Here is a 225,103-nt window from a genome sequence, read left to right on the forward strand (position 1 = left end):
AGAAGGTACTATGCACACCACCAGAGGAGAAAGATCTATATCATACAGCTAAAAGCCCTGTGACCTACAGCAGTGACCAGCCTGCAAGACAGACTGGTGCAATAGTGGCACAAATGCTATGGGGACAACCAACCACTTAAAGCTCTCTTTATGAGATGGAACCCATACACGACACTGCTAAAGTGGCCAAGAACACAAGACTAGCTAAGTCATGGGCCAAGGAGAAAACTTATTATTCTGCTATGGGAATATAGCAAAAAACAACTCCTAAAGACATACTGCTAAACCATTTCACTACGTCACCATTAAATTCTATAAATGTATTCATCAACCATCCTGCCTTTAAATAGTATTCTTGGCACTCAGTTAGGATTGCTGAAGTCCACTTTATTTTGTACTTTACATTTTCAAATAAAAACATAATGTTATAAAGTATTTACAAAACTTATGAAATACTTTTATCGACAAAAATTTTATACACTTTTATATAAAATGAAGAATCAAATTTCCCTTAAAAGTCCAGTGAGAGAAGAAAATATACCTTCTGTACTGCTTTAAAGTCTAATGCAAACATTTCTGGAGCAATCAATTACTCTGACAATCTAAATATGTTAAGTATTGGTGCTAGGATATTTAACATAGAAAGGCAAGCGCATTTCCCATGTCTCTCATTACAAAGGTATCAACCTGTGAGCTCCTCCCTAAGTGCCTGAAAATGATGCATAAACCAGACCTGTCAGTAGGAGGTCACAGTGATATCTGCATTAAAACTTATACTTCTATCTTTCCAAAAATAGAGGGAATGTTGAATAATTCCATTCATTCTAAATCTTGGGCATAAAGGCTCAGAATGTAATAAAATTTGGATGTTCTCCAACAGGTAAGCAACAGCATTAAGCTAGGTTGTGGTTCAAAAACACAAGTGTCTAGAGATTTTCATATATATATTATCAAATGCTTTGTAGTCACAAGCTTAATAACTTGTATTAGTTGACACTAAACACAATATGCTGCGAGTTCTACATTTTTACATTTGTTTCATTGCTGTTGTTGTTTTTACTTGTTTGTTTGGGGTTTTTTTTTTTTTTTTGGTCTTTAGGTTTTTTTTTTTTTTGTTTGTTTGTTTTTGTTTGTTTTAATGCCCAAAAGAAAATACCTATATCACACATTGTATTTGATGTACTGAAAAAAAAAAGAAAAGAAATAACTAACTTCTCAGGTCAGGTCTTGTCTTTAGCAGGGATATTTTTAAAAGTTAACCTTACCAGCCCAATCTTTATGTAATATCTCTAGTAACAATATTAATAGCAAGAAAAATAAGCCTAATGATTCTAATCCATTCTTAATATTTAGCTGAAATATTTTGACCAAGGTATAACAACACTACCTATCCAAACTGTGCCATCCATAAGCAAGTACACAGGAAAAATTGTTTTTAAAACCTAATCTTAGTACTTCTAACAAGGGTAACAATGGCCAATTCATAAGAGTGTTCAGACTGAAGGTAAAGGCAATGTCTGGGGATTAGCATTCAACAGTTTTTGAAACTTCAGACTACAACAAGATATTGCTGATGTTCCTTTTTGTCTATTAAAATGAACAATATTGTAGGCCTCACCCATCAATGTAAAAGCAAAGCATTTAAAAAATTTAGCTATAATTTTGAAATCATCTGATACCTAACTTTCAGGAACCAGACATCTTACTACATCTTCCTTCTTTTTAAATACAACCACCTCATAAAAATAAGAGAGCTAAAGCAACCCAATCACAATTATTTTTAAAAGTCCTAAGAGTTGGAGGATATCAATGCCTTCTTGTTTACTTGGCCACAAACAAGTCCAAAAAAAAAAAAGCAAACAGCTTGCAATCTGTTCCACTGCCAGGTCTTCTGTGTATGTGCACTCCATCCGGAAGAGACGTGGAGTCTTCTCCAAAGCTCATCAGCACTGAAGGCTCGGTGTTCTTGTGGTAGCAGTTCTTCTCGTCTCAATAATCTCAAAGCCAACTTCCTAGAGACTCTCTCCCTTACTGTTGATCTGGTCATGCTGTCAAAAATGCAACTAACAGTTTAGTTCCTATTCCGAGTCTTCAGTAAGTTGCAAGGCATGCTATGTCATGATGTAAATTCTTCTCACTATGCTAGTGATCTGCCCAGCAGCATGTTACATCTATAGCTACATCATTAAAGGCAATGTTCTGTTAGTTTGCTAACTTCCCTCATAGCCCTGTTGCATTTGTCATTATAGCTGTCTGTAAGACAAACTGGTTCAACTTCTACAACTGTCTAATCCTGTGTGATGTCAAATCTTCAGCCTTTGTCCCACCTGCTGATTACCAATGTAGTCAGTCATCCCTGAGCTCTCTACCCTGAGTTCAGGCCACTCAAACCTACTTGACACAATCTTTGCTGGGGAAAGGGTGCTGTGGGGGTAACATAGGATATAGAAGCCTAGTACTGCCCTGTGGCCCAGAAGATTCTTCTACCACGGTGCTGGTGCCATGACTCCTCCTAGCATTTTTAAATGAAGGACATGAACTTGTCATTGCCTATGCATGGTTGCATATTATGTCACTTTTAAACAAGATCCTTTTACTCTCATATCATTAACCCATCATTTATACAGGACGAGGGCAATCCTTTAACTCTTGAGTTCCCTGCCTACTCTTCAATAATCAGTACAGGAAAAGACCTGTGCCTCTGCCATTGACTACAGAGGGAAAACAGAGGCAACTGAGCATGTGAATCCACTGAGTAACACTTCACTTCAACAATCATTTCTAGGTGGCAACTCACTCCTGGCCCAGGCCTTCCTCAAGTCACTTCCACTTTTGTTGGCTTTTGGGTTTTTGTTTTGGTTTGGTTTTTCTTAACGCCTGCTCTGTCCTTGACTGTGCATGGTACACAGCAACATTCAAACGAGGAGTCTTCTCTGAACTGAGAATGCCTTTTGTAGAAGGAGGCTACTACCTTTAGAGTAAGGCTAAAATGTAAAAGTTACAGCTCAGATGTAAGAGTTGAGCTGAGTCCAAGTGCAATGGAGTGAGCAGATACTTCATATCAGTGTATTTATTACAACTGTTCAACAGAGAGCAGTAAAATATTTTGATGAAGTGATTCGTTTCGTCATTTGAAGAAAGGTTCTGTGTGGGCTAATGATAGCCCTGCTGTTGCATGGGGAAATCTGTTCCAGGAGAATTTCACAACAAATAATAAATAATGGATAAGTCCTAGGCCAAGGAACCTAAGAGCTGCCCATGCCGCAGTTCCCATAAGTTTTGCCAACTCTTCTGGAGAAGAGTGGTGAGTTGCTTGCCATTCTTTCTCTCACATGATTTTTCACCACTCTCCATTTCTGCAAGCTGGTTAAAGGCACAGTGTGTATGGTGGAGCACAGTGCTGTACTGGTCTCCCTCTTTGGGTTCTGACAGACCTGGCTGTGATCTTACAGACTCAGGACTCCAGGCTTAGTCAGACGGAAAAAAAAGCAAGGAAGATATTCACACATTTCACTTTCATGAGGCTTTTTCTCTATTTCTACACACCCAGAGACGGTAGTTTTGTCATGAATTCAGAAATTCTCCCAAAGTTCTCATTGATGACTCATACAGGAATCTGAAAAAAAAAGACAAGACACAGATTCAGTTCCCCTAGAATGAGCAGAGTTTAGATATGGTCTGCAGCAGACACACTTGAAAACAGCCTGTGTCCTACACAGATCACAACAATTTCTCAGCAGTAAAGGTGAACAGGCTCAGTACCTGATACAGAGCCCATACCCTGGGACCCTGGTAATCACATCCAGGCACAGGCTTACTAACACCTGCTCACCTGGCAGCTTCCAGCTGGAGAATACTTTTCTTAGTACTATCCTTTTCTGAATTCTACTCTCATTAAGTCCATAGCACACAGAGCACAAAATGTGGCTTGTCCTTCCCAGCATTCAGTCCTGACTCTACTGCACACAAGAAAAGAAGGAAAATGAAAACTATCATCCACCTTCACCACCATACTCAGCTACTATGGTCACCACGCCTCTGACTCCAGCTTCAGGCCTGAATACCCAGGCCCAGTGATGGGAACACTGAGGCAGTCTCTCCTCTCTCTTTCAGGGGTCCTTTCCAATATAAGAAACATGGTTGGACATCTCCTATATAAAAAATTCAGGGTGCCACTGCAGACTTAAACACACCCATTTACAAAGTGCAAGGTTCTGTGACGTTCCATTGCTGTACAAGGACAAGCCACATGTGGCAAGAACATGTTTTCCCATAGAGGCATATAAAGGATAGTTTAAACGTTTAATTGAGTAACATTAGCAAGAAATAATGAGTAATGTGAAGTAAACTCACTCCTATCTGCTACTCTTGGGAGAAGCACAAACAACACATTTCAAGAACAAGTTAAAGAAACTGAGGTCATAAGACTCCTGTCTTGGTTTTCTTGGGAGTTTTTCTCACAAGCACTCAGAATTCTCACATGACTTCTTTCTTGGACTATGTTCTGACATTTAAAAGTATGGAGATAATTTTCTAAATACAAGTCAGTGTTGGATTTTGTTAAAACTAAAATTTTCTGTTCTTCCAAAATGGACCTAGGGTCAACTGAGGGTAGGGGTTGGGAGATATCAATGTCAAACAAAAGAATAAAGACAAACCACCAACTAGATGAAAATAGTTGTAAACCATATATAATAAAAAGGTGGTACTAAAAATATACAAAAATCCCTTCAACTCAACTAAAGAAAACAATCGACCTGATTAAAATCTGAGCTGAAGATGCTTTTTTCGCTTCATTTTTAATTTTATGTGTATGGGTGTTTTGGCTGCACAAATTTTAGCATAACATGCAAGTAGTGCTTGCAGAGCCTAGATGAGGGTGTTAGATTCCTTGGGACTGGAATTACAAGGCAGTTGTAAGAGCCATGCAGGTGATGGCCATCAATGACTGACCCCTGAAAGAACAACCAGCCAGCTCTTAATGCTAACATGGCTCTTGGTTGTCAACTTGACCTCAAACTGGAATGATGATCTAAAACCCAAGCTGCTTAGTCAGATTATTTGAAGCAGGAAGATCCACCTAAAAGGGAGGTCACACCTTCTGGAGACAGCCTACACTTTAAAAGGACATGGAAGAAGTAGACTTTTTTAGTTGCATGCCCTCACTCTTAATGATAAGTTCATCTATACTGCCAGTATTAAGTCCCACTTCTTTAGGATTCCAACAGACAAAAGACCAGCTGCTGTCTAAGAAACTTCCAAGATGCCAGCACCAGATTGGTTTTCCCAAATCATCCAGCCTTGTAGACTAAACAACTAGTGAGACAGTCATTTCAGGACTACTCAGACCACATCCAATAAGCCACTCTAATGAAAACGTTTCTAATATATTCATTTTGTTCCATCTGAGAACCAAGATGGATATAAGCATGGAGCCATCTCCCTAGCCCATGACTAACACTCTAAATAGACATTGCATTTTGTCTGCCTACTTGCCTGTCAAACCATCGTACTAAGCATGACACACAGTACCACGTGAAAACTGAACAAGAATTCAGGTAGGTCTTCCAAATCCATTCCACTTGTCCACATAACTCAGCCAAACCATCCATCTGGCACAGTGAGGAATTTGACCAGAATTCGAGGTAGTGATGCCCAGAGTCAACCAGCCACCCTATCTACTAAGATGCACTGAGATCATATAGAATTTTGTGCCCCTGACCCCGCAAGACTGGCCTCCAAGCCACCTATCTTAGAAGAGTATAAAGTCCTGCACTCTGCCCCTGAGAGCCAAACTACCACTGTGGTCCCAGATTCTGGTAATCAAAAAACCAACTCAAGAACCCATAGAGTCCTGAAGATCAACTGTAAGAATCTAAACCAATAGAAGGTTTATTCCTCAAAAAAAAAAAAAAAAAAAAAGGTTTACTCCTAGGTGCAGAAGATGTACCTATACCAAGGTAAGCCAGGACCGGTTCTCATACTCCATTCCCACATCAACACACAGTGGCCTTAAGACTGAATACCAAACAGCATTTAGCTGATCCACAACTTGACAAGTTGATATAATGATGAACAAAATTTAGTAAAGAAACCGAACCCCAGATGTCAAGGTCCCATTCAAAAAGCACAGGCAACTGGAATAAGCAAAACATCTCCAGATTTTGGCACATTCCTTGTAATGTTCCCTGAGAAAAGCAACTTATATAATGCTTAAGACAGCAATTGCAAAATAGGAATTAAAAGTATGTTCAAGAAATTCAAGGATAATAAACAAATGGCTAAATGAAGGCTGTGAAGGCGTAAACAGTTGAATAAAATAATGAAAAAAACTTTTAAGATACAAAATGGAATTTACTAAAGAGGATCACTTAAGAAAAGTTAAACAAAGTAAGACTCAAAATGAAGCACACTATTAAGCAAAAAGTAAAGAGGAAAACTTTCACCAATAGCCTTGATCAAGTAGAAGACTGAAGATAGAAGCTGAAAAGAAGACAGATAAAATGAATTATTCATTAAAAACATGCTTAGTCTCAAGACAGGCATGGCGACACTTAGTCCTAGCACTTAGGAAACTTGGGCAGGCATATCTCTTGAGTTTGAGGTCACCCTGGTCTACAGAGTGAATTTGAGAATGGTCAGGGTTACATTAAGAAACCCAGGAACAGAACATGCAGGACTTCTGGGAAACTGTAAAGTCTAAACCTATAAAGCATATGCATAGAAGGAAAAGAGACCCACGTCAAAGGCACAGAAAATAGTTTCAACAAAATCATAAAATAAAATTTACTAAATTTAAGGAAAAAGATCCTATTTAGGTGTTAAAGGCATACAGAATACCAAATAGGATCAGAAAAAACTCTCCCACATTACATAATAATCCAAACACTAAGTACATAACAAAGAAAGGACATCGGAAGCTGCAAGAGAAAAAGACCAACTCACATCTAATGGCAGGCACACCAGAATAACACCTGGCTTTTTAATGGGGACTTTAAAAGCAAGAAGTCCTAGAATGATGTTCTATAAAACCACAGGTGCCAACTGCAAACTACTATACCTAGCAAAACTATCAGCTATAATCTAAGGGAAAGAAAATCTTACCTTGATAAAATAAGATTTAAGGAGTCTACTAAGCCAGGTTACTAGAAAATACCTCAGTCTGAGGAGAAAATTAAACATACCCAGGAGGGCACATGCAATATAAAACTCAGAATGATTAATCAAAAGAGGTTTAAGAAAACACCACCACACTGTCCAATAATAACTCTTAGTATCAACATTACCAATTACTAAATAGATACAAATTAACAGATTAGAGAACAAGATTCATCTTTTTGATACCTCTAAGAAAAACACTTCAGCATCAATGATGGACACTACTTTAGGATTAAAGGCTAGAAAAAGGTATCCCAAGCAAATGAAACAAAGGAACAAGCAGAAGGAACTATTCTGATAACTGTCAAAATATGCTTCAGACGAAACTAATCTGAAAAAAAAAAAAACAGGAAGGAAAAGATATTTCACATTCATTAAAGGAAAAAGCAAGAGGATATTATAATTATAAATACACACTAAACACAGGAGTATCAACTCTCATTAAAGAAGAGGAGAAGAAGAAAGGAAGAAGAGTAAGACGAAAGAAAAAGATAAAGGGAGAAGGAAGAGGAAGAGGAGGAGGAGGAGAAGCAGAAGCAGCACTGCTGTATTTAAAAACCACAGATTGATCCCAGTACAGTGATAGTGGGTGACTTCAATACCCAACTGTTTTTTGTTATTGTTGTTTTTTGTCTTGTTACGTTTTGTTTTAGATCTCTCTACATGGTATCTCTCTCTCTCTCTCTCTCTATCTATCTATATCTATATCTATATCTATATCTATATATATATATATATATATATGCTAGAACTAAAGGCCTATACCACCACACTCAGCTGACATCTTAAATCAAATAGATTTAATAGTCATTTACAGAATTTATTTTACCTAATCATTAAAGAATGCACTTTCTTGTGAGTAGCCCATAGAACTTTCTCTAAAACTGACCACATATTAGGACACAAAGCAAATCTCAACAAATTTGGGAAAATGAAAAGAACATCTTATATTCTGTGATCACAAAGGAATAAAGCTGGATATCAATGGCTATGGAAACTACTGGAAGTACATGAAGCTAAATACATTACTGACTGAAAATTAAGTCAAGAAAGAAACCAAGAAATTAAAAGTACTAGAACTGAATGAACATAAAAATACAACAGACCAAATCTATAGAATACAATGAAGGCAGTCCTAAGAGGAAAGTTAGTTATATCACACTAAGACCTATGAATGAGAGGAGAGAGAAATGGGAGAGGGGAGAGGAAATAGGAAAAGAGGGGGAGAGGATGGGAGAGAGAGATAGATCTGATTTCACACTAATGTGAAATTTTTAAACTAATGTGGCACCTAAAGGCCTTGGAAAAACAAGAACAAACAACACTCAAAGACAGTATTAAAAGTCAGCAACAGCCGGGCAGTGGTAGTGCATGCCTGTAATCCCAGCACTCTGGGAGGCAGAGGCAGGCGGATTTCTGAGTTCGAGGCCTGCCTGGTCTACAGAGTGAGTTCCAGGACAGCCAGGGCTACAGAGAAACCCTGTCTCGGGGGAAAAAAAAAAAAACCCAAAAGACAAAAAAACCCCAAAAAACTAAAAAGTCAGCAACAATGTAGTCTCACCCTACCAGCAAGTGATTGAAAAGACTAAAAGTCTTTCTTTTAGAAGCCAAATGCTGGCCATGAATATTGAAAAGAAACTTAATCAGAACAGTAGATCAGAGCCTCCCAATTAGGCAACCCAAGATTCTGTCTTCTATTTAAAGATTATAAAGAAAAGCAGAAAAAGAAAATAAATGGAAGACACAATAACCATTGTGTATAAAGGATGACATACATTTTTAGAAGTAGTTAACATGTTTGCTACAAATTTTGGAGAATTTGAATAAAATTGGCTGTGATGCAACAACAACAACAACAACAACAAAAGATCAGGCCAGAAGTGGTGGTACTCAGCTTTAATTTCAATACTTTGAGAGACAGAAGCAGGTGGATCTCTGAATTCAACACCAACATTGTCTACACAATGAGTTCCAGGCCAACCAGCACTACAGAATGAAACCTAGCTTAAAAAAAAAAAAAAAAAAAAAAAGAGGAGGAAGAAACAAACAGATAAAACAATAAAATGAGTTGGTTCTTTAGAGTAGTAAGATTAACTTTAGCCAAATTAAGCAAAACAGAGAAAAAAAATCCAAATTAATAAAACCGGATGAAAAGGGAAGCATTACAGCAGAAACCAAGAAAATTCAAGAGGACATTAAAGACATACTTTAAAAGCCTATCTTCAATTAAACTAGAACATCTAAGAGAAATGGGTAAACTTCAACATATATATGACCTACCAAAATTAAATCAAGAAAATAAATTCTTTTTATGGAGCCAGTATTACTCTGATACCAAAACCAAACAAAGATCAAAAAAAAAAAAAATTACAGGTCAATTGCTCTGATGAATATGGAAGCAAAAATTCTCAATAAAATACAAATTTAATTCAAAAACATATCAAAAAGATTACAAATCATGTACAAGTCAGCATCATCCTGGAGATGCAGGAATAGGTCAACATATACAAATCAGTAAATTCAATCCGCCACATAAATAAACTCCAGCATATGACCATTTTATTAGATACAGAAAAGATCTTTAACAAAATCCAAGATCCATTCATGATTTAAAAAAAAGTTCTTAGGAACCTAGGGATATGGGAGTGGGCATGGTTAAAGCTCTCCATTCCTGTTCAGTACAGTGCTTGAAGTCTTCGCTAGAGCAGTAAAACAAATGAAGGAGATAGAGGGGATACAAATAGGAAAAAAGAAGTCAAAATATCCATTTTGTAGATGATATGGTTCTCTATTTAAAAGACCCTATAAAGCATACCATAAAACTCCTACAGCTAAAAAACACATTCTGCATAGCAGTGGGATACAGACTGATACACAAAAATCATCAGCTTTCCTATGTATCAACAACAAGCATACCAAGAAAAAAAATCAAAAACAAATGTATTCACAATATCCTCAAAAACATAACAAAAACAAAACAAAAAATCATTGGAATAAATCTAAGGAAGTGAAAGACTTGTATAATAAAATTTTTGAGGCACCGAAGACATTGCAGAAGACATAACAAGGAAAATTACTCAACAGTATTCTAGGAACCCAAGGTTGAGATGTCCCAACTAATTTACTTAGGGTCTGTCAAATTTCTTGTTTGTGCAGGAGTGAGCTCCCCCTGAAGCTGTAGAGGGAGATACAGGATGTGGTTTTTGCCTTTAAAAAGGCTTGGCTGCATCCCAAATAACTGAGTATATTCCCAGCTGGCTGGAATAAAGACTTTCAATTGGCCACAAACTGTGGTGGGCACCCCATAATATCACCAAGGGCTAGGAACAAACCTTGACACTTCCAGATGTACCTGCATTTATACCTGGGAAATACCCGTGGTTTTCAAATAAAGCAAAAACACCCAAAGCAATGTCTCATTTGAAAATCATGAGTTGAAGTAAATGGTCTTTTTTTTTCTATAGCAAAATTTTACAAATGCTTGTTTTCATTTGTTTCTGAAAAGCATTAGCTCCTTTGTCGAAGATCAAGTGACCATAGGTGTGTGGATTCATTTCTGGATCTTCAATTCTATTCCATTGGTCCACTTGTCTGTCACTGTGCCAATACCATGCAGTTTTTAACACTATTGCTCTGTAGTATTGCTTGAAGTCAGGGATACTGACTCCCCCAGAATTTCTTATGTTGTTGAGAATAGTTTTAGCTATCCTGGGTTTTTTGTTATTCCAGATGAATTTGAGAATTGCTTTTTCTAACTCTGTGAAGAACTGAGTTGGGATTTTGATGGGGATTGCATTGAATCTATAGATCGATTTTGGCAAGATGGCCATTATAACTATATTAATCCTGCCAATCCACGAGCATGATAAGGACAGAGGAAAAGGAGGGAGGTGATTGGAGAAGGGATGGAGAGAAGAAGGTTTATGGGACATATGGGGGGGGGGGGTGGAGATCCAGGAAAGGGGAAATCATTTGGAATGTAAACAAAGAATATAGAAAATAAAAATATTTTTAAAAAAAAGAGAGAGAGAGAAAAGCATTAGCACCCCAAACAGAAACTTCTGTCTTAGTCACCAATCTATTGCCTCAAGAAAGTACCATGATCAAGGCAACTATAAAAGAAAGCTTTTAATTTGGGGGCTCTCAGTTCCAGAGAGTCGTAGTCTGGAATGGCAGGAACTAAAAGCAGCAGGCCCGGCACTGGAACAGAAGCCGGGAGCTTACACATGACCCACAAGCACAGGCAGAGAGGAGCAGACCAGAAATGGCTTGGATGCTCAAAGTTCACAGACAGTGGCTCACCTCATCCAACAAGACCACACCTCTTCATTCTTTCCAAACAGGTCTACCAACTGGGCACCAAGCATTCAAGCACGTGAACTATGGGGGCCATTCTCATTCAGACGACCACCATCTGCATCCTATACCCAGCTTCTAATCACCTGGCTCCAACAAACTGCATAGAAGAGCAGTCCCAAACACACCTAGTTCTCAGCTGGAGTAAGTTTCATATTTACCTCTCGAGGTTATCCTCTTCCAAAGTGATCTCCATAAAGGTCTTCAGCTTTCTGTTCACAGATGCTGCAACGTCCTTCACTTTTGCACTTACATGTTTATCTGTCAGAAGATTGCATTGAAAAGGCAAAAGATCTCAACATCAATACACATACACATACTCGGGCCGTGTACATGGGATCAGTTCTTTGGTTTTTATTTGTTTTACAAGTTAACCCTGGCTGACTGCAGGATAATTATGCCTTCCACAGAGATGCTATGAGAGTAGATCTGCTATGAGTGAGAATGCAATTACCAGAAAGGAAAGAAAGTCGGCACAAATCACACTCATCCACTGCTTATATAACTGACAGGTGCTCAGCACCCAACATCCGTTCTTACACCTCCTCATGATGCCTGTCCTTTGCTCCTCAGAACGCAAGTGCTCTATGCATCTCAATGAGGGGAAGTCCCTCAGATAAGCCTTTTTGGTACCCAAACTGAGTCTAACAAACTTTTTTCAGAAATATAATAGACTGAACACCCTAACTCCAAAATGTGTAATCTGCAACATCTGAAAAATTCAAGACTTTTTGTTCCACTTATAATGTTTCAGATTTTGAAGTATTTCAGATTTTAAAATTTCAATTCAAGGATTTTCAACCAGTATATTTTACATAGAAAAATAAAGCCACTATGAACTTTCAAATCTGAAAGAATTCTTGTCCCAGACACGTGGGTGAAAGGTTTCAGCCACTGTAATTCTTTCCAGATGTGGCACACTTCCAGTTCATGGCATAGGAGCTATCTTTGCCTGTAAAGTATTAGAGCTGAAAGACATTTGAACATCAGTGAAACTTTACCAAAAATATGGAAACCCGAATGTCGTCAGCCAATAAGGACGTCACTGTACTTCACACTGAGGCTGACATATTACAGGTATTGCCAATTGTTTTCCCAGTACCACTTCTAATGGTTACGTATTCAAGAGGAGTAATGCCAATGTGCCCATTGTTTTAAAAAAAAATACATTTTAGAATTATTTTTTAGACTGGATTTCAATAATGTTGCCCCAAACTTCTTGCATTAGCTTCATAAGTAGCTGGGCCTGCAGACCTGTGCTACCAAGTCCACCCAGATTTTTAGACATAAGTAACACTGGGCAAAATCCAATAACAATTCAGTTTGGAGCTAGACCCAGTGGGCCAGACCTATAATCCCAGCTACTAGCCAAGCTAAGGCAGAAAAACACCAAGTTCAAGGCCTTCCAGGGTTAAAGTGAGTTCAAGGCCAGCCCAGATAAGTTAATCAGATGGAGCCTTAAAATTAAAAGGGGAGCTGGTGTCATAGCTTGGTGACAGAGCACAGATCTAGCCTGTGCAAGGCAAGGGGGAGAAGAGAGGGTAAAGAAGATGAGGAGGCAAGGAAGAACAGGAGCAGAATAGGTAAGCTCATGCAAAGAGAGGCCCAGTGGACCACACTGCCCTTAGACAGCACTAGGGAACAAGGCTAAAAGGCCTTGAGAAGCCTATCCTGGCAGAGGCGAGGTGAAACAGAGGCCAAATTCTCAAACATCTCTAACATTAAGAACAAACAAGGACATTATCAGTAATGCACCAGGCGAAGGAGAAATAATGTAACCTACCTTTGTTAATAACCAAAATAATATGCAGAACAGCTGTGAGGCACACAATGCCTTCAATATCACCAGAAGTTACACATGCCTTTAGTTCATCCAAAAATGACCTATAAAATCAGCAAACATCTGAAATTATTCCACATCCTAATACTTTACAGAAAAATAAACATGGACAAGGGTCACCCATAATCATAAACACCATGTTTCAGATAACATGGGAAACTGCCTGAGATCCTTCCCTATGTGCATTACATGTCAGTTCTTGCAGACGAAATGTTAAAACCACAATGGTATGCATAGAAGGAGAACAGGAAAACTATGGCCTTTGAAAAACACTGGCTACTTTCTATAATTCAAATGTATGTAATTAAAAGGCAATCCACAGCTCTCAAAACGACAAGATTTCACGGAATGGATCCACACTATACAGTGCCACATGTGTTCAAAGTCTGAAAAACAAATCCCTCTGTATTGCCAGTCCCCTGTGCCTAGAATCCCAGTCAAGGGGTAAATGGGCTGGGGAGCCACGTCACAGCTGAATGTTAAACAAAAACTACACTGATGTTTCATCTGCAGTCTTCTGAAAATACAGTGTGCTGGTTAAGTTCTTGTTATGTTGAAATAAGCTGGAGTCACCCATGAAGGGGGAACTTCAATTGAGAATCGCCTCCTTCAGACTGGCCTCTGGGTAGGCAGTCCTGGTTATATAAGAAAGCAAACTATGCAAGCCCTGGAGACAGCAAACTGGCAGCAAAGTGTTTCTCCATGGTCCCTGCTTTAATTCCTGCCTCGAGTTCCTGCCATAGCTTCTATCAAGATAGAATATAACTGGATACACAAGCCACATAAACCCTTCCCTTCTCACACTGTGGTTGTTGTTCAGGGTTAGAGTCACAGAGAAGCAAACTGGGGCAAACAGTAGAACATGCTGTGACGGACATGGCCATATGGCTTTGAGGGAGGGCTGCGGAAGGGTTCTGGAGCTTTAAACTGGAGAGGCCAGTTCTCTCAGTGACCTCTTGAGTGTTCAGAGCACACTGAGTTGTTCTGGGAAGAGGGGAATGTTGAAAAATATACAAACGGAGGCCTGTGTGAAGTTTCAGAGGAAAGCATGATTTCCAACAGGGTTGTTTATATGATTTAATTTAAATTAATTATCTATGGAAATGAAAGCTTTCGTGTTACTGAAACAAATGATGCTGGTTAGCTGGAGCGGAAGAATCAGTTGTGATTAGTAAGAGACCAGCATCGCTGAGGTGATATCTGGAAAGTACTTCCACAGGGTCAGCACACAGAAGATGGGGGTCCTTTTGAGGGGCGGGGGAGTTGGAGCAAGACTACAAGCCAAGTTGGTAGCCAAACGTGTTGATGTGTAAGCGTTTCCCACATGGAACTAGTTTTGAAGGCATGACGGGGTCACAGAAAGCAGCTGAGGCTTGGCACCATTTGGCAAAGCTGGAGTCCCCACAGAGGCCGGAAAGCCACTGGTGAATGGAAAGCCCTAGCAACGGGGACTCCAAGGTATTGGAAATGCCAGGTCCTCGGGACAGCCATTCAGGACAACAGCAGGTATTACAAAAAGCCAGCCTGAGCCTACTAGACAAGTTGTGTGAGCCCAGAAGCTCTTACATGAACTCCAAATAATCTAAAACTACACCAATGGCCTTTGGTTTTGCTTAAGTGCTACTGTTTTTATGCCTTGCTTCTTCCCTTTTGTAATAACAAAATATATTAGTTGTTTTTTGTTTTTCAGGAGCCCACAGTTAAAGAAATGTTACTTTGAAAGTCCAGTTTCTTGCTTTTTTTTTTTTTTAAAGTATTGAAAATTTTAAACACCATGGGACTTTTAATGTTACACTGGTACTTTTAAAGTTATACAAAGTTTTGTATTGTGATGTTAGCAAGAAAGGAAAGGTCATGGTTTAATAATGATATGTAAGTCAAAATGACAATGGGTGATGAACTTTGCTCCTTAGCTTTTGTCAACTTAGCACAAAGTAGAGTCACTTGGAAAGACAGAACCTCAACTGAGAAAATACCTCCACCAGACTGACCTGTGGGCATGCCTATCGTATATATATTCTTGATTAAAACTGAAGTTGGAGGGCCAAGCCCACTGTGGGAGGTGCCACCCTTGGACAGGTGAGCCTGCGTTACATGGGCAAGCAAGCTGAACAAGTCAGAGGACAAGTCAGTAAGCAGAGTACCTAAGTGGTCTCTGTCTTCAGTTCCTGTTTTGTCTTTTCACCATGTTAGACTATATAACCTGAGAGCTAAATTAATCGTTTCCTCCTCAAGTTGATTTTGGTTACTAATTTATCAAAGCAACAAAGAAGCAAACTAGAACACACGGTAAGAAGGTTTTTGGTTTTTTTTCCAAGACAGGTTTTCTCTGTGTAGCTCTGGCTGTCCTGGAACCTGCTCTGTAGGCCAGGCTGGCCTCAAACTTACAGAGATCCACCTGCCTTTGCTGCGAACGCAGGGATTAAAGACCTGTGCTGCCACCACCTAGCAAGAAATATCTTTGTATACACATCTCCCCTTCTACCAGAATTTAGTTGTGATAAACATAGCTAAAACTATTTAAATGAATATAACAGTTTATAGAAAGTCATGGTCACCTTTATGAAAGTTAAATGTTAACATTTTCTATCACTCATAAAATGAAAACTCCAAGAAATATTTTTCTCAAAGGGGTAAAAATACCTTTGAAAACTGAGAGCAAAAGGTAATAGAGCACAAGGAACTGGGAACAATTTTAGAAAGGGCTGTGCCAAGATCAGAGAGAGAAGACAATTACCTGACCACATCCGAAGACTTCATTATTACTCCCATTAAACACCTTGAAAATGGAGGAAGGTCGGCAAGACACTGTGGTGAGGTCAGCTCTTCTATATCAGAAACCTAGAAATGTTTCAGATCGGCATATTATAATGGCCTGGACTGACAACTTGCTTCACACTGATCTGGGTTTCTTGTACCTGACAAAAGCATTCCAGAAACTCAAAAGGACAAGCTTTATTCACTACAGTTAGTTGTGAATATGGTGTTATTTTACCCAAGGGCATTTTACTCAGTGAAACAGAAATAAAGGACATATCATTTCCCTTTATCAAATGGCCTTTATCTAACTTGGTATCATCTTCTATAAACAATATACTTTAAGCTAAGCCACTTTAATCAGTTCTCCTTCCCAGCCCAGATTAGAATCTGTCTCGGAATGCTAGTGTTTTGGTCTAAAGTTTCCCTGTGGTACAATGGACAGGGTAGGGATACATTGTCCTGGCTGTGAGTTACAAGATGTAGAGCAGCATGCCTGGCCTCTGCCCACTGGCTTGACAGATCCTCATAGGACACACCCTGGACAGCACTTTCCTCTACCAACCACATGAGGGTTGACAGGTCATTCACTGCTGATGAGTGAATTCCTCATGGAAACAGTTTCTGAACAAACATGCCCATCTCACTTTATTCCCCCCTCCCTGCCTTAAGTCTTGATGTCTTGAGGACACTACATTAAATTATAAAGTTTAGCACCCACCAATCTAAGTGTTGAGCATACATTTATGACACTCTGAGAGAAAGTACTACTGATTAAGATAAAAAAAATGTAAAATACAATAACACTTTTTAGTCTATGTCAAAATAAAGCATCTGACCACAGCAAAGATGGAAAGGAAGTTCTAGTAGGGAGACCATCACTAGGAGAGTGCTGCGAAGTATAAGGTGAGGTGAATTCATGGAGGCACTGTGATGAGCTGACACATGAAAACCCCCTAGACCAGTGTTCCCCAACCTTCCTAATGCTGTCTACAGTTAGTTCCTCATGTTGTGGTGACCCCAATTAAAAAAATTATTTCCAGTGCTACTTCATAACTGTAATTTTGCTACTGTTATGAATCATAATGTAAATATCTGTTTTCAAAGGTCTTAAGTGACCCTATGAAAGGGTCACTCAACGCTCCCAAAGGGGTTGTGGCCCACAGGTTGAGAAACACTGCTCTAGAGAAACCAAGTAAGAGCCAATCCATAGAAAAGACAAACTGTAGCAGTAGAAAAAGCTAGGCATGGTGGCTTATGCCTGTGACCCAGCATGCTAGAAGGTGAGGCGGGGGTTATCATGAGTTCTAAGCCAACATGTGAGTCTTAAATGCTGATGTGATTAGCTGAAGAACAAACACATCAGTAGCTCTCCTTAATATCAGATAAACTATAAACATCCCAAATGAAGATACTTGTCAGGAGTGGGATTTTATAAATTACTTATATGAAACTTACAACACTTTAACTATGAAGACAGTTAGAAATAAAATCTAAAAACAGAATTCTTATACAAACATGAAGTCTGAGAACACTAGGTTGGCTACAAAACTAACAGACTTTGTGAAGCATCATGGAAAACATATATTCTAAGAGGACAGTAAAAAAAAATAGGGCATAAAACTGTATTCTTAAATGTGTATGCAAACCAACCAGGAAGATCCCAAACGGAAAACTGACAAGAAAATGAAAAAAGGATAATGTGCAGTGGAGGACAGCGCCTTTCAGGAGGCAGACGTCATCAGTGCTCCTCTGCAGAGGCGGAGCAGTGTGAGTCTAACGAGGAAAGAACACACTCAGCTGCTGCACTGCTTGGCTCACTGCACAGTGCAGAGCAGTATGAACAACATGAGCAACCTGTGCTGAGCCAGGCAAGTTCAGGTTCCAGGTCTGTACAAAGGCCACTAATTCTCTGTAACTTCAGCTGTATAACTTTCTGAAACTAAGTTCTAATCCTAGATTTATTCAGATAACTATAAATTCTAATTTATGTTTTAGAATTTGGTAAACATCATGACATTTTATACAACAAAATTTGTAAAGTTAAAATAATCTTTTTGGCAGCCGGGCAGTGGTGGCGTATGTCTGTAATCCCAGCATTTGGGAGGCAGAGGCAGGCGGATCCCCGAGGCCAGCCTGGTCTACAGAGTGAGTTCCAGGACAGCGTGGGCTATACAGAAAAACCCTGTCTTGAAAAGCCAATAATAATAATAATAATAATAATAATCTGTTTGGATTGAAGAAATAGCTCAAGGGTTAAGAGCACTTGTTCCTCTTGTAGAGGACCTGGGTTTAGCTCCCAGAAACATCATGGTGGTTCAAAAATCATCTATTAACTCCAGTTCCAAAGAATCTGATGCCCTCTTTTGACCTCCATACGCACCTGGCATGCACACAAACACTCACAGACATAAAAACAAAATAATTTAAACTTGAATAAGCTGTATACTGACATTTCGGCAGCAAGCAACAGTGTATCTATCTGACAGTACCCTAGAACATTATGCCGACTGTGCTAGCATCTATGTAAGCATGCTTAGGACGTGGCACAATTTGCAATGAGAATACCCATGGTCAAGCAGTACATGACCATCTGTAAGTACACGCATTCAGTAAGTCCATTCTCCTCCAAGTCACTATACCTATGTGTATGTGGGACATTTCGGTGCCTAAGAAGAAAAAGACTATTCCGCGCTCTCTCTATGGTACTATATCACTTTCTATGTTAGCTCAAATGGTTCACTTTAACCAAAAAATTTAAATCTGTGTAAATAAGAGTCTTCCATTCACCTTGAGCTATGCTAGGAAAACAGATTTCAAAACCTCAAGTATCTGGAGCTTGGCTGCTAAGAGAGCATGTTGTTTTTACAGAAAAGCCCAAGCTTCATTCCCAGAACCCCCAAAGCACTGACAACCACCTGTAAGTCCAGTTGTAGAGTATCTAATATCCTCTTATGGTCTCTGCATGTATATGGTACACATAAACTCATGTAGTTAAAACACTCGTACACAATATTCAAACTTCCTACAGTTGGAATGAAAAGAGATAAAGACATACAGAGATGTAAACCACTGTACACCAATAAAGTTCAGAGCAGTCCAGAATGCTTTGCCAAACTATCCCTGATCTCATCTTCAGCAAAGAGGAACCTTGAGGAACTATCAACTCACACAAGACTCACAAAGTCTGAGAACCAACAGACATGTCCACGTCATGGAGCCTAGCTGTACTCCATCAGGAGCTCTGCTATCCTTAGCATACGCTCCATAGTTGCCATATGGTTCTAGACAGCCGATTAGCTGAATGGCAAAGTACAAGAACTGGCAAAACAGTCCTGACCAAAACTGGAAACACCTAACCAAGTCCTGTAAGTAGAACAGTAGAGAAATAGCGGTTTCAGAACCGACCGACCTCACCTTCTGCAGCTGGTGACATATCTCAACCACAGGTGCAGCAATCAGAGTAGAAAGCACAGCATGGTGCACTGCAGTGTCCCTGTGCCAGGACTGGATAGTGGCGATGAATTCATGAAGAGGGGTCTGAACAGAATGAAAGAGCTACAAGAAATCACATCAGTCATTGTCAATAGAGTTAAAAAATCAGAAAGGAAGGAAAGAAAACAAGTACCAGGTGTGGTGGCTCATATCTATATAAAAGCAAAACAGGAGGCTGAGGCGGGAGGACTGAGGTGAGTTTGAGGCCAGTCTGGGCAACATTGTGAGTTCCAGGCCAACCTAAGCTAGAGAGTAAGATATTGCCTCCAAAAAATAATAATAATAAAATAATAATAAAATGTCTGCTGGGCATGGTGGCATATGCCTCGGGAGGCAGAGGCAGAGGCAGGTTGATTTCTGTGATTACAAGGCCAGTCTGGTCTCCACAATGAGTTCAAGGACAGCCAGAGCTCCACAATAGAAAGAACCTCTCTCAAAAACAACAACAACAAAAAATAAAAGAAATCAATAATATAAAAAATATCGATAGTAAAGAGGGAGGGATGACAGAAAGAAGGCAGTAACACTAAAATAAAACCATCAGCTCAGGCAGTGTATTCTGAATGACACTACTCAGTGGGTGGGGTCAACTTGGCAGAGATATTAAGGTCAGGCATAAACCACAAAAACAATGTCAGCAAAGTTCACATATTTCCATCAGATAAGGCTAGAATAAAATTGAGACTCTAGTATTTTATAAACAACCTGTCATTTAAACATTTTTTTAATTAAAACAATAACAGTTTACTGATAGAAAAAAATGGCTCTCTGCTAACGATATAATTTATTCAGGATCTGGCTTTGAACTGTTTTTAGGAACAGGTATAGTTCCTTTGAATTTTTTTTTTTTTTTTTTTTTTTTTTTTAGGACCTGGATCTTCAGTCATCTCAGTCTATGAGCTTTACACCATCAACAGAAAACCATGGCCTCTTCAGAGTGCTTCTACATGGGGACATTAACAAAGGATGAGCATTAGCATTCTCCCACATAGTCACTGTCTCTGCTCAAATGAGCATCTTCACAAATACATTCTATCTGGGACCTCAATCACAGAGCTAAAGGATACGGATCTGCACTGCCACCAAAGAATGCAACAATGCCTAGCTTTAGGATTGGCATCAGCCATCACTCAGTGCCTTTAGCAGACAGCACAGTGAGAGTTAATGCGGGCAGCCACAGCCTCTACACATCTAACCCAGCCACCCCTCCTACTAATACCGATCCCTTTCCCACCCCCCCATCAAATAACCCAGCCAGTTCAAGCACAATACCTGCGGGCTTTCTTCAGGCTTCTTCCTAAAGATACAGGCAACACATTCCAACATCTTCTGAAACACATTCTGAACTAAGTCAAACAGTAATGTGACTTTTTTATCTGAATCTGTCCCGTGAATCATGGTGTTCCCAGCTATCTCCTTCAGAATGCCAAGAAGTAACGAAATATAAAAAAATCCCTTCACTAAAAAGAAAAGAAACATTACCTAAGTACATGATTTAGTTAAAATTGCTCAATACATGTATCTGGCAGTAATGGAAGAACCTATTACTATTGAGTCAGCACCAAGCATCTCATTAGACTGATTCAAACTAGAACTCAACACACAAAAAAAATTTTCCCCAGCAGCAACAGTACAGCTGACTGTCAGTAAACTAAGAACTTTGGTCACTGCATGTGAACAACTGGCAGTGTGACTCCTATGACACATGATATAGAAAACAGAAACTTTCTCTTATATTTAGTGAAAACCCAGAAAGGACAACTCCAACCTCACATCTCTCAATATCATTTGATAACCTCAGAGATTTTTGATGCTCAGTAGTAACTGGTTTCCTTTGTGGTTTTTTTTTTCCAATTACCTCCCACTGGGTACATAATCTGGTAAAAATTAATTCTGTATATAAGCCTAATAACACTATTACTCCATTTACCTTTCTAATCAATCTTTCCAGTAGAAGATATAAAAACAGAGACAGTGGTCTGCCCCCAGTAAGCTTCAAGGGTACCCTATATCACCCTGCCCTACCCTAATACAGGGCTCAGGTGCTGATTCACCTTTAACTTTGGGGTACTGAATAACAAGCCTCCTGCCAGAATCCATGGTATGAGATACACTAAAATAAAATGAGCATGCAATAAAGCACAGAAATGATGTCACTCACAGAAAGCCTATTGTCCAGGTGACCACAAGGATGCCCAGAACATGGGTCTGCATATAAAGGGTGAAGCCACTCACCTACAAAATCCAGCAAGCTGCCAGAGACCATAACAAACTATATTCCAAACCTTCCTGCTAAAAGGGAGACAGACTTTCTATCCCAGAAGCTCTCTATGAATCCACTCTAGGACTAAGACTCTGCCAGAATCAATAAGCGGCTGCATAAAATCACGAAACCACAACAGAAACTTTCAAGGATCTATTACTCTCATTCGAAGGAGGGTGGAAGAACTCAATCCTCTGTGGAATGTCCAAATGGGACCAGGATTCTGCTGACCAAGACCCAGACATCCTGAGCTGGGCCACTGTGTTGGAGGAGGTATTACTTGGGACAGGTTTGGAGGTTTTCTAAACCTATGCCACTCCCGAGAGCTCTCTCTTTCTGACCAGTGGCTGTGTAAGCTCTCAAAGATTACTACAGCTCCATGCTTGCCTGCCTGCTGCCATGCTCCCTGCCATGAAGGTCAAGGACTCGCTTTCCCAATGAACTGTCTTCTACAAACTGCCTTAATCATGGTGTCTTACCAGAGCAATAGAAAAGTAACTAAGACATATAACTAATTTCTGAAAATGGCTTCTTCATTTTGCCTCTTTCAAGCAGAGCAGAAAGTTCAAAACACAGTATCTAGGTCTTGCTTCCCTAAACGTCTGGACTCAGTTCCAGCTCTGATCCTGATCTAAAGGGACTAGGCACTACCATGTGATAAAATGGGCTAACTAGACAGCAAAATCTGGTTAGTTCTACAATACTAAGTTTTATACATAATTAAAAAGATTCAGCCCTTAAACAAAATAATTCCTAAATGATGAATGAAGTGATGAATGAATTCTGATTATTTCAATGCCAAGCTGTCACTCACATCACTTGAATGCAATGGCTAACTTCACCCAACTAAATGTGCTAAACAGAATTCAATGAAGGACGGCCTCTCTCATTAAACTACTGGACTTTAAAAATGAAAATGTCAAATGTAGGAAGACATCTGCAAAGAGCCCAGTGACTGGGATGTGTTAAAAGCCACTGCTAACAGTCCATATCACAGAAGATGACTGGGGCCTTGGGAAGATGCTCAGTACAACTCTTCTTGTCATACATTGTATCAGGCATCACTAGCTCTGGTTCTAGGTGTGACACCCTCCTGGCCACATCACTCACACCCTTTTTCTGGGAAGGCCTCTACATAGATGCTAGGTGGAAAAGTCTGCCCAACAACAGGCAGATCCAGGGAAAAGAACCCCAAGAACCCTGTGAGAAACTGGATAGTGTGCCTGACATCTGATGCGTCTCTGAAACTGCCAGCTGCATTAGCTAATAAACAATTATTCTGGCAAAAGCAGAGTGTGTTACTTGGAACACATGTCAGTTGCTTGGAAGCCAGATTCTTATCTACAGAGGGAGGAAATGAGGGACCAGTTGTAAATACTTATTGCTTCAAACATTCCCTTAATGGATGAATAATATTATGGTACCTGTTTTCATTATTCCAAAACTCCGCTGTAAAAGTTGCATCTGAAATTGAGGATCTCCAAGTCCCACCATGACAACATCTTTACACACAGCCAGGTAAGTCTGTAAGACATGCAAGGGTCCACTAACAACAAAAACCATTTAACAAGGAAGGTAGTTAAGCCCACAAAACCTCTCCAAGATGTGATGTGCTACAGTTATAACCAGATGTCTACTATTGCTAAAGAAATTTCCATAAATACATGTATTTTCATTGTTCCTGCAAGGCCTCTACAGACAATGTATGCAATTCCACCAACCTAGCCAAATGCCCATTCATGTGCAACATGTTAATTGAATTGAAATTATGTATATTGTGTTTTATAAAAAGAAATGCCATTTTAGATATTATAAAGCAATATAAGGGTCTAAAACCACTTTACAACAAAATAAGCCATTAAGAAAATACAGCAAATGGTCAAGAGAACAAACTTTGTATCTCAGTTGCTGACCTGGATTAACTGTTGATAAACATCCCTCCGAAGCTGCAGATACTCCTCTTCTTGGTCTTCAAGAAGAGGCAAAACTTTGTTTTCTAACCAAGACCCAGTCTCACTCAAGATGGACAGATGAATTTTCTCTTTTGAGCAGAACTGTCCCAACACAACAAGGAAGCTAAGGGTTAACAAAAGCAGCTTTGACACATAATGCATAGACCACAAGAACCAGACAGTATACCTTGTACTGAAGATGGACGCTCATCCTACAGTACAGACCAAAGGCATGCAGGGCAGTTGCTTTGTTGAAGTTGGAGGGATTCCCACTTGGAGACTGAAGAAATGATTCCAGATCTGCCTGTAAAATTACAAGCCAGGGCCCATACGCTGAGTGACATGTGGCTACATCACAACAAAGTGGAAAGTGCCTGGTCCACAGGCACACAAAAGGGATACAGCAGTGCAGCTCGGGCTGCCATCCTTGCACCTAGCACTACCTGCTGAGCATTAGAAGCACACCACATAGTTGGCAGCTGCACGGGGCCACAGGACCACTGCCCAAAGGTACCACAGTCTGTTTCCTAAGGCCGGTTCTGCTGAACCACCATCCTGGGTGGCAGCAATAAGGACTGTTCAGTGCAGAATCACACAGGAGGTGGCCAGGAAATAAAAGGACTCCGAAGGGCACATGGGGAACAATGAATTCGTGTCACAGTTTCCCAAGATTCCTAAAAAATACAGCTTATGACTTAAGAGAGCTAGTACTTCCCCATGACCACTATACTGGACAGCTTTTTCTGAGACAAGAGGAGATGAATTGGAGTCCTGATACACTAGAAACCTTGGAGAAATGTGGGCTCTAAACACTGCTTGTAAGGAGACAGGAAATGGCTGTGCTCCTGGCCTCCCCTGTGCACTTCAAAGTCTAGATGCTCATTCTCAATTCTCTTCCAGCTTGTAAGCATTACATCACCAAAACATGAAAACTCTATCTTACCACATCACTGTTACTGCTATAAGAAGTCACTTTAACTTCCAGGATAAGTAGTTACCTTGGATCCCTCAAGTGCTTTTAAAAGCTGATTCAGTTTCTTCTGGGGTGCAGAGAGGAGACACTCTCGATTCTTTGGATGGGTCAGCAAATATTCCATGTACAACAACGCTAACTCCGGTTTCACTGAGCATGTGTCATTGATTTGCACTTTACGTTTAGAGGCCGAATTACTCTGAAGGAAAGCAGTGAAACAAAGAGGCAATTAGAGCTTGTGTTCCCAGAACATTATAGTTTCCAGATGCCCTTGTTCTCCACATTCCAGGGGTGCAGCTGTATACAAACCTTGGCTTGAGGTGGCACCGTAGGCAGCCAGTCCACAATGAGCTCCAGGACATGCTCCACATGCCCCCAGGAACAGAGGCAATCGAGCAAGGTACAGTAGGTCCTGCCTGTAACACTCTCTTCCTGATTTCTCAGAACAGAAATCACACCACAGCTGAAAATGTCAAGTACAGAAAACATGGTTAAAATCTCTACAGAAAGCTCCCACTTTCCCACAGGTAAGGCAAACCAAGACATAATTTGTATCAAGGGAACGCAGGCCTCATGGTTACACTGGTACTTGCTCCACCATGAAACCCATGCAACAGTGTGCAGCTGCAAAAGGACATGACCCACACCTCAACCTCCTGTCGCTAGAGCCAGCTGTCTTCCTAAGGTCCTAATTTAGGGTATTGTTTTTTTTCCTTTTCCCCACATATATTCTGATCACAATTTTCTCTCCCCCCACTCCTCCTAGATCCTTCCCATTTCCCTACCTACCTAACTCCATACCCTTTCTCTTTAAAAAAGTGTGTGTATGCACACACATACACCCACACACACACACCACCACCACCACCACAAAATTAAAACCCAAATATCCAAGCAAAAGAATAATAAGACAAAAATAAGACATTAGTTTTTGTAATGCCACAAACATTCATTTTCAAGGCTGGCAAACTAGCTCACCAAGTAAGAGTGTGTCATCCCAAGCCTAATGATCTAAGTTTGACTCCAAGAATCTACAAAGAGAACCAACTCTCAAAAGTCCTTTGGCCTCTACACACTTTGTAGTGTGCATATGTGTGCACATTTACACACATATTAACAAAATACATGTAAAATAAATTTTAAAAACCACTCTTTTCTTTTGAGTGTAAATAAAACCAAGTAAATTTTACTCACAAGCAGCAAACTCCAGAACTGCACTACCTAATAAAGAAAACTATGTGGGGGCTGGAGAGATGGATAGCTCAGGTGTTAAAATCATTTGCTGCTCCTGTACAGGACTCAGGTTCAATTCCTAACATCCACACGATGGCTCATAGCCACCTGTGACTCTAGTTCCAGGGGATCCAACACCTTCTGGCCTCCACAGGCTCCTATACACCGATGGCACACACACACTCAGGTATGCACACACAGACATACACACAGAATAGTATGTGAATAGAAGCAAATAGATCACAGGCATGACAGCAATAGGTCAGGCCCAGGGTTTGCTCACACCTACACAAAAAGGTTGAATGTCAACTACATAAAAGGACCCAGAGAAATGGATTTCAACAGCTTCATTTTTTAATTTTAATTTTATTTTATGTATATGGGTGTTTATCTGAATGTATATCTGTACACCACGTGCATATCTGGGGCCGAGGAGACCAGACGAGAGCATCAAATGCCCTGGTACTAGATTAGCAGATAGCTGTAAGATACCACGTGTGTGTGATGGAAACTGAACCCAGGTCCTCTGGAAGAGCAGTCAGCACTCTTAACCACTGAGCCATCTCTCCAGTCCTCAGCAGCTTAATCTTCCTCTTAAGAACACATTACCATATACTCAGATTTTGACAGTCTTCTTCCCAGGTGTATTCACAGCACAGTTACCAGTGACCTGGGCTCTAGAGATAACCACTCTGGACATGAGAATATGCCCGGACATCTTTTAACAACTTCAGAGTCGACTAAAATCACACCCTATTTATCTTTCCATACAGCAGCAGGGAAGGCAAGAGAGGCACAGAGTAGGAGTAGGTGACAGCAAACCCCAGTGAGGACAGATTCTTACACTGTGACAGCATACCTGAACACAGGGACAGCAGAGGCTGGCAAGAAGGACATTAGTATGAACAAGGGGATCTTGCAGCGCTCATCCTGGGAACACAAAAAGAAACATCAAGCTAATGCAAGATTTGACAACAGTCACTGTCTAGAAAAAAAATCAAATCTAAAGGCCCCTCAGGTTGAAGATGAGATTACTTGAATCAAGTACCCCGATATTTCTACACCATCTTTACTACCCAGCAAATACTAACTGTAGCAATATAGTCATGGAGCTGTCTATACTTTCAACACTTCTGATGACAGGAAAAAGTTGACTAATTACTTATCCTGAACAACCCTCTTGAGAGAACTATGCTATTCAGATAATAATATACAAGATGAATCAGACAATGCTATTTGAGGGAATGCACATGCTTTGTAGCTGCAAAATAAATTTCAGTCTAACTGGATCCTACACCTAAGAGCTCAGATCAAGTAAAACACAGAGGAAAGGGCCTGAACACAGTCAGTTTCCTCCTCCTAAAATGAAGAGTGCTATTAGAGACTGAAACCACAAAAAAGTGTGCACTAAAGTTTAGTAAGTGCAATAAACTGTAGCTTAACTAGTACTATTATTGCAACAGTAAAGTTAACTGAGCAGATTTTAATTGCGCAGATTCCATCAGGAACACCACATAAGGAATGGGGAGATGGTTCTGTAGCTACTCCTTGCCATTCAAGTTTCAAGGCTGGAGTTAGGATTCCCAAAACCCACATAAGTTCTGGGTGGGTGTGGCAGCCTATCTGTAATTCCAGTGCTCAGAAAGTAGAGACAAGGGATTCCTAGAGCAATCTGACTAGCTAAACTAGCCATATTGATGAGTTCTAGGTTGAACTCATAGACCATCCCTCAATGAATAAGGAAGAGAATAACTGTGTCCATCCTACATGCGCGCGCGCACACACACACACAAATAATTTTCTTAAAAATAAACATAAATACAGAAAGAACAAAATTAAAGTGAGGCATATTATCCACCTGCATTCAATCAATTCAACCATCTCACCAAATTATACATACTCCAAAACATGCCAGGAAAAGTACAGAAGTTTTTATCTGCCAAGTAAAAGTATCTCTTTGTGCACATTTTATAAAAGCAAAGAGGGAGAATATTGAAGGTAGAAAGGTTTAGCGTGGATGGGAGAAAGGCCAAGAAGGAAAGGATGGAGTTAACTAGAATCAAAAATGTATTAAAAAATCCTTACACAATACTACTTTGTAAACTAATTAAAAAATATGTTTCTTTTTTAATGGTGATTGAATAGAAATACCCAGCAAGGGTGGCTATTGCTACTCCTAGAAAACACAAGCTATTAAAAGAAAATCCTACTGCCAGGCATGGGGTTCCTCTGAGTTGTTGATAAGGGAAGTCCCTGAACAAACAAACTAAAATAACACAGGCTATTACCAGTATTCTTGGCTGCCTACTGGACATACAAGTTAAAATTTCATTGTGGAAGATACTATACATTTTGATTGTAAGACAAAAAGAAATCAAGCTGGAACTCAGCCAAAAACTTCCTCTTTCAGGCTGGCTTGCTATGCAAGCTGCTAGAGAGGCAACTGATGGTCTTTCCCTGCAGCAGACCCTGAAAGCAACAATAATGATATGTCAGACAAGATGTACCCACTGGTATAACAGTGGCATAACTGTTGTGCAGATAACCAACCATTTTAAAACTGGCCAAAAGCCATGATCAAAGTGTAAGTTCCAGTGGGGAGAGCTAATGCTTTTGCTTTACTACATGTGCATGCTGTCAAACTGCTTTTTAAATCTGTAAGTTAAAACCCACAGATTAGTGCCAGTTTCAACCTTGGTCAAAGAAACCTATTTTTGTGGTAGTATCAATAAATGAAGAGACTCATACCTGGTAAAAGTACTGAGACTGACTGTTGAATACTCAGCCCTAAATGGGACACCACCATAAACTCCTTCCCCACCAAGGCTCAGAGAACATTATGGAAGAGGAAGCAGGAAAAACAACGCAAGACTCAAAGAACAGGGAAAACTGCTGTTCTCCAGACATGACACAGCTGTGGCACCGATACACCCAAAACGACTGTGGCTAGCTGGTCAAGACTGTACAAGACTGATCCCTTCAACATTCCAGCACGGAACGAGCTGATGGGACGCCACTCCGAGCTGTGGAGCTAGTGGGAGCTGACAGCTGCTGGGTTAGAAGTCGTCATCCTTGTCCCAGTAATCTGGTGAATGAAGTGGCACCCATATATATGCAAGCAAGCAACCTTAAACTCAGGAGACAAAATTTTTTTTAAAAGACACAAAGGTCATGTTGGGAAGAAAGGGCTCAGAGAGCTCGAGAGGGAATAAGAGAGGAGACCAGGAGCAGTGCATAGCATCAAAATGAAGGAAGCAAATGAAATCATCAGAGGACATTTTAAAAATACATTTTTATTTAATAAGTCTACATATTTGGCATGGCTTTATATAACATAAATGTCACCTCATGCCAAGGTAAGGGCCACTACAGCCTTTCTGCTGTGTATACAAGACAGAACTTCTAAAGATGAAACCTATCACCACAAGCTTGTAAGAATGCCCAGACTTACCTTGAATATCTTCAGGTACTCTGGAAGCACAGATGCAAACTTGTTAACAGTATAAACTTTGGCCTCTTTATTATTTTCCAGATTTCTATGGATGTTCTTCCAGAGGATCACAATGATTTCTAGTAAGCCTGCCATGGACGCAGTGTCATTCACTGACAATGTTTTGTCTAATACCTAAGACACAAATAATGTTACTGTGAAAGAATAACAAGTATTACAAGTCCTAAAGCACAGCTCAGAATTATAACACAAAACAATATAAATAATGTAATGTCAACTTCTATGGTACAATAAAACTTTCTTCACTACTTTAGAACCAAACTATACTAGAAATGTAGATTTATTTCCAAATACCATCCAAGAAATAAATTATAAATTAACTCTACATTTTTAAATGAAAGTCTATATGAACTAAAACTTTTCTAAAATCAGAAACTAATACTCTTTACCACACCCAGTGCAAATCGGATTACAGTACAAGGTCATTGCTAAGCACGGCTGTATAACTTTGGCCTGCCCAGTAAGCACTGACTGATAGACACTTTTTTTCTGAGACCAACAAGATATAACTCACAGCTGGAAAGTGATTAACGGTAGCCAACCATCACTCAAATCATAAGATTTCTTTGACTTATTGAAAAACAAACCTGTTTATATTTTCCTATTATGCTGGTAGTTCACAACGATCCCATAGCAGAATGCTCACTGCAAACTAGATGTGCATAACAAAATCCTCTCTCCAGAGCTGGTGACCAGCTCTGGCTGGTGATTTGCCCATCAGTGACTGGCCCTTGGAGGGACACAGACACACAGAATTGAAGTAACTTCCTAACATTGGGATGAGGAGGATGATGCAGCTTAGTTTTCACCATTTCACCTCAGTCTGGGAGGACCAGACTGACCCTGATTGAAGCAAACATACTTTCTCCCTAGTAGCTGTGTCAGCATGCACTAGATGCTTTGAAATGTAATAAGGCCAATCAGACTGATAATGCAATCTGCTAGTGGCTTGCATACTACCAGAAGCACAATGTGACAAACTGATTAGTGTTGCTTCTGCCTTGACCTTACCTTTTCTGTGCTCTAGCTCTGTGAACAGAAAACCCACTTAATAGAGCAAGCTTACATTCATACTGAGCATCGAAGTATGTGATCCTTATGTATTACCAGCCTAACAAACGTAAGTAGTTTATTTATTTTAAAGTAAACCACAGAAGCTCAATATTTTAGCACAGCAGACTCATTAAAATTTATGAAACCCACTCTTCCCCTTTGAGAATAACACTTGAATAATGTACTAAGTTCTTAAGTAACGGTTCCTTATTTTATTTTAGCAGGCTAGGCTACAATACCAGGCTCCTAAGTAATAGTTTCAACGTTTTATTTTAGAAAAGACTATCTTTGGACATTAATTGATGGCCATGAAAAAAATCGGTTTGATTGAGATCGAGTCTTTCTACATGCCCCTGGCTGTCCTAGAACCAGCTATACAGACCATGCTATTCTTGAACTCACAGAGACCCATCTGCCTCTACCACCCTGGTCCTCAGATTAAATTTGTATGCGTCCATGCCTGGCACCATGAGAAAAATCTTAAAAAAAAAAAAAAATTCTTTAAAACCTTGGGCATAGCACTAAGGAGGCAATAAGGAGGACTGTCACAAGTTCAAAGCAACCCTGGGACTTCCAGAACCACCAGAGCTACATAGTGAGACTACCTCAAAAACAAAATAAAATATTTTAGCTATATATATGTTCTAAATGTACTTATATGACAAGTTATATTTTTTTTCTAATGTGAGTTACAGTGTAGATGTGTATTCTGAGCCTCTGTCAAACTAGAATGAGAATTTATATAGCAAATTATATGTTTTTATATACGGTACATGGAAATGATTGTCTTTTTTAATGATATAGAATTTGACCTAAAAGATACTGCAGTTTCACAGTAGTTATGTAGCTATTAGTAACAAGGTTAAAGAATGTCTTCAATATTTACAATATATAAAACATTCTCAACTAGTGCAAGACCAAATTCATGTTGTCTTTTGCAGTCATTTTCAATCACAGTACAAGACCGCAGTGGCCCACAGCAAGATGTTTACCCACTTCTGTCAGTGCCAACTATCTCCTATGGCAGGCTGATAAGTAGATTACAGCACAAAAGCAACATCGCAACCTAGCTAAGCGTCCCAGAAAAGCTTCACACACCCTAGCTACAATGCAGAAAGAGTAGAAGAGCAGAAGGGCCTCAAACTCTACATTCAGACAGCTCGAACACATGAAAAGGTACTAGTCAGCCAAGGTATGAACATGAACTCACAATATTCTATATTCTATTCTCTCTCCACTACACGCCTACTTTCTACAGTTCTTCAGCAGTTTTTACTGACAATTTCAGCCTAGCCAAGCCAAATGGGAGACAAAGATGTCTACTCAGGGGTGGAGCTAGTTGTCTATCAAGATGCAATGAAGGAGACACACTGAAACAACCATAACACTGGCATAATCCATGGAAGATGCAGTCTGAATATAATTGTCTACTCCCTTTAGACGGGTCACAGGGTAGTAGGAACAAGCCCCAAGACTTAGTCATATAGTAAGCATACTAGCATAGAACTTTGGCAAAGGAATTTTGTTTTGTGATTTTCTTCTACAGGACAGATTTCTAATCCATTTGGGTACTGCAAAAAAAGAAAAAAAAAGAAAAAAAGAAAAAAAATGCCAAGTTTTACTTTAGCTATCTAAATTTGAAGTGCCTATATACAAGCTTAAGATACTGCTTGAAAGCAGTAAATGTAGTCAAGTCTCAACTAGCTATTATTAGATATTTGGGGATTTACTAAAAGACTAATTTAAGACAATTCTACAGTAAGCATACACCCAGAATCATCCCCAAGTGTTTCCAGAACATCATGTTAGTAACTCTGACAGACACCAGCTCCATGTCTAGAATCTAGCTCAATAGTGTTACCCCCAAGATGAACTGAACACAGAGAGGGCCAGGACAAAGAAATATGGGACAAGGTGACACCAGTAAGAATATTCTTTTTACAAAATCCTGCCAGACTCTAAAAGTACAAAACATATTCCATAATTTTTTAAAAAATATAATTTATGACTTTTCATCAAAAGCTGTACTTAAGTATCATTACTGAACAAAAATGGGAAATTCAAACATCCTAACAGTCTATAGAAATTAAATCAAAACAAATCCTGCTTGTCTTTAGTGTGAAGAGGGAGAGACGCTTACACTGGTGTTCTCCTTCTCGCACTCCTTATGGGCCTCTGGGCCCTCTCTCAGCGTCCTCTGGATACAGGCATTCAAGCAGTGACGGATGACATGGATGAGCTTTGCTAAAGTGGTAAAGATAATCAACAAACAAAGGCATCTTCTGTAAAATCAGCTTTCCAATCAGAAGATTATAATCTCAAACAGTAAAGAGCATTACTTTAAGGGAAATCACTAAGGGACGCCAGAGAGCATGAAGCTTACTAAGTGAGAACACTGAGCATCTGTGCCGTGCACTCTGCTGGGTGGGAAGCAGCAAGAGATGGGGAAGCAGAGGTTCAGACCTATGTTGGTGCTGGCGGTATGCTCATGGGCATACTGATAGAACCTCCTGGCAGCTGCGCGATTCATCTGGATCAGCGTGACACAGCGCTCACACCACACCTCCTCTGGCTGGTTCACGGGCAGAAAGGAGTTGAAGATGAGGCTCACCAGGCGCCGAGACACAGGCCGAGAATCCATTTCCAGGCGAACCAAAATGTCCTCCATTGGGCATATTTTCCAAAACTAGGAGGTGGGGGTGGAGACATGCAAAAGGAAATAAGCAGTGGTTCCTATACTCTTGAAAACTGCTAGTTTCCAGAATATAACCAAAGAAATAACTTTTTTATACTCAAGAAGAATCCTTTCTAATACCTATACCAGAATCTGACTTTTCTGTGAACAAATCTACATTTTAAAGAAATGTAACATGTACGGTATAGCACGAGGCTGTGGAAAGGCCAACTAGGATTCCTTAGCAGCATAATTCATGAACAAATGATAGCTCCAATTAATCAAGATGATCACTTCTACATCTGTAGGTCTACTAATCCACTGGCCGATCTATTAACAGGAAGATTTTTTTTTCTATTAATAGTTTTGATGTGAACACCTTACTCATCTCTCTTAAGAGACTCAGACCATCCCTCCATAACACCTAATGACTGCTGGCTCGCTCCTTCTGCTGTGAATAGTCTCCTTGTCCAACTCAGAAGCTCACATAATCACACTCCATAAGAGACAGACATTAGACTGTTTATGGTTGCAGCGTGTGTGTGTGTGTGTGTGTGTGTGTGTGTGTGTGTGTGTGTGTGTGTGTGTGTGTGTGTGTGTGAAGTCAGGATCTTAAGTGTCCTGGCCAGGCTCAAATGTACTTTGTAGCTGAAGGTTAACCTCAACTTCTGGTCTTCTTTCTGACCTCTACCTCCTGAATACTAGAATCACAGGCATACAGCAGCACATATATTTATGCTAGGGATTGAACGCAGACCTTTGTGTATGCTAGACAGGTACTCTGCCAACTGAACTACAACTCTAGCATGGGTTTCTAGCACCTGGGCAACTCCTCCATGGAGTCCATGTCTGTCCTCACCAACACAAACATACTTCTTAGCCAAAGGCTCAGTCCAGATAAGGTACACATGTATACAAGGTACAAGTGTCACTCTGAACAGCACACAAGCAGGTATGTGGGAGGCAACGCCCCCAGGAACAGGAATTTCCATGGACGGTCAGGCAGGCTAGCCTTGAACTCCTTTTAACCTTGAAGCCCTCTTGTCTCTCAGTGAGAAGAGCACCTGCTTAACATTTATGAGGTCCTGAGTTCAACCCCATGCATCAGAGAAAAAGTTTTCTTTAAAAAAAAAAAAAAAGAAAAGAAAAAGAGCTGAATTGGAACTGGAAAGAAGGAGACTTTCATGTCCTTTTTATGATGTCAATAAATTGGCCTATGCCCAGTGCATGTTTACCACGTTATAAGCAATTCCTTATTTAAAAAGAAAAAAAGCAGAACAGCTTTCAGCTAACCTTTGCAAGTAATATATAAGTGTATATATTAGTGTATATGTATAGATCCATCAAGTACTTCAATGTTTTTAACATGTAATATAAAAATATAAAGGGAGGGCCTGCAAGCTGGCTCAGGGGATAAAGGTGCCTGCCACCGAGACTGACAACCAGCATTCAATCTCTAGAACCCACGTGGTAGAAAGAATCAAGTCCTTCAAGTTCTCCTCTGACCTCCAAAAGTATACTGTGCACACAAGCCCCATCTCACATGAAATAATGATTAAAAATATATATAAAGGTGAATGCTTTTATTAGTCTTTGCAAAATGAAACACATTATTTCTAGAGCTTTTCATGAGAAACATAAAAACCACATTTTCTGATAATCTAGCATTAGTTATCAAATTGATTAAAATGTAATTGGAGGTTCCTAGAATTAACATTAGGTCTTTCTGTTGGGTGGTGACGAACGTCCTTTGTCTATCTCAGTTTCTCTCACAAATCCTCTTACCTTTGCAGCTCTAACAGCCTTGATCTTCAGCAGCAAATCCACAAAAGCCACCCGCACTTTCTCTGAGTTATCATGCAGACTATACCTGAGTGGTGGCAAAAGCTGTTCTAATAATGGGTGGCTCAGTTTGTTATCCAAAATAATTGGCAAACACTACAGAGAATGGGAGAGGGGAGAAAGCACTTCAGATCAGAACACACCAATCAAACACTTAGGCAGGAAGCATCTAAGACCATGCTGAGTCCCGTTCTTACCAGAGAACACTACCTTCATGAAACTGCATATTAAAGGCATGCTTCGGGGCTGGTGGAGTGGCTCAGTAAGACACTCCGTAGAGGGGAAAAAGGAGGACTTTTACAGAGCTAGGATACTACTCCCAGCCCAAAACTAGTACTATGGCAACTAGACGTTTTATAGAGAAAACATTTTTCTTTGAAACAGGGTCTCTAGACAACTCGAGTTACTTCAAACTCAGAATCTTCCTGCCTCAGCCTCCTGAGTATTTCTGCTATTATAGGTTTTGGCTACACACCTAGCTAGAAAATACTTTTTTAAAAGCTTAGTTTAGAGACTGAAGATATGGCTCAACAATTAAAATCATATACTGGGCTTGCAGAGAGGTCAAGTTCAGTTTCCAATATCCACAACAGGTGTCTCACAACCACCTTTTAACACCAGCTCCAGGAGAATCCAATGCCTCTGCCTCTAAGAGAGGACCTTAGTTCAGTTCCAAGCATCTACATGAAGGTTCACAACCATCTGTAACTCCAGTTCCATGAGACCCAGCACTCTCTTCTGGCACCCATGGGCACCAGCTACACATATAGCATATAGCCAAGACACCCATACATATAAAATATTTTTTATTTTAAAAATAAATAAAATTCTACAAAAACATATTAAGTTTTGGTGTAGAAATACATCAAAGGCATGCTTTGGGGCTGGTGGAATGGCTCAGTAAGATACTCCATAGAGGCAAAAAGGAGGACTTTTATAGAGATAGAATACTACGCCCAGCCCAAAACTAGTACTATGGCAACTAGACATTTTATAAAGAAAACACTTTATATATACACTTGTCTCTAAATATCAGTGACATTTTCCCCACTGAGTAGGATAATACATAATTTTCTATTATTTTCCCCTTGTATTTCTTACAAAATCCTTATAGTTTTACAAAACTATTGTATAATAGAATGTTACTTTTACACCTTTAAAAACCCTACCTTAAAAACAGAACACCGAACATCGGCTGAGCTTATATCAAATGCCAGCTCCCCTGTGACTTTCTTCAAGAAGTCAACAAGAATGGCGGGGGGAATCATTTCCCAATATTTAGAAGTTATCTTACAAACGCCAAGGATGCCTGTGGAACGGACTCGTGGGTAAGGATCTTCTAAAAGACTCTAAAAGTACAAGACAGAAAAGGTGCACAGCTTTTACATTGTTGTTTGTGTCACATATTAGTACTCTGGGAATTTTAAACTTAATAACAGATACTTAGAGTTGCAGAAATAGTGGTCCAGTGTTCTCTGTTCCAGGATGCCTAATCTGCAGCTGCTCATATAAAGCAGCACAGTGTCAACACTGTGACCATGTTACATGTTACTCTTAACACCTCGGAGTTACATGAGTAACTGCTCTACTATACTGTCTACACACTAACAGCAAGAAATGGAAGCTGCGCCATGTTCACTCAGGCACACTTTTGTTCTGAATGTTTTCAGTCCATATGATGTCACAGATAAAGACACATGAAAAGATGGATAAATTCCCCAAAGTCACAAAGCTATAAAGCAGGAGTGGTAGAGAAAATCTACAAGCCAGAGTGCTAGCATATGTCTACCGGGAACAAGGCATGTACAGCTACAATCCTGAAAACTATATAAGGAAACATAATGGAACGTCTCAAGAGTGACTAAAAGGAGGAGGAGGAGGAGATAATGTGGATCTGTGCATCTGGGGACACAAGCAGAATAGGTACACCTCTGTAGGATGGCCCTGCTGACAAGCACTGGCCCTGCATTAGCTACAAGTCATATAGGTTAGCAAGCAGTGAATGCCCTCCACAGCAATACGTACATATAGTTCTTCAAACTGCTTCTGAATTTCACTGTCCATTTCAGTGGCAATGAGGTTTGGATCTCTAATAGGAAATGCTTCAACAAACAACAATGCAGCATTTGATCGAACTTCAGAATTTCTGGCCTATAAAAATATAAGTTGTTTTAGAAGTTCAGAGAGTGTTCCCAAGCTAATACTTCCACAATTTCAGTAAAGATTTATTTATAAATAATAGACAATTTTGGGGGCTGGCAAGACAGAGGCCAAGGGCACTTGCACCTGAATTTAACAATCTGAGTTCAATTCGAGGAACACACACAATCTGAGTTCAATTCGAGGAACACACGGTGGAGAAAACTGACTCCTACAGGCTACACTCTGCTCTCCACCTGTGCTCCCATTTCCTAGTAAATAAACAAACACATTGTAATAAAAAAAAAGATAATTTTAACCTTTAAGTTAGCAAAAACAGGCTGTGGATGTAACTTAGTGGCAGAGGACACACTTCCCATGTGTGGAGCCCTGGGCTCTACACTTGGCATCACAAAAGTAAATAGCCAAACTTTGTGAGGTCATCCTGAAATTAAGCCAAGCTCTCAGTTCAGTGTCAACAGATATTAAAGACCAGTTTTCTCACTTCAAAGCTGTATTTGATTACACAAATAGAAGAAAAAAGAAAGATTAGTCATATTAAGAGATTATCGAGAGGTGTTTGCTGCCTTCTAATCAACCAGAGCTGTCTGCTGATCACCTAGGTGTTCATCAGCATGCTAACCAGAGTGTCCTTGTCTTCTGCCCTCATTACAGCCTTGAGCGAGTAAGAACAGGTAGGTGGTGCAGCTGCTACTCTCCCCAGTCTCTCTTCTGAGTTTGTGCACACCCAGACATGGATTTCCACAGAAACTGTTTACTTAGTAACTGAACTGATCTTCCTTTATAGCTGAGTAGATCAAAGAAATGCTCTTCATAAAGGTTAAAAACTGAGAGCCAGGAATGATGGCATATACTTACAGTATATATACATGAGGCTGAGGCAGGAAGATCACTTGAGCCCAGGTCGCTAGGATGGGCAACAGTTAATAATAGCACAACTCAAAAACATAAGAAATTTTGGCCTGAAATCCCATAAAGCACTGTTTCTAGTGTTTTAGCCACCTTCTGAATTGGCACAGGATCAATCAATGCACATCCTGCACTAAGAAACACCAGTAAGATGTTACCTTTAGTCCCCTCCACAGGATGGGCTTATACAGCCTATACAGCATCTCTTCCACTCCCTGACGAACTTTCTGTTGGTGAAAGTAACTCAGCACCTAAAAGCCCAAGAAGGAGAAAGGAAACAAAGGCTATGTAGTTATTAGTAAGGCATCTGAGTCAGATGTAGTAGTGTACATAAGAGTCTATGTCAAAACAAACACAAAGGCTCAGGAGCAAGAAGAAAGGTTATTCTGCCCCATCCCACCGCTGTGACCCAACATTCTCTGGCAAGACCTACAACAGATACAAGACAACTTTGATTACAACAAATCAGAAAAAAGAGATCACAGCCAAAGTAACAATCAATGGCTCTGAATTCTAATACTTCTTGGGTTCTAATGCCTACCATCCAGTGACACATGCCTGTTGTCACACTCTTGTCACAGAGTCTGTGGCAGAAGAACCTAAACTCAGGAGCTCTAGACTATCCAGGAGAACTCAGTAAGACCCTATCTCAAAAAAAAAAATAATATAAAAATTAAATTATTATTAGCCTACCAAGAGCCACATAACCTCCATAGAGCTCTGATGGTAAGGGAAAAATGTACAAATGAAGAGTTAAAAGGGGTTCAGGAAGACAACATTGCCTGATTCATCTTGACTCTAATGCTCTTTGAATTTGCTATTGGTCCTGCTTCTAGCTCTTTACTGCCCAATAGGTTTCAACTCTCTGCTGCACACCAGGGGCATATACCAGCTCTCTCTCTTAAGATTTCATAAAGAACAGGCATCTACTCAATACTCTTTATCGCACTAGCTTAATTGAGATACCAGGCTCTTCCCAAAACTTACAATAAATTTCAAATAGACCATCCATTTTCTTTGATAGTCAAAATCACCCCACAATTCTATATAAATGCTTAAACTCAGAAATAATCAGTTTTACCTTATTTTTGGAATCCACTCCTCCAGAAATTTATTAGTGAAAACCCTGAATTAACTACAACATGGGCATGGTTTTCTGATGGAAGATTTCATTCTTTCTAAATTCTAGAAAATGCCTCCTACTACACATATCTTAAGCCGTCCTCCAACTCATGATCCTCCCATTTCAGCCTCCAGATCAATGGAATTATAAAAAGATACCATCACACTCAGCCTGGCTGTTTCTTTCTATGAGTTTCACTGATGGTCTGGATTTTTTTTTTAGTACAGTATTATCATGTTTTGGTATAGATGATGTTCTCACTTCACAGAAAGACTTTAAGCAGCTTAAAGTGAAACAGAGTTCACTTGCCATAGAGTTAAAGCACACAGTCCTGGCTGGCGACACCAAATACCAAGATTCTAAGAAACTCCTTTGATGGGATGAAATCATGAATTTTTAAAGTTAGTCAAAACAATTATCCCCAAATAGAAAGGCTGAAATAGGATCTCAACAGGAACTGCTCACAGTTGGTAGACCAGAGGTGCCTCCCTCACCTCTCGGACTTTGGAGTGCACTGGAGACCTCTTGGGAAGGTGGATCCCATGGAACATCAGGTCCTGGATGCAGTCATTCTCAATGGTCTGAAACAGTAAGAACAATGACAAGCATCCATCACACAGGCAGTGAGGGAGGCAAGAATCCCCATACAGCAGCACCTATGCCCTTCCTCTTACTCAGAGAAAACCTCTGATAGCCTGTTAGAGCTGTTATTGTGCATCTATTCCTTTAGTTTGATATACAAAGAGTACACTTAGCTACTTCTACTTTATCTGATAGAACAGTGAATCTGAGCAATGTAGCAAGGTAAACTCCCCACAATCATTAGAAAACAGCTCACACCAAACAAAATACAGACACTAGGAAAAAGAAGTGTATGTAAGCCAGACAGAGATCTCAAAAAAGCTATACTGTCCTGGGAGCATCACAAACTTCAACCTGTTTCAAGAACCTCTCCAAAACATGCAGTGGAACTACCTGACATGAAATCTGAGGTACCTCTGACAAGTGCTAGGGAAAAGGTATGTGAGAGACTCCTTGACAACTCACAATGAAAAAAAGCCACAGGGTAAAACAAAAGAAAAGCTAGGCCCAACCGACTATGTGTCACCCTGTACTTCAGGGTGCAAGGACTCCATGGCTTTAGGCAAACACATAAATATCACTATCAATATCATCTTGAAAATTTACCTTTCTTGAAGTTAAAGATAAATCTCTGAGTGTGGGGTAACACCCTATCTGACAAATGATGAGACAGGAGCTATGCCATCTGTTCGGGACATTACATAAAGACAAACTGGAACTAAACCAAACTGTTAGAATATGGCATTCCCTTCTACACGTGCCTCCAAAATCTCAATGGCAGACATAAAGAGGAGAGCAAAAAGCAAAGCCATGAGTGCTTGTACCCGGACTAAAGGGCACTAAAAGGCCACCAGGCCAGACGGCCTGAGTACTGACTCCAGACAGCTGTCCTCCGACCTCCACTTCTACCACAGCACATGTGCACTCATATTCATGCATACACAAATATAAAGCATAAATAATGTAAATAATAATATATACATCTATGTATGAATTTAGTACTATACATACATACATATATACATGAATTAAAAGCCAGGCACAACGAAGCAAACCAGTAATTCTAGCACTTAGAAGGCTGAAGCAGGAGGGCCATGACTTCAAGACCAGCCCAAAAATAAATAAATAAATAAATAAATAAATAAATAAATAAATAAATAAATAAATGCCTACTGACTTACGTTCCTGCCATGGTGTACAGTATCCCTGTGAATTTTGTCAAAATGACTGAACCACCACAAAAGAACAACTCCACTCAAAAGGAGCACACAAACCACACGTTTCCAGAAAGAAGCAGTCAGATTGGACAAAAGCAACTGCAACAGATAGAACGGCAGCTAAAGTGCTTGGCATTTCAAAACCCTGGACCGCTGGTCGCAGATTTGACCCCTGAGACAAGGCAGCAGAAAAAGAAAGCGAGGATGTCGAAGATGAATGAATCTTTTTCTGTGAAGTACAAAGTACGACAAAAGCGGCAGGCTGAACTGTGTGACTGCCTGGAGAACCACTGCCTGGTATGCTTTTACCCCAAGTGCAACCCCAACAAGTGTGGGCCGGAGGGCCGGTGCAACTGGCGCTGGGTCTATGATGCCATCGTCATTGAGTCCGGCGAGATCAACATTCTAGTTGGATGTATGAATGAGCAGCTGACAGAAAACATGAAGTGGTTGTCTCCATTCTGACATCGGTAGCAGGTGTCTGGAAAGTTGAATTCAGCCTTTATGAACTAATTTCTTTGTGCTCGTGTATGTGTCTTTGTGAGAGCTCCTGCACATTAGTGCAGGTGTCTGCAGAGGCCAGAGATGTTGGCTTCTTCATTGGAGCTTGAGTTACTGGCTTTTATGAACCCCTTGAAATCAGTGCTGGGAGCCACCAATCCCAGGTCCTTTGCACACACCAATATGGGCTCCAAATGTCCGAACCATCTCTCCAACACCAAACTTACTAATTTTCCTCATCTTGAGTCAGAATTTCTCTTATGTTCATTGTCTGGAGGGCTCCCGAATCCTCAGTTACTAACTTAAGATGTGTATTATGACTCAGTTTACATTTGAAACATTCTCTGATGATGCTGATGTCATAGGCCTGGGGGCCAAAAGCACTTCTTTAAGTTACATTAGATATGTAATGCAAGGAAGTGTTTAAACAGTGGGACTTAGTGACTTGGTACTATTTTAAACCACCAAGAATCTTATTTTAAATAAATGTGAAGTGTTGGGGGGTCGGGGAGAAGGAGGTAGGGAACTAGAGAAATGGCTCGGTAGCTAAGAGTGAGTACTGCTCTTCCAGAGCACACAAGTTCAATTCCCAGCACACATGGTATAAGGCAGCTCACAACTAACTCTAGCTCTAGGAGATTCAATGTTTCTGGCCTCCACAGGCCTAAAACTCAATGTTAATAAACACATACATAAACCCTTGCACAGATACATAATTAAAATAACTAAATAAATCATTAAAAAAAAAACACAAGCAAACAAAATAATGGAGAATAATGCCCTAGCTCTGCCCTTTTGCTAAAATGACCAGACATTTAAACTAGTTTGTTAAAATTGTCCAAAGAGGAATACAGTAACTTTTGATCTCTAGATATGAAAGAAATGACAACTATTAGCAAGTGTAAGCAGACATAAAGGCAGTGTGGACAGACCTGCACTAGACACCATGGGAAAGTCTTCCTACCTACACTAGTCAGTTCTCCAAAGAGAAGAGTCAGAGAGAAGAATACTTCTGGATCAAAGAGAAAAAGTTCTAGTCTTTGAAAATGTAGAAAGAAGAAACAGACAATGACATTGCATACAGCTGACGTGTCTCTGCATATTTAATACAGAATGTGAATGGGAAGCTAGATCTCTCTAACATATTCAGAGGCACTGGAGAGTCCTCAAGAGCACCATCCATGGGAAGAGAACCCAAACGCAAATGCAGCATTTCACTTTCAAGTAGCCAGAATGAAAACAGAGAAACTGGTCAAAGTACTTAATACATTTTGTTAAGCCTAGTATATCCATCTTGCAGAGCATCTCCTTTTGATTAGACACATGCCAGCAACTCAATAACTAAAGGCAACTAGACAGTATAGGCTGAGAGACAAGAGAATAAGGAACACGAAGTCCACTGACTTCTCTGAAACTGCACATCCTGGCAAGGTGACAGATGAGGCTGTGTCTCAACAAGTGGGCCACAATGACTCAGGCTGTCGTACTTCTATCAGCATGACTAATCAGCGTTATTTTCAGGTAGACTAGGCACTAGTTTTAAATAGCCCACCCTTGGATACTTAAGTAATTAGAATACAGTAGATGTTAAATAAAATGAAAATACCTCCAACATTTTCCCCGAAGCCTTTTTCCAAGCTCTGAAATAAATTTCTGCAATGTGTACCATCAAAGACCTATTTTTTAAAAAAAGATGTTAAGTTTAAAATAATTTTATCATACACCACACTCCAGTTATTCTCCTGCCTCAGGAAAAGGAACTGATATAGGATATAGTTCTGTAAACCATCTGCAATATTACCTACCTGAAATGGAAAGAGGAAGAGACAAAACTGGGGAAAGAAGGCTGGAATAAAAACTCCTCCTCAGTCAATGTTACTCTAACCCTGACAACATAGGCCCAGAATTAAATTCTACAGTCAAAAAATTGTTAAATATGGACTGGTGAGCTTGCCACCAAGCTCAATGACCTGTCAATGTCTAGACCCCGATTGGTGGGAAAAGAACTAACTCTTGCAAGCTGTCCTCTCATCTCCACATGCGCACCATGGGATACCCTCCCCCAAACACACATGTGCACTATGGCATACCCACACCCACGAACCCCCAAAACACAAACTACTTAAGTAAACTTAAAAAAAATTAAAAACACCTTAAATACTAATTCTTAACATATAGGAAAAGCTACAATAGGATTCAACTTTAAAATCATCTACATTTAGAAATTAGTTCAGCACAAACATTTTACAAAGGAAGTGTGAGGAAGAAATCTGGAATATACCAAGAGCTCTGCATTCAAACTAGAAACAAATCTCCACTCAGTGCTTACATGGCTACCTAGCACTAAGAGATTTAGTAACTGTAGCCTTCCTCCGCAGTAAGGAATAATATTCAAAACAGAGAGAACCAAAGGAAAGGTGTATGGTTTGCATGGCTGTCTGATTGCTGAATAAAGGAAGTACTAGGGTTAGAACTTCTTACCTGTGGTTCTTCCTAGTTATACCACAGGGCTACTCACTGCAACCACAGTTCAGCCCACACTCAATTAGATGGTGTATCCTATACTCAAAATGTCCCCTGAATCCTAATGACATAAGCTTTGTTATAAGACAAAGCTGTAACTATAATATATCTGTCTAAAAATCTTCCACTGCGTTCTGTTCCAGATACTCCAGAGTGAGGTAGTAGGACCACACAAGACCCCAGAGACTGGAAACCAATCTGGGCAGCAAACACAGCCCCCTGAGGGGAAAAAGGAGAAGAACTAAAAAAACAACAATTGAAAATCTCAATCACTATGAGAGAAATGTTTTATTAGAGGGAAAAAACTAATAATCCTAATAATCCAGTAGTGAACTATAAGACATGATTTCTAAAGCTTCCAATTATGGTGGTGCACAACTGCAACAGGGAAGCTAAGGCAGCTAGGCTGCTGTGTAGTGACAGGCCAGACTGGGCTATACAGCAAGGCCTTGCCATAATGCACGCACACACACATACACATGCACATACCCAAAACTTTTAAAACAAACCAAGAGAACCTTTCAAAATCAGACCTCTAATACTTACTTTTGTAAACCAGATAACTGATTTTTAATGGTCTCATGGATCATTTTAATAAAGTCTACATTCCAACTAAAGAGAAAACTAAGAAATCTTCTTCCCTGTAAATGAAAAAAAAAAAAAAATGAGGATTAGTTGGGCATGGAAGCACACACCTATAATCCCAGCTACTTGGGAGGATGAGACAGAATATGACAAGATCAAGGTCAGCCTGGCCACACAAACATCATCTAAAATAATAAATAAAACTACAATTAAATGAAACTATTCTAATACAAACAATTATTTGTTTAATACACCCAATCAGTTATTTAAAAAAATGAAGCCCAAGTCACTATCACTTGGCAGCTTTGCACAGGGGTTGAACTGGGAAGTGCTAGAGTCGCCCTCCTAACAGCAGAGACCTGTGGGCCTACAGGCATTCCTCCCATGGGTACAGCAGCAGCTGCACTAAGTTTGTTTTTGCTATAATGCCATGTTTGGGATATGGGGCTGCTGCTTCCAACAGTCTGAAGCCACTATGATTTGCCTCAGGCTCTAGCAGAAGCATGGTTTTGCCAGCTGCAGATAGTGTATGCAATTGTGTGACATTTGGAATTCTGGGAACTTTTCAGAGGGTATATAAATGCTAGGGCCCAGATAAATGTGTGGTGGGATGGTTGGTAGTCATCTAGGGGGGTTGGTTGCAGTTTGTAAGTAGTCGTGCTCAAAGAAAAAAGGAAAAAAAATAGATTCGGGGATCTCTAGTTCTCTCCCTTCTTTATCCTTCCTTCTCACTACTTAGTGAAAAGAAAAAGACACAAATTAGCAAACACCAACTATGACTTACCTCTTCCTTCTTGATGTAGTTAATATTTATGAAGCACTCAAGTAGCATATCTTTAATTTCTCTACTTTCCTCCAGATCATAATCAAAGCAGTATAAAGCCTGATGGACGCGCCACAGCCGACACACATCTGCACCCTGCGAATGCCACACAGAGCCACACAGGAGAAAACAATGCACTACTTGTTTCAGTTACTTTCTTTTCCTCTATGAAAAGAATGTAAAGTTATATTTCAAGCTAAGTATTTTATATCATGAATAATGAAGATTAGATTATAGAATCATGAAAAATTAGGACATAGTAACAAGTGAAAAGAAGGGTGTGCCTAGCACTGAGGAGGCAGAGGATCTCTATGAGTTTGAGGCCAGCCTGGTCTACAGAGCTAGTTCCAGAACAGCCAGGGCTATATAGTTCCAGAAACCCTATCTCAAAAAACAAAAACAAGAAATACAAACAAACAAACAACAAAAAAAGGAGATTTGCAAAGGCGCTGTGCAGTTCTACTGAACACTCTGGACTGTCTTTTTTTTTTTAACTGGGGCCTCATGTAGCCCAAGCTGGCCTCAAACTTCCAATTTATTTTTCTTTGGCTCAGCTACAATTTCCCTAAGACTTCATAGTAATGTGAAATAATTCCCATAAGAATTCTAAATCATGCCTGCCTTTTATCCAGGATACTCCCTGACAACCTGCTCAGTCCTATTCTAGAGTATGTATATCTCTCCAAGGACCACAGGGGCACAGGTATCTCCTCTCATCCTCTACCTAATAAGTCAGAAAAACCCACTGGCACAGCTTAGTCTGAGAAAGTTTGGCCTTTCCTGCACCCTTGCTTCCTTTCCATTGCACAACAAGGAACAAGGCAGATAGAGTAACTACCTTTTCACCATGAAGTGACAAACAAAACAACAACAACAACAACAACAACACACACACACACACACACACAACCCAAAACAAAAACAGTAGCCACCCTGAGGAAAGAAGAAGGAAGAAAAGCCCAACTTTCAATCTCGGTCTGGATTGTGCTCCCACCTTCAACCTCTATACTCTCCTAAGCTGGGAAGCTGTAGAATCCGACCCCTCTCCACCTGACCCACCCTCACAAAGTATATCCCGAAGAAAGGAAACCTACTGTTTTGGTCTCCAGGCTCCTCCTCAGCAGCATGACGAATGCAGTCTTTCCCATGTCCTCCTTGGCAGAGAGGCCCCTTTCCCACCATTTGACACATAAATCCCGAATAGAGTTCTGGAGTTTCTGTTCAGATTCAGGCAATGCATATAAAATACCTAAACACAGCACAAATGTTTTCTGTTGTCAAGCAACTTATTACCAATTCAGACTCAAAAGTCCTGAGTGCTGGCCTAGAGAGATGGCTCAGCGGTTAAGAGCACTGGCTGTTCTTCCAGAGGTCCTGAGTTCAATCCCCAGCACGCACATGGTGACTCACAACCATCTGTAATGTGATCTGACACCCTATTCTGGTATGCAGGTATACTGCAGATAGAGCACTCATATACACAAAATAAATAAATAAACATTAAAAAAAGTTCAGAGAACTATGACTTAGTATAAGGCCTAGCTAGGCAAATATTAGCTTAATTTGCCAAATAAACATCATTTATGGAATGCCAATACTTACAAAACAGAGAACTTTAGACCTGGAAGCCTCATACTAACACATCTTGCAGTCACTACACCTCCATACCCAGCGGGACAGGCTGTGACCACCAGTTCCCTACAAGCTCAATGTGCTGGCTTCAGGTCTAGGCTCAAAGGTAGAAAATAATCAAAGCAAATAACATATTGAATATAACAACTACTGCTTTTCGAAGCATAAAGGCTCCATAAATGTTAATAATATGCTAATGACTACCCACAGATGCCTCAGTACCGTTATACACATATAAAGCTCCTAAAGTAATTGTGAGTCTAGAAGCAACTACAATGACAGCACTCATTTTACCACCAATTTGGAGACTATAAATAAACTTGTAGTAAAATCCACAAAGTATATAAACGACTTTCTATACTGTCTGGGGTGATTTAAGATAATAATAATAGAAAGAAAAGAAAAGAAAAGAAAAGAAAAGAAAAGAAAAGAAAAGAAAAGAAAAGAAAAGAATGGGAGAGAGAAAGATACTATCAACTTGGGGAGTGACAAAGAAAGAGGATTAGAGGCAGTAGCTAGAAGGGACTAGATTAAAAACATTAAAAATATAAAATATTTAAAAAGAAAAAAATATGTTAATTTCAAGAAATCAGACTAAAGCAGGATCCTAAAGACATAAAGAAACCTGAATGATGTTAAGACTGAGAACTTGAGAATGTGTCCCAGGAAACAATACCCAATTGAACAAGTCCTCAAAGGATAGTTCTATAAAATCTTTAAAATTGCTTTTATATCTATAAAATAACTTTGTGTAACTATTTTATGACCAGGTGTCTCATGATTTTAGGCAAGTATGCCTGTTTAATAGACAGCTTCACGGGCTTAAAGCAAACAAGAACTAGGGGATCCAACGACTCCTTAGACCATGGTCATCCCTAAGAAAAATTCAGCAACACAGATCCTTGGGCTCTGTGGCAATAGCACAAACTGAGAAATCTGCAGTCAGAGATGCCCCTTCAGACAAGCACTTGTTATGTTAGTCCTGTGAGTCTGGGCACACTGTCCTGAAGAACCTGCAAGTAACAGCAGTCAGCAGCTCAGAACCCATGTCATCCTCTACAACATTGGAGCAGAGCCTAGCTAATCCATGGTGCCCTTGAGAACTTGAGTGCAAAGACGTGCCTTTAAATTCTTGTTTCAGACTGCCACCCTGCTCATGAACGTAGTTGACTTCCCTTCACAAGGTGCCATGTTAGTGCCCACTATTGAACAGGCCACTCACCATTCAATATAAGAGCACATTCCAGGAGGGCTCCGTAGTTCTCATGCTCATTTATTACAGATACAGAAGCAAGAGTTACAGTCACAACTGCATATGTTATTTGTATGCTCTTTTTCTAAAAATAAAACATTAAAACATGAGTTAAAATGAGGATCTTGTAACACTCAACTTTTTTTTTAAAGATTTACTTATTTATTATATGTAAGTACTCTGTAGCTGTCTTCAGACACACCAGAAGGTGTCCGATCTCATTACAGATGGTTGTGAGCCAACATGTGGTTGCTGGGATTTGAACTCAGGACCTTAGGAAGAACAGTCAGTCCTCTTAACCGCTGAGCCATCTCACCAGTCCCCAACACTCAACTCAAAAAAAAATCAAATAGTTACTAAATTTCAAAACTGGAGCCACCTCTAGCTTTTCCGAAAAGGTAGATTAAAACTGAATATAAGTCAAATGTCCTAAAAGAATCATAACACTGAGCAGTAGAACAGCAATAGCAGGACTGGGCAGCAGGTAAAATCACAATGAGCAAAACTACAAAACTGGCATAGTACATTTTCTTAAATCTAAAGTTCATCTCTTGAGCTTAGCATGGTGGCACACACCTTTGATCCCAGCTCTAAAGAAGCTGAGGCAGGTGATCTCTCTGAGTCTGAGGCCAGCCGGATACGCATGTGAGTTCCAGGCCAGCCAGGACTAAGAGTGAGACTCTGTCTCAAAGAGAATGTTCAGTTGTTCAAATAAAAATATTTTCTTAACACAGCAATGAGGAACATTTTCATTTGTGAAAGACAAATACCATCTTTGGACTGTGCTCTGATTCCATATCGTCGGCACCCTGGACTGTCTGCCATTCATCCACAGGGCTTTCCAACAATGTTTCTGTTAGTAAGTCTTTCAGCCTTTGCCATAATTCTTCTTTCTGTTTCCTTGATAATTCATCTAGTAACTCACTTAAACTGAAAGGATCAGAAGAATCTTCCTGTAAAATATTTTTAAAAACACAAAATATGAAAATTAGTTGTATTCTTTTCATACTGGTATTAAAAGAAAAGTTTAAGTACTAAATTAGTTACACGTTTAAGCATTTGGCTAGTTTTTTCAAAATCCTTTCCTAATAGGGAAAAAAATAAAAAATTACCAAACAGAAAGCATCAAATCTCTTCCCCACTTCTTCTTAAGACTGGATAAAGTTTAAAATTTCACCAACTTAAAATTCCTAAAATCAATTCAACATCCACCATCCCCAGGCCTGTCTTCAGTTACAAACGTATGCTGGAAGTAAATAACAGAAAGGGTCAGATTCCCTTCCTTCCAGTTCCTTGTCCTACCAGCAGATCCTCCATGTCATCTGCTCCTCAGCACTAGACAGCACTTTCCCCGAACCACTGAGTCCTTCCCCACACCCCTGGCTTACTGAACTCTCTTCTCGCTTTGGACAGACTGACCACATCTCTCTGAGAGAGTAAGAACAGGCACTGTCAAACCTTTGTAACCCAATCAAAAGGACTTTCCAGCAGCTGCTCTGGAACAACTGAGACACAAGTATAGTGACAATAATAGATTATAGCCTACAGAATAAATTAGTATCAATGAGGTTATAAATTAATAGAACCCAAATCATTCATTAATAGCACTAGTATGCAGCAGAGTACTAATGAATAAAACTAAAGAAATATGGAGTTCACAAAGGACAATTTGATAGCCATCACAGTAACAGACTCTGGTGAGAACTATCCAGATACTAAAACGAACAGGTACAAGTATGCTGAGAGGCAGGTTGTCCACAGCCATGTGTTTCCTCAAAGAGCCCATGGTTATTTGTAACCCTTTTCCCTTTGGGGAAAGCAGAAACCTACCAGGATAGGTTATGAGCACCCAACTTATTCACCACCAAATGACCCCCATATAACAAGGCTGTCCTGAAAGGCTCTAACACTTCCAAGCAGCTCCTTCTGAAGGGAGACACTCGATCTGACTAGATTGGGTAATAGCAAAAAGAATATCAAAAGAGCCACCCACACCTGCAACCCTTCAGTGCTGTGACAAGCACAAGAAGGCAGAGCTGCCTCCTACAATCCCAGACTAAAGAGCACTTAAGAGATGTGATAGCTAGCGGCAGAGTCTGACACTGTGCTAGATCCTGGATCAGGAAAAGCATGACTATAAAGGACATTATTGTGTCAACTGTTCAAACACAAATATGTACTGTAAATAGTGCTTAAAGTTTCACCTCTTGAGGATCTTCATGTAGTTATATAAAATGGAGTTTCAATCATTTGTAAAGAAAAATGAAATTTGAAGGAAAATTAATAGCTCTACAGAGTACTGCATTAACTAAGGTGAAAGGTGACCCAGATCCATCAAAAAATTGCCATCAAAAAACATTCTGATATGCAGAGAGCAAGTTTCAATACTTCCATCTACTATGTACATGTGAAAGTGGGTGTAAAAGTGGGTATTGGTTATTAAACTTCATAAAAGACCATGAGGGGCAAAGTGTTGCTGGGTAAGGGAAAGCATGGGAAAAATACACACATGACATACAAGCAGAAAGGAAGCTACTGTACAGAAGCATATGGGAGGAGGCAGAAGCTAGGAGTGTGGAGGAAAACTAAAACAACAACAACAAAAAACTAACATGAAAAATACCATAATGAAACCTAGTTGCAAGTTTAAGTTTCAAGCTTGTACAGGACTGTGGAAATAGCTCAAATCATTAGGTCAACATAGAAGAGCCACCTTTGGATCCCCAGAATTCATTTAAAAACCTGAGCATGGCAACCTAATTCTTAAATTCCTGCTTTTTGAGGCAGAAGAGATAAGAGGATCTTTGTCTAGAAGCTCTTGGGCCACCTACAAGAGCTTCCATGGCAAAATTCCAGACTGAGACATCCTGTCTCAAACAAAAGATGGGAGGCATCCAAAGACCTACACCTGAGACCATTGTCTGACCCCCACATGTGCACCCCATGTTAAATAAACATACACAAAAGTTCTAGCATACATAAGAAGAACTCAAAGTGTACTCAGTGGTTACCAATTACTGATTCTTTATCCTAGGATCATTCTTTGTTTTGGAATCATTTAATGCAGTTAGTTATAGGCATGTGACTCTATCAGGGTCTACTTTTCTAAAACAAAGATACTTTCTTTAACAACAAAAAAAAATTATTAGCTCCCTCAACTCCCAAGCCCACTGCACTGCACTCTTATGCACTAATCCACATGCCTCTCAGGCTAGTTTGTCTTTTTCTTCTCTTTTCTGCTTCCCCTTCCCCACAAAAATGGCAGAGACTGTGTAAGCTGGCCGTCTACTTCTAACTATAAACTCCCAATCTTTCTCCAGTGAAAGCATCACACTTACCATATGTGATGATTTGTATATGCTCAGTCCAGGGAGTGGCACTATTAGAAGGTGTGGCCCTGTTGGAGTAGGTGTGTCATTGTGGGTGTGGGCTATAAAACACTCATCCTGTATTCTGCTAGCAGGCTTCAGATGAAGATGCAGACTTCTCAACTCCTCCTATACCATGTCTGCCTTGATGATACTGAACTGAACCTCTGGACCTGTAAGCCAGCCCCAATTATATGTTGTTCTTATAAGAGTTGCCATGGTCACGGTGTCTGTTCACAGCAGTAAAACCCCAACTAAGACACCATAGCACTTATTTTTAGTGACTTAATGTGTGTTACTGTGTTCTATTAGGGTGCTATCTTTAATGTGTCATAGGCAAAATGTTTTAGTATTGTACCTCTAGCCCTATTTTCTTCAATAACCTCTGTGGATTATTTACTTGAGATAGTCTTTCTTTTTAGCCCAGATTGACCACAAACCATCAATCCTCAATTCATGATTCTTCTGCCTCAGTATTCTGAGTGCTGTAATTTCTGGTATAGACCATCATGCCTACCATTCTGGTTTTTATCACCAATGCTGCAAGATGGTGGTTGTTAGCAATGCACATGTCAGAACTCAGTGATTCACTAAGCTGGAGAGACCTACCCAACAGACCTCAAACAGATGTGCATCTTTTCCTTAGCTCCTATCAGGTTAAAGTACTGAAAATGCCATTATAGAAAATGGCACTTTAATAAAAAAAAATTAAAAAAAAAAAAAAGAAAGAAAATGGCACTTCATAACAAAACTAAGCAATATACAATTCTAATAAAGACACATACATTTATATTGTTTTACAAGTTTCATGACTGGTTACATTAAGTTATTAAGTATAAACAAAGCTCACTAATGCTAGACTAAAAAAGACTAATAAATATTTCACCAAGATATCAGCTAGCTGCCAAGCCATAACAGAGACTCAACATTAATAGGCTGCTAGTATGAAGGAACTTCAAAAAGATGCATCCTCAGTAGGCCACTAATGTGCCCTTGAATTACTACATTTGTCTTTCCATTTGTTTGTGTATACAGCTGTGCACTTGTATGAAGACCAGAGTTGATGCTGGATGTCATCAGGATATCTCATTGAACCTAGCGCTTATTGACTGAATAGACTACTGTCTATCAAGCTCTAGAAATCCTCCTGTCTCCACCTCCCAGTACTGAGATTAAAGGCATGCCAATGGGACCTGGCCTTTTACAAAGGCGATTCTCAGGTTTGGGTGGCAAGCACTTTATAAACTGACCCATCTCCCCGACTCTCTGCTTGCCTTTTAATATTATTAACTTACTTTACTACCAGTTCACACCATTTTAATTTTAGACCATCATGCCTACCATTCTAGTTTTTATCACCAATGCTGCAAGGTGGTGGTTAGCAATGCACATGTCAGAACTCAGTGATTATTCACTAAGTGATTCACCTACCCAACAGGCCTCAAACAGATGTGCATCTTTTCCCTAGCTCCTATCAGGTTAAAGTACTGAAAATGCCATTATAGAAAATTAGTTCAACTGTGGCATGTGACTCGAAACAACAGCCTCTAGGCATAAAATACAGATGAATTACATTTCTAACACAAACCACCAGTCACACCTCCACTAATGCAGATAATTACACAGTTATAAATTATATTTTGCTCTTATAGACACTACTATGGTATGACCTGAGACAAGATCATGTTATAAGATCATTTGTCTTATGAAGAAAAGTAGTTTTATAAATGTTACCAGCAATAAGTTCATGATTAGACCCTTCCCTAATCTTGTGCCTTTTGATTTTCACTGAATAATCAAAATAGGTCGGGCATATTGGCTCCAGCCTCCTGTACAAAGCGCCAACTACCACAGTACTAGTGCAGAACTCCACCCCACTCTCGTTCCTATCACTCACTCCCACACACTTCCAGGACAGAAATCCCCATGTACTGCTAATGGCACCTTTCTATCTCTTGCTGAGACTGCTCTGACCTTCAAATACACAGTCAGTCTGTCTCGTGGCCACCACCCTGAACATATCATATTGACAGTCATCTTTTCCCCACACCTAGACCCTTACCATTATATCTAATCAAACTACACTGGATCCCTGCAGTTGAAGGCTTCCAACTTCCACCTAAAGCCAGTTTCAGTGATAAGCAGGACTCTACTCTCCAACTACCTGGCTCGGTCCCTCAACCTGCTCTGCACATGCAGGCAGACAAGCATTCCCAGAGGCAAATCTTTCTTCCATCTTCTTATTGTCTTCTGTTCTAGTTTCCCCTCCACTCTGGCCCCTCTGTCTACATGCAGGCCATTCTCTGCCCACTAGACAAATTCTGAACTTCCTAAAAGTCCTGCAGTCATTTGGATGAGAAATGTCCTCTACAGACTCTGGTATTTGAACCATTGGTTCCCAGTTGGTGGCACTATTGGGAAGGTTTAAGTGCTACAGCCTAGATGTTTGTTATGCACATGCTTGCAGGTGAGACTGTGAGCTCTCAGCCTCCTGCTCTGGCTGGCATGCCTCCCCAGCATGATGGGCTCAGTCCTCTGGAACCATAAGACAATAATGAGATCTTTTTGCAAGATGCTTTTGGTCACAGTGTTTTATCACAGAAACAGAAAAGTGACTCAGCCTCCCATTTTCCCTGATTTTCCCATCACTGCACTCTGGACTTGCCAAAACTCTCCAGGTTAAAACACAGCCAGCCTTCTCCAAGCCTAGAAGCCCCTTCAGCTCCATAGGCTCTTTGGATAACTTCTGTTTATCTTCTACTTTTTAACTCAGTCCCAAAGTGAGTCCATTTCATTCTAAAGAATTTACCTATCATTTTAGAAAATAAACATTCACTGAGAGAACTATATTTTACTCAGTGACACGATTTTAGAGTATTACTTATATGCAGAGTCAAAGCAACAAAAGTAAAACATATAACTTACATCAAGTTGAAGAAACTGCAGAAGCTCTTCAACCAACTCTTTAGACACTGCTTGGATGAACGCCTCCCGTTTTTCCATGATGGATGTGACTTTCCTAAGGGAGATTGCCTTACAACCCTGGTAGGATACAATCAGACCAAAAAGTAAATGTGCAAATTTTCCCGTAAGTTTTAATTTAATACAAACATTCAAGAAATTTTATACCACTGCAGAAGACCGTTTATAACAACACTGTGACACAAAATTGTAAGAATCTGAAAATTAAAAAAAAAAATCTACCGATGATGTTATAAACAAAGTATCTATGTTATCACCAACTGTCAATGAAACTACAACAAAAGGAACAAGAAATTAAATCTGCCTCAGGGATCTTACTTTCTCTTCTTACTTTCTCTTTTGGATGCTGGCTTGGATTTATGCAATAGGGTCAGGCTGATCTCCACAGCTGAATTCTGCAGACTCCACTTCTAAAGTCCCATTCCTCCAAGAAGATCCCACCCAACAATCCTCTCTTGTTTGTCAAGTGAGAGACTTGTAAGGAAAACCACAACAAGAGTCCTGAGGTCACCTGGGAGCTTGTTAGACAGTGCATCTGTGCCCAGCTTGAGCACCCTCCCCTCCTCTGCACACCTACAGGATAATGAGAGCTCAAGGGACCTTGCTCCTTCCTATATGCGTTCTCCCAGGAAATGCTATTTTACCCTTTTACCTGGTGCTACAATGACATGCTCAAAACAAAAACCTAACAATACAGTTACAACAAATGATATTTGCAACACGTCTTCTCATTTTAAAAATAAATCTGAAAATCGCCTATACCTTTAAAAATACAGCAATATGGAGATTTGTTGGCATTAATTATAGAGACCGTGAATCACAATAAATATACATTCCTATTCTAAACTGAATTTAAGAAAATAACCTCAATTTGACATTAGTAAATCTTAAATACAGCCACTTTGTTCCCCAAATCAAATGGCTGAATTGTGAACCATAACTTTTATGTGATAAATTAAATGGAGATGAAAACTGAGGGTGACCAGTATCAACACTTTGCTAATTATGGTCACTTTGTTTACTTAAGTACAGCCTTTGGCAACTTAGTACGCCATATAATATATACATATGCTAGATTTACAAACTGTGAATCCATATCTTTTTTTAAAGATTTATTTATTATTATATCTAAGTACACTGTAGCTGTCTTCAGACACCCCAGAAGAGGGGGTCAGATCTCATTAGGGATGGTTGTGAGCCACCATGTGGTTGTTGGCATTTGAACTCAGGACCTTCAGAAGAGCAGTCTGTACTCTTAACCGCTGAGCCTTCTCTCCAGCCCATGACTCCATATCCTGATTAGTCTCCTTCCCTAGATCAGTCCTAAGTATAGGTTCAGGTTCCTCCCTATGTCAGTCCAAGAATAAATCCAGCAAGTGTCAGCACTGGTGCCCTCCCTAGCCCTGTGCCAGGATCATCCATGTCATTCTCGGGTCAGGGTTGGAGTCCTCTTGATGTCAGTTTCTAATTCAGGGCTGGTGTTCTCCCTGGTCGACCCGGGTGAAGGTCTTTGGCGCTACCTACTCACCCTGGCTCCCCGTCTGGGGTCTGCGTCCCCAGTCCTTGTCTGAGCGCCTCCCCAGTGTGCCCAGGTCGTGTCCCAGAGTCCTCTCTAGTCACACTCGGGCCCTCTTCCGGGGTAGTCCCGGTCTGAGGTCCTACCTAGCGAACCCGGGTTCAAGGCTGAGACCCTCCCTGGCCGAGCCGCGCGTCTCGGACCGGGATCCGTCCCAGTCAGCCGGGGTCCCGCTCTGCCCTCCCGCAGCACCTCCCATTCCACAAGCGCCCGAGACCGATGGCGGCCGCGCACAGGAAGCCCGCGACGGGATCGGTTGCCCGCCAGCGGTCGCCCGCCGCCCGGTCCTACTCACATCCCACTCAACGCACCGCGCAGAGCTCACCTCACCGCAGACCCATCGTTTCCCGCGCTCGGACCAGATTCAAACACACCCGCGCATATCCCGGGCGCACCCGCCCCCCACCCCCGTCACCAGTCGCCGCTCTCACGAGATCTGACGCCATCCGGGCCACGCCCACATCCTACAGCTCCGGGCCAGGCTCCGCCCCCGAGGCTCAAGCACCGCCCCCTGGGCATGACTCAAAGCCTCCGGCAGGAGTCTCTCCAGAGCGCCCGTGCTATGCGCACGCGCAGAGCTGCTGCCCGCGTTTCCTGCCCTCCGCACCCTTCCGCACACACCCACCTTCCAGGACCGCGCTGCGGTTGCTTCTGTGTTTCTTGCCCGCTGCTGCTCCGTGAGAGATCCCGCTGCCGACGAGAGAGGGAGAGCAAGAAGAGACAAGGAATAGAACGGAAGAGAAGAAGGAACGAGATGGTACTAGGGGAGAGAGAAGGGGACGCTGAGAAGAAAACGGGGAGGCAGGAGGAGGAGAAGGGAGAGAAGCTAAAGAGGCTGAGTGGAAAGGGAAGGACCAGTGGAAAGGAGGAAGTCTGGGGTGTGGTGGCAGAGGAGGCAGAGGACGAAGGAGTGTGATGTCAGGACACCCCAAAGAAGAGGCTGGGCCTTCATCACAGGTGGCACCAAGGGTGTCTTGAGCTTAGAGTTCCCAACTTCAGAACTGAGAAAAAAATAAATGTCTGTTGTTTATAAGTCACCCGTCGCCGGAGCTTTCTTATTAGCATAAAAAAGATGAAGACGGGGTGGTGGAGAGGGGAGGAGCCATCTGAGGAAGATGGCAGCCCCAACCTGTCCTTTCCCAGATTCAACAGGAGATGGTGCTTAGCCCCATTGCCTGGACTGGGCAGCCCTCCATAGCTAGGAAACAGACTGAGTTCACTCATGGCCTTTCCTGTTTGTGGTTTCCTGCACTTGGAAACCAAAGCCAGCCCTCCAACCCACAAGACTGTGTTATCAGTTCTTGGAAAGTCCCTTCAGAAATGTTTCCTGAACTTGAAGCACAAAATGTCTAGAATGAGTTCTGTTTCCCAGATTGAATTTGAAGGAGTTAGATGTTACCCCCAGGGGAAGCCAGCCTGCCCAACAAAGGACAAGATATCTATTGACTACGAAAGAAAGGGCAGTCAGGCAGTGGTGGCACACACCTTTAATCCCATCACTTCGGAGGCAGAGGCAGGTGGATTTCTTAGTTCGAGGCCAGCCTGGTCTACAGAGTGAGTTCCAGGACTGCCAGAGCTATACAGAGAAACCCTGTCTCAAAAGACTGGAAAAAAGAAAAGTCAGCCCTAAACTTGTATTTAATTTGATATAGTGAAAGTATAGTCTCAACAGTATAAAATGATAGTGGGGAGAGGGTATAGGTCAGTTAGGAAATTAAATTCGAGGTAGTTAGCAGAGCCGCAGAGTCAGGTCAGCTTACCCACAGCAAGCTACCATTTGTACCACTTACCTGATTCTTCATCAGGAGCTCCTTAATCTCTGACCACCTTCCTCTCCACAATCCCTCGCTTCGCTGCAGCCCCTTGAATTTGAACACCCACCTTACCACTCTCATCGACAGTCAAAGTGTGAGCAAGAGCCTCAAGCTGGACTCCCACATGGACTTGCCGTGCACTGTGCTGAGCTTCCTGCCATTCTCCTTGCGGTTTGACTCATGTCCAAAAGAAATCAGTTTCCCCTGCCTTGCTCCCCCTCTTCACTCACTTTTCCATTCCTGACTGGTATGCTTCCTGTTAAGAAACAGAAATGGATAATGAGTCCAGCAGTGAGTTCTGAAAACTCAGAGCTATGCGCCTAGACAGGCCAGTAACAACTCTGTGCTTCCCTGGTTTGCCACGTATTTAGAAAACAAAATAACAAAGGAACCCAAACAACAAAATGTGAACAACCCAATGAGAACTGAGCTGGTGATGTAGTTCAGTTGGCAGAATGTCTTCCTAGCTTGTACAATGCCCTGGGTTCAACAGTTAGCACCACATAAATTGATAGAACACACCTGTGATCCCAACACTCCAGGGTGGAACCAAGAGGAACAGAAAGTTCGGTCATTATTGGTTACACAGTTCAAGGCCTGCCTGGAATAAGTGAAATCCTTTCTCAAAAAAACATAAACTAGAGCAATGTATCTTACTATCCTTTAATGTTGTGGACTAACAGAGAAGACTGCTCAGACACGGGTGTAAGCCAATATCTTCATTATTCTACTATATTCTATATATTCTATTAAGTAGAAGGTCTCTTTATTAGCCAGCCAGGGACTACACCGGGTGTTCAGGATCCTGGTGTAGCCCCAAGTCTTTCTCACAGTGAGCTTTTAAGCACAAAAACCGTGTCCTGAGTTGACACATTCAGTTAGCAAGAACAGTTAGCTGGAAGCAGAACTACAGAAGCCAAAAGGCAAGGGTAGTATTTGGAGACTGTCCCAGAACTATGGACTTCTATGGATTAGGCCTTTATTTTAATTTTGGCAGGTAGTGCTGTCTACGTGCTGTGTTTTACAGCCTGAATGGTACTTCTATCATGGAGTCAGTTGGGCTAAGGTCAGAACTTTTAGACAAGAGATATTCTTCTGACAGTTTAAGACACCAAAACTTCGCTGTATATCTGTTAAGTCTAACTGTATCTCATCATCAGAAAATGTGATGGTGGCTTTCAGTTTATGCAAAAGGTCTTGTTCCAATCAGTCCTCTGTTAAATACCTTTTGAGCAATCTCCAGCAACTGGGACCTACCTACTTAAACCTTTAACTTTTATAACTTTCTCCTAATATCTGGGGCCAACTAAATGACAAAACCTTTTGACCAGCAGTCTTTAATCCTTTTTATCCCTTCCCTTTCTCCATCTTGCTCTGGACCATAGGTTCTTTGTTTCTCATTACAGATGGTTATGAGCCACCATATGGTTGCTGGGATTTGAACCCATGACCTCTGGAAGAGTAGTCGGTGCTCTTAACCACTGAGTCATCTTACCAGCTTGTCTTTAATCCTTTTTAAAAGGACATAGTGAATGAAGACTGTCTAAAGTCTCCTTGGTCAGCATTGGACAGAAGGGAAAATCTGTCCAGGCTGCATGATCTAACATCAGTCCCCCTGCCTGGCCCAGGGACAGGTTTTCTACTTTTTTCAGAGAATAAGAGGTTTTGAGTTTTCCAATTACGTGGCTCATTGGTTAAAAAAGACATAAATCATCAAAGAGAAGGAGTAGAACTTTCTCTTTTCCTTTGGGTTCAGCCCAAGTCCAGGGAACTTTTCCCCTTCCCTGAGGCTGCTTAAAGCAGGCACAGAGTGGAGCAGAGGAAAGGTTCACCTGGGGAAGCTATTTTCCCCTCCCTTTGTGCATTCTACTTTGATGGCAGGGACCCTGGATGAGAAGCCCAGACCCTCCCCAGCTGTACACAGGTACCAGCCCTGACCACGACCAGTGATCAAGTAACAAACCAAGCAAGCACCCCCTGTTCTTGGAGTGCGATGGTCAATCTCTAGGCAACCTGACAGAGACAAAAGCATTCCATCTCCAACAGGAAGGGGTATAGTCTTAAGCCAGGTAATTCAGAGAAACCATTGTCCAGTACCAGGAAACAGAACTGAAAGAAACACATAGAAAGACAGACAGAGAGAGAACCAGAGGTGGCCACCACACATACACCTAAAGAGACAGAAGAATCCAGTGACGTCTCACATGGACCCAGGACACTGGATCAATAGCCATGTCTGACTTCACCAATGTGTCCAAACAGAAGGCTTTTTAACCAGACTTATTTGTTTCCTTTTGGAGAGAGGTATCATACCCCTATGAACCATCAGGCAGCAATTTATCAAAGGGAATTCTGGGGACCTGGAACATCTCTGGTTGTGCACCCCTACAAAGTCCCCTCACCACTGCACTCTTCCATGCTCCAAAGGACTCTGAGACCCTGGTGTCTCAAACTCTGCTTTCTAGGATCTTGCTGGGGCTTCCAGAAATGTTGTGGGGTATCCACCAAAGAAGACTGCTTAGACATGGTTTAAACCAATAAAAAAAAGTCTTTATCACCCAGCCAGGGACTACATTTAGGATCCCAGTGTAGCTCCAAGCCTTTCTCAGAGTGAGCTTCTAAAACACACACACACACACACACACACACACACACACACACACACACACTTCTGGGTTAACATAACTTCAGTTAACAAGAAAAGTTAGCCAGAAGCATAACCAGAGAAGCTAAAAAGCAAGGTTAGTACATTTGGAGATTTTCCCAAAACTATGGACTTTGTTGGATTAAGTCTTTGTTTTAGTTTTGGTGGTGTTGTCTGCATGTTGAGTTGTACAGTGTGAATGGTACTTCCATCATGAAGTCCATTATGCTAAGGTCTCAGGGCCTACTGTGATCTGGAGTCCTGAAATACTTATAAAGCCTATACCTTATATGCCTATCTATATCAGTGAAGAATTGAGAACATGCTAGGTGTGGGGCAGTGTGAAAATGGCCATGGCCATATATATACCCACCCTGTTCATGTAGCCTGCTCCTGTAGGAGGGTGCCTCTCCTCTTGCATAACCCACTGCCAGAACACATCTCTACTTCTATGGGAAGAAGAGCTTAGCACCCAACTTACACTCTTCTACTACCTGTGAGACATCTGCCCACTCCACTTCCCCACTAGATTCTAGAAGCGAGGCACTCAGTTTGTTTTTAGTTTTTGCTTTGTTTTTCAAGACAGGGTTTCTCTGTGTAGCCCTGACCATTCTGGAACTTACTCTGTAGACCAGGCTGGCCTCAAACTCAGAAATCTGCCTGCCTCTGCTTCCCAAATGCTGGGATTGAAGGCATGTGCCACCACTGCCCAACTTAGATATATTTACATTTCAAATAGTATCCCCTTTCCTGGTTTCCCCTCCGAGAAACAACCTATCCCATACTCTCCTCCCCCTGCTCACCAACCCACCCATTTCTGCTTCCCTGACCCGGCATTCCCCTATACTGGGGCATCAAAGGCTCAAAGTTATAGTCAGCACAGCATTTATATAGGGAAAGTCCACAGACACCATCATTTATTTCAGCTGGATTGAGTTGCAAAGCAAGTTCAGTGGACAGTCTGCTCCTGTAGGAAATTGACTCTACCTGCATCCTTAAGGTCTAACTCTGGCAAACACTTAAGAACTATTTAGCCTGCTCAAGACTCAGGGAAGGGCACAACTTCACCTTTGTCCTGACCAAAGTGAGTTCTTCAAGCTATTCTGGGCAAAATCTTGCAGTGTGGGTGGCTATGAAGGTTTCCTGCCCTCTGTGAGAATCCAGAACTGCGCAGGACCCAGCCAGAGATGTCATTGATTCTGCGAAAGGCTCACGACTCACAGCTAATTAGGAAGTGATTGGAGAAATATTTCTTTACCTTTGGTGGTTTCTAAGAGTAAATTAGATCTCAGAAAGCACAGATATGGATAACATATTCTCAGAGTACAAGAATTAAAGAAAAAGCAGAACCAAAAGCTTTAGGTGGGCCCTTTAGCTGGGCTCAACACTCTGCAGTTTCTCTGTTGACCCAAGAGATAAGGCATGCTCTGGGACTCCCTTAGGATGGAAGGGCTGAACTGTGGGAAATCCTTGGAAAAGGAACAGAGGTGAGAAAGGTGATACTCCAGAACTGGCTGCCCACTTCTCAAGTAAGTGGAACAGGGGAAGAGTGGAATGATGAGGTGGTAATGTGCCACAAAAATAAGTCCCATCTTTTCCTCTCCTGGTTGTAATTTCCCTTCTATTCTTGACCTTTGTAAGGGCAAAATAATGAGGAAAGATGAGCCTGAATCCACTCAAGTTCTTCCAGGGTGTCTTGTGGGGGAATCATTGCAAAGCTGAGGCATAATTTTAGCCATGGCATAAGTCTAAGAACAAGACAGCCTAAGGAAAACATTAAGTCATCACTGTAAAACTGCTGAGAACACATGAATTGCTTATGAAAGGAATAAAACTTTGAAAAACAAGTGCTGTTTCACTTTTTTTTAAAGACAAGGTCTCATATATCCAGGCTGGCAGAAAACTATGTAGCTGAGACTGACCTTCAGCTTCTAATTCTCCTGCTGTAATTATAGGCATGCCCCTATCACTTCCAATTTGATACTGGGCAATCCCTAGTAACAACGTATCCAGGGCTTCCTTCATTCTAGGCAAACACTCCAACTGAGCTATATCTCTAGCACTCTGATGGTCTCTTATAAGTAAATATCGCAAAATTTGTGTCAAGGCATAGTTCTCATGGGGGATATTGCTACAGCAGCCTGAAACCCCTCATTACATGCCAGACTAAATTATTCAGAGCCACTACTGCCTCTCCTAGTGCTTAAGGATTAGACCCTACCATAGAACCCAACAAAGTCACAAAACCTTCCAGTCATAGATTCCTCTGAAATTAACTTCTCTCAGCCCTTCTATGCAGACAGACCTACTCAGTCCAGTGTACTGAATATCAAATATGGTCTTTCTCATGACCTATTCCCACAAAATGCCTGTTTTTCCTATGTTGTCTTCTGGTATCTGATATTCATGAGGACCATATATAGTACTACCAAGTGTCCCTAATGTTTGTACGAGCCAGTTTATCCAAGACTGATTCATCCTGTAGTACTTCAGATGATGGAGCCTTTGTCTCTAGGAGGAACCCGTGTTTATATTACTGAATTTCTCTGTATCCACAGAAATTAAGGTGGTCATATATGAAGCTTTTACAGAAGGATGGGCAGGATCTATGAAGGCTGACTGCTGACCCTTGTGAGCATGAGATATCCCACATACAGTCTCATGAGCTGGGCTGTGGGAACACTTTTCATTTCTTATCTAAAAGCCTTTCTCCAATCCAAGCAGTTCAGAGGCAGCATACTCCCTGGTTATCAGTTTCTATTATCAAATCTCTTATCTGTGTGCTGGATCATGAATTTTTACTTCTATATTAAAGAGTGAAGATGAGAAATATCTTTAATAGTTCTTCATCTTCTCCCTTCCGTGCTGTCCATCCAGTTCTTCCCACAGGTGTCAAGATTATACAGATCACAGAAAGGGCTCTTTAGAACAGATTCAATTCTATGCTCTTTCCTTTATGCCCCAGCAATATTCAGAAATGGCAAACCCTTTCATCCTCTGTTTTACTTACTTTTTATCCCATGACAAAAGTTAATGTGAAAGATAGCACTACAAGTCTTTCCCCAGCTGTCATTCTGAGCAGAGAGCAAAGTTTTAGTTGCATGTCTTTTTGCCCACAGCAAATGCCATACAGCTAACAGCATGGCCTGCTTATCTTTGTCCCCTATGTGCTACTTTCAGGGTTTCAATATAATTTCTAGTTCATTATCCATTTGGGGAGCCTCCTGTACTCAAATGACAGGTTCCATTCATCAAGCAGGTTCATTACTCCATACATAGAAGATGATGACCACCCTGGGATTCCTTCCATGGGCACTCAACCTTCAGACAGCTCAGCCTTGGGTGTGTAGCTTATTGAAGCAGACATGTAATTATCCCCCCGAAACTCGTGTTTGGCTCTGAAGGTCTAGTTTGGGTGCCAAGTCTTGTGAGTTTTCCTTGGAGCCTATTTCTATTCACCCTAGATACAAAGAGGAATAACAGAACAGACAAATACTCCCATTGAAGTAAATGTGACAAACCAATGAGTTCAGCAAGGTTGCTTCTAGGATCCTGGGTGAGGAGATACTCACACGAGCAAATGTGACTTAGGCAGCCACATGCCAGGTGGAGTGTAGTGGCTATTCCTGGTTGTCAACTTGACCATATCTGGAATGAACTACAGTCTAGAATTGGAAGGCTCACCTATGATCCTAATTTGGAGGCTCAGAGATATAAGTTTCTGACCTGGATCTTGGCATGGAGACCTTGAAGCATAGTGGCTAAGACAAGGAGATCTCCTAGTTCAAGATCATTTGGGATTAAAGGCATGGATGCACATGCCTTTAATCTGGGCCACATCCTCTGCTGGAGACCCACACACCAATAATCTGGGCCACACCCTCTGTTGGAGATATATAAGGACATTGGAAGAAGGAAGATTCACTCTCACTCTTCCTTGCCTGCTTGCTTCGTGGGACTGAGAAACTGCTAGATCCTTGGACTTCCATCCACAGCTGCTGCTGATCATTGTTGGTGAGTTGGACTATAGACTGTAAGTTATTGACAAACTCTCTAATTATATATAAAGACTATCCATACGTTCTGTGACTCTAGAGAACCCAAACTAATACAGAAGTTGGTACCAGGAGTGGTTCTAGAGGAGCACAAGTATAAGGATGAATGTTTCAAAATTTTGGAGTTGGTTGGTTGGTCCACCGGCATCTTCAACTACTGAATCCTCTCCAGATTCTCTCCCTCCTGGGAGCTCAGAGAATATTGAAGACCCATGGATGAAACTATATCTCAAGCTTAAAGAAGCTAATGCCTTTGATTATCTTGATGAATTAGGTGATTCTGTGGTATACAATACTTTCTCCAAGTTGGGGAAAAAATCGGAAAATGATTTTGCTGGCTGGTTGCTCTTTGCATCTCGGGAAAAAACAACGAAGGAAAGGAAGGAGTTGTGTGATAAAATCAAAGATCTCCAGACTCAAGTAAACAATCTAAAAGTTGCTAAGTGTGCCCTTGAAGAGAATCTACTCTCTAGCAGCCATAGAGCTCAAGTAGCAGAAAATCAAACTGAAGCCCTCATTATAAGGTTGGCTGAATTACAGCAAAAATTTAAGTCTCAACCTCAGAAGGTGTCAGCCATTAAAGTAAGGGCATTAATTGGCAAAGAATGGGATCCTATAACTTGGGATGGGGATGTGTGGGAAGACCCAGTTGAAATTGAGAATTTTGAATCTTCAGATTTTCAAGAATTTGCTCCACCTGAAGAAGTAGTACCCTCAGCCCCACCCCTTGAAATAATGCCTTCTCCACCTGAGGAAATTAATCCCTCAAAGCCTGATAATCCAGCAGTGACTTTTGCTGACAATACTGATGTTTCTCAGGGCCCACCAATAGTTTCTTCTAGACCTATAACCAGACTCAAGGCAAAGCAGGCCCCTAAAGGGGAGGTAGAAAGTGTAGTCCATGAGGAAATACACTATACTAATAAGGAGCTTAATGAGTTTGCTAATTCATTCAAGCAGAAGTCTGGGGAATATGCGTGGGAATGGATTTTAAGGGTGTGGGATAATGGTGGAAGGAACATAAAACTAGAGCAGGATGAGTTTATTGGCATGGGCCCTCTGAGTGGAGATTCTAGGTTTAATATGGAAGCTCACACAGTTCAAAAAGGTGTCAAAATTTGTTTGACTGGTTGACTGAAGTATTTATCAAACGATGGCCTACTGAAAAGGAGTTGGAGATGCCTGATATCCCTTGGCTTAGCGTTGATGAAGGGATTTTACGGCTTAGGGAAATTGCAATGCTAGAGTGGATACGTTGTGTAAAACCTAATCCTCCACAGTGGGAAGGTCCAGAAGATATGCCCTTCACCAGTCCTATAAGACGCAAACTGGTGAGAGGGGCACCAGCACATTTAAAGAGTTTTGTTCTTGCCCTTTTTCTTGTGCCAGACCTTAGGGTTGGAGATGCTGCTGCTCAGTTAGATGAATTAAATTCAATGGGTTTAATTGGGCCCCGAGTTAACAAGGGCCAGGTAGCAGGATTGAATTGCCAGAGACAAGGTGATCGTAGTTATTATAATGGACAGCGTAAACAAAACAATGTTTATAATGACATACCCCGTAATGGGCAGAGAGGTGGAATTTATAATGGTGTGACTCGTTTGGACCTTTGGTGCTGGCTAATCCATCATGGTGTTTCCAGGGATGAAATACATAGGAAACCTACTACATATCTGTTTGATCTGTACAAGCAGAAAAATCCTCAAACAAATGATAGGAAGGCTGCATTGGATCATGGCAAAAGGCAATCTTGGCCAGTGAATCAATTTCCAGACTTGAGCCAGTTTACAGATCCAGAACCTCTTGAATGAAGAGGTGGCCAGGTTCCCCTGAGGAAGGATCTTGATAAGACACCTAAAAGTTTTGCTGTTAGTCTTTCTCCAGTTCTTCCCCAGAGGGACCTATGGCCTTTTACAAGGGTAACTGTACACTGGGGGAAAGGAAATAATCAGACTTTCTGGGGGCTATTGGATACTGGTTCTGAATTGACACTGATTCCAGGAGATCCCAAAAAACATTGTGGCCCTCCAGTTAGAATAGGGGCTTATGGAGGACAGGTGATTAAAGGAGTTTTGACTGATGTGTGACTCACAGTAGGTCCAGTGGGTCCCCGAACACATCCTGTGGTCATTTCCCCAGTTCCAGAATGTATAATTGGGATAGATATACTCAGAAATTGGCAGAATTCTCATATTGGTTCTCTGACCTGTGGAGTGAGGGCTATTGTGGTTGGAAAGGCAAAATGGAAGCTTTTAGAGTTGCCTCTGCCAAAGAAAATAGTGAATCAAAAACAATATCGTATTCCTGAGGAATTGCAGAAATTACTGCCACAATCAAGGACTTGAAAGATGCAGGTGTGGTGGTTCCCACCACATCTCCCTTTAACTCTCCCATCTGGCCAGTGCAGAAGACAGATGGATCATGGAGGATGACAGTTGACTATCGAAAATTAAATCAGGTAGTAACTCCAATTGCAGCTGCTGTACCAGATGTAGTGTCATTACTTGAACAAATTAACACATCTCCTGGAACCTGGTATGCAGCTATTGACCTGGCAAATGCCTTCTTCTCAGTACCTGTACAAAAGGACCACCAGAAGCAATTTGCTTTCAGTTGGCAAGGCCAGCAGTATACCTTTACAGTTTTGCCTCAAGGATATATTAACTCTCCTGCCCTGTGTCATAATTTAGTTAGAAGGGACCTTGATCGTTTGTCTCTTCCACAAAATATCACATTGGTGCACTATATTGATGATATTATGCTGATTGGACCAAGTGAGCAGGAAGTAGCAACCACTTTGGAAGTAGCAATAACTTTGTGTTGTTATTGGTAATACATATGCATATCAGAGGATGGGAAATAAATCCAACCAAGATTCAAGGACCATCTACTTCAGTGAAATTCTTAGGAGTACAGTGGTGTGGGGCATGCAGAGAGATTCCTTCTAAGGTGAAAGATAAGTTATTGCACCTGGCCCCTCCCACCACCAAGAAAGAAGCACAACGTTTAGTGGGTCTATTTGGATTCTGGAGACAGCACTTTCCTCACTTAGGTATGTTACTCAGGCCTATTTACCGAGTGACTCGGAAAGCTGCTAGCTTTGTGTGGGGCCCAGAACAGGAGAAGGCTCTTCAACAGGTCCAGGCTGCTGTGCAGGCTGCACTACCACTTGGACCATATGATCCAGCAGACCCAATGGTACTTTAGGTATCAGTGGCAGATAGAGATGCTGTTTGGAGCCTCTGGCAGGCCCCTGTAGGTGAAGCACAGAAGAGACCTTTGGGATTTTGGAGCAAAGCTCTAGCGTCATCTGCAGACAACTACTCTCCCTTTGAAAAACAGCTCTTGGCCTGCTATTGGGCCTTAGTGGAAACTGAACGTTTGACAATAGGACACCAAGTTACTATGAGACCTGAACTGCCCATTATGAGCTGGGTGTTATTAGACCCTCCAAGTCATAAAGTAGGGCGTGCACAACAGCAGTCTATTATCAAATGGAAGTGGTATATACGTGATTGGGCCAGAGCAGGTCCTCAAGGCACAAGCAAGTAACATGAAGAAGTTGCTCAGATGCCTATGGTTTCTACTCCTGTTACAATGCCATCTGCTTCCAAGCATGCGCCTATAGCCTCATGGGGTGGTCCCTATGACCAGTTGACTGAAGAAGAGAAGACTAGGACCTGGTTTACTGATGGCTCTGCACGTTATGCAGGCACCACCCAGAAGTGGACAGCTGCAGCGTTACAACCCCTTTCTGGGACAAGCCTGAAAGATACAGGTGAAGGAAAATTTTCACAGTGGGCAGAACTTCGGGCAGTACACACGGTATTACAGTTTGTTTGGAAGAAGAAATGGCCAGATGTACGATTGTTCACTGACTCGTGGGCTGTAGCCAATGGATTGGCTGGATGGTCAGGGACATGGAAAGATCACAATTGGAAAATTGGTGAGAAAGACATCTGGGGAAGAAGTATGTGGATAGATCTCTCCAAATGGGCAAAGGATGTGAAGATATTTGTGTCCCATGTAAATGCTCACCAAAAGGTGACTTCAGCTGAGGAGGAGTTCAATAATCAAGTGGATAAGATGACCAGTTTTGTGGACAGTCAGCCTCTTTCCCCAGCCATCCCAGGTATTGCCCAGTGGGCACATGAACAAAGTGGCCATGGTGGCCGAGACGGAGTTTATGCTTGGGCTCAGCAACACAGACTTCCACTCACCAAGGCTGACCTGGCTACAGCTGCTGCTGAATGCCAGATCTGCCAACAGCAGAAACCAACACTGAGCCCCAGATATGGCACCATTCCTCGAGGTGACCAGCCAGCAACCTGTTGGCAGGTTGACTATATTAGACCACTTCCCCCGTGGAAAGGACAGCGTTTTGTTCTTACTGGAGTAGATACTTATTCTGGTTATGGATTTGCCTTTCCTGCACGTAATGCTTCTGCCAAAACCACCATCCATGGACTCACAGAATGCCTTATCTATCGTCATGGTATTCCACACAGTATTGCTTCTGACCAAGGAACTCATTTCACAGCCAGAGAAGTGCGACAGTGGGCCCATGATTATGGAATTCACTGGTCTTACCATGTTCCCCATCATCCTGAAGCAGCTGGTCTGATAGAAAGATGGAATGGCCTTTTGAAGACACAGTTACGGTGCCAATTAGGTGGCAACAGCATGGAGGACTGGGGCAGAGTTCTTCAGAAGGCAGTATATGCTTTGAATCAGCGTTCAATATATGGTACAGTTTCTCCCATAGCCAGGATCCATGGGTCCAGGAATCAAGGGGTGGAAAAGGGAATAGTTCCACTCACTATCACTCCTAGTGACCCTCTAGGAAAATTTTTGCTTCCTGTTCCCACAAATTTAGATTCTGCTGGCCTAGATGTTTTGGTTCCAGAGGAGGGAGTGCTCCTACCAGGAGCCACAAGAAACATTCCATTGAACTGGAAGCTCAGATTTCCCCCTGGCCATTTTGGGCTTCTAATGCCCTTAAACCAACAGGCTAAGAAAGGAATAACAGTGTTAGGAGGGGTGATAGATCCAGATTACCATGGGGAAATTGGATTGCCTCTCCACAATGGAGGTAAGCAGGATTATGTCTGGAGTGCAGGAGATTCCCTAGGGTGTCTCTTAGTACTACCATGTCCTGTGATTAAAGTCAATGGGAAACTACAACAGCCTAATCCAAGCAGAATGACAAAGGACACAGACCCATCAGGAATGAAGGTATGGGTCAATCCTCTAGGAAAAGAGCCAAGACCTGCTGAGGTGCTTGCCGAAGGTGAAGGAAATACAGAATGGGTAGCAGAGGAAGGTAGTTATAAATACCAGCTAAGGCCACGTAACCAGTTGCAGAAACGAGGATTATAAGTAATATGAATGCTTCTATCTTATTTTGTTGAAGATATTTGAAAGACATTTGTCTTTCTTCCAATCCCTTTAACATCAATTGGAATTGAAACACTAAAAGAATGTTCCCAAGGGACATTTCCCCATTGTAAATTTACAAATGCGTTTGCAATTGTACGAGGAATAGTTATATCATGTTAGTCGTATTCACAATCTTGTTATTGTTTCATGTGGACATGAGATATTATTTGTGTCAAGTTGACAAGGGGTGGACTATAGACTATAGACTGTAAGTCATTGACAAATTCCCTAATTATATAAAGACTATCCATACGTTCTGTGACTCTAGAGAACCCAAACTAATACATGGGGATTCAAACAAGTCTCACTGCTGGAGTACAACGACGTCACTGAAGAGTCTCCTCCTCCAAGAGATTGCTGTTACTTATGAATTCTTGGGAAGAAGAGAAGCTTCATGAGCCTTTCCCCTCTCTCCAGATGGGAGCTCATGGCAGACAAACACAGCTGCTCTGATTCAGGATAGCAACAATCATACACTGCTTGAAGGAAATAAGCACATAAAGGCAGCTTATTGCTTTAAACCAGAGCAGCTTACACACGTTGCAGATGTTGTCTTTCTTTAAAATTATTTTTATTTTATGTTTGCTGCCTGCATGTAGCTCTGTGTAAGGGTGATTGAATCTCCTGGGACTGGAGTTACAAACAGGTGTGAACAAAATGTGGGTGCTGGAATTGAACCTGGGTCCTTTGGGAGAACAGTCAGTGCTCTTAACTACTAAGCCATCTCTCCAGCTACAACTGGACAGTTGTTTTATTCCTTGGCTTTTTGGGAGCCTTGAGCAGCAGCAGGAGATGGTAATAATATTGCAGCTCTCTTGCATGTAGGCCTTAAGTACTATAACCCTTATCCTTTAGCACAGTGTTCAGCTTGTCAGTGTCCAGTGTCTTCTGTCTACTTCCATCTCCCCTCCTTGTCCTTGGTCCTGGATATTCTCTGGAAGTTCAGTTTCTCCTCATTGCTACTGCTGGGTACAGTGACTGCCGCTGTCACTGCTGTCCTAACAGTGCCAGCATCCTTGCCTTTGTGAGAAAGGGAAAACAAGGTGTTGTGATCAAAAAAAGAGAAAGCGGCTAAGACAATATGTTCTTCAGTGGTGTGGGGGGGGAACGGGTTGTCTCAGTGGGCCCATGCGGAGGAATCCCTTCCCCCTGACTGACCAGACAAATGCCAGTATAGTATAGAATAGAGTTTATTCAGGGCATGGGATGAGGGTTAAAGGGGTAGTAGAGGCACAGAAAGGCAGAGAGAGGGAAAGGGAGAGGGAGAGGGAGAGGGAGAGGGAGAGGGAGAGGGAGAGGGAGAGGGAGAGGGAGAGGGAGAGGGAGAGGGAGAGGGAGAGAGAGAGAGTAGATAAGCAGAGGCCAGCCATGACCATGTGGAGAGAGGGGGGAGGGGAGAAGAGTCCAAGAGGGGGCAAGAGAGAAGCAGAGAGTGAGAAAATAAGAAATGCAAGAGAGAGAGAGAGAGAGAGAGAGAGAGAGACAGAGACAGAGAGAGACAGAGAGAGACAGAGAGAGACAGAGACAGAGACAGAGACAGAGACAGAGAGGAGGCACCAAGCACCCCCTTCAGGCCTACCTGACTGTTGCTAGGTAACTGTGGGGTGGAGCTTAGACAGAATCCTAAGATTCTAAATTCACAAGGTGCCAGCAGTGACAGCTGTCATGAGATCCTAACCCCAGGCATTTGCTAGCTGTGACACCAGCCACACTACTTGCAGTTGTTACTAGATCACCCTGTTCTGCCAATAGTAAAGCTCCAAAGCAGGCAAGGAAAGCCTACTCCAGAGAAGCCTTAGTATGGTCTAAGGTTGCAACACCAGCTACAGATACTCAAAAAGTGAACCAAGCAGCCTGGTTGTGATATGACCATGTTTAACAGTGTTTGAGCAATATTTGACTTCTATCCTACCCATGGCTTCCAGGAAGAGGCAGGAACCTCTAATCTCAAGTAACAGAAAATGATCTTAGAAAATGTGCAAGGGAGAAACTTGAAAGTTGTATTACTGATGCTCCAATGTCCTCTGAAGCTACAATGGGGAAGGGGAGTGTCTGGTGAGGTGTCATCCCAGCATCCCTCCAATGCATACTTGGTTACAAGTCTTCAAAGTCTACTGCATGACTAAATAAAGGTAAGCAACCCAAATGCCTATCAACAGGCAAATGCACACAAAGAAGTACTCTGTCTATTCAGTGGAACAGTATTCAGCCACAGCACAATGACATGCTGACCAAGGGATGACCTTGAAGCATTGTGCTGGGTGAAAGAAGCTAGGCACTAATAGCCATATGAGGGTGTGCCCTTATATGAAAGTTCCAGTTATTCTCAAATCAGGAAACAGGAAGCAGATTAGGATTTGCTGAAGTGGAAGACAATACATTAGAGAATGACTGCTAATAGAGGTGAGCTTTGGGGTAATGAACATCATCAGAAGTGAGCAGTAATGGATACATCATTTACATACTTTACAAGGGAAGCTTTCATGGTTGAAATTATATCTCAGAGATGGCCTAAAGCACAGGCATTAATACAGATGCTCAGAGTGGGGCTCACATCACAATTTCTCTGAACGGGCATTAGAAGCTTCTCCTCATCCAATGGGAGACAGCCATGAGCACAACATCAAGGTACTACACCAGCTGGGCAGTGGTGGCGCACGCCTTTAATCCCAGCACTTAGAAGGCAGAAGCAAGTGAATTTCTGAGTTTGAGACAAGCCTGGTCCACAGAGTGAGTTCCAGGACAGCCAGGGCTATACAAAGAAACCCTGTCTCAAAAAACAAAACAAAAACCCAATAATTAAATAAATAAATAAATAAATAAATAAATAAATAAATGGTTAGTTGAGTACTTGTTATGACTTTCATAATATACAAACATTTGATTTATCTTTGGGCCACTAGTATAATGAAAATATAAATTCGTTTAAGCTCTAAATATAATTATGATTTTGCTACTTTTGGGATTTCATATTCCCACAGAATTTATGTTTGCTGTAATATATTTATATACTCTTGGATTATATACTTATTTAAATATTACATATGTAAACAAAATGTAAAGCTAAAGCATGTTGCATTTCCCTTGAGGGAATGTAACTGTACCACATAAGAAAGCATGATCACCACCCAGGGGTCTCACCCATGTGCTTGTTTCCTCCTGACAGCAAGGAACTGCAATTCATGAAGACATATTTAGTTACATTTAAATGTATTTATAAAAATGTAGAGGAGAAGATGTAAAATAGCATTGTTTGTTATTGTTTTATTTATTTTATTATTAATTACATTTAATGTAAAATAGAGTGTTTAATGTGTTAAAAGAAAAGAATAGGCAGCATAAGTTTACCCAACTTGACACACAATCATACCTCCTATGTTGTGATTAATTTCTAGTTGAAAGCAATGACCAGGTATGAGTATGTCTAACGTGGTATAACTATTTCTCGTATGACCACAAACACGATATAAGTTTAGATTAGGTAACAGTGTGCCTTATTTTTTATTATCTCAAATTTAAATATTACAACTATTAAATGTTTAGTCTCTCAAACTTAAATATTATAACTACTGATAATTGATAAAAAGGGGAAATTGAGGGGAAAAATCACAAATATTTGTACAAATACATTCTTAACAAAATACAACAGAAACACTCATATCAGTTATAATCCTCATATCTGCACTGGTCACAGGATCTTAACTGGTATATATAGTTACCTTAGTCTAGTACTCATTCTGTATTTCTCCTACCCTCTGCGGGTACCTTAGCAAGGCTGCTTGGATTAGGCTGGTGTACTTTTCCACTGGCTTTAATCACAGGACATGGTAGCACCAAAAGACTCCCTAAAGGATCCCCTGCATTCCAGACATAATTTTTCTTATCTCTAACTCCTTCTTGGTTAATCTGAGATAACCAACTCTCCTAAAACTGTTATTTCTTTCTTATTGGCTTCAGGGCATCAGAAGCCCAAAATAGTCAGAAGGAAGTCTGAGCTTCCAGTTCACTGGAACATTTGTTTTGGCTCCTGGCAGAAATGCTCCCACCTCTGGAAACAAAACTTCTAGGCCAGTAGAATTTAAGGTTCCAGAAACAGGAAAGCAAAAATTTTCCTAGTGAGACACAAGAAGAGATGGTGAGTAGAACCATTTCCTTTTTCACCCCTTGATTCCTGGACCTGTGAATCCTGGCTATGGGAGAAAACATACCATATGTTGAACACTGATTCAAAGTTTATATGACCTTCAGGAGAACCCTAGCACAGCACTCCAGACGGATGCCACATACATTGCATTGTGTCTTCAAAAGGCCAGTTCATCTTTCTATCAAGGCAGCTGCTTCAGGATGTTAGGAAACTGGATTCCAGAACTGTGAGTTCACTGTTGTCCTTCCCTGGCTGTGAAGTGAGTTCCTCCGTCAGAAGCAGTTCTGTGTACAATACCATAATGGTGGGTAAGGAATAGTGTAAGCCCTTGGATGGTGATTTGGCAGACACTTTATATATAGGAAAAGCAAATTCATATTCAGAATAGTATCCACTTCAGTAAGAACAAAGCATTGTTCTTTCTATGGAGGAAGTGGTTTAGTGGTTTAGTGCTCCCAGGTTGCTGACTGGTCGCCCTGGGGATTGATGCCATATCTGGGGTTCCGTGTTGGGTCTCTGTTGTTGGCAGATCTGGCACTCAGCAGCAGTGTCATCAGGTCAGACTTGGTGAATGGCAGTCCATATTGTTTAGTCCATGCACATCCCTCATCTCTGTCACCAAGGCCATTTTGTTCATGGGCTTATTGGGCAATGATAGGTATGGCTGGCAAAAATGAATGGCTGTCCATAGAATAGAACAACCTATGTTCTTGATTATTGAAAGACTCTTCTGCTGAATGTAGTAAGCCACCTTTTGTTCATCTCCATTACAAGATGGTGCTGGCCAGATGCAGCTCCCTGGTAGTAAATCAACTTTAGTACATGCGCAGTGAGCTGTATTTGTTATCACACTTACATGCTAATGAAGAATTCACTTAGTTCACCTATTAGGAAGCAGCGCACTATCTATTCTACTGCAGACGGGGCTGTAAAGGCTATATAAGGGTGGCAGGGAGAGGGCTCCGGGCCGCCAATAAGAAGAAAATAAGCTTTGTTCAAGGTTCCCGAAATAAACTACAGAAGGAAGAAAACTCCCCAGTGTTGCGTCTTTCCTTGCCGGCGAGGTTGGACGTGACAGCTGAAGCCATCTTTTGATGAGCATTTATATGGGACACCAGTATCTTCACATATCACCTATATGTAGAGAATTATCTACACATTTCTTTCTCAGATGTTTTTCTAACCAAATTTCCAATCATGCTCTTTCCAAGTCCCTGACCATCCAGCCAATTCACTGGCTACAGTCCATGAATCATTAAATGATTACAACTCTGGGCTAGTTCTCCTTCCAAACTATTGGGAACCAGAGAGCTTGGCTCAACACCCCCAGCTGAGCTTTTTGCACAGGTTTCTTAAGAGCAAAACATCCTGTGGCTTAGCTTGATTCCTGCCTTCCTGCCTGGTGTAGTACGGACTTCCCAGGTGCCTGACCTATGACTATAATTGTTTTCTCCTGTTCCTTCCCTGATCTCTAGTATATATATTGCTGGTCTCTCAGTAAAGCTTTGGCATTCTCCTTGCAGAATGACCCGTGTCTGTAGGTTTTGTTAATCCCCCAGGCCTACGCCTGATACTCGGTACCATGGCAGCGTGGGCGCTGTCAAATGGAGGTCCCACTGAGATCGGGAAAGAGAGGAGCACCTGACGGGATCGTTCCAAGGAAAACCAGCCGGCAAAAGGAAGAGGAACGTATTGGGGAATATATGTTGCAAGAAACAAAGTAAAAGTGAGTACAGGATGGCACCATGGGGATAACAAGTTCCACCTTAAAATTGGTGGATCAACTGGGGGTTCTGCTTAGGTAACAAGTATTGGGTTCAAGGTTAAAACAGCTAGGGTGTGACAGCAAATTGGGATGGTGAATTTTATTAGGCAAATTGTCAGCAGTCTAAAACTGCATCAGGCAAGAGGAATGGGGCATAAAATAAAATAAAATAAAAAGAGTAAAAGACAAAAAACATTTTAGAAACATGGAAGAGAAAGAGAAAGAGAGAAGGAAAATGGATTCAAAACTCTCTTAGGGACAAGGGGAAACATGGAGACGTCCTGTTTCCTCTATGGGCCCTACTGGAGATATTATTAGTACTGGTTACAAGTGCTCTTTCCTCTCTATGTATTGTTTTTGGTGCACCAATTTGTCTACATGTGTCTGTCTTTGTTTCATTGTTTGAATGACTGTTGTTGCAATGTTTCCTTGAATACTTCTTTGTTTCATTGTTTGAATGACTGTTGCTGCAATGTTTCCTTGAATACTAAACCATGTGTTTTAGTCCCATTCTTTTATAGTTTGAAAAGTCTCTAATGAAAAGGAAGAAGACAAGAAGAAATTAAATTGTTCTAGCAGATTGTGTGTACTGACAAACTACTGAGAGTATGAAGATGATGCCGTGGCTGAAGACTTCCTGGAATTGTGTCTCTGCCTCTAAATAATGAAGGGAGATTCCTTGTCACCTTGTATCACCATCAGAGAGACTTTGGCATTATTGCCACCCCTGATTTAAAAAGATCTGGGTCTATGGCACTGGGGTTTTTGGCTTGTGGAGCTGCCACATTGGGATTGTTCCTGCTAAACTGTACGTGCAAACAACAAAACCAGTCCAGAGCAGTAATTGAACAAGTGCTTAGGCACAGGATAATACATCTGCTCAAATTTGGCTCAGCCTGTAACGAGAATAGTTAGTCTATGACGGGCAACTCCTTTGCAGTCCACACCAACCTAAGACAGGGGCTCTGGGACTGGCAGAGATTTCCAGAGACGGGCAATGGGAGTTGGACGGAAGGTGTCCTAAGACAGACGCTATTCATTCTTAAAAAAATAAAAAAGGGGGAGTTGTTGGGAACCAGAGAGCTTGTCTCAACACCCCCAGCTGAGCTTTTTGCACAGGTTTCTTGAGAGCAAAACATCCTGTGGCTTAACTTGATTCCTGCCTTCCTGCCTGGTATGGTACGGACTTCCCATATGGTGCCTGACCTATGACTATAATTGTTTTTTCCTGTTCCTTCCCTGGCCTCTAGTATATATATTGCTGGTCTCTCAGTAAAGCTTTGGCATTCTCCTTGCAGAATGACCCGTGTCTGTGTTTTTTGTTAATCCCCCAGGCCTACACCCGATACTTGGTACCGTGGCAGTGCGGGCGCTGTCACCAAACAAAATGTATAAACATATATACTGCCTGAAGTTCTGCCCACTGTTAAGATTTCCCTTCACCACTGTCTTTCAGAGTTGTCCCCAAAAGGAGTTATAATGTTGCAGCTATCCACTTCCAGGTGGTGCCTGTATAATGTGCAGAACCATCAGCAAACCAGACCCTAGTCTTCTCTTCCTCAGTCACCCAATCATAGGCTACACCCCATGAGGCTATAGGTGTATGCTTCACAGAGGACAGCATTGTAACAGAATTAGAAACCATAAGCATTTGGGCAACTTCTTCATGTAACTTGTTTGTACCTTCCGGACCTGCTCGATCTGGATCAAATACATATCACTTCCGTTTGATATTGGATTGCTGCCGTGTATGTCCTACTTTATGATTCAGCAGGCTGGAAAGCACACAGCTCCTATCTTATGGTAATTTAATGGCCCCTTGTAAAATGTTAAGTTTCTGGTAAGGCCCAATAGTAAGCCAAGAGCTGCCTCTCAAAGGAGAATAGCTGTCTGCAGATGATGGTAGAACCTTGCTCCAAAATCCCAAAGGTCTATTCTGTGATTCACTGACAGAGGCTTGGCAAAAGTTCCAAACATCACCCCCATATGCTGTTGATACCAAGTACCATTCTGTCTGCTGGATCACATGGTCCAAGTGGTAGAGCAGCCTAAACAGCAGCCTGGACCTGTTGAAGAGCCTTCTGTTTCAGACCCCATTCAAAGCTAGCAGCTTTCTGAATCATTTGGTATATGGGTTGTATAACACACTTAAGTGAAGAATGTGCTGTCTCCAAAATCTAAATAGGTCAACTAAATGTTGGACTTCTTACTTTCTTTGAGGGACCAGGTGCGCCTCACCTTAGCCTTCACCTTAGAAGTAATATCGTTGCATGCCCCACAGCACTAGACTTCTAAGAATTTCACTTGACTTTTGGTTGGATTTATGTTCCACCCTCTGATGTGCATATGTGTTAAAAACAAGTCCAAAGTGTTTGCTATTTCTTGCTCACTTGGTCCAATCAGCATAATGCCATCACTATAGTGAACCAATATGATATTTAATAGACAAGACACGATCAAGATCCCTTCTAACTAAGTTATGATACAGGGCAGGAGACTTAATATATCCTTGAGGTAAAACTGCAAAGGTATACTGATCACCTTGCCAACTGAAAGCAAATTGCTTCTGATGGTGCTTATGGACAGGTACCAAGAAAAGGCATTTGCGAGGGCTATAGAGCTGTGTACCATGTAACTAGGAGATGTGTTAATCAGGTTAGCAGCTGTAGTTAGAGCCACTACTTGATTGAATTTTTGATTATTCAACTGTCATTCTCCATGATACATCTGTCTTCTTCACTGGCCAGAGAGGAGAGTTAAGGGGTGATAAATTAGTAACTATCAACTCAGCATTTTGCAAGCCCTTGATGGTGGCACCAATTTCCAGAACACCTCCAAGGATTCTGTTCTGATTTACAATACTGCCTGACAGAGGCAATTCTAATGGCTTCCATATAGCTTTTCCAACCATAATAGCTCTCATTCTACAGGTCAGAGAATCAATGTGAAAATTCTGCCAACTTCTAAGTATATCTATGCCAGATACTTTCTGGGACTGGGGAAATAACCACAGGATGAGTTCAGGGACCTACTGTACCAACTGTGAGTCAGACTTTAGCCAAAGCTTCATCAACCCCTGGCCTTCATAAGCCCCTACTTTAACTAGAGATCCATAACATTTCTTGGGATCTCCTGGAATCAGCATCAATTCAAAACCAGTATCCAATAGATTAGGGGATGTCTAATTATTTATTTTCCAGTTACCCTTGTAAAAGCCACAGGTCCCTCTGGGAAGAGACTAGAAAAAGCCTAACAGTAAAACTCAGGTATGTTATCAAGATCCTTCCTCAGGGGAAGCTGCTCATGCCCACATTGAGGGGGTTGTGGGTCTTTAAACTGGCTCAGGTCTGAAAATTGGTTCACAGCTGGATATTTCCTTTTGGCACAATCCAATGGAGCCCTTTTTTCATCTGTTTGAGAAATTTTCTGCTTATACTGATCAAACTAAAAGGCAGTAGACTTTTTACCAATTTCATACCTGGAAACACAATTGATTTTCCAGTACCAAAAGTCCATCTGAGTCATGCTACCATAAAATTCACTTTGCCTGTGATGCCTGTTGCAGGTCAGGCCATAACTGACATTGCTTTGGGTCTGCTGCCCATTACAATAACTACGAACTCCCGACTGACCCCTGCTACCTCAGGGTCCAATTAAATCCTTTGCATTAAATTCATCCAACCAAGCAGCAGCGTCTCCAACCTGAAGATCTACCACAAAGAGTTACAACAAAGCTCTTCAAGTGTGCTGACGCTCCACTCACAATTTTGCATCTTATGGTGTTAATGAAGAGCTTGGAGTCTTCTCCACTTTTTCATTGTGAGAATTAAATTTACACAATGTATCCACTCTAGCACTTCAATTTCCCCAAGTCTTGAAATCTCTTCATCAACACTAAGGCAAGGGATATCAGGCATCTTGAATTGCCTTTTAGCAAATGCTGTGCAACCATTTAAACATTTTTGACACTGTTTTAAACCTTGCACAAATCGATGTTAAACCTAGAATACCCACTCAAAGGGCCTATATCAACACATTTAGCCTGATTGAGTTTTATTTTCCTTTTACCATTATCCCACCTTAAAATCCATTCCCATTCATATTTCCCAGACTTCTGCTTGAATGAATTAGCAAACTCATTAAGCTCTTTAGTAGTGTGACACACCTCCTTATAGAATGCACTTTCTACCTCCCTTCTATTTGCCTGCTTTGGCTTAAGTCTTCTTATAGCTCTAGAAGCAACTATTGGGGGCCTTGAGGGACATCAGTACTGTCTTGCCTGGCATTTCCTTCAGAGAAAGTCACTATGGGTTTAGCAGTCAATGAAGGATTACTTTCCTCAGTCAACAGTGGGAAAGTCAGTACTTCAGGGTGTGGGTGTTCATCTTCTGCTCAGGGTGGAGCCAATTTTTGTCACTGAGTTTACTGCTGCCCCTCACCACATTCTGATGTGCTAGATGCTGATTATTTTATCATGAGGCTCATTTTTAAAATTTTACTTATTGTCTCATATATTAAATCCTGACTGCAGTTCCCCTTCCCTTCTCTCCCCATTTCTTCTCCTCTCCCCATCCACTCACCACCCACCATGCACTCCTCCACCTTTTTGCTTCATAAAAGGGCAGTCCTCCCAGGGATCTTAACCAATCATGGCAAATCAAGTTTAGCGAGACTAGGTACCTCCTCTCCTATTAAGGCTGAACAAGGCAATCCAATATGAGCAAAAGGGTCCCCAAAACTAGAAAGAGTGAGAGATAGTCCCCACTCCCACTGTTAGGAGTCCCACAAGAACAGCAAGCTATAAAACTATAACATATACGCAAAAGCTCTAAGTTAGATCCACGCAGGCTCCTGATTGTCTCAGTGTCTGTGAGCCCCTATGGGCCCAGGATAGCTGTTTCTGTGGGTTTTCTTTTGCTGTCCTTGTTCCCTCTGGCTCTTACAATCCTTCCTCTCCCTCTTCCACAGGAGTCCCCGAACTCTGCCTGGTGTTTGGCTGTGGGTCTTTCCATCTGTTTCCATCAGCTGTTGCATGAAGCCTCTCTGATGACAGTTATGCTAGGATCCTGTCTACAAGTATGGCAGAATATTAGGAATCATTTTGACTTCTTTCCTTCCTTCCTTCCTTCCTTCCTTCCCTCCCTCCTTCCTTTCTTCCTAGATTCTGGTTCCTGGCCCTCCAGGCAGTATTGGGGGAGGGGCTCCCTCTGGTGGCACAGGTCTCAAGCTGGTCCAGTCATTTGTTGGCCAAACTCCCAATTTCTGTGCCACCTTCACCACAGTCCATATTTTAGGCGGGATAAATTGTAGATCAAAGGTTTTGATGTTAGGTTGGTATCCCAATCCCTCCACTGGAAGTCTTGTCTGGTTACAGAAGATGGCTCCATATCCCTTCTAGCTAAGAGTCTTAGCTAGAGTTTCCATAGAGCTAATTCTTATCCTTTGTCAACTTATCCAGAGATGCTAGGAACAACTAACCAGAATAACAAATTTTCTTAATTTTTCACAAATTGTAAAAGGTTTTAAATACACTGACCAAATTCATTGCCTCTCACAATTGTTGAATCAGGGTAATCAGATGCATCTGTCTATAGCCAGAGTGAGATACTTTGTGGGTTCCTCTTTCTTCCACCCTTCTCCAACCCCTTCTCCCACCCTTTCAATGCAACTCTAGAGAGGAAAGAGAAAAGCATAGAGGAGAAAGAGGGGTTGATGTTATCATTAGTCTACTTCCTGCTGATTAGGGGTGTCAAGTTCCTTGGAGCAAGTTTGATCTTCACTGTCAGAACATCTAATTTCTTCTTGTTGTTTCTTTATGTATGACTACATAACAAACCATGACCAACAGTAACCAACAGCAACCAACCAACAACAACCCCACCTGCCTCTTTGGGTCCTAGCATTTATATAACCCTCTGAAAAGTCCTCAGAGTTCTAAATGACACACAATTTCAGAAACTACCAGAAAAATACCCCGCTGCTAGAGCACAAGGCAAATCATAGTCAGCTGCTGTGGACAATCTGAAGCAGCCCCATATCCCATAACTGGAATCAAAACAAAACTATTATATTTCCGTGTTTTTAAAAGAAACCAACTCCTCCAGATTCTCCAGTTGTGTTGAGTATAGGCTCTTGTAGTAGGATCTGATGATTTTTTGGATTTCTTCAGTTTCTGTTGTTATATCCCCCTTTTCATTTCTAAGTTTGTTAATTTGGATACTTTCTCTGTGCCCTTTGGTCAGTTTGGCTAAGGGTTTATCTATCTTGTTGATTTTTCTCAAAGAACCAGCTCCTGGATTTGTTGATTCTTTGTACGGTTCTTTTTGTTTCCACTTGACTGATTTCAGCCCTGAGTTTGATGATTTCCTGTCTTCTACTCCTCCTGGGTGAATTGGCTTCTTTTTGTTCCAGGACTTTCAGGTGTGTCGTTAAGCTGCTAGAGTATGCTCTCTCCATTTTCTTTTTGGAGGCACTCAGGGCTATGAGTTTTCCTCTTAGCACTGCTTTCATTGTGTCCCAAAGATTTGGGTATGTTGTGCCTATAGCTAAAACTATTCTCAGCAACAAAAGAAATTCTGGGGGAATCAGTATCCCTGACCTCAAGCAATACTACAGAGCAATAGTGTTAAAAACTGCATGGTATTGGTACAGTGACAGGCAGGCGGATCAATGGAACAGGATTGAAGATCCAGAAATGAACCCACACACCTATGGCCACTTGATCCTCGACAAAGGGGCTGAAAACATCCAATGGAAAAAAGATAGCCTTTTCAACAAATGGTGCTGGTTCAACTGGAGGTCAGCATGCAGAAGAATGAAAATTGATCCATCCTTGTCTCCTTGTACTAAGCTCAAATCCAAATGGATCAAGGACCTCCACATAAAGCCAGATACTCTGAAGCTAATAGAAAAGAAACTGGGGAAGACCCTTGAGGACATCGGTACAGGGAGAAAGTTTCTGAACAGAACACCAATAGCGTATGCTCTAAGAGCAAGAATTGACAAATGGGACCTCATAAAATTACAAAGTTTCTGTAAGGCAAAGGACACCATCAAAAGGACAAATGGGCAACCAACAAATTGGGAAAAGATCTTCACCAATCCTACATCAGATAGAGGGCTAATATCCAATATATATAAAGAACTCAAGAAGTTAGACTCCAGAAAACCAAACAACCCTATTAAAAAATGGGGTGCAGAGTTAAACAAAGAATTCTCACCTGAAGAACTTCGGATGGCGGAGAAACATCTTAAAAAATGCTCAACTTCATTAGTCATTAGGGAAATGCAAATCAAAACAACCCTTAGATTTCACCTTACACCAGTCAGAATGGCTAAGATTAAAAATTCAGGAGACAGCAGGTGTTGCTGAGGATGTGGAGAAAGAGGAACACTCCTCCACTGCTGGTGGGGTTGCAAATTGGTACAACCACTCTGGAAATCAGTCAGGCGGTTCCTCCGAAAACTGGGCACCTCACTTCCAGAAGATCCTGCTATACCACTCCTGGGCATATACTCAAAAGATTCCCCAGCATGTAATAAGGATACATGCTCCACTATGTTCATAGCAGCCCTATTTATAATTGCCAGAAGCTGGAAAGAACCCAGGTATCCCTCAACAGAAGAGTGGATGCAAAAAATGTGGTATATATACACAATGGAGTACTATTCAGCCATTAGAAACAATGAATTCATGAAATTCTTAGGCAAATGGATGGAGCTGGAGAACATCATACTAAGTGTGGTAACCCAGACTCAAAAGATGAATCATGGTATAGACTCACTAATAAGTGGATATTAACCTAGAAAACTGGATTACCCAAAACATAATTCACACATCAAATGAGGTACAAGAAGAACGGAGGAGTGGCCCCTTGTTCTGGAAAGACTCAGTGAAGCAGTATAGGGCAAAACCAGAATGGGGAAGTGGGAAGGGGTGGGTGGGAGGACAGGGGGAGAGAAGGGGGCTTATGGGACTTTTGGGGAGTGGGGGGCTAGAAAAGGGGAAATCATTTGAAATGTAAATAAAAAAATATATCGAATAAAAAAAAAGAAAGAAACCAACATGCCAAAATTGCCACTAAATTTATCTTTTTAGGTTGTAAACTAGTTTCCAAGATAATCTTTAGTACTTTCTGAGCTTCTCTGAGAGGATACAACAACTAAACTGGCTTCAGTAACTGTAGGTGTTGCCAAATTAAAAAGCCTATTCCAGATACTTTAAAAATTCATCTTTATACTTCTGTTGCTCTAGAACTACTTATGTTAGCAAAATTTATATTAATCAGGGTTTTCTGGAGGAGAGACATAGATATATAGATGATATATAGAGAGAGACCATGCATGTGCCAGCAGAGTTGAGAGGACAACTTGCTAGAGTAGGTTGTCTTTTGTGCATTCTACAGATTTGACCATTAGTTTTGGCAGCAGGTGCCTTTACCTGCTGGGCTATCTCTTCATTCCCCATCAATGTTTTCTTGCCTGCAAGCAGTCCTAAGGCAGCCCAGGGTATCATATGTGAGGAGACAAGGAATGTCTGCATGTCTATGTGCATCACCTCTAGTCTTTCTTTTTTTGAAGCTACCAGGATTCAATCAAGGGTCTCACAGAACTGCATGATTTAGTTGGCAAAAGAAGATATCAAATTACAGCAGAGTATTGGGTTTGGGGCAGAAAGAAGTTGTGGGAGAACATGGCTTCACCTTGAGTGTCACTATATGCTTTTAATTTTCTTTTTAATTTTTCTATGGATAGGTGTTGTGGGTTGCAACATATATGGTTACAGTACATCATTATATCTGAGGGATCTAACTATAATCTTTTCTAAATATGTAGTTCTTTACCCCTTAGTCAAGCACCAACACTCTTTCAATGGTATTCTCTAATAAAAGCAGACAGGAACTTGCATCTTAGGAGTGTCTTCAATCTTCATGTAAGAAATTGCTTCAAAATAAAAAATTACCTTCTTTCCTCAATTAAATGTAATTAAATATATATATATATACATAGATAAATACATACATACATACATATATATATATATATATATATATATATATATATATATATATATATACACACACACATACATACATAGCTCTCCACCACCCACACAATATCTTCATCCTACGTTCTTTTGGCTATTTCCTATTTTTGTGAAACAGCAGAAAAACAACCATTGGTACTTATAGACATGGCCCAAACAATCTCATGAAATTGAGACACAGCTTGATAATATCATGACTGAAGCATATGTGCAAGCACAGCATTGTTGTGTGACAAAATTTTTCCTGGGGAGACACAACACATATCTACTTACCCCAGCTAGATATATACCACAGTTCAACTTGGTTAACCAATGAGTTTCATTGGGGTTACAGGAACAGAAATTACTCAAAAGCAGCTGAACCACTGAAACCCCCCAGCATGGGTGACAACTAATAAAATCTGGGAACCTGGAGCACACTGCACAGCCTATACACAGCTCAATGGGTAGAGTGTCCTTTCCAATTGACTCATTTGGTCTAAATCTCTCCCAGGTAGCTCAGCTGGTTTCTGTTTGTCTCAAGCAACTTTTTCTTTGCAGCTTGGCTTGTCTAAGTCATCTTTGGAGCTTTTATTGCTTATTCTGGCAAGGAGAGGCCTAGTGAATCTGGCCAGTTTCAGGGATTTCCTGATGCTATTTTTGAGTTGTATATCTTCTTGCTTAAAGAGCTTCTCTAAAGGATAGGATCTGAGAGGAAATTGTTACATAACAGAAGTGACTTTCCTGTAACTATATTTAGATTTGGTTGTACCTACAGTGCAAAACTGACATTATTAAGTCATGGTTTATTCCAGTAGGTCCCTAAAACACATTTCTGGTTCACAAAGAGTTAATGAGTTCCCAGCGTTTAGCCTGGCCAGCAAGAGGTCCTTGAGCTATAGATAACAGAAACCAGTGCTTATTAAAGCACAGAGAGCTACAGAGTAAGAAAACAGCACTTGTTAAAGCACAGGGAGTTAAAGAGAAAGAAACCAGGGCTTGTTAAAGCACAGAGAGTTACACAGTAAGAAACAAGCACTTATTAAAACACAGAACAGTAACAAAGAGTTAAATTTCCAGAAGCCATCAGTTTCTGGCCCCCAGAACAGTTAGAGAGTTACAAGGTCATAGATCATCAGTCTTTAGCCTTCATCCAATGCTGTGTCCTACTCAGTACCATTCTACCATAAAGGCCCAGGTAGGCCTCTGGTGTGTGTGTGTGTGTGTGTGTGTGTGTGTGACGGAGAGAGATATATTTATATGGTATAGACTCATTGTGCAAATATATTTCATTCTGACATTTTAATACCTATTAACATACTTTGATAATATTTACCCCTTCCTGTCATTTCATTCTCTCTGGTTTTCTGTCTTCCTCAATAGTTCTACTTCTAATTTTTTTTTTTTTTGAGACAGGGTTTCTCTGTTGTAGACCAGGCTGGCCTCAAACTCAGAAATCCACCTGCCTCTGCCTCCCAAGTGCTGGGATTAGAGGCGTGAATCACCACTGCCCCGCTTCCACTTCTACTTTTATGTCTTACTTTTTAAAACTTACTTTTTATGTTTTCTGCATGTGAGAGAAAACACTGACTTTCTGAATCTGGCTTATTGTGCTCAACATGATGGTCTATTTTCTTGAAAGTGGCCTATTTTCATTCTGCTTTATGGTTGAATATTACTCTATGTAGAGGAAAATTGAAATTAGGTTTGCTTTGGCCCCCAAAGTTAGAGTGTTCCTAATAAGTGCTCTGGCAGTAACTCCAAAAGTCCTTGCTGGCATCAGGTTCTTCTCAGGGAAGATGCACTCAGCTACCCGCCTTAGAGGAATGCGCCTAGGTAACAACAAATGTATGTCTATATGTATGAGAGGATGTTGGTAACCACGAGTGGTGGAGACCTGCTTCCACTCATTTCTTTGGTTCCAATAAATAAGAAAAATGGGCCAGAGCCAGAAATGCACAGATGAGCTCCATGGAGCATCAATGGAATAGGAATATGAAATGTAAGTTGGAGTCCTGGTCTAGCTGGTTACAAGTCTGAATAGGCATAGTAGTATTGTGGTATTGGCAGTCCCACGCTCTTGGGTGACTGAGGACTATGGGCTCGATAGGAAGGCCCACGTAGGCTTATGGATCTAAGAATCTGTAGCTAAGAGCCCAATCAATGTTCCGGGCTTCAGAGTTAGAAACGTTTGGACCTCAGCCTGGAGGTGCATTGCTCTGTTTTAACTACCAGCAGCCCTAGCACTCGGCAACTTTAATCCATGGTTTTCAGTGGCAGTAAGCAGCAGCAGCAACAGTAGATGGTGTTTGGTAGGGTTACTGGCAACAGGGGGATGTTATCTCAGCTAATGCCTCAGTTTTTGGGTCTTGGGTGTCTAAGACCATTAGTGATTTTTCTGGAACTCACCCAGAGACTAGGGCCTGTGGGCCTTTTGTTTTAGGGTGTGTGTGTGTGTGAGAGAGAGAGAGAGGGAGAGAGGCGGGGGAGAGAGGGAGAGGGAGAGAGAGAGAGAGGCAGGGGAGGGACAGAGAGCCAAAGACAAAGAATCCTCATAGCCTCTAATCTTTTGTCAGCTTTGGCTCTTCAACCTCTCTCACCTTCTCTACTTTCATGGTCCCATTGTCTCTACTGCTTCTACTCCCCTCTACCTCTGTCCCGTATCTTCTCTGGAACTCTTTAGGCAGTCTGTGATTACAACTTCTATTGCCTCCACCACTGCTACTTCTTTACCGCCAATTCAGACATCTCTGTGTTACCAGCTCAGCCAACACTATTAATGAAGAAGCTCAAAAGTAGGCCAAAAAAAAAATATTCAAGAGACACCTGTAAATAGGTTTAAAATGTAACAGTGAGAGTTAGAACAAGGGGATGTCCCCCAGCTTACTTGAAAAATGAACTGAACACCCTGATTATAGAACCAGGAAAAGAAAGAGTGTAGCAAGTTCACACAAATGAAGAACTGTGTGAGTATCACTTTCTGCTGTGCCGCCAGGGTAGGTGACCTCTGGCCTGGATTTCACTGAGGCTTATGATGGTCATAAAGTTGGTCCAGCAGAAGCCACAGTCAATGGGTGGAATAGTATCTTCTAGAGCTGGAGTTGTGCTTCTGCAGAGAGCAGCTATGGTGGCAGCACAGCTTCTTCATAACTTCTGATGAATGCTCAAAGCATATACTTGGCTAGATGCCGGGCTGATAGTCTCCTGTTCCAGGCAAGCAGAATCCAGCAAAGGGTCTACCAGCTTGTTAAGGATTCACATGAGCCTGACCCTCCAACACCTTAGCTTATTTAGATGAAAAATGAACATTAAAGCTGGTGCTTAAAATAAAGGTCTATCATTAACATTCACAATGCTCTAGTATTTTATATTACTTAACAGGATCTGACTTTTAACAATACTAAGTGAGGTAACCCAGACTCAAAAGGTGAATCATGGTATGCACTCACTAATAAGTGGATATTAACCTAGAAAATTGGAATACCCAAAACATAATCCACACATCAAATGAGGTACAAGAAGAAAGGAGGAATGGCCCCTGGTTCTGGAAAGACTCAGTGAAGCAGTATTCGGCAAAACCAGAATGGGGAAGTGGGAAGGGGTGGGTGGGAGGACAGGGGAAGAGAAGGGGGCTTAAGGGACTTTTGGGGAGTGGGGGCTAGAAAAGGGGAAATCATTTGAAATGTAAATAAATTATATCGAATAAAAAAACAAACAAAAAAAACAAACCAAAAAACCCAAATATTTTTGAGGATAGTTGGGTCTTGTTATCTATCTCTCAAGTTCTGGTATTAAATGTGTGGGGGGAAAATACCATTCATATACTAACCAAAAGTCAGGCATTGTGGTTACAGTGACATACTTTTATTCTTTATTTTTAATTTTGTTTTTTTTTCGAGACAGGGTTTCTCTGTATAGCCCTGGCTATCCTGGAACTCACTCTGTAGACCAGGCTGGCTTCGAACTCAGAAATCTGCCTGCCTCTGCCTCCCAGAGTGCTAGGATTACAGGCGTCTGCCACCACTGCCTGGCATGACAAAATTAATATAACCATTTACACCCAAACTTTAGATTTATTTATTTATTTATTTATTTATTTATCTATTTATTTATTTATTATATGGTGTTCTGCCTACATACCACCAGAAGAGGGCACCTAGATCATATTACAGATGGTTGTGAGCTGCCATGTGGTTGCTGGGAATTGAACTCAGGACCTCTGGAATTGCAGTGAGTACGTTCAACTTCTGAGTCATCTCTCCAACCCTACACCGAAATGCATGGATGTGTAGGTCTGAGCATACCAAAAAAAAAAAGTCAGTTTCTCTTACTTCACCACATGGGTCCTGGGCATCAACCTCTTGTCATCAGGCTCGTTGTCAAGATCTTGCCTTCATAGAGGTATAATTCCATTTCTCCATTGTTAGATCCATTTTGATGAGATTTTGTTGGATTCAAACTGGTGATATTTTGTTAGGAAGTTTTGCCTCTGTATTCTTGAGAGCTATTGTGTATTTCTTATCTCTACCTAGTTTTAGAATTCCATTTTAGAGTGTCATAGAGTGAGTTGGAAAGTATATGCTCTGTTTCTGTCCTCTGGAAGAATTTTAGGGAATATGTATAATTCCTTCTTGGAACATTGGTAGAATATGATTGGCACCTTGGTTATGGACTATTGATTCATTTTCCTTAATGGATGGAGACAAAGATTTTATGTTTCTTCCTATATAAATTTTGACAGTTGGTGTCTTAAGAAATTGACTTAACTGTGTTATATAGGTTATCACTAGGGTTTTTTTCTTTCAGGTTCATAGGTTCAGTAGTAATATTTCCTATTTCCTTCTGCTATTAGCAATTTGAGATTAGCCTTGGTTGGTCTGTTATTCTGCCAGATTTATGTCAAATTCACATAGAGCAAATAAATATCTTTGTTGCTCTTGGATAAGACAGCAAAGTCACAAAGAGCAGGAATCCTCTCTTGGACTTACCATAATTGTTAGTCCAGCAAAATATGTTGTGTACTGTGTCCACATCTATATGTTACTATTAGATGGTGTACATAATGTGTTCTGCAAGCTGTGTTGCTCATGTCATGTTGTATGTGTGGTTGTGTTGTGTATTGCCTATCATTTGTGGTATGTGTATGTACTGTGTTGTGTGCTGTATATACTGGGTTGAATATTCTGTATGTTTATTGTTATTCAGATGAGTGTGTGAGGTATACAGTGTCTGTATTGTATACTGAACCATTATATTTATGAGGTGTGCTTTGTGTGGTGTTGACTATGGGCTGCTGCAGTATAGTATAGCATAGCATAAGTATAGGCTATGTACTATACTTGTGATTTGTTGTGCATATTATATGTTGTAGTTACAGTGTTTTGTATATGTAGTGCTATATAGATGCTGTGTTATATTTTGTGTGTTTGGTACATACTGGATAATGTGTCATGCATATTTTATATATTGTTCATGGACACATTGCATAATGTGTGTGCCATACTGTTGTGAGTCCTGAAAAGAAGGAGTTATGTGTCTTGTGCATATGTGTGTGGTTCTCATGGGAAACTAGGAACTGAGGTCGCATGCTGTCTGACAACACCAGTACCTTCAACATGTTCTGTGGGACACTTGTAAGGAACATGTGCCTTGAGACTGTGGTGGTGTGACCTGGCCCAAGCAGTAAAATCTTCATGTGAATTTCCTTAAAGAAAAAGAAATCTCATTTTTGATGTTCTCTTTCCCCTATTCACTATGTTAGACATGTGTATTGGGAACTACCTGTAGTCTCCCCTGTGATACATGTGATTCTGATGGTAACCACGGGGATCTTCTGGGAAAAGAAATTAGTTGTGGAAGATGGTTAGTTCTCTTAAGACCAACAGTCCTTCCTACAGGTCCGGGTGCCTCAACGTGGCATGGTAATGCTGAGATCATTCTGCAATATCTTCCATTTTGCCTCAGCACTACCCTTTTGATAAGCTTCATGGCTATTTCCTACCTTGGCACTGGGTTCTTGAAGTATAGAGAAGCTATGGTGGTCCCAAGGTATACAGAGGCATATATGAAATTTGGACATGGGAGGTCTGACCCCAGAGCTTCCCATATCCTGAGATACAACATAGATGTCTTTCAGAGACCAATCAAACAAATATTTATACAAATAAATATCTGTAAAGACAAGCATGCTATATACATTAATTTAGTAATTTTTGTAGAACATGTTATCAACAAATTCTGTTGTTTAAGTATGACAATAGGGAGCTGATGAGATGGCTCAGTGGATGAGGACACTTACCATGTAAGCCTGGTGACCTGAGTTCAATCCTCAGAAACATCGATGAAAGTCAAGGGAGAGAACAGACTCTACAAAGTTACCCTCCAACTTCTACATGTGCACTGTGGCATATACATAAACATGAACACACACATGCACACTAAAATAAATGACACTGGGGTAGTGGTATGTGCATATAATCCCAGCAGTCATAAGGGTGAGGGAGGAGAACTAAGAACCCACAGATATTCAGAGCTATGTAGTAAGCACGTCTAAGTCCCTTGTATTACTTCCTAAATCTGACAATGCCTTCACTTCCCATTTTGTACAGTTGTTGAGGACTCCTGGATAGCAGTCTTCTTCCCTTTTAGTTTGCTACCCCTATTTGTCCCTGTTAAAATAACCCAGTTGTTCTGATTGTGTAAAGGGCCTTATTGAGGTGCAATGTCACCTGGCAGGAACTTGACTTCGACCAATGAAGCTCCTCTCCGAGCCTTTGAGAGAGAACTCCTCTGTTAGCCATAATCCCCTCCATCTAGGGTGGAGCGCTCAGACCAAGGTGAAGAAGCCTATTGTTCTTCAAGGACCTGCCGTTCCCTGAGAAACACTAGCCACCTGTGGAGCAACTGAACCAGTTTGGCTGAGAAGCTTCCAGCCTTTGGGGAAGGGTTTTCCTCTCCCTATATATTTAGAGTTCTTCATTAAACTTTGAGACCTTGAATAGCAGGTGTTATCTTGGTCTCTGTCTCTTTTTGCCACCTTCCCATATATCCCCAGCTTCCCTTCCAGGTAACCCGTTCGATGTAACTGCAGGCAGTTACATGAGTGGCATGAGAGGAGTTTCTTGTTGTCATCTTTGACTTTCAATAGTTTGATCATAATGTGCCTAAGTGTGGCTCTTTTAAGGTTTATTCCACTTACTGTTCCTTCAGCCTAATATATAAATTTTTCTATCTATCATATTTGGTTTTGCCAAATTTCCTTCTTTTGAGACAAGTTCTTAAGTAGTCCAGACTGGTCTGAATTAAGTTTGTAAGGTTAGCCTTGAATTCCTAATCTGCCTCTATTCCCCAAGTGCTGGAATTATAGGTACGTGCTACCACACACAGCCTCATCTTTTTTCTTTCAAAATATTTTTAAATAACTTATTAAAATAAATATTTATTTACTTATTGTGTGCATATGCACTTGCCAGCATACAGGTGGAGCTCAGAGAACTTGCAGGAGTCAGTTCTTATAATATGGATTCTGGGTATGGAACAAATATTGGGCTTGGTGGCAACTGCCTTTATCTGCTGAGCCATCTCATTAGCCTATAATGTTTCTAAAAAACATTTTTTTTAGGTGTTCCTCTCCATCCTTTATGGATCTCTAACTATGTGTCCATACATTTCTTGTTACTCTGTATTACCTTTATACCTTGGATAAGGAAGATGTTTCTTACTGACCCATCTTTACATGGTAATTCTTTCTCTGCTCTAATCTGCTGAGTTCTAGTGGACCTTGAGTTCTTGTATTCAAGAATTTCTACTTGTATTCTTTCTCTGATGACTCTCTTTTCTTGGTGAGACACTATTCTTCTATAACCCCATTCTTTAGACGTGTAGTTCTTCCCACATGTAGTAGCAGATTTAAGGTCATCTGGACTTCTTTAGAGACAGCTGTTATTGACTGTTTTTGCCCCCACCATTAGCATGTGGCCCACATTTTATTATTATTTTGTGTGTGTGTGTGTGTGTGTGTGTGCCTCATGATTAGAGGGTTAAAAAAGTAAGAATGAAAATTCTGTAAACAAGTTCCTTCTTTCTCCCCATAGGCTTTGTGTTGCTTTCTTGAACTTACTGTAATACCTAAGAGGCACAGTATTTGAAGGTCCTGCCCAGTTAGTTTGTGTGATTAATTAGCAAGTAAACCAAGCTTTCTTTACGTAGTTTGGATTAATTTTAATCCACTACCAGTCACACCCGGAAACAACACCAGGCCTTTTGTAGATCCTTTGCAGATGCACATGCCATCCTCATGCATCTTTCTATGTCTCCCAAACATTCTATAAGTCTCCTTTTCTGGATATTCCTTTGTTGTCCTGTCATCATCTGTCTCCAGAGACACCGAAGGCTCATGTAGCTGCAATGATAATGTTTAACAAACACAATAGACATAGATTTCCCAGGATCTAGGCAGGTCATATAGTAGCAGTTTTCTGGGAATAAGACAATTCTAAAACCTATTTTTTCTCCTTTGGAGGGTGCAGGTTTTCACTGCTGTTGCCATCCAAAGGCTGCTGTATGATATTTTTAAATGTTTGTTTTTAATTGCTATTACTATTAGAACGGAAGAAGTGGAGATTTATAGTCTCATAGGTAACTCATTAGACACCTATTAAACCTGAGTTTTGGGCATTATTCTCTTGAGGTTTTCAAGTAGATAACTTCTGAAGATATCTTGCCCTTTCAGTATATAGAGACAATATATTTCTTTTTATCCTGAATTTTTCCAAGAGTTCTAGAATAGCATCAAATAATTTAAGACTTCCTGGGTTATTTTGTATTTTCATGATTCAGATGTTTTTGAGGTAATTATGCCATTAGCCTTTTATCTTTATTATATTATTTACATGTTTCATTACATTTATCTTTAGCCTTTATTAAAATGGCAAGAGGTAACTAGAATTCTTTGAAGTTAAACTCATTAAATGAGAGTCCTATACAGTTTGTAAGTGTTTATAGATCATTCATTCAACAGATATGTGGGTTAGCCATCAAAAATTAATACTCATACAGTCTCTGCTCTTAGTAGATTATAGTCTAGGCAGAAAGATTATAAGGAATACTCAACTGAAACTTTGTTAAGTAAGATGAACAGAAGTAACATGGTGCCAAGGATCTGAATCATGGAGGCTGCTTAAGATTAGACTATTGGTAAAGGACACTGAAAAAAAACAAAACCCAACTTTACATCATATGAAAGGAAATGGGGAGGAAATGAGCAGGCTCACATCCTGTGAAAAGCATCATGGGGATGCTGAGGTGGGAAGAAGCATGGTAATTAAACTTGAGGACAAGTAGACCCTGGAGGAAATGTGGTTTGCAAAGTCTCAAGGAGCGGGAGAGATGATAGACTCTTAGTCTTCATTGCAAAAGCAATGGAAAATAGCAGTTGAGATTTGTTTTTAAAATAAAGACGGAAGCAATGGAGAACTGGGAGTTGACAGTAGAAGAGACAAGATGGGTGTGAGGCAGTAGCAGAAGTAGGTATGTCTTCAGGTTAGGATTAAAGACTTAGTATGTGTGTATATGAGGGAGGGAGCCAGGGAAGGATGCTGTTTAATCCTCAGCTCTGGTACCTAGACAGAGACAAAGACAGGAGGGAACCATGCTAGAATGAGTAGAAGAAAGGTACTATGATAGTCTATTCATGATCCTAATTTGTAAAACACAGATAGTCAGTGACATTCAAATTACAAAATAAAAATGAAAAAACAACAACAAAGAAACATGTATTCTAATATTTAGAGTGTAGGTAAGAGAGAAAAAGAGAAAGAGGTCTTTTTTTTTTTTTTTTTTTTTTTTTGGAGCACCAACAGTGAAGAGTAGTGCGGTAAAGGTTAGGGTTATAGCTCAATGCATAGTGTCCTAAGACCTTTTTTTTTTTTTTTAAAATGAATGTAAACAAAGGTATTGTTAAGGATAAAGAAACTAAACTTGGAGCATACAATTGTAATCTCAACTTTTAGGACGCTAAGGCCGGAGGACTGTTAATTGAAAGCCAGTCTTGGCTACCCTTTTCAACAAAGTCAAGCAAAGGTGGCATTTCAGCACGCATATAAATAAACTAATAGGGTTAAATGTGAAGACGCTAAAGAAAGACGCAGAGTACGTCCTCAAGCCTACCTGAGACACTGGGTACCCACGCATTTGCCCTGTGTTCAAACCGTCTATATCAGCATCTTGTTTGGGGACTTCTCAGTATTCCAGTCTTATTTAGTGTACTTTTCCTACTCAGAAATTGCCCTTCAAAGAGCTGCTTGCAAAACTTAGAGTCTGTGAGCTACATGAAGGAGAGTCAAGCTAGGATGGGAACAAGAGGACTATCAAACCACATGAACAGTGAAAGAATGCACAAAGAGCATATACCTGACACAGCATGTGGGCTTTCCAGATTAGCTGTTCCCACACTAACCTTGTTTAAGAGACAGACAAAAAACATATTACGAGTACACTAACATAAAGGTTTTATTGAATAAATACATGTGCTGTTGTATAAAATTAAGCAGAAAGGACATTCTATGATTAAAACAAACAAACAAACAAACAAACAACAAAAAATAAAAACCACCTTCTATGGCCCACCTCTACAGTGGGTAATCCAGATGGGACCAGTCACTGCAGCAGTCTGGACTCTGCATCTGCCTGAGGTTTTTAAACTAATCCTAAACACTTCTGCATAGGGACTGCCTGTACAAGAAATACAGAGTGCAAAATACAAATGGTGGAACATATGGTTGCAAGGCTGCTTTTGTTTTCATCTGAAACTTGAAAACACCTTTGTACTTTAAGGCACAGGATAAGCCACCACATGAATAAGTTAGCAGAGCTGTACTTCAAATCACTAATTTCCCTCATTGGTTTGGCTCAAAGTAGAAAACTTAACATTCTTTTTTCCTAGATAAGTCATTAAAAACTAAAAGTTAACATTTTGAGAACTGAAAAGTATCTTCTATCTTCAGGACACTGGAGTGTGCCTTGATGGCAAGTCAGCCCTCCTCATGCAGCACACAGAGCTACAACTAGGTGGGCTAGTATTACTGGACCTACTCTCTCCACATAGACTGGAGATGCTACGTGAAGACTCAGATGATGCACGTGGGGGCACTGTCACTGAACTCATTGGTATCAGCTTTTGTGACTAAAACAGGGATCATGCTGACTTATTAGGGGATGGTACCCTTAACTGTACTCAATTTGCCTAATTAATCATGAAATGCATTCCATTAAATAAAATATACACTGAACAGATTAAGTCTATGGGAGCAAAACTAAGATAGACAGGTTGTTGTTGAAAAAAAACATTGACATGATACAATTTCAGAAAAAAGAATCTCCTTTATAGACAGAAGCCCTTCAATGGACCTAATTAAAAAGACACTTAAGGAAAAAAAAAATCTAATACCATGGTCAAGGAACTAGTTTTAATAAGATATTACCTGCCTTTCTCCTGCAACTAAAATGCCACCCTTAAGTATTTTATGTGCATATATGTTCATGTGTATACATACACATAAACTTTCTCCCAATCCTGCCCACTAATGAAAAAAAATTTATAAACAGGATTCAGAGGAAGGTGTCAGATGGCAGGGGAGAGATTACTCTGACCCCTATGACTACCTGGGATGTGACGTGGAGAGCCACAGACTCCATTACAACTGTACATGGTACATTACAAACTGAGGCACACTTTCATCTTCTAGACAGGAGAGTGTAAAAGGAACACTCGATATTCATCACAGGCACTTTGGTATGTTTGGTCACATAAGCTTCCCATAGGTTGTTTAATTCCGGGAAGCATGTGAATGGAACTACTCCAATTTTGATTACAAAGCTGTATTTTCCTGCTATAAGTGTACATAGTTTTAAATAAATGATCTCATAGCCGAAAAGCCCTTTTCATCCTGGAGGTTAAAATGCATACTGAAAAGAATCTTCCTACATTTGTGTATCTTTTGTTTGCAGACATGCATAGCTTATAATACTGTGACATGGTCTCACCTCACAAGAGGTTTGAGGACTCTTACATATGCTTTTCTCAATCTAAAAATAAAAGGATTCTAAAATAAAATTTGTATCAACATCTGGCATGGCACAAGATGAAGATATCCAGAAAATGTCAAGCCGGACAGCAGCCTGCTGGCACTGGGCAGGATCTTTATTACGTATGGGGAAGCACAGGTAGCTCCCACCCAGAGGTGTGTGTCCTGTGTGTGGACCCAGGGCCAGGTGCTCCTGTCAAGAGCAAGTGCAGTGTAGTCTTTAGCACAGCACCCTTTGTGACTACACATCCATCCCATTTCACCTCTTTACAGTAACAACAGACCTGTCTTCCCAGGGTTAGACACATGGACTAAACAAATGAGGCTTGCATCTCTCTTGATAACACCTTAATTCTAGTATTGAAGATTAGTTCCTATGCTTTGGGCAAAGTATAATGTATGTTTCTTTTTCCCAAGACAGAGTTTTGCTGTGTAGCCCAGGCTGCCCTTTAACACTTGGGTCTTCCTGGCATGGCCTCCCATACTCTGGGATTACAGATGTGAGGTACAACGCCTATCATGTGTGTATCTCTGTACTATTCATAAATCTGTTATAACAAACAATTACACAAATAAACAGCACATTTCTTTCTTATGTAATCAATTTCAGATGAGTATACTGTGATTCTCAAGAGCCTTGACAATGCTCTTGGTATTGTCCATTACTCAGTTATACAACTTTTTAAATAAGCCATTCACTGACTTCTCACTGTATTTTCCTATTTATAATAATGTTAATAATTTGAAATTTCTCTTATCATTCATACTAGATATAAAAATTCTAATATTTAATAATCTTTCCATTTTTCTCTTTAAAAAGCCATACCATACAACAAACAGATCTATGAGAACATTTTGCTGAAAAGATGAAAATGATTATTTATCACAGAACGTAGTAAGTCTTAGAAGAAAATACGTATTTCCTTAATACATTTTCTTCTTTATCCAAACCAACATGTAGGTATTATAAAAAAGATTCTATTTACATGGTGTAGTGCACCTCCAGGATGCAGGACAAGACAGAAACAAGTCCAGGTATCTTCATTCCAACATTTACGGCTGACAGAGCCCCACACAGTACAGGAACACATCACTACACCACTGCACACTGTAGTGCCTGGCAAAGCGCTGGAGGAAACTCAACAAGGAGATTCAACAATAATATTGGCCAAATTTCCTACAATGCCAAGTTTTATAAAACTGTTAAGGTATGTATAACTAAATACTGAAAACTATAAAAATAGCATTGGTACGTCTGCGAGAAAGTGTGTTCCATGTTGAGGTGGCACGTGATACACTGAGAAACAGGCCTACATCCAGCGTAGCTACGTGATCACCTGTGGTCTTGTCCCATCTTCCGTGAGGTCATACCTGAGAAAGCACAGAAAAGTACAACAGGCTTGGGTCAGGCTTTGGGATGATAAGCACAGCTAGGTTTCTCTGGGAACTGCCTGCAACTTGGGACAGGGGCACTCACCACTGGGTCCAGCCCTTGGCGAGTTCTTCAGATGCCAGAGCTACCAGCACCTGCCGATTAAAAGAAAGTACTGTGAAAATTACTGGGAAATTCCTTTTAGATCATTCACCTCTCTAAATTCTTAACAATATGAAAATATCATGTTTTGAGGTTCTCATTTTTAAAAATCCTTTTAACTTTTACACAGCTGAGTATATTCAAGAGATTCTTCTTGTATCTAATAGTATTACAGTTATTATGAAACACATACAGAGGCAGTTTATGGAGATACTAGCAAATCATTAATGGCAGTGTGATTTGTATATGAAGTGACTATAAAAAGCTCTTGTTTCTTTTTTTAAAAATTGTTTGTTTATTTATTTATTTAATATGTATGAGTACACTATAGCTGTACTGATGGTTGTAAGCCATGGTTGCTGGGAATTTTGAATTCAGGACCTCTGTTTGCTCCGGTCAGTCTGCTTGCTTTTTACTCCAGGCCAAGGCTCATGTTTTAAAAGCTTTGTTGCCAACTAACTGAAGGGCTCCTCGAGGTGACTAGAACCCAAAGGCTCTGACCTAATCCATGAGTTAATCGTCAGGTAGACTCATACTATGATGGCAATGGGAAATTGTGGGTGACTAGGAGTCACTAGAGATGTCCTCTGGACAGGTGTATTTTCTCTTTGGTCTCTTTGCATATCTCTGCTCTCTGGCCATTATGAGGTAGACAGCTTGGTTCTGGTTCTGACTCAGGCTCCCCACCATGACCTTCTGCCTTACAACTGGTCCAGAAATAACAGAGCCAAAGGCCTAGTCACTGAAACTTGTGAAATCAAGAGGCAAAATTAAACCTTCTCTCCTTTACATTGCCTCTCTTAGGTATTTGTCATGGCCTGGCTGATAACAGATTTTTCACTTTGCTGTTGACAAAGTAACACCTACAACTCAAAAGTCCCTTTCCCTATCTAAACCTCTTTAGACTGTAAAATAATAAATAAACCTACATCCAAATTAAATGAAAGATGGAAAAAACAAAAGAAATTTTGGAGGAAGAAGGTCAATGGCTTGCTAAAGGAAGTACATGAGTAGCTGCATGGTGAGGCTGGAGCTTGTTTGAGTGTATTTTCCTTCACGTTTTCTTCCAGTGAACTACTGAATCAGCGTTTCTTCACCTCTAAGTCCCTGATGTTAGTATGAGTAATAAGCCAATAGTAAGAATGCAGGAAAACAGCTATGTACTGATGTCTTACTACAATGTGATAAACACACATTAACTAGAGTGAGCCTCCCTTCCCACTATATAATCTATGATCTAAATTGCACTCAATTCTACAATGTGTAGTATACAAGGACTTAAAAATATCACTTTGCCAAGAAGCCCTTTATCTTTGGACAAAAAGCCACCGCTGTTCTTCACTGCCACATCCAGTGTTCTCCTTTGCACCTCAGGCAGCGAAACACTGAAGTCGAAGCTGAAATGGAAACAACACCTCATGTCAGTTCCTGATGATCCTGCTGCATTTTCTTCTAACTAAACACACTTGTGTCTGAGATTATTCCAAACACTGCTTTTTTTCTTGTTGCTGTTTCAGTGCTTACCCAGCTAACCTTAGTTTACTTAAAATTACTGCCTGAAATTAGTGAGGGGAAGGTGCCTCTAAGGAAGAAACAGAACTGGGCCAACAGACACTGATGCTATTCAACTGTATTACTTTTCTCAAAGCTAGCAGATACTACACAGTCAGAGAACTTTGAGATGGGACAGTTTGCACAGACTGATGATCCAAGGATCTCTGGCTGACCACATGCAAATCGGCCACATGCAAAGACCACACAAAGGCAGCTTCTATTTAAGGTGACCATCATGATTTGCAAAAAAATTTATCTCCACTAATTTTTGAAATTGTTTTAGAAAAAAAAGTTTTTGCAAAAATGTGTATTTTATATTACTAGCTTATACTACAAAATAAAAGTTTTAAATTATTTAATTTAGAATTCAGTATTAGTGTATGTTACCCACTAAATGAAAATTCTTCAAAGTTATCAATAGGATTCAACTTTTAGCTGGGGGCATTGGCAATACAGCCTTTAATCCCAGTACTCAGGAAGCAGAAACAGATTTCTGAGTTCAAGGCCCTGTGCAGCATCATAACTTGAACATATGATGTTTTAACATCTCTGCTTGAAGGTCAAAAGCTCCTTGACTTACTTAACAAGCAACACATGCTGAGTTATGCTAGAGAATCTTGTTTTTCCACAGGCTTTTCCTTATCAGAACAGCCCTAACGTAACATTTCATCCAGGTAGCCTCTTGGCTAAATCAAGTGTTCACTATACCTCTGATCAAACACAGGGTTTAATGTCTTCTTTGATACATGTGTTTTCCTTCTTCCTGAGCGTCTCTTGTCTGGTAATAAATACATGCGGACATATGGATCAGAGCCATCTTCCGAGAAGGCAATGAGGTTTCTTATAATACAAACCAGAGAAGACTAGATATTAGAATTCAAAAAATAAAAAGTTCCATATTAAAATTAAAATTATTTTATCATGTTTTGACTTCATAGTATCTGAACCACAAGAAGCAACACACATCAAGTTTCCCAAAGTAAGTTTTTGAATTGCTGGCTGCTGGCATCACTTTTATTTCCCTTTTATCAGCTTTGCCAGAGTAACTGCTGTCTTTATTACTTAAGCCCAGAGCGTGGGTGGACATTCACTGCCCTTGTTCTATGTTTCTCAGACTGTCCTTCTGTCAGTAAGACCCTGAGTGGCCACACTGGCTAGTTCTGAAGCACCTCTAATCATAGCTTCTGCGCAGGGTCAACCTCCTCCATGAACCTGTCCCCTGCTCTTCCCCTAGGATAACTAGTGATAAACCAAACACATTCATTTACCCCAGCCACACGCAGAGCCATGGGAGCAGCCTCTGCAGCCCCACCCTCACTCGTCACCATCTCGGCAGCCAGAATACACAGGGTCCCCATAATCCCTCTACATTTTCCAGGACCTTGTGTATCAATGCTGCCAGTTCTATTATTCACTCATGTTTTCAAAAGATTTTTATAAGCTCAAAATATCTACATGACCACTGATTCAGTGGTAGGGGAGGGATCACACGAGACAGAAATAACCTGATAACCCCAGTGGCAGTTGGCCTCACCTGCAGGAGTGCACAACCACAATGAGCTTATTCCTTTGGGAGCTGTGCCGGATAGTCAGCTGGATCTGTCCCAGAGGAGACTGTCCCAGGGTCGTCCCACTGTGGAAACAACATAATATCACCAGCTCTACCTCAACTTCAAAAAAGGTGTGCTGGACTGGTTCATGTGTACAGTAAGATAATGTCCACTCATTTAGACAAACTGGGATCTAACTGACTATGAACTTACACAATTCAAAACTTCTGAATATACACAAAGTTAAAAATTATTTCACTTGAGCGTCTGGTATTCCTTAGTTATTTACAACGACAGCTTTCCAAAGGAACATTCAAGGTACAAATGAGAGACAGAACTCTCCCTGAGACAAATGTTAATCCTATAGTTGAAGCTCCCTCTGCCTGCTGCTAGGCAAGTGCTCTATCACTGCACTACATCACCAACCTTGACCTGATCCATATGAGAGAGCAAGAAAACAGAAGGTGAGCGTATGTCAGTGAAGCCTCAGAGACACAGGTTGGCCAATGCTATATCCTGAAGTACTTTTGTAACCACTGCTACTTTTATTTCCTTATAAGTGGGTGTCATAAGAGGTTACGATATATCAGACGCATATGGTAACTGCTTTCCTCCTTATCTGAAGAAATATAAATGCCATCTATAAACCATGACAAATATCCATAGAAAATCAGTAGACTTGGTAGTGGTGAGGTTCGTATTCTGCAATGGAGAGAAGACAAGCCTCTGCCAAACCTGTGCAGGTGACACAATGTTCAACACAGTAACAGACTAGCCCTGCAGGAGTCTGTCCCTGGCACGAACTGAGTGTATGTTGTCTACACAGCTAAATTCTCTTGCCTTTTCCACCTGTGAAGCCTCTTACTCCACTACTGTTCTAACACATTCAAGGTCCTATAAAACATCAAATGTTATTTTGAAAGTCAAAGACTCAATGAGCAAAATAATAGCACAACTCAAACTTCTTTCAGAGAAGTCGAGCTATCTCCCTCCCTGTGGTGTGTGGAATGGAAACTCTGAGATGATAAACAACAATGGGGTATTAGTTACTTTTCAAGTTGGCGCAGCCTTTGTCTTAGCTCCTGAGTGGCAATGGGTAGTGATATGTCTGAGGCAATACTTGGGGTGGGTTCCTTGGCTGCCATGTGGCTTGGAGAGGCCAAAAGGCTGGAGGAGCTCCTGCCTAGGTCACGCTGCCCGAGAGGGCTGGCCTCAGGGGCCTGGGGCTTCTCCTCCATGACAAGTTTATCACCGACTCCCATGACTGGTGTTGACGGAGCAGTGTTGGTACCACCAGTGCCTGGCGACGCAGACATCTGAGATTTGATAGGCATTTTCCTCCCTTCTTTGGAGACAGAGGGCCGTTTCACTTGAGCTGAATGCTGGTAGTCTGGAGGCCTTTCTTGCTTTTCAAGTTGGAGGACCTAAGAGGGAAGCCATGGACAGCAGTGATGGCGTGACGGCTTCAGATGTATTCATCATACATTCATTTAGATGTATACATTTAGATGCATTCATCAACACATAAGTGTTTAACATTCAGCTACATTTTTACAACTCTAATCTGTTCACCTATGCAGTGATTGAAACAGGATATTACATAGAAGAAGCAAATTTTGCCAGGCATTACAACACATGCCTTTAATCCCAGCACTTGGGAGGTAGGCAGATGTCTATGAGTTTGAAACAAGCATATTCTACACAGAGAATTCAAGGACAACCAGAGCCATATATAAAGAACCTATCTCTAAAATATAAAACAAATAATTTAAAAGGGAAAAATTTAAGCAATTAAAACTACTTCTGTAATACAAACACTTTTCTATGCCTTCTTCAAGTCTCTTCCACTTGAACATATTTTAATTATGGGACAAGGCACCTACTTGTCAACCACTAAGCCATGTGCTCTTGGCAAAAGAAGAAATCTCTCATTCTTTCAGGTGGTTCGTACCAGAACTCCCAGATGAAGGAAGAATACAAAGATACCTTGCTATTCAGAAAGACATCCCCAATCAAGTGTAATACAGTAATCAAAAGACAGCCACATCATCCTGCAGACTGGGAAGGACAAACCATGAAGGCCAGGCCTGTCCTCAGCAGAACACTCTGCAGTTACTGATTTTCTCTGTTTTTATTAACCACAACCAAAGCAAACACCTTAATTTTACAGACTCCATGTACTTTACACGGTAACCAGAAGGGACCTGGAACTGGCAGCAGGTAACGTCACCATTATTTTGTCACTATAAGGTTGTGTTATGTCTTGATCATGTGCAAGAACATTTTCATAGGACCCTGTCAGACTAAATGTGTTTTAATTAAAAACAAAATGCTCATTCTTAGGGCTGGAGTATAGTTTAGTGGTGGAACACTGACCCACCATGTGCAAGGCTATGGGTTCAAACCACAGTATTAAAATAAAAAGTTGGCTCTTTATTGTGATTTATATATAATCTTTTTTGTTGTTGTTGTTGTTGTTGTTTTTTGGATTTGGTTTTTTTCGAGACAGGGTTTCTCTGTGTAGCCCTGGCTGTCCTGGAACTCACTCTGTAGACCAGGCTGGCCTCGAACTCAGAAATCCGCCTGCCTCTGCCTCCCAGAGTGCTGGGATTACAGGCGTGCGCCACCACCGCCTGGCATCTTTTTGTTTTATAGGGGTATGTGTGCCATGGTTAGAAAACAATCCTGTGGATTCAGTTCTTTGTTTTTACAAGAGAACTGAATAGGGGAAAGGTGGGGGTTCAGTGATTAAATTCAGGTTCTCAGGCTTGGGCTTTATTTGACGAGCAATCTCCTGGCCCAATTTGAATACTTTTTTCTCTTTTTTTAGTGTTAACCTTCTCCTCCTCTTCTTCCTCCTACTTAAATTACTTTTTTTTTACAGTCTAGGCATTACTACCTCCCCCATCCTGGTCCACCCTCCAATAGTTCCTCATCCAATTCCTCCTGTCTCTGATAGGATGTCCCATCCCCTCCCTCCCCGCCCCATTCTATCTCACCAGGCCTCCCCACTCCCTGGGACCTCAAATCTCTTGGAGGGTTAGGTACATCTTCTCTTACTGAGGCCAAACCAGGCAGTCCTCTGCTGTGTATGTGTTAGGGGTCTCAGAACAGCTCATGTATGCTGCCTGGTTGGTGGCTCAGTGTCTGAGAGACTTCAGGGGTCTGGCTTAATTGAGATTGCTGGTGAATACTTTTAATTAATGGCATTTCCTGTATGTTTAAGAATTTCCTATGACTAAGTACTCAGGTATTTCTACTCTGAACAAATGACATTTTTGTTCTTGTCACTTCTACCTCTTACAAGTGCTTATCAAACTGCCTTCTGAACAACCTTTGAAGATCCAGCTTTGAGGAGCAAACTCTACTGGCACATACTTATTTTGTGGGCCCTCTGGGCAGTCAATGAATCTAGCAATAAAGCGTTTGTTTAGAACAGAGTCTAGACTATCGTCCTACAACTCTGCTACAGTTTCTGCTCCGCTTCAACTACCGGTTAGCACATCACCTGATGTATGCCTGTACAAAACCACCTCTGCACAGGTGGAACTAAAGCATAACTGTGTTCTTCCCTCACACTACCGAGCCCTCTAAGAACTATGAAGTACCCGTAGAGCAATCTTCATTTTCAAGGTGCTGTTTGGCCCCGAGTTGCTGAGCTGGAACCGCTGGTTTATAGTCATGTTGTCACTTGTAAGCAGTTGACTGAGTGGGATCCTCAGGCTTCCGAGAGAACACTGATGCTGCTCATCTTTAACCTGAAAGATGCCGTACAGAAAACACTTTGAACACCAAGGAAAACAAAAAGGAATTATTAAATGAAGAATGGTCCACAGATCAACATCAACGACACACCAGCACAAAACAAAACACAATACATTTTATGTATATTATTTAAGTAGTGTGTCCAAAACTGTTAGGGAACCTCTTAGGAAAATACAGCAATATTTCTGTCGGAGGTACCTGCCCTTTCCTCAACACAAAATCATGAGAGCACAACAAAGGACATCTTGTTCATAAATCTACTGTGAGAAATTTTAGGTAAGAATTGACAGTCTAGAGGCAGGAGAGATGGTTCAGCAGTTAATAGCACTCGTCTTGCAGAGGTCCTACATTTGATTCCTAGAACATGTATGGTGGTTCACAACCATCCCTAACTCCAGTCTCTAGGAACCCAAGAACCTCTTCTGATTCCCAGGGCACCAGGGGCAAGCAAAACACTCATACACATGAAATAAATCTTTAAAAAAATTAAAAAGTAACAGTCTATACAAAACTAAAGGTCAGAAGGAAATAATCTTTACACTCTGAAATCCTGTGGTACACACTGACAGTAATGTGCAAGGTTTCTACTAAAGACACTACTTGTGAAGAAAATACATTTTTAAGTGTCTTAAAGTCATCCTTCTTCAAAGTCTACATACTTGCTTTGAAAATTTACAGCATCCCCTTTAAATACATGGTATTTCTTTCTCATGAATACTAATCTTCAGCACTGCTTCTGTTATAAGAACTATACCCATCACATGGTTGTTCAAAATAGTTTGATCAAAAAAAGAACAAACTCTGGGCAAAATGAACATACCCAAAAGGAATAAGCACCACAGTTCATAAAGGAGAAAGAGCTGACCAGATACAGCAAGAATTGAGACTGTATATAACCACCTCCTCAAAATGAAAAATCCAAGAGAGAAAGGCAAAGCCCAGACAACTCTGTACAGACTCTTTCAGAAAACTCTGGAACAAGTTCTCTCTAACTCATTCAAAAGGCTACCATTATCTTGACATCAAAACAGAAAAAAAATTAATAGGAAGCAAAATTATAATCAGCAACCTTCATGATCAAAAAGCAAGAACGTTGGGCTAGAGAGATGGCTCAGCGGTTAAGAGCACTGACTACTCTTCCCGAGAGTTCATTCCTAAGTTCAATTCCCAACAACCACATGGTGGCGTACAACCATCTGTAATGGGATCTGATGCCCTCTTCTGGTGTGTATGAAGACAGCCACAGTGTACTGATATACATAAAATAAATAAATCTTTTAAAAAAAAAATCACAAAAAAAGTGAAATTATTTTTTTTTTTGGATATATTTTTTTTCGAGACAGGGTTTCTCTGTATGGCCTTGGCTGTCCTGGAACTCACTTTGTAGACCAGGCTGGCCTCCAACTCAGAAATTCGCCTTCCTCTGCCTCCCAGAGTGCTGGGATTACAGGCCTGTGCCACCATTGCCTGGCGAAACTTTTTTTTTTTTTAAAAAGAAGCAAGAATGTTTTTCTTTTTTTCCTATTTATTAATTAAATCGTGTGTGTGTGTGTGTGTGTGTGTGTGTGTGTACTTGACTGAGTTTATGTGTATTATGTGTGTGCAGGAGTCCTCAGAGGCCAGAAGAAGGCATCTGATTGCCTGGAACTCAAATTACAGGCAGTTTAGAGCTGCCAAGTGAATGCTAGGAACAGAATCCAGGTTTTCTACAAGGGACTCCAGCCAAATTTCCAGACCCCAAAACCCCAAATTCTAATAAGCAGGATATATGTGAAAATGATCATGACTCAGTGGGGTTTATACCCTGTGGTGGTCTGAATGAAAGTGCCCCCCATACATCCACAGTGAGTGACACTGCTATAGCCTTGTTGGAGGAAGGAATGTGATTCATTCTCTTTCTGCCCCTGCTGATCAGATATAGACCTCTCAGCTCCTTCTCCAACACCTTGTCTACCTGTGCACCAACATTCATTTCACCATGATAATAGTGGACTAAACTTCTGAATGGTAAGCCAGCTCCAATTAAATGGTTTCCTTTCTAAGAGTTGCTATGGTCATGGTGTCTCTTCACAGCAATGAAACTCTAAGATAACCCCAATAAAATATTGTGTTCAAGGTATCTAAGTATTAAATGTAGAAAACCAAATGAAAGTTTGCAGTATTTAACATTTAAAAATCAACAATGTATTTCACCATATTTACAGTTGAAAAACATATGGTCATCTCAACATATGTGCAAAGCCTTTAGTGAAAGTCAGGATCTACTCATGAAGACAAAGCAAACTAGGAGAAAGAGGTCTCTCTAGGGAAACCAGACTCATGTGCTACTTCTGTAAAGAAGGCTGAACAGGGAGACTGGCCAAGAAAAAGTAAGAAAAAAAGCATGCAAATCTTATGAAAAGGATCATTAATAGAAGATAACATGATGTCCCACAGGTTCAATTCTAAGATAGCTACAAAATATCTGAGTAAGCAGACCTGGCAAGGCAGCACACTCCTATAATCTCAGCCCAAGCTGTAGAATTGTAAATTCAAGATCATGTGAAAAAATCCACTGCCCCTTCCCACAAGCAAAAACAAACAAAAAACAACAAAAAAGTAAGCCATTTTTAGTGGGTTGTATGAGATTGTATCAATATATAAGTATCAATACACACACACACACACACACACACACACACACACACAGTGAAATACTGTCTCTCATTTGGCTTTGAACTTGCTGAGTAGACAAGGCCAGCTGTCCCGTGAGCCCCTAGGATACACCAGTCTCCATCTCTCTAGAGCTCGAATTATACCGTTGTGCCACCATGCCTGGCTTTTCACATAGGTTATGGGGGTCAAATTTAGATCCTATGCTTTCACAACAAGCAGTTTATTGCCTGCTCTATTTCCCTAGTCTCTTATTGGCTTTGTTGCTACTAGATAATTCAGAGTAGTCTTGATTTATGACCCTCCTGCCTTGGCTTTCTAAATGCTGAGATTACTGAGGAATCTACTACAATCTCTGTGTACACACACACACACACACACACACACACACACACACACACAGTCTTGTATTAGTAAAAAAATACAAGACTAGGAACCATTTAATGGCTGGGAAACAATGGTAGAGCTCTTGCCTGGAATAAACAAGGTTCTGTCTTCACTTCAAGTATGAAAATAAAGTAAAATCATTCACAACATCATGAAGAAGTATTAAACGTTTAGGGATAAGTCTGACAAATATGTAAGACCTACTCTGAACATAGAAAGCTATAAAATACCACTGAGAAAAATGAAAGCCAACTAAGTTAAAAAAAAAAAAAACCTCAACAATGTAATGTTCCTATGTATCAATTACATATTATCCATGCCATTCCCCACTGGAATGCTTCCTGCTGTGGAGATGTCAGTTCAACCTACCGGTTCTATAATATCAGGAGTTCTTATCAAAATTATAGGTTCTCTGCATAAATCCACAATTGATACTAAAATTCATATGGAATGTAGACTTAGAATTAGTCAAAACAATATAGAAAATAAGTTTCAGTGTGTACACAAGTTGGTTTTGTGATGTACTCATTCCATACCAGCGACAGAGACAACGGCGCTAGACTGTGGAAGTACAGAACCCTGAGCAGAAATCATTCCAGAAGCAAACTGCCTACTGGTCCTGAATTTCCATAGAGTCACTAACCTCGATATATAGTAAAGAATGACTTTTTTCAACAATGTGCTGAAAAATTATGTAGCTAAATATTAAGAAATAAAAAATCATGACCCTTTCCTGATACTACAAATGAAAATTAACTTGACATAGATCTAAAGATAAGATGGGCATCCTGGCTAATCTTGTGTCAACTTGACATACAAACTAGAGTCATCTAAAAGGAGGGAACCTTAATTGAAGAAATATTTTCATAAGATCTGGCTTTTCTTAATTAGTGACTGATGGGGGAGGGCCCAGCCTATTATGGGTAGTTCCATTCCTGGGCTGGTGGTTCTGGGTTCTATAAGAAAGTAGGCTGAGCAAGCTATGAGAAGCAAGTCAGTAATCAGCACCCATCCAAGGCCTACCTCTACATCAGCTCCTACCTCCAGGATTCTGCCCTGTCCTGACTTCCTTCAATAATGAAAGTGTAATTCCAACAATTTGGAAGTGTAAGCCAAATACATCCTTCCTCCCCAACTTGGTTTTTGGACAGGGTGTTTCATCATAGGAATAAAAACCCTAATTAAGGCAATGGGTTTGGGAGAGCTGTGAGTCACAGAGAGAGTAAGAGAATTTCTTTATCTTGACAGTAGTAATGGGTCCCAGTGTACTATGTACTCAGTTAGGACTGTAAATGTGCATAATTTATAATTTGTATCAATCATATTTCAAAATATAAGTACAAAATGCAAAAAATAAATACCTCAACTTCAAGGTCCTGGCGCTTGGGGTTATGAATGAAGAAAGTGAAGTTTTCTTCCCATACAGGTTCACTAGTTTTGTATCGAATCTGTAAGAAATAGTTCAATATCAATTCTCTAGTATTTTCTATGGAGAAGGATTATTGACTCAATGCTTATTCAATGTGTATATAGGCATACGGTGATTAAATCTAAAAACAGATATCTACTGAATGATGGACTGCTGTCTTAGCAAAAACAGCAGTGTTCAGAAGATGAAGCATAGGCTGTGTGAGGCCTGTGAAAGGGACTGACGAGGAGTCCCAGAGACCAAGACCTCTGCTGCTCTATGGTCTTCAGTTCTCGCAGGGTGCCTGACACTGTACTCCACATAGCCCTGCTTTGTAAAGGACTGTCATGCAAATTTAACAGTGCCCTACAACTGTGAGTAATTTCTAATCCCCTCCCCTTGATCAGAAAAGAGGAACATACAACAATACCTTCTTTTGAATTTTTGAACCTGTGTTTGCTGAATTTAAAGTACAATATGTTACCTTTAAACTAAATAAGTACGTAAAGGTTTGGGAGTGATTCCACATCTTTCTCATGAAATCAAACAAAAGTCTATCTCTATGGTATGTTCTATGTTACAAGCAGCTCGTGTTTATGAATGACTTGCATTTGGAAGCAAAGCCTCCACATCACACACCTGGGCAGCATCTGATGGGGACACTGACAGGCGGGGCTCTATGGAGAGCAGCTCAGAAAGCCATCAAGCTCTTACCTTACTCTCCTGAGCCTTGTGACCGACTGACATCTGGACAAGAGGATTTGGGTTGCTGTTTATTTTCTTCCCTGACTATCCAAAACAAAAAAACAAAAAACACAAAACCAGATAAAATAAATAAACACACTTTGAAATGGGTCCTAATAAAAACAAGATTATAGTTCATTTTTATGAACAATAGTCACTTCTATTTACCTCTGATACTTCAGACATGGAGAACATCAAAGAACAATGGAAGTAGAAGACTGCTAAACAAACCCTGAGCCACCATTATTATGTCCATCATGAAGCAAACTGAGAAAACTTCCATTAATATGCTTTTTGATGTTTTAGAGAGACAGGGCCTGACAATACTGCTTGGCTAGTGTGGAACTCTGTGGCATGAGTCATTCTCCCACATAAGCCTCCAAAGTGGCTGTGACTATAGGTACAAGTTCCTATGTACCTCGGCTGCACGGAGTTTGAAATGTCAAACTTTTAAAGTAAGTTACTTTAGGGCAATTCAATCTTTTAAAATTTGAAACTTTAATATTAACTACAGCTCTAAAAACTGACTTATTAGGATAACAAAAATGTAAGTGCAATGAACATAAATAAATAAATAAATGAATAAATAAATAATAAGAAGACAAATGTAAAAGAATGTTAACTCAGAATACTTTTCCAGCTGCAGTATAAAATATTGCAGTTTCAGATTCACACCTTTACACCTTGAATCTACCACCATCCTGTTCAAGTAAACAGTTATCAGATGTTAGATATTGCTTACCAGCTGATAAGTAAACATCACCAGAAGAATAAATGGTTTATTTCTTTTAATAACCGTTATTATTAAAAGAAATAACGGTTATTAAAAGAACCATTAATGGTTTAGGATTACATGAAATTAAGCAACTATAAATATGATTTAAAAATTTGTAAACAAAAAATGACAAGAAGCTTACTTTAGCAGAGAGCTGATAGAAGAAAATATAGAAAAACACAGCAGATATGTGACATGAGGTTTATTTGTAACTTAGCCCCACAAAAAGATGCAGTTAAGTGTTAATGTAAATTAGAGGGTCACAAAAAAGTATTTTAGTTAAGTAATTTTAGAGTCAATCCTCAACACTGCAGCAATGACAGAAATAGATGTAAAAATCATTTGCTTATTCAAAAGATATGACTAACCCAAACCTACTGTGATAATCTATTTTCTGGTTCATCTTTTTGATGTGAATGAATTCTGCAAAATGAAATAAATACTGTTAAAAATATCAAAGCCAACTGATTTTTCCTAAATTCATTTCCTCTTTCTTTAATATGAACATTCCTAACTCTAAGCTGAGCACAAGTCCTCTGGGAATAGGGATGCCACCTCACCTCTCCTCCTGGCTAGCTGACAACTGATTTTCAAGGAGGGCATGCAGGCCTGTACTAAGTATGAGATTGAAGCTACTAAGGAGACTGTGCACAGTTCTAGGCATAAGATCACACTGATTTAAGCCACATCTTCCTTGGGTCTCTGATACATGAATTTGTTTCTAAGTAATATTAAGACTGTATTTGTGAAAATGAGGCCACTCAGTATTAAAGATTTAATGAATCTATAATTTTATGGTGAGCCTCCTAATATTTTTAAAAATAGAATGACGTTTATAACTGATAACATTAAAAACCAGCCCCTGAACAATTTGCAGTTGTCATTGCCTTAATCAATTAATTGTGCATACTTTGTGTGTGGGGTGTGTGTGTGTGTGAATACTACACCAAAATCTATTCTAATCTAAAGTTGTAGTAAATATAAAATAAATAAAAGTTTAGCTGGTACTTTTATAACCTTAATAATGTTTTAGCATAAGGGTGTTCCTTAACACAGATGATGTTTTAGATTACACAAATAAGGTTTTTAAATTAAGTTCTACCATGACAGAACGTTTACATTACAGTAGCACATGTCAAAAGTACAAAATAGGATTAAAAAAATAGTCTTTTAGGCCACATGTGAAACTTAATGTATTATATAGAAATGATCTCTTAAAACATGGTCTTACTCTGTTGAGATTAAATCTCATCTTCTTAGGTTTTGATTACTGAGACTACATTTTAATCTGAGCCTTAGTTCCACATCTATAAAAGAGGCACAATACCATTTTTAGAACTTTTTAGGCTTAAATGAACCAATGTATTAAACCAGATAATTACAGCACACCTAATTATCTACCTATTACATATTTTATATGTAATATTTTAATTTGCTTACTAACCCAATGGAGAAGATATTACCTCTACCCTGTAAGTAGGACGTATTAATTGTCTTTGAATCACAATGCTGAACAGCATGACTTCAGCGCCTTCTTTCCTGACCTCTATGCTCTGCTGTCCAGTAAGACAGCAACCAAATGGTGAGCAGAGAGTTGCTACAGGTCCCTTCCTAAGTTGCCACAGGTCCCAACTATGCTGGGAGTTATAGTTGTTTGAGCCATGTGTTAACCAGCACTCTCAGAGTATGATGCCCTACTAAAACTACACCATTATCTCCTTAGTTCAGGCCATAGTAAGGTTTACAAATATGGTATTAGACAACTCACTGACTGTCTCCTTCAGTTTTTTTTTTTTTTGTTTTGTTTTGTTTTGTTTTTTTGGTTTTTTTTTTGTTTGTTTGTTTTTTTGGTTTTTTAGATTTGGGTTTTTCGAGACAGGGTTTCTCTGTATAGCCCTGGCTGTCCTGGAACTCACTCTGCAGACCAGGATGGCCTCGAACTCAGAAATCCGCCTGCCTCTGCCTCCCAGAGTGCTGGGATTACAGGCGTGTGCCACCACCGCCCGGAATCTCCTTTGTTTTAGAAATTTAACTTACTTTGCTAGATGAAACTGATTAAAATATTCCTATTTCTTTGGAATATTAAGACAATTATACTTAAAATGCCCCTGGTTCTCAGTGTAATTAAGCTTAATTAAGAAACAAACATTAACAATTTAGCCAGAGAACACAAGCTATTGTATTGTCTTGGAAATGAAGTGGAGCTTAGTTTTCAATATACCTCATTTGATAAAAATTGAACCTTCTGGAAAGATCTATCACCCAAGCCCACAGCACCAAAGCCATGAGGTTGATTCAGTGAGGTCCTACTCAACATATTGGAAGAGGCAATTCCTTAAGTATGCATCATCAACATCTTTAAATCACAATGTGAAAATTTGGTTAAGATTTTAAATAGAACTTTTAGGTTGCTACCCACAAGTTCAAATTCAAACAAAACACTATTTCAATGGCTTTATGATAGAATGAATCTAAATTTTCATATATTGAAATTTTAAAATTTAACTGTTGTTGATGTCATTTCTTCTAAGTACAAATTCGGGGATAACAAAGTAGGATCTCTTAATTTGAACAATCAATTATTAACTGCCCACACATTTAGGAAAGCCAAAGTATCATCTCTTTCAATATGTCTGGATTAGCACTGGAGCCTCAAGGGAACACTTCGTTTACCTTCAAAGCTCTCTGAACTGCAGACTTCTTCAAGACACCGGGGTTAAAGTCTAATGGGTTATTCTTTCAAGTCAGAAGAAAATGAATACACCAAGGGTTAATAAAACATGCAATGAGGAGTTTATGTAAGGTTAATGACACAAAAATTCATGGCCCAAATACTTAAACTAGACCCAAAATCATATAAACTGCCAGATTTACGCTCAAGATTTTACTGTAAGTGACTGATACTCTAAAATACCAGGACACACTTCCTCATCCTTGGTAACCCTTCATTTCTTCACCTCTTTTAGTGTTAGCAGAAATCAAGTGTGATTTGAGGAAAGGCTCTGCTTACTGTCCTTTGCTGAGACCCTGACGTCAGAGACAACTGGGGTTTACTAGGAAGTGCAGTAGCAGCGGTGCTTGCCACACTGCTGGGGCTGGTCCCGCCACAGTGGCTTATGCCATTGCTATGCCATCTGGGACCCATCTCCACCCGAGGTGGACTCTATCTCTTTTGTGAACTCCCAAGGTGTTGAAGCACGGGCCAACAAAGTCATCAAAAGTTTCTCCTGGATTTAAATACATTCTACTGTAATAGGGTATGTATATGTCTTCCTGACTGAAACTTTTCAGCTAGTTGCTCATTCTCAAACTGACCGTTTGTTTTAGAAGCTTTCAGGATTCACATTTGAGGTTAAAGATCTTTGCCATTTTAATTGTAATTGACTTAATATGACATTAAATTTGATTCTTAATTTTTATTTTTTCCTTAATGTTTTATTAAACTGAAGTTATATGAAAGAAAATGGAAAAATAGCTTCCCAGTTTTCTATGGTATAAGGGAAATGAAAAGTAGAGCACCTACCTGGGCTCCTGTCATACTAAGTGGGTCTAAATCTAGACTATTCAAGCAGGGCTATAGGGCTCTCCAAAGACTTAGAACATCCTGCTTCTATGTCTGGATGAAGCCTGGTCAGATATTCCCTAACAAGTTCCAACAAAGGGTTTTGGTTCAGAGGGAGTATGACTGGTGCTCTCCAGATACAACAGGGGCCTCTCTTGAAATTCATACTGGATAGAAACAGCTGAACCAAATGTATTCTAACATGCATCAATTATTGAGAAACAAAGACAACAGTGGTAGTGTGAATAGGAATGCAACAGCTGTGTGAGGTCACAGAAAACTGTACCACAAGGGCTGGGGGTGTCAGACTAGCTACTAAAACAGTAACTGAAATACTGGCAGATGTCCAGGTGTCCAGTTCAGAAGTCAGGCACCATATACCATGCACTGCTGGGTCTCTTGGTCACTGCAAACAGCAGCACGTGTCCTTCCCCCAACTCTCAATCAAGAATCACAAACTAAGAATAGAGGTCACTTGAGACTGCTTGCCTAGCATGTAGGAAGCCCTGGGTTCAGCACCTCAAAAAATTGGAACTGTGGCCCATACCTATGATCCCAGCACTTGCATGTAGATGACGGATTATCAGAAGTTCAGTGGTTATTCTCAGCTAAAGTATTTCAGGACAGACTGGAATATATGAGACCCTATCTCAAATAAGTAAAACCTAAAATTACCTGTAAAAAGTATATTTGTCCTTAAGGGTCTGTTCAGTAGTAGCTATGGCATAGTCATGTTCTTACATGTAAGTAAGGTAGGCATCATGGAAATAACCATTCATCTCAGATAATCTTCAGTTACAGAATTAAGAGAATATGAGCAGTGAACATTCTATAGTGGGAAGATCCCAGATCGCTAATTTTAGACACTTATGTGCTTTGTGTTGTCTTTACACTGGAAACCAGTGAATAAAAAGTGTTTGATGACATTTACGCCACAAAACATTGTATATGGTGTGTGTATCTTCATCATAAAGTTCAACATGACTTTGAAGAGAATGAATTCTGAAAGTCTGACAACTGATGTCAGAATTACAAAGCAACTCAAGAATATGACTCAAAAATATGTTCTTAGTACCAATAAATAAATAAATAAATAGATGGAGTTAGAGATTAAGAAAAGAGACCTAGAGAAGTCACTGGAGACACACTGACAGAATTATACAGATTGGCCTTGTCACTTTTAAGAGTGTTTGATGACATTTTCCCTACGAAAACAGAAGCATAAACCAAACAATTTTCTAAGAAGTAATGGCTTCTGGAATTATCATTTTAACAGCTCCCCCCCCTTTTTGGTTTTGGGACAGGGCCACAATACTGAAAGAGGAAATGTTCCTGCCTTAACCTGCAAAGTGCGTTACAGGAGGACACCACTGTACACCCGCTTTCTTTTGCCTTTTAAAATGGCCTTAAGCAGATTAGGGGTACAGAGTTAGAGACATCAAGGTGCTGCTTACTAGTAGTGTGACTTGCCTATTCTTCAGGGTAATGTTTTTCCTTATCCATAAAACAGTGCTAAATACCCATATTCCCTTTCTTAAGAGGTCTTAACAAATCTCACTATTTATAGTACAAATCTAAAGGGTGATTCTAAATACTACTTAGTATAATAGAGGGTCTGGTGCAGTTTTCTATGACCCCAGAGGAAATGAACTCAGTAGCCACCAGAAAGCCCTGAACAGCACAGGAGTGGAAGCAGCAGACAGGCAATGGGATCAGATGTAATGCCATCAAACTCAGGGAACTCTTAAGTTCCTAGAAAAAAATAAATCATGGACCCCCTATAGCTTTCTTCTCCAGAGGCTCTAGCTGGGTCATGTGGCAAAAGCAGGCTCTCACATGATGTGCAGATTCGTGGCTTCATGTGGCAATAACCGGTGACGGAGAGGACAAGGTGGTGTGGACTAGAAGGCTGCCTAAATTCTAATGCTGCTATCCTTCTTGAGGAGGAAAAGTAGATTCAGGAAAGTTTTGGGAAAGTTAGAACAAAATTCATATTTCTTCCTTAGATGAACCACAAAATCATTTTAACCTTAAGGCTTTGTTTTCCCCTCAGAGAACTAATTATAATACTTTATGGACCAGCAGCAGTAGAGTTAGTTCATGTTAGTTCATCTCATGTCAGATGTACTCCCAACATCACAGAAGAGTCACATTTGACAAAACCAGCATCAAATGAAGACATGGTAACTGAAGTCATGCAAGAAAATGAAAATAGCATGCACAACATTCCGGTGAGCAGCAGACAGAAGCTCCAGGCCACACTCGGGCAGTCTTCAATGAACACAGAAGAAGGAGCTGGAGGACTCACAAATAGTGTTCTATAGACTGAGGTAGTATTCTCACAAAACACTAGTCCCGACGCTCGCCTCTCTTTTAAGTAGCCACACCCAAAGTTTCCCTCGTAGATACTCTTAGGAAAATGGAGACAGGAAGAGAAAGCAAAGAATGGTGGATTGTGGTCAGTGGGCACACACCAGAAGCACAAATAAACAGGGTGCAGAGAGAGTCAATGGATCCCAGGACAGACAGGGACTGGCCAACAAAGCCTCCCCATTAAAACCGACAAACAGCAGGTATGGCTTTATGGCTCCTTTGCCTCTGATGAGCCACAGCACACTGTGAGCGAAGGACCCTTGGAATAGAAGGGGAGCACATTCCTCTCTTAAGCTCATGTGACATTATCTGCATTTCAAATTGAAGTGACAAAACACATGGCTTTACAGAAAAGCCCAGTCTCTTTTTTCAACTGTAACCATCACTATTTTCTATATCCTAAACTGTGCTTAAATTCATTCTTTTAAAACATGTTTTTAAACATGAATTTAGTTGGGGTAGGGGGAATTCCATGGCATTCATGTGGAGATCAGAGAACAACCCAAGAGTCGGTTCTCTTCTCCCTTCATGGGTATTTTGAGACTTGAACACAGGTGGCCAGGTTTGGAAACAAGTGCCTTTTACCCACTGAGCCATCTTATCAGCCTGACAAATAAACTTCCCTCAGGCATTATAAAACATTGAAATATTTCATATCAAACATTATTGTGGTCAAAAGCAGGAAGTTCTACTCTGAGGAATTCTACAGAAAGGCTAAATAATAATAAAATGATATTCCCAAACAAATAAAAATAGGTACAGTCACAGGCTTTAGTGGAAAGACTGATTAAACTATTTAAGAAAAAAAATGTAAGAATTTAAATAGCTAAAAGTTAGACAAGAAAACTTCATTGAAAGAAAGGGTATGGTATTAGCAAAATGATAACTATATATTCCTATTACAAAATGCTTAATCATATTTCAGTTATTAAGCTGAAATAACATATAGTAATACAAAAAGAATATTAATTTCCTTTTTTTGTTCACAAAGTACAAATAAACATAAAATTTTGAAAAACTACAAGGTGTTAAATGATGCAGTTACATAAGCTCTCAGGATAAATGTCCTGGAAAGACTGTTAGACAAGATAAACAAAGTGCTTGTGTGCTTTTGTTTGGGGTCTGCTCACAAATGCACTCACATGACTGAGCATTTACTGTGAAGAAGAATTATGCAATGGATAACCTTGGCGGGTATACCGCCTGTAACTGATGACAGTGTTCTTTCTTTCAACAAAACTGGTGTTGACACAGTGACATACAGAATGCCCTCATATGCAAGCACATTAGCACCTAAAACGTTACAAGATAATGTAATTTATAATGAGGACATTACTTTAGTTAGTGGGGTTTATAGCAGAACAGTGAAAAATTCACTATCCCTAACATGTTCAAATTACTTTTTACAGTTTTTCCCTCCTAAAACCAAAACAATCTGATATAAACAAATAAACATTCTTTTAAGCTAAACATTATTATTTGACTCCGTTTGTGCCTTTGTTCAGTTGGAAGTATCCCAGGTAGCTAAAAGTCAGCACACCTACCTGGTGGCATTAACAATGTTCCACTGTAACCCTGAGGATAGTCACAGCTCAGCAGCACACTCTCCACTGTACTATATCTAAGACATACTTAGGATTTGTGATCAGAGCTGTTTCATTTATTCCTCATTTTAAGAGGAGGATTTTTACCTTGAGACAACTAGGCAGTAATAATTAGATATAAATGCACGCGTGCAAAGCAAATGCTACCTCTTATGTACCTGTCTCTGTCGCTGCTATACAAGATTAGGTAATATATTGTAGCTGGACAAAGTAGTAGTTACCAAGTGAGGAACGCGTTCACAGGAGTTAGATCTGTATTACCTACCGGAAGGTTCCTGGCAGAATCCAAATACAAGATCAATAGTGCAGATGAAAGGCCATCATTGGCTTGATCCTTGTCAGCTCTGATGTCTGCCAACACCTACAAGGTGAGAGGAAAGTCTCTGTGAGCGTATGTCTACAAGAGTACACATTATCTTCACTTACTGTGCTCAAGAAGATAAAGTAACAATCTAATATGCACAGTAGAACAAGAATTAATGTCTGCCAAATGACAAGATTATTATTCATATAAACCAATTAAAATGAAGCACTAAGATGACATATAGTCCTTCAAATCTCTGTGCTATCACAAGCACAAAATTTAACAGTCTCATAACAGGAATAATGATTATAACAAAAATAACTGTATTTTCTATAGTTTTATTCCTGTTTATACTGTAGTGACTTATGGCACAATAATACAATTTAAGTAAGTACCAAAACAATTAAAGAGAATAGTCCTGATAATCAGGAGTAGGTGGTCATGAAGAGAAGACACTTGCACAGTACCTTGTCAAGGTCTGTGGCATCAGGCATCAGTGTGAGCCACTCCAACTTCAAATGTAGCTTTCCTTTGGCAACCTCGTCCAGAGTGAACCACTGTAGACAAAGTGTTGAGCAAAAGTGTTGAGTAAAACGTTCTGATCAAACCAAGTCTAAAAACATTGCAGGATTCTGTCTCTCTTGTTCACTGTTGTGTTCGGTGACTGGCACCTCACAGATGTACAAGAAACACTGAGAAATGGACAGAAGCACTCTGGGGGAATGGGTGCTGCTGTGAACGTGGAGGGGGCTCCACACTGGCTCAGCTGATGAGGTCGACCTTGCCCAAGTCTCACCCATCTTTTATTTGTCGGAAGCTATTGTGCAATTTTCCTTTATGTAATTGTCTTATTTTATGGCATTATGGGTCACTCTCCCTGCTTGAAGTAGTATCTTTTTGTTGCAAATTATTAGTCCATTTACAGGGATCTTTTACATTCTGACAACTCTGTGCATCTCTGCTAGTCACTTCAACTACAGCAAAAATTTCCAACTGTAAACTGTTTACACATCTTGGCCCTAATTCCTCCAAGGCACCACAGTCTGTCCACAATAAAAGTCAGGTTTACATTTTCTGCTCACCCTCACTTTCTGCTCAAAGCTTTGCATGTTTATACAAGCACACTATTACTAAGCTATACCTTTACATTTCAAACATCTGTGAAGCAAATATTGTTCCTAGAGTAGTAGCCAAACTTCTCACAATGGGTAGGTAGGCGAAAGCAGTAGGTCACAGTGACTCTGGTATACAGGAAGTACTTACAGTGTTCATTAAGTGGACCAAAGTCAGAGAAAACTTACTTCATCTAAAAGGCGCTCCTTCTCAACTTCAATAAGATCAATCATAAGGCTATAAGAATAAAACAACACAAAAATTTTAAAACATAGAAATGCACTTCTTACAAATGAAGAAGTTGAACATTGTCTATGAAAAAGTACTCTAGAAATGCAAAAAAAAAAAAAAAAAAAGCTATACAATTTACCAGGAAAACTTTCTTCCATGCTTCCTATAATTTATGTCCAATAAAATCAACAGTAAGAAATCACAGGATTAATTTTTTGTGTCAAAACATTAAGCATGTAGACTAGAACTAACTGCTCATGTGTGCATACATGTGGAAGCCTATATGACTATCTCAGGCACTGACAGTGCTCATGTGTGCATGACGTGGAAGCCTATATGACTATCTCAGGCACTGACAGTGCTCATGTGTGCATGCACGTCGAAGCCTATATGACTATCTCAGGCACTGACAGTGCTCATGTGTGCATGCACGTGGAAGCCTATATGATTATCTCAGGCACTGACAGTGCTCATGTGTGCATGCACGTGGAAACCTATATGACTATCTCAGGCACTGACAGTGCTCATGTGTGCATGCACGTGGAAGCCTATATGACTATCTCAGGCACTGACAGTGCTCATGTGTGTATGCACGTGGAAGCCTATATGACTATCTCAGGCACTGACAGTGCTCATGTGTGCAAGCACGTGGAAGCCTATATGACTATCTCAGGCACTGACAGTGCTCATGTGTGCATGCACGTGGAAGTCTATATGACTATCTCAGGCACTGACAGTGCTCATGTGTGCATGCATGTGGAAACCTATATGACTATCTCAGGCACTGACAGTGCTCATGTGTGTATGCACGTGGAAGCCTATATGACTATCTCAGGCACTGACAGTGCTCATGTGTGCATGCACATGGAAGTCTATATGACTATCTCAGGCACTGACAGTGCTCATGTGTGCATGCATGTGGAAACCTATATGACTATCTCAGGCACTGACAGTGCTCATGTGTGCATGCACGTGGAAGGCTATATGACTATCTCAGGCACTGACAGTGCTCATGTGTGCATGCACATTGAAGCCTATATGACTATCTCAGGCACTGACAGTGCTCATGTGTGCATGCACATTGAAGCCTATATGACTATCTCAGGCACTGACAGTGCTCATGTGTGCATGCACGTGGAAACCTATATGACTATCTCAGGCACTGACAGTGCTCATGTGTGCATGCACGTGGAAACCTATATGACTATCTCAGGCACTGACAGTGCTCATGTGTGCATGCACGTGGAAACCTATATGACTATCTCAGGCACTGACAGTGCTCTCACACATGGAGGCCTGAGACAAACATCAGGAGTCTTCCTCAAACACTTCATCTTACTCATTGTGACAGTCTTCCAATTGAACCCAGAGCCTGATATGACTAGTTTAAATAGCAGGATTGTCTGGCCATGTCAGCGTCGGCCTTCCAGTTGCTAGAACTGCAGGCAGTTGCCCTGCTCTTCTGGCATTTATGTGGGTCCAAACTTTGATCCTTATGCTTACATGGCAAGTGTTTTATGCACTGATTTCCCCAGCCGCAGATGATTTTATTTCTTAGACAGGGTCTCACTATATAGACTGGGCTGGCTTTTAGCTCAAGAGACCTGCCTGCCTCTGCTTCCCAAGTAGTGGGATTAACGTGTACACCACCATGCTTGGTGAGCTGACGAGTTTTTCTGTTATCCTTTAGTGCTATCTGTCATCACTATGGACACAGTTATTTCCATAATGAAGTATAAGACCACACTATATCAAGTCTCTTAGCAGTCTAAGAGTAGGTTCTATTACCATCAAACACTCATATTCTAATTGAATCATGGCACTACCGCACTGGAGCTAGCTAGCAATGATGATAAAAGATTAGTATACTTGTATTTTTGAACATATCTCCTTCCTCTCTTACAATCTAGGTTTCAGGGTGAATCAGTCCAGTCTTAGCCCCTAGTCAATGACATGTTCCTACTTGCTTTACCAGCCTCTTATCAACAGGCTTACATACATATTTGATTGGACCATGTTCCTGCTCCTACTTAAGCTATGTATGCAATCACGGATTCTGAAATCATAGTACAACACATGGGTCTTAGAGATTCTCAAGTTAGAGCCTAACACATGAGACCATACCATTGATAAGGCCTAATCCTTGGTAACGTAATATAACCTAATCCTTCACCACCCCCTCCACAAGAAACTCACTTAAGTAACCTTAATTAGATAAACACATATTAGATGTGTATATGCACATTTATTCATTATGTGTACAAATACAAATACACAGCTGTGGAGGCCATATTTTTCTTTATTTTTTCTTCAGGTATAGTTTTTTTTTCTTGAAACACGGTATCTCACTGATCTAGAACGGAATTTACCTAGGACTTTAGTTGCCCCTAATTAGCCCCGAGGATATTCTTGTCTTTGCTTCCCCAGTGTAATCCTCAGGGATTACAGGCATGTGTCACTGCGCCCAACTTTTTTTTTTAAAGATTTATTTTATTTATGAGTACACCATAGTAGTTCTCAGATACACCCAGAAGAGGGCATTGGATCCCATTACAGATGAGTTGCAGGCCCCCGTGTGGTTGCCGGGAATTGAACTCAGGACCTCTGGAAGAACAGTCAATGGTGCTCTTAACCACTGAGCTACCTCTCCAGCCCCCACCCCCACCCCCTCTCTCGTTTGTGCACGGTCTCTTGTGCTTTCAATGAAAGCATTCTAACCACTAAGCCAGTGGTTCCCAGCCTTCCCAATGCTGTGACCCTTTAAAACAGTTCTTCAAGTTGTAATGACACCCAACTATAAACTTATTTTAATTGCTGTATGACATTTATCACATATGTAGAGGTCTGAGATGTACACACATATTGAGACAGTAAATACTGATTTGTTTTTTCCAGGAGAAGAACTACTATAACAGACAGCTATGAGCCATCTGACATGGGTGCTAAGCACTGAACTTGGGAAGAGCAGCAAGTATTCTTAACCACTGAGCCATCTCTCACAAGATGTAAAAAGCACAGAATAACAAACTGACTTCATTGTGGACACACTGTGATGCACTGGCAGCATTAGGGCAGAGGTGTATAAAGAGTTCACAGTAATGGAGATAAACAATATGATGATTGTAATTATTTTCATAACTGCAATTTTGCTACTGGTATGAATCATGAGAACCATTCCAACTGAGCTATTTTCTCAGTCCTGGAAACATATGTTTTAATATTTATTTTTGCTACCTTAATATGTGTATATGTGTGTGTAAAAACCAGGTGCATGCAGGTGCCCACAGAGGCCAGAGGGGCTGGAGTTTCAGGCAGCTGTGAGCCATGTGACATGGGCACTAGGTACTGAGAAGAGCAGCAAGCATTCTTAACCACTGAGCCACCTGTCAGTCAGGAATGCATTTTCAAAGCCCATTTTCCCAGTTATATTAGTTCTTCAACTGGAGTAAACAAACCATTATTTACCATCCCAATATGTGGGTACCATGTAAGTGACGGTACCCTAGCAAGCAGAAAAGCTTAAAACTAAACCCATATTTACAACCTGGAAGAAAGTAGTTTCAGACTTCCCTGTACAAAGAAGGGCTGGGGGCTGGGGGGCTCCTGCATTCACTGGCTCCCCAGTTTGCACAGCCTAATGGAAAGACGGAATGAACCTAAGCGTAAGTCACTGTGAGGGACAACAAGGAATTTTTAGAAGTAAAAATATTTTTTAAAATATGTGGTAAATTAGACATCCTATGTAAACAGCATTTAAAATGTGTAAGTATGCACCAGGTGTCCCAAGCCCTTTTTTCACCTTCCTAAGAAGTCATCCTTGTCTGGATCCTCATCAAAGAGTTCAATCTCCAGTTCTTGTCCAGGGTGTTCATACACTAAAGCCTGAAAATTAACGGTTAGTAGTTAGGGAGTTTTACTACCACAATCAAAGATGCTTATAACAAACATTACGGTCAACTTTTCTCTTGCAGTAAGCAGTTTTAAAAGTGTACTTTCTTACTGTCAGAACGCATGCATTCTAAAATATTTGCCCACAGAACAAGTCTGCTGGACCTGTTTCTGGTTATCTGAATTCTGTGTCAGTGGGCCAAACACAAGCTCCTGAAACTAGGTGGCAGTGTGAAGTCACCATACATAAGATCTAGAGTGAAGATGCAGGACAGTCCTACATTCTGAACTGGCTCCCTTCAGAACCAAGTCTTGAAAAACATTTAGCCATTCAGAGAATAGCAACTGCCAGGTGACAGAGGACTGAGGGTAACAGGACAGGGAGAGACACACCTTGTTCTCAACATCAAGTCTGTTCTCTGAAAACCTCCAATTTTGAATCCAATAATTTATACATATGACATTACACTTAAGGAGCACTACCTATAGTACTGCACTCAGTAGCCCAGGCCTGCACAGGTCAAGAAATCCAATGGAATGACCTTGACAACAGTCGAGTACACCCTAGCGGGGTGTGGAGATGAACCCCCAGCTGAAGGGTGGGTGGAGGCTGAAGCCGAAGGATCAGGAGTTACAGGCCAGCACAGGATATAAGTAAATAAACAAACACCATCTTAGGGGAAGGAAATAAAATGTTTAAAAGAAAAAGAGACAACAAAACAATGAAAAAGGAAACAATGTAACAAAAACAAAATTGTCTATCCACTGAGATGTCCAGATATAGTAAATGAAAATGTATAAAACAGTATATTTTTATGTTTATATGTTTTAACAATATAATATTTTATAATCAGAAAAACCCATTTACAATTAAAAATATATTGCCACAAATCATTGTGGTAGCCTTATGTAAACTACTGCTTAAAACTATCATATATCCACATTTCAAGACTATTTTGTGGTAGGAAAGTACAAACTTTCTCAAAAATGAAACAGTGAAAACCTTCAATAATGATCCAAGTTAGCCACACAGGTTTGCTTGTGCGACAGGTCTGGAATGAGATTTCTTGTGCCCCCTCTGTTATTTAGGGAGTGCCTTGACCCCACTGCTTACCTCATATATTTCATTCCATTTTGGACTAAGGTTCTCTTTGATGACTTTGCTCTGGAAGATTTGGTTGCCCACCCGAATAATTCCATAGGGGTCTGATTTTCCCTTGACAAGGCCTTTAAGGTAGGTGTCTTTTCCCTGAAGATCTTGAGCTTCAATAAAATGAATCCTTAGGACACCCTGAGGAGAGGAACAAACCACTGACCATTCGCTGTGGAGAATGGAAGACACAAAGCATACACCTCAGCAGAAACTGTGACTGATCAGCTGTGACGTGTACTTAGACAACAAGAATTAAGACAGGAGGGTAATCCTGGGCAGACCTCATACAGACCCTAAGAGAACACAAATGCCAGCCCAGGCTACTATACCCAGCAAAACTCTCAATCATCATAGATGGAGAAACCAAGATATTCCATGATAAAACCAAATTTGCACAATATCTGTCCACAAATCCAGCCTTACAAAGGATAATTGATGGAAAATGCCAACACAAGGAGGGAGACTGCACCCTAGAAAAAGCAAGAAAGTAATCTTCCAACAAACCCAAAAGAAGATACCCATACAAACATAAAAATAACATCAAAAATGACAGAAAGCAACAATCACTATTCCCTAATATCTCTTAACAACAATGGACTCAACTCCCCAATAAAAAGACATAGACTAACAAAATATTTCTTATGTAAATCTTCAATTTTAATGTCTTTCTATATACTTCCTCCATTTTATCAGAAATGTTTCCAATGTAAATCTTTGATTTTATCACAAATGTTTCTAATTCCACCTTCAATTAATTTAGAAAGAGTTTTTACATCAACCATTCTTCATGTAAAATTTTCCATGAAATAGTCAATTTTAACGTGTTTGTCTATTTATTTCTTGAATTTTACCAGAAATATTTTCCATGTAAATCTTCAATGTTATTTGAAAATATTTATAATTCCACCTTCAATCAACTTAGAATTATCTTTATGCCTATCATTTTATCTATCTAATTTCCATGATAATCTTTAATTTTAACATGTTTTTCTATATATTTCTACAATTTTATCAGAAATATTTTCCATGTAATTCTTCAAGTTTATCAGAAAATGTTTATAATTCCACTTTCAATCAACTTAGTTGACTGAAATCAATACTTTTATGCCTACCATTATTGTATCTATATAAAATTTTCAATGATAATCTTCAATTCCAACATGTTTTTCTACATTTTTCTATAATTTTATCAGAAATATTTTCCATGTAAATCTTCAATTCTATCATAAAATGTTTCTATCCCATATTTCAATTAATTTAGCAATGTTTTACATGTCTACCACTTTACACCTTAATTTTCCATGAAAATTGTCAATTTTAAAGTGTTTATCTGAAATATTTTCCATGTAAATCTTTAATTTTATCATAAAGTGTTTTTACTTCCCTTTTCAATAAATAAAAAAATTAAAAGAAAAAAAAAGACAGGAGGATAGTATGTCACCCACTAGATCATAAGACTGCTGACTGGCAACAAGGACTCAACAGAAATACTGTGAGAACCTTAAGTCTTTTTGGCAGAGGGAACACTGACTTCAGAGGTTCTAGTGGGACAGCATGCTTATCTCCAAGAAGTCGATAACACACACCCACAAGGCTCACCAAAATTATTACAATCTGAGACTAAGGAGGTAATAACTAACATGATAGGGTATATCAGACCTGCTACTAAGCATTTCTTATTCAGCAACCATGCCATTCAATTCTTAGATCAATTCTCTGAAATATTGTTATTAAGCCTACTTTATAAAGGAAGAAACTGAAACTTTGAAGTAGTGCTCATTGAAAATAAACACTTTTTCCCCAAAGTCGTTTTATTTGCAAGAGGAAAAATATTTACTCTTTTTTTTTCTATGACAAATAAAGTTTGGTAGGGTAATATCCTCCCTCCAAATGCTTAAGAAAATTACAGGCTAATATTCTTGGCTTCTCAGGAGAAGAGAAGTTTCTCTGCAGATGAACACACTTTAGAAAGCACTAAATGATTGCTGCCTGTGGTTTTATATGGCTACAGTTTCCTCCAAGATTCACATTAAGCTCAGAGAACAAAGACTGTTAAGATCTAGGCGAGCTCCAGTGTTAATTGTACTTAATGCACAAAACAAATTTTTATATTTTAAAGAGTGCCCTCTATGTAGTGTTATCACGTCTGTTGAATGCCTACAATACAATTTTATCATCAAATTAAATGGGATATGCTTTCTTTAAAAAAAAAATGTAAGGAGAGGGCTAAGAACATGAGTCTTGGGTTTGAGCCTCAGCATCAAAGTGAGACAAAAAAGAAAGAAGAATTAATATATATGTTGTGTGTGTGTGTTTATGTGTGTGCCTGCACACACACTATATGTATGCACACTCATGCATGTTTGTCCATTTGTGTATTGTTGAAATCTAAATGAAAAAAGTAAAGGGTATCAAGGCAATGTTATTTCTACTTCAGGAAATAAAACTGAAAACTACACAGCCATTGAAACGGTACCAGCTTACCGTCTCCTGTTTTAGTAAACCTAAGGAGTATGTACCAGTACTACTGTTTCTTGTAGACAAGCCACAGTAGCACTGTTTCCTTAATATCTGTGGATTTACAATAACTGGATGACACTTAGACCTGCTCTCTAAGAACCATAGCAACACCTTGCCTTTGTCTGCAGCAGTTTTGTTTATTCAAGATGACTCCATAGACAGATGACTTAGTTCTATGCTCCACTTTTTATAGGAACTGAAATACATCTAGTCACATGTTCAATAGTACCTCCACATCTAAGAGCTCTGTTCTTCCTTTTTTTTTTTTTTTTAGTGCAGCTATTATGCAAGGACCTCTTTTGTCACTGTGGTCTGAATAAGAATGGACCCCATAGGTTCATATATTTAAATATTTAGGGAGTGGCATTTGAAAAGATTAAGATGTGTGACCTTGTTGGAGGAAATGGTCATTGGCGGTGCAGATGCCCCATCCAGGCCCAGTGTTATTCTCTCTTTCTGATGCCTGCAGATCCAGATGTAGAACTCTCAGCTATCTCTTCAGCAACATGTCTGCCCAGCATGACACCACGAGTCCTGCCATGCTGATAATGGATTAAACCTCTGAACTTGTAAGCAAGCCCTTATTAAAAGTTTTGCTTCATAGGAGTTATTGTGGTCATGGTATCTCTTCACAGCAAGGCTAACTTCACTGATGAAATTTCATATAATATATATATTATATGAAGTAATTCCAGAGATAGTCCATTCCAATACTTGAGGAAAAATTTACACTCATCATATCAGAATATTCATTGTATCAGCAGAATTATCTCACTTGTCACTGAGAATGATTATATTACCATAGAAGACAAATATAGCATATACTTCCTGAGATGACTTTTGCCTGTTGTTTATTGCTATACTTATGACTTGTGATTACATTTGAAGAATGAACCCTACTGGTACCCTGGAGGAACATGCCTGAAGCATAAGAACTCCTGAAGTCTCTGGACAGCTTGAGAGTCAGAGACTCCCTAGAATATCTCTGGGTAGTGCAGGGCAGCTAGCAATGTATTAAGACAAGTGGCAAGAGAGCTGTTCAGAAAGACAAGGTGAGTCTAAAGATAACATCCCCTGTGCTTGAAAAGGTCCTAGTATGTTTTTAAACACTAGTGGATACAAATGCATGCTTACCTTTGGTATGGGAAACCGCAACTGAGCTATTTGAACTTCACTGACAAGAGGAACGGTGATTCGATTGGGAAGCACTAGATAGTTTGATATTATATCCAAAATGATAGTATCCGACAAACCACTATTAGTTGGGAGATAAAGAACAAACAATCAGATAATTATATATGTTTATATATACATATTTACACACATACACACACACACACACACACACACACACACACGCTTGTTGTCACCTTTAACAACAAACATATACAACTTAGATCCTATATCAATGTTCAGGGTGGGAGTTCTCTAACTTTCCCAGAATAGTACTTAGAGTTAATATTTCAATATATTTCAGCTATATTTCAGAACAGCTTCAGCTATACTGCTGTTGTAATGAGGCAGGCTTTATTTTTGTAATGTAACATAAAATTCTAGATCCTTTCAAAAAGTCTTATATGGCTTCATCAGACTTAAGACATTTCTTTTTAACATAAACATTGCAAATATAATTGAAAGTATAAAGAATAATATAGTAAACACTCACAAATCCATTTCATGCTTGGTGTTGTATATTGCTTCCAATGAAGTAAAATAAATTAGTTATTTTTTTCTTCATTTTCTAGACATAATTCTACTTACATTAATAGTTTTGGTCTACTATTATATCATTGTAAAGTAAACTTAGTAATATGAATAAAAAACTATAGGAAAACATTTTAAACCTACTTTTGCCTGGTTTTCAAGGGAGATATGAGAATTAAACAGTGAGAATTAAAACATGAGAATACTTTTAGAGACATATTCACACAAGTTTCTTATTCTAAAAAGCTTTTACTAGAACCCTGAATTTTAAAAAGAAGCATGATTACTGACAGTGTCTTCTGGTGTTAAATCACTAGCAAATGTATGTGATTATACCTGTAAACATGCCCTGTCAGTTCTCATGATCACTTAAGCAAAACTGATCCATGTGTGACAATAAGGGATAGCCCTTTCTTTCCAAGTCTTTCAGTTTAATAAAAGAAAAGGAGTCAGTCACACATAGCCCCATTCTTCCTATCAGTGGGCCATCTTGTTAATACTTCTGAAGAAATATGAAAGGCTTGAGCTGGCAGGCACTGTACACCTGCTCTTCTGTAAGGAGGTATAGGATCCTATGCAGCCTTCAGCATTTTTTTCTTAAAGTAACTGTTTTGTTTATACTGAAATACCTGCTGAAACAGAAGATCCCTTCCTAAATGAAGTGTTCTGAGGAATATCCTCACTTTTGGGATAACATAGTACTTGCCTTTAGCTTGCAGTACTATGCTTAGAAACCAGCAGTCCCAGCAGTCATTGTGTGCAATACTCAGGCAGCCTCACAGCCCTCTGGACAATTACCAGGTGTAGATGCTGCTCCCAGACCCCTCCCCAGCATCCAAGCATTCACACCTTTTCTTGCAAGCACTGGTTCCTAAGTCTGCTTTCAGCAATGTTCCTGCTCCTACCACCATTTTCTGCCTCTCCTGACCCAGACCTTACCCTCCTTCACATCCTCTATGTAATGTAAGATCTTCTTGAAATTTAACAGGGATTTTATTTTACATCATGACAACAAAAGTGTCTTGCACAGTGAACTGATACAGACATTATTCCTATTTTGTAATGACTCAGATTCATTTTGTAACCGTGAATACACCATATAGACTTATACTATATCTTACAACGTCTGGAAGATTAGACTCAATTATGAAATATTTATCTTTTTTGAATATTTTTAACATAAGGTTTACTGTATACTTGATGTATACAACAGAAAATCTTTTAAAGATAGGGTTTCACATAGTACAGGTGAGCCTCAGACTTGGCTGTATAGACCAGGATGGCACTAAATCTCTGATCTTTCAACCTCTACCTCCCAAGCACTGGGATTCCTGACAGGTATGTACTACTACATCCATCTGGTTTAACTGAAAATCTTGGTCTGAAGATTAGTGGTGTCTGTCTCCTCTCTTTTCTGTTTTCTTTCTTTTTTTTTTTTTTTTTTGTTTTGTTTTGTTTTTTTCAAGACAGGGTTTCTCTGTATAGCCCTGGCTGTCCTAGAACTCACTCTGTAGACCAGGCTGGCCTTGAAGTCAGAAATCTGCCTGCCTCTGCCTCTCAAGTGCTGGGATTTAAGGTATGTGCCACCATTGCACAGCAGTAGTCTCAATTTTATATATTATTACATACAATTTATATCATAATGATTACTATATTTTATATAAATGTATATAGTTATATATAAATTATATACAGCATATATAAACATATCCTTATTTTAAAGGGATATTCTATATATCCCTATTATACAATAGATAGCTTACTTTTAACAATAGGTGCATCTTTATCTCTGTATATGTTTCATATTAAAGTATTTATGTTTGTGTGTATGTGTGCATGATGCATGCACACATGTGCACATATACATACACATAAAGATACATGTGCATGTGTGACTGCATGTGGAAAACAAGGTCAACTTTTGATGTTGGTCTTCAGATGTCTTCCATCTTGTTTTCTAAAGCAAGGCCACTCACTGGGACCTAGAGTTTGAAGTTGTAAGACTAAGCTAGCTGGCTGGTAAACTCCAGTGATTCGCCTGCATCATGTCCCTGTGCTAGGAAAGAAAGTACATGTGATTATACCTGGCTTTCTATATAGGTGACAGAAAGCAACCTAGGGTCCTCAGGCACAGCAAGCATTTGATCAACTCAACTATTCCCAGGCCCTTTAAGTGCGTGTTTTAATGATATAGTTCTATATAACATACTATAATATAAACTTCATACTACACACGTAAGATTTACACATTAATAATTAGACGATAATACTGTAAAAAAAATCTGCTTACAGCAAATGGATAGAACTAGAAAACATCACCCTGAGTGAGGTAACCCAGATCCAGAAAGACAAATATGGTAATGTACTAATTTATAAGCGAGTATTAGTGACAATGTATAGGAAAACCATGCTACAAACCACAGACCCAAAGAAGCTAAGTAACAAGGAGCGCCCAAAGGGAAATGCTTGAATTTCATTGGAATGGGAATTAGATTAGACATGGGGGTATGGATTGAAGAAAGGGACTGGATGGGGGAGGGATGGAGATAGGAATAGGAGAGATGAGATGGGGGAAAGACAGAGAAAGAAAGTTCTGGGAGAGACAACTAGATGGAAGAGGGGAATCTCTGGGAAGAGCTAGAAATCTAGAAAATGGAAATTCCCAGGATCTATGAGGATGACCCTAGCTAGGAATTCCTCCCAATGGGGATAAGGAATCTAAATCAGCCATCTCCTATAACCTGACATGACTTCCAATGGAGGACTGGGACAACAACCCAGCCAGAAAACCTTAAAACTGTAATTTGTCCTGTCTATAAGATGTGTACAGGTAAAAGACGGAGTAGACTTTGAAGTACAGGCCAACCAGTAACTAGCTGTGACCCATGCTGACAGGAGCCTAGCATCTATGTCATCAGAGAAGCTTCTTCACCCAGAAACTTATATAAAGATCCACAGTCAAAAATTAAGTTGAGCCTGTGGAATCCTGTGGAAAAGTGGGAGAAAGGCTTAAAGGAGCTAGAGGGGTCAAGGATATAACAAGAAACCTACAGAATCAACCAATGTGGGGCCCACAGAGACTGTGAAAGCAGAAAGTATGCATGGGACAGACCTAGGCCCTCTGCACACAAGTAACAGCTGGGTCTTCATGTGGACTCCTAAAATGGGAGCAGGGATTGTCTCTGACAACACTGCTTGCCCCCAACAGGGCTGCCTTGTCTAGCCTCAATAGAGGAAGATGGGCCTAATCTTACTGCAACTTGATATGCACAGGCTAGTTGATATCCATGGTAGCCCACCCCTTTCCTCTTTTTCTTTTTTCTTTTCTTTTCTTTTTTTCTTTTTTTTTTTTTTGTTTTTTTGGGAGAGGGTTTCTCTGTATAACCCTGGCTATACTGGAACTCTGTTGACCAGGCTGGTCTCAAACTCAGAAATCTGCCTGCCTCTGCTTCCCAAGTGCTAGGATTAAAGGTATGCGCCACCACTGCCCAGCCCCACCTCTTTTCTAAAAAGAGGGGAAGCAGGGGTCAATGGGGGGAGGGGAGATGAAAGGGCAGGACTAGGAGGAGATGGGGTAGGGGGAACTGCGAACAGAGTGTAAAGTAAATAAAAAATTTAATCAATAATAACATATAAAAAAAGACTCAGCTTACATTATAAATCACTGAGTAAGATGAAACAAGTGTACAAATGACATGTGCATATTCTCATGAATGTGTCCAAAGTGACTGTGTAGAGATCCTTAGTAAATAAAATGGTTTTGGATTGGCTGAAGTCTTGTGAGGAGACAGGACACATCTTCTAAGCCACACTGACACTTACAGAATGCATACTATGTAATTTACAATTACAGACAAGACGATCAATTAGCCTGCTTATTTTAGTCTACCTACGACACTAAACAAAGACTAGTAAAAGAAGCTTTCATATATTAACCTTTGTACCTGTTGCTCACCTCTGGCTAGCAAAATCTAGCAAACACTGCCACTTCTAGTGTAAGTTCTCCCTTTCTATGGAATCATTCACTGGGGGGGGGGGGGGGGGGGGGGAGGGGGAGGGTTCAAGTAATTGAACATTTCTTGGTTTCCCTGTACAGCATATATAAAACTAAAACCTGACTTGAAAATAAAAAGCACAGGAACCTATCCAAGACAGGTAGATACATAAGGTGACCCTGGAGTTTCTGTAAAACTGACAGGAAAGACTGTGCCATTTGCAGAACAGCTGCTGCACACAGCAAGACTCCATCTGAAGAAAAGCACAAGTCAAGACTTGTAAGACTGCATGAACAGCCCATATCATTTGGCATCAACATCTGCCTGAGCCTGACATCCCTCAAAGAATGCTCTATGAGCTGCAAAGGCCAATGCAGGTGAGGCTCTCTTGGAGAGCCCGAGAGAATGTCATTCCAAGTGATAAGAACTGCGGTCGGCTCAGAGCAGGTGTGCAATACCCATGGTCTTGGCTGAGTGACAGCACTGAATTTTAAAGGTGCTATTTCTACAGTGAATATTAAAAGTAATTAAAAGCATTATTTAAAAATGAAAACATATTATTTGGGAATCTCAGTGGGTAGCTCAGAGGTAACTATAAAATCCTGCGATTAATCTCTAGCACTACAAATAAAAATAAAATTACTTGCATCAATTTAAGTCAGTATTTTGTTTGTCAAGATTCTAATGAACTCAGACTTCAGCAACAAACCTTTTAAAGACGTACTTTTCTGTCCATAGATCGTTTAAAGATAACAGAACTTCTCTCTTAACCTGGTAAATCATAATACGTTTTACTTGTGATTATGTCTCAGATTATTAAAGCTTCTGTCTTAACTGAACATGAAGCAAAATCTTGTTTTAGCAGTCATTTCAGAGGCATAAATAAGCATACAGAAATAGGAAGCAGTCTGAAATCAAAGATTTGGTAATTGATTTGTAAGCTACTTAAGGGTAAAAATCCATAGATCACAAAACATTGAAGCAAATGTAACTAATAAAGTAATTTTAACTTTCAAACAGAGTAATGAAAACATCAAAAGGTTTTGAAGACTGTAATTTCAGATATTCCTGCTAAGTAGGAAGAGACAGACTGCACTCGTGTCAGTCTACTATGTGGGACAGAGGACAGTGACTCAGCTAACTCACTCACAGGACAATGTGCTGTTGGTGGCTCAAGTGCCTGTTAAAGGACAACCTTGTTTTTTATTCACTAAATGTTTACAGAATAGGGAAGAACTTCCACTTCTATGGCTAGAAACTTCATATCTAGGCTCCACGTTAACCTACTCTCTCAAGGATGAAAGTGACAAAAGGCAGCAGCAGCTAGGAAAGAACACAGCGGCTACTACACGCAGGCCCACTTACTTCAGTCCAGGGATGTCCAGAAGATTAGTCAGTCCTGTCCAGTTAATCTCTAAAAGCTGTAAAAAAGAAGAAAAAAAAGTAAATATCGAAAGAGTTTCCAGCATCATAGCAAATCCAATCAGGCTTGTGTAAGTGAAGTAAGTATGATAAGTACTGCCACACCTTTCCCCAGCGTGTATTACATCAAAGATGGATGGCTTTCATTGCACACAAAGACCTGCCCAGCTCTTATTTTATGATAAGGCCATAGTTTTCTCTACTAAAAACATACTTCAATTTCTCCTTTATCACAGTTAACAATTCAGTGATTGTCCTTTTGTTGTATTAGTTTGTTTTTTGTTATTTGTTTATTTGAGATAGAATCTATGTACCCTCAGCTGGCCTGGAACTCGTGAAAACCAGGCTGCCCTCAAACTCACAGAGACTGCCTGTCTCTGCCTCCCAAGTGCTGGGATTAAAGATGTACGCCATCATGTCCAGCATGAATATTCATGTTTATATATACACATACAGCCTAACATTCAAAAATGGGGGGCATGAATCGACAAGATAACCCAGCAGGTAGAAGTGCTTGCCACATAAGCCTGATGATCTAGATCCAATCCCCAAGATCTATAATACAAAAAGAAAGCTCCACATGAATACCATGAAAATCAAACATTTTGAAGTGGAACATGATGCTAAAGATTATGTTAATTTTCATTATCAATACCTACTGATCTCCCAAATTACTACTTACATTTCTGTTACTAACAGAAGTACTGAATAGAAACATTTCTTTTCCATGCTGTTACCAAAAACAAATACTAAAACTCACCCTAGTTGGTAGTTGAACAATGGTACTTTACTTTAATCTTTTTTACTTGCATATTCCTATGAATAGAACATGTCCTGTCTATTCATTGGATATTCATAGTCATCTCAGAAATTCTTACATAGGATTCCATTAAGCAGAGATAAACAGTTAAAACTACTGGTTGTAAATACTGATTTTTCTCTACCAAAATGGATCCTGTGCACAATAAAATACTCAGTGTTTATTATTTGTAGAGGACATGCTAACTGAAATTATACAGTCTCTCTCCACATATACAGAGCAAAGCTGAAGGGAAGAAGTAATACATTTCAAAACATTCTTCATGATTGCTTTCCAGCATGAGAAAAATGTCATATAAAACACAGAAAGAAAAAGTCGGATGGTGGTGGCCAGAGTCAGAGGCTGGTGGATCTTCTGAGTTTTCGGACAGCTTAGTCTATAGAGGGAGTTCCAGGACAGCTGGGGTTACGCAGAGAAACTCTGTCTCAAAAAACAAACACCAGGAAGCCAGCCTGGTCTACAGAGTGAGTTCCAGGACAGCCAGGGCTATACAGAGAAACCCTGTCTCAAAAAAACCAAATTCCAAAAAAACACAAAAAAACAAAAACAAACAAACAAACAAACAAACAAAACCACCAAACCAACCACCACGAACAGCATCAACCCAGAAAGGGAAAGAATAGTCAATTTTGAATCTGGACTGTTAATTGCATGTAAACCAAGGCTTTCCCTGATCTACTTATAGATTTGGTCCAAAGGCAATCACAACCTCAGGGCCAAAACCAGCCAGCCCCCAATTGAGATCTATAAATATGGTTCCACAAGGAGTGTGGGTTAAAATGGTGACCGAGCCCACCTAGGGCTCGGGCCGCTGGGTTAGGTGGACTTGGGAAGTTTGACTGCTGTGCACCCCATGCCATCCGGTTGTAAGAGGCCACAGGACCCAGCTCTGGGGGTGGGGGGATGGGAAAGCACAGCTTGGGGTCCCCGTGGAACTGCTGGAGGCCAGGGATGGCAAGTTCTAGCTCTTCGACACCACAGAGCTGAGAATGGAGTGGGGGGCCACAGGCAGGCTCTAGCCCAGAGTAGAAGGGAAAAGGGTGGAGAAGAGAGCTCTGTCTCATTCCCTCAGCAAGGAGAGTCTTGGCTTGCATGGCCGGCTGCTTGGTTTGATGGAAATGGTGTCTGGAAGCATAGGGATGCTTCCTGTGTGAGACTAGACAAGGCTCTTTAGAGGAAGACCTGATAAGAAGAGGCAGTCCATGGTTTTAAAGTGTTTATTGTTGTTGGAGAGTTGTGATGAGTGAAAAGTAGAGGCTAGCCAAGGCCACATGGAGAGAGGAGGAAGGCAATGCAGAAAGAGGGGAAACAAGAGGGCAAGAGAGAGAGGCAAGAGGAAGAGAAGAAGAGAGTGGAGGGGCAACCATCCCCTTTTCAGTGGGCCAGGCCTACCTGGCTGTTGCCAAGTAACTGTCAGGAGGAGCATATCTGCCTGTTGCCAGGCAACTGTGGGGGTGGAGTCCAGAGAGAATAACAGGGGCTTAGGGTACTGCCCTGTGACTGATGGCTACAGGAGAGCTGAGGTCTCCTGTCAGGGAGCTTGGCAAATGGCCTTCTATCCCTTGCAGAATTATCTCCTTGGTCTCTGGGGTTTAAACCTAGCTCAACCAGAACATAGGCTGCCTTTCACGGTACCACAAAAGCAACCTGCCTGCAAGACATATTGGTGCAATATTGGCAAAAACATTATGAAAAGAACCAAGCACTTTTTAGTTGGATTTAAGGCCCACTCCCTGAAATAGAACTCACACCCGATACTGTTGAGGTAGCCCAGAACCTGAACCCTAGGGGAAGCCTACTGCTACCATTATGCCAATGAGCATAGCAATAGAGTGACTCCTAATGACACACTGCTCTAACCAAGAGTAAGTGCCTCACTCAACCTTCATTACAGACACTTCTTGCACAAGTTGTTAATTAACATAGAACCTGCCACTAGACAACATGCAGACAGTGAAGCACTCAGTCGTAAATGGGATGTCTTTATCAACCCCCTCCCACACAACATAGGCCTTCAGAGTAAGTAGAAAAAGTGTAGCAGCAGAGGTGGTGGATGACTTGAGGGAAACAGCACCTTCCAGACACAAAAGTGTTGATGCACTCATGAGCTCACAGAAACGACAGCATGGGGAAGATCTGCAAAAGGTCAAGTCAGGCAAAAATTGCAACACAGTAAAAAAGAAATGAGTACAAAGTCCCAGCCCTAATCAAGAAGCTATTTGCAACTGATGCTTGCTGGGAGAGGGAAGTAACTTCTCTTCAAAGGAATGTCCGAAACAGGCCTGCGCCATTGATGAGTACAGAATGGACCTCTGGGGCTGCTTCTGTGTTTGCTTTTTAGGTTGCTGTTGTTGCCATTGTTCGGCATTTTTTGCCTTCTGAATTTTCTTGTATTGTTTTCTTTCTTTCTTTCTTTCTTTCTTTCTTTCTTTCTTTCTTTCTTTCTTTCTTTCTTTTTTAAAAAGAGATAGAGAAAACAAAGTTGAGTAGGAAGGTGTGGAGGGTCTGGGAAGACTGGGGTAGAAGAGAGAATATGACAAAAATACATGAAAAAAATTAAAATTTAATAAAAGATTAAAACACACCCTTTAAAATAAAATTAAAGGACATTCATGACACAATTTTAAGGCTTAGTTATATAAGTCCTTTCTGTCAATCACAAATCTACTTTAGCAAATAAAAATATACAAGGAGTGTGATGTAAAATTTATGCTTTTAACTCAAGTTCAAATCTAAGTAGCTTATATGTGTTCTACCAGAATGCACCGATTTATGGTAGTACTGTACATAGAGATATGGGTCAAAGAAGCCAGACAGACTTGAGGAGAGGATCAGTTTATTGAGGAGGCACATATAGAACATATATAAGTTTCTAGATAACACTGGGTAAGGCCAGTGTAATTAAGAGAATAAAGGGGATGAAATCCAAAAAAAGTATTATTTAATAATTTTTCTTAGAAAAAGAAACACTTTAGTTTCAAGTTTCCTAGGCATAGTTTATATGTCACTATCCTGTTTACGAATCTTTGGAGGAGAGGCATTAATTTAATCATTATACATTTATTTTTAATATTTATTCTTTGAAAATGTCATACATATATATGCTCAATGTACCCTTAAGCATATCCATTCCCAACTCTACCTCAGTAAAGTCTTAACAGTATTAAGAAGAAGAGTTCTAAACATTTTGAAAAGTAACAATCCTTTTAATACTATGTGTTTATGTTATCATTATTTAAAATGTAATGATGCATACTTGAGATTTGCATTGTAATGAGATTTTATTAGGGACCTAAGTAGCTAAGAGACATTTTTTGATCTATTAAATACTTGGCTGAGACAAAGACAAATGTTCAAAAAGTCAGGCTGAAACTAATTTTAGCTGGTGTTTAGGGATCTGTTAAAACACTCAGGTAAAACAGGGACTAACTTTAGTTAAAAAGAACTTCAACTGCCACCAGAATTATGCTACAGACAAAATGGAAATGAAAACTTACAAAATAAAAACACAAAATACAGTAACAATAAATGTCACAGGTCACTTTCTGTCAATAAGAAAGATTCTGGGCTAAAGGGATGTTCAAAGCACTAGGGTTAGGTGAGGGAGGGAAGGTAAGAATGTGTGTCTATGCACAAGAATAAATATGGAGAAATAAATGTATGAGTTTATTGCATAAAAAACAAATTAAGAGTAACAGAGTGGAATGTTAGAAAGGAAAAGTGTGGATAAGAGAGAAGGGGCCTGAGAGAAAAGTGAATGTGAACAAATGAGTAGGCAGAGAGAAAATCTAGAATGAAAACACACCAGGCCAAAGTATACATATGTGAGCATTAATAGTGATTATTAACTTGACAGATCTACAATTGCCTAGGAGGCGAACATCTGGGAATGCCTCTGAAGGATTATCTCAATTATGCTGAGGAGGGAAGAACTGCCCTAGATGTGGTAGCATCATCCCATAGACCAGAGTTCTAAACTGAATAAAAAGGGAAAAGCTGTTTAAATACAAACATCCATTTCTGCAGTTTCCTGCCTGTGGAGGTAATGTAACCAGGCCCCTCAGATTCTGGCTGCTATGACTTCTTCATCGGGAATGGACTGAACCTTCAAACTGGGAGCTGAAATTTCCCCATAAACTGCTTTTTAAGATAGTCAAAGGAAAAGTAACTAATGGAGAGTGTGTGAGAAAATGAAAGGTTGCATGAGTGGGTGAGGGGAGTGTGTAAATGAGCATGATGAGGGTCTGTCTATAGGCATGAGGATGAGTGTGAGAGAAAGTGAATGTTAGAAAATGAGTAGGGTTTCTTAGTTTAATTGCTGTGAAGAGAGACCCTGACCAAGGCAACTATTAAAAGAAACATTTATGGGGAATCACAGTTCTAGAGGGTTGGAGGCCATCCTCATAATGGTGGCAACAGGCAGACAAGCATGGAGCTGGAGTAGCTGAGAACTTACATCAACCACAGAGAGCTAAATGGGAATGGTGTGAGCTTTTGAAACCTCAAAACCCAGCATCAACAGACATACTTCCTAATCCTTACCATTGGTACAACCAAACAGTTCTGCCAATCTGGGGAACCATTCAAATACACGAGCCTTTGAGGGTCGTTCTCATTCAAACCAGCACACTCCATGAGAAAGAGCAGTTGTCAAAGTACAGGTGTTTGTGAACAAGAGTGTGTGAAAGCAGTGTCTATAGAGCAGTGCAAGTAAGCACGTGAGAGAGTGCATATGTGAGAAGGGGTGAGCTCATGAGGCCACAAGAAAAAAAGACCAGAAGGAATGCAATCATGGCAGCCCTTTGAGAAGCATCCTTTGAAATACAACTATCTAGTCCATCCTGAACTCCCTAAAAACTCATGTTAGAACAATGAAAGCCTGGGCCTCTGGATGACTAAAGATCTCTAATTCAATAAGTTAAGGCATACGTGGAATGTGTGTTTCCAAACACAGGAAGTCATCTCTGAGCTGTGGCAGAAGCACAATGCAGAATACTGTCCATGCTTATGAAAGAATGCCACGTTTTACCTGGAATAACAAAATGTGTGCACAAATTTCACAAAAACCAGAGATGAGTCATCAAGATGCCAAGCCTATGAGACCTGGGACCTATGAGAATAGTGAGTCCTATAACTTGCTGTCTGACTTTGACAAGTGTACCACTGTGTACACACACACACACACACACACACACTAAATTAATGTAAAAAAAGAAACCAAGAGATGGTCTTCTCTACTACTTCAAGATGGGACTGTCTGAGGGATGTAGCAAAGCTGAGCGAGTGACAATAGTAACTGGCCCTAATCAATTGGCACATGTCTCAGGCAGGTCAATGGGAAGCTGTTTACAAATGCAAGCTGATGGCTGGCTCCACAAGTCTTAAGTGGGTTGTACCACATGTTTTTATTAAGAAGCTAAAGAATATCTTCCTTATGTTTTATAGCTTCATGGCTTAAGCAAGAAGAAAGAAAAACCTGCAAAAAACACTACTCTGACGGCACAGGAAAGCTGTGCTTAGGGCCCAACCAGGTGACATGTTTCCTTGAGGGCAACTCTGAAGAAGAGACAGAAGCAGTCTGAATGAAGAGTGAGCCCCACAGGAGCTGGTGAGACAAGTCATACTAGACTCAGGAAATGCTGAAGACTAAGAGTGAGTGAACCAGAGATCCACAGCACAGGGGCATGGAAACCAACCTAGGCCCTGCCCATGTTGCAACTGCATTTTGTACACATCTGCATTTTGTACACATCAGGCCAGAAAGAAAACTTCCTGTAGGGCTGTGGCCAAGGAGAGCAGCTGTCACTGTAGACAGACACAAAGAAAGCCTTGCAGTGAGGGCCTTTGGGAATTGGGGCAGGGTATAATTCTAGGCTTAGCCTATCCTACAGAAGACCTGTAGCATACACTCAGCATATGTGAGGAAAGCAGTCAGTGAAAGTTCCCCCTTGAAACACAGTATGGTACAAGGTTATGGAGGGTGTGCAAAACTGTCCAAATAATGAAAGACATTAAACGTTTCCCAGGACCAGAGTAAACTCAGCATAATAAATAATCTTGGACTACTTAAGGTGTGGTTTGAATCTACAGGCCTGTCTGCAGACTTATCTGCAAGAATGGTAGAATGAGCCTCTGTATTACAACTCTCTTAATCCAAATGGGAGGAGATGCAGAGAGGCATAGGCAGGGTGGGGGTGGAGAACACACAGATCACAGATATGGCCTGGAAAACCACTGCTGTTCTCAGAGGGAGAGAAGGAAGCAAAAGCTATGACCATAGCTCAACCTGGTCACAGTGCACTGCCTTTCCACTGGTTCCAGAAGACAATTAACCATTACAGTGCACTGTCTTCCTCTAGTTGCAAAAAAATTCAAACTCCTGGTTCCAATTGGTTCTGAGAGTCAACTGTGTAATAAACATAATTTCTACATTTAAGAAATTGGAAATCGGAAAATGTTTTACCATTGAAAATGTAAATGAAGACTATATTTAATAAATTAAAAAAAGAATGTACTAATTAATATAATTAATAAAATTCTAACTATTTTCTTTTCTTTGAATTAACTTAGTTCATTAGCATTACTTGATTACCAAACTGTAATAGTATTACACTGGCTTTTGTTTTTAACTTTAGGAATGTATACATTTAGTTATATAATTCTATTTTCAGAGAAATTAATTAAAGTGATCTTTCTCCAAAAAAAAAAAAAAAGAAAAAAAGAAAAAAAGAAAAAAAAGAAAAAAACAAAGAAAGAAAGAAAAAAGAAATCCCTTTCCTTTAAAACTGCCTTTACTTAAAATATTTTAAGTTCTGGGATTCTTGCCCAGTAAGATTCAAGTTCTCCCTATTATAACTCTAAAAGGAAGATAGTTCTATTTGATAAAGAGATACTCTTCACCTGGTTGAAATCATTCTCCAAGGAAAATCCAATTGAACAAGCCTGGGTTGCTCTGTGGAGGACTTCTGGGAAAGACCGCTTTTATAACCTGGTCTTCTAAGGTTAACTGAAGATTCTGAAAACACCTCTGAACAAAAGTTCCTGAAGAGGAGCATATCTCCCTCTGCCCCCTCTGTAAGTCTGAGTAATGATAAGAACAACCGTGATTGTAGGGCTAGCATGATCCGGACCAGGATCTAATTATAATTCATTCTGGGCTACCTTTAGCTTCCTTAATAGTCGTCATTCCTTGCCCACCTCTGTGTCTGACTTCACACGTTTGTGACTCACAGGGAAAACCTTTTAGAACGTATTAGAGACCACTAGTGTTCACCAGTCAGAAGGCTAAGAGTATTATCAGATAGTGTCTGAGACCTATAGCAGAGATTGCGCTACTTTGCCTTCATCTGCCTATCTAATATTTCTACCAATTACTTGAAAGGTGCTTTGATTTATGACTTTGTTCTGTTACTATAAAAACTTCCTCAAACTGTTTCCACATTTGGAACATGGAATTTTGTAAAACTTAAATCTGTGTTCCCAGGCCAAGGACACTCACAGTTGACTCCAAAATAAACTATTTCTTATTCCCTTTGAAATAAGAAATGTGGAAGTGAGCAGTCACTGGTTGCTGGAGTGGCCGGGCTGGCAAGGCAGCTCCAGGGCCCAGCATGTGCGGTGGTGGGGCACAGAAAGAAGACGAGGAGTAGAGATCAGGCAGTGCAAAGCTGTCCCTGAGACCCCACACTGCGGTGCTCCCTGTCTTCAAGCCACACCACCACTATTCCACTTGGGTCTGACTGTTCACTTGGCTTCAAACTTCATCAAGTCAAGAATTTTCAGGGGTCACTCCAAAATACCACATTATCAAAACTAATTAAACAAACTAGAAGGCAGAAAACAAGAAACTGTTTTATACGAGTCTCTGGCACTTGTTTCCAAATCATCTGGGCAGTTAAAAAAACTAAGAAGCAATTACGGTTGTATTTTTCACCAGACTCAGGAAGAATTATTTGGCAGCTAACAGCAATAAAGTTCTCATATTTTCCAGCTGAAAGTAACTGAAGAAAATTCCCTTCCCTCTAAAGCATGTTCAGTGGCTTTATTCACCATATAAGGAAAAGGGCAACGGAACATTTCAACCTCATCCTTTTCTTCTAGGCACTGCAGCACCCGTTGGGAGTTAATGCTGTAACTTATTTTAGAGTAATAAGGAGTAGAGATCAGGCAGTGCATCTGTGGAAGAATAAAATCATGAAAGAGCACAGTTAAGTTCTGAGGAAGACTAAAGGTCTTGATTTCATTTTTTCTAAGGGATAGAATCTTTATATTAAGAATATCTCCAAAGACAGATAAAGTTTTTAGCATCTCATTAAAGAACATTTTGAATGCTCACTAATGAGTCAGTTTTTACATAAACTGTTTTCTTAAAAAAAAAACTGGTAGGAGGAAAAAAAGATGTATCTGAAATCTTTTATAGATTTATTTCTCATAATTTTAATAAAGTAAAAATTAGTGTATTCCCTGATAGCGTTTGGAACTGTATATCATCTACTTTAACATATTAAAAGTAAGGAAGAGAAAACAATACTGCTGAAGGCAACAATGTGATCTCATGCACAAAGCATGGCCCATGCTGCACTTGGTCTGGCCTCGGTATACTGTGATTTTAAAACCAAGTAACAATTTCCAAAAGGTCTTTTGAGCCAAATTATGCACATTAACAGCCCCATTTTAAATTACACATGATGTTAGTAATGCCTCCCTAGAAAACTTGCCAAGGATCATAAGCAGTATCCCTCCAAAGAAGCAGCTCTTCTAGACTCCTGGAACTCTGGAAAGAGATATGCCCTTCACTGTAGAACTAATGGTCTCTTCCCTGCTGTACAACTTTCAAAATTACAATTGGCACTTGTCCTGGAAGATAGGAACCCTCTAGAAATAAGTAACACAAAACGGCTCAAGATAGAATTCTGGACAAAAGGAAAAAAAGAAAAATGGAGGACACAGTTACTACTTTACTTCAAAGGGCAGTGAGTCCCTGTGTTTGGAACTTGGGATGCACAATTAGGCAGTAGAGAAATGTGGGCAGAATGAGAGAGCTTGGGCTCTGAGCACAGTAGCAAGCTTGCCTAGCATGCGCAAAAAGCCCTGCCTTCAAAAAAAGGAAGAAAGAAAAAGTCACTGAAGGTAGCACTAATCATTGGCTGCAGGACTCAGATAAGGGTAAGAAATAGCTTTGTTTTCTTTCCTGTTTTCATTGAAATAATGTATAACAAGCACAGGGCATTTATAATAATAATGAAAAGAAATACAATCTAAAATATGAATTGGCAATATCATGCTTAGTCAAGTATTAAAAGATCAACAAAAAATTCCATTTAAAAGCACAACACATAGAACTGTACATGTAGTTCATCAAATACTGGCCCCAATCCCCACCAAAGAAGATGTATTTATCTCAGGAGGGGAGTCAGAGGGAGATTTACAGACATGGCATTACCTTAAAGTGTTTAGGGATATAAAACCTGTATCAGACTAATCTGGGTCTATACCAGAGCTCTAATACTTAATTGTTGTGTGACTGATATGAATAGACCTCTTAATATCAGTTCCAGGTCAGTACAAGGAAACAATATTTAGCTTTAGAAGCATGAGGATTACATTTTATCCTAAAGCAAAAGAATATACCTTTTTCTCAGCACCTCATGGTACCTTCTCCAAAATTGATCATATAATTGGTCAAAAGACAGACCTCAACAAATATAAGAAGATCAAACTAATCCCATGCCTCCTATCTGATCACTATGGAGTAAAAGTGGTCTTCAATAGCAACAAAAACAACAGAAAACCCACATACACGTGGAAACTGAACAATATTCTACCCAATGATACCTTGGGCAAGGAAGAAATAAAGAAATTAAAGACTTTTTAGAATTTAATGAAAATGAAGACACAACATACCCAAATCTATGGGACACAATGAAAGCAATGCTAAGAGGAAAACTCATAGCCCTGAGTGCCTCCAAAAAGAAAATGGAGAGAGCATATACTAACAGCTTAATCACACACCTGAACGCCCTGGAACAAAAAGAAGATATTCCACCCAGGAGGAGTAGAAGGCAGGAAATCATCAAACTCAGGGCTGAAATCAATCAAGTAGAAACAAAGAGAACCATACAAAGAATTCACAAAACCATGAGCTGGTTCTTTGAGAAAATCAACAAGATAGATAAACCTTTAGCCAGACTAACCAAAGGGCACAGAGAAAGTATACAGATTAACAAACTTAGAAATGAAAAGGGGGATATAACAACAGAAACTGAGGAAATCCAAAAAATCATTAGATCCTACTACAAAAGCCTATACTCAACACAACTGGAGAATCTGGAGGAAATAGACAGTTTCCTAGACAGATATCCAACATCAAAACTAAATCAGGATCAAATAAATCATCTAAACAGTCCCATAACACCTAAAGAAATAAAAAGGGTCATAGAAAGTCTCCCAACCAAAAAAAGCACGGGACCAGAAGGCTTCAGTGCAGAATTCTATCAGACCTTCATAGAAGACCTAACACCAATACTCTTCAAACTATTCCACAAAATAGAAACAGAAGGAACACTACCCAACTTGTTCTATGAAGCCACAATTACGCTGATACCAAAACCACACAAAATTCAACAAAGAAAGAGAACTTCAGGCCAATTTCCCGTATGAATATTGATGCAAAAATACTTAATAAAATTCTTGCCAACCAAATCCAAAAACACATTAAAACGATCATCCACCATGATCAAGTAGGCTTCATCCCAGGGATGCAGGGGTGGTTCAATATAAGGAAATTCATCAATGCAATCCACTACATAAACAAACTCAAAGAAAAAAACCATATGATCATCTCATTAGATGCAGAAAAAGCATTTGACAAAATTCAGCATCCTTTCACACTAAAAGTCTTGGAAAGAACAGGAATTCAAGGCCCATACCTAAACACCATTAAAGCAATATACAGCAAACCGGTACCCAACATCAAACTAAACGGAGAGAAACTTGAGGCAATCCCACTAAAATCAGGGACTAGACAAGGCTGTCCTCTCTCTCCATATCTTTTCAATATAGTACTTGAAGTTCGAGATAGAGCAATTAGACAACATAAGGAGGTCAAGGGGATACAAATTGGAAAGGAAGAAGTCAAATTATCACTATTTGCAGATGACATGATAGTCTACTTAAGTGACCTGAAAACCTCCAACAGAGAAATACTACAGCTGATAAACAACTTCAGCAAAGTGGCTGGTTATAAAATCAACTCAAGCAAATCAGTTGCCTTCCTATACTCAAAGGATAAGCAGGCTGAGAAAGAAATTAGGGAAATGACCCCCTTCACAAAAGCCACAAACAATATAAAGTATCTTGGTGTGACTCTAACCAAACAAGTGAAAGATCTATATGACAAGAACTTCAGGTCTTTGAAGAGGAAATCGAAGAAGACCTCAGAAAATGGAAAAATCTGCCTTGCTCGTGGATCAGCAGGATTAATGGCCATCGTGGATCAGCAGTTAAAATGGCCATCTTTCCAAAAGCGATCTACAGATTCAATGCAATCCCCATCAAAATCCCAACTCAGTTCTTCAGAGTTAAAAAAAGCAATTCTCAAATTCATCTGGAATAACAAAAAACCCAGGATAGCTAAAACTATTCTCAACAACAAAAGAAATTCTGGGGGAATCAGTATCCCTGACTTCAAGCAATACTACAGACCAATAGGGTTAAAAACTGCATGGTATTGGCACAGTGACAGACAAGTGGACCAATGGAATAGAACTGAAGACCCAGAAATGAATCCACATACCTATGGTCACTTGATATTTGACAAAGGAGCCGAAAACATCCAGTGGAAAAAAGATAGCCTTTTCAACAAATGGTGCTGGTACAATTGGAGGTCAGCATGCAGAAAAATGCGAATTGATCCATTCTTATCTCCTTGCATTAACCTCCACTCCAAGTGGATCAAGGACCTCCACGTAAAACCAGACACACTGAAACTAATAGGAAAGAAACTGGGGAAAACCCTTGAGGACATGGGCACAGGGGGAAAGTTCCTGAACAGAACACCAATAGCTTATGCTCTAAGATCAAGAATTGACAAATGGGACCTCATAAAATTACAAAGTTTCTGTAAGGCAAAGGACACTGTTAACAGGACAAAATGGCAACCAACAAATTGGGAAAGGATATTCACCAACCTTACATCTGACAGAGAGCTAATATCCAATATATACAAAGAACTCAAGAAATTAGACCCCACGGGACCAAATAACCCTATTAAAAATGGGGTACAGATCTAAACAAAGAATTTTCACCTGAAGAAATTCAGATGGCTGAGAGGCACCTTAAGAAGTGCTCAACATCATTAGTCATTAGGGAAATGCAAATCAAAACAACCCTGAGATTTCACCTTACACCAGTCAGAATTGCTAAGGTCAAAAACTCAGGAGACAGCAGGTGTTGGCGAGGATGTGGAGAAAGAGGAACAGTCCTCCACTGCCTGTGGGGCTGTAAGATGGTACAACCACTTTGGAAATCAGTGTGGCGGTTCCTCAGAAAACTGGACATGACACTTCCGGAGGACCCTGTTATACCTCTCCTGGGCATATACCCAAAGGATTCCCCGGCATGCAATAAAGACACATGCTCCATTATGTTCATAGCAGCCTTATTTATAATAGCCAGAAGCTGGAAAGAACCTAGATGTCCCTCAAAGGTGGAATGGATACAGAAAATGTGGTATATTTACACAATGGAATACTACTCAGCAATTAGAAACAATGAATTCACAAAATTTTTAGGCAAATGGTTTGATTTGGAAAATATCATCCTAAGTGAGATAACCCAATCACAAAAGAATACACTTGGAATGCAATCTCTGATAAGTGAATATTAATTAGCCCAGAAGCTCTGAATACCCAAGGCACAAATCGCATAACAAATGACTCCCATGAAGAAGTATGGAGAGGGTCCTGATCCTGGAAAGGATTGATCTAGCATTTGAGGGGAATATAAGGGCAGAGAAAAAGGAGGGAGGTGATTGGAGAATGGGAGGAAAGAAGAAGGTTTATGGGACATATGGGGAGCGGGGATCTGGGAAAGGGGAAATCATTTGGAAAGTAAAGAAAGAATATAGAAAATAAAAATATTTTAAAAAGCAGTAATAAAGGATGTGAAAATTAAATAACATAAAAAAGCATGAGGATTAAATAAGTAAATGGTATAAAATCATACTTAGTCACAGTGTGATTAAAGTTGATATATCTTCAACTTACTTAGCTAAAAGTGATTTTCTTAACCTCCACAAACACACATTTTTTATATTCAGGAAAGACTACTGTTTATCAAGAGACAAAACCCTCACTTAAGGCATACAGAAGTTAAAGACTCAGGAACCATGCATCGGCTGGAGAAGAGTTAAGGGCAGAATTTTGTTCCACCACTCTTATCCTTGGGTGTATCCATGTTACTGCCAAGAGAGGAAAGACAAACATGGCATCATGAAATGAATGCCTACTTACTGGTTTCCTAAGGAAGAAGATGGACAAAGCTCCAACTAAAGGCATGTCTCCAATCAGGGGCTCCAGGATCACCCGCATTGTCCCATGGATCTGCACTCAGACAGGAAACCACAAGTCAGAAAACAGCTCTTCAAAGTCACTAGGTGACTTTTAGGCACATGGCTTCACACTTTATTCAACCATAACCTCAAATACAAAATTACTTCAAAAACCTTCCTAGCTAATAAAAACTCCACAGTTTTTCTTTCTGAATACAGCCTAGAAAACTCAAAAATGAAAATTTGAAAAACTTACCTGAATACTTTTCACACCAGCTCTACAAAAATATCTTTTGATCTCCAAATCAATCTCACAATTTCCTACAAAACTAGCACAGAAAAATTCTGAATTACATAAAGTGAGTGGAATTAATCATCCTCTTAGCTATCTATTAAGATTAGGCACTGCAAAATATATAATCAGACAAAAGGATGGTAAAATGGACATACCCACACTGCAAGCAAAGCTGATTGAGAATGTAGCCAATAGCACACGATTATTCTTTCTCTGGGCTTTACAAACACAGTGCTGTCAGGCTCAATGCTGCGGTATCACCTGGGAGGATACTATGCATACTGTTCTTATTTTCACTACACATAAAAACCTTAAATAAATTTAGAGATCCAACACATGGGAGGTTGAAGCTGAAGGACTACCAGTTTAAGGTAAGTCTAGACTATACAGAGTTACACCCTGTCTCAAAAAAACAAAACAAACAAAAATAAAAAGGATGAGGATGGAGCTCAGTTGCTAGACTATCATAAAAGAGGCTCTGGGTTTATTAATACCCAGTCTTACACAATTCAGACATGAGGTATACATTGGATTCTTAACACTCAAAGGAATAATTAGAAAAATGGCATCTTCCTTATCTACACAGAGAACTCAGTTCCTATCTCAAAAACCAAAAATTTTAAAAGCATGTAAACATGTACTTTCAAAGAAAAATATGAATAACAATGTGTTATTTCTGTAGCACTCCTTGGATGGAGGGAGTTTTTATGTGAATAACAAACCTTTGTTTAAAACACAACAAAGGTTATTTTGGCAACAGTAGATCTCATCACCTTTTTCTTAGTTACAAAAATCCTCACTCAGATGCTAAAGGGTTTTATGGTGCTAAAGGTTAAAAACAGCTTATTTTGAACCTTCACTATATTCAGAGATTAAACACAAATGTAAAATGAAGGTTTTTTTTTTTACTTTGATAATGCAAAGCAGGCATTTATTTCCAACATAACATGAAACCCTAATTGTATTCCACGTGGGATGGTGTGGGATTTCATCTGTCTTAGCTGAGATTATTACTGCTATAATGAAACACCATGACCAAAAAGCAAGCTGGGGAGGAAAGGATTTATTTCATTCACAATTCCATCTAACAGTTTATCAAAGGCAGTGAGAGCAGGAACTCCATCAAGGTAGGAACCTGGAGGTAGGAGCTGATGCAGAGCCTATGGAAGGGTGCTGCTAACTGGCTTGGTCTCCATGGCGTGCTCAGCCTGCTTTCGTATAGACCCCAGGACCACCAGCCAGGGATGGCAATGCACACAATGAGCTAGCCCTCGAAGATCAACGACTAAGAAAATGTTCTACAGGGCTGCACACAGCCCTGATCTTAGAGAACTTGTTTCTCAAGTGGGGTTTGTGCCAGGCACTGTGGTCCATGCCTTTAATCTCAGCACTTGGGAGGCTGAGGCAGGTGGATTTCTGAATTCGAGGCTGGCCTGGTCTACAGAGTGAGTTCCAGGACAGCCAGGGCTACACAGAGAAACCCTGTCTCAAAAAACAAAAACAAAAACAAAAAAATCAATTGGGGTTTGTTAGGATTCTGTCTAATCTCCACCACCCCACAATTACCTGGCAACAGCCACATATGCCCCTCTCCACTGTTACCTGGCAACAGCCAGTTAGGGCTGGCCTACTATAAAGGGGGTGCTCACCCCCTCCATGCCCTCTTACTCTCTTACCTCTCCTACCTCTCTCACTCTCAGCCTCTCTCTTGCCCCCCCTTGGGCTCTCCTCCCCTCCCCCTTCTCTCCATGTGGTGATGGCTAGCCTCTAAGTCTCTACTCTCTCCTTCTCTGCCTTTCTCTGCCTCCACTATCCCCCTTAACTCCCCTCCCCATGCCCTGAATAAACTCTATTCTATACTATGTATGGGCCTGCTGAGGCATCCCCATACCACCATATACCACATTCTCTAAACCTCTTTCTCTTTTTATGATCACAACAGGCTTCCCTGTTTACAAATGATTATCATCTGTGTCAAACTGACAACTGTCAGCACAAACCCTATCCTTGTTTCTTGGAAGTAGGGTAATCATAAACCTGGAAGTAGGGTAATCATAAACCTACTCATGCAAGTCTGGGGAATTTAATTATGAATGAAATTATCAGGAAGGGTCTAAGCCAGTGCATCTCAACCTTCCTAATCGAAACTCCTTAATACAGTTCCTCATGTTGGGATGACTCCAACCATAAAATTATTTTCATTACTACTTCATAACTATTGAACAATGTTTCAGTTCTTAAGACCATAAGAAATCTGTATTTTCCAATGGTCATGAGCCATTGAGATCTGCAGGCTGAGATCTGCTGGTCTACAGACATAAAGAAAATTATTCTCTTATCTTGCTATTAAATTTACCAATAACCTGCTATATGACTAAAATGAATGGAAACCTGCAACTGACAGGGGTGAGGAGGTAGGGGACATCTCCAGGATGAGACAGACACCTGGGATAAGAGAGGCGCCCAAGAATCAATAGGGGTGACCTTACCTGTGACTCACTACATTGGGGATATGGAACCTGAAGAGGCCACTTCCTATAGCCAGACAGAAACCCCAGTAGAGCAATAGAGATATACACCCACCCACAACACTTTCAACCCCAAATCCATCCAGTCTACAAGTAATGCAGGCACAGGGGAGGGAGCAGAGATTGAGTAAATAGCCAACTTGAGGCCTACCCCAGGACCAGGCACTATTCCTGGCACCAATCCCTAACACTATTAATGATACTCTGTTATGCTTGCAGACAGGAGCATGTTGTCCTCTGAGAGGCTCCACCCAGCAGCTGACTCAGACAGATACAGATACCCACAGCCAAAGAGTGAATGGAGCTTGGGAACTCTTAAGGAAGAACATGAGGAAGGATTGCAAGTCTCGACGGGGATAGGAACTCCACAGGAAGACCAACAGAATCAACTAACTTGGACCCTTGGGGCTCTCAGAGTCTGAACCACCAACCAAAGAACATACATCAGCTGGACCTAGGCCTCCTCATATATAGCAGATGCTCAGTTGGCCTTCATGTGGATCCTAAACAATTAGATAGGGGGATATCCCAAAAGCTGTTGCCTATACATGAGATATGTTCTATTACCTGGGCTTCCTTGCGGCCTCAGTGGAAGAAGAAGTGCCTAGCTTCACAGAGACTTGAAGTGCCAAGGTTGGGGGAATACTCAGGGGGATTTCCACCCACCCAGAGAAGGTGGGGGTGAGGGGGTGACCAGGACAGAGACAGTGATCAGGATATAAAGTGAATAAGTAAAAAAAATTAAATAAATTAAATTAAAAGAAAAACTATCACATTTTTTTTTAAAAAATTCCTTTTAAACCAATACAAAGCCTAATACATGTTTTCTTTATTTCCTAATTCTTAACTTTTCCTCTCTCTTGTTGCCAATGTAGTATTGAATGCCTAAAGCATACAATAGAGTAGAGCACTTATGCTACTCAAGCTGCTCCATTAAAGGAATTATAATGCTACAACAATGAATGAATACAAGGTATCTATCCCCATGGAGCTTGCCGTCTACCTCAGGACAGACCTTCTAGGATGCAGCCTAACCTAAGACCGGGAGCCACCACGGAGCTCGGATCCAGGCCTGCGGACAAGCCTTCTGGAGCATGGATAACGTAAGACACACAAGTGTACCTTCTCTTTTATTTCTGCCGATGACAATGATGTTTACACAAGTATTAAATATTTTAAAAATGAAGATTTTCCCATAGTAAAGACATTGAACATTTCTTTCTAAAATAAAAATAACTGGTAAAAGTCTATATAATTATTAACATTAGTGTACTTTTGAAATTTACAAATGATAAAAAAAATTATTCTTAGTTTAGCCTCAGAAAAGAAGACTGAACTCCTAATAGCCATCTGCCTTGTTTACTCTGCAAGTCTTTCACTGATGTCCAGGGCTCACTACTTTGGACTAGGCTGGCTGGCCACAGCATCTGAGATCCTCTTGTCTCTGCTTTCTCCATCCTGGGACTGCTAATGTAAATGCATCACCATGCTCATTTCCCTAGTGGGTTTGGGGACTGAACAAAGCAACCATTTTACTAACCAACTATCTATTCTTCCTGTCACAAGTGAGATTGTCTTATTTCCTTTCAGGACTTTACATTGTTAATGTACAGAAATGCAATTGATTTAACTGCATTTTGCTACATTGCTGAATTCATTTTAGTTTTAGAAGGTTTGTTTTGTTTTATTTTGTTTTAAGAGACACTCTTATTATGTAGCCCTGGCTGGCTTGGAACTCAAATGTAATCCAGTCACCTCCAAAGTGCTGGGATTAAATGCCATCACACCTGGCTTTAAAACTTTCTGTGATTTTTTTTTTTTCTGTAAGGTCTAATTATTTGTAAACATTGCTTTTCAATTGGGATTCCTAGGTTGAACTTTTTTTTTTTTAAGCCATGTAAGAATACTGAACTTTGTTAAATGCATCTTCTGTATCAATGGAGATAACCATGGAGGTTTCCTACTCATTACACCACTTCTTTCTTAAAGTAGTGTATTCTATGGATTGGTTTTCATATCTGAATCACATTTGTATTCTAGGAATAAATTATTCTTGTTGATGGCATATAATCTATGCTGCTAGATTCAAGTTGCTAATATTTTGTTGTGGATTTTTATATTAAGGTTCATAAGAAGCATTTACTACAGTTTTCTCATAGAGTATATAATTTCTTTCAATCAATAGATTTTTAGAAATTTATTTTATTTTATGTGTATGGGTGTTTTGCCTGCACATATGTCTGTGTACCTGGCATGTGCCCATGGAGGCCAGAAAGGGGCACTAGATTCCCTGGGGCTGGAGTTACAGAGGGTTATGAGCTGCTATGTGGGTGCCAGGAATCAAACCCAGGTTGTCTGGAAGAGTAGTAGCAAGTGCTCTTAACTACTGAGATAACTCTCCAGTCACATTATATTTAATGAATGATGGTTATCTAGACTGTTAGCAACTCAAAGGTTGTTAACATGTAGACCTAGAAAAATTTAGTCAAATTACAATGAAGAAAAGCCAAGACATTAATTTTATTGTTCATCTTATACATATTGCTAAATGAATAATATATGTCAGTAGTCACGGCAAAAACCTAACACACACACAAAAAAAACTTACCTAATCTGAAGGTCCAGAATAATTTGTCTTTTGTCTACATTTTCAGTATAAACTTTAACACCATTGACTCTAAGGGGCTGAAACAAGAAATAGCTTAATTTAAAACAGAAAAAGGCTTAAAAGGAAACAAACCTAACAATAAAGTAACAGACATGATAAGGACAAGGTAAGCACTAGACTACAAGGATAATTCTGGTTTTATAACACAGTTTGATTCTGACAATTTATTTAGCTTGTATCCTCAGTGTTCATCTGTGAGATATAAATAATAGTGGCATCCATGTGAGGCTATTGTGAAGTTAAGTGAAGACACAGTAACAAGGGTAGTGCTGTGTTAGTACATGTAATAAATACATTTGCTTTTACTATGAAGTCCCCTTTACCCTTACCTTCTTCAATTTAATCTGAACCTTTTCTTCTACTCTATCCTTATTATGATACTTCCCATTATTTTAAATTTATCTTTTACAGGTTTTCAGTTTAAATTTTTCCAAAATTTGGACTTATTTATTTAATGTATGTGGGTATACTGTTGCTGTATACCCATATACCAAGAAGTGGCACTGGATACCCATACAGCTCGTTGTGAGCCATCATGTGGTTGCTGGGAATTGAACTTAGGACTTCTGGAAGAGAAGTCATTGTTCTTAACCAATGAGCCATCTCTCCAGCCCAAAAATTGGACTTAAGAAGATAAAAAAAGATATGGTATAGCTTAGTGTGGTGCTGCAAGCCTATAACCACAACACTTAAGAAGCTGAAACATGGGATTGCCAGTTCAAGACCAGTCTAGGCTAAAAAGTGAGACTCTTGTCTCAAAAGAATACTTAATATATGGTACAGATAAATGAATATGCAACCACAAAGGACAAATCATAAGATATGTTGTATTTCTTTTTTACTAAGACTTAGTTTTACCTATGTGCATGCTGGGGCCATAAGTGAGTATCAGATCTTTTGAATTGAATCCATAGGTGACAGTAAACTAATTGTTATGGGTTCTAGAAATCAAACCTGGATCCTCTAGAAGAGCTTTGACTCACTGAAATACCTCCCTAGTCTACAAGCTGTATTAAAAGGCCAGCCTGTGCTTCATAGCAAGACTGTCTCAAGAAGAAATAGACGTAAACACACAGAGAAGGAGAGGGAGGGAGAGGGAGAGAGGGAAAGGGAGAAAGAGAGAGAGACATAAAAGGAGGAGGGAACTAGCTGGAAATAACAGTAGTGGGAAGAGGATAGAGATGATTATGAAGGTACAAATATGGTACAATACATGGCATAAAATACACTACAAGTATGAAATGGTCAAAAAATTTTAAAAGTAATAGTACATATAAATGTGAAAGACTCAATATTGTCTTAAAATAATTATCATATGCTAGAATTTTTTATTTAATCATAAAATTTTCTACAATAAATATGTATCAAGAAATGATTTCTCATCTTTTAGGACATGCTGAAAAACAAAGAATATGGACAAAATCAAAGTCAATAATTTATATAAAAATATTTGTTTAAACGAACATATATGTGTGTGTATATATATATAGAGAGAGAGAGAGAGAAAGAGAGAGAGCACACTTCCCTATAAACTGACTGACATACATACACACACACACACACACACACACACACACATATATACGTTAAGGCTAGTAAACTATATTTAAAATTGTTACTATTTTAAAAAAGTCACAACAGGGCTGGAAAAATGGCTCAGTGGTTAAGACCAATGTTGCTCTTCCAGCGGGCTTGACTTTGGTTCTTACGGTCCACATTTAGGCATTTGTACAAATGCCTGTAACTCTATCTCCAGGGGCTTTGATACCATCTTCTGGCCTCCATGAACACCTGTATGCATGTATGGCATATTCTCACACAGACACACACATATATACATAAACAAAAATAAAAATTAATTTTAAAAAGTTAAAAAGAAACAACAAAATATAAAGGATAGCACAATAAGAGTGCGGCAACAAGCCCATGTCCCAAAAAGCAAGGAAAGTTGTTGGGAAAAAGAATCTAAGAAATTTGTTGACTTTCCAACTGGCCTCCTAATGAACAATTTCCTTCAGAGCCTTAGAGTAGTTACATGCATTCTCAGCAATCCTACTGCGTGCATAAGGAAGGACACTGCAGAAGGACAACACTAAGCTGCTGACTCACATCCACTGCATAAGAAAGGGCACTGAAGAAGGACAGCACTGACCTGCTGACCCACATCCACTTTCGTGAAGCTGAAGGTGCTGAGGTGGGCATTTGCTCCACGCACAGCTGGCTCTATGGTTTCTCGAAAGAGCTTCTCGATAAACTGACAAATAAAGGGCCACATGTGCTTCACAGTCTGGAAGGAAAGGATCTCACATTAGGTAGCTGCTATGATATATGATACATAATGTAGTTGAGTCACTAAGAAAGATAGTAGTCTATTAGAGTCTGGCTTTGAAAACTAAAACAAAAGGAAAAATGGTCTTGTTATTCAAAATCAGTCCTGTAAAATGTGTTCTAAACATTAAGCATTTACTTCAACAATAAGCTATTGATTAGTCAATATGCTGCAGAAATTAGCTCTTTGATTTAGCTATTCTGTTTAAACAAGTCTACACATCTAATAATCACTAAAAGACCTATGGCTTCAACTGACTGTGGGAAAACTTAAGCTTTAGATAGGCCTCTTGACAAGTGAGACCCTCAGTTTGATCTCAATACCACAATAAAACTAAACTAAACCCAACAAAAACTGCATGGACTTCACTAACTACTTTTGGATTTTAATAACCACATATTAACTTGTGCTATAGGGTAATTCCTGTCTAGGTGGAGTTATCACATTGCCTTAGAGATTCTCAAAGCACAAGGTAAGAGAGAGATTCAACCTAAGGCTTACTGAAACAAAAACATCCTTTGAAAGGTATTATAGACTGATAATTTCTTGAGAGTTATTTTTTTTTCATAATAATGTTTCAGAATGATTGCTTGTGATTTCTATAAAGCAGATGTGAGCAGCCTCTATTCAAGAAAGAAGACGTAAGGCCAGATGGCACTGCCACGCAAACACATGCATGAATCTTCTTAGGTCGATGACACAGCTCTTGTTCTCCTTAAAGCAAAGTCACACACTGCTTGCAACAGTTCTCTGGGGAATGGAAGCCTGCTTACTGCAATCTGAACTCAATAATACTAACACAAATTCCCAAATATGGGAAGATGGTCTCTGGCCCCCTAATTCCCACTGAATATTTGGAATATGCTAACCTTACCTTATTTAGCCATTCTGCTCTTTCGGTGTCTGGAAAATGAACCTGAGAGAGAAAACATATATACATGACTCAATGACTCCTGACAATCATAAACAAAATGACCAATAGGCTATTTTGTGTTTATATAAAACTTCCTTAAAACATTCTGCTCTAAAGCTTTGGCATAGCCTCATTCTGGAGGGAGAGGGTTGGGAGCCCACAAATATCACCAGAGCCTTCTCTGCCTCACACCACCAAAGTGGGTACTCCTTAGCATTTGAAACATCAGAGTATAGGAAAAAATGTCTTTTAAAAGAACATTATCGTTCACATCATTCTGCTAGAAATCCTAGAAATCTAGACTCAGACTTCAAAATCCATCTCTCATTTTTGTTTTATTTTCTTAGCCCTAGCCAGATGACTTCAATGCAAGGGTCATCTCCACCAGTCTGCCCTCTCCCAAATGCATACTGTGATCATAGCTGTCCACCGGCAAGGCCTACATACTGGAAAAGTGATTGAAAATGCAAAAAGAAACCTAGTTTAAAAATAGGTAAAGAATGTTTTCTCTGTTGTTGAAGTTAAAATAAAACATTTTAGCAAAGGAAGCTAGGGCCTGGTTTTGGCCACAGCTTTAAAAAAAAAAAAAAAAGAGTACACAGGACAAACATAGTTTGAGTTTGGAGATATAGCAGATCACAAGAGACTTTGTACTGGAGACTGAGAAGGTATGAGGCATATAACTTTCCTGAATTATAAAGAATTCAGTCCAATAACACTGTCCTCTGGCTAAAGAAAATGGACCAGAAGCTGAACACTGTATAGTCTCAAGGGGTGTCATGGGGTTTCCAAGGTTTCTGAGACCTAACTCTACTTCTCAAGTTTGATTATGAAAATAAACAACAGAAAATGGGGTCTGGCCAATCCCTGGTCACCATCAAGCCGTTAATCACCAACAGCATACACTGGCTCTCAGAAGTTCTGAGTGGCTGACATCTGGTTCCCCCTGGGGTCTCAGCAAGAGGAAAATAAGCAGGGATAATAAAACGGGTAGTTGCAAGGCTTCCCTTTGTGTCTATAAACAAACATAAGTAGGCTTTATTTCCCTTGAACCACATAATATGAAGAATATCTGGTTGAACCATGAAACATGCTAGAGTGAGTAGAAATAGTTATTTCTAAGTTAGATAAACATGAATGCACTGGGGTGGGTGGGGTGCCAAAGCTTTCCAAAACTGAGACAATGGTTTACAAGTTGGGGAACACAACGTTCAACAAGCTAAAGGGTCAGAGTCAGCGGACTGCTGCACATGTTTGCTTAACTCACAGTAGTTAACTGCTATGCTCAGTCATCAAAGGGGCAAATCTGAACCCAAGTCAACCAAGTACACAAGAAAGGGCTGCATTTTCCCTAAGGCAGAGGATTAACGTTCATGGCTACAATGAGGTGAGCAGACAGTCTTGTTAGACTTATCGAATTAGGTCACAAAATTAATTCATTTGCAATCAGTCCACTGTCATTTCTTTGCATTGCTTTAAAGTAGTTTAGTAGTCAAATCAGGAGCGGGCCAGTAAGTGGCAGACAGAGCATCAAAGCAGGTATTTAGATCCTTCTAATTTATTGTGAGGCTCTCTCCCATTCTACATCCTATTTTCTCTCTAAACCAACCAACACTGGAGGCAACAGACAGATCACAAGGAAAGTATCTGAGTATCTTCTGTTCACTGTCATGGAAACTTCTGCAGTGTAGATGTACTCTCTGTAATTTCAGAGTGAATACCACATTGCCGTTTCTGTGGGACCTAACTCCTGAATATGCTTGCCCTTTGATATCTGATTGTCCTCACCTGGTTCTCCCAAAGGCCTCTCCTTGCCTGGCCTCCCAACTACTAAATTTAGCTAACAGAACAATATTCTAGAAAACAGGAACTTCCTTTTTAAGTTACTTTACTGAAGACTTTGATGCCTGAATGTTTATTGAGTAATTTTAACTTCCTTTGCTTGAGCTTCAAAGGCAGTGCAGTCACATTATCTCTGGGTCACAGCTCAAAGACCTCCCCCTTCATATATTCTGCTGAGTACAGCCAGAGCAGCCATGGCTGTGGACATGGAGTGATGCTCTTCCCCCCCTTCTTCTCCTGCCAGCCCTTCCCTAAGAACCAGCTCACTTTAGTTTTGGCCAGCTTCTCACCTTACCACCTAAAGTCCTCCACTGACAGGCTGCAACTCTCTGTAAATCAACATTTGTCACAACATGACAGACAGTACATTACACTAAATCATATTTGTAAATAACATCAAATGAACTTCCAGCTTCCAATAATGTCTTCAAAAGTTTTAAGAAGGGCTATGTCCTGTAATACAAGCTGCAGCCATATTTCCAACCAATAAAAAAATGATTAATAGGGGCCACTGAATCTTAAAATACTGTTTGCATAGACATATATGTGTGTGTTTATATTTGTCTCTATACATATGTGTAAATATGTAAAAACATAAAATATATGTAAATATATGCATAAAGCACAAAAAAAAATGTTCTGAACCAGGAACAAAAAAACAAATTTTGATTTTTCTTTTCTGTTGCTACAGTTTAATTCTATATGACAACCATAATATAATTTGCTAATCATTACTTCAAGATTAAGAAATGTTGCAAGCTGGGTGTTCGTATACATCTACAATCCTCACACTAAAAGAGGCAGGAAGGGATAAGCCTGGGTCACTAAGGAGATACTGTCTCAAATCAAAAAGGAAAGAAAGAGAAAGCCTGTGAACTTTGACTTTCCTCAGTGTTTTTTGCCACTGGATAACTACTTACTGCACACATGTTGAACATTCTACCTGAAGAACTTATGTATATATACATCATTTAGAGACTTTCATTGGAGAGGGAAGAACACTGTTTAGGGATCTGATCTTAGCTGGATGGTTCACTAACATTCCACAACTAAACAGTATGTATGTTTAACACCACACACGTATATGCATATATGTACACTCACACATACACACCACACCACACCACACCATACACATACATGGTCCCTGACCCTGGCCTTGCCATGTAGCTCCTAAAGCCCTTTGTAGACAAGGATTCTAGTGAAGCAGGACAGAAAGCAAAGAGAACAAATAAAGGGAGATGAGAATGAAAGAGCCCTCGCCTCAACCTGAATCTCGTTTGAGTAATTCATCTGTTTAGCGTCAAGAATTTAGATAGAGGGGCTGGAGATGGCTCAGTGGTTAAGAATACTGACTCTCTCCCAAAAGTTCTGAGTTCAAATCCCAGCAACCACATGGTGGCTCACAATCATCTGTAATGAGATCTGACTCCCCCTTCTGGAGTGTCTGAAGACAGATGCAGTGTACTCACATATAATAAATAAAAATATCTTTAGAAAATCAAAGAATTTAGACGGAACCAATGAAAACTCTATACAGCTTGCTTGCAAAACTGATTAAACTACTGCAAGAACCAATCTTACAATCAAAACATAACGCAATCCTTTGAAACCTTTGACTTTCAAAATTTTAGAACTCCTTTTTCATCTGTAAATCAAAAACATAATATGTCTTGGAAACCACCTTAAAGCTCACTTGAAAGCAAAGAAAATCCTTTAGATAAGAGAAGTAAACATAGCTTAAACTTAATTTTTAAACTTTACATAATATTTGAACTTGTTACAAAGTTATACATTCCAACCTTCTTACTGCTTAGACTCTTGGGTGTATAACTTTGATGCCTGCACTCTAATATGTACCCTCCTCTACTTAATGAACTCAACTTTACTTCAGACTGAATCATCCTGACAGAATCTGCAGTAGCAGGAAGTCAATATCCTGGCAGAGTCTGGGTAGAGGCTGCTGACAGCAAGTCAAGCTGCACCAGTGGCAAGTAGTTGTATCTAGAGGAACCTTTTGTTTCATTTTTATTTTTTGAGACAGGTAGATCCCTGGCTGGCCTGTTGCTCAATGTCAAGACCAACCTGTCCTTGAACTCAGAGATATGCCTGTCTCTGCCTCCCAAGGGCTGAGATAAAATATATTATTCCATCCCCAGAACCTTTTGTTTTAAATTTGATTTTGACCCTGAGTTTCACACTTATAGATCCTAAATACTCTTGAATTTCCTGATAGACAAGTACATCTCTTCTTCCAATCAGGTGACTCTTGCTAGACTCCTAGTTTTAGGATAGGCTTAGATGAGATAAGGGAAAAACTTGCCCCTTTACTCTACTGGAGGAAGTGGGTAGAGTTGAGCCAATCACCAATGGAATATGATTTAATCAATCACAGCTATTTAATGAAGCATCCTTTTTAGCTATGTAATGAAACAAAAGGCCAGTGTTATAAAGATTCCAAGCTGCACAAGATGTGGGTTTTCCCGGAGGGGACGCTGAAGTTCTGTGTTCTGTCCCAGACCTTCCCTATGGATCTCTTCATCTGGCTTGTTGTCTATATGCTTTGTAATAGCCCTTACAATGAGGCAGTAAACATATTTCTAAGTTCTATAAGACATCCTAACAAATTAATAGAATTCAAGATAGAAATTGTAGAAACCCATGACATACACTAACACCAAACACACATGACAATTTACCACGTGCAACTGGCTCCTAAATGGGGAAGAGAATTGTAGAGTTCTTAGTTTATAGTACTCAACAATAACTTCTGGTAGACAATGTCAGAAACAAGCTGAAGTATAGGATACCCAGATAGTGCCTGCTAGAGAACTGCTTGGTTATAGGAAACCCCTCCACCCACCACATTTGGTGACCTGAGGTAAAGTATTCTACTGAATATCAAAGTAAGAAAAGAGCCGGGCGGTGGTGGAGCACGCCTGTAATCCCAGCACTCTGGGAGGCAGAGGCAGGTGAATTTCTAAGTTCGAGGCCAGCCTGGTCTACAGAGTGAGTTCCAGGACAGCCAGGGCTACACAGAGAAACCCTGTCTCAAAAAAACCAAATCCAAAAAAAAAAAAAAAAAAAAAAGAAAAAAAGAAAAGAAAAAAGAAAAAGAAAGTAAGAAAAGAGTTCAAAGGTTTAAAATTTTTGTTGTATCAGACCAAATAGAGAGGGGTGAGGGAATAGAGGAGAGGGGGAGAGTAGATTAGAGTGAGAATTCTAAGTCTCTGTGGCTGACCTGGAGAAGGAAGGAAGAATATGAACAAATTGGAAAATATGCTCTAACTGTGATAAGTGGGGCTGGTTTTACTTTACAGGCAACAGTGCATTGACCAAATGCTTGACAGGGAAATATGTGCAGTAAGGATATTCTCTGCTGTGCTCATCTTCCTGGAAGTAACAGAACCACCTGCTCAAAGAAGCCTGAAACAAGCAAGCTTACCTACATTTACTTGAGATTACTGCAAAGGCACCCAATCATTCTGAGCTTTTAATTTACAAGCCAGTACCTTCAAATTATCAAAGAAATAAGAAAGGAAATATATCAAATTTAAAGAAAGTAAATCTGATTTTTAATTTTAAATTCTCTTCATTAACTTTAAAAATCTGTTTGTAACTAATACATTTTCATACACATTTGTTCTTCACAAAACAGAATTTAAAGCAGCAAAAACATAGGGTATGTGGGGGAGGGACCCACTAAAATAGAGAGATAACATAAAGTATGTTACCAAGTTATACAAAATGCACAAAGACACAATATGTGATCTGATCCTACAAGTAAAAAAGTGTAAAAAAAATTCAAATCACAAACGTACGTAATTTCAAAGTTTCAATTATAAAATAACTTTTATATTATCTCTGTGAAGCATAATCACTGTAATATTACCCATGTTTCTATTAAATCTATGAGTTGACACTAATCAAATCTTTTAGTGCTATATTTAAAAAACCAAAAGCTTATTTTGGATTCTAATATACTATTGATATTAACAAGTTGTTTACATGTAGAAAAACTAAACCAAATACACAAAAACTGAACAGGTTAACTGCGGCCAGGAGTTCTACATTGAATACCCAATTTAATGCTTACAAAGACCTTTTGAAAGATGAAATGACTGAGGACAAAAATTTCAGATCCAGGGGTCTCTGAGGTCCTTCAATCAAATAAATAGTCTAGTCTTTCTAATTGAATATTTTCTCATTTTTGAGCATTAACAATCTAATTTTGAATAATATTTAGAACTAAAATACAATGTTTTCTTCAAACACTCCCCTTAAAAGCCAACATTAATAATCAGCATTTGCATAGGATGGCTACAATTTCCATCCTTAAATACATATAGAAGCAATTATAACTACAAATAGCACAGTAAATACTTTCCTGGGAAAACAAGGTCAAGATATGCTTTAAGATCCATTAGTCTCAGTGGTGTTGAAGCACACAGTATAAATCAATTCCATTGTCTCACTTGTTTAAAAAAAATATGGATTAAGTTCCAAGAGAAAATATTTTACTAGTGAAATGCCATTATTCCGATGGTAAATTGGCCAATCAAATAACTTTACTCATATTCTTCTTCATTTCAAGAAAGAGGTCTGCCAACTCTCTGGCACAGCAGCTGGGTTTGGGGAGGCACCAGGCATTAGCCCAACTATGAGCAGAGTCCTCTGTTCACACCTCAACTGCACTATCTCCAGTCCTAACACACAGCTGGGTGACAAGATCACACACCATCTGCGCCAATTAGTTTTTAGGCTAACTTGACTGACATAGGCTAGTTACCTGAGAGGAGAGAACTCCAATTAAGAAATTGCCTCCATAAGACGGTTATGAGCAGGCATGTAGGACATTTTCTTAGTGATCAATGAGGGAGGATGTAGCCCATTATGACTGGTGCCATGCCTGGGCTGGTGGCCCTGGTTCTATAAGAAAGCAGACTGAACAAACCATGAAGAGCAAGCCAGTGCCCCTCCATGGCCTCATTAGCTGCTGCCTTCAGGTTCCTGCCCTGTTTAAGTTCCTGCCTTGATGGTCTCAGACGATGAACTGTGATGTGGAAGCATAAGCAAAATAAATCCTTTTCTCCCATGTTGCTTTTGGTCATGGACTTTCATCACAGCAATAGCAACAATAAAACGCCATTTTAATGCAATAACCATCCCATGGAATACTAAAGTATGTAAACAGAAAGATTTAAGCAAATAATTTTGTTTCTCTGCCCTCCTAGCGTAGTTTTAAAAATAGGTTAGTAGATGAGTAATTTAATCTGGGTTTTATTGTTACAATGAAACAGCCTGCTTTTTTGTATAGATCCCAACACCAACTGCCCAGAGATGGCACCACCTACAATGGACTGAGCCCTCTGTCGCTGATCACACATTCTTTACAAATTAAAATTTCATACTCTTTAAAAAATACCCAATCTCTCTAAAAATCCAACCTCTCTTTTAAAAGTTCAAGGCTTTTCAGTTGTGGGCTCCTATAAGAAATCAAAATTAGATTAAATATCTTTTTCAAGAGGTAAGAACTAGGGCATAGTCACAATCTGAACCAAGCAAAACTAAACAACAGTATAAATAATTGAGTGTCCAATGTCTGGAATCCACACTCAATCTTCTGGGTTCCTCCAGAGGGCTTGGGTCACTTCTCCAGCTCTGCCCTTTGTAGCACACAAAGCTTGTCTTCTGTGTTCTGCCTGGTTCAACTCCACTGCTGCTGTTGTTCATGGTAGTTGTCCAATAATACTGGCATTTCCAAAACAGCTGGGATTTTCTGCTTCAACTGGACTGCACTTTCACCAATAACCTCTCATAGGCTATCATCATGCTGCCATGCCTCAACTTCTCTACATGACCCCTTCACTCCTGGGTCTTCAACTGCCACTGAAGCTGCACCTTTACCAATGGCCTCACCTGGCCTCCCAAAATGAAGATTGGTGTTAATGCGCTGAATCTGCATGTCCAGACGCTGAAGAACTTGTCCCGGCCTGGTTCTTGATCTATCAATAAAGATGCCAATGGCAAATGGCTAGGCACAGGGCAGGACACTTAGAGTTATATGGGAAGGAGGAAGAGAGAATTGCCAGGCCTGGGAGAAAAAAAAGGGGGGGGGGGGGACAACAAAGTAGCAGCAGGGGATAAAGTCAACCAGCCACGTGAGTTTTTGGATAAGTGGCCACTGGCCACTTCTCCAATTGGGCCTGGGTGGCAGGGGAAAGTTTAGGAGTGCCCAGCCTATGAGGTAGCCATAGCATTTTAATGTAACTGGTGTGTGTGTGTGTGTGTGTGTGTGTGTGTTTTCCATTCGAAGATCCAAGATAGTTCCTAGGTGGCTAATCGGAAACACGAAGCGATACAGCCAAAAACTCACCCACCACAGCCAAGCCTCAGATACTCTCCATGATCCCTTCATGCCTTCAAAACCAGTACTACCACAGTTATACTAAGTGGAGTTGAGAGATTTGTGTCACAGTAATGTAGACTTTGGTCACTAAAAGCATGTATCCTGACACACTAAATACACTTCTCAGGCTGCTTTCAAACCAGAACATTCGAAATTCTCTCCTAGGTGCTTAGCTACTTAGGAGAAATTTCACTAAGGCATGTGAAACAGCATTAACATCTCTCAAGTCTTTACCTGAGACCACAGGTGACCACAATCACTCTATTATATTCTCACAAAGTAGGGCTAACAGAGTTAAGGTAGAAATGTGATTTTCCTATATTATTGCAAACTGCAAAGGTCTGAATCAAGGACTAGCTGCTTAAGAAGGCCAGCAGACTGAGCTTGGGAGGGAGGTGTAGCTCTGGTTCCTATAGCTGAAGGAGGTAACAGAGAGAAGGTGTCTGCTGTATACCAGTGTGTTCAAAGCCATTTGACCAAGAAGTATTCATCTTTGATAATTCACTATGTCTTTGTTATATGAATGACAGATGCCTATTTTAAGGAAACAGTAGAATATAATTTTAACCGAGGTGACTTCTAGTATACTTTTACAAGATGTACAAAATATCTGAAAGCCAATTATATTCAGGGGGAAGGCTCTCACTATATAGCTTGGACTGAATCAAACTTGTGATCCAATTGCTTTAGTTTCTAAGCGCTGGAATGCAAGTGTGTGCCAACATGCTTGGCTGAAAACTAACTCTTACATTTCAGTAATAGATAGTATACTGAATTTCATATGTACATCAAGCATACATAATTCATAGAACTGCTTGTTTTTAAGGTACTTTATGATTCATCATATGTATAGGAGGACAGAAAAATCTAACCCAGGACTGATGATACTCAATCAGCACAGTGACAGCTTATAGCTTATAGCCAAGGTTCCAACTCAACCATTTAATGATATGCCAAACGCCTCACATGTAAACACATGTCAAAGAGTCACTTTTTTTAAGTTAAAGCAGATTTTAACAAAATTTTCAAAATCTTTAGACATCCTTTTGTCACTACTAACAGAAAGTCACACAGTTATTTGATAATCTTGATTTAAACTTGGATTTTGGCATCAGCTACATCAATATCACATGTTAAAATGAGTCCAAAGAGAAGAAGCCTTTCTTCAACACAATCTGGCTGGTTTTTAAAAATCCAAATCCAATACTGCTAGGCAACTGGACACACTTATGTTTTGACTAGAATGAATCAGAAGATGGATATGCAATTGTAGCACCACACTTTTCTTTGCAATAAATTCAGCTTTGTCATTAATATACATGTATAATTATGAAAATGGGATCAAGATCCTTTAGAATTAAGATAAGCAACAAGAAAGCATAACAGTGTCCCAGTCTGAAATCACATCAAGGTTAAGTTCTACAGGAGCTGAAGTCTCATAGCTCAGTGGTTATAGCACTGGCTCATCTTCTAGTGAATTTGGGTTTGACTGCCAACACCCACAGAGTGGCTCAGTACTGTAACTCCAGTTCCAGGGAACTGATGGCCCCTTCTGACCTCTACAGACACCCACACACATTGTGATGTACAGATTCACAGATACACACATATGTAAATAAATAAAAATAGATCTTAAGAAAAATAGGAGGTGGGTATGATGGCATATGCTTTTAATCTCAGCACTCAAGATGCAGAGGCAAGTGGATCTCTAAGGGTTCAAGGCCAGCCTGGTTTACATATTAAGTTGCAAGACAGCCAGGATATATATAGAGAGATTCTGTCTCAAAAACCAAAGACTAACAACAACAACAACAAAAGGAATACTAAATAATGACCAAACTTTATTATTTCAGGAAAAAATAATAAAAGTTTGTGTATCTCTTGATCAATTTCTTCATTTGCTTCAACTTTTACTGAAAATTTGGTAGTCTATTCATTATGCATAATTGCATGTAGAAGTCAGGATTAGATCATAAGAACATTGCAATAGAATTGGAAAATAGATATTTAGCTTTTGTTGCTAGTCCCTGACAGCTCCTAAATCCTATGGATGGGATTTATGTTCTGTATGGTATTTCATAAACAGAAGCATCTTCTGTTCTAATTGGGTGGTATGGTAATTTAAATAAGAATCCCCCCCCATTGGCTCATATATTTAAATACTTGGTCACCAGAAGTGGTGGGACTGTTTGGGAAGGATTAAGAGGTATGGCTTTGCTGGAGGAGGTGTAAGCTTTGAGACTTCAAAAACCCACCCCATTTTCAGTTAACTGCCCTCTCCCCCTCCTGAGCTTGCTCGCTCTCATGGCTATGGATCAGATATGAGTTCTCGGCCTCTGTTCCACCTCTATGCCTGCCTGCTGCCATGCTCCCTTGCCATTTCTTTCATGGCCTAATCCTCTGAAAGTATAAGCAAGCCCCCAATTAATTGCGCTCTTTTATAAGTTGTCTTGATCACAGTGTTTTGATGTGGCAATAGAAAAGTAACTAGGGCCAAGCGGTGGTGGTGCACGCCTGTAATCTCAGCACTCTGGGAGGCAAAGGCAGGCAGATTTCTGAGTTCGAGGCCAGCCTGGTCTACAGAGTGAGTTCCAGGACAGCCAGGGCTACACAGAGAAACCCTTTGAAAAAAAACCAAATCCAAAAAAAAAAAAAAAAAAAAAAAACCAAAAACAAAAGAAAAGAAAAGAAAAGAAAGAAAGAAAAGAAAAGTAACTAGGACAGCTGACTCTGATTCTTGGTAGGTTTTCAAAAGCTCCAGAAACATTGGGCACTAGTATGACCAAACAGACCTAGAGAGCTGGGGCTTCTAGTTCCACTCCTAATCTCTGTAACTAGAGGGTTGTGGTCAAAATAATACCCAAAGGCCAGTGATGAAGTCAGTCCTGCCGATATACTAGTGCCAGATGGGAAAAGCCATTTCTGAGTCCAGAAAGCTTCTAGTTGGTAAAACACACAGGGATGCTAGAAGAGTGGTGTGCATAGAGAGAACGAAGAGACTCCATTCCACATCTCAGTATCTGTCTCAAATGTATCTCTTCTGCCTGGCTATTCCTGTAACATATCCTCTATAAGAAAGCAATGAAAGTAAATAAAATATACTTTTCTAAGTTCTATGAGCCATTTTAGAAAATTTTCAGACAGGAAGAGAGATTTATTTGGGTTTTTTGTTTATTAGTTTGTTTTGTTTAATTTTGTTTTTAAAAGCCCTGAACAACATAAGAGCTGGCTGGAAAGTAATGTGAGTAAGCTGGGCGCCCAATTTGTGAACAGAACCGGGAGCCTGCCTCTGCACTTCCCTGCCACACACTTCCCTGCCACACTCCTCCCCCCCCACCCCCCCCACCCCCCCACCCCCCCCACCCCCCCCCACCCCCCACCCCACCCCCCCCGCCCTTCATAGGCACCTCTGGCCTTTGGAGAAGGCCCAACCTGGCACCGAAATATTGCAATTCCGCTTTTCCCCTTTCATGGTAGCCCTCCCTCCCAGCCACTTCCCACCCAGGGCAGATGCCAGCCTTGGGAACAGACAGAAAGCACCATACCAAAGCTGAGGCTAACACTCCCTTTGACTGATAACCAGTGTTTCCCTTGTGCAGATGGCTCCTGCCCTTGACAGAAGCAGAGACCAATATCCTTGAAATAATAGAAAGCCCACTCTTGGACTATGGGAGAAGAGCAATTAAGTGTTCACAGATAGCTGTGACCAGGTTGTAAAAATACACTAGCTTCTGATAATGCAATAAGTTACTTTTCCCAGGTCAGGAAGATCCCTCTCCAGCTTCATGGTTCTGACCTGCCAACTGAACAAAGGTTATCAGGTTGAAGGATGGCTCTCCCATTATCACCTCCCAAGTCACAAGTCATGCAACCCCAAAGTTCAGAGATCCCAGCCTAATGCATATGCATATATGTACACAAACACACACACACACACACACACACACACACACACACACACACACACACATATTCCAAGCCCCTAGATGAGGGCATCACATTCCTAACCTGTGCAGTGGGGAAGGCTTGTGATCCAAGTAATAAAAATAAGGCTCTTTGTTTTTACATCGGACTTGCAATTCCTGCCATTCTCCTGGGGTTCCTGAAAACTGGGCATAACTGGTATCTGAAGCTGGATAATCCCATGGAATGGGGCCTTGAACCTGTGAGGTTTACCACTAACTGAGTATTACCACTGTAGAACTGAATTATAGGAAACCGAGCCACTGCCTACAGAGAATTAGCTGTTGGGTGAAAAAAAAAAATGTACACATCAGAAATACTGTGCTTTAAGAGCTCAAAATCACCCCTAAAGGTTTTTGTTTTTAAATAATTATATATTTATTTAAATAAATATAATTAAATAATTATAGAGATTACAAAAGCACTTCTCTAATAGCTATTACTACAAGAAAGGCAGGAAATGTAATACCAGCCCTCTTACCTTTTCATCAAGTACAATTACCATCAAAATCAAGGCACAGAACTTTCCAAATTCCATAAACAGTGCCCCTGGAAGCTCCTTCATACATGCACCACCTTCACTGTCCCCTACCATTGCTGGTAAACATTAATCTGTCCTTTATTTCTACAATCTCACCATCTTGAGAACAACATGTATTTAGAACCACACAACTGTTTGCTCTGAAACTCACCTTCTGTGTAGCACAATGTTCTGAGGTCTGCCCTGTGAGTCTTCTCCAGCACAGCCATATCCATTGGAAATGGTGAAAGTTGTGAAACCAGCACAGCTGTTTGACACAGTTCTTTTGGGTTTTTTAGTCTCTGTGTGTTACATTCTTGGGGACTTTCTGCATTATGATTCATTTTCTGTTGTTCTTTGCCTGTTGTCCTCACTCTCCTCGGCAAGTCCATTCCTTCACTGGCATTAGAGCCTACTTCTTTGAGATTCCTATGTATGCTAAAGACCAGCTGGGCCACCCAGACTGAATAACTTCTGAATTCTTGGGCCTTCCACAGGTAAATGACACTATTGTACTGAGCCACAGCCTGTAAGCCACTCTAATGATCTCCTTCCTACATCTACATATAGATTCATTCTTTAAGTTTTATTTTTCTAGAGAACCCCGACTAATACGCCTCCTAATCCTTCCCATCAAGTCCACTAACTGGTGATTAAACACTCAAATATATGAGGACCATTCTCACTCAAACCACCACAACATGATTTTTTATTCTTGTACAGGAAAATAGTAATCTTTTAAAAAATACTGTGGCAAAACATGTGTAACATAAATGATCATTTTAGCCATTTTAACTAAATAACTAACATCAAACACACCTTATTTATTAACTCTTAAGCCCTGAGACAAATGGCTGAAATGCCTATTTGACACATAAAAATGGAGCTGGTAACCAGATTCTCCCAGCATCCCTAAGTCCCTACTGCCACAGTCCAAACTCAGCCCCGGGATAACCAGGATTCTTTTGGTCCAGGAAGGCATGAGTCCGGTGAAATGACTCACAGACACTGAGGTGGTTTTTGGATCTGAGTGTATTATTCTGGGTATCCCCTGGTCCAGTCAAATTAACATCTCAAATTAAGCATCACATTCATCTGTCAAAGTTTCAGTTTTCTTGGGCAGTACAAGGTGTTTGCCCATCATCCAGTTGGCCAATTGGCACATGTGATTAAGCTGCTTCTTCATTGTGGCCCCACTGTTGTGCTAGCCCCAGAGCTGGGGAAGGACGGCTCCTGGTGCCCAGCCTCCAGGGAGACGATGATGTGGAGCCTGGGGAGCCGCCTGGCCCGCACCCAGCCTCCCAAGAGCACCTCTGCCTAGTCTGTCCACCGCATCCTTCTCTGTGCCATGCCCGGGCCGCCCTAGGCACCTGGGGATCAGCTCCAGTTGCAGCCCCTAGCCCCAGTGAGTTAACTGGGGAGTCTCTCTGAGTAGTAAGTATAAGCTGTATTCTGAATCATACCTGGATAAGCTAAGAATGTTGTTTTGGTCAAAGACTCCCTAGGTGGGGTCTGCAAGACAAAAGCAGTTCCTCACAAGCTTCCATTGAGGCAGCTCTGAGCTCTGCACCAACTCAAATGTAAATTCTTTCTAGTTTGCCCAGCACCCACCTATTCGGCAAGGGCATAGTATAAGGTTCTTCACATGTAAATATCTTCTAGTCTGGGCCTATTGTTTCAAATCCACCTGTTCTGCAAGGGTGACTAAAAAACAAAAGGAACCTGTAATTTTAGGATACCTGGAAAATTCTACGGCCTGCTATTAATGCTTTTTATACCACAGTGTTGGAGCCATACTTCATTTATATCCTGTTAGAAAATAAATGTAATTATGTAAATGGTTACAGAATTTTCTGGCTAGTGACTTACTACAAGATGGATTCTTTTACATCTTAATTTGCTTGGTTTTACTTAGTCCCGGCTACTAAGGAGGAGGAGAGTTTAGAAGTAAAGTAAATTGCCAAGGGAGATTTTCGGCTTCTGAATAGAGGTGTTCCGGATACCCCCAGGAGACATTTCTCGCCTCAGTCTGTAAAATTTTATCTTACAGAGTTAACTGGGGCCATGGCAGCACCTACCTGTTAGAGCGTATGGCTAGCATACCCAGCCCCTTACCCTAAACTTCTCCAGCCCAGGAACTGGGCTGCCCTTCCCTATATAAATAATCCCACCATTTGGTTACATTCCTGGCCACATTCCTGGCCTCTTGGTCTGGGTCTCCCCTTTCCTCTCTCCCCTCTTTTCACATGCCTGGCTCAGTCTGGTCATGTGCATTCGGGATTAGCCCAGATGCCACTGCCTCTGGCTATGTTCTCCTTTTTACCTACAATAAGTTTTAAATTTTCTCCTCCACCATACCTTGGACCAGTCACATCCTTTCCTTTTTTATTTCTTTTTCTCCTTTTTTAATTCTTTTTTCATTTATCTGGTGCTAAAACCTGGGACCAAAACAGGCCTTTTTTCATTCACTATTATTGTGCAACTCCTACCACAAACCTCTCTAAGTCTTTTTCATCTTACCACTGTTTATTAATTTTAATCAGGTACTTCCTAAAACATAATAGAACCAATAAGTATTGCTAGAGAAATACATTATTAGTCTAATTCAGTACTAATCAGACATTTAATTATCTATTTGGTACTGAGGTCAGTCATACTGCAGAGAAAGAGAACCCCACTACTATGAACCACAAATTATCTTCCATGTTGGTTATATCACAGGGGTGTGCAGTGAAACAATAAAGATGAAACATGTATGTGAACAGCTCAGGTGTCTCTCTGTCTCTGTCTGTCTGTCTGTCTCTCTCTCTCTTCTCTCTCCCTCCCTCACACACACACACATACACCTATAAACACTGTTAGTTTTCTACACAGGAAGAACTTGAGTGCTAACTCCAGAAAAGTGCCTGTTTACACAGTAAGTCAACATTCTGCAGCTATTCTCCTAGGAGTATGGTTAAAAGGTTGAGAAATCCAGATAAATGAGGCTGAAGGCAATAAGCTAAGGGGTGTGTGTGGGGGGGCGGGGGCATTATCTCAAAGAGACAGGAACTTGAGTCTGGCATAGTTGCACCCAAGAAAGAAAGCTTCCTCTCTAATAAGGAGCTCAATAAATTCTTAAGCTCCTAAAGTAAGATTCTTCTAGTTCCCTAAGGAGCAAAGAAGAGCTTTTGCAAAGTTTTGTACTGAGAAAGCTCAAAACAAATTCTGTGATAGAATAGAAACTGAGAATTTTATGCTGACTCAGTGACATCTGGCTGCTGCAAACTGTGGTGTGACACAGAGCAGGCAGAGCTTCCCCTGCAGAAGCATGCAACCTCCCAGTCAAGTCTGTGAGTTCATATGCACGTCAGTCCTATGGGGTCTTGAAGACACTGTTTTCTTGGAGTTTTCCATCACCTCTGGCTTATTCTTTGAAGAATATATATCATAGGAATAGAAAAATAAACCCTGTTTATAGGCATAGAAAACAAAATAATAGATTTCTCAAATATATAAGGACAGAAATGCCTATATGAAGGTGCAAGAAACATATAGAACATCAAATAGGATCAGAAAAGAACCTTCCCACATTATATAATAATCATAGAACAAAGAAAGAACATTGAAAACTGCAAGAGAGAACAGTCACATCACATATAAAAGGCAGGCCCATTGAACGGCACCCAACTTTTCAATAGATACTAGAAAAGCCAGAAGGGTCTAGAACAGTGTTCTACATACAAAAGCAACTCAGAGTATTATATTCGGCAAAACTGTCATTTGAGATTGAAGAAGAAAGAAACACTCTCCATAATAAAAACCGATTTAAGGAATTCATGACTGCTAAGTAAGCTCTACAGAAGATGTTGGAAGGAAAACTTCAGATTGAAGAGAAGATAAAACACATCCAAGAAAGAATGAAAATAAACAACTCTAGATCAGTTAACAAAAACAAGAAGTAAATATCATCATTATAACAAAATGACAGAAATTAATATACATTGTTCAATAAAAACTATTAATTTAATGGTCTAAATCTCCCAATGAAGAAATACGGAGTAACTGACTGGAAGAAAAAGAAAGAAAAGGGGAAAAAAAAAAGAACAGGACCAATTTTTTCATTGCTCCCCAGAAGTGCCCTTTACAACCAAAGACAGTCATCACCTTTCAGCTAAAAAGCGGGAGATCTATTCCAAGCAAATGGTACAAAGAATCAGGTGGATATACCTACTCTAATTTATCACAAAATAGACTTGGAATCAAAGCTAGTCAGGATAGATAGGGAAAGACACCACATACTCATCAAAAGAAAAAATCCACCAAAAGGCATTGTTTTTAACATCTATGTCACAAACACAAAGGCACACAAGTTTATTAAAAAAACAAAAACAGGGCTGGAGAGATGGCCCAGCGGTAAAGAACACTGACTGCTCTTCTGAAGGTCCTGAGTTCAAATCCCAGCAACCACATGGTGGCTCACAACCATCTGTAACATGATCTCACTCCTTCTTCTGGAGTGTCTGAAGACAGCTACAGTGTACTTACATATAATAAATAAACAAACAAACAAACCTTTTAAAAAACAAAAACAAAAAAACCTACTATAGCTTAAATCATATGTTGCGCCTCATACACTGATAATGGGAGACTTTAAAGCCTCACTATATTCCACTCTCATGAATAGAATAGATCAAACCAGATAAAAACAAAACCAAGAAATAATGGAACAGATGTCATAAACCAAATGAACCTAACAGATATTTACATAGCATTTCTTCTTCATTGCACCTCATGGAACATTATCCAAAACTGTCTACACACTCACACAGTGAGTCTCAACAGATACAAGAAAGTCAAAATAACACCCTTACATCCTATCTGACCACCACAGATTAAAGCCAGGCATCAACAACAGAAACAAGAGAAACCTTATAAACTTATGGAAACTGAACAACTTTCTACTAAATGAAAAAGTGGATCAAGACAGAAATTAAGAAATTAAACACTTCCTAGAGTTGGGTGAAAATTAATATACAACAAGCCCAAACTTATGGGACACAATGAAAGCAGTTCTAAGAGGCAAGTTCATAGCAATAACTAACTGCATTTAAACAAACAAACAAGCAAACAAACAAATGTACCAACCTGGGGAGAGTTCATACTTGCAACTTAGCTGCACACCCACTCTAGAAAAACAGAAGAAATCACACCCAAAAGGAGTAGATGGCAGGAAATAACCATACTCAAGGGTAAAATAAATAAAACAAGAAAACAAAAACAAAAAATACAAACATTAATGAAACAGTTGATTTGAGAAAAATCAATAAAACTGACAAATCCTTATCCTAATTAACTAAAAGGTGGAAAAAGAAGATCCAAATTAACAAAGTTAGAGATGAAAAGGGAGACATAACAACAGATACCATGGAAATCGGCACCAAAAGCAATCAATCTACACATTTAGTTCAGTCCTTATCAAAATTCCAGGGCGATCCTTCAGAGAAATTGAAAATAATCTTAAATTTCATTTGGAAGCAAAAATAATCCAGGATAGACAAAACAGCCATGAGTAATAAAAGAACTGCTGGAGGTGTTACCACCCTTGATCTTAAGTTAATCCTACAGAAGTACAGTAATAAAACAGCATGTTATGGGCTTAATCGGACACACTAATCAATAGAACAGAATTAAGAACCTGGATATAAGTCCCCTAATTATTTTATAACAAGGCAAAAATAAAACACAACAGACAAATCCACATTGGAGAAAAGAGGTTAACTTCAACACATGGTGCTAGTTAAACTGATAGCTACATGATGGAGAATAAAACCAGATCCTTAACCCTCACCCTGCATAAATCTCACACACCAATATAATACTTGATACACTGAACTATGTTGAGAAGAAAGTAGGGAATACACTTGAAATTACAGACCCAAGAAAAAACTTTCTGAATAGGACCTCTGTAAAAACAACTGATAAATAGGAACACATGAAATAAAAAGCTTCTTTACAATAAAGAACAGTCTCATTCCAGGGAAGAGGCAGTTTTCTGGGGGGTGGGGGGAGCAGAGGATTTTATACTTGACAGGTTAGTTTCTACACAAAGAACTAAAAATCTAAACATGTAGGAAAAAACAGTCTAATTAAATGTTGGAGCACGGACCTAAACAGAGGCTGAAAAAGATGAAAAACAAATAGATAAGAAACATTTTTTCAAACATCCAACTTCTGTATTTGTCAGAGTTTCTATTGTGATCGAATACCATGACCAAAAGCAACTTGGGGAGGAAAGGGCTTATTTAGCTTATATAACTTCCACATCACTGTTATCATCCAAGGAGGTTAACACAGGAACTAAAATAGGGCAGGAACCTGGAGGCAGGAGCTGATACAGAGGCCATGGAGGAGTGCTGCTTACTGGTTTTCTCTTCAAGGCTTGCTCACGTGCTTTCTTATAGCACTCAGGACCACCAGCCCAGAGGTGGCACCACCTACAATGGACTGGACTCTCCCTAATTAAGAATTAATCACTAATTAAGAAAATGTCCTACAGGCCCGCCTACAACCCTATCTCATAAAGGCAATTTTTCAGTTGAGGTTCCCTCTTGTCCAATGACTCTAGCTTGTGTTAAGTTGACATTAAACTAGCTAGGACATCAGCCATCATGGAAATGCAAATTAAAACTACTTTAATATTTCATCTTACCCTGATCAGAATGGCTAAGATTAAATAAATTTTTAAAAAAGTTGGAAAGGAAACACTTATTCCTTGCTAGTATTAGTGCAAACTAGTTCAAACAACATGTACATCAGTGTGAGGGCTGTTCAAAAAGCAAAATGCAGAAAGCTTTTATCCCCAGAAAAACCAGGAAATCCAGGACACAATGAGAAGACCAAACCTAAGGATTATAGGTATAGATGAGAGTGAAGATTTACGACTGAAAGGGTCAGCAAATATCTTCAACAAAAGTATGTAAGAAATCTTTCCAAACTTAAAGAGAGAGATGCCCATGAATATACAAGAAGCCTACAGAACACTAAAAAGCTAGAAAGAGATCTATCACATGATGCTACTAGTTACTTTTTTGTTGCTATGAAAGAATACCATGGCCAGTAGCAATTTATAAAAGGAAGAAGTTTGCTTGAGATTATGATTACAGAGGGGTAAGAGTTCATCACTGAAAACTGGCATAATAGCAATTGGCAGGAATCAAGGCAGGAACAGGAATCTGAGAGCTTACATCTTCAAATACAAACACAAAGAAGAGAATAGACATAGGTGAGTATGGTGGTTTGAACAGGAACAGCTCCCACAGAATCATGAGTTTAATACGTGGCCCACAGGGAGTGAAACTATTAGGAGATGTGGACTTTTTGGAGTAGTAGGTATGATTTTGTTGGAAGAGGTATAGCACTAAGGTGTAAGCTTTGAGATCTTGGAACTCAATCCAGTTTTGTCCATGTTGGCTTTGGATCAAGATATAGAGCTCACAGCCCTTCTCCAGCACATCTGCCTGCACACTGCCATGAGGATAATGGGCTAAGCTTCTGAACTGTCAGCCAGCCCCAATTAAATATGTTCCTTTATAAGAGTTGCTAAAATCATGGTGTCTCTTTCACAGCAATAAAATTCAAACTAAGACAATGAGGCTATATATTTTTAAAGCCCAGCATACTTCATCCAGAAAGGGCTACATCTTCTAAGTTTCCCTATATAGTCCACCAACTAAGGACAATACGTCCAATGCCTACAATGATGGGGGACATTTCTCATTCAAACCAACATAACTATTCCTTAGCACACATTCAAAGGACTCTATTTTACTACAATGATACTTGCTCATCCAGCTTCATGGCTGCTCCTTAACAACAGCCAAGAAACAAATGATGAATGGATAGTGAAAATGTAGTACATTTACTAGATGGTGTATTATCCAGTTTTTAGGAAAATGATACCATATAACTTCAATCATAAAACATGGACATGGAGAAGACAAGCTGGTATTCATCCTGAAGCTTTATCCTTTCTAGTTAGCTTTCAGTGTTGGAAGGTCATATGCATGCTGAGAGAAGAAAAGTAATCATCAGTCTTACCTAGCTTTGAATCCTGTGAGCTATAACAACTAGCTTGGCAAGGCATGTCCACAGGTTCGATAGTGGCAAAAATGCTGTGGGAGTAATTGTTGTGGTTTGAATGAGAATGGTCTCCATTGTTCGTATACTTGAATGCTTGGCTTCCTAGTTGGTGGAACTATTTGGGAAGGACTGGGAGGTGTGGCCTTATAGGAGGAGGTATGTCACTGGATGTGGGCTTTGAGATTTCAAAAAAAAAAAAAAAAAAAAAAACCATGCTATTTGTATTTAATTTTCTTTCTCTGCCTGGTAGCTATATCAAGACATAAGCTCTCGGCTACCTCTTCAGTGTCAGGCCTGGCTGGGTGGCTGGCTGGCTGGCTGGCTGGCTGCCTGCCTGCCTGCTGTCATACTCTTTGCCAAAATGGTATGGACTCTACTACCCCAGAAATCATGAGCCTCATATTAAATGATTATTTGTATAAGTTGCCATAGTCATGGTGTTTTGTCATGACAACAGCAAAGTAACAGAAATTGAATTCCATACTGAGAGGGGGTTATTGCTCTAACAGACCTGACCTTTTTTTGATAAGACTTTGGAACTTTGAACTAGGAGATTGGTTGAATGTTCTAAGTGGGTTGATGAACCATCCTAGTAGGAACATAGAAAATTTAATTGTTGAGAGCTATGTAAACCATGGAGGCCTCAGCTCAAGAAGTTTCAGAGGAACAACATCAACAAATGGGCTAAAGACTATTCTAATGGCATTTTATCTAGAACAGTGGTTAGTTTTTACTCTGTCCTAAGAATCTATCTAAGGCTAAATTGAAACATTTTTGAATTTCTTTGACAGAGACAATTTCAAGGTAGACCAGTATTGACTATATCACATGGTTACTAATGATCACTCATATGCATATCTACAATGAAAAAAGCAAACAGCACAAAAGAAATAAGCATGTACAATTTGAAGAGAAAAAGAGCACCAGGAAATTTCATGTTGGAGCCAAATCTTGTGAGGATGGAGAAAAGGAGAAATGTAATGAAGGGAGTGTGCCCTTGGGCCAGACCCCACCCAGTAATCCTGCAATATGGGAGGAGGAAAAACTGCCTAGGAATTATATGTTCCTAAAGAGCAACAACAAATCATAGCTTAAGAACTACAATCTGAGGTAGTGGAGAACTTTCATCCCAGGCAGGCCTCAGAACTTGACAGATTGTATTTGCATTTCTCCTTATCTCCATCGTCACAAGATTTGGCTCCAACATGAAATTTCCTTGTGCTCTTTTTCTCTTTGTGGTTCTGGTTTTAATCCATGATTCAAGAAAGCCACTGAGGCCAGGTGTGTACCAGGAGAATGGAGGCCCAGAGAGGACATTGCATCAAGCTGTGAAAGTCTGGATTGCTATGGAGACCCCAAAATACTGGTGCCAGAGCTGAGGGATATTTACCTGGGAGATGTTGTGGGAAATATAAAAAAAAAAAAAAAAAAATGGCACCATCCACGCAATACTCAACTACTCTCTGCCCCAGGGTCTTGCCACCTATAGGCCAGCTCCAGGTTGCAGTCTTCCCAGCTCCGGTTCACCTGCCTCAGAGCTGCTTGTTCCTTCTCACCCCCTGTGGCTAGTTGTCACAAATCCCCTTAACCTAGTAAAATCCTCTAGAAGTTTATAATCAGTGAGATTTATATGTCAATAAATTTTCAATTCACAGATGCCCACACAATAATTTCAGAGCCAATTGATAATGATACAAGCTGCCCACCAGGATTAGGCAAATTATCCTAATTATTCTATCCTTTTATGATATTATAGCTACCTGTGGCCACATAAAATCTGGATGTCTTCCTCTTCCTCTATTTTCCTTCCTTCTCTTTCTGTCCTGTCTGTCTCTGAAACTCTTAGCTCTGCCTCCCCTTTCCCTGTCCAAATCACAGGCATCTTGTTGTAATAATATTTAAATTAGTTGGGGGAAAATTCTGCTACAGGAGAACTGTCCACAAGGAGTAGAACCAGCCCGAGAGAGAGAGAGAGAGAGAGAGAGAGAGAGAGAGAGAGAGAGAGAGAGAGGAGAGGAGAGAGAGAGAGAGAGAGAGAGAGAGAGAAAAGCATGTTCCAGTCAGCAAAGCTGGAAGAATGGAGCTATTTAACCCTGGACATCAGACATGGGGTTACAGGATTTAGAATTACCCCTCTTGGATTTGGTCTTACTTTGGTCCAGTATTTCCTTGCTATGCCCATGTCACCACTTTTGGAAGAGCAATATAAATTCTGTGCCACTGCATACAATTTGTATGTTGGAAGTATGCAATTTGCTTTTTGATTTTACAGGGTGTTATAATTAAGAGATTGCTTTGAGTCTCCAAAGAGATAATAGACTCTTAGTCTTGAGACTGAAAGACTATGGGGAGTTTTAAATTTGATCTAAATGCATTTTGTATTATCATATGGCTATAAGCCTACAGGGAGTAGACTGTGGTGGTTTGAATGTTTTGTCATGGTAATAGAAAAGTAACAAAGATAATAACCAAACACTTTCAGACTGATTTAAAGGCCTAATCTACAAGACGGAACCCATACCCCATACATTAGCAGGCCAAGAACCTGTGGCTAGATAGTCATAGGCACTACTACTATTATTATTCTAAATGGATATAGTATTAAAATGAATCTTAATGACTTGTTGCTGTATCCATAGAATTATAAATCTCTCCATCCGCCAGGCAGTGGTGGCACATGCCTTTAATCCCAGCACTTGGGAGGCAGAGGCAGGCAGATTTCTGAGTTCGAGGCCAGCCTGGTCTACAAATTGAGTTCCAGGACAGCCAGGGCTACACAGAAGAAACCCTGTCTCGGAAAAAAAAATACAAATAAATAAGTAAATAAGTAAATAAATAAATAAATCTCTCGGCCAATATCAGAGAAGTGTCTTTCAGATGTCAATTAATTGTGTGTGTGTGTGTGTGTGTGTGTGTGTGTGAGAGAGAGAGAGAGAGAGAGAGAGAGAGAGAGAGAGAGAGAAGAGAGAAAGAGAGGGAGGGAGGGGGGAGGGAGGAGGGAAGGAGGGAAGGGAGGGAAGGAGGGAAGGAGAGAGGGAGGGAAGGAAGGAGACTGGCTCCCTTCCCTGTAAGCTCAGGGATCATTTTTGAAGAGGGAATGGAAAGATTTGTCAGAGATGGATGACCAAAATTAAAGTGTTTCCCAGATATTAGGGCCAGCTGCACATGTGAGTTCACAACAGTTGTGGAAGCAAACAAGAAAGTCAAAAATCCCAGCATGCACTGGGAGTTAAGCAGGAAATCCTACGACTTGCTTACGAGTCATTAACAATTTCTAATTGCTGGGACAGGAGAAGTTGGGTTTCTTTGGGTGTGATCACTGTTAACTGTGTTCAGGGTAGCCCCCCTCCCCCAAAGAGTATTTGAGGATCACAAATTAATTCGATGGATTTAAAGAAAAAAGAGGGCATGAAATTGGCTAAGTAGATTTAGAAGAAAGGAGGAGAGCAAATTGATCAGATTATATAAAAAATTCTTAAAGAATTAATAAAAATATTATCTTTATTAATTATTTTTATTTTCTGTGTAAGAATGTTTCACCTGAATGTATATGTATATGCACCACATGCATACCTGGTACCCAAAGAAGACAAAGAGGCCACTGGATCCCTTGGGAACTGGTGCTAGGGATGGCTGTGAACGAGCACATGGGTGCTAGGAATCAAATCCCTTGTCTTCTACAAGAGCTGTAAGTGCTCTTATCTACTGGCTCATCTCTGCAGCCTTAAAAATGTAATTAAAAAAATAAAAAAACAAAAACATAAGCTGGGAGTGGTAGTACATGCCTTTACTCCTAATACTTGGGTAACAGAGACAGGAAGATCTCAGAGTCTGAAGCTTGCCTGCTCTATCCAGTGTGTTCCAGGACTAAAGAAACTCAGTTTCTTCAAAAACAAACAAACAAATGGCGAAGGGCTGGTGAGGTAGCTAAGTTGGATAGCACTTGCTACTGAGCCTGGCACCCTGAATTCAATTCTCAGGACTTATACGGTAGAACCAACTCCTGCATGCTATTCTTTAATTTCTAAGCACATGCCCTGGCACATGTGTATCTTCACATACATACATACATACACACACACACACACACACACACACACACAGAGAGAGAGAGAGAGAGAGAGATGAGAGAGAGAGAGAGAGAGAGAGAGAGAGAGAAGGAGACAAGGAGACAAGGAGAGACATACAATATTTTAATATACCAAGTAAATTAAACTAGACACAAAGTCACACATTGTATAATCCTATTTTTATATGACCTATTCAGAATAGGCAAACCCACTGAAACACCAAGCAGATTCATGGTAAGGCATTTTAAACCTGACTTAATAACCACCCATCCTGACCTCCAGTGACCTACTTTCAAATAATCTTCCTTGGCAGAGCCATCATTTCTGCACCTGGAGCTGTCATTCACGTTCTCTCTCACCCCCTTTCCATTTTCCCCCTCCCAGTATCAGTTCCTTGAAACTTGGCCTCTTCTTCATATTCAGACCATCTGGCTGTTATTGTCAAGCCTGTCTTTTAAAAACACTTACCACCCTAGTCCATACTTGATGTTTACCTAGGTCTGGCAGCTAAAGCTAAACTCCTCTACTATGTATTTCAGGGCCATGCTTTGCTGTCGAGATTTCTCAGTTCTCAAAGCTGCCTTTCTGCCAACTATGTGATCCTTTTTATTATACTTGGTTGGATGTATTCTATATCAAAACACTCAATTCTTAGGTACTAGGGCTATAAAATGGAAATAACCCAGTGACAGAGTGTTTGCTACCATGTACAAGGATACTAGCTAGATTCACCCCCAATCTGGTAGATAAATTCTTAGCAACAACATAAAATAGACACACTATAGTAAAAACAAAAACTTCAGGGCTTCTAGGTCTACTCCAAGTGAAGAGGGAACGGAGGCAGCAAAGGGTATCTATGTGGTGAGAGACGTGTCTAGGTCAGAAGGCTAGAGCACATCAGTCAAAGCTGCACTTCTGTAACTCAGGTGGTGACCTAAGAACAAGTTTGCTTGCCTGTGCCTAGCATTTCACTGAACCTTGCCTTACTCTAACCTCACAGGGTATAGTGAGGCTCATTTCAGTTCTCATTCTGATGAGAACACCAGTTTATCCAAAAGCACAAAATTAAGAAGGGTGGAACTCACTGAGGTGTGACTCACAAGGACCAAATCCAGAGTCTGAACTCAGGATCTCTGCTGGCTGCTTCTCGCAATTAGCAATGCAAACTTACAGAAGGACAAAACAATCCTACAAGTCTCAGAAATCCTAAAGTAACTATCATTTTATTGTTTTACATAAAACCACTATTTGAGATGAGAACATTTTTGTCAACAAATTTAATATCGCCCACACAGGAAGAACATTCTGGAGTTATGACTCATTGTGGAGGGAATGTCTTTTGTAAAAGTCATTTTTTATAAGAGCTGGTGATAAACCTATCATGTCTTTTTTTTTTAAAGGCAACTTTATTTTTATGTGTGTGATTATTTTCCCTGCATGCAAGTCTATGCACCATTTACATGCCTGATGCCTGTGGAGGCCAGAAGAGAGCTCAAGTCCCTTGGAACTGAAGTTATAGACAGCTGTGAACCTAGGAATCAAACCTAGGTCCTCCAAAAGAGCAGCCAGAACCCTTCACCTCTTAGCCACCTCTCTAGTCCCTCTATGGTGTCTTATAATGTCTTACCATTTAAAACAAACATCACCTTGCACCTAGACTTGTATGTTTAAAATTATTACATTATTCTAATGTGTTTATAAATCATTCATATAGCCTTTAAGTAACTCAAGTATTCCTTTGTAACTTAAAAAAAAAAACAGATAAAACCACTCAAAATCTAGTTTTATCTTTTCTGACCACATAATATCTAACATTCTCTTGTTTTTCAAATGTCTCTATTAAACAAACAAACAATATTTCCATAAGACAGGCAATATTCCAGAAATCATAGTCATGTTTCTGAAGATTAAAAAGATAACACCCACAAAATAATGTCCAATAGAGAAAGGAAAAAACAGAAAATGTTGTTCTCTAAAAAACAAAACCACACTTGTGTCGAAGATTCTGTAGACTGATTAGCTAATTGTAACTTCCTGAATGTGGAATATTGTACACCGAGGGCCTGAATTACTAGCTCTATCTTTAGTCTCCTGAGAAGCTATTTATTACCTAGTTCTATATCTACCCAACAGCCTTATGACTAACAAGTTGAACCTTTGGAATGTATTAACTTAGACTACCAGCTTCCATTAACCCAAAAGTTAAAAATGTCATTAGACAGATCAGAGACCTGGAAAAGAGATTACTTTACTTGGTTATAAACTGTTTTCTAAAGGTCCCCATCAATGTATTTGGTAAATAAACCAAGTTAAGACTGTATTTATTCTGAGGGTATAAAAGCTCATGTAATCACTATGTAATGAAAAGGATGAGAATGCTCTAAGTCTCTGTTGGAATTGAAATCAATTTTCAATACGTTGGCTGAATGTCCTCATGCCAATTTCTAGTAGAGATGAAGTCTGGAAGAATCTAGTCCTTTGTGAAGTGAGTCTCAAAGTTGGGATTTCTGATAGTTCTTCATGTATCTTAGCAGGTATCAACAAATTTTTAACTTATAAAAAGCTTTTTTGTTTCCATGAGTGACAGTTTAGGTCATTAGACACAGCAATCAACCAGTTCTTCAAACTGAAAGCCCACAAACACCCTAGCTTCCATGTCCCAGATTTTTCTTCATTAACTGTCTGCATATGTTTTGGATCAATTCAGGAGAAATTTTAGAAATCTATGGGAGGCCCTGTCCTTGCACTTGTAGCCTCTTAAGAAGTCAGGAATGGTGGACCACACCTATAATCCTAGGAATTCCAGAGTTTGAAATAAAAGGATCCTCTCAGCCCAGAGTGGAGACTGAGAGAGACAAGGTGAAATCCATCAAAAGTAGAGGAAAGAAAGCTAGGGAGGAAAACAGCAGAGGAGAGGCGAGACGATGGAAACTACACAAAGGTCTCCTAAGACAACACGTGTAGTTTTGAAATAAGCTAAGAAAACATTGGGTTTTTGTTTAGTTTTTTGTTTTTTGTTTCTTTTGTAGCTCTGAACCCTAAGGAAGATGTTGCAGCTTTTCTTGTCATTTACTAAAAACAAAGCAGAAGAAAAAAAAAGTTCATATAATCACTTACACAGTAATACATGACAGTCAGAGCAACCTGAATGTGTTTCTGGGCCATCCTTACTTATATCTGATACAAAGTAAATTATCTCTTACTTTTGAACAAGAGCTATTTTGTATCAAAAATACTATATACATATATATATCTTCACATATATATGTATATATATATACATATGTATATATACTCGATATGTATCCAAACATATCAAGACTAAGAAATGCTAGCCAAACAGAGTGCCATATACTTATAATTCCAGACAGACAGAAGGCTGAAGCAAGTTCAAGGACAGCCTGAGCTACACAGTGAGTTTAAGGCCAGCAACTTAGCTTGAGAAAAATACTAAAATTTAAAAAGAGCTTGGCAAGTACCTCAATAGTAGACCACTTGCTTTGTATATGCAAGGCCCTGGGTTCAATCCCCGGAATTACTAAAAACTGTATAGCTATATCTGTAGATATAAATTTCCTACCAAAATGTCAATAATGGTTATCACTAATCAGGATTCAAGGTTACTTCCCCCCCCACACACACACACATATTTATTCTTCTTGAAAGCTTAAAATGTTCTAGGATGAGGGTATATTCTTCTTATATCAGAAAAATTATGTTTCAAGTACCTATTAATACATTAACGTATATTATAAAGAAAAATACAATTGAACATTTGTTAAAAAAATTGCTAAGTAACACCCACTCTTCAAGCTCAGTTTCAATCACAACTTTACAAATGTGAACGAAGGATACTGGATGCTGCCCTACTCTCATCTCACCCCAGCACTGCTGGGCAGACTAGTCCTAGAGTTGTCACTAAGCACAAAAAAACCTGAAGGCACACAAATTACACCTAAAAGAGATGTTTTACTTTGCATTGACATTTTCACCTTTTGAACTAGATATTCAGAGGCATCCCAAAAAAGAGTGCCCATAAAACATCCATAAGCACCCGTAAAAAAAAAAAAAACAATTAACAATAACACAGCACAAAATTAGAACTACCTGCACAGATGGATAACCAACAATACATCTTATATTTTTAATTCTTCAATTTTTTTTTTTTTTGCTTTTTTTTCCCTGGTTGTCCTGGAACTCACTCTGTAGACCAGGCTGGCCTTGAACTCAGAAATCCTCCTGTCTCTGCCTCCCAAGTGCTGGGATTAAAGGTGGGCGCCACCACTGCCTGGCATATTTTTAATTCTTATCGAGAAAAATCTTTGTTGTCACTGAGCAAGCTTGGTGGGTAACACCTGTAATCCTAACACTTAGTAGACTTAGGTGAACAGTATACTTTGAGCTCAGAAACAAATTGGGTCACATGGTGAGTTCCAGGTAGCCTGAGCTACAAAGGTACCTCAAAAAGGAAATGAAAATACTTTTAAAAATTAGATTGATTTAAAGATTATTGCTATTGACTTACTGAATGTACAAAATGACCTAAAAGCATTTAGAAAGAAAGAATGAATAAACAAATGAATAAAAGAACAAAAAGAAAGGAAAGGAAAGGAAAGAAAGAAAGAAAGAAAGAAACAAACAAACAAACAAACAAACAAACAAACAAAGAAACAAAGAAAGAAACAAAGAAAGAAACAAAGAAAAGCATACACTTTACCAGCTAGGACTTAATATAAGGGCTACCTTACTTTTAAAAAATCAGTAGTTCACAGCCCAGAAAAATTAAAGTTTTATAGCAGATTTTTCCCAAATGATCTTTAGTATACTTACTAGTAAATACAGAAAAGTACACAGTAACCTCATTTAATTTATAATCTTCTGATAACTACCACCAAGGACATTTGAACATTATAGAGTAGTTTTTGTTATTAATTTTTAAAAAATCTATTAATTTTATGTGTTTTTTCTGAATATATGTCTGTGAATCATTTGCATGTCCAGTGTGTAAGGAGGTCAGAAGAGGCATAGTATCCTCTGGAACTGGAGTTACAGTTAATGATGAGCTACCATGTGGGTGCCTGTGATCACACCCAGATCCTCTGGGAGAGCAACAAGTGCTCTTAATCTCTGAACAGTCCATCCCTCCAGCCCCTGGACTACATATTAACATATTTTTCCTGAATGAAAAGCTAACTGTTTTAGGGTTAGAGATTTAACTCTGGTGGAAGAATGCTTGCCTAGGCTACAAAAGGTCCTGGGCCCAAACCTCAGAACCACACAAACCAGACATGGTGGTACACACCTGTAACACTGGTACTCGTGAGGAGGATCACCCTCAGCTACACATGAGACCCACTCTCAAATGAGGAAACAAAATAAAAGAATGAAACCTTAAATACTTTTATAAATTTTTTAACTTTTACAAAACAAGAAAACCAGAAAAAGAGTAGAGGGGAAATATTAATCAAAGGATATAAAATTTCACTTAAGAGGAATAAGTTCAGGATATCTATTATAGATCATGCTAACTACATTAATAACCATTTTATGAATTCTTAAAAAGTACTAAGAGGGGCTGGAGATATGGCTCAGTGGTTAAGAGCACTGACTGCTCTTCTGAAGGTCCTGAGTTCAAATCCCAGTAACCACATGGTGGCTCACAACCATCTATAATAAGATCAGATGCCCTCTTCTGGGTGTCTGAAGATGGCTACAGTGTACTCACATATAATAATAAATAAATCTTTAAAAAAAAAAGTACTAAGAGATTTTTCTCATTATAAAAAAGTAACTTGGAGCCAGGCAGTGGTGGTGGCATGGTGGCACATGCCTTTAATCTCAGCACTTGGGAGGCAGAGGCAGGCAGATTTCTGAGTCCGAGGCCAGCCTAAAGAGTAAGTTCTAGGGCAGCCAGGGCTATACAGAAAAAAACCTGTCTCAAACAAACAAACAAACAAACAAAGTGACTTGGTAAAGATGAGAATACATGAATTAAGTAAGTAGTTCAATTTAGTAACTGAGCAATGCATTTGATCAATGTGTGTGTGTGTATATATATATATTTGATAATGTATATGTATCAGAAAGAAACATGTACATCGTAGATATATGCAGTTTTCATTAATTTAAAAGAAAACGGGCATGATGGATGTAATTATAGCACTCTTGAGTCTGAGAAAGGAGGACCATGAGTCTGAAGCCATCCTGGGCTAAATAGTCCTGTTTTTTGGTTTGTTTTTTTTCTTTTAAAGAAAACAAACTGGGGCTGGGAAACAAAACAGCCAATGGCTTTTCAAAGACGTACATTGTTGTCAGGTAGGATTTCCTGAGTTTATAGCGTTGTCACACTCATTTTTGTATCACTAGGACTTAGCACACTTGGAGCACAGAACATTTCTCATAAGGTTGGTGTGATGGTTTGAACAATAATGGCTAAGATATTTGAATGCTTGTTCCCCAAGTGGTAAAACTGGGAAGAATTAGGAGGTGTGGCCATGGTAGAAGAAGTGTGTCACTAGGGGTGGGTTTTGAGGTTTAAAAAATCTAATCCCAGCACTGTGGGAGGCAGAGGCAGGTGGATTTCTGAGTTCGAGGTCAGCCTGGTCTACAGAGTGAGTTCCAGGACAGCCAGGGCTATACAGAGAAACCCTGTCTCGAAAAAACCAAATCCAAAAAACAAAAAACAACAACAACAAAAATCTATGCCATTGAGTTAGAATGCTCTCTCTCTCTCTCTCTCTCTCTCTCTCTCTCTCTCTCTCTCTCTCTCTCTGTCTGTCTCTCTCCCTTTCCCTCTCCCTCTCCCTCTCCCTGTCTCCCTCCCTCCCTCCCTCCCTCTCCCTCTCTCTCTCTCTCTCTTCCTCTCTCTCCCTCTCTACCCCTGGCCCTCTGTCTTTCTGCTTCCAGTGTGTGGATCAGGCTACAAGCTCCCAACTACAGCCCCAGTACCACTCCTTCCTGTCCACTGCCATGCTCTCCACCAGGATGGTGATGTACTCAGCCTCTCAAACTATAAGCCCCCAATAAACTCTTTCTTCTGTAACTTGCCTTGGTCATGGTGTTTTGTTCCAGCAATGAAAAAGGTAATTAAGAGAGCTGGATAAGTGCGCTGGCTAGTTTTATGTCAACCTGACATGAGCTAGAGTTAAAAGAAACCTCAGTTGAGACTATGATTCTATAAGATTCAGTTATAGACATTTTCTTAGTGATTGACAGGAGAGAGCCCAGCCCATTGTGGGTGGTGTTATCCCGGGGATGTAGGTCCTAGGTTCTATAAGAAAGCAGGCTGAGCAAGCCATAACAAACAGGTTAGTAAGCAGCTCCCCACCAAGGCCTCCACATCAGCTCCTGACTCCAGGTTCCTGCCCCCTTGAGTGCCTGCCTTCCCTGCTTTTGATGATGAACTGTATACACAACTGTGAGTGAAATAAACCTTCTTCCCCAAGTTGTTTTTGTTTCTGGTGTTTTATTACAGCAATTGAAACCCTAACTAAGATAGTAATAAATGAACCCATAAGCAACAGTTTTAAAACCCCGCCCATGAATTGTGCTAATTCCTTCAAATGCAATCTATTCTAGAAGAAAATTAACAAAAACAAATGACCCAATTTTTAAAAAATTACAGGACTTAGTACAGGACAAATACTAGTGTTGACAAATCTCAGTGGTTGAGAGCACTGAAAGCTCTAGCAGGACCTGGTCCTAGCACCCAAACAGCAGTTCACAAACATCTATAACTACACTTCTTGTGTATCCAACACCCTCTTTTGGCACTCCATGTGCACTGCACAAATGAATATACTTAAAAATACACAGGCAAAACACTAACATATAAAAAAATCCTTTTCAAGTTTCTTTAAAAATGAAGTAAGTAGCTGGGCAGTGATGGCGCACACCTTTAGTCCCAACACTTGGGAGCAACAGGCGGATTTCTTTTTATTATTATTATTATTACTTTATTTTCTATATTCTTGGTTTACATTCCAAATTATTTTCCCTTTCCCGGTTCCCCCCTCCCCATAAGTTCCCTAAGCCCTCTTCCCTCTACCCATTCTCCTATCAACCCCCTCCTACTTCTCTGTCCTGGTACTCCCCTACAATGCTGGAACAAGCCTTTTCAGGATCTGGGACTGCTCCTTCCTTCTTCTTGGGAGTCATTTGATATGTGAATTGTGTCTTGGGTATTCAGAGTTTCTGAGCTAATATCCACTTATCAGTGACTGTATTCCATGTATATTCTTTTGTGATTGGGTTACCTCACTTAGGATGATATTTTCCAGATCCAACCATTTGCCTACATATTTCATGAATTCATTGTTTTTAATTGCTGAGTAGTATTCCATTGTGTAAATATACCACATTTTCTGTATCCATTCCTTCATTGAGGGACATCTGGGTTCTTTACAGCTTCTGGCTATTATAAATAGGGCTGCTATGAACATAGTGGAGCATGTATCCTTATTGCATGCCAGGGAATCCTCTGCGTATATGCCCAGGAGTGGTATTGCAGGGTTCTCCAGAAGTGTTATGCCCAGTTTTCTGAGGAACCGCCAGACTGATTTCCAGAGTGGTTGCACCAACTTGCATTCCCACCAGCAGTGGAGGAGTGTTCCTCTTTCTCCATAACCTCGCCCACACCTATGGTCTCCTGAGTTTTTAATCTTAGCCATTCTAACTGATGTAAGGTGAAATCTCAGTGTTGTTTTGATTTGCATTTCCCTAATGACTAATGATGTTGAACATTTTTTAAGGTGCTTCTCAGCCATTCAAAGTTCATGTGAAAATTCTTTGTTTAGCTCTGTACCCCATTTTTTAATAGAGTTATTTGGCTCTCTGGAGTCTAACTTCTTGAGTTATTTATATATATTGGATATTAGCCCTCTGTTGGACATAGGGTTGGTGAAGATCCTTTCCCAATTTGTTGGGTGCCATTTTGTCTGCTTGACAGTGTCCTTTGCCTTACAGAAACTTTGTAATTTTATGAGGTCCCATTTATCAATTCTTGATCTTAGAGCATACGCTATTCAGGAACTTAGAGCATACGCTATTCAGGAACTTTTCCCCTGTGGCAGGCAGATTTCTGAGCTTGAGGCCAGCCTGGTCTACAGAAAGAGTTCCAGGACAGCCAGGGCTATATATACAGAGAAACCCTGTCTCAGGGTTTCTATGAAGTAAATAAAAACCAAATGACAGCAAAACCAAGAGAAAATATCTATAAATAAAATTGTGGGGAATGATTTGTGCAAAGACAGAGACATTAGCACTTTCTTAAAAATTATGCTGCTCGGACTGGGAAGATGACTCAGCAGTTAAGAGCACTGACTGTTCTTCCAGACAACCTGGGTTTGATTCCCAGCACCTACATATTGGCTAACAACCTTCTGTAAATACAGTTTCTACTACATAAAATGTATTACAACAAGTACTATTTTGCCTGGAAGTTTTATAGAAACTAAACTGACATAGGAATGAGTCAGAAATGTGCTATGTTTCCTTTTCTGATTTCACAAACATATCTGAGCACATTACTGTTTCTCCTGCTATGCCCAAGCTCTACATGTCTACAGAATGTGGGATATTTTTAATTAGGTACCTGCAAATTGCCAGAAGTGTGTGGGAAGCCCAAGGAAGGAACACCTTTCCTCTTCCTTCTTTAGAGCCTATATAAAGTTCAGTGAGAGCATTCCTGTTTCTATTACTAAGAGCATGGGTAGATCCAGAGCACTTCTGCTCCTCATACCTAAGGGTCTGGGAGGGTCCAGTGGGAGCACTTGCGTTCCTCAATCGTTACAATGTAAGTAGGGTCAATGGGAGCACTACTGGTTCGATTGGTGTATTGTTCTACCTTTTTTTTTTCTTTAAGACTTTGCCTATTTATTTACTTTTGTTCTTTTTGAAACAGGGTTCTCTGTGTAGCTCTGGCTGTCCAGGAAGTCTCCCTAGAGACTAGACTGTCCTGGAACTCAAAGATCCACCTTCCTCTGCCTCCCAAAGGCTGGGATTAAAGGCATGTCCCACCACCATACTGTTCCACTTTCTAGCGCATGAAGAACTTAAAGCATAACAGATCTCAGCAGAGTTCTCTCTAGAGAAGGTGGTCCAGAAGAACAACTTCTAACTGTTCTCCATTGCTGCGCTCCTGGACTCTGGGGCTTCTGTCTCACAAAACATTCCATCATTATCATTGTCCACATTAATCTTATTTTTTTTAATTTATTAACTATTTTATTTGTTTACATTTCAAATGTTATCCCTCTTCCTGGTCTCCCCTCCAAAAATCCCCTCACCCCATTCTCCTCCTCCCCTTTGCCTCTAAAAGGATGCTCCCCCACCCACCCATTCTTGTCTCTCACCCCTCTAGCATCCCATTTCTCTGGGGCATCAATCCTCCATAAGACCAAGTGCCTCCCCTCCCACTGATGCCATATGCATCATATGCAGCTGGAGTCATGGACCAACCCATGTATACTCTGTGGTTGGTGGTTTAGTCTCTGGGAGCTCTGAGGGGTTCAGTTAGCTGGTACTGTTGTTCTTCCTATGGGTTTGCAATCCCATTCAGCTCCTTCAGCCCTTCCCCAACTATTCCATTGGGGTCCCTGGGCTCAGTTCAATGGTTGGCTGTGAGTATCCGCATTTGTCTTAGTCAAGTACTGGCAGAGCCTCACAGAGGACAGTCATTCCAGGCTCCTGTCTGTAAGCACATCTTGGCATCAGCAAGTGTCAGGCTTTGGTGTCTGTGGGGATGGAATAGATGGCTCGGTGGGGCGGTCTCTGGATGGCCTTTCCTTTTGACAGGGACAATTCTGGGTTAAAAATTTTTATATGGGTGGCTCCATCCCTCCACTGGGAGCCATTTTTATCTACTGGAGGTGGTCTCTTCAGGTTCTATCACCCTAGGGTTGAGTAATGTCATCCCCATTGGGTCCTGACACTTTTTTTATACATACTCCCCTTACCAAAAAACTCCCTGTGATCCTTTCTTCAAATCATATGTGTTGGAACACCATCAAAAGAATGACGAATGGTGAACAATGCCTCAGGTGTCTTTTGTTCCCTGGATTGTTCCTGAATGTGATTTCATGCCTCCTGTGACAAACATTTACATTCAACTTATAATGTATTTTTATTCTTTTTTATTGGAAATCAGAACATACCTACAGAACTTAATCTGGTGAAAGGACATACTAAGTGTTATTCTCAGTATACCCTGAATCTGGACATGGCCTTCTGCCTTGTTTTCATGGTTTCCCAGCTATAACCTATATTATGTGCCAGGGAATTGTGCTTAAATTGTGTTTAAATTGTCCTGAGAACGTTATGAGAAAGGGCTGCTCTGTTAATATTCAGTACGTGCTTACTGGGGTTTACTATACACTGAAATTGAAGTAAGATGGTCCACAGCATTCAACTGTAGTCTGCCCATTCTTTCAGGCCCTCAGATCCCAGGTCTAGCAGACAATATCTTCCCAGGTGGGCTGAAAGTTAACAACATGCTACCTGAGGCTGTCACCAGCCTACCTACTAGATTGTCAGTTACATCTACCTGGAAATAATACAGTTAATGTAAAGACAGGGTTATTTTTTTATATTTCACTGAAAAAGTATGATTAAGTTCCTCTATTTGTCATGGAAACTAAAAAGGATAATTTGATAAGCTGTTAACAAAATACAAAAGACGACACACAATGCATTGTAAAATTATAGGCACACAAACCAATCTACAGACTAGATTTATAGACTTACTTCATATCTATAAAATACTCATAGTTGATCTAAGTCCCATTTTTAAAATTAAAATAAGAATAATATAAAGCCTCGACATACAGGTTGATATATACATACAGGGTAAATTTAAATTTACTATAGTTTAAACATCAACACAGGTATTTACTGATTATTTTTAGAAATCTCAGGAAATGTTCTAAATAACTGAAACACTTAGAACACATACGGCAATGCAATTTAATTGGCACAGTCTGTACTACCTGGGCATAACCAGGTGTGAATGTAAAGAAAAAACTCAGCAGCACCTCCATCTCATCCTCAGAGTGCTAGCAAGTATCCAGATTAAAATAACTAAGTTTTATACTAAGCTGATACAAGTCTCATAAAACTTTTTGAAAGTATCAAAAAGGCCAAATGTTTATTCTTTCTTTACATGAGACTACCATGCATTCTTTTATTTATTTTGTTCTTAGGTTATAGATACTATATGTTGGCTAGAGCTACATTCTCCTAAACTTCCAAAAAAGACACTGGGAAGAAAGTTGTCTTCCTCTAAAGGTGTACACAATAAGAGACCATATCCAAAGAAACTGAATTGTTTCTTTCTCAGTCATCCACACAATGAGTACAAAAGGAACAACTTTCACCAAGTTAAGCAATAATGTACACAAAAGACTGATGTTTCTATGCCTACAGCTCTAATATCAGTATTTATTGGCAGTAGTAAAAACAGGAAAGAATCACACTTTATTCTACCAAGTTATGGGTTTTCACATAAAAATAAAAGTGCAGCATTGTCCCCATCCCCATGTCCATCTTAAAATTTCATTTTGCTAAGTAAGATAAAATATGTGGGTGAATTTATCTAATGGTGGGAATAGGAAGTTGGTACCATACTAGCTTATATCTTCTTACGTTTCTACTCCACAATGAGTCATAATCATCAATGTATATTACAGTCTTTGGCATGTACATCTTGTTCAAGACAAAATATCAACCAATATCCAGAAACCCCAGGAACCAGATAAGTGTGTTAGCACATACCTGTAGTCCCACCACTGTGGCTGAGGAGACCTTGTCTCCAAACAACCAACCCAAATAAACAAAACTCTGCACAGGGTTGTCAATGTAGCTCCGTGGTGGACCACTTTATTATCATGCTGGAAGCCTTAGGTCTGACCATAATACTAAAAATGAAAAACAATTAGAAACAAAACTGAAAACAAGAAAACTGGTCAATTACTTTTTTATTTCAATAAAAATTTGGCTCATTATGGAAGCAACTGTATATTATTTCCTTTGTGAAAATACTTGCATTTTGCAAACAATGTTTTAAAAGCTAATTTAGATCAGCTGCTCAATAATCAAGTATTTTTGGAAGTCAGCACCACCCTGCTCCTGAAGACTTCAGTCTTATTTATGTAGTAGTTTGGTTATTTAACTACCAGTTTTCACCAGCTTTTAATTTAGGGTATCAGAGACACAAGACACTACTACAACATTTTACAATGCACCACTGTTTCTTGTTTTGTTCTCACCTTGGCTACTCTAACTTCCTGTTTTTTATACATTCCTTTATTGCTAGCTAAATGGTGTATCATACCAGTTACTTTCATTTTCCAAAACACTCCTGTCCTACACATTCACTATGTATCTGTGGATGTTTAAGTTTCAAAAGTGCTTCCCTAGTACAGTTCTAACTTCAGTTGCTAACTGCCATCACTAAATGCTACCTATTATGTATGTTCCTCTTGATTTGGGGAACTCTTACTTTTTAATTTTTGTTTTTTGAAACTTGTTCCACATATTCCATGCCACATTTCACAGGTGTTTCTTAGCTGGAAAGGAGGAACATCTTCCAAGTTCTTTCTCCATTTATATTCCTTCTTTCTCCCTTTTAAAACTTACCACTATCTACTTCCACAGACATTTACATCAAGCCTAATACTGTGCAACATTTATCTTAAAATATTCACTATTTCCTTCTATCTGAAACTATGACACACTTTGCTAAGAAAGACAGTGAAGAGAAAAAGATAATAAAGCCTTCTCCAATAGAGTCAAATACTCAATAAGTAAAAGGCAACTTTAGGAATAATCAATAATCGATACCATAACTTATCATTACTGTTCACTCTTTCAAAATCTCCCTCTATACATGTTCACCCTGGATCTTAAATGATCATATGAAAGAACCTAGTCTTCCCTCCAGTATTTTAAACAATGAGACAAACATTTCAATTCTTCTAACTTATGTCTTCCAGGAACACTTCAATCGTGTTAGATACAACTAAGAAATGAATAGTTTTCTTGATTTTTATATTAACTTCTCCCCACATTGGCTGTCACTACTTTTTAAATCAGAATGGAGAATCTGGACGTTTCTAGGCCTGCAGCGCCAGGCTGGCAAAAGGTTTACAGAATCACTCTGGACAACAGAGATCTTAGCTCATCGCCCACTAAGTGTGTTTCAGGGAGGTAGTTAGGGCCAGAATGAGAGGTGGAAAAGGCCCAGCAACTAACAATGACCAACACTGCCAAGTTAGGAAGTATTCACTACCTGCGCACTTTGCTAGCGACGGGTGAGGACTGAAAGCCAGGAAGAGGACTGAGAGGGGACACTCTCGGAGCAGATAATGACCAGGACACCTCGCCCTGGATGAGGGTGGGGACAGCAATGAGGGCACCTGACTTAGGTGGGGGAGGTGGGTGCGCTGACACAAGAAGGCTCAGACGCAGGCCTTCGCTCTGAGCCAGGGTGGGCCACGGTGGCCAGAACCCCCGAGGAAAGCAGGTGGGCAGAGTGCTGACAGAAGACACCAGTTTAGGTAGGTAGACAGCAGGAGAGGCAGACAGCAGTAAGGTCACACACCTGACTAAGGTCCGAGATTCGGAGCAATCGGTGGCTGACACCTCACTTGGGCTGGGGCTTGAGTCTCTAATCGGGGAGAAGGGTGGTGCGGACCTGACTCCACTCAGGTCTGGGGACAACACTCACCCAGGCGGGCAGGTCGCAGGCGCGCACTCCCAGGCGCACAGCTTGCTCCTCGTCCTCCAACAGTGCCAGCGCGCGGCACAGGCGACTGGCCTTGAGGCCGCGGCTCCGGCGGCACCAGGCGAGCAGCCCGAGAGCCAGCAGCACCCAACTGAAGCTCAGCCCCAGGTAGCCGAGGGCGTACACCGGCAGCAGCAGCGCGAAGCTGCGCGCCAGCTGCCCCAGCAGCCCCGGCAAGTCCACACTCAGAGCGCTGCCCGGGGCCTCGGGCTCAGAGCGGCCCCCAGCCCGGCCAGTGCCGGCCTCCGGCCCCTCGCCCCCTGCGCTGCTCATCTCCAGCCGCGCTGAGCACTCCTCCCTGCTGAGGCGGGCGCGGCTCTGCCACAGACCGCAGGTCGCTCTACCGCGCGCTCCAGCGCCCCACTGAGGGGGACGGCGGGCGCCACCCCTCCACTCCTAAAACGGGCGGGACTTGACGTCATCACGGCGCGCAAGGCCCTCCTCTACCCGAGGCGTCTCCGGGAAAGCTCCTGTTCTGGCTGAGCGCGTGTTTTGGTGACGCAATCACCGTGCACCCGGCTCTTCCTTATTGGGATCAACTGTCCAGAGACAGGCTACCCTGAAAGAATCTGGGCGGAGCGAGATTTCAATAGCCAACCGGATCCCGCCCACTAGTCCGCGCCCTCGGAAAAGAACCTCGGGCGGCGAATGGACTGTGGATGGTGTCATCGCACGGACGGCCGCGCCCCCGCTCTAGTGTTGCTGTGCAGCTACTCTGCAGCTACTCTCCGGTCGTTACACCAGGAACGGGCCGCTGGCGATGCCATCACGCCAGGCAAGCCCCGCCCCCTAACCTTTAAAGGCGGTTCCCTCTGAGCGGACACATCCAGACTTGGCTCTTGGCTCAGTGGGAGGGCTGGAGAGGGAGACGTGGCTTTCGCGGGTGTTGAAAAGGTGCAATGGCCCTGACAAGTTGGAAGGCTAGCGGTCTGAGTCCTTTTCAGCTTAGCGGAGTGCTCGGCGCTTCCAGCCTTATAGTCCGGGTTTCAGCCAACCAACCCCTTGCCAATCCTAGCTCCCTGGCGGAGAATTTGGACTTGCAGGTGTCTAGGGTATCAGGATGGTTCCTGGGCCTGCCTCTGTGGAATGAGAACTTTGTGCCTGCTGCAATAAAGTTCTATTTGCGGCCTTACTGTGTGGTGGCCCTCTGTGTCTAGTATTCCTTCAGGTCTGATTTCCCAACAAAATGGCCCCAGTGAGCTTAGGAAAGCCCAGTTGTCATGAAGTTGTTTTGCTTTTTGTTTTCCGAGAGAGGGTTTCTCTGTGTAGCCCTGGCTGTCCTGGAACTCGCTCTGTAGACCAGGCTGGCTTCAAACTCAGAAATCCACCTGCCTCTGCCTCCCAAGTGCTGGGATTAAAGGCGTGTGCCACCACTGCCTGGCAAATATTTAAAAAAAAAAAAAACAAAACAAAAAAAAACAGGCATCCAGGATCCACTTCAAAGCCGAACTCTTAAGGACATTTGTCACGCTTGCAAAAAAGAAGAAGGAAGAAAGAAAAAAGACACCTACTTTAAAGTTTCTGAAGAGGAGCTGGAGAGATGGCCTAGCATGTAAGAACCCAAGACCTGAGTCAGTTCCCAAAATCCACATCTGGCTGTTCACAAGCGCCTGTATCTTCAACTTCATGGGATCTAATACCTCTGACCACCACAAGTACCTGCACACACGCACAGACACTCATAGGCATAATTTTTAAGAAAAATTTTCAGGAGGATAATTCCAGGACTATGATTGTGAAATGTTGTAGATTCAGAGTCAAGTTATTCTGGGTTATATTTTGTCCCATTAGTAGCCATTCATTGCCCATCTCTTGTGTCTGATCTTATGCCACAATCCTTGTGATTCTAGTAAAAAAAAAAAAACTTTTTGGAATGTATTAACAAACCAGTACCTTCCACCAACACGAAGCTACCAATGTCATTAGTATCTGAAACCAAAGTACAGAAAACAAAGTTCCCACTTTTCTGCAACCTGATGTTTTTTGATTCACCAATGTGTTTGAAAAATGCCTTGATTTATGTAGTACTTAATGAACAAACAAATGCAAATAAATGCAAAGTCGTCTGTGGAAGAGTTTCCCCTGAGAATGTGTGAGTATGTATTATGGCATTTCAGAGGCATGCCATGTTTGAAAGGGAGCAGCAGTCTGCTGGACAAAGGGCAGTAAACCAAACAGTGTCACAGAGCTCTATTGCTGCGGGGAGACTCCATGACCAAGGCAACTTATAAAAGGAAACATTAAATTTGGGCTGGCCTACAGTTTCAGTGATTGAGTACATTATCATCATGGCAGGAAGCACAGCGGCATGCAAGCAAATGTGGCACTGTAGAAGCAGCTGCGAGATCTACATCCAGACCTGCAGACAACAGGAAGAGAGAAACCCTGAGCTCATAATGGGCTTTTTGAAACCTCAAAGTCCACCCCCAGTGACATGCTTCCTCCAGCAAGGGCAACCTCCCAGTCCTTTCAGATAATGCCCCTTCCTGGTGACCCAGGATCCAAATCTCTGATCCTATGGGGGCCATTCTTATTCAAACCACCACACGAAAAGGGTATTTCCTTTTTCCTTTCACTTTATTTTGTGTACCTCCACATGAAATTGCATAATATAAACCATGAATATACAAAGTAGCAAATGGCAAGCCATTTTCCACACATCACAAGTTGATGCTCTGAATGCTGCTAAGTTAATAACATCTAAATAAGGGATCCCAGGATGAAGAGATGGCTCAGTGAGTGCTTGCTGTGCATCCAGAGGAACTGAGTTTGGTTCCCAGCACCCACATCTGACAGCATCCTAAAGAAATACCCCTCCTTCCAAACCAGAGCCCTAAAACAGGCCCAAGGCTCTAGGAAGTCCAATGCAGCTCACCCCTCTCACACCCTGGAGCCCAGAGGCTAAAAAAACAGGCAATCTGATTTATCTCCCAACTCACAGTTTTGGAAAACTGCCCACAAAAAACAGTTTCTGGGACTGGAGAAGCCATGCTCTTACCCCTCCCTACTCTTGATTACAAAACTCCTCTCAGACGGAATTGTGCTTTCTCTTACACCCTGGCTTCTAGGTCTTGAGATTCAAACTCTCAGAGCAATAAAAGTCTGGCCTTATCATTGAGGGCAACATTGAGTTTTCATCCTTTCATTATACTCTGTTCATTTAATTATTTTTTTCTTCTTGGAAGTAATTTTTATTTCTGAAATTATAATTGCATTATTTCTTCCCTTTCCTCCCTTCAACTCCTCCCACATACCCCTCTCCATGCCTTCTCTCCAATTCATGAACTATTTCTTTAATTGTTTACACACACACACACATACACACACACACACACACACACACACACACACACACACACACGCTCATGGTTGCTGGGATTTGAACTCAGGACCTTCGGAAGAGCAGTCAGTGTTCTTAACCACTGAGCGATCTCTCCAGCCCCACAATGTTAATTCTTAAGTATTAATTCTGTCAGTCTTTTAAGATAATACAGATGAAAAGGGTTCTGATTAATTGACAGGGATGATAAACTAGGTGTTATGTCTATCTTATAGTTTATAATTTACAAAATGGTAATAATTATGCTCAGTTGATAATTAGAGAGGCACAGAGTGGAACATGAGAGGGCTTGAGACCACCTATCCTGATACCATGGTAGCTCTTTCACTAAGGGTATATTTCCCAAGAGATTAATCAATCTCTTTGAAACTGTTTTATTTGTAATACAGGAAGCCAAAAAGATTACCCCCTCAGACAAAAGGTAAGAGGCACCTGACAGGCCAACACCAGACTCCATTGGCAGGTCTCGAGGGCATGGCAGGCAGCCCACAAATTTGACCAAGGTATGTAAGGTTAAGCAGGGACCAGATGAGTCACCTGCAGCTTTTCTAGAGCAGCTCATAGAGGCATTCTGCCAATATAAATGCTATGAATCCAGGGGCTTGGAATATAAAGCTACTATGACAATGGCTCTTGTAAACAGGGCTCGTAGAGAAAAAGCTTCAGAGGCTAGAGGGATTTGGTGCAGGTTGATGAGAAGGTCTGTAGAAGGATTTAATATAGGTTGTTGAGAAAGTCTATAGAGAAATTTAGTGCAGTTTGCTGAGACAGGGAGACAGAGGAGGAGAAGAAACTGAGAAAAAGAGAAAAATGATAGATAAGAAAGCTACAGAGAATCCTGGTTATAATAGTTAGAAAAAGCAGAAAAGAGAGACAGAAAAGGACTCAGTGTGCACACTGAGTCAGAGTGTGTCCTAAAAAATAGAAGCCGGGAGCAAGAATTCCCAGGTCTTGGGAAAAGTGCCCCCAAATGGCAAACCCAGGTGTTAACCCTGGGTGAAGGCAGTGACTAGGGGAGATCAGGTTTCTGACCACCTCCCCCAACACAGGATAACTATCGGAGTGAAAGAGACCCACTCAGTTCTTGGTGGACACAGGGGCTCAACTTTTCCAAGAAAAGATCTTGGATCCAAGAAGCCCCTGGCACCAAAATGTATTCATGGACTACCCGAAGAACAGCAGACCTAGGGATGGGATGGGTAGCCCATTCATTTAGGGTCACCCCAGACTGTTCCTACTCTCTGTTGGAGTAAGACATACACTTCAAACTGGAGAGGGGACAGATATGCTTCCTGCCCAACGGGCTACAGCTAATTGGCCCAAAAAGAGAGACTGACCCCTGCTGAAAGTTGCTACAGACAGGAGCAGTTTTCTCCATGATGGACAGAGATAAGCAGGTGCTGCTATGGTGGACAACACAAATGTCATCTGGGTAGAAGAATCTTTACTCCCTGGCATGTCAATGCAGAAAGTGGAGTTCATTGTCCTCACCAAGACCTTGGAACTTGGAAAATCAACATCCACACAAATAACAGGTATGCCTTTGCCACAGCCCATGTCCACAGGGATATATGCCAACAGGACTGCTCACATCAGGGGAAACCAACAGGAAATCTTGGACCTCTTAGATGTCCTAACGAAGCCAGCTACTGTGAGTATTCACTGCCCAGGACATCCAAAGGGAAAAGACTCAATGGACAATAACCAAGTAGAGCAAGTGACTCCAGGAATGGATATGCAGGAGCCTATGCTGATTATGGGTCTATAAGAGACAGCCACTGGGAAATAGAACAAAATTAAGAAACAGCCTCACTTTAAAAAGGACTGAGATTGCTAACCACCCTACCAACTATTACCAAGAGAGGGTACACACAAGAAGGGAGAACTATACTCTCCAGAAAGTAAGCCAAAGACTCACTAGGCCAAATGCACAGATGGACTCATTTAGAGGATTAAAAAAAAAAAAAAAAACTTTGTCCTGGCAGATAAGGGACCAAACGTATATATTTATGACTCAGGTTTTAGGCTAGAGAGATAATAGAACAGTGTAAGATATGCCAGCAAGTAAATGCTTATGCAGTAAAGAGTAAACAGGGCAAAGGACCTAGAAGAGAACAGCCTAGAGTACATTAAGAGATTTTATAAAAGCTACGGCAGGAGAATATGGTTATAAAATATCTTCCAGCGGTTATAGATACTTTTCTCTAGATGGGTTGAAGCAGGAAACAGCTGCCAAGGTTAGAAGAAATTTTCCTGAGTTTCAGAGTGCCCAAGGTAATTGGATCAGATAATGGTTCTATTTTTGTTTCTAAGGTAAGTCAGAAATTGACAGAGATATTGGGGACTAATTGGAAACATTATTGGATGTACTGTCCCCAGGGCTCAAGGCAGGTAGAGAGAATAAACAAAACCCTATGAGAGACCTTAACTAAATTGACCTTGGAGACTGGCTCAGGCTGGGTGGTGCCTCTCCCCTTGTTTCTGAAGAGCCCCTACCATTTTAACCTGACCCCCCTAGAGATCCTCTTTGATACCCCAACTCCTTTGGTGTCCACTGGGCCCTCCCAGTAGGTGTCCCACAATATGAGATTTGCCTTAAATGCTCCAGGCATGCCAGAGACTCCTCACTGCTTCCAGATGGGCACTGGATCTGTATAAGAAGGCTTCAAGAACTGTTGCTGAAACCCTGATGAAAGAAACCCTCACCAAATTGACCACAGAGACTGGTATTAATGATTAGATACCTCTCCTACCCTTTGTGCTCTTCAGGCCTTTTTGCTCTAGGCTCAAGACCCTCAAGTGGGTGAGGCAGCGAGTGTGGAAGGCCTACTCAGGAGAAAGAGACTTGCAAGTTGTTTCCAAGTTGGAGGTTCGGTCTACGTTAGATGCTACTGTGCAGAATACCTTGAGACTTGATGGAAAGGCCCTTATCTTGTACTCTTGACCACCCTGCTTTCTGTTTTGATGATACCCTTTGTAATTTTACTCATTTTGCTTACAATTGGAACCTGTGTGACTAACTGGCTAATAGTTTTTATTAGGGAACGAATAAGTGCTGTGCAGATTCTTATGCTATGCCCACAATATCAGAGATTAGGGCAGGACAATCCAGAATATATAGAGTCAGAGATTTAGTTCTATAGTTCTAAGATTAGAACTATTAACAAGAGAAGGAGTGGGGAATGAGAGACCCCCCCCCCAAACTCAATGTTTTTAGACCTCTAAACAACTAGCCCAGCACAGAGTAACTTGTTTTTCTGCTTTCAGCTTGAGAAAGATAGCCCACCCTGTTCTAGTTCCAATGTTTAACTATACAATGCCCCAAGGATGTTTGCTTCAGATAATCTCTAACCTTCCTTACTTCCTCGTTCTGTACTTCCCCATTCCATGCCTGTTTTGTCCTCTACCCCTTGCTTTGTGAATTGTGTCCTCCACCCTTGTCTGGTGATTTTTCCCCTTTAAATACCCCTGACTTCAGTTGCACCGGGTCCACAGTCCTCTAACACTGTGCAGTGAACAGCTGTGGAACCCAGAATTCTGGAATAAAGAAATCCTCATGTTATTGCATCAAGACCGTTTCTCACGAGTGATTTGGGTGTCCTTCTGGGTTGTGGGGTGCTGGGGCACCTCGGTTTTTTGGGGTCTTACAGTAGCTAAGAGTTCTACATCTGGATCCTAGAGCTACAGGCAGCAGGAAGAGACTGCTGCCACTAGGCCTGACTTGAGCTTCTGAGAAATCAAGCCCAACCCTAGTAACATGACATACTTCCTCCAACAAGACCACACCTCCTAATAGTTCCACTTCCTATGGGCCAATTGGGCCATTTTTATTCAAACTACACACGTACACAGCAACACACACACACATTTATATGTATGTATATTATACATATATATTATATCTATATAATTAGGAATTCATACACATTGTATTATACATGCATACAGTTTATATAATGTATATGATTTCAAGGTTAAACACTTAATATTGGATTACCGACTGAGATTCAACATCCTTTTCTGACATAAGTCCCTAATAGGCATCTGGACACTGGATAGGCAGAGAATCAGGTAGTGACACAATCCTTGAAGCTGGAAACTTCAGTAAGTGTGCCTGCATTCACAAAACATATGCTTACTCAGACACAAAGTAATACTGGAATATTGTGTAGTATAAGAAACAGAAAGGGGCTAGAGAAATGGCTCAGTGGTTAAGAACACTGACTGCTCTTCCAAAGGTCCTGAGTTCAAATCCCAGCAACTACATGGTGGCTCACAACAATTGGTAATGAGATCTGACACTCTCTTCTGGTGTGTATGAAGATAGCTACAGCCTACTTACATATAATAATAAGTAAATCTTTAAAAAAAAAAAAAGAAAAGAAACAAACATAGAAAAAGAACCACTTGATAACAAAGGACCTGGAAAACTTCTGAAAAGGGACTTGTACTAGCCAATAATCTAAAACAAGTTGAGCAGCAAAACACAATGTTATTTGCAGATGTTACTTTCTGGATATAAAATGCATCCCAAAGGTGATGTTCTGAAGACTTGACCTAAATGTAGCAGTTTTCAGAGGCAATTGAATCTTAGGGCTCTAAACTTATAAACTTAGGATCAATAGACAAATTCATTGATATGAACTATTGGGAGGTGGGGTCTAGTTGAAAGAAGTAGGTCCTTGGGGGCTTGCCTTCTCTTTCATTAGTCAGATTTCTAGAGGAGCAGAATGAAAAGGGGGTTTTGGAGGATCCGTTTATATAACAGAAAGCTGGGTAGTCCCTAATAGGCATCTGGACACTGGATAGGCAGAGAATCAGGTAGTGACACAATCCTTGAAGCTGAAAACTTCAGTAATCTCTGATAGCAAATGTCTGGAAACTCCTGGAGGGTCAGTAGTGTTGGGTCTATGTCAAAAGGCTGAAGGAGCAATGATGGAAATACCCAGCAGTAATGACATGTCCTTCCTCCATCTTTCAATTATCTGAGCCTCCATTGCACTAGACCATGTTGGCCACATTCCGGGAGAGTCCTTTCTTTCCCTAGATACTCCTCTAAATGCTCTCTAGAAACATGCCACAGACACATGAGAGGCACGCTTCACAGATCTTAGTGTATGCAAGGTAGTGTAATAAAGAAACTTCTGATGTGTCAGTCCCAGTACCAGGGGAACATTTTTATTGTGAATAAGAGACATAAAAAATATTCAGAGAAGCCAGGCGTGGTAGCTCATGCCTGTAATCCCAGCACTTGGGAGACAGAGACAGGTGGATTTCTGAGTTCGAGGCCAGCCTGGTCTACAGAGTGAGTTCCAGGACAGCCAGGAGTACACAGAGAAACCCTGTCTCAAAAAAAAAAAAAAATTCAGAGATATCCGGAACAGTCTAGAGCACAGAGAAAGAAAGCAGACTGTACATGAGCAGGACTAGGGTAGCCACAAAGCTAGAGAGAGTAATGGAGATAGATAGTAAGAGATAGAGAACAGAGCATAGTGAGAAAGCAAGAGGATATCAAGGGGGGAATTGCAAGGGGAGGAAGGGGGAGGGGACAGAGGAGGGAGAGGAAAAGGGAGAAGGGGAGGGAGAGGGGAAAAGGGAGGGAGAGGGGGAGGGGAGGGGAAAAGAAGGGGAGGGGGAGAGGGAGGATTAGAGAGGGGAGTAGAAAAGGGAAGGGAAGAGGGAGGTAATGGGGAGAGAGAAGGAAAGGGAGAATTAATAAGAGATAGAGTGTGCTCGGTAGACAAATGTGGGTTACATGGTGGATAAATAGCTATGCAGAGGGAAGGGCCAGGAGTGATGTGGACTTTGAAATGCATAAGAGATACTTGTGATCCTGAGGGAATGTGCTGTTAGGCACAGCAGGTGGTCCTATGTCCTTCTTCCAGAGGTAAGGGGAAATGACTCCTTTCTGCAGATGGCAACTGGTTTTTCACATGCTGAGAAATGCTAGCCTCTTTCTAACATCAAGAAATCCTTTTCTATCCCAGCTTGAGCTCATTTCTTGTTATAGTCACACTCTGAGACCAACACCTAGATAACTTTCATTGCAATCCAACTGACAACGATATACATTTGTTGCTTCCAGGTCACTGTGAAGTAAGCATATCTGGACTTCTGTCAGGCTAGTCTGCCTCAACACTGTTGAGGTTTGCTCTGTTGCTATGTATTGTAACGCTAAATTCTGTATGCTAAGGTCCAGGTCTACAAGTGACTCCTCAAGTTTACAAGTTTTTGATTTAGAACTATTAGTTAAATAAAATTGGCTACAGCCAATTACTGGAGAGATTAGAGGTAGATGAGTTTGGAGTGACCTGGTTGGGAAAGAGAGAGGAGAGAAAAGGAGTAAGAAGGAAAGGAGTAAGAGGGACCCACTGTGAAGAGAGATGGACCACTAGCATGTGGCCAGGAGAAACAGCAAGTGTATGAGGAATGCCACTGGGGAGGTAGCCAGCACTTAGAAGAATAGATTAGGAGCTACCCACCCACCCACCTACCCCCACCCCTGCATAATTGTCTGAGTCTCATTTATTTGTAAGCTAGTTGTAGGTTTGTTTAAACTGGTTGTAATACAAACACAAGTCCACAGTAAATGAGGCCAAGGAACTGAAATCTTAAATCAGGACAAAAATAATCTCTTTTAGACTGTTTAACTTAGGAATTTTGTCTCAGTAATGGAGCAAATAACTGGTACAGATTATACTCCGGTAAGCAAAGTAAGAACCCCCAAAGCCGTCCTGGACAAATGGATAAATTCATGATGAAAACATGGAAAAGAAATAGTGAGAAGGAAGCTTTTCACATTGAATGTCAATTAATAAAGAAATAATGGAATAAAAATTGCCTTTTAGCAACCTTCCTAGTAGAATTGATGCAGGGCTGAACTACTGAGGGAAACACTGGACAGAAGCTGGAGGTCTGATGGGAAATATGTTGTACAGCAGTGTGTGTGAAGGGGGTGCCTCAGTGGGCCCATGCCAAAGCATCCCTTCCCCTGAAGGACTAGACACACGATGGTATAGCATAGAATAGTTTATTTAGGGTGTGGGGATGGGAGCTAAGGGGGTAGTAGAGGCAGAAAAGGCAGAGAGCGGGAGAGAGTAGAGAAGCAGAGGTGGGCGGTGACCACAGGGAGAGAGCGGGGAGGGGAGGAGGAAAGAGAAGAGCCCAAGAAGGCAAGAGAGACACTGAAAAGCTAGTATAACCTCTCTGGAAATCAGTCTGGCGGTTCCCCAGAAAACTGGGCATGATACTTCCGGAGGATCCTGCTATACCACTCCTGGGCATATACCCAGAGGATCCCCCAGCATGTAATAAGGATACATGCTCCACTATGTTCATAGCAGCCCTATTTATAACAGCCAGAAGCTGGAAAGAACCCAGATGTCCCTCAATGGAGGAATGGATACAGAAAATGTGGTATATATACACAATGGAGTACTATTCAGCTATTAGAAACAATGAATTCATGAAATTCTTAGACAAATGGATGGAGCTGGAGAACATCATCCTAAGTGAGGTAACCCAGTCTCAAAAGAACACTCATGGTATGCACTCACTGATAAGCGGATATTAGCCTAGAAAATTGGAATACCCAAGACACAATCCACATATCAAATGATGTCCAAGAAGAAAGAAGGAGTGGCCCCTGGTTCTGGAAAGGCTCAGTGCAGCAATGTAGGGGAATACCAGAACAGGGGAGTGGGAAGGGGTGGGTGGGAGAACAGGGCGGGGGGGATCAAGCAAAGGCAAAATCATTTGAAATGTAAATAAAGAATATATCAAATAAAAAAAGAAAAGAGAAAAAAGAAGAAAAGAAAAGAGAGATACAAGAGAGAAAGGAGGGGCTGAGCATGCCCTTTCATTGTGGGCCAGGCCTACCTGGCTGTTGCCAGGTAACGGTAGGGAGGGGCATACCTGGCTCTTGCCAGGTAACTGTGGGGTGGAGCTTAGATAGAATCCTAACAAGTAATCCAAGAAAATGAAGAGTTTATGGTGAAAAGGGCCAACAGACACTAATATGCAGAGGGAAAAAAAAGGTATACAGCAGCAGTGTGAGATGAGAAAGGTTGAACAGTAAGAATCAGTTTGGTGTTCTGAGATGAACACATCACAGCAGCATTTCCGAAATATTCTTCCAGAATGGATGACCTGAATCTGGCCAGAAGCAACGACAGATCCCCATATGAAGGTCATTCTAAGGGATGGATGCAGATATAATTTTGCAGAGAAGTTGTCTAATAAAAAAAGGTCCTGAGTTTGTCTTCCAGTACTGCATAGAGAATGCCTTGGGAGGCTGGAGATGGTTCAGAGGCTAAGAGCACTTGCTACCCTAGCAGAGGACCCAGATTTGGTTCCCAGTACTCACATGGCAGCTCATGACCATTTATAACTTCAGTTCCAGAGGATCTGACAGTCTTTTCTGGTGTCTGTGGACACAGAGCACACGGTGCACAGACATATATGCAGGCAAATACTCATAAAGTAAAATTAAATCTTTTCCAAAGCAATGTCCAGTGTTCTTTAAAAAGCCTTCATTCTCTAGACCATTTGTGGGGATTACTTTCACACACACACACACACACACACACACACACACACACATGCAAAAAAAAAGCAAAAAAAAAAAACAAAAAAACAAAAAAACAAAAAAAAAACATTTGTGAGGGTTAAGAATAATGTGAGGGGTAAGAGGTATGAGAATATGAGAATATGTTGTATAGCATAAAAAAAAAACATTTTAAAAAACCCCCACAAAACCTTAAATGTATCAAACCATTGAGGATGGGAGAGCCCCGATGATCTAATCACCTCAAAAAGACCCTATGTATCTTAGTTAGGGCTTTACTGCTGTGAACAGACACCATGACCAATGCAACTCTTATAAAGGATAGCATTTAATTGGGCTTGGCGTACAGGTTCAGAGATTCAGTCCATTATCATCAAGGCAAGAGCAGGGGAACATCAAGGCAGGCATGGTGCAGGAGGAAGTTCTTCATCTGAAGGCTGGTAGCAGAATACTGTCCTCCAAGCATCTAGGATGAGGATCTTAAAGCACACACCCACAGTGACACACCTATTTCAACAAGGCCACACCTCCAAATAGTGTGGCTCCCAGGGCCAAGCATATTCAAACCATAACACTATACATTCATTTAGGTGATGGAAAGGCTAGTTTCTTGTGCTTGTGTGGCTGAGGTCTCTGTTTTGTTGCTGGCTGTCACCTTTATGTTCTTCATGCTGCCCCTTCCACAAGTGTTTTACTGTGTTCTGTTTTCCCCCGTATTTTGGGGGTATCTTTCTGACCTTTTGACATGCTAATTTCTTTTAAAGCCAGGCCCATGCAAAGATATTATTATCTCTCATTCTCCAACCATTCCTTAACCCGTGTGTGTGTGTGTGTGTGTGTGTGTGTGTGTGTGTGTGAACTCACAAGCTTAAAACCCATGATGATTCTCCTACTGCAGCATCTCAAGTGCTGACCATCATAGTCACATGCTCTGCCTACACTCAAGAAAAGAGAAGCAAAAAGAAGATGGTGAAGAGGGTGAAGCTTCACCTACTAGCCTCTTCATTGGTACAGAAAAAGAAGAGCATCAGTTGGCTTATGGAAACTAAAAATGTGCTTGATCATGGTTTACTTTCAATGAAAAGTGCATGCATAAACTTATACAGGAAGCCACAATTTTAGCATTCTTCTTTCCTAACTGTCTTAATTCTGATAATAACATAAAACAACAATAATGGTAACGTCACTGATATAATTTATTATGTGCTAGCTTGTGCCAGGAATCATACTTTATGTATACTTTACATAGTGTACTGGGAATGAAGGTTACAAGTTTAAAGGGTGGGACCTTATAAAATGGATACTTATAAAATGGAAACATGTAAACAGAGTTGTTGAACAGAATGTTTTTCAGAGAGATGCAACAGGCCAATATTCAGAGAATCAATCTTGAAAAGGAATGTTTTTTTTTTTTTGTAACAGTTAAAGGAAGTTACTTGGTTTTATCTAGTGTGCCCATTTGTGTGGTATCCATATCTGTAGAGCCAAGTAGGCTTCTCATTATCTTGTCACGCAGAGCACTTTACAATATCAGTTGTCATTCTTGAGTCTGGTCATCTGGGTTGAGGTGCCATGACTCATTAGGAGCTAGGCTCCAAATGTTTATATAAGATGTCAGGAATCACCGGGACCCGGCTCTACAGTGTACAACTGACACTCAAAGTGTGTAGTCTTTTGCTTTTTGTCTCCTTTCCTCTACAAATCAACAGAATCAAGTCGTTAACAGAGAATTGAAGTATTGTCTTTATGCTGTAGCTACATTAGTGCTGAGTGGGGGAATCACGGGGCCCTTATTGATCTTGGGGATCTGTCGTAAAATTGATGACCATAACACTGGCATTTTGGAGAGTGGAGAGAGTGGTTATTATAAAAGCTTGAAAGCCAAAGTGTGGCATCTCATGAAGATCAAGAGGGTCTTGGTGGTAGAAGGAGGGGGCTGATGTTGGTAGTAATGGTTGCCATCACTGAGACAGTACTATTTGGAACTAAATGATTTCTATGATCTGAAAAATACCACCCATCGTACAATATTAAGTAATTGTATTAGTTACCTTTCAATTGCCGTGACTCATCATTGCCAAGGGAAGGTCTAAAATAAATCACCTATTTGGGCTTATGGTTTCAGAAAATTAGATTCCATGGTGGCAGAGGAAAGGCATGGCAGTATGAATGGCTGAGAAATTGCCTCTTGATCAACAAGCAGGGGGCAGAGAGAAGAGCCTGCCCAGGCTTTCTGAAACCTAAAAGCCTGCCCTCAGGGGCATATCTCCTTCAATAAAGGCACAACTAATCATAACCAAACAATAGTTTCTACCAACTGGGAAAACACATGAGCTTATAGGGGGCATTCTTTATTCAAACCAATATATCAAACTTCCATAACCTTGTAGCCATATCACAATGTAAACTGTATTTAGTCCAACTTCAAAAGTCTCCATAGTCATCCAATCTCAACACTGGTTAAAGTCCACAAATCAATTCTGAGACTCAGGATATTCTGGCTAGTTTTATGTCAACTGGATACACGGAGAGTCATCAGAGTAGAGGTAGCCTCAATTGAGAGAATGCCTCCTTAAGACTGGATTATAGGCAAGCCTATAGTGCATTTTCTTAATTGGTGATTGATGGGAGAAGGAACCTGAGCAGTGATCCTGGGTTCTATAAGAAAGCAGGCTGAAAAAGCCACAAGGAATAAGCCAATAAGCAGCATTCTACCATGCCTTCTGGACCAGCTTCTACCTCCCGGTTTCTGCCCTGACTTTCTTTCAGGATGAACAGCAATGTGGAAGTGTAAACCAAATAGACTGCCTTTAGTCCTGGTGTTTCATCACAATTATAACCTGTTCTAGGGTTGTTACCAGGGACTGGAACATTGCAGTGACAAGCCTGACCATGTTATTTGTTGGAGGTATATGGAAGACTTTGGGGCTTTGGACTAGAAAGGGAGTTGGATACTTTGAATGGGTCTTAATGGGCTCTCCTAGTAAACTCAGAGAAGACAGTGTTGAGTGATTTGACTATAGGGACCCAGACGAAGAAGGTTCAGAAGGGAAAATATTAATAAATGGCTTAGAGACCATTCTTGTCATATTTTGGCAAAGAATGTGTCTTCTTTTGGCCCTTGTCCTAAAAATATACCTGAAGCTAATTTGAAGAGTTTCAATTAATGATGTTTGCAGATGAGATTTCAAGACAGTCTGGTATTGACTATATCTCTTATACATATCTATAATAAAAATGAGAAACCCGGAGAAAAAGAAATTGAAAATGTATTATTTGAGAAAAGAGATGCACCAGGTGATGGAGCTAAGCCCAGTGTTAAAGGAGATAAAAAGTTTAAAGGAAAACATGATGCTTCAAGGAATAAAGAGAGTGGTTACCTCAGGGCAAGACACACACACACACACACACACACACACACACACACACACACACAACTGCTCATCTATGCTTACAACTTGTGAAAGAGAATGAAAAGCAGCTTAATCAGTAAAGGAAACATCAACAACAGAAGGATGATGCAGACATAATTAAAAGATGAGAGCCAAATTCACATCACACAGCAGAATTTGGCAGCTTCCACCACTTGCTTCTGACTTCAAAGTCAAGAATTCAAATAAGAATATAACATAAGAATCTTCCTGTGCGCCAAGGAAAGCTACTGAGCCCAGGCGTGTGTCAGGGGCAGCTCTGTATGGAGGCCTGAAGAAGCCACTGTATGAATCTGTTATATGAAGTACAGATTGCCTTGGATACCCTAAGATGTTGAAATTGTCAGAATCATGAGATGCCTGTCAAGGAAAGCTTCAAAGAAGGAATGGAACCAGCCCAAGAGAGAAGTGCATTTCAGTCAACAAAGCTGAAAGGAGTTGGAGATCTGAAGAGCTCTTTGACATCTGTCTTAGTCAGGGTTTCTATTACTGCACAAACCTCATGACCAAGAAGCAAGCTGAGGAGGAAAGAATTTATTTTGCTTACATTTCCACATTGCTGTTCATCACCAGAGGAAGTCAGGACTGCAACTCAAGCAGGTCAGGAAGCAGGAGCTGATGCAGAAGCCATGGAGGGATGTTACTGGCTTGCTTCCCCTGGCTTCCTCAGCTTGCTTTCTTATAGAACCCAAGATTACCGGCCCAGGGATGGCAGCACCCACAATAGGCCCTCCCACCCTTGATCACTAATTGAGAAAATGTCTCATAGCTGAATCTTATGGAGTTATTTCCTCAAGGGAGACTCCTTTCTCTGTGACAACCCCAGCTTGTGTCAAGTTGACACACAAAACCAGCCAGTACAACATCAGACACAGGGATACAGTTTGGAGTTTGTCCTGATGAGATTCAGATGTAGTTTGGTTGAGTATTTCCTCAGTATGTTCCCTTTCCTCACTCTTTAGAATGGTAATGTACATTCTGTGCCATTGTGAGTATGTGACCTGCTTTTGGGGTTTGATTTTTACAGGGGGTTAACAATTAAGAAATTGCCATAAGTCTCAGAGATTTTGAACTTCGGACTTCTAATTATTGTTAATATTGTGGTAGACTATGGGGACATTGGATGGTAGGGACTTTCATGCGGGTCTCATTAGAAAAAAAGATCTCCAAGAGCCTTCCAGGAATAGGCTATTTGAGTTTCTAGAGGTAGAACAGTCTTAACTCTGGTCATGAACATTTAAGGAAAGGCCTTTTGTTTGACTTCTGCTGGAAATGAGTAGAACTTGAAGGGTGTGATCTTGTCTTAGGCTTTTACTGCTGTGAACAGACACCGTGATCAAGGTATCTCTTATAAGGACAACACTTAATTGGGGCTGGCTTACAGGTTTAGAAGTTCAGTCTATCATCATCAATCCAGGAATATGGCAGCATCCAGGCAGTTATGGTACAGGAGGAGCTGAGAGTTCTACATCTTTATCTGAAGGCTGCTAGCAGAATACTGACTTCCAAGCAGCTAGGCTGAGGGTCTTAAACCCACATTCACAGTGACACACCTACTCCAATAAGAACACACCTCCTAATAGTGCCACTCCCTGGCCCAAGCAAATAAAAACAATCACAGGTCCTAATAGCTTCAGTATTTTATTCCATGAGTGAGTTTTTAAATAGATCCAGTCCTAAGTTTTTGAGGTGACATCAAAATTGTGAGATTACATTTGGGACTGTGCTTATTCTGGTAGTCAGTAATGGCTATGATATCCTGTCCCAGTGATATAACATACTGACGTAGGTAATGATGCTCTCAATCTAGCAAGAGGATTGCCTAAAGAAAGGATTTTTAGAAGGGCTAAGATGAGTGGTAGACTCAGGAGCATTCAGGATCTGAAAGTTCAGTTGGGAGGAAAATGGATGTGTGTGCTTGATGAGTTAGATTAGTCCCCCTTTAACTAGTTCAGAAGATTGGAGATGTGAGGTAGCATAGAAATATTTAATTTTAAGAGCTTTATTTATTCTCCAGGTGATATTGGAAAATGAAAGCCTTGGAATAATATGTTCTATAAGACAGTGACTATCTCTGAGGCTCTATCCATTTTGCTAGGGAATTCTCTTAGTCACCCAGTGAAAATGTACTAAAATTAGCAAATATCTGAGTCCCTTTACATAGGGATATGGAGTAGAATCTATTTGTTAACCTTCTTTAAGCATAACTGTTCTATGCTGGATGGATTATGGAAGGGGGTTATGGAAGGGAAGTGGGTTTGAGGGACACCTCAGGATTGGCCTGACAATGGGTAGGATATGGCTTGGAAATGAATCACAAAGTCTGAAGGATTTCTGTGCCCAGGAAGAGAGATTCTATATAGTTGGGAGGACTTTGGTGCACAGATGTGCAGCTTAACAAAAATTAATAAGAATTTCCCATTTAATGGATCTACAGAACAACAAACAACTAGGTTTCTTGACTTTGGTACCAACCCTTTGGGGTGCTTATCTCTCCTCTGGATGCTGTTGAGCTTCCTGGGGTATATTGTGAACAAAGGTATGGGACTGAGAAGTGAGCCTGGAGTGGAAGCCAAGCTGCCTGTTGGCCTGTCCTTCGAAAGATGTCAGAATGGTATTTGATAGGCTGTGCAATGTGTAATGGCTACCAGTGTGGAATCCAGGTAGCTTCTAACAAGAGTCTCAGAAGCATGTTTAATTAGAATATTATGGCCTGTAAGGAGATCCATATGTCTTCACAGGCTTAAGTTATGTGAAACATATAGACTGAATCTGTGCAGATGTTAAGTTTCATTCCTGACTCCAGCTGGAGAGCTCTATTGAGTGCAGTTAGTTTTGCTTTGGGGGCTGACATGGAATTATCCAGAAGAGCACAGATTCCATGACCTCTGTAAAATTTACTAATGCATACCCTGAACAGCTATGTCCTGCCTCCATAAAGGGTACCACCATTTGTGAACTACATAGCCTCTGGTTGAGCAAGTGTGGAATCTTGTAGATCTGGTCTAATACTGCAGGTCAGACTGTCTCCACACAGGAATGCTATAGAAAGGCCACAGAGCTAGGATCTGGCACTAAGACAGCAGAATTTAAAGTCTGGCCAGGCTCTATGTTTCTGTCTCACAGTTAATTCAGATCCCTCCCTAACCAACAGAGCCACAAGCATCTGCACCTTGAGTCAAGAGTGCCAACCTTGTACTACCAGGCCTAAGATCTTGCATAGATAATATCTAGTTCTGAGAGAGTCCAACATTTTGAGTTCCAACTCTCGGTGCTAATCACTGTCACTGATGTAGGCACAAAGAGAAGTGTTTAGGAAGATCAGTGAAATGTAATGCTGGAGTAGACATCCAGCACCTTTATTTGTTTAAGGGTCTAATCTCAGAGCTCTTCTTCTTCCAATTCCCTTAAGGCCTGATAGAGCAGGCTAACTATGAGGCTTAACAGCAAAAACGAGCCACGTCCAGGAAGTCCCTGAATTGTTGTTGTGGCTAGGGTTTCCACAGTTAAATTGATATCCTTGTGGTAACTAGAGAGAGTCCTTATGCCTGGGGTTAGAATAAGTCTCATGTCCTCCTCACACTGATGACAGTCAACGAAGACACCAAGACAGTCCTATTAAACTTCTGAGTAACCTCAGTGGAGTGAGGTCTTATAATTTAGAGGCAACAGGGGCTGAGAGTTTAGATGGATTCATCACAAAGGAAAACATGCTTAAAGTCTGATTCCAGGAGCCAGGAGGCATTGGAAGCCATCTCCACAGTACAGGATCCACCTACGATGGTTAATCTTGGTTGTCAACTTGTTGATTTTGAATCACCATGGAAATAAATGTCTGGACACGCCTGTGAGGAATTTATCCAGATTAGAGCAATCGAGATTGGAAGGCCCACCCTAAATGTGTATAGTTGGCATTCTAGATCGGAAAGAAAGGAGGAAAGCTGAGTGCAAGTGCTCACCACACTCTGCAAGGCACAAGGTGACCAACTGCCTCAACCTTGTGTTGCCATGACTTTTCTGCCTCATGGGCTACACTGTCACACTGTGAGTCAACATAACCTTCTGCCCCATGGGCTGCACAGTCACACACGGGTCAACAGTGTGACTCTGTGTTATGAGCTTTGGTCAGATGTTTTTCATAGTAACAAGAAAAATAATTGTTACAAGTGGCTTCTTTATTGCCAAGATAGGGCTGTAGTGTGGAGAGTCACATTCATGTGGTACACCAGTAACCAGGAAGTTATCAATGAGAGGTTGTGAAACATTTGTTTCCTGATTTAAATGGATCTTGGGGTCTTTGAGGAAAGTTGTTAGGGCCCTTAAGGGCAATTGTGACAGGAGTGGCTGTGAACTTCCAGGAATGTAGATATCCCACACTATAGAAAAGAACTTGTTGGGCTTGTAGGAGACGCTGTGGAAAGACAACACTGAGGCTCCAAACATTCCTCGGTTACTGCAGGGCAGAGAACATAGTGTCAGTATGCTATAAGACTCTCTGGAATTTCAAAAATAAATAAAAATATAAATGAATCTAAACATTTAGACAAGATGTCCCCACCTAGAAGAGAAATTAAGCAGCTAGGTAGGAATGGCAAGGTTGTGTGGTAGTTTGAGTAAGAGTGGCCCTTACAGGCTCATACATTTGAATGCTTGCTGAGCAGGGATTGGAACCATTTAACGGAATTAGAAGAAGATTTAGGAGGCATGGCCTTGTCAGAGTAGATGTGGCCTTGGTAGAGGACCTATGTCACTGGAGGTAGGGTTCGAAGTTTCATCCCAGTCTCTGCGTTGTTTTCTCTATCTGCCTGAAGATCAGCATGGAGTTTTCAGCTCCTCCAGCACCACGTCTGCCTGCCATCCTGCTCTCTCCTGATCATGATGATCATGGACTAAATCTCTGAAACTGTGAGCTAGCCTCATTTAAACGCTTTCTTTTATAAGAGTTCTGTAGTCATTGTGTCTCTTCCCAGTGAAAGAACAGAATGAGTAAAACATGTTTTTCTATCACACAGGTTAAGAGAGGTGTAACGTGTGCTAGTCAGAGTTTGCCATTAACTCTAGTGAAGAGGCTGAACTGGAGAATGTGTTTAAGATGGGGAAAGTTGATTTGGGGTTGATAAGTAATGTTCTTTTTGTCCTTTTCACAATGAGGGCAAATGTGAGAGCCTGCATAGTCTCATGGTTCTGTCAGTTCTCAGAGGGACCTCTTTCTGTTGAGCAACTAACTCATGATCTAGGAAGAGAGCTGGAGCAGGTGCCCACTTTCAGGTTTAGTTTGAGCCTGGGCTCTTTGGTTGGAGATAGGCCTTTCTTCATGAGGTAAAGAGACAAATTGTTGTTTTTAGTAGGCGCCCACTTTATAGATTGATCATAGCCCTAGCAGAGGCATATAGCCTGATAGTTTTTTCAAACTCTTGACTGAACGGTCCTGGCTTACCACAACTATAGCAGGAATCACCCATCCAAAAACTAGGTTAGTTCCCTTAGACTGAACCAGATGGCTACCACATGAAGTCCTAAGATTTCCTGAGTTAGGAAGAGACTAACTTTGTGTTAAGGTTTCAGGTTTATCTTTTTATTTGTACAATGTGGCCCTTCTGGCTTTTGAGGTCACCTCTGGGTTATGCAAAGCTTTCAGGGCCATGTTAAATAAGTGTGGAAAGAAGTCTATAGTCTCTTGTATATTTTTCAAGTTTAACTCTAATGTTTGGAGTGTGTTGGTCTATATGACACTCAGAATCTGTACAATTATATTCATTTGTGTTTTCAACTAGCCTGGGTTGAACAGCAGGATTCATTGATGGTCCCTGTGTTATTTCCGACAACTTGTTTTGTTAATAGGTTAATACTCATTTTTTCAAGTCTCTCTAATAGGCAAGTAACCAGGAAGTTCCAAAGGATCCTTCTTCATAATGTCCTGTGTCAGTGGCTTACATGAGCAGTGAAGCTCTATATCAACAGACCTTGGCCTGTCTGTAACCAGATTGTGAGCATGAGTCTCATCAGCTCAGATATATGCTAAAGACTGCGTGCGAGACTGAAATGACCTCACATGTAAAGCAGGTGGTTCAGATAATACAGATCCATTTCTAGGTTAGATCAATAGTGACACTGATGCTTTTAAACTCCTTAATGATGGTCCAAGGTTCCTGGATAAATAACCCTAGTTTGTATTATTTAGGATGGTCCAGACATGGGAAAGGGTGCATGTACTCAGGTGGTACTGAGGTCCCCATTATGCTCCTTGGAAATGGAATTGATGTTCTCTGAGGGAGAGGAGATAGCTTCCTTGAGTTCCCTATATGAGCTTTCTGAGCTAGTGTGCATGAGAAAGAGTGTATCTAGGAAAGGAAGGGAGGATGTAAAGAGCTGTGCAGGTAAGAAAGAGGAAAAGAACGTGAAATGGCAGCAGGAGTTGGCAGAAGGAGGGGCAGTGCATGGAAGCCAAAGGGCTTGAGTGTGTCCAAAGGTGGGCTTTGCAAGGGTGTTACCTGGTTTAGTTCAAGGGAATCATGCTGCTGCCAAAGACTTTCTTATCAAAAGGCAAGGTTTGGCTAAAGACATTTCAAAGTTATTTCCTAAATTACTACAAAGGAGATACAATTTTAGGATGCATTATTTATAACTTAGTATGTTATGGAGTTCCTGGCATTCTGATCTGGGGCAGCTGTAAGTACCACAATTTGTCACAAAGGAAAACATCTCTCTCTCTCTTTTTTTTTAACTGAGAAAGTAAGGAGAAAATTTAGACCAATTGATTCTTGAAATCATATCTAGGAGTCAGTCAGAAGGAATAGAAGGAAAGAGATCTTTCATGTATCACATTCCCCAGATGTTTTTTGAGGACAACAGAGGCCCCTGTTGTCAAGGGTGAGACCTGCTCTGAGCTGGTGTGACTCTTGAGAATTAGAGATCCTCTCAATTTGAGAAGGGAAGCCTGGTTTCAGTTCAGAGCCAGACATACCTGGTTGATCAGACTGGATTGACCTCAAAGGAGAAAGACAAACGGAAACTGTCTATGAGTTATGAGTTAGTAGTGAGGAATTAGCCATGGGTTGGGGCAGTCACACCATACTGGAGAAAGCAAAATCCTGGAGCAGTCTAGCTGGAGGGAGAAACAACAGTCCTAAACATCAACCACTGCCCCAGGTTTTCTCCTCATTGCCCCAGAAAGTGGTAGGAAATGCTATGATAGGGAAAATGAATGAGAGAGGAGAAAATAGAGTTCTCAGAATATTTGCTGACCCATCCTGGATGAGCTACTGTTTGCAGCCATGCTTATTGACAGTGAAGGAGACACCAGAAAAAAAGTCAAGCTGGCTCTTTATCCTTGGGACTTACTGTGGTCATTCTCATTTTCCTACTGCCTTTGGGTTTCAATAAAGAGTCATCTTAGCCAAGATCCTTCCATTGCAAATTTCCTAAGAATCTCACAGCAAATACCATTGAGAGGGAAAACACATGCACCAAATTCCTGTGCAGCTAGAGTGGCTCCCGCTTTCTTTTACCTTAATAGATTATACTCCCATTCAAGACATCTTCAGAGCTACCCCATTTATTTCACACACCAAATGAGAAAGGGGAAATTTTCCTATACCTTTCTGGTATAATTTGAGAGTCACTGAGATGATATATATGTACGGATAGTGCTGAGACAGTTATTTGCTTGGTCTCCCTTGAGGAGCCTCTCCTACAGTTAGTTGCATGTATCTTACTTTCTACTGAGTGCCTCTCCTTACCTTGACCTTTGTGTTTAAGCCTATTTTAAAATCTCTGTTTTACTATGCTGGCTAGTCCTGAAATTATTTTCATCATTGAAGTCATGAATTTCAGTTTAGATCCCGAGTTGGGAATCTCTAAAAGTCTGGAACTCCTAAGGTTGCTGAGGTGGCAGCGAGGAGCTATGAGCCTGATGATAGCCGGGGAACAGGTATTCGTTCAGCTTAATTTACTGCTTGAGAGTTTTTTGTTCGCGTTGATAGGAATCATGCACAAGTAAAGTGCAGCCACATTGCTGTCAACAGTTCTGGGCCTTGAGTGTCAGAGACTCAGCTGTTAGTGTTAGCTCTCTCCAAAGCAGATAAGGAGTTAGCACCTCTCTCAATAGCTTCCTGGAGAACTTGGCAACTCTATGTCCACTAGCTGTTCTCAAGAAAGAGCAGCCCTTTTGGTTACTGGGTGCCAATACAATTCTCTCAGCCTGCTCTAAATATTTAAGTAAGAAAGGCAAAACCACGAAAAAGAAGCTTTATTAAGATTTGTGCTGCAGCACAGTACAATATACTTTGCTGCTGGGGGTAGTAAATGGGATCGAGGCTTGTCTGGACTGATTTGAGGAGAGTGAGGGAGAACAGTGCTGCCTGTGCAAACAATAAGGGAGGCCATGGGTATGCATGCAGCCTCCTTTCTGCTGCTGAAGGAGATTCTAGCATTGGGTTGCCAGTCTTCGTTGGCATGCTAGGCTTGATGCTGGTGCTGTCTGACTATCAGAGTGGGAACATTCAGAGTGGCTGTAGAGGTAGGGAAGAGTATCATTCATGAAAGTTTCAGGGCACCTGAAGTTGTTGTAACCATAAAGACACCCGAACTAGTCACAGGGCATCAGATGTAGTCAAGATCGTGAGCAGTCCTCTGGAATAGCTGTGAGGCATATCTGGCAGCCTGGTTGTGCTCCCGTGTGGCAGCTGTCTCCAGTAGCTAAGCCTAGCAAGAAGGCGAATCAGCCCACCCTAGCCTAGGTAACTTCAACTATCAAATGTGGAAAGAAGAAAAGGAAGTGTACAGCTAGGGGAAGGGAAGGCTACTATTCTGTCTCACTGCCGTTTTGTGTAAATATCTGGCTTATGTTAGCAATGTAGGCAGTCTCTATGGAACACCTATATACAAAGACATTCTGCCAATGCCACATGTGACTGTAAAGCCTGGAGAGATGTGAGAGAAAGGTGCTGAATTTTGTAACAGAGTTAGTTTTCACTATAAAATAAAAAGGCTTTGTTTGTATCTATAATAATGTGAAATTATAAATTAGTGTGTAGTCTAATTAGGGACATGGAAATTAAAAAATGGAGACCACACAAAAGAGAACGCTGGATATCAACAAGTACATAAGTTGTGAACTTTGAATTAAATTTGCATGAATGTGGTGCTGGACCAACACAAGAATGTTTGGGAAGAGTGAGTGGACAGGGTGAAAGGATCTGTCTCCTTGTCAGGCCATGCATCTGAGTGTGAAGATTTAGGCAACCACAATGAGCAGAGAGTGATGTTCCTTACTTGATCCTTCCCCCTCATTACCTCACTTCTATTCTTCCCCCATAAGCCCATCCCAGCATCCAACCATAGCACCTGCCTCCCGTTTGAATGCTTTGGATTATAGCTTCACATTAAAACGTTTTGTGTCATGACATTCAACACCCTTCACAAATTTGTATGCACTTCCCCTTTCGTCTCTAGCCACCTCTCCAGTCATGCAATACAGACCCTCTGTTACAGGCGTGCCCTGCTCAGTACAGAAGCTACTAATCACACATGGGCTTGGGGTACTTGGGAGGTGGATAGTCTTGAGATATTCTGTAAGTAAAGGATTTTGAAGACACTACAATTTGTTTTTTATTTATATGAGTACACTGTAGTTGTCTTTAGGCACACACTAGAAGAGTGCATTGGATCCCATTACAGATGGTTGTGAGCCACCATGCACCATGTGGTTGCTGGAAATTGAATGCGGGATCTCTGTAAGAGCAGTCAGTACTCTTAACCTCTGAGACATCTCTCTAGCCGGACATTAAAAATTTTTAAAATAAGTTAATATTTCAAATATATACTTCATGATACAGTGATAACAGCTTATGCCTATCTCTGGTAAAATATACTATTAAATTTAATATTTCTCAACTTTTAAAATGTAGCTACTGGAGTTAGAGAGATGGCTCGGTAGATAAAGTATTTGCCATACAAGTATGCAGACCAGGGTCTGGATTGCCAGCACCCACGAAAAAGTCAGGCAGGGCAGCCTGCTTCTAATCTCAGTGCTCACCAGGCAGAAATGGGTGATGCCTGGGGTCATCTGGCTAGATGGACTAGGTGAATCAGTGATTTCTGTGTTCAGCAAGAGGCTCTGACTCAGTAAACCGAAATGGAGAGAAATCAAGGAAGACACCTAACATCAGTCTTTGGCTTCTACAAAGATTGATGCCACACGGACACACTTACCTGCATGAGGGGCAATTTGGGCATTTTATTTATTTTTAAAAACACAGAAATATTATAAGAGTATGCTTTAATTTTAATCCCAGGTATAGGATATGGAGATGCTTCAGATTGTCCAAATAAGCTGAAGCTGACTATGATTTGCCTCATGCTTTAGCAAGGTCATGATTTTGCTAGTTGTAGTTTCTTTCTTTTTTTAAAAAAGATTTATTTCATTTATGTATATGAGTGCACCATTGCTGTCTTCAGACACACCAGAAGAAGGTATCAGACCCTGTTATAGATGGTTTTGAGTCACCATGTGGTTGCTGGGATTTGAGCTCAGGACCTCTGGAAGAGCAGTCGGTGTGCTTAACTGCTGAGCCATCTCTTCAGCCCTCTGTGGTTTCTTCAATCATGTGACATTTGGAACTCGACATTTGGAACTCTGGGGACTTTTCAGAGGGTATATAAATGGTAGGGCCCTAAGAGATGGTGTGGGTTGTTGGTTAGATGTTGATTGGTTGCTGTTTGTTGGTTGTTGGTCTTGGTTGAGTAGTTGTGCGAAAAGAAGAAACAACAGCAAGATGAAACTAGATATCCTGAAGGCAAAAATAAAAATTGCCCAAGGAACTCAATGCTCCTAACCAGCAGGAAGTAGTCTAATGATAACATCACCCCCTTTCGAATCCATTTCTTTTCTATCTCCTTTCCTCTCTTATCTAGGGTTAGGGAGCTGAGAGGGTGGAAGAACCCACAAAGTTACAAGAGACAGCTATACCTGAGCTCATGTGCACTCTTACATGTGCAAGCATGTACACACACACACACATTCACACACCACACAAATACACACATGCAAACAATGTAGCTCTAGTAACTGGGGAGATGGTCAGTTAGTTAAAAGTGATTGCCATGCAAACATGAGGATGTTGTTAAAAAGCTGGGTATAGAACCAGGTGGTGGTGGTGGCAGTGCATGCTATGGATCCCAGCAGTTCAGAGGCAGAGGTGGTGGACCTCAATGAATTTGAGGCCAGTTTGATCTACAGAGTGAGTTCCAGGAAAGCCAAGGTACCACTGACAAATGGTATCTCAAAAAAACAAAACAGGGCTGGTGAGATGGCTCAGTGGTGAAGAGCACTGATTGCTCTTCCAGAGGTCATGAGTTCAAATCCCAGCAACCACAGGGTGGCTCACAACCATCTCTAGTGTGAAACAAGTAA

The 225,103-nt window shown here is 40.4% G+C and overlaps 3 protein-coding genes across 9 annotated transcripts; 1 reads left to right on the plus strand and 2 right to left on the minus strand.

Moving 5' to 3' along the window:
* Positions 1-366: 366 nt before the first annotated feature.
* Positions 367-57,342, minus strand: Ncapg2 (non-SMC condensin II complex subunit G2). Of its 6 annotated transcripts, XM_052184838.1 has the most exons (29): positions 56,652-56,755; positions 54,708-54,824; positions 49,185-49,367; positions 48,385-48,499; positions 46,625-46,779; positions 45,492-45,626; positions 44,669-44,763; positions 43,206-43,275; positions 39,794-39,880; positions 38,335-38,427; positions 37,133-37,258; positions 36,277-36,456; positions 35,051-35,203; positions 33,055-33,277; positions 32,732-32,835; positions 29,479-29,652; positions 26,887-26,957; positions 25,104-25,257; positions 24,820-24,993; positions 24,009-24,125; positions 23,783-23,923; positions 23,294-23,393; positions 20,879-21,066; positions 19,529-19,669; positions 16,092-16,195; positions 13,298-13,398; positions 11,676-11,775; positions 3,547-3,616; positions 367-2,048 (listed from the first exon to the last, which is right to left on the minus strand). In XM_052184838.1, exons 2-28 carry the CDS (start codon positions 54,783-54,785, stop codon positions 3,565-3,567), a joined length of 3,414 nt encoding a protein of 1,137 aa, XP_052040798.1. In that variant the 5' UTR covers positions 54,786-54,824; positions 56,652-56,755; the 3' UTR covers positions 367-2,048; positions 3,547-3,564. The 6 variants fall into 6 exon arrangements, with proteins under 6 accessions (XP_052040798.1, XP_052040795.1, XP_052040794.1 ...); XM_052184835.1 differs by lacking the exon at positions 56,652-56,755 and adding an exon at positions 56,966-57,342 and having other exon boundaries at positions 367-3,616; XM_052184834.1 differs by having other exon boundaries at positions 367-3,616; positions 56,666-56,755.
* Positions 41,019-41,563, plus strand: LOC127687724 (ARL14 effector protein-like). The gene has a single exon (XM_052186649.1). It carries the CDS (start codon positions 41,072-41,074, stop codon positions 41,561-41,563), a length of 492 nt encoding a protein of 163 aa, XP_052042609.1. The 5' UTR covers positions 41,019-41,071.
* Positions 57,343-95,717: 38,375 nt separating the features above from the next.
* On the minus strand, positions 95,718-198,764 carry Esyt2 (extended synaptotagmin 2). 2 transcript variants are annotated; one of them, XM_052184846.1, is made up of 23 exons: positions 198,297-198,764; positions 158,611-158,652; positions 157,560-157,694; positions 155,348-155,424; positions 150,173-150,245; positions 149,879-149,968; positions 135,491-135,546; positions 129,561-129,681; positions 125,868-126,044; positions 124,665-124,747; positions 120,823-120,871; positions 119,989-120,078; positions 119,483-119,578; positions 114,352-114,414; positions 110,874-110,948; positions 110,113-110,199; positions 105,556-105,705; positions 102,998-103,371; positions 101,932-102,030; positions 101,106-101,237; positions 100,135-100,240; positions 98,787-98,836; positions 95,718-98,680 (listed from the first exon to the last, which is right to left on the minus strand). In XM_052184846.1, the coding sequence occupies exons 1-23, from the start codon at positions 198,624-198,626 to the stop codon at positions 98,635-98,637; spliced, it is 2,601 nt and encodes an 866-aa protein (XP_052040806.1). In that variant the 5' UTR covers positions 198,627-198,764; the 3' UTR covers positions 95,718-98,634. The 2 variants fall into 2 exon arrangements, with proteins under 2 accessions (XP_052040806.1, XP_052040807.1); XM_052184847.1 differs by lacking the exon at positions 114,352-114,414 and having other exon boundaries at positions 198,297-198,763.
* Positions 198,765-225,103: the final 26,339 nt, after the last annotated feature.

The sequence above is a fragment of the Apodemus sylvaticus genome, chromosome 6 (genome assembly GCF_947179515.1).
Source record: "Apodemus sylvaticus chromosome 6, mApoSyl1.1, whole genome shotgun sequence".
In the NCBI taxonomy this organism is placed as follows: domain Eukaryota; kingdom Metazoa; phylum Chordata; class Mammalia; order Rodentia; family Muridae; genus Apodemus; species Apodemus sylvaticus.

Bases quoted from the DNA above. Each gene is read 5' to 3' on its own strand.
- LOC127687724 (XM_052186649.1), top strand. From the start codon at position 41,072: ATGGTGTACAGTATCCCTGTGAATTTTGTCAAAATGACTGAACCACCA.
- Ncapg2 (XM_052184835.1), bottom strand. From the start codon at position 54,785: ATGGAAAAACGGGAGGCGTTCATCCAAGCAGTGTCTAAAGAGTTGGTT. The intron at 44,764-45,491 runs GTAAGTCATAGT...TTTCATTTACAG, and splicing joins ACTACATCAAGAAGGAAGAG to GGAAGAAGATTTCTTAGTTT. The intron at 38,428-39,793 runs GTGAGGGAGGCA...TTGGGCTTTTAG, and splicing joins TGCACTCCAAAGTCCGAGAG to GTGCTGAGTTACTTTCACCA.
- Esyt2 (XM_052184846.1), bottom strand. From the start codon at position 198,626: ATGAGCAGCGCAGGGGGCGAGGGGCCGGAGGCCGGCACTGGCCGGGCT. The intron at 135,547-149,878 runs GTAAGTAGGCAT...TCTTTTTTACAG, and splicing joins TCTTCTTCCTTAGGAAACCA to CTTTTAGAGATTAACTGGAC. The intron at 98,837-100,134 runs GTGATATTTTTA...TTTAATCGGCAG, and splicing joins ATAAAGGGCTTCTTGGCAAA to GTGCTGGTAGCTCTGGCATC.